Source organism: Phacochoerus africanus, chromosome X, assembly GCF_016906955.1.
Source record: "Phacochoerus africanus isolate WHEZ1 chromosome X, ROS_Pafr_v1, whole genome shotgun sequence".
Classification (NCBI taxonomy): domain Eukaryota; kingdom Metazoa; phylum Chordata; class Mammalia; order Artiodactyla; family Suidae; genus Phacochoerus; species Phacochoerus africanus.
In genome coordinates this window covers 43398168-43686525 of record NC_062560.1, presented here as the reverse complement: position 1 = coordinate 43686525, position 288358 = coordinate 43398168, and the positions used below count along the sequence as shown (strand labels likewise).

At 44.8% G+C, this 288358-nt stretch overlaps 2 protein-coding genes across 5 annotated transcripts; one reads left to right on the top strand and one right to left on the bottom strand.

Moving 5' to 3' along the window:
- Positions 1–46574: 46574 nt before the first annotated feature.
- Positions 46575–211036, top strand: SLC9A7 (solute carrier family 9 member A7). 3 transcript variants are annotated; one of them, XR_007132902.1, is made up of 18 exons: positions 46575–47065; positions 134772–134971; positions 136056–136133; positions 143553–143629; positions 147565–147677; positions 157697–157802; positions 158484–158625; positions 161047–161152; positions 163212–163300; positions 163392–163505; positions 166378–166489; positions 170326–170479; positions 179272–179331; positions 188543–188606; positions 193730–193812; positions 200275–200380; positions 205194–208542; positions 209436–211036. XR_007132902.1 is itself a non-coding variant. In XM_047765700.1 (17 exons), exons 1-17 carry the CDS (start codon positions 46729–46731, stop codon positions 205443–205445), a joined length of 2193 nt encoding a protein of 730 aa, XP_047621656.1. In that variant the 5' UTR covers positions 46575–46728; the 3' UTR covers positions 205446–211036. The 3 variants fall into 3 exon arrangements, 2 of the variants coding, with proteins under 2 accessions (XP_047621656.1, XP_047621657.1); XM_047765700.1 differs by having other exon boundaries at positions 205194–211036; XM_047765701.1 differs by lacking the exon at positions 179272–179331 and having other exon boundaries at positions 205194–211036.
- Positions 211037–211743: 707 nt separating this feature from the next.
- CHST7 (carbohydrate sulfotransferase 7) lies at positions 211744–251982 on the bottom strand. Of its 2 annotated transcripts, none has more exons than XM_047765723.1 (2): positions 250259–251982; positions 211744–212383 (listed from the first exon to the last, which is right to left on the bottom strand). In XM_047765723.1, exon 1 carries the CDS (start codon positions 251753–251755, stop codon positions 250295–250297), a length of 1461 nt encoding a protein of 486 aa, XP_047621679.1. In that variant the 5' UTR covers positions 251756–251982; the 3' UTR covers positions 211744–212383; positions 250259–250294. The 2 variants fall into 2 exon arrangements, with proteins under 2 accessions (XP_047621679.1, XP_047621678.1); XM_047765722.1 differs by having other exon boundaries at positions 250264–251982.
- Between the last annotated feature and the right edge of the window lie 36376 nt (positions 251983–288358).

Here is a 288358-nt window from a genome sequence, read left to right as displayed (position 1 = left end):
TAATCCATTTGGAGTTAATTTTTGCGAGTGGTATAAGATAGGGGTCCAATTTCATTCTTCTACATGTGGTTATCCAGTTTTCCCAGCACCATTTCTTGAGGAGATTCCCCTTTCCTCATTGAGTATTTTTGGCTACATTGTCAAATTTTAGTTGACTATATATTTGTAGGTGTATTACTGAGCTCTTGATTCTGTTCTATTGGTCTGTATGTCTATTTGTATGCTAGAACCATACTGTATTGTTTACTATAGCTTTGAAATTTAGTTTGAAACCAAGGCGTGTGATGCCTGCAGCTTTGTTCTTCTTTCTCGGGGTTGCTTTGGCTATTTGGGGTTATATGAGGCTCCACACAAGTTTTAAGATTTTTTTTTTCTATTTTTGTGAAAATTGCCATTGGAATTTTGATAGGGATTGCATTGAATCTATAAGTGACTTTGGCTTAACAATGTTAATTTAATATTATAATAAATTATATTTAATATTATAAATTAATATTAACAATATTAATTTTAATAATATTAATTCTTCTGATCCATGAACAAGGGATATCTTTTCATTTGTTCGTGTCTTCTTCAATTTCTTTCATCAGACTCTTATAGTTTTCAATGTAAAAGATCTCTTTTACCTCCTTGGTTAGATTTATTAGGCATTTTATTGTTTTTGATGCTCCTGTGAATGGGATAGATTTCTTAATTTCTTTTTCAAATGTTTTGCTGTTAGCATTAGAAGCACAGCTTTTCTGTGTGAATTTTTTTTTCCTGCAACTTTGCTGAATTTGTTGATTGGTTCTAGCAGTTTTTTGGTGGAGTCTTTAGGATTTTCTCTATATAAGATCAGATCATCTGCAAATACATATAATTTTATTTCTTTCTTTCCAATTGAAATGCCTTTTCTTTTTCTTGCCTGATTGCTCTGGCTAGGATTTCCAGTATTATGTTGAATAAGAGTGGTGAGAGTGGGCATCCTTGTCTTATTCCTGATCTTAGAGGAAAATCTTTCAAGCTTTTATCATTGAATATGACACTGTCTGCGGGTTTGTTAGGTGGCCTTCATTGTGCTGAGGTGTGTCCCTTCTATAGGCAATTTCTTGAGTGTTTTTTCTTTTTTAATCATGAAAGGATGTTGTATTTTGTGAAGTGCTTTTTCTGCATCTATTGAGATGATCATATAATTTTTATCTTTCATTTTATTAATGTGGTCTGTCATCTTATTCACTTGTGTAAGTTGAACCATCCTTGTATCTCAGGGGTAAATCCCACTTGATCATGGTGAATAATGAATGGTCTGTTTTTGACTTCTATTGCAAGTGTCTATTACTAGTTTAAAAATAGAATTGATCGGAGTTACCATCTTGGCTCGGTGGTTAACAAATCCGATTAGGAACCATGAGGTTGCAGGTTCAATCCCTGGCCTCACTTAGTGGGTTAAGGTTCCGGCATTGCCATGAGTTGTGGTGTAGGTCGCAGACACAGCTCGGATCCTGCATTGCCATGGCTGTGGTGTAGGCCAGTGGCTACAGCTCCCATTAGACCCCTAGCCTGGGAACCTCCATATGCCATGGGTGCGGCCCTAAAAAGACAAAAAAAAAAAAAATAGAATTGATCTTTGTGTATTGACCTTGTATTCAGTCAACCTACTAAATTCATTTATTAGTTATAAGTCATTTTGTGGATTCTTTGGGATACAGACAACTATCATGTTATCTATAAACAGGAAGCGTTTTTTTTTCCCCCCCTCTTTCTTTCCAATCTATATCCTCCTCTATATTTGCCTTGCCTAATGCATTGTCTAGGACTTCCTGTCCTGTCCCTATTTGTAGATAACATGATGAAAAATTCACCATAAGCATGTGCGATTTATCCTGAGAAAGCAAGGCTGATTCAATATGGAAATCAATCAATGAATTATACCATATTAAAGGAAGAAAAATCACATGGTCATATCAATTTATGCAGAAAAGAATTTGACAAAATTCAACATGTGTTTATGAAAAAACAAACTCTCAGCAAACTGGGAGTACAAAGACCCTCCACAATCTGATAAAGGGTGCGCGCGCGCGCGCGCGCACACACACACACACACACACACACACACAAACTCCTATAGCTAACATCATACCTGATTGTGAAAGTTTCAATGCCTTTTCCTAAGATCATGAGCAGGGTAAGAAAGCCCACTCTCTCTCTCCCTCCACTTAGAATCAATATATTTTAAAATTTTAAGTGGAATGCAGAAACATTACTCCTGCCACCATGGGATTACTTTCAGGCTTGATTCAGGAGAACCGGAAAAAAAAAAAAAAAGTATGCTGCAGGTGTGGTGCTAAAAAGAAAAAAAAAGAAAAAAACATAACTGAGGCAGTTCTGCTGTAGCACAGCAGGTTAAAAATCCAGTGTTGTCACTGCAACAGCTTGAGTTGCTGCTGTGGCACAGGTTCAACTCCTGGCCTGGGAACTTCCACATGTCTTGGGCACGACTCAAAAAAAATACAAAACAAAAAACCCCAAACATAGCTGAGGATTTCTTTTGAGTTTTAGAAGACCCTTTTCTCACTCCTCAAGCCTGAACTAGAGCCATTCTTTTGAGGCGCTCTGTCAGCCAAAAAGCCCACTTTGTGGGTTTGGACTGCATGGAGAATTCAGGCCAGGGGATGCCAGAGGGAGGGAAAAAAAGGAGGTAAACTCACCACCAGTTTAGTGATATTTTGAGTTCTGTTCTTTTCCCTGATGTGCCTAATCTCTTTTACTTTTCAGAGTCTTGAAGTAACTAATCCAGGTTTTATACCTGCATTCAGTGGGTGAGACAGGTAGAGTGTACTTATTCCATCTTACCTAGAATGGGAACTTGGCATTACCGATGGAGCCACACAGGTATGTTCACATAGCAGTTCTATTCCTAGGTATACGTCCAAGAGAAAAGCATGTGACTGTACTATAACATACACACACACACACACACACACAAATGTTCCTTGCAGTGGTAATGCTCATCAACATAAAATGTGCAAAAATAGTGGCATAGTCACACAATGGAATACTATACAGCGATAAAAACGGACAAACTATTTCTACACATACATGGATGAATCTCAAATATTGTTGAGCATTAAAAAGCCATAGAATACATCTATTAACCCCAAGCTCCCAATCCATCCCACTCCCTCCCCCTCCCCTTTGGCAACCACAAGTCTATTCTCCAAGTCCATGATGTTCTTTTCTGTGGAAAGGTTCCTTTGTGCCATATATTAGATTCCAGATATAAGTGATATCATATGGTATTTCTCTTTCTCTTTCTGACTTACTTCACTCAGAATGAGAGTCTCTAGTTCCATCCATGGTGCTGCAAATGGCATTATTTTGTTCTTTCTTATGGCTGAGATCCTGCTGTGTGGCACTGAGAACGATGTCTAGTCACTTACGATGGAGCATGATAATGGGAGAAAAAAGATGCATACATGTATGTGTAACTGGGTCCCCATGCTGTACAGTAGAAAAAAAAATGTATTGGGGAAATAACAATTTAAAAATTTTTACAAAAGCCATAGAATAATACATACAGTATGATTCCATTTATACAAATATCTTAAAAAAAACAGAAAAAAAGCACACTGTATTTTTAGGGCTGTATTCTTAGGGGGCAAAACCATGGAGAAAAGCAAAAACTAATTAGCATAAAAGTCAAGGTCGTGATTATCTCTAGGGGGATGGATGAGAAGAGAGTAGGGATCCATGGAAGGGATGGCTTTTGAAGGGTAACCTCTTTCCAGACCTGGGTAGTGGTTACACAGATACTTACTTTTTATTTTTTTATTTTATTTTATTTTTGTCTTTTTGCCTTTTCTAGGGCTGCACCCGTGGCATATGGAGGTTCCCAGGCTAGGGGTCAAATCGGAGCTGTAGCTGCCAAGCCTACACCAGAGCCACAGCAACACGGGATCTGAGCCGCGTCTGCGACAGACACCACAGCTCATGGCAATGCCAGATCCTTCACCCACTGAGCAAGGGCAGGGATCGAACCTGCAACCTCATGGTTTCTAGTCGGATTCGTTAACCACTGTGCCACAATGGGAATTCCCCACAGATATTTACCTTTAAAAAACATTGAATAGCCCTTATTTTAAGAGCGGTTTTAGGCTCACTGCAAAACTGAGTAGAAGTGCAGAGAGTTCCCATATACCCATAACCTGACACACACAGCCCCCTCTGTTATCAACATCCTCCATTAGATGGAACATTTGTTACAATCTGTGAATTTACATTGATAACTTCGTAATCGCCCAAAGCCCATAGATTATATTAAGATTCACTCGTGGTCTTGTACATTCTATGGGTTTGGACAAGTGCCTAATGACATGCATCCACCATTACAGTATATGAAATAGGTTTGCTGCCCTAAAAATCTGTCGACATATTTCTCTGTCCCTCCCCTGTAATCCTTGGCAACCACGGATCTTTCTACTGTCTCCATAGTTTTGCCTTTTCTAGAAAGTCACATAATTAGAATCACACAGTATGCAGCCTTTTCAGACTGGCTTCTTTCACTTAGCAAAAGGCACTTAAGGCTCCTCCATGTCTTTTCAGGCTGGACAGCTCATTTCTTTTTATCCCTGAATAATATCCTATTGTCTGGATGTATCACAGTTTATTTACCACTCAGCTCCTGAAGGACATTGTGGTTGCTTCTACGTGTTAGCAATTATGTTTTGAAGGCCTTAGCGTTCAAAAACATCTGTGTGCAAGTTTTTGTATCGATACGGTTTACTTCTTAACCATTTGATGAAATGTGACTGTAACATATATTTTTGTATGTTTCACGGTGAAACCTATTTGAATATGAGAGAATACATTGAAACAGTGTTTAGCACGTAGTTAATACTGGTAATGCTATGTGATATGATGAAATGATTTACATTCCTCTCCCTCAAAAAAAGAATTTGAGTACTATTTTTTTTTCTTTTTTTGCTTTGTATTAGGGTCACATCCGTGGCATATGAAGTTCCCAGGCTATGGGTTGAATCAGAGCTACAGCTGCCGGCCTACATCACAGCCACAGCAACTCAGATCCAAACTGTGCCTGCGACCTCTGCTGCAGCTCACTGCAGCATTGGATCCTTAACCCCCTGAGCAAAGCCATGGATCAAACCCACATCCTCATGGATACTAATTGGGTTCATTACCACTGAGCCACAGTGGGAACTCCTGAGTACTATTTAAATCAAGAGATCGGATCAAAGCCAAATGTGTATGAAGGTTTCACATGTTTCTGTTAACAATATATTTCTGCTTGTTTTGAAAGTAGGACTCCATTATGGCACAAAGGCCTTATTGTGCTTCATCAAGTAATTCCTTCAATATACTTCCCTGTGTATGTGTGCCTAGTATGTCTTTTCTCCTAAGGTGCTAACCACACCCACATTTAAATGTAATCAGCCAGCTTAGTCAGCCAGCTTATCTCAGCCACTATTGTTAGGTTATTGATAAGAATACTCACTCAGACACTCAAGTCATCTCTTTTGGGCCAGGCCTGGACTCACCCTTCTCCCTGAGACCTGTGCCCTTCTGGGGTTGAGAATGTGAGACTATATATGCATTGGGGGTACAAGGTGACAGCTCAGAGATGAAGGCTACTTGAGGTGGGTTTGGCTGTCGCACTGCATGCAGACATCTCCAGCCCTGCCCTGGCACCATTCCACCACACTCCAATCCTTCCCAGAGTCCTTTGCATGCTTTAGCCTCTGTTAGCCCCACCTCCATGCTCATGGCCACTCTCAAGGCCAAGGCTGGAAGACATCTAATGAAGACTGTGTTTTCATCATGGCCCTCCTGTGTGCTCCAAAGATGCCTTTTTTTTTTTTTTTTGGTCTTTTTAGGGCCGCACCTGCAGCATATGGAGGTTCCCAGGCTAGAGGTCAAATCTGAGCTGCAGCTGCCGGCCTACACCACAGCCACAGCCATGTGGGATCCAAGCCGTGTCTGCGACCTGCACCACAGCTCACGGCAACACCGGATCCTTAACCCATGGAGCGAGGCCAGGGCTCGAACTCACAACCTCATGGTTCCTAGTCGGATTCATTTCCACTGCGCCATGACGGGAACTACAAGGATGTCTTGTTTACTCAAGTAAATGAGCTTCTGGGCGCAAGCGCTGTTCTGCATCAGGGAATTTTCCACACAACTCAATTTACCCCTTTTAGTGCCAATTTTTTTCCTCTAAAATTTAACACTCTCAATAGAACACTTCTCGAAATAGACTGTAGAATTATCCGCCTTCTTTCAAAGTGTATATTAAATATAATTTAACCTTTCCTTCATGTCCCATGATTCCATGGCTACCAAGATATGTAGGACTGTTTGCCCCGTGGCTCACCTCAGTGTGTTTTTGTCGTTTCTACCAGCTGGGGTTTTAAAGTAACATTTGCTTTTCTCCTCATATAAAAGCATTACCACTTAATTATAGAAAATTTAAAAAATAGAAAAAAACAGGAAGAAAATTACTCTTTTAGACTTAGAAATATTTAGGTATATTTCCTTCTGGTCTTTTGGTGTTTTTTTTTTTTTGTCGTCTTTTTACCTTTCCTAGGGCTGCTCCCTCAGCATATGGAGGTTCCCAGGTTAGGGGTCTAATTGGAGCTGTAACCACCAGTCTACACCACAGCCACAGCAAGATGGGATCCGGCCAAGTCTGCGACCTACACCACAGTTCAGGGCAATGGGATCCTTAACCCACTGAGTAAGGCCAGGGATCGAACCTGCCACCTCATGGTTCCTAGTCGGATTCGTTAACCACTGCGCCACGATGGGAACTCCCGTACGGGCTTTAAAAAAACATTTCTTTGAGACATTTTTCTATGTCTAGCTTCTTTATTCAACTTAGTCGCAATCTCTTCAAGCTTCCACAAATGGTTCTGTGTTGGGAGACAGAGATATTGAAGGACATCCTCTGAAATGGGAAGGGCCTTTGAGATGGCGAAACAAAGTAGGCTACCCCATAAAGTGCAATTGTGAGGTTTATCATGGGCAACTTACCTATAGGCAGGAATGGGCGGCTGATGATCCAAGAGAGGCGTTTGCAGCTGCGCCTTTTATTTTATTTTTTGCTTTTTAGGGCCACACCTGAGGCATATGGAAGTTCCCAGGCTGGGGGGTGGGGGGGTCAAATGGGAGCTGCAGCCACCGGCCTACACCACAGCCACAGCAACATGGGATCCGAGCCGCATCTGGGACCTACACCACAGCTCATGGCAATGCTGGATCCTTAACTCACCGAGCAAGGTCAAGGATCGAACCCAAGTCCTCGTGGATCCTACTAGGGTTCGTTAACCACTAAGCCACGAAGAGAACTCCCTGCAGCTGCGCTCCTCAGGGAGGAAAGGGGTACAGGGGATTTAAAAGGGCCAAAGGTAAAAATAGAATTTGACCACTAGGGGGAAGCACCAGCTGCATGAATGGGAACCAGGGCTTCTTGGCCCCGCCTGCTCCCCCACCTTTCATGACCATTAACCACCTGCATTAGTACAAAGCACTCTTCCAACTTTTCAGATCATATGAAGGGTAAGAGTTGATAGGGAACAAATCTGGCTTGGGCTAAAGCTCTGTCACACAGAAAGCTGAGGTGGGGAGTTCCTGCTGTGGCGCAATGGGATTGGTGGCATCTCTGGAGCGCTAGGATGCAGGGTCAATCCCTGCCAGGCAGAGTGGGTTAAGGATCCTGTGTTGCCACAGCTGTGGTGTAGATATGATCCCTGGCCTGGGAACCCATGTGCATTTGGCAGCCAAAAAAAAAAAAAAAAAAGAAAGAAAGGGGAGAAGGTAGGAGTTCAGATCTAAGATGGAGCTGACAAAATGGAGTCAGTGTGGTGTGGTTTAGCCACTCATATCCTCTCCGTCTCCCTCTCTCCTTCCCTTCGCCCGCACCTCAGCCCCATTAATCATCCCTTCTTGCTGTCTCCAGGGTCTCACTGTCTACCCTTCCTGTGTTTCATAATCTGTGACTTCTAAATTGTTAGCTGGGGGTTCTAGTTATGGCTCAGCAGGTTAAGGACCCGACATAGTATCCATGAGATGCAGGTTTGCTCCCTGACCTCGCTCAGTGGGTTAAGGGTCTGGCATTGCTGTGAGCTGTGGCGTAGGTTGCAGACACAGCTCGGATCCCGCGTTGCTGTGGCTGTGGTGTAGGCTGGCGGCTACAGCTCCGATTCGACCCCTAGCCTGGGAACCTCCATTTACTGTGGGTGCCGCCCTAAAAAGAAAAAAAAATGTTAGCCGGAAAACACATTTACCATGATTATTAAAATAGTAGGTAGTTTAACAATGGATAAAGCCAATGGCTAGGCTCTTCAGGAAAGCCTGCAGCTCTCATCACCACATATGTCACATATATGGGCTTTGAAATGGCTGCTGCTGGAGTTCCCGTGGTGGCACAGTGGTTAACGAATCCGACTAGGAACCATGAGGTTGAGGGTTCGATCCCTGCCATTGCTCAGTGGGTTAACGATCCGGCGTTGCCGTGAGGTGTGGTGTAGATTGCAGACTCGGCTCGGATCCTGCGTTGCTGTGGCTCTGGCATAGGCTGGCAGCTACAGCTCCGATTAGACCCCTAGCCTGGGAACCTCCATATGCCGCAGAAGCGGCCCAAGAAATGGCAAAAAAAAAAAAAAAAAAAAAACTAGGAACAACAATTTAAAAAAATAAATTAATTAAAAAAAGAGAAATGGTTGCTGCAGCCAATCAGCAGATTCCATGATTTTCCTGCTCAATTTCCTGTATGTGAGATTTCCAGAAAGTCTGCTCTTCCCTCAAAGATGTTGCTACTATTCTGCAAGTACCTCTTGTCATTGCCTGAGTATATATTCAATTAAAATTTAAGTACTTTGCAAGGAGGGACTCTCTCCTAACAATATATTTTATTATGCTCCATATGTGTGAGGCACTTCAGAAATGCTTTTGGTGAATCACATTCGAGTGAGATATTCCCAGTTGCAATTCAGACTCAATTTTACAGATATTCTTTATCTTGATCAGAGTTGAGATTTTTACCAAGTTTTCATGTGAATAAGATGAAGAGTGTCTCAGAGTTCCTGTTGTGGCTTAGTAGGTTAAAAACCCGACACAGTGTCCATGAGGATGTGGGTTTGATCCCTGGCCTCGCTCAGTGGGTTAAGGATCCTGCGTTGCCATGAGCTGCGGCATAGGTTGCAGATGCAGCTCAGATCTGGCGTTGCTGTGGCTGTGGTGTAGGCCTCAGTTACAGCTCTGACTCGACCTCTAGCCTGGGAACTTCCATATGTCGTGGGTGTGGCCCCGAAAAGAAAAGAAAAAAAAAGATTGAGTGTCTCAAAGAGTGCTTGTGGCAGACATGTCTGGGTACCATTTTCCCCAGTCTCTGGCCACATCCTATGGCTTTCTTATGGCCATTTATTCCTCTTCCACTCTTAACTCCCTCAGTGCAAACATGTGATGTGGGCCTAGACTAACCAGCATCACCTTCTCCCAGTCAATGTGATAGGTTCAGGTTTAGGTAGATGACCCGGCTAGACCCAGTTGGAGTGAACTTCTAGCCTCCTGGGAAACCTGGGATAAATGAAGATGCTTGCTTCTTTTTGCTGTACGTGAAATTGAAAGGAAACACCAGAAGGGCCTTGCTGCCACCTTCTAGCCAAGATGTTGCCTTTTGAGCAGAGTTTGTACTGATAGATAGAAAACAGGGCTTGAGTATTTCTTTGAGCCTCTGTATTCCTGGGTATGGCCATGCCTGAAGCCAAATTTATCATTGGTCTGTTAAATGACTCTTGCAAGTCAGGTTTTCACAAAGCGGATATTGAGATGCAGTTTGGGGAGCAAGATGTTTATCAGGGATCAACACCTGTGAAAGGAAGAGGAAGCGGGGTTGGGCAGAGAAACAGTGAAGGCAGGTCTGACATAAGCCTCAGCCAGGACAGCATGGATCGCCGGGGCAAGTTCAAATCTCAAGGTGGGCTTTTACAAGAAATTTATTTTTTTGAAGTATAGTTGATACGCAGTGTTGTATTAATTTCTTTTGTACAGCAAAGTGAGTCAGATATATGTATACACACATATGTATACATATATATATTCTTTTCATATGTATATATTGCTTTTCATATTTTTCCATTATGGTTTATCACAGGATATTGAATATAGTTCCCTGCGTTATACAGTAGGACCTTGTTTTTTATCCATCCTGCATGTAATACGTTGCATCTGCTCATCCCACATTCTCAGTCCTTTCCTCCCTCGTCCCTCTCCCCCTTGGCAACCATAAGCCTGTTCTCTGTATCGGTGAGTCTATTTCATTTCCTTGAAAGTTTCATTTGTGCCACATTTTAGATTCTACGTATGGGATATCATATGGTATTTGTCTTTCTTGGTCTTCCTTCATTCTGATAATCTCTGGATCCACCCATGATACTGCAAATGGCATTATTTCATTTTTTATGGCTGAGTAATATTCCACTATGTGTTTATATGTATTCCCCATCTTCTTTGTCCATTCCTCTGTCAGTGGACATTTAGGTTATTTCCACGTCTTGGCTATTGAAAATAGTGCTACTATGAACATAGGGGTGCATGTATATTTTTGAATTATAGTTTTGTCTGGATATATACCCAGAAGTGAGATTGCGGGATCATATGGTGACTCTGTTTTTAGATTTTTGCAGAACCTCTGTACTGTTTTACATCATGGCTGCATCGCTTTGCAGTCCTGCCAACCATTCAAGGCTGGCTTTCGATCCTCTGCCTTACTCTGTCATTGGATGTGGGTTCTGAGGGGTGTGACCTTGAGGGAGGTGGCTCTTTGCACCTGAGGCAGCCCTGGAAGGGGCTGACAACTAAAGGCTGTCCCAGCTTCCCACTGAGTCCTTTAGGGAGACCTGAGCCGGGGGTGGGGGCGGGGGGGATACAGCTCTGTGGCTGGCATAGTTATGTAAGCATTTTCATCATTGTTATCATTTTTATGCTGAACTAGTTTGAGCTGAATTTTCTGCCACTTGCAGCCCGACGAGTTCAAATTCCAGTGAATATTTTGCAGGGAAAGCCCCGCTGTGATTTGAGAGGCTGTTCTCCCAGATGCGAGGAGTACTTGGGTTTAATTTTCTCAGTTTGAGATATTAGGCAGACATCAGCGCTGCAGCTTGACCTGGCATTAGGATTCAGAGACTGATTAAGTTGTTCTTGCTTAAATGGTCCCCATGCATTTCTCTTATGCTGCTACACCCACACCTGGCTTCAGAATGTAGGACGTAGAGCTCTCTGTCAATAGTCTTGATTATTTGGAACAGAGGCTATGACTGCCACAAAAATAAGGGATAATCTACAATGAAGTAATCAGTCGTTCAGTGACCCACAGCATCTGATGGTTGGGCCCTATGGTATATTAAAGGTGGCCACAGATTCTTTGCCAATCCTCCCATCAAGCACTGGAATCTATTTCCCCGCACCTAGACTCTAGACTGGCCTTGGGACTTGCTTTGACCCATGGAATATGGTGAAAGTGATATTATGGGGTTGCTGAGCTCCGGCCTTAAGAGAAAGTGAGGGGAGTTTCCATCGTGGCTCAGCGCTAAGGAACCCAACTAGTGTCCATGGGGACGCAGGTTCGATCCCCAGCCTTGCTCAGTGGGTTAAGGATTCAGTGTTGCTGTGAGCTGTGGTGTAGGTCACAGACATGGCCCAGATCCTGCATTGCTGTGGCTGTGGTGTAGGCTGGCAGCTACAGCTCTGATTCAACCGCTACCCTGGGAACTTCCATATGCTGTGAGTGCAGCCCCCCGCCCCCCCGCAAAAAAAAGGACCGAAAAAGAGAGTGAGGGCTTCTGCTTTCTTACTTTTGGAGCCCTGCTGCCATGCTACAAGGTAGTCCAGGCTAGATTGCTGAATGATTAGAGGCCATGTGGAGAGAGGTCCTGGAGGCTGAGAGGTTATCTTAGAGGTTCCAGCCCCAGCCACCCTTAGAGACCCCAGCTGAACACAACTGCATAAGAGATCCCAAGACCAGCAAAAGAACCACCCATTGGAGTTCCTGTTGTGGCTCAGTGGTTAACGAACCCGACTAGCATCCACGAGGATGCGGGTTCGATCCCTGGCCTTGCTCAGTGGGTCAACGATCCGGCATTGCTGTGAGCTGTGGCGTAGGTTGCAGACACAGCTCGGATCTCGCGTTGCTGTGGCTGTGGTGTAGGCTGGCAGCTGTAGCTTCGATTTGACCCCTAGTCTGGAAACCTCCGTGCCATGGGTGTGGCCCTAAAAAGACAAACAAACAAACAAACACAAAAACCCACCCATGAATTCCTGCCATGCTACGGAATTGTGAGAAATAATAAATAATAATTCTATTAATTATCCTTTTTTTTTTTTTTTTTGGCTGCCGTGAGGCATATGGAGTTCCCAGGCCAGGGGTCAGATTCAAGCTGCAGCTGTGGCCTTTGCCTCACCTGTAGCAACACCAGATCCTTAACCTACTCTGCCGGGCTCAGGATCAAACCTGCGTCCCAGAGCTGCAGAGATGCTGCTGACTCTGTTGTACCACAGTGGGAACTCCTTTAATTTTTATTTGTGGTTAAAAACATGAACATACAGTTTACCATCTTTTTTTTCTTTCTTTCTTTCTAGGACCACACTTGCAGCATATGGAGGTTCCCAGGCTAGGGGTCAAATCAGAGCTGCAACTGCTGGCCTAGGCCACAGCCACAGCAACGCCAAATCCCAGCCAAGTCTGCAACCTACACCACAGCTCACCGCAAGGCCAGATCCCTGACCCACTGAGGGAAGCCACATTCTCATGGATATTAGTCGGATTCGTTTCTGCTACGCCACGGTGGGAACTCCTAGTTTACCATCTTAAAATGTGCAGTTTGGTAAAGTGTGTTCACATTGCTATGCAACCTAACTCCAGAACTTCACTTTGAAAACTGAAACTCGGAGTTCCTGTCATGGCTCAGTGGTTAACAAACCCCACTAATATCTATGAGGATGGAAGTTCGATCCCTTGCCTCGCTCAGTAGGTTAAGGATCCGGCATTGCCGTGAGCTGTGGTGTAGGTTGTAGACCCCTAGCCTGGGAACCTCCATATGCTGTAGATGCTGCCCTAAAAAGACAGAGGCAAAAAAAGAAAAGAAAAGAAAACCGAACCTCTGTACCCATTAAACAACTCCCCTCTCCTGCTTCCTCCCAGCCCCTGTCAACCCCCATTCTATTTTTTTATTTCTGTGAACTTGGCTATTTTATTTTAGTCTTTTTGCCATTTCTTGGGCTGCTCCTGTGGCACATGGAGGTTCCCAGGCTCGGGGTCGAATTGGAGCTGTAGCTGCCGGCCTACGCCACAGCCACAGCAATGCGGGATCTGAGCCACATCTGCAACCTACACCACAGCTCACAGCAATGCCAGATCCTTAACCCACTGAGCAAGGCCAGGGATCGAACCCGCAACCTCATGGTTCCTAGTCGGATTCGTTAACCACTGCGCCATGAAGGGAACTCCTGAACTTGGCTATTTTAAATACATCAGAGGAGTGGAATCACATAGTATGTGTTCTTTTGTGCCCAGCGTATTTTACTTACCATCATGGCCACAAGGTTTATCCATGTTGAATAAATAATTATTGTAAGCCACTAAATTTGGGGATGGATTGTAACACCATAGATAGCAAACACAGGGTCATCTGACAAGGTTTGTTTCTCAAAAGGAATAAACATTTTTCTTTTATTCATCGAAGGGGTTGGACCTATAGGAGAATTAAGAAAAGCAGCTTATTTGCTGAGAGGTTAGAGCCTATTTCTTTTTTTTTTAAATAATTGGATTGCATGATGTGTTGATTAGAAATTTTTTCTTTCGGTTTTATTGAGATATCGATATTACATGTGAAGGTTAAAGGGTGTGATGAGTTGATACATATATGGGTAGTGTATACGCATATATAGTGAACACGGTACAGTTAGTTCACATGTCTATCATCTCACATAGTTACCGTATTTTGTGTGTGTGGTGAGAACATTGAAGATTACTCTCTCGAATGCAAATCAGAACTATCATTAGATACCACCTCACACCAGTCAGAATGGCCATCATGAATAAGTCCACAAATAACAAGTGCTGGAGGGGGTGTGGAGAAAAGGGAACCCTCCTGCACTGTTGGTGGGAAGGTAAGCTGGTACAGCCACTATGGAGAACAGTATGGAGGTACCATAGAAATCTATACATAGAACTACCATAGGACCCAACAGTCTCACTCTTGGGCATATATCCAGACAAAACTTTCCTTGAAAAAGACACATGCACCCGCATGTTCATTGCAGCACTATTCACAACAGCCAAGACGTGGAAACAACCTCAATGTCCATCCACAGATGATTGGATTAAGAAGATGTGGTATATATACACAATGGAATACGACTCAGCCATGAAAAAGAACAAAACAATGCCATTTGCAGCAACATGGATGGAACTGGAGACCCTCCTACTAAGTGAAGGAAGTCAAAAGAGAAAGACAAATACCATATGATTTCACTTACATCTGGAATCTAATATATGGCACAAATGAAGCTTTCCACAAAAAAGAACATCATGGACTTGGAGAATAGACTTGTGGCCGCCCAGGGGGAGAGGGAGGGAGTAGGAGGGATTGGGAGCTTGGGGTTATCAGATGCAACTTGGAATGGATTCACAAGGAGATCCTGCTGAGTAGCATTGAGAACTATGTCTAGATATTTATATTGCAACAGAACAAAGAGTGGGGAAAAAAATGTATACATGTAAGTGTAACTTGGCCCCCATGCTATACAGCAGAAAAAAAATTAATTAATAAAAAAAGGTTACTCTCTCAACAACATTCAAGTACGTAATGCAATGTCGTTAGCTATAGTCATCATACTGTACGTTAGACCCCAGGCCGCACCTGCAGCATATGGAGGTTCCCAGGGTAGGAGTCCAATTGGAGTTACAGTCGCTGGCCTACACCACAGCCACAGCAACACAGGATCCAACATGCAGGTGCGACCTACACCACAGCTCACGGCAATGCCGGATCTTTCACCCACTGAGCAAGGCCAGGCATTGAACCCGCATCCTCATGGATGCTGGTCGGGTTCGTTAACTGCTGAGCCATGACGGGAACGCCTATTCTTTTTTATGGCAGAGTAATATTCCACATATATCTTTTATCCATTCATCTATCAATGAACACAGGTTGCTTTCATATCTTGATATTGTGAATAATGCTGAAGAGAGCATGGGAGTGCAGATATGTCAACAGTACTATGATTTCAATTCCTTTGGATAGATACCCAGAAGAGGAATGGCCGGATCATATGGTAGCTCTATATTTAATTTTTGAGGAACCTGCCTACTCTTTTCTACTGTGCTGCAGCAATTTACATTCCCATCAACAGGGCACAAGGGTTCCCTTTTCTCCACATTCTTGCCAATACTTATCTCTTGTCTTTTTCATAATAGCCATTCCAACAAGTGTGAGGTGCTATCTCATTGGGGTTTTGCTGTGCATTTCCCTGACGATTAGCAATGTCAGATATCTTTTGATATACCTGTTGGCCATTTGTATATTTTCTTTGGAAAAATGTCTCTTTAGGTCCTCTGCCCATTTACTGCTCAGATTGTTTGTTCTTTTGCTACTCATTGTATGTGTTCTTTATATATTTGGGGTATTAACACCTTATCAGATATGCGATTTCAAAATATTTTCTTCTCTTCCATAAGGTGCCTTTTAACTTCGTTGATCATTTCTTTGGTTGAGCAGCAACTTTTGAGTGTGATGGAATCCCACTTACTTATTTTTGTTTTTATTGCTTGTGCGTTTGGTGTCTTATCAAATGTGGCATATTTCAAAAGCACTGCTTTAACTTGTGCAAACATTTGGTTTGATAGTGTAATCAAATTCCGGGAGCTTTGATTTTTACTGCTCGGCTCAGATAGGCTATCCATATAAAGAAACAGGAGCTAAAGTTAACATTCATTTCAGATAGCCCTACATTTATTTACGGATTCATAGGCCTGGGTGGGACCTTGATAGAATATTTATTTAGCCCCTTTCTCCAAGCAGACTTACACTAGACAAATGGATAGCAGGCCTTTTAAAGGATCTAGAAGAATTATTTTAAAGAAGATATGATGCAGTGGTTAAGGCTTGGCTTAAGCATGGACTCGACTATAAATAAATTGGACTTTTGCAAAGTGGGCATACTAATAGCACCTATCTCACTACCTTAGACTTGTAATGAAAACAAAATGAGTTAATGCATACAAAGGACATAGTAAACACTCAGTAAATATTTACTCTATTAGGAGTTCCCGTCGTGGTGCAGTGGTTAACGAATCCGACTAGGAACCATGAGGTGGTGGGTTCGATCCCTGGCCTTGCTCAGTGGGTTAAGGATCTGGCATTGCCATGAGCTGTGGTGTAGGTTGTAGATGTGGCTCAGATCCCGAGTTGCTATGGCTGTGGTATAGGCCGGCGGCTACAGCTCTGATTGGACCCCTAGCCTGGGAACCTCCATATGCCACGGTGTGGCCCTAGAAAAGGCAAAAAAAGCCAAAAAAAATTTACTCTATTAGTAAATCACTCTAATGTTTAATCCTATCTTCAAGATTGAAAGCGCCCCTATACTTTTCAGTATGTTTCTAAATTTATATTAAAGCAAATTAAAAAAGAAGAGCACTAGAGGAAGAGTGTCATTTGTATTTTACCTCTGGCCATATAGATAATGGTTTTCATTCAACAGATGTGCATTGAGCACTCAGAATGTGCCAGGCTCTGTGTGGGGTGAAATAAGACAATATTCTTGATTTCATATCTTTTTGTCTTTTGTCTTTTTTTTTTTTTTTTTTTTTTTGCAATTTCTTGGGCCGCTCTCACGGCATATGGAGGTTCCCAGACTAGGGGTCGAATCGGAGCTGTAGCCACTGGCCCATGCCAGAGCCACAGCAACGCGATATCCAAGCCACATCCACATCTGCAGCCTATACCACAGCTCACGGCAATGCTGGATCCTTAACCCACTGAGCAAGGCCAGGGATCGAACCTGCAACCTCATGGTTCCTAGTCGGATTCGTTAACCACTGAGCCACGGCGGGAACTCCTTGATCTCATATCTTGCATTTTAGAGTAATGGGAGAGACAAAACCCATAAATAAGCCAAACCAAGTTAGCAATAGATTTTGAAAATCGCTGAGAAAGAATTAAACAAGGTGCTGTAAGAGAAAGTAACTGGCAGGAGTAGGGTGCATTGAGATAGGGTCATCACAAAAGGTGTCTTTGTGGAATTCCCATTTGTGGCTCAGTGGTTAAAGAACCCGACTAGGAACCATGAGGTTTCGGGTTCGATCCCTGGCCCCGCTCAGCTGGTTAAGGATCTGGCGTTGCCGTGAGCTGTGGTGTAGGTGGCAGATACGGCTGGGCTCGGGTCCCACGTTGCTGTGGCTGTGGCGTAGGCCGGTGGCTACAGCTCTGATTAGACCCCTAGCCTGGGAACCTCCATATGTCATGAGGTCATGGGTGCGACTCTGGAAAAGACAAAAAAAAGAAAAAAGAAAAGGTGTCTTTGTGAGGATGACATGGAAACTGAATCTTGGAGGATGAGAAGAAACCAGACACAAGGGGCAGGCAAAGAAATGAGTGGTAAGGAGTTCTCTTGTGGCACAGTGGGTAAAGGATCTGTCACTGCTGTGGCTCAGGTCACTGCTGTGGTGCGGGTTTGATCCCTGACCTGGCAACTTCCACATGCCATAGGCGTGACCCAAACACAAAACAGAACCCAAAACCAAAGTAGCAAATGCCCAGGGATTATATCTAAACATATCAAATAAACACGATTAAAAAAATAAGTGGGTGGAAAAGCATTTCAAGGAAAGGGAACCGCATGTGCAAAGTCCTAGATGCAAGCCCTAAAATAGGGAAAACATTACCTCTGCTGTATTTCTCTGCTATTTGAAACAGTAAAAGTTATCTCTTGTTGGAGTAAGAGAAAACTGCTACCAGAGGTGTCCTTTCCACTAACTCTTATTTCATTCATGAGCAGGTAACATTGTTTCATGATTACAGCAAGCTGTAAAGACCATGCATATAAGAATTGAGAACTCTAGGAGTTCCCGTCGTGGCACAGTGGTTAACAAATCTGACTAGGAACCATGAGGTTGCAGGTTTGATCCCTGGCCTTGCTCAGTAGGTTAAGGATCCGACATTGCCATGAGCTGTGGCATGGGTCGCAGACATGGCCTGGGTCCCGCATTGCTGTGGCTGTGGCTGTGACTGTGGCGTAGTCCGCGGCTACAGCTCTGACTGGACCCCTAGCCTGGGAATCTCCATATGCCACAGGAATGGCCCCCAAAAGGCAAAAAGACATAAAATAAAAAATAAATGTTTTTTAAAAAAAGAATTGAGAACTGTAACACTTTAATGATATGATCTGGTCCAACTGACCATCAGCCCCTTTCTTCACAATCGTCTTCCACATGATGCTTCCAATGTCTTCATTGCCCAGGTCGGAGCCAGAGGATCCATTCAATCACCAAGGCTGGTCATTTCTCCCATTAGTCTCTCAACCATCCTCATTGTCATTCATCTGGTTTGGTTCCTGTCATTTTTTCCTTCTGAATTACAAAAAGTTACCCCCTTGCTGTTGTGGTGCCTTGCAGCAATGGACACAAATAATGGCAGTTCCTTCCATCAGGAGATGGAAATGCCTCCTCTAGTTCTTGACGATTCTGGGCTGCCCTTGACACTTCGCAGTTGAAGCAACATTGTGTGAATTTCAGGTGTAAGAATTTCAAACTAAAGACATCTCGGGTGCTTCCATTCTTGCTCTGAGAATCCCTACCACCCCTACCATTTGGGAAACCCAGACTAGCCTGCTGGAGGATGAGAGACCACATGGAACCGAGATGAGCCATCCCATCTCAGCTCTCCTAGAGCAGCCAGCCCCCAGTTGACAGCAAATGCATAAGCCCAGCCAAGTTCAGCCAGGCTTGGCCCAGATCAGCAGAACTGCCAATCTGAGTCCTGCCCTTTTTTTCCCAAAGCACAAAAATAGTGAGATAAATAAATAGGGTATATGTAAGTCACTACGTTTAGGGCTTACGTTCCTGCCACAGTAGAAAGCTAACCGGTACAACTCACTTCCTGGCTTCTGGTTTTGGTCCCACCACAATCAGTGGTCTTTCAAAAACTTGACCCAATCATGATGTTCCCCCAACTTTTTCCCAGCACCTTCCTGTAAAACCCAAACATCTCAGTACACCTCATCTTTCACCACTCAGCCACAGGCTATACCAATCTCCTGCAATTGCCCAAGCATACAATGTACCCTTTCACCTCCAAACCTTTGTAGATGCTTGTTGGGGCCAAATTAGTTTCCATCTCCAAATTCACATGCTGAAGTCCTAACCCCCCAGGACCTCACGATGTGACTTATTTGGTGATAAAGCCTTTAAAGAGGTAACTGACATAAGCTGAGGTCTATCAGTGGGTCCCAATCCAATTTTACTGGTGTAATAAGGAGAGGAGGTTAGGACACAGATAACATAGACAGAGGGTTGACCATGTGAAGATGCCGTGAGAACGTGGCCCCCTTCAAGCCAAGGAGAGAGGCCTCGGGAGAAGGCAACTCTGCTGACACCTTGATCTTGAACTTCCAGCCTCCAGAACTGTGGGAGAATAAATTCTCTTGTTGAAGCCACCCAGTCCATGGTAATCTGTTAAAGGAGCCCTAGCAAACTTGTGTTATTCCTTCTTCCAGAAAGTTTCTCCAAAACTCAGTACACCCACACCTGCTATTTCTTGACCTGGCAAAACCTGACTTGACCTTCACACTGAGCCCATCACCTTGGGGAAGAATTCCCTAATTCCCTTGAGGCTGGTTAAGTGACCTTGGTCTGTGAGTCCTGCTCAGGGTAGAGCACTTATGCTGGTGTATTAAAATTTGTGTGTGTGATAAGAACATTTAACCTGAGATCTGAGATCTACTCTCTCTCTCTTTTTTTTTTTCTTTTTGTCCTTTTATGGCTGCACCTGCGGCATGTGGAGGTTCCCAGGCTAGGGGTTGAATCGAAGCTGTAGCCTCCAGCCCACACCACAGCCACAGCCACGCGGGATCCAAGTCGAGTCTGCAACCTACACCACAGCTCACGGCAACGCTGGATCCTTACCCACTGAGTGAGGCCAGGGATTGAACCGGCAACCTCATGGTTCCTAGTCAGATTCATTAACCACTGAGCCACGACAGGAACTCCTTTCTTTCTTTCTTTCTTTCTTTCTTTCTTTCTTTTTTTTTTAATACTTATCTTTGTTGTTAAGGGCCATCCTAACAGATGTGAAGTGATAGCTCATTGTGATTTTTACTTGCATTTCTCTGATAATTAGTAATTTAGAGCATCTTTTCATATACCTGTTGGCTATTTGTATGTCTTTTTAATATGTTTTTTAGCTGCACCCATGGCTTATGGAAGTTCCTCGGGCCAGGGATCCAACCCCAGGCTGCAGTTGTGACCTACACCGCAACTGCAGCAACACCAGATCCTTAACCCACTGTACCGCAGGGGAACTTCCTCTTTGCCCATTTAAAAAATTTTATTTTATTTTATTATTTTTTGGTTGCCCCATGGCATGTGGAGTTCCTGGGCCTGGGCCAGACCTGAGCCACAGTTGTGACCTATGCTGCCATTGTGACCTACACTGTACCTGGGACAAGGCTGGATCTAAGGATCTTAGACCCACTGTTCTGGCTTGGGATCGAACCTGTGTCCTAGTGCTCCAGAGATACTGCCAATCCCGTTGCATCACAGTGGGAACTCCACTTTGCCCATTTTTAAATTCGGTTATTTGTTATTTTGCTATTGAGTGGAAGGAGTTCTTTATATATTTTGGATATTAATTCCTGATCAGGTAGATAGTTGGAAAATATTTTCTCCCACTCCATAAGTTGTCTTTTCAGGTTGTTGATGGTCTCTTTCGCTGTGCAGAGGCTTTTTAGTCTTGCCCACTAGACTGTGAACACCTAAGGGGCAAAAAGTGTGCCTTTCACGTCTTAGTCTCCCATGCAGAACGGAGTAGTGCCTGGCACACAGCATATGTTTAATAAATGCTTGTTGGAATAAAACTCTGTCATCTCCTGCCTCCACATGTCCCCAGCCCTGTGTATGTACTTTCTCAGATTGCCCCCTCACTTGTAATCCTCTTTGCCATGTCTGCTCAAGTCCAAATCACCCCATTCTATGAGAGTCACCTTAAAAATCATCTTTAGGAGAGGTTCCCGCTGTGGTGCAATGGGATCAGCAGTGTCTCTGCAGCTCCAGGATGCAGGTTCCATCCCCAGCCCCGCACAGTGGGTTTAAGGATCTGGCATTGCTGCAGCTGCTTGCATAGGTTGCAGCTGTAGCTCAGATCTGATCCCTGCCCTGGGAACTCCAAAAAAAAAAAAAAAATCACCTTTAGGAGAAAATTTTCTCTGATTGCACCAGCTAAGAGCGATCTTTCCTTCCTTTGAATGCCCATCCTACTTTAGACACAGCTCCCTTAATGGATTTTTGGTTATGTTGCCCCAGATCTGAACCCCTTAGCCCTGTCGCTCATCCTATAAATTTTTGACAGATTCCACCTCCCACTGCAGAATCTAAAAATCTGGTGCTTGCTTTGCTTGCCTTCCTTGCAGCTGGGGGCCTGGCACGTGACCTAGGCTGAGCCAATGAAACATAGCCACCCGGTACTGTGTATTGAAAGTGGGAGGGGTAGAGAATGAACAGCAGTGAGGAACCTGTCTGGTGGTGTTTGCGATGGCAGCAGCAACACCGTCTCCAGGGCAACAGTGCCAATGAGATGTCAAGGCCGCCGGGTCACAGTCTAAACTCCAGCCTCCAGGAGTTACAGGCAGCAGAAGGGTTGCTCCTGTTGGAATGGTTTGGAGGCACAGTTTGGCCTGTTCTTTTGGCTGCCGTGCTTCCTTTTCTCTGTTTCTTTCCTGAGTGTGATATTCCAGCCTTGCCAATAGCTCGATAAAAAGCCTACATCTGGAGTTCCCATCGTGGCGCAGGGGAAACGAATTCAACTAGGAACCATGAGGTTGCAGGTTTGATCCCTGGCCTCTCTCAGTGGGTTAAGGATCTGGCATTGCCGTGAGCTATAGTGTAGGTCGCAGATGCAGCTTGGATCCTGCGTTGCTGTGGCTGTGGTGTAGGCTGGTGGCTACAGCTCTGATTTGACCCCTAGCCTGGGAACCTCCATAGGCCACGAGTGTGGCCCTAAAAAGAAAAGAAAAAAAGCCTGCATCTGTGGCTAGCGCAGAAGAGTCTCAACTTGAAAAGAGTGATAAGGTCTTTGATCATGGGGCTCTGACCGTGAATTCCCTAACTTGATTGCAGAGCTTTGTATACAGGTGAAATTCAGTAAATATTTCATGCGTCAATGAAAAAATAGGGAAATAGATGGTTTTGTTAGCTTCTGGCATTTTTCATCAATGTCACTTTTCCTTGGTAAATGGACACTTACCTTCAACACGCTCCATATTTAGAAAAAGACTCTAATTACTGCAGTTGATGCCATTAAGCTCGATTGCCCATTATAAATTATAGTGCATCTACCTGATTAATCCCAGATATTTCCCTATTAGATGAAGGGTTGAGAGAAGTACCTTCATAACAGTTCTAGAAGAAGTTCCCATTGTGGCTCAAGCAGAGATGAATCCCACTAGGAACCATGAGGTTGTGGGTTCGATCCCTGGCCTTGCTCAGTGGGTGAAGGATCTGGCATTGCCGTGAACTGTGGTGTAGGTGGCTAGACGCGGCTTGGATCCCGCGTGGCCGTGGCTGTGGTGTGTTTTTCCCCTAAACAGAAAAACAAATAAATAAATAACCGTTCTATGATCTGTGTGGCTGAATACGGGGAAGGAGGACACTTGGGCAGAAGCCATACCCGTACGCTGGCTCCTGCATATTGTCATTTTTTTTTTTATTTTTGGTTTTTCATAGCCATCCTATAAGGTGAGATGAATGTTCACTTATGCATAAGAAAGTAGAAGGCCTCACATGAAGGAGAGATGTCGTAGGTAAACTTGTGTGCCTGCATTTGCTTGGAAACATGGCTTTGTCCCTCCCGCCCAAGAATATACATTGATTTAATTTTTTTTTCTTTTCTTTTTCTTTTTGTCATCTGAGGGCTGCACCCACAGCATATGGAAGTTCCCAGGCTAAGGGTCCAGTCGGAGCTGCAGCTGCCAACCTCCACCAGAGCCATAGCAACTCGGGATCCTTAACCCACTGAGTGAGGCCAGGGATTGAACCCGCAACCTCATGGATCCTAGTCAGGTTCATTGCCACTGAGCCACGATGGGAACTCCTTTTTTTTTTTTTTTAAATAAATTTTATCGGAATCTAGGTGGCTTATGATGTACATTTGACTTTAATGCACAGATGGTAGAAGAGGAAGTTTATCTAGGTCAACTTAAAACTGAAAGAAGAAAAGATTCAAACAAATGACAACTTGGAGATGAGATTTTTGTTTTGTTCTTTTTTTTTTTTGTCTTTTTGTCTTTTTTTTAAGGGCCGCACCCATAGCATATGGAAGCTCCCAGGCTAGGGGTCGAATTGGAGCTACAGCTGCTAGCCTACACCACAGCTACAGCAACTCGGGATCTGAGCCGCATCTGCAACCTACACCACAGCTCAGGGCAACGCCGGATCCTTCACCCACTGAGCGAGGCCAGGGATTGAACCTGCAACCTCATGGTTCCTAGTTGGAGTCATTTCTGCTGTGCCACAACGGGAACTCCTCTGTTGTGTTCTTGATTTCAACTATTTATTTTTACAGTATTGGAATTAGAAAAAAAAATTTAGTTGACACCCATAACAATGCAGAGTTACAGCAGTTACTTATGTTAGCCTACGCCTATGATGCAAAAAGCCCTCTGAGACCTCTGAGCTTTAAAAATCCTCCACCAGTTACCAGGTTTCACCTGAAATCCAGTGTGTCTGAAAACCCATTGTATGCTATTCAAGGATGGCTATTAGCAAACACAAGAGAGATCATCTCTGTTTTGTTCTGGCTCTTTCTTTTCTGTTTTTTTACTTGCATCTCTGCAGCATTTTCCTCTGTTTCCAGTTCTGGCTATTGCTTCAAATCATTGCAAAAACATGTTTTCCCTCCTGGCTTTGAGAGATCATGGAACATGATTGGTTTGGGAGAATTCAGCATGCTTTTATTCTCATGGTTTGTTTTTGGCAAAAAGAGGGGTCCCCGCCCCCCCCCCCAAAAAAACCCCTGTAGCTTCAATTTTAGTCAGAAGCAAGCCTAGCCCTTGTAGAGAAGTGCACAGGATTTTGCCTTTGGAAGATGATTTAAAAACCACTCCTTCCTTTCCTGAGCTCCTTTCAACACACGCTCTTTGTTAGAGATGCTTTATTTTTTTTTAATTTTTATTTTTTTGGTCTTTTTTCCATTTCTAGGGCCACTCCTGTGGCATATGGAGGTTCCCAGGCTAGGGGTCTAATCGGAGCTGTAGCCACCGGCCTACACCAGAGCCACAGCCACGCGGGATCCGAGCCGCGTCTGCAACCTACACCCCAGCTCACGGCAATGCTGGACCCTTAACCCGCTGAGCAAGGCCAGGGATCGAACCCGCAACCTCGTGGTTCGGATTCGTTAAACACTGCAGCACAATGGGAACTCCCGTTAGGGATGCTTTAGATCAGCACTGTCAAAGGAGGGCTGTCTTGATGATGAAAATGTTCTGATAACAGTCTGGCTGTTCAAGACATTAGCCACTAGCTACATGTAGGTCTTGACTCGAAATGTTGTGTGTGATTGAAGGACTGAACATTTAATTTCATTGACTTTTAACTAATTAAAAAGTTTTTTGTTTGTTTTGTTTTTTCTAGGGCTGCACCCGCGGCTTATGGAGGTTCCCAGGCTAGGGGTCCAATCGGAGCTGTAGCCGCCGGCCTACACCACAGCCACAACACCAGATCTGAGCCGCGTCTGCGACCTACACCACAGCTCACGGCAATGCCGGATCCTCAACCCACTGAGTGAGGCCAGGGATCAAACCCGCAACCTCATGGTTCCTAGTTGGATTTGTTAACCACTGAGCCACGATAGGAACTTCCAATTAATTAAAATTTAAATAGTCACATGTGGTTACTAAATCATATAACTAGTAACCAGCCCGGAACTGATAAGACCATCTGGTATTATTATCAAGATGCAATCCTTCTCTTGGCAGATGCAAACTATTGTATATAGGATGGATAAACAACAAGGTCCTACTGTATAAAACAGGGAACTATATTCAATATCCTCTAATAAACCATAATGGAAAGGAATATGAAAAATTATATATATATACATATATAGGTATGTATAACTGAATCACTTTACAGGAGACATTAACACAACTATACGGCAATAAAATATTTTTTTTTAAAAAAAGATGCAATCTATCTCATAGTCGTGCCTTGGTATCCTGGGATACAGGCGTCCATCCTCATCTTCCTTGCTTTGCGGCTGCAGACAGCTATGGTACCTCTAACCATCATACCTGCCTTCCAGTAGGAAAAGGCAGAAAGAGGAAGAGGAGAAACGAGAAATCATTTGTACTTGTCATAGGGCTTACCTGTAATGGAGCTTGGGAAATGGAGTTTTTAGTTTTTTATAGCCTGGAGAGCAGAGGCAGGCAAAGAGAAAAATAGGATTTGAATCAGCCAAACCATCATGTCTGTCTCAGCTCTGACGCTTACTAGACCTTCGTGGACGACTGAGAAACCAGACACGTGCTTAAAGAAAAATAGCTGATTAGGTAGCTGTCTTGCAAGGGGGCAGGCAGGCAGGCAGGCAGGCAGCTGGAAGCTACCCAGGGGATTCTGGTGTAAAAGTGTTTAGGCTCATGTATCAGCTGAGGAAATCCAGGAGACTTAAGTGCAGAAAGGTTAAGGGATCTAAGATAATACAGATAATACCTTAAAAACGAGTAGAGATCCTTGGAGTTCCCTGGTGGCTCAGCGGATTAAGGATCCAGTGTTGTCACTGCTATGACTCAGGTTGCTCCTGTGGCGCAGGTTTGATCCCTGGCCCTGGAATTTGTGCATGCCACAGGCCTGGCCAAAAAGAAAGAAAGAAAGAAAGAAAGAAAGAAAGAAAGAAAGAAAGAAAGAAAGAAAGAAAGAAAGAAAGAAAGAAAAGAGTAGGGATTCTAAACCTTGGTTGAGGAGTGGAATTACCTTCGGCGATTTTAAACATCCCAGTGCCCAGGCTGGACCCCTGACCAGTTCATTCATTCTCAAGGGAGGGGTGTGTTTGGAGTGCAGCTAAGTTTGTGGTTACCTACTGCTGTATAACCGAGTACCCTAAGACTCTGTGCCTTAAAACAATTTTGTTTTGTCTTTTTAGGGCCTCACCTGCATCGTATGGAAGTTCCCAGGCTAGGGGTCCAATTGGAGCTGCAGCTGCAGGCCTATGCCACAGGCACAGCTACGCCAGATCTGGGCTGCATCTGTGACCTACATGGAAGCTTACAGCAATGCTGGATCCTTAACCCACTGAGTAAGGCCAGAGATCTAACCTGCATCCTCATGGACACTATATGGGGTTCTGAACCAGCTAAGCCACAATAGGAACTCCAAAACAACATTTTTTGATGGTTTATTGTGGTGATTCTTTTTTTTTTTTTTTTTTTTTTTGTCTTTTGTCCTTTTAGGGCCACACCTGCGGCATATGGAGTTTCCCAGGCTAGGGGTCGAATTGCAGCTGTAGCCGCCAGCCTACACCACAGCAATGCTGCATCTGAGCCACGTCTGTGACCCACAGAACAGCTCACGGCAACGCCAGATCCTTAACCCACTGAGCAAGTCCAGGGATCGAACCCGAAACCTGGGATCGAACCCACAACCTCATGGTTCCTAGTCAGATTCGTTCACTTTTCTTTCACATGGTGTTGACAGCAATCACTCCTTGATGTTCAGTGAGCAGAGGGGCTGGTCTAGAGGGTCTAAGATGAATCCATTCATGTGCCTGGCACCTTAATGGAAATGGTTCTTCAGAGGCTGGGCTCACTTTGGACTGTTGGCTAAAGCATGTGGCCTCTCTAGCTCCGGAGCCTCAAGATATGGATTCCTTACCTGGCTGCTCTAAGAATATTACAGTGAACAAGGTAGAATGTGACCTAACTTTGGAAATCACATGATGCCACTTGCGCCATACTCTATTGGTCAAAGCAGGCATCCGCTCACCCAGCATCAATGGAGGGACACAGACCCCTCCTCTCTCAGTCTGTTCAGGCTGTTAAAACAACATATCATGGATTGGGTAGTTATAAATAGAAGAAAATTGTATTTCTCGCAGTTCTGGAGACTGGGAAGTCCAAGATCAAGGCACCAGCATGGCCACAGTCTGGTAAAGGCTGGCTTTCTGGCTCATAGCTGGAACCCTCTGTGGTATCCTCACATGGTGGAAGCCATGAGGGAGCTCTCTAGGGTCTCATAAGGCACTAATCTTATTTTGTGAGGGCCCCACCCTTGTGACTTAAGCACTGCCCAAAGCCCCCACCTTCTAATGCCATCATTTGGGGGATTAGGATTTCAATATATGAGCTTTGGGGGGAACCCAAACATTCAGGTGATAGCACCCTTCCACTCTCAATGGCAGGAAAGTCAAATCATTTGTGGCCATGTTTTCAAACTACCGCAGGTGGTTACAGAGCAGTAGTTCTCAAACTTTAATATACATTTGAATCCTCTGTGATTCCTATTGAAATGCACATTTTTAAACATTTTTGATTAAAGTATAGTCGATCTACCATGTCGTGCCAATTTCTGCTGTACAGCAAAATGTGTTAGTGAATCATTTCAAGCTGAGACATTCTCGACTAATTCTCACCACTTCCTTTATTTCTTAAGTACCAAGTTGAAAGAATCATTTCCAGGGATAGTTCTCATTAATGCCTTCAGGAGCTCAAAAGGTTCTATGCATATGTGAAGCACTCAGCCCGAGAAAATATGGAGGTGGAGGGTTATGGGAAATTGGAGAGCGCATGTCTCCTTGCCATATTCAAATAGAATAAACAAATAATAAAAAATAATAACAGCATGAAATAAAATAAATAAAAGTGATAGCCAACCAAAATGTGCTTACAGGAGTTCCCTGGTGGCTCTGAGGGATAAAGATCCAGCCTTTTCACTACGGTGGCTCAAGTCACTGCCATGGCGCAGGTTCGACCCCTGGCCTGGGAACTTCTGCATGTCACGGGCATGGCCAAAACAAAACCTAAAATGTGCTTGCAGAATGGTTTTGGCCAACCTGTGACCACTGAGGTGTATTGACAGAAATGTACACTTAGTGTTTTTATCAGACAGACCAGGTAAGTGGCAGCAGTTGTTATGGAACTAATGGGCCCTGTAGGCAAGTCCACTCTTAACTTGGTGTCGAATATGTTACTCATGCTCTGCCTGTAGTACCTTAAACAAGTTAAAGAATGAAGGATTGGGAGTTGCCTTCGTGGCTCAGTGGTTAACGAATCCGACTAGGAACCAGGAGGTTTGTGGGTTTGATCCCTGGCCTCGCTCTGTGGGTTGAGGATCCAGTGTTGCCGCGAGCTGTGGTGTAGGTCACAGACGCGGCTCAGATCTGGTGTTGTGGCTGTGGTGTAGGCCGGCGGCTACAGCTCCGATTGGACCTCTAGCCTGGGAACCTCCATATGCCATGGGAGCACCCCTAGAAAAGGCAAAAAGACAAAAAAAAATAGAATGAAAGATTGCCTGAAGGACGCTATACTGCTGTGTCATTTACAATTAAATTTGGCTATAAAGACAGCCCCCTTGGCCCTAACAAATAATAAGAATTTTCTCTGCCCTCTGTCTCAAGTAAAGGGAGTCTGGAAATGGGCTGTTTGCGAATATGGTAGAGCATCTTCTGGTCATGATTGGGGTTGGGCTCTTTTTACCGTCTCATACTCAGAGCACAGTTTCCAGCTTCAAGGTCACCTCTTGGTCCAAGTTGACAGGTGGTGCTTTGGCCATCAAACCTGTTTTGCAGGTTGGAAGACAGGAAAAAAGAGATACGACAAATGGTCATCCATTGTTAAGGATCCTACCCGGAAAAACCCATGCAACGTTCCCACTCACATTTCACTGAACAGAACTTGGCCACACGGCCATGCTGTGCTGCAAGGGAAGCTGGGAAATTGTACTTTTCTGATTTTTGCTTTTTCGCTGGGCATGTTGACTAGGTTTCCATTACTAAGGAAGCAAAGGGTGGAAGAAGGGGACGTTGAAAGCTGACCGGTTATTTCTGCCTCGGTTACAAATCGGTGGCTCTTTTTTTTTTTTTTTTTTGGTTCTTATTCGGTGGCTCTTGTTGAAACGGCTACTGTCAAAGTGAGTTTGTAGAAGCTGAAGAATAAATGTTGTACAAAGATTATTTACATAAAGCTGGCCTTCATTTTTTCAGCAGTAGCAAGAGAAGACCCGTTTTTACTGAGTGAAATTCACATAATATCACCCACTTTATTTATTTTTATTTGTTTAATTTTTTTTTTTTTTTGGCTGCACCCATGGCATGTGGAAGCTCTTGGGCCAGGGATCAAACATATACCACAGCTGTAACCAGAGCCACAGCAGTGACAACACTGGGTCCTTAATCTTCTAGGCTACCAGGGAACTTCCAATATCAACCCTTTTTTTTTTTTTTTTTTTTTTTTTTTGCTTTTTAGGGCCACACCTGTGGCATATGGAAGTTCCCAGGCTGGGGGTCCAATCGGAGTTGCCAGCCTACGCCACAGTCACAGCAACTTGAGACCCGAACTGTGTCGGCAACCTACACCACAGCTCACAGCAATGCTGAATCCTAAACCCACTGAGCAAGGCCAGGGATCAAACCCACATCCTCATGAATCCCAGTCGGACTCATTCACCGCTAAGCCATGAAGGGAACTCCCCCAAATCAACTTTTTTTTTTTTGTCTTTTCTAGGGCCGCACCTGAGGCATATGGAAGTTCCCAGGCTGGGGGTCCAATCGGAGCTGCAGCTGCCGGCCTACCCCACAGCCACAGCCACGCCAGGTCCGACCTACGCTGCAGTTTGCACCAACACCGGATCCTTAACCCACTGATAGAAGCCAGGAATCCAACCCACATCCTCATGGATACCAGTCAGCTTCTTAACCAGCTGAGCCAAAACCAGGAACCCCAGGGAAGGGGTTTTAAAGGCAACGTTGGGGGTGAGGTTTAAGCTTGTGGACTTTCTCCTGATTGGTGGTGCAATTTTTTTTTTTTTGGTCTTTTCTAGGGCTGCTCCCACAGAACATGGAGGTTCCCAGGCTAGGGGTCGAATCAGAGCTGTAGCTGGATCCTTACTCCACTGAGCAAGGCCAGGGATCGAACCTGCAACCTCATAGTTCCTAGTCGGATTCGTTAACCACTGAGCCACCACGGGAACTCTGGTTGGTGGTGCTATTTGAAGAATCTCAATCATTCACCTCTGTTCCATCCAGTCTGGGGTCTACCTGCTCCTGCTCAGCGTGGAGTCGTTGTTATCTACTACCTGGTTGGGGGTTTTAGTTCCTTTAGAACAAGATAAGTGTCAGATTGTTATTTATATTCCTTGAGGAGGACCTAGAACTCTGTTTTATTCCTGACTGTTGTTTAAGCTGTCGTTGGTTTTCTTGCTTAGCTGCTTTTCCTTTGTTTCTGCAGTCCCTCACTTTCCTAGTTAGTAACTGCTTGAGTCTGTTCTTTGGATCTTGAGGAAGACCTAGAAGACTAAAGCATTTTTCCTATAAACAAGAAACGGGGGGCCTGGGGCGCTTTTGTGCCTGGGAAGGTACTGCTGGGTCCTACTTGGTTTCAACCCCCCTTTTCTTTGATAGGCCTCAATCTTGAGAGGAACAGGGATGAGACAAGAAAGGGAATGAAGTTTTGGAAGAGAGGTTACTCATAAACTTGGCAAGGGAACTCAGCATCAGGAGCAATCTATTTTAGCTGCAGCATTGATCTCTCAATCATATAGTCTTGGTTATGTGGAAATGCGGTTCTTACATCCCTGAGGCTCTTGAACCTGAACTAGCAGCTTCCTATGGAGAGAATACGAATAAGATAAACTTCTATTTGCTCCAGTCATGGGAGACAGGTTTTCTGCTACTTATAGCAAAAGACTTTCTTCCTTTCGTTATGAGTTTGTATATAATGTCGATAGGAAGGTACGTACAGTAACGTAAGGGATGTAGTTTATTTCGTAGTGTGATGTGAGGGAGTGGAGTGGTCTCATGAGGAGGGCTCTAGGCAGAAGGAGCTGTTTAGGGACGAGGGGAGAGAAGGGAGAGAAGGAAGAGGGAGGGAGGGAGGGAGGGATGGAGGGAGTGAGGGAGAGGGAGAGAGGAGCGATAGAGAAGGGAGGGTGTGGGGGGACGGGAAGGAGGGAGTTTAGGGGATTGATAGATGGGCTGCAAATGTGGTATGTGATGAAGGAAGAATGGTTGGATTGGGAGTGACTTTATTCATTTATTTATTATTTTTTAATTATTAATTATTAAATTAATTTATTAAATTAATTAATAATTATAATTATTAAAATTATCTATTTCGTTATTTATTTGTATTCTTTCTTTATTTCTTTCTTCTTCTTTCTTTCTTTCTCTCTCTCTTTCTCTCTTTCTCCCTTTCTCTCTTTCTCTCTTTCTCTCTTTCTCTCTTTCTTTCTCACCCACAGCGTGTGGAACTTCCCAGGCCAGGGATTTAACCCACACCACAACAGCAACCCCAGCTGCTGAAAGTGACAATGCCCAATGCCGGATCCTTAACCCACTACACCACAAGGGAACTCCCAGCAAAAGTATTTCTTTCTTGCTTGCTTTTTTTTTTTTTTTTTTTTTACTCTTTAGGGCCACACTCTTGGCATATGGAAGTTCCCAGGCTAGGGGTTGAATTGGAGCTACAGCTTCCGGCCTACACCACAGCCACAGCCATGAGAGATCTGAGCCATATCTGCGACCTACATCCCAGCTCATGGTAACTCCAGATCCCCAACCACCGAACAAGGCCAGGGATCGAACCCACATCCTCATGGATACTAGTCGGATTCTTTTCCACTGTGCCATGACAGGAACTCCCCAGCAAAATTATTTCTAATAAACCTGCTGAGTTTATTTTAATTGATGAATTTTCCCTGTACACGTCAGAGACAAAAGTTTACAGCCATCCTGGGAAGCAGGAACTTTTGGCTAGAGTCTGAGGCAGCACTTTCCTAACACAGCTGCTGGGTCACAAACACATAGTCTGCCTGGTTTTGTACAGGCATGAGGGCAGTGGTACCAGGGTCTTCCCCGTGTCTTTCTGCCCATCTTGCATTAAGAAAGGGATCATCTGGAGTTCCTGCCGTGGCGCAGTGGTTAACGAATCTGACTAGGAAGCATGAGGTTGCGGGTTCGGTCCCTGCCCTTGCTCAGTGGGTTAAGGATCCGGCGTTGCCGTGAGCTGTGGTGTAGGTTGCAGACGCGGCTCGGATCCCGCGTTGCTGTGGCTGTGGTGTAGGCCGGCGGCTATAGCTCTGATTTGACCCCTAGCCTGGGAACCTCCATATGCTGCGGGAGCAGCCCAAGAAATAGCAAAAAAGAAAGAAAGGGATCATCTGTTCATACCTATGGTAGTCAACATATCTACAGAAGTTCCCCAGGGGCTGTTGGACCTTAGCTGTCATCAAATCAGAGAATGGTGCAGTGCAGCCATCCTTGGATGGAGGCCCAAATTTGGAGGATGCTAAAAGGTGCTTTTAAAAAATATAATACTACATGGATGGACCTAGAAATGATCAGGCTAAGTGAAGTCAGCCATGCAATGAGACACCAACATCAAATGCTTTCACTGACAGGTGGAATCTGAAAAAAGGACAGACGGAACTTCTTTGCAGAACAGATGCTGACTCACAGACATTGAAAAACTTATGGTCTCCGGAGGAGACAGTTTGGGGGGTGGGAGGATGTGCTTGGGTTGTGGGTTGGAAATCCTGTGAAATTGGACTGTGATGATCATTATACAACTACAGAGGTGATGAATTCATTTGAGTAATAAAAATATATATAATACATTTTGCTTAAGGTAGTGAGACAGGAACAAACAGGAGGAATAAACCTGAACTATTAATTAAAGCATTGAGGGAGTCCCCATTGTGGAGCAGTGGAAATGAACCTGACTAGAATCCATGAGGATGCAGGTTCGATTCCTGGCCTTGCTCAGTGGGTTAAGGATCCAGTGTTGCCGTGAGCTGTGGTGTAGGTTGCAGACTGGCTCGGATCCCATGTTGCTGTGGCTATGGTGTAGGCTGGCAGCTACAGATCTGATTGGACCCCTAGCCTGGGAACTTCCATATGCTGCAAGTGCAGCTCTAAAAAGAAAAAAAGCATTGAGGAGTATCTTCAGCTCGTAATAGGCTCTTTTTAAAAGTTTTAAAATGTCTTGATAATAAGGGCATTCTCTATAGCATTTGCTTAACTATTTTCAGAGTCCTTTAAGAGAATTTAAAAGGAATCTGGAGCTTTCTCAAAGCTTTGTTTAAATGACACATTTAGAGAAGTCGCAATGCGTTTAATGGGAAACATAAAATATGAGTGTCTAGAAATGACTTTGCTTTTTTTCTAGAGATCTCAACTGAGACTGAATTTGAATCAGGAGGGATTTTTGGTCTTTGGAAATAGAATATTCTAAGAATGAAGCACTGTGATTTGTGGATGATAAAATAACTGGGGGGAAAAAAAAGCCCAAACCTTTTCTTTTATATTTAAAAATACTTTTTTATTTCATTAGGAACATTTACAAGGGTATTATAGCATTAGCGATATAAAAGATGTTTAAATCCTTTCAGTTTCCCAAGACTGCACTGAATTTTAACTGTACATATTTACCAACACAAATCAAATAAGTGGATCTTGCCAGCTGCTACTCCATAGAAACAGATCAACAGAAGTAAGAAGGGGACAGAAAATATATTAGATAAAAGCAAATGATAACTAAAAAGCTATGAATTCTAAATAAAGTAGATGATCAAAAATCCATGAGTACCTTGCAAAATATAGAATTTGCAAAATGACTTCCAGTTAGCTTGCATTATATGTATATTGCTAAACATTGAAAAAAAAACCCACATATCCTCTGCTTTACTTATATATGTTTAATCATTTATTCAGCAAATGTTTTTGAACATCTAAGGTACCAGGCATTGTGCTCAATGCATTATTTAGCTAGAGATAAACATAGAAAGCAGCAATGAAAAATACAACAACAATTTAAAAGGCTCAATCAGAGTTCCCGTTGAGGCTCAGGGGTAATGAACTTGATTAGTACCCATGAGGATGCGGGTTTGATCCCTGGCCTTGCTCCGTGGGTTAAAGATCTGGGGTTGCTGTGAGCTGTGGTGTATGTTGCAGACGCGGCTCGGATCCCGCGTTGCTGTGGCTGTGCTGTAGGCCGGCGGCTACAGCTCCGATTGGACCCCTAGCCTGGGAACCTCCATATGCCATGGGTGTGGCCTGAAAAAGACTAAAAAAAAAAAAAAAAAAAGCTCAATTCCTGGCTCTCAAGTGCTTAATATAGTAGGATATCAACAATAATTACATAATGTGATACAATGTGGAAAGGGTCGTATTACAAGTAACCACAGGTATTAGGGGAAAATAGAGAAAACAGCCCTTTACAGATGTGATAAATTCATTGAGTAATAAAAGAAAAGAAAATAAGAAAACAGACCTTATCCAGGCTAGGAAGGCTTCCTGGAGTAGGTAGCCTCCGAACTGGGCTTTCAACTCCTGACAGCAGGTGTCAGGTCAAAATGATTAATAAGGCAAAAAATGGAGCGTATACATCAGCTTAGAGGCGTAAGATATTTTGATGCTCTCAGGGAAGAGTGAGACAGGAGGGGCCATGGCTAGAGATGAATCTAGAGAGGTAGGCACAGCACCAGCAATGCGGGATCCAAGCCGCGTCTGCGACCCACACCACCGGACACCGCTGCTCACAGCAATGCAAATCCCTGACCCACTGAATCCAGGCCAGCGATCAGACCTGCATCCTCATGCATACTAGTTGGGTTCATTAGCGCTGAGTCACAATGGGAATTCCTTGTTTTGTCTTTTGAAGAAGGTCCTAAAAACTATATGACCAGATGGGGGTAGTAGCTAATACTATGGTGATAATCATTTTGTCATTTATAAATGTATCAAATGAACACATTGTACGCTTCCTACTCACACGATGTCATGTATCAATTATATCTCAATAAAGCCAAGGGAAAAAGAGAACGTCATAAAAATAGATGTACACAATATGCAATCTTTGAGACTGACTTCCACTCAGCATAATGCCTTCGAAAATCATTTATTAGCTATATCAGTTGTTCAGTCCTTTTTAGTGGTGAGTAGTATTCCATTGCATGGTGTATAATGTTTGTTAATCCATTCACTCATTGAAGGACATTTGAGTTGTTTCCAATTTGAGGGGTATTATAAATAAAGCTATGATTAATATTATATATAGGTTTTTGTGTGAACATAAGTTTCATTCCTCTTGGATATATACCTAGGAGTAGGCTTACTTGCTCTTATGTTCATTGTTTTATTTTATGATTTCTATTTTTTCCATTACAGTTGATTTACCGTGTTCTGCCAATTTCCACTGTACAGCAAAGTGACCCAGTCATACACATATATATTTATATATTCTTTTTTCTCACACTATCCTCCATCAGGCTCCATCCCAAGTGACTAGAGATAGTTCCGTGTGCTATACAGCCGGATCTCATTGCTTATCCGCTCCAAATGCAATAGTTTGCATCTAATAACCCCAGACTCCCCGTCCATCCCCCTCCCTTTGGCAACCACAAGTCTGTTCTCCAAGTCCTCTTATGCTCATTTTATCAGGAACTGCCAAACTATTTTCCAGAGTGGCTGTACCAATTTGCATTTCCAATTTGCATTTCCATCAGCAGTGTATAGAAGTTCCAGGTACTCTGCATTCTCACCTTCACTTGGTATTGTCAGCACTTTTTATTTAAGCCATTCTAATAGGTGTTTGTTTGTTTGTTTTATGGCCACACCCACAGCATATGGAAGTTCCTGGGCCAGGGATGGAATCTGAGCCACAGCTGTGACCTATGCTGCAGTGGTGGCAACGCCACATCCTTTAACCCACTGCTCCCCGCTGGGGATCAACCCCATGCCTCTGCAGCAACCCAAACCACTGCAGGTGGATTCTTAACTCACTGTGCCACAGCAGGAACTCCTAATAGGTGGTAATCATTGCATTAATTTTTATTTCTCTCATGGCTGCTTATGTTAAACATCTTTTCATGTCATTATTTGCCATCCATGTATCCTCTTCTGTGAAGGGTTCATTGTCCATTTGAGGGGAGGGGGCATAGGGTGCAGCAGCTAGACGTGGAATCTCAGTTTCCAGGCTAGCGATTGAACCTGGCCACACTGGGGAAAGTGCCTAACTGCTAGACCACCAGGGAACCCCCTGCCCTGATTTCTGAACTACAGACACTGCGAGATAATAGATGTGTACTGTTTTTTTTGTTTGTTTGTTTGTTTTGTCTTTTTTAGGGCCACACCCACGGTATATGGAGGTTCCCGGGCTAGGGGTCAAGTCAAAGCTGTAGCTGCCGGCCTACACCACAGCCACAGCAATGCCAGATCTGAGCCATGTCTGCAACCTACACCACAGCTTAAGGCAAAGCTGGATCCTTAACCCACTGAGGAGGCCAGGGATCGAACCTGCATCCTCATGGATGCTAGTCAGATTCATTTCTGCTGAGCCACTTTGGGAACTCCTAGATGTGTATTGTTTTAAGTCACTCAGTTTGTGGGTAATTTGTTACACAGCAGTAGAAAATGAATACGGATAGTTACGTCTTCTTGGTGGATAGATCAGTTATTGTTATGTAATATCCATCTTCATTCCTAGTAATAGTCTTTGCGGGGATGTCTTACCTGTCTGATATTAATAAAATCACTCCAGCTCTCTATTATTAATGTTTGCTTGGTATATATGTTTTCATCCTTTCACTTCAAATTACCTTGTCAGGATATTTGCAGTGAATTTCCTCCTCTCTCTTTCCTTCCTTCCTTCCTTCCTTCCTTCCTTCCTTCCTCCCTTCCTCCCTCCCTCCCTCCCTCCCTGCTCTCTCTCGCTCTCTCTCTCTCTCCCCCCTCCACTTTCTTTCACGAAAAAGTCAGGTTTATTGCAACAGATTAAACCAGCAGAGGCATGACAAGGGGGCGGGGGGCAGGGACGGGCACAGGAAGCTGCTGAGAGCATCATCCTGGCCTTGGCCTGAGTGGAGTTCTCAGCACCCTGGGGAACCAATCAGTGACCTTTGGACCTGCTGATCAGCTGCTCTTGGGCTGGGCCCCCACTAAAACTCAAGGCTCAGAACTCAAGCCTCTGGGGAGCATGGCCCCTCCTCCCTGTGGGGTCTCCTTCACAGGTCTGAGCACAGAGGAGGGGGCTGTGGCCATGACCTCGGCTGGAGCAGCAGCCTTAGGAAGGTGTCTTAGGGAGTTAGCTCCTGGCATGTCTCAGCAGGTTACCAACCTGACTAGTCTCCGTGAGGATGGGTGTTGGATCCCTGGCCTCGCTCAGTGGGTGAAGCATCTGGCGTTGCTGTGAGCTGCGGTGTAGGTTGCAGATGTAGCTTAGACCCCGAGTTGCTGTGGCTGTGGTATAGGCCAGTAGCTGCAGCTTCGATTTGACCCCTGGCCTGGGAGCTTCCACAGGCTGCAGGTGCAGCTCTAAAAGAAAAAAAAAAAGGAAGGTGTCTTGGGGGAGGAGGAGGCTGCTGCTTTCTTGGGGAGGACCTTCAACAAGTGCCAGCTGCTTGACACGCTTCGTGGCAGCTTTCATCACCAGGTCATGTTTGATGCTCTCGTGGATCCTGACCTCCAGGTTTTTCTTGAGCTTTTGCTGTTGCACAATGGGTGCCTTCTTGGGTGTGACCTCGGGCCAGTTCAGCTTCAAGGCCACTGCTGTCGTGCTCCTTGCCAGCTTCTGCCCCTGAAGTGAATTTCTAGGCACTTATTTTGGGGTCCTGTTTTTTTAATCCATTGTGATGCGCGCTCTCTCTCTCTCTCTCTCTCTTTTTTTTTTTTCTTTTTTGCTATTTCTTGGGCCGCTCCCACGGCATATGGAGGTTCCCAGGCTAGGGGTTGAATCGGAGCTGTAGCCACCGGCCTACGCCAGAGCCACAGCGATGCAGGATCCGAGCCGCGTCTGCGACCTACACCACAGCTCACGGCAACGCCGGATCGTTAACCCACTGAGCGAGGGCAGGGACTGAACCCGCAACCTCATGGTTCCTAGTCGGATTCGTTAACCACTTCGCCACGACGGGAACTCCTGACACGCTCTCTTAATTGATTTGTTTAGACCATTTACATTTAATGTAGCTATTGATATGTTTGGATTTAGGTCTGCCATCTTATTACTTGTTTTCTTTTGTTCCCTCTGGGTTTGGTTCCTCCGTTTCCCCTCCCTTTTTAAAAATTTTCTTTGAACACTTTTTAGCATTCCATTTAAGTTTTCTATTGCTTTTTTTTTTTTTTTTTTTTTTGCCATTTCTAGGGCTACTCCTGTGGCATATGGAGGTTCCCAGGTTAGGGGGTCGAATCGGAGCTGTAGCCACCGGCCTACGCCAGAGCCACAGCAACGCTGAATCCGAGCCGCGTCTGTGACCTACACCACAGCTCACGGCAACGCCGGATCCTCAACCCACTGAGCAAGGCCAGGGATCGAACCCGCCACCTCATGGTTCCTAGTCAGATTCGCTAACCACTGAGCCACGACGGGAACTCCTCTATTGCGTTTTTTATTTTTACCTCTTTGTACATTCTAGGGAATACAACATGCATACTTAAAATTTTATGATCTACCTAGAATCAATCTTGGACCAATTTGAGTGGAATATGGAAACTGTACTAACAATAGGTCCCTTTATCCTGTCCCCTTTATGTTATGGTTGTGTATTATATCTACATACATTGAAAATCCCATTAGACCATGTTATAATTTTTATTTTCAATCAGAGCCTATTTTATTTGATTTTTGGCTGCACCTGTGGCAGGCAGAAGCTCCCAGGCCAGGGACGGAACCCATGCCACAGCAGTAACCAGAGCCATAGCACTGACAACCCCACCTCTTCAACCCCTAGTTTGCCAGGGAACTCCTCAAAAAGACTGTTTTAAGGTAGGATTTTAAAGAGAAGAAGAACTCGACTTAGCCATCTTTTTATAGCAAGTCTGCTGGCAATGGAGTCTCTCAGTTTTCCTTTGGAGGATGTCTGTATTTCCCTGAAATAACGTTGAAACCTGTTTTTGCTGGATACATTATTTTGGGTTGACAGTTCTTTCAGCACTTGAAAAATATTGTACACTTCCTTACGACCTCCTTGGTTTCTGATGAGAAATCCAAAGTTATTTGAATGGTCATTATCCTAAATATAATGAGTTGTTTTTCTCTTTCCACTTTAAATATATTTTGTCTTTTTTTTTTTTTTCCAACAGTTATGTCTGGGCATTGATTCTGAGTTTGTCCTGTTTGGAGTTTGCTGATGCTCTTGAATCTGTAGATGTATTTCTTTTACTAACTTTGGAATGTTTCTTTTTTTTTTTTTTGTCTTTTTGCCATTTCTTGGGCTGTTTCTGTGGCATATGGAGGTTCCCAGGCTAGGGGTCGAATCGGAGCTATAGCCACCAGCCTACGCCAGAGCCACAGCAACGCGGGATCCGAGCCACATCTGCGACCTACACCACAGCTCACGGCAACGCCGGATCCTTAACCCACTGAGCAAGGCCAGGGACCGAACCCGCAACCTCATGGTTCTTAGTCGGATTCACTAACCACTGAGCCACGACAAGAACTCCTGGAATGTTTCTATTTATTTATTTTTAGTTTTTGGCTGTGCCCAAGGCATGTGGAAGTTCCCAGGCCGGGGATCAAAGCCGCACCACGGTAGTGACCCAAGCCAATGCAGTGACAGTGTCAGATTCTTAACCTGCTGAGCTATAAGGGAAGTCCTGGAATGCTTTTAGGTATTATGTATTTACAGTTGTTTCTGTATCACACTCTTTCTCTTGTCTTAGGACCCCAAACACATGACTGTTAGACCTCTTGCTGTTATCCTATAGGTCCTTGTGGCTATATTAGTTCTCAATTTTTCCTGTTGTTGAAGTTGGATCATTTCTATTAGTCTGTCTTTAAATTTACTCTTTCTTTGGAGTTCCTGTCATGGCATAGCGGAAGCAAATCCGACTAGGAACCATGAGGTTGCAGGTTCGATCCCTGGCCTTGCTCAGTGGGTTGAGGATCCCGCGTTGAGGTGAGCTGTGGTGTAGGTCGCAGAGGCGACTCGGATCTGGCATTGCTGTGGCTGTGGCGTAGGCTGGGAGCTGTAGCTCCAATTGGACCTCTAGCCTGGGACCCTCCATACACCATGGGTGTGGCCCTAAAAAGAAAAAAAAAATTTACTCTTTCTGGGAGTTCCCTGATAGCCTAGTGGTTTAAGATCTGGCATTGTCACTGCTGTCTCAGGTCACTGATGTGGTGTGGGTTCAATAGCTGGCCCGGGAACTTAGGCATGCCATGGGCACAGCCCCCCCCCAAAAAAAACACCCAAATTGACAAATTTAGTCTTCCATCTTCATTTTGCTCCTGAGCCGACTCAGTCACTTTTAAAATTTCAGTTATTGTGTTTTTCAGTTATAACAATTCAATTTGGTTCTTCTTTTGTCATTTACTCCTTTGGTGAGAATTTCTGTCTTTATATTCATTTCAAGATTGTCTGCTTTAAATTGCCGGAGCATCTTTACACTTGATCTTAGCCAAAAGACACAGAAGTGATTGTTGAAGCATTTCAACGATAGCCGTTTTAAAGTCTTTTTAAAGATAATTCTAACATCTGTGTCATGTGTCATCACTGTATTGTTGTCTGTTGCTTCCTTTTCAATAGTGAATCAATAATTGAGATTTTCCTGGTTCTTCGCATTGTAAATAATTTTGAGTTGTAGTCTGGACATTTAAAATATTATATTCTGGGGCCTTGTATCTTGTTTTCAGCCTCTGGAGAAATATTCATATTTTTGTTTTGGCTTAGAGTCAACATGGTTGGGCCCAGATCATAAGTTCTCACTTGCCTTTTGTGGATCGTGGGTCAAAGTTAATTCAGTTTTCAAAACTTTTGCAGTGTTATTTAGATCTGTCCCACCTGTGTTTTATCCAGTGGCTAGTCTATGATATGGGTGGTCATGCGTTTCTTTTTTTTTCTTTTTTGCCTTTTCTAGGGCCACTCCCGCATCACATGCAGGTTCCCAGGCTAGGGTTCCAATTGGAGCTGTAGCTGCCAGTCTATGCCACAGCCACAGCAAAGTGGGATCTGAGCTGCACCTGGGACTTACACCACAGCTCATGGCAACGCTGGATCCTTAACCCACTGAGCAAGGGCAGGGATCGAGCCCGCAACCTCATGGTTCCTAGTCGGATTCGTTAACCACTGCGCCATGACGGGAACTCCGTGATGTGTTTTTAGTTCAGTTACCGCAGTCTTTGTTATGCGATGTAGGATCAGATTCACATGGAGGTTGAGGAGAATCTCAGCGCTCATAATACAATGTGATAGGGCTATTTTCCCAGGCATCTCCCTCTCCGCCATCTCCCTTGTACTTTGCAGTTCCCTGGAGTTCTGCTTTTTGCTTCTTTGGCAAGAAATCAGAGTATTTTTTTTTCTTCTTTTTACAGCCACACCTGTGGCATATGGAAGTTTCTGGATCGGGGTCAACCTGGAGGTGCATCTGCCAGCCTACACCACTACCACAGCAACACTGGATCTGAGCTGCATCTGTGATCTACCCATTAGCCCACGGAGTGTGGCCAGGGATTGAACCCGCATCCTCATGGATATTATGGCGGGTTCTTAAACCACGGAGCCACAGCCCCAATGAGAACTCCCATGAGTCTTTATTTACTCCTCTCTGCTGTGCTCTTCCTGCAACTTCACCCATGTCTGAGGCCAAGTAGTAGGAGGGCTGAGTGAAGAAAACTATATATTAATAGGGAGTTGCTCCCACTGTTTGGGGACCATAGCTACTCCAATCAGAGAGGTAAGATCTCCTCTCTCTCATCCTTTTAGGCATCTGAGAGCCCTGCTCCCTCCATTGTCACTGTTGAGTCCGTGTCCTAGGGGGATTGCCTATTGGCTCGGGTGCGAGAGAATGGAGAAATGAAAAGATGATGTACTTCTCTATTTTCTCTGAACATAATAAGGAGATCTATTTCCTGCTCTTCCTGGTCTCTTTCTGTCCATGTCAATGCCCCTTCCTGGCTGCCTTGGGTCAAGTCCTCTGGCTGCTGGAGGTAAAAAATCGGTAAAGTCACTGCCAGTTGTTTTACTTCAAATTCTGGTGCTTTTCCTCAACTTACCTGGTACAATGTATTTTTTTAGAGTCCTCAAAGAGCTGCTCCATGTATTCTGTTCAGGGTTTTTGTTTTTGTTTTTTCCGGCTATGCCCACGGCATGCAGAAGTTCCCAGGCCAGGACTCGAACGTGTAACACAGCAGTGACAATGCTGGATCCTTAGCCACTAGGCTACCAGGGAGCTCCCTCTTCAGGTTTTACCGCCTCATTCCGTGGGAAAGAATGGGTTGAGTGTGATTATTCTGTGTTACTTGGAATCAGAACCCTTGTATACATTCGTTTTCATATATAAATATGAATAGATAATGGAATGTTTTGTTTGGTGTATATCTTTGAATAATTGGGACTAATCTTTTCATATTCTATCTGAGGCAACCACTTCATACTATAAATACTCTTTGGGTCATCTATTGCTATGGAAGGAATCACACTCAAACTTAGTAGCTTAAAATAACATAAATCATGTTATTATCATCACATAGCTTCAGACAATGGTTTGATTCAACTAAGCAGTTCTTACTTGGGGGGATGGCTTTCATATGTTTACAGTAGAATGATGGCTGGGAATGAAATAATCTGAAGGCTCATTCATTCAGGTATGTGGCATGGGTCCGGGAACATTCAAAATGCTGGGGTCAGGGTTGCCCTTGTGGCGCAGCAGAAACAAATCCGACTAGCATCCATGAGGATTCAGGTTCAATCCCTGGCCTTGCTCAGTGGGTTAAGGATCCGGTGTTGCCGTGAACTGTGGTGTAGGTCGAAGATGCGGCTCAGATCCCGCATTGCTGTGGCTGTGGTGTAGACCAGCGGCTACAGCTCCGATTGGACCCCTAGCCTGGGCACTTCCATGTGCCGTGGGTGTGACCCTAAAAAGCAAAATAAAATAAATAAATAGAAGCGCGGGCTTCCGTGGTGTCTGTCTCTATGGCTGTTAGTCTCGCCATGGTTTCTCTAGCATGGAACCTTCAAGGCAGATAGATTTTTTTAAAAAATTTTTCTAGCGTTACCTTTTTAAAAAATTTTTGTAGCTTCATTGAGATATGATTGACATAGAACACCATGTAAGTTTCAGGAATATCAGGTGTTGATTTGATACACATAGCTCTATTCTCCTAGCAATTTACAAGAATCGATACAATGTTATTATCTGCACTCATTATGCTGTACGTTAGATTCCTAGAACTTGCTCATCTTATACCTGGAAGTTTGTACTCTTTTTCTTTTTCTTTTTTTAGGGCCGCACCTGTGGCATATGACAATTCCCAGGCTAGGGCTTGAATGGGAGCTGCAGCTGCCAGCCTATGCCACAGCCACAGCCACGCGGGATCCTCAACTGAGTAAGGCCAGGGATTGAACCGCGTCCTCATGCATACCACTCAGGTTCTTAACCCGCTGAGCCACAATGGGAACTCCAGGAAGTTTGTACTCTTTGACCCACATCTCTCCATCGCCTCCACCTCCCAGCCCGTGGTAACCACCGCTCTACTCTGTTTTACGAATTTGGCTTTTTTAGATTCTACATATAAGTAAAATCATGTTGTATTTGTTTCCCTCTGTCTGACTTATTTCACTTAGCACAATGCCCTCAAGATCCACCCGTGTTTATTACAAATGGCAGGATTTCCTTCTTTCGCATGGCTGAATAATACTCCTATATATCTATATATATTTCACATCTTTTTTATCCATTCATCTGTTGATGGACACTTAGGTTGTTTTCACATCTTGGCTATTATGAAGAGTGCTGCAATGAACATGGGAGTGCAGCTCTCTTGATGAGATCCTGACTTCCATTCCTTTGGACAGATATCCAGGAATAGAATTGAGAGATCATATGATAGTCCTATTTTTAGTTTTTTGAAGGAACCCCCATACTAGTTTCCACAGTGGCTGCCCCAATTTATGTTCCCACCAGAAGCGAACAAGTGTTCCCCTTTCCCCACATCCTTAACAGAATTTGTTATTTCTCGTCTTTTTTTTTTTTCAATAATAGCTATCCTGACCGGTGTGAAGTAATATCTCAGGATAATCTAGATTTCTTACATGGAAGCTCAGGGTTCCAAGCGAGTGGAGAGCAAGGTGGTGAGCGTGAGCCAGGAAGGAACTAGATTACCTTGCACGACCTGGCTTTACAAGTGGCCACATCCTGTATTTTGAGGCAGTCGTAAGGGTCCACTGAGGTTCAAGGGGGGAGTGAACATAGATGCCACCCCTCTTTTTTTTTTCTCTTGGGCGGGGGGCCATGCCCACGGCATATGAACGTTCCTGGGACAGGGATCGCACCTACACCACAGCAGTGACTCAAGCCGCTGCAGTGACAATGCCAGATCCTTAACCTGCTGCATCACAAGAGAACTCCCAGATGTGTCCTCTTGATGGGGCATTGGCAAGGTGCTGGAAGAACATGTAGGTTTGGAAGCATCGTTTCAGGCATTGTGGGAAAACACGATCTGCCATAAGTACTAAGAAATCTGTACTTTTAAGGTAGTTCCTGAGTTGTCCTTAGCGTGAGCTACAGAGAGAAGCTTTCCTTGACTTTCGGGAATCCAAGAGGCTGCAATAGTAAAAATTATGATCAATATGGCCAATGTGTAGCAAACATAGATTTTAGTGAGTCTCCAGAAATTAGATCAATTTTTCTCATTGTTGGTTAACTTTCTCTGTGACTATCCATGTTTTTAGTGTTTGCAATTTAATTGGGAAGCTGCATGGAATTTGGAAGGCATATGGCTTTTTGGAGGGGCTCAGTGACAGTCTGGAGGAATAGCGAAAGATGCTAGCTAACATCCAGATGAAGAGCTTCCCCTGCTGCAAAGTACTAAGCAGGCTTGGCAGAGCAGTCACCTAGAGGGGAATCAGGAAGGCCGCAGTGTTCCAATTATCTTTCTCACCTAATGCCATCTCTACCCTATTGTTACTCCTTCTAGTTAAGCATTGCTTTCTTCAATGAAGCCTCTTAAAAAACGCAAATGCCTCTGGAGAGAAAACGCTGCAGCTGGTAAGGATTTCAGGTGGTTCAAGAAACACTCGCGAGCACAGTGCTAGGCACTGGGAATTCAGTGATGAGTAATTTGATCTCTCTTTTTTCTTCCTTGACCAGAGAAACAAGGTAGGTTGAAAATTCTAGTTCCTGGAGTTCTCTGGTGGCCTAGAAGTTAAGGATCTGGCGTTGTCACTGCTGTGGTCACTGCTGTGGCTCAGGTTCCATCCCTGATCTGGGAACTTCCCCATGCTGTGGGAGTGGCCAAAAAAAAAAAAAATTCTAGTTCCAAGAGGATTTATCCTCCAGAGTCCATTCCCTCCCCCCCCCCCAGAACTGGGCCTGGTCTTAAGAATCACCCAAAACTCCATGGGCCACCAGAAGGTCAACTTAAAAGGGCCACCATGATGATTTCCCCTCTCCAAACACCTGCTGCCCAGCTACCGGGAATGGCAAGTGTTCTGTTCCTTGGGTCCAACTTCCTTCCCCCTCAGGGCTAGTTACACAGTCCAGAATAAGAAGTCAGTCTACTCGCCAAGTGGTGAAGGAGTTATTTCAACGCTCTTCCGTCATTTCAACCCCTTATCGGTCTTTACTTTGGGTCAGACTAAAGCCGAAGTTTGAATGAAGCCTGGAAGATTCTGGGAAGCCCCCAAACGCTGGAAAGGCACTCTGAAAGGTGTGGGAAGAGAGGTGTAGCGGGTAACGTGGCACCGCGGCTCCGAGGCTCCTCCAGACCCCCGATTTTTACTGGGCCCAGAGTGGCTGCACATTGGCTAGAGAGCAAACACTTCGCGTGGCCCCAGACGCAGGACTCGAGATCGCACATCCAAGAGGATGCTCCTTGCCAGGCATGGGCGACCTCTGGCGTCCCGTTTAAGAAGCGCGGCGGCAAGTGCCCAGGAAGCGGCCCCCCGAGCCCAGACGGCCTGGCCAGGTACGCCGGGACCCGGAGAGGAGCGCAGGGAGCCAAGGGGCTGGGGGCCCCGCCCGCGGGCGGGAGGGGGACAGGCGACCCGGCTCGGGGTGGGGGTGGGAGGCGGCGGGGCGGGCCCAGGGCTCGGCAGGGGGCCGGACAGGTGCGCGGGCGGGGGGCGGTGCTTGGGGATCCTGCGCACTGCGCGCGCCCCTCCCCCAGCGCGGCTCCCCGCACGGCCCCGGCCCCGGCGCGGGAGGGAGGAGGAGGAGGGGCTGCGGCGGCCGCGGCCACTCCGGCAGGTCCGCGGCGCCGCGGGAAGCCGCCGACGGCGCGGGCTGCTGGGTCCCTCGCGCAGGAGGCGCGGGCGGCGCTGGGGCCATGGAGCCTGGTGACGCGGCGCGCCTCGGCCCGGGGCGGGCGGCCCGGGCGCTGCCACCGCGGCTGCTGCTGCTGCTGCTGCTGCTGCTGCCGCCGCCGCTGCTGGGTCGGGGGCTGCGCGCGGCGGCCGCGGCCTCCTCCTCTGGGGCGGCGGCCGAGGACAGCAGCGCCATGGAGGAGCTCGCCACGGAGAAGGAGGCGGAGGAGAGCCACCGGCAGGACAGCGTGAGCCTGCTCACCTTCATCCTGCTGCTCACGCTCACCATCCTCACCATCTGGCTCTTCAAGCACCGCCGGGTGCGCTTCCTGCACGAGACCGGGCTGGCCATGATCTACGGTGAGCACCCCGCCCCCGCGCCCACCGTCCGCCCCCGACTCCCCTCGGGCCGCCGGGCGGCCGCGCTCCCCCCCATCCTCCGACCCCACGCCGCCCGGTGCTCCCCCTTCACTTGCCGACGTGTTTCGTTTCTTTTCCGTTTCCCGCTGCGACGGTCTGGGTTCCCAAGGTCAACTGTCTGCAGGTCGGGCTTCCTATTACCATTAAAAAGAATCCCACCCCCTTTCGACGTTTCTTCCAGGGGAACCGGGGAAATGAAAGACACGGGGAGGGGGGGGTGGTCTGGTTCTGTTCGGGCGGTTCCGTTGCAGAATCGCCCCCCCTCCCATCGCGCCCCCGCCCCCTCTCGCCCCAGTTCAGCTCCACAGGGGGTGTGTGTGTGCCGTTGTGTTCAGCTCCACAGGGGGTGTGTGTGTGCGCGTTCCCTGGGTGGGTGACCTCCCAGGGAACGCGCCACCCCAGGAGGCAGGCCACCGTGAGGGTGGGGGCGAGGGCTGAGTATTCATCCCTTGGCCCGGGCTAACGCGGTTTGGCGGATGCCACGTCCATGGCCACCCTGGGTGGGCGCCCACTGCTGCCACTCTGTCGCCGGCTCTCTTGTGAGCAAAGTCGGAGCTTGAAGCACGGTGAGAGGTGAGCGTGGTCCAGGACCCAGAGGTGTGCACCGCCATGGCAGGCCTGGTCGGGGAGACGGGCACGCCTCCCACCCTCTGTCCAGGTGGGAAGTCCCACCCCAGTCACTCGCCTTCTCTAAGCGAAGAGAAAGGAGATTTGTATTCCTCAGATCGGAACAGGGACGCGACTTGGAAGCGTCATTTAAGGACGTAGGAAGAGGAAAAGGAGTGCTTTGAATTCTGGAGTCAACCTTTTGTTGGGAAAGGTGGGTTAATGCCACCATCCTTTTCTGGAGTGCATGGCACACGGTGTATCACAGGCACAGAGCTTCCGTTACTCCATGGATGTCAGTTGGCCGCCCTCTGAATCATCCACCCCACCCAACCCCCCGATGCCCCGCCCTCCCCTACACCCACCCCACCCCACCCCACCCACCGCAACAGGACTTCAAACTGGAACCGAGTGTTCCCTTTTCGAATTTGATTCAGTAGAATGAAGGCCCAGCTTGGCATCCTCATGTGAAATAGATGAGCCCACTTCATGACCGTTCCCGGTAGGGAACATTTTCATCCCTTAATACTGGAGGGATCTCTCCCCTCAATTTCCATTCAGAGTTCCCTGATGGAGAATGGAAAGCAGACACCTTAATCTTTCACGTGACAAATACCCTTGGCCCCTCGGGCCTTGCTTCTCAAGGTTCTTGATTGTTGGCAGCCCCGGCTCCTGGCCACCAAGTTTAAGAAGTGCTGTCGGGGAGTCCTCTCGTTTTAAAGGGGTAGGGGCCTAAACAGATCTTGGATTGAAACAGGACCAGGTCTAAAACTGCGTTTGGTTATTGCACATTACAGGCGTGAACGCAAACCTGGCCCTTCTTGAGCTTTGTGGTTTGTGTCAGTCAGTGACAAATGACTGAAGCCGGTGCTGCAGGTAAGCTGGAAGGTTTCCTGAGCAGAAAGCAGAGTGGGGAGTTGAAGCCTGTTGTCATTTCAGGCGATTGACTCAGAGCTGCAAATGCAAATGAACATTGCCTTTATATGTATATAGATAGCCAGGCAGAAATTTTTATTTTATAGCCCCTAGATCCAATTCATTAAGGTATCATGTGAAATGCTTTTAGATGGTAGATTTGATGGGCTTCATAAATACTCAAGTGCTTGGCAAATGGGATTGAAAAATATATTTTCTGAGGAGCACTCCCTGTTCTTAGGAGCTCAATCACTTTATCGGAAGGCTTGAAAACAACAGTGGAATTTTCCTGTGCTGATATGTACTTTTTAAACCCATCTCAATCTTTTAATCATTGGGATTGTGCTACCAGTGTACGGTTTCATTTTGTGTTATGGAAATCTGGTTTAATTGATGATATTCAGAAAAGGCAGCATCTTCTCACAGCATTCCCTATAGTTTTGTTCTTTGTCTTTGGGGATTAGTGTTACTTTGAAATGCAATAGGACATTTAATTGTCAATGTGTGATGTCCTAGGTTCTGCGAGATGGCAAATGGAGGTTCCCAGGCTAGGGGTCTAATAGCTGTAGCCACCAGCCTACGCCAGAGCCACAGCAACGCGGGATCCGAGCCGAGTCTGCGACCTACACCACAGCTCACGGCAACGCCAGATCGCTAACCCACTGAGCAAGGGCAGGGACGGAACCCGCAACCTCATGGTTCCTAGTCGGATTCGTTAACTACTGCGCCACAACGGGAACTCCTACTATTTTGATGTGGATTGCCTGTAATTGGGGGAAACTATTTTTCTTTCAGGGATATTTAGTCTTCTGTGTCAAGCCCCCTCAAACCTGATTTCCAGTGTCATTTCGATTAGCTGACTGTCCCTTATATACTTAAGACAATAGGATAGGGATTCTGATAAAAAAAAAATTCTGTATGAAAATCCTTGAACGTTTAAGTGACTGCAGTACAGATTTTAGCACTTCTCTTTCTTCATAGTAAGACATCAGATTTCATTTCTCGATCTCAATAGAGGAAGTGAGTAACTGTCCTGTGGCCTCTGAGTAATAAAGGACAAAAAGACCTGAAAAAACATTTGTAAAGTGTCTGTTCTGTGCTGGGTGCCCAACTTAACTTATGGAGGTAACCAATTTAATTTTTAAATGTTGGTAAAACATGAGTGAAAGCGCTCAAGTGTGAATTTCAAAGCTCTTTGAAATTGAAAAAAAAATCGAATTTCTGCCACGTTAAAAATATTTAAGTGGCACTTCGAGAAGGAAGGTTATCATATTTAAAATAAGTATATATGTGTGTGTATATCTAATACTGCATTAATACATAGTAATTTATTAGAATAAATTATGATGACATATGTATTTGGTGGTATAGTCATAACATTTCTCTGAGAGGACATGCCACAGACTACATCCAATAGACATGCAGTAACATTGATTTCCTTGTGGGGGAGGAACTAGGCGTGTGGGACATGGGGGCGTGTCCATATATATTTTATATATATATATATATATATATATATCTCCTTTTGTGCCTTTTGGTTTTTTAACTTCGGTAGTGGTGGAATCACCTGAGAGCATGTCCCTGCCTCCATTCTGTGGCACTGGTGCTGGCATTTTAAGATGCTCCTCAAATCATCCAGCTTGATGCCCACGTCTCCCTGTTTAAATCACACCATCATCTTACCAGTTCTCTGTGACCTTTCTCTGTTAACCATTCCCATGGGACTTCTGGAGAGCCCTGTGCCCAGAATGGAGACAAAATAGGGAAAGGGGAAGAGATTTTTCCCTCCTCTTCCGCTCTCCTTTTATCCCATTATCCCTGAAGAATAGTTGAATGCCACCTCAGGAGTGGTGTGCACAGGCAGATCCCTAAGGACAGCAAGAGACGCCGTGTGAATGCGCAGCATTTACATGGAAAGGAATTCCCCCACTCACCAAGGGACAGTTAGAAGCACTCCTCCCGGCCCTGGTCCAGGCAGCTACCAGGGAAGGTGACCATAGATTAGAGTCTCTAGGGACGTTGAAAGCAGTCCCCCAGCCCCTGCAATGGGAGCAGCAGGGCAGTGGGTAAGGCGCTCGCCTGGCACCAGTCTAACCTGTTTTGTCAGGGCAAGGGAGCTCCCAGCTGTCTGGCTCTGTACATGATTAAGTGCCACCTTAAAGTTACTGAGCCCCGAGTGTCTGTGCAGCAGAAATAGCAAGTGTTTGAGGCAGGGAAAGGTGGTATAAACAGACTGTGTCAGTTAATTGTGGTTCTCTCTCATGTGCAGGGTAGTTCCACTTCCCCCATAATATTTTTGTGAGAACTGATACGGGTCCAAAATATCTAACTCTGCAGTGTGAGCCTACCACCTGCTTCTCGCTTCCCCCTCCTCCACGCCTATCAACTTTCCAAGTACGCCTTGGTCAGCTCCTCCAGGTTCTGTGGACCGTGGACCGTGGGCTCATTGTTGCTTTGCTGGAGCTGGATTGCTAAGCAGAGGCTGAGTGGGTTCCTAAGCAAAATCTGTAAGGGGAAAATATGGCTTTTTGCAATAGCGTGAAATTAACATTTGAGCGGGTGAGCAAACATTTCAGAGCCACCTTCTTCCTGGTTAATTGGGAACCCTGTTTTTTTTGTTTTTTAAAGCCCTTCATTTTGGCTCTAGTTTGGGGACGCTCTGTATAATCTCTGTTTGGTATCAGATCCCTTGCATTTAAATGCTGGCCCTGTACTTATAAAGCGGCATAACACTGGGTAAGCTCCCTGAGCCTGAGTTTGCTCTTTTCAAAAATGGAGACGGTGTCACCCACCTCACAGAATTTTTGTATTATTTCTATATTGTAAAGGCCAAGTGCAGGGCCTGGTACTTAACATACTGGATACATATTAGTTCTCATTCTCACTTTAGACTTGTGTTTCTTTGGCCAGCATTGCTACTTGAGGCTCATTCATTAGAGACCTGCCTTCATTTTTAAATGCATTAGGATACAGTTAGTGGGAGTGATGAGAACTGTAATTTTTTGTGGGCTATTTGTTAATACTTGGAAAAAATTACAATGTAGCTATTCTAGTCTTTTATCCAGCAGTCTCCATTCTCCAACTTTATCCTTCAGAAAGACCTGCACTAATGTGTTATGTTATATAGATAGCAATGTTTGTTGCCACAGAAACAAGGTGCAATTACCATTAAGAAGGAGCTAGCTGACCTCTAGCACATTCCCACTAAGGAATATTGTGCAGCTGGGAAGAAGAGGTGTTTTGAGATGTCCTTTTAAGGCAGATGTCCACATACAGTGTTGTGGGAAAAACAAGGCACAGAGCAGTATATGTAGTATCTCACTTATTATTTTTTGTCTTTTTGTCCTTTTTGTGTGGGGGGTGCTGCTCCTGTGGCATATGGAAGTTCCCAGGCTAGGGGTCGAATGGAAGCTACAGCTGCCTGCCTGTGCCACAGCCACATGGGATCTCAGCTGCAGCTGCTGGCCTACGCCATAGCTACAGCCAGGTGGGATCCCAGCTGTGTCTTTGACCTGCACCACAGCTCGCGGCATTGCAGGATCCTTAACCCACTGATCGAGGCTGGGGATCGAACCTGCAACCTCATGGCTCCTAGTTGGATTCGTTTCCTCTGCACCACAACAGGTAGGCCTCCAGGAACTCCATTATTCTTTGAAAATTATATGATGTAGGAGTTATCTTGTGGAGCAGCAGGTTGAGGATCTGGCTTTGTCACTGCAGTGGCTTGGGTTGCTGCTGTGGCATGGGTCTCCATCCCTGGCCTGGGAACTTCGGCATACTGTGGGTTGGTCCAGGAATTGTGATGTATGTCCATAAACAGGACGTATGTACATTTATATATGACATGCGCTTCTCTGGAAGGATGCACAAACTTAGCAGTGGTTATCTTTTGACAGTGGGTGGGATGGAGAGGAGATATTGCTTTTCCTTTCACTCTCTTCTGAATGCGCTGAAATGTCTATAACACTGACACATTACTTTTGCAATGGAAACATTGTTTTAAAATAAAGCAAACAACTTTTTTTGTATCAAAGATGCATTCGAAATCAATTACAGGTTATATGGTTACTTAGCATTAGTTATTTAAAATTTATAAATGGAAGCCTTAAAATAAGAAAAATGACCTTTCCTGAAAGCGTATCTTAGGACCTTTTTGGAATGATGAAAGAGGAAATCACCATTTCACAACCCCAGTGATAATTGATTTAGACAAGGATTTTCAGTGACTTCCAGAGCCATGGGTGAGAGGTTGTTGGGGACCATGGTACTTTCCTGGTGCTGCGTATCACCCCCACAGGTTCCTTAGCTATCGCACAGGAAAGAAGGTACCTTCACAGCGGAGAGGGCTGGCAGTCACCGTCTTTTGACCAAGTCATCAGATTCACCTCGCGCCTTGTGAAGCGTCTGGTATTATGCGCCTCCTGATGTGTTGCAAGAAGCATACGGCTTTACCCACGTAGTGTTCGTCCTCCAGATGTTTCCTCTGAATCTAACTGCGGTTTTAGGCACATCTTCCAATGTATAGGAAATATAGGGCATAGAGAAATACATTATAAAATATCATGTGGAAACAGACATGTCTAAAATGTGGGAAAAGCTACAAGGCAGTTGTCCTGGTTTCTTCAAAAAGTCAATGTCAAGAGAAACAGGCAGGATAAGTGACTGAATTGTGTCTTCTCAAATTTCCTATTTCTCAAAATTCCTATGGGGTGTCATGTTTTAGATTCTACATACCTATCTAGATGTGGTGTGTACACACACACACATACTTGTGTGCACACAATGGAATATTATTCACCCATGAAAAAGAATGAAATAATGTCATTTACAGCTACATGGATGGACCTAGAGGTTGTTATACTAAGTGAAGTCAGACGGAGAAAGACATATCACGTGATAGCACTTATATGTGGAATCTAAAATACAACACAGAGGAGCCTATTTACGAAGCAGAAACAGACTCACAGACATAGAGAACAGACTTCTGGTTGCTGGGGGTGGGGGGGGAGCATTTGGAGGAAGGATGGAGTGGGATTTTGGGGTTAGTCGATGCAGAAGTATGGAAGGGGTAAATATATAGCACGGGGAACTATATTCAGTATCCTGGGAGAAATCATAATGGAAAGCTATATAAAAATATGCGTGTATAGGAGTTCCCGTCATGGCGCAGTGGTTAACGAATCCGACTAGGAACCATGAGGTTGCGGGTTCGGGCCCTGCCCTTGCTCAGTGGGTTAACGATCCGGCGTTGCCGTGAGCTGTGGTGTACGTTGCAGACGCGGCTCGGATCCCGCGTTGCTGCGGCTCTGGCGTAGGCCGGTGGCTACAGCTCCGATTCAACCCCTAGCCTGGGAACCTCCATATGCTGCGGGAGCGGCCCAAGAAATAGCAACAACAACAACAACAACAAAAAAGACAAAAAAAATGCGTGTATATATAACTGAATCACTGTACTGTACAGCAGAAATTAACACACACACTGTTAAATCAATCATAATATAAAAAAGAACCAATAAATACTAGCTCTAATGAAAAATTCCTGTGTTGAAGGCCCAATGCCCGGTGTGATGGTCTTTGGAGGTAGGAGCTTGGGGAGGAAATTACGTTCAGATGGGGTTATGAGGGTGGAGTTTGCAGGATGGGCTCAGTGCCCTTATAAGAAGAGGAAGAGACCAGACCTCCCGCTCTTGTCTGTCTGAGGCTACAGGAAGAAGGCAGCTATCTACAAACTGGGAGCCGGGAAGAGGGCCCTAACCCGACACCTAATCTGCCAGTGTTTTGATTTTGGACTCGCCAGCCTCCAGAACTGTGAGAAACAAATGCTACTTAAGCAGCTCAGTCTATGGTATTTCGTTCTAGTAGCCTGAGCAGACGAAGACTGTGTTCTAAGTTAACGGAGGCCAAAGACACGTGACCCTTGATTGGCTCCTGGTTTATGGAAATGAGCTGTAGAAATGTCTGGGGGGGAGTTCCCGTCGTGGCGCAGTGGTTAACGAATCCGACTAGGAACCATGAGGTTGCGGGTTCGGTCCCTGCCCTTGGTCAGTGGGTTAACGATCCGGCGTTGCCGTGGGCTGTGGTGTAGGTTGCAGACGCGGCTCGGATCCCGAGTTGCTGTAGCTCTGGCGTAGGCCGGTGGCTACAGCTCCGATTCAACCCCTAGCCTGGGAACCTCCATATGCCGCGGGAGCGGCCCAAGAAATAGCAACAACAACAAAAAGACAAAAAAAAAAAAAAAGAAATGTCTGGGGGAACAATTGGGGATCTTTGAAGGTGGATTCGGTATTAATGAAATTGGGGAATTACGGTTATTTGTCTTAAATGTGATAATTGAGGTTATTTGTATAAGAGAGTGTCTTTGGAGAAGCAGGCGGAAGTCTTTAGGGGTGAAGTGTATGCTTCCTAAAGGTGCAACCTGCAAAAAGTTCAGTCGAAAAAAGGGCACATAGTTCATATGGAGAGAGAAAAATATGGCAAAATACTCACAATTGTTGAATCTAGGTGGTGGCTGAAAGGGTATGCCTTATATTCTTTTGACTTTTGGTGTGTCTTGAAAATTTCATTGAAAGAGAAGTTTGGGGAAGATGTTAACCGCTGTGTTAACTTGTTAGCCGGTAACCTGTTAACCTCCCCCCCCAAAATGTGATACAGGTGAGGCGGTCTACAAACCACCCGTGAGCCTCGTTAAGCTCCTTCCGACATTGTGTCACACGGACATTAGTTTACGTGAGATGATGTTGGGCTTAGAGGACTTGAAAGTAACTTTCATTTCAATTTGGGGGGTTTGATTTTTAGGTTCATGTGTCTTTTGAAAAATCGCCTCTGTTCCACTTAAAGGCGAATATATGTTAGGAGACTTTTCTCTTGGGTTAAAGCATGCTACCTCTCTTTTAATCAGGGTGGATGTTTGTATGAGGATAATGCTAGCTGCTGTAATAGACCAATCCCAGTTTTCCGTGACCTAACCCGAGAAAAGGTCATGTTTTCAGCTCATGGAATGGGTCGGTGCAAGGGTCTGCCAGGTGGCTCTCCTTGTGATGATTTGGGGACCAGGTACCTTCCATCTCGTGGCTTCCCAATCCCTCAGGGCCTTGGGATTCTCTCCCTCCAGCCAATGAATGAGGGAAGAAAAAGAGAATGGCGAAGGCTTACGTGCTGAGCCTGGAAGTGTTGCATATTGCTTTACTGCTTGTGTTGGATGGGACTTGGTCTTGAGGCCACATCTAATGAGCAGAGAGGCAGGGAGATAGAGTCTAGCTGGAGTGAAAGGAACAGGTTTGGAAAGTAGCTAGCCAATCCCTGTGGGAGTATTTGATGAGTACTTTGTCATATGTAATCCGGCAAAGACACATAAGTAGGATTTGCACGCATTTTCATTGGTGGTGGTGGTGGTTGATAGACTACATTTTTTATTTTAAGTAATCCAGTTTTTGAGGAGGGCATCCATGTTGAGTTTATGAAGCTGTTTCAGTAGGCCTATCAGCATCATGTGGGAGCTTGTTACAACTAGCAGGTCTGGCCCCAGACTGACCTGAGCATTCCTCAGTGGGGCCTCAAATTCTGTGATTCAGTACATTATCAGGTTTTTTCTTTTCTTTTAACTGCTGAGACGTTGGAAACTCACTGCTATAGATATTGAAATTTTCACCTTTTGAATACACTCATATGCTGATTGTAATTAAATAATGGCAAGAAAAAATAGCAGCCATTTATTGATCGCCTGCTGTAATAGCTAGGCACCACATCAAGTATTCTGCAGACTTTAAGCCATTTAACTTTCACATCAAATGTATGAAGATGTTTTTTGGCCCCATTTTGCCAGATGAAGAAAGGGAAAGTTAGGAGTTCCTGTTGTGGCTCAGCTGTAACACAACTAGTACCCATGAGGATGCAGGTTCAGTCCCTGGCCTTGCTCAGGGGCTTAAGGATCTGGTGTTGCTGAGAGCTGTGGTGCAGGTTGCAGGTAGGCTGGGATTCCGCATTGCTGTGGCTGTGGTGTAGGCCGGCGGCTGAAGCTCCGATTCAACCCCTAGCCTGGGAACCTCCATATGCCGCAAGTGTGGCCCTAAAAAGCAAAAAAAGAAAAAGAAATGGGAAGTTAGGCGAGGACCTCATTTGTTGAGGTCACACATCTGAGATTGATGAGTGGGGATCTAATCAAAGGATGAGATCAACAGGCTGAGGATGTGTCTGGCCAGGATAGAGCAGAACCTCAATCCTGCCCCGATTACCTGGTTCCCGGAGGTCTCGGAGGAAAACCCATGCCCAGAGTTTAAAACAAAGTGACCCTTTATTATTACCTGGGCCTTTGGCTCCAAACTCCAGCATACAGCTCCAAGGGGTGAACCTGGCCAGTTTGGAAGAATCCGTTTTCCTATGCCAGATTAGCCTGGGGCACTTGAATCCAAACAAAGCCAGAATACCTGCTCGTTTGTACCCCAAAGGCCATGCCCGGTGTTACTCCATTGATACGTGTTATGGACTGAATGTTTGTATCCCCTCAAAAATCCTATGTTGAAATCCTACCCCCTGGGGTGACGACGGTATTGGGGGGTTTGGCCTTTGGGAAGTGAATAGGTCATGAAGATGGAGCCCTCCTGAATGGGATTCGTGCCCTTAAAAAGGGAGAACTTGTGGAGTTCCTGTTGTGGTGCAGCAGAAACGAATCCAACTAGTAGCCATGAGGATGCAGGTTGGATCCCTGGCCTGGCTTAGTGGGTCAGGGATCCGGCATTGCCATGAACTGTGGTGTAGGTTGCAGACGTGGTTTGGATCCTGCATGGCTGTGGCGTAGGCACCCCCTATTCAACCTCTAGCCTGGGAATTTCCTTATGCCTTGGGTGTGGCCCTAAGAAGACACACACACACACACACAAAAAAAAAAAAAAAAAAGAGAGAGAGGGAGAGAGCTTGCTACCACGTGAGGATACAATAAGGTGGCAGTGTGCAACCCAGAAGAGGACTCTCGGCAGAGCCTGACCATGCTGGTACCTTGATCGTGGACTTCGAGCCTCCAGCACTAGGAGAAATACATTTCTCTGGTTTACAGGCTGTGCAGTCTGTGGTACTTTGCTACGGCAGCCCGGATTGGCTAAGACCATAACATGGGAGGCTTCCAGGGTTAATGGGGGAAAACCACCAAGCATCCATCAGAGTGGCTGCCCTAGGCGGCTGCTTACAAGTTTGCTCCTCTCTAGACTTCACAGAGGTGGAGAGGCAGGTGGAGCTGGGTGTCCCAAGCTCGCAGGTCTCTCTGCTCTTACTATGCTCGTTGTCACAGGCACATCATAGTCTTCTGGAGAGATGTTGCAAAATACATTGGAAAGAAGCCCGGTGCAGGCAGGAATGTCTCTTGTTTGCTGCTGTCTCCCTGCCCTTAGAATAGTGCCTAACACATAGTAGGTGCTATGGAAATACTTGTTTAATGGAGTCTACTTTGTCCAACAAAAAATAAGATGCTGTAACACTGCTTAGCACTCAAAGGCGTTCCTTTGAGTTCTTGTGCCTCCGATTCACACTGAGAGAGAAGTTTCTGAGAAGGAAACTTTTGTGTATGAAAACATCTGCTTGAATCACAGCAAACTCTTGAAGGAAGGAAAATGAAGGGTCAGGTGAGTCTGTGCTCGCAGAAAATTGTGTATTTAGCTGATAAGCCACATGGGTTTTTTTTTTTTTTTCATGTTATTATGGTAAAATATGTATGACATGAAATTTGTCAGTTTAATTGTTTTAACTCACTAGCATTAATAACATTCGTAAAATTGTATGACCGTCACCACTATTCCCAAAAATTGTTCATCATCCCAGACAGAAACCTGTACCCATTAAGCAATAATGCCCTATTCCCTCTCCCCCTTACCCCCTCCCCCCCAGCCTCTAGTCTACCTTCTGTCTCTGGGTTTGCCTACTGTAGATTTTCATGAGTGTATTCATACCGGAGTTCCCATCGAGGTGCAGTGGTTAACAAATCCGACTAGGAACCATGAGGTTGCGGGTTCGATCCCTGCCCTTGCTCAGTGGGTTAAGGATCCAGCATTGCCATGAGCTGTGGTGTAGGTGGCAGACATGGCTCGGATCCCGTGTTGCTGTGGCTGTGGTGTAGGCCGGTGGCTACAGCTCCAATTGGACCCCTACCTTGGGAACCTCCATATGCCATGGGAGCGGCCCTAGAAAGGCAAAAAGACAAAAAAAAAAAAGTGTGTTCATACAATATTTGATCTAACTTATGTCACTTGGAATAATGTTTTCAAGGTTCATTCATGTCATAATGTGTGTATGAACTTCATTCCTTTCTGTGGCTGAATAGTATTCCATTGTGTATATATATATATATATATATATATATATATATATTATATATATATATATATATATGCTACATTTTGTTCATCCATCCATCGGTTCACAGACACTTGGGTGGTTCCACATTTTGGCTCTTGATACTCTTGATATAATACTGCAATGAACATTTGCATACAAGTATCTGTGTGAGTCCCTATTTTCAATTCTTTTGAGTATATACCTAGAAGTGGAATTGCTGGGTCATAGTGTAATTATATATTTTAACTTTTTTTTTTTTTTTTGGCTGCACCCATGGCATGCAGGAATTCCCAGGCCAGGGATCAAACCCGTGCCATAGCAACCCATGCCACAGCCGTGACCTGAGCCGCTGCAGTGAGAATGCTGGATCCTTGAGCTGCTGTGCCACAAGGGAACATCTCTGCCTATTTTAAAAATTGGGTTTTTTGTTGTTGTGGTTGTGTTGTAAGAGTGTTCTATATATTCTGGATATTATTCTCTTATCAGATATGATTTGCAAATATTTTTTCCAATGCCATAGGTTGCCTTTACACTCTGTAATAGTGTCCTTTGATGTGCAAAAGGTCTTAATTTTGATGAAGTTCAGTTGATCTATTTTTTCTCTCATTGATTGTGCTTTTCGTATCATATCCAAGAAGAAATCATTGCCAAATCCAATGCCATGAAGTTTTCCTCTTGTGTTTTCTTCGAAGAACTTAGTAATTTTAGCTTTTAAATTTAGATCTTTGATCTGTTTCGAGTTTGTTTTTGAATATGTTGTTGTTTTCTTCTTTTGATTCTTCATTACTAGTATATAGAAGTATGATTTTTGTTGTCGATTTTATTCCCTGCAGCTTTGTCGAATATTTTTTTATTATCTCTAACAGTGTGTGTGTGTGTGTGTGTGTTTGTAGCTCGCACGTGTGCGTGCACACACACACACACACTCTTTAGGGTTTTATATGCGTAAGATCATGTTATCTGCTAATGGAGATAGTTTTACTTCTTCCTTTCCAATTTGGATGCCTTTTATTTCCCTTTCTTGCCTAATTGCTCTAGTTAGAACTTCCAGTACAATGCTGAATAGAAGTGGTGAAAGCCGGCATCTTCGTTTTTGATCTCAGGGGAAAAGGTTTCAGTGTCGCATCACTGAGTACAATGTCAGATCTGGATATTTCACATCCGACCTTTATCATTCTGAGAGAGTTCCTATTTATTTCTAGTTTATTGCGTGTTTTATAATGAAAAGGTGTTAGCTTTGGCAAAGACTTTTTCTACATCAGTTGCGGTGATTTTGTGGGTTTTTCCCTTCATTCTGTCAGTGTTAGGGTTAGGGTTAGGTTATGTTCCATTGCTTGACTTTCATATATTGAGCCACCTTTGCATTCCTGGGATAAATTCCGATTGCTCATGGTGTGTAATTCTTTTACTATGCAGCTGAATTTGGTTTGCTGGTATTTTTGTTGTGGATTTTGGTACTTAGATTTGTAGGGACTGTTAGGCTGTAGTTTTCTGTTTTTGTCCTGTGTTTGTCCAGCTTTGGTATCAGGGTAATGCTAGCCTCCTGAGTCAGGAAGTGTTGACTTCTTTTTTGACTTTTGAGAAGTTTGAGAAGGATTGGTGTTAATTCTTGTTTAAATATTTGGTGGGATTCACCAGTGACGCCATGCGGTTTCTGAGCTTTGCTTTTGGGGGAGGTTTTTGAGTTCTGATTCAATCTTTTTACTTGCTATAGATCTATTCAAATTTTCTACTTAGGCTTGAGACAGTTTTGATAGTTTGTGTCTTTCCAGGAATGTGTTCATTTCCTCTAGAGGGGCTCAACAGAATATCTGAGCTTGCAGAAGAAAGAATTAGCAGTTTGGGTTTGTACTCAACAAATCTTTTCTTATCACTGCCATCCATATCTACCTCTGTAACACATTTTAGGTAAAGATATATTTACTTCACATTGTCTTAATTTATTGAAAAAAAAAAGTTGACTCACAGATTACTTTGTGTTGTGTGTAGAGCTAACTAGTTGTAGCAGAGACTTCCTTTACCTCCCAGTATCCATTCTCCCTTTCATCCTTCTAATGGAACCCTCATTTGTAGCTCCACATATTTCTATGCAATGGCAACACTGCATTTTCCGGCCTCTCTTGCAGTGAGGCGTGGTCCTATAACCAAGTTCCGACTAAAAAGATTGGAAGTGTTGTGTGGGATTTGGGCAAAGTATCCTTAAAAGGAAGGGAGCATGCCCTTTTTCTGTCATGCCTTCTGTTGGCTTGAATACAGATGTTATGGCTGGATCTCCGGCAGCCAGATTGGATCAAGAGAGAACTTTGGCCATGGAAGGCCTTTCTGGCAATACAATCAAATAGATGGAGCTGAGCTCTCTGATCGCATAGATGCCTGGCTTGGACTCCGTATCTTTGGACTCCTCGTAAGGGAGAGAGAAATTGGTCTTTGTTATTTGCCGTTGAACCTAATTGTAACTTTTACACCGGGCTCTGCGTTCTCCTTGGAACTTGGATGTGATGGATGGGGCTCTTTTGAGGGCCTGATCCAGATGTTCATGACTCCAATGGGTATGGCACTGCTTGGGATGCTAGGGGAGGCTAAAGAGTAGGGCAGTATAGATTCAGAGAAAGGCTTTGAGGAAATGGTTAAGATTTAAAGTGCCACCTGTATTTGGTAACTGTTTGGGGCATCTGATGATCATCCACATACTTGGTGATTCGCTGCAAAGATTCGCGACATTCAGAGACATTTGTTGTCACAGCTGTGGTATGTTAAAGTGAAGGGACACACAGCAGGAACAGCAAGGGAAAAAGATGTAATGGGTAGAGTCTGGAAGAGAGGTGGGTTCCAAGTTTTCCCTTCGGAGATGAGCGGTAGGGCTTCACAGAACAAGCTTCTTCCTCCAGCAGTTAAATACAGCAGGCCACGCACAGTGTGTCTGCCTAGGGAAGCTTGCTGAAGACTCAGACTTTTTCCTGTTGGAGACTAATTAGGCACTCTCACTGAAATTTCTGATTCCTAGAAGGAAGCAGGTGTTGGCCATGAATTGCATTTGCAGAACATATCTAGCAAGGCTGGTACGGCCACATTCAGTGTTTTGGTACATACAGCAACCTTACCAATTAGTACCACAGGGGATATTTTACAGGCCAAGTTCCCAGGAAGTGTTGCAAGGCTCAATCTCGCGAGCAGGCCCACCTAGAGATAGCAACAGCTGTGGCAATGGCCAGATCATTAACCCACTGCACCACAGTGGGAACTCCTTGGGTAGGGTTTTTAATAAGCAAAATTTGGGGTGAGGACTGCAGGGTGTGTGACCGTCTTCTGATTGGTGGGTGGTAAGGTAAGAGAGTGGTGCTCCAGGAACTTTTTGCTCAGCCTGAAGTTAGCATCCTCTGCCTGGGTGGGGGTCTTAGTCCCTGTAGAAGAACTCAGATATCTTTTTTTGGGGGGGTCTTTTTTGCCATTTCTTGGGCAGCTCCTGCGGCATATGGAGGTTCCCAGGCTAGGGGTCGAATCGGAGCTGTAGCTGCTGGCCTACGCCACAGCCACAGCAACGCCGGATCTGAGCTGCGTTTGCGACCTACACCACAGCTCATGGCAACGCCGGATCCTCAACCTGCTGAGCAAGGCCAGGGATCGAACCCGCAACCTCATGGTTCCTAGTCAGATTCGTTAACCACTGAACCACGACGGGAACTCCACAGAACTCAGATATCTTATGTATATTCTTTGCGAAGGAACCAGGACCCTGCCCCAAGACTGCACTGTTGTTTCTTGACTGCTCTTCCTTTGTTTCTGTATTCCCCCCCCCCTTCCCTGATGAGCAACTGTTTGACACTCAGGGAGGGTCCTGAAGGCTGAGTGAATCCCATGTCCTACAAACAAGAAGTGGGGGGACACAAAAAAGATTTGTACCCAGGAGCCCAACAGGGTCCTGCTCGGTTTCTCCTTCACCCTAAAAAACTCATGTTACCACCCTACTCTGACAACCACCAATCTGTTCGCCATCCCTATTTTGTCTTTGCAAATATCAACATAAATGGCATCGTTCATTATGAAACCTTTTGGGATTAGCTTTGTCACTCCACATAAGGCCTTCGAGATTCATCCATGGCATTGCATCTATCTGTAATCAGTTCATTTTTATTACCGAGTCAGCTTCCATTAGTTGTTTGCAAGTTGAAGGTCGTTTGGGTCATTTCTCTCTCTCTCTTTTTTTTGATTATGAATAGAGCTGCTATAAACATGAGCATACAGGTTTTTGTGTGAATGTGAGTTTCCATTTTTCTCTGACAAATACCCAAGAATGGAATTGAACGGCCATCGGGTAAGCATGTGTTTAACTTGATAAGAAAACTGCCAAACCATTTTCTGGAGTAGCTGTATGTGCAACCAGCAATGTGTAAGAGTTCTCAGTTGCTCCACATTCTCTTTAGCGCTTAATATTGTTAGTATTTTTAATATTAACCATTCTAATAGAGGTGCAGTAGTTACCTCATCGTGGTTTCAATTTGCGTTTCTCTGATGCTGACTATCTTTTGAATTTTGGGTGGCTGTAGCATGTGGCAGCTTAAGTGGCATCTCAGTTCTCTGACCAGGTATTGAACCTAGGTCTTGGCAGTGAAAGCACTGAATCCTAACTAACCACTAGACCCCCAGGGGCTAGTGGCTAGGAGCAGGGTCCTGGCTTTTGTCTGCTTGGAAGAAGGCATTCAGCAAAGAAAAGACAAGGAGTGAGGCAAGGAAAGTGTTTATTAGAAGAGAAGATACATGCAAAGAGAGCATAGGTGGGCTGAGAGAGAGACAGAGAGCGCCAAGTGCTTTTGGTGTGGTTTAAATGACTTATATGGGGCAGTTCTTCTGGCTTTCCTCTGGCCAGTCATCTTGCTTTGAGTCCCTCTTCGGTCTGACTCAGGGGCCTCCTCTGTGTGCTCGCACACGTCTCTGGGAAGTTGACAGATCACATGGTCTAGCACCCCCTCCCCTGAGGATCCTTCTGTGCATGTGTAACTTGAGGGGGCGGGGCGTCTCCTTGACCTCAAGAATGAGAACTATGTGATCTCTTTATCCCAAGCAGGACTCCAATCCTTGCTCCTGCCATAATTCTTAGCTCGAAGTCTCTTTCCCCAGGGGACATATTCCAGTTGCCCAGCCTGGGGTCCATCTCGCTCCTTCTTCGCTTGCCTGTGCTTCTTGGCCATTCACATCTCCTTTTTGGCGACATGACTCTTCCAGTCTTTTGCCCATCTCCCAACTGTCTTGTTTTCTTTGCATTTTGAGAATTCTCTATGTACTCTGGAATCAAGTCCTTTGTTGGATCTATAATATGAAAATATTCTCTTCTAGTTCGTGGCTCGTTTCTTTCATGTTACAGTGTCTTTTCGCAGAGCAAAGGTTTAAACTTTTGATGCAATCCAGTTTATCAGCTTCTCCTCTTGATTGATTGTGCTTTTGTTGTCCTGTCTAAAAGCTGTATGGTTTCGCACTTTTTGCATTTAGACCTGCGATTTATTTTGAGTTCGTTTTTGTATAAAGTTTTAAGTTGAGGCTCATTTTTTAAAAAAACATACGCATGTATAGTCGTTCCCACATTGCCGTTGAAAAGGTGGTCTTTTCCTCATTGCATTACTTTCGGTACTTTGTCCAAAATCAAGTTCCCATATCGGTGTGGACTAAGGTATTTCCGGACTTCATCTCGTGTTCCCCTGATCTCTAGCTTTTTGCCAATACAACACCGTCTTGCTTGCTGCAGCTTTGAAGTGGGTCTTAAAATGGAGTAGTGTGAGTCCTCCAACTTTATGCTTTTTTCAAAATGGTTTTAGCTGTTCTACTTCAACTCCTCTACATTCTTAATGATTTTCTAGGCCGTTCTATCAATTATCCACCACCATTTCAGACCGTTTGTATTGCCCTCCCCCCAGAAACTGTATCCACAGTCCTTTCCGATGCTTCTTTGCCCCTCACGTGCATATGCTGATCGCCTGCGAATGTCTGAGGGAGAGACCTGCTGCCCATCTCCAGGATTCGCCTTCTCTTCCATCTCCTGTCTGGTACTCAGCCCGGTGGACTTTAGCTACCTTTGCATCCAGAATCCCAGCTTTGTCAGTTTAGGGAGTCAGCTGGGCTTTGATCGATTTCCCTTCCCTCGTTGTGTCCCGGAAACTCTGCTAAGGCAGTCAGCTGGAGCATTTGGGGTTCCACCTCGCGTCCCCCACCGCTCAGGGCTCACTCTTCCTCACTGCTTGGTGTCCTGTGTCTTGCAAACCATTACCTCATCTATTTATGTTTGGTTTTGTTTCAGCTGCAAAGATAATTCCCATCCCTCTTTCTCGGTCTTGCCTGGAAGTGGAAGCCTTAATGCCACGAAGGAATTTGGCTCTTTTTTTTTTTTTTTTTCCCCTATCATCGTAACCTCCATACCCACAAACTCTTTTTGTTTGATTTTTCTTGACCTGCGAACTTGTGTGTGTCGGGGTGTTTATGCAGTTATGCATTTCTTCTGTACAGACAGACACACATGTGCAGCAAGCCTGACACGGGCTGTCTTATTCTCGTCTCAGAATCCGTTGGCTACTGTACATTTTTGCTGCTGAGAGAACTGGGGAAGAAACAATCGCATTCATTAGCAGAGTAGGCTCTGAATGAGCCAGAGTGATTCTCTCCAGCAGTATGAATGAGAGAATTGTCTCTTTTCAATGGCACTGTTGTGCAGAGTGTTTCTGATGGCACTGGGGAGAGACACGGACAAGACGGTAACACTGTAGGGCCGCCTGAAGGAAAAAATGCCTGAAACTTGTGAGTTAAGTTTTGTTCGGGGACCTTAGCCCAGGAGACAGCCTCTCACTTAGCTCTGAGGAACGGTGGCGAAGAGGAAGGGGAAGAACTGGTGGGCGGCTGCACGGGTTAATGGCTTGATCCTTAATAGAACTGGAACGGTAGGCAACATTTTTTTTTCCCCCTTCACAGTAGTGATTTTTATTCATTGTGGGGAAATCTGGCAGAGGATGGAGCTCTGATGTGGTTGATGGAGTCCCAGTCCCAGTCCACTCAGGAAAAAAGAGGCAAGTAGTTCTGGAGGAGACGATTGCATGAACCAAGGCGTTGGAAGAGCCGAGAAGCCAACCAACCAGGGTGCATTGATGCAACCTAGAGACGAGCAGCAGCAGGAAGCCACTGTCACCCCTGGGGCAGACACAGGGAGAAGGTGCTGTTACCAGAGCCTCGGAATGAGGTTGTCTTCGTCGTCATTGTCTTTTTTTTTTTTTTTTTGTCTTTTTAGGGCCACACCTGTGGCATATGGAGGTTCCCAGGCGAGGGGTTGAGTGGCAGCTGTTGCTGCCAGTCTATGCCACAGCCATAGCCACGCCAGATCTGAGCCATGCCTGTGACCTACACCACAGCTCAGGGCAACACCAGATTCTTAACCCACTGAGTGAGGCCAGGGATCGAACCCATGTCCTTGTGGATACTAGTCAGGTTCATTACCGCTGAGCTACCATGGGAACTCCAACACAATAATCTTTGTAAGCAAAATGATAGCTATTTCTGTGTCTTTTTTTTTTCTTTCTTTCTTTTTTTTTTTTTAATCACAGGGCCACCTTAACAGTGATACCTCAGCATCTGTAAGCCCTTCTTTGATGAGTTCAGCCTGGGAACCTGTGCCTATGGAGGCAACTCATCTCTCAGAATTCACGTTGTTTAGTTTTATAGTGATGTTTCTTCAATTTCCTACAATTCAGGCGGTGTTTGGAACATTCCTAATCAGAGTTGAATTTCTGTGAAAGAGGACATCTCCAGGGGTGCAGGTCAGTTACATACCTGCCGTGTGCTCAGTATCCCCCACTCTAATAGAGGGCTTGGTTGGGCCATTGACACCAGGTCAAAAGTGCGAGTTTATTCTGCCTCCAAAGGCCAAATGGGCCTCATTCATGTGTTACAAGAACATACAAGTTAATAAAAACAAATTCTTTAATCAAAAGTGTAACAACTCAGGTAAAAGAAATCAGTTCTTTCAAAGTCATCAGAATCCTTGATTAGATATTCGTACTATAGGACCATCCACACTTTCTGTGATTGTTGGATTAACAAAATGTCTTGGCAAAGAGGTCCTTAGTACATTGTGATTCGCTTGACACAATCTTTCAGGATTTCAAATATCTAGACTTTGCGGGGACAGGCTGCATATAAGATAAAAGTATGCTTGAAAAACTAATAAAAAGCCTTCTGGTTTCAGCTCAGCAATGGAGGCTATAGAGTTCCCATTCTTACAACAAGAAAACAGCTGGACAAATTGCAAGTTAATGACGGTTTTTTTTATTAGAGTTGATTTACAGTGTTGTGCCAATTTCTGCTGTACAGCAAAGTGACCCAGTCATACATAAATATAAAATTCTTTTTTTTTTTTTTTTTTTGCCATTTCTTGGGCAGCTTCCACGGCATATGGAGGTTCCCAGGCTAGGGGTCGGATCGGAGCCGTAACCATCAGCCTACGCCAGAGCCACAGCCACGTGGGATCTGAGCCGTGTCTGCAACCTACACCACAGCTCACGGCAACGCCAGGTCCTTAACCCACTGAGCGAGGCCAGGGACCGAACCCACAACCTCATGGTTCCTAGTCGGATTTGTTAACCACTGCGCCACGACGGGAACTCCTAAAATTCTTTTTCTAATACTGTCTTCCATCCTGTTCTATCCCAAGAGAGGAGATATAGTTCCCTTTGCTGTACAGTTTAATGACTTTTCTTGAACCCAGTGGAAAACTGAGGTTTCAGAGTGTAGAACTAAGCCCAGGTTGGGACAGACGAGGTGCCACAGCAGGGAGACACAGCACGTGAGCGTTTGGTTACCTGGGATGGACGCTGCTGAATGTCATATAATCCAGTAAGATTAAACTAGAAATCATTAAGGAATTGCTGAGGGTTGGGGGCCATTAGGTAGAGGTGGTTCTCACCTTGTTGCAGATTCTTTTTTCTTCCGGATCCTCAGCAGGTGCTCACAGGGAAGGGCGGAGAGACTCCCGAGCCTGTGTCTCCTGTGTGTTGGCTGGCATAGGGCAATAACAGCCACTGCCAAAAATCTGCCTAGACATGTCTCACCATCTCCCAAAGGAACAGAAACCTTAATCTGTAGGAGGAAGGGTAGCAAAAACTGGGGGAAACCCACTGCAGCTGGGAAAAGAACACGAAAAACAAAGATGCTCTATTCTTAGGGGAGGAAAGAAATACTGTAACTCTGGGCCCAGAATTTTGTTTGGAGGAGGATCAGGAATGCTTATGAAGGAGTTCCTGTTGTGGCTCAGTGGGTTAAGAACTGGACTAGTATCCATGAGGTTGTGGGTTCGATCCCTGGCCTCATTTGGTGGGTTAAGGATCCGGCATGGCCACATGCCGTGGGGTAGGTTGCGGACGTGGCTCAGATTTGGAGTTGTCGTGGCTGTGGCGTAGGCCTCAGCTGCAGCTCTGATGTGACCCCTAGCCCGGGAACTTGTATATGCTGCAGGTGTGGCTGTAAAAATAACAAACAAACAACCCCCCCCAAAGAAACAGCAAAAAATGAATGCTTACAAAGGCCACGACTCCCGCGGGTCACAGTGCCTGTCTAATATTGAGGATTGATCAGAACAGAAGAGACTGCCTCTGTCTCCCACCTCCCCACCATGAAGCTAAGAGACATTAAGTAAAGTAGCAAGAAAACTGAATCATAAAAAGTAATAAAATCTAGAGAAAGCAGAAAAGGAGGAAAAGAGAAAAATGAGTGAATGGGACAAATAACAAACAGCTAACAAGATACTAGACTTAATCTCACCATATCAGCAGTCCCTCTATTTATTTTTTGGCTTTTTAGGGCTGCACCTGCGGCATATGGAGATTCCCAGGCTAGGGGTCACATCGGAGCTGTAGCCGCGGGCCTACACCACAGCCACAGCAACGCAGGATCTGAGCCACGTCTGTGACCTACACCACAGCTCATGGCAACGCTGGATCCCTGACCCACTGAGCAAGGGCAGCAATCAAACCCACATCCTCATGGATACTGGTTGGATTTGCTTCTGCTGTGCCACAATGGGAACTCTCTCAGTAGTCATTTTAAATGTGAAAATGTGAATTTTCTAAAAGACAGATTGTCAGATTAGATTAGAGGGGAAAAACAGATACAAGTATATGCCGTTTATAAGAAATCCACTTTATTTATTTTTTATTTTTATTTATTTATTTTTAATTTTTTTATTTTCCCACTGTACAGCAAGGGGGTCAGGTTATCCTTACATGTACATTACAATTACATTTTTCCCCCCACCCTTTGTTCTGTTGCAACATGAGTATCTAAACAAAGTTCTCAATGCTATTCAGCAGGATCTCCTTGTAAATCTATTCTAAATTGTGTCTGATAAGCCCAAGCTCCCAATCCCTCCCACTCCCTCCCTCTCCCGTCGGGCAGCCACAAGTCTTTTCTCCACGTCCATGATTTTCTTTTCTGAGGAGATGTTCATTTGTGCTGGATATTAGATTCCAGTTATGAGTGATATCATATGGTATTTGTCTTTGTCTTTCTGGCTCATTTCACTCAGTATGAGAGTCTCTAGTTCCATCCATATTGCTGCATATGGCATTATGTCATTATTTTTATGGCTGAGTAGTATTCCATTGTGTATATATACCACCTCTTCCGAATCCAATCATCTGTCGATGGACATTTGGGTTGTTTCCATGTCTTGGCTATTGTGAATAGTGCTGCAATGAACATGCGGGTGCATGTGTCTCTTTTAAGTAGAGTTTTGTCCGGATAGATGCCCAAGAGTGGGATTGCGGGGTCATATGGAAGTTCTATGTATAGATTTCTAAGGTATCTCCAAACTGTTCTCCATAGTGGCTGTACCAGTTTCCATTCCCACCAACCGTGCAGGAGGGTTCCCTTTTCTCCACAGCCCCTCCAGCACTTGTTATTTGTGGATTTATTAATGATGGCCATTCTGACTGGTGTGAGGTGGTATCTCATGGTAGTTTTGATTTGCATTTCTCTTATAACCAGCGATGTTGAGCATTTTTTCCTGTGTTTGTTGGCCATCTGTATATCTTCTTTGGAGAAATGTCTGTTCAGGTCTTTTGCCCATTTTTCCATTGATTGATTGGCTTTTTTGCTGCTGGGTTGTATAAGTTGTTTATATATTCTAGAGATTAAGCCCTTGTCGGTTGCATCATTTGAAACTGTTTTCTCCCATTCTGAAAGTTGTCTTTTTGTTTTCTTTTGGGTTTTCTTTGCTGTGCAAAAGCTTTTCAGTTTGATGAGGTCCCATGGGTTTATTTTTGCTCTAATTTCGATTGCTTTGGGAGACTGACCTGAGAAAATATTCATGATGCTGATGTCAGAGAGTGTTTTGCCTATGTTTTTTTTCTAGGAGTTTGATGGTGTCCTGTCGTATATTTAAGTCTTTCAGCCATTTTGAGTGTATTTTTGTGCATGGTGTGAGGGTGTGTTCTAGTTTCATTGCTTTGCATGCAGCTGTCCAGGATTCCTAGCAATGCTTGCTGAATAGACTTTCTTTTTCCCATTTGATGTTCTTGCCTCCCTTGTCAAAGATGAATTGACCATAGGTGTCAGGGTTTATTTCCGGGTTCTCTATTCTGTTCCATTGGTCTGTCTGTCTGTTTTGATACCAGTACCACACTGTTTTGATGACTGTGGCTTTGTAGTATTTCTTGAAGTCTGGGAGAGTTATGCCTCCTGCTTGGTTTTTGTTTCTCAGGATTGCTTTGGCGATTCTGGGTCTTTTGTTGTTCCATATAAATGTTTGGATTGTTTGTTCTAGTTCTGTGAAAAATATCATGGGTAATTTGATAGGGATTGCATTGAATCTGTAGATTGCTTTGGGTAGTATGGCCATTTTTACAATATTGATTTTCCCAATCCAGGAACATGGAATATCTTTCCATTTCTTTACATCTTCTTTGATTTCTTTGATGAAAGTTTTATAGTTCTCGGCATATAGGTCCTTTACCTCCTTGGTCAGGTGTATTCCGAGGTATTTGATTTTGTGAGGTGCAATTTTAAAAGGTATCGTATTTTTGTATTCCTTTTCTAATATTTCATTGCTGGTATACAGAAGTGCAACTGACTTCTGAATGTTAATCTTATATCCTGCTACTTTGCTGAATTTATGAATCAGTTCAAGTAGTTTTGGGGTTGAGTCCTTAGGGTTTTCTATGTATAGTATCATGTCATCTGCATACAGTGACAGTTTGATCTCCTCTCTTCCTATATGGATGCCTTTTATTTCTTTTGTTTGTCTAATTGCTGTGGCGAGGACTTCCAAAACTATGTTGAAGAGCAGTGGTGAGAGTGGGCATCCCTGTCTTGTTCCAGATTTGAGTGAGAAGGCTTTCCGTTTTTCCCCATTGAGGATTATATTTGCTGTGGGTTTCTCATAAATGGCTTTGATTATATTCAGGAATGTTCCCTCTATACCCACTTTGGCGAGGGTCTTGATCATGAATGGATGTTGGACTTTGTCAAATGCTTTTTCTGCGTCTATTGAGATGATCATATGATTTTTGACTTTTTTTTTTGTTAATGTGGTGTATGATGCTGATTGATTTGCGTATGTTGAACCATCCTTGTGAACCTGGGATGAACCCAACCTGGTCATGGTGTCTAATTTTTTTGGTATGTTGTTGGATTCGGTTGGCTAAGATTTTGTGGAGAATTTTTGCATCTATATTCATCAATGATATTGGGCGATAGTTTTCTTTTTTGGTGGTATCTCTGTCTGGTTTTGGAATGAGGGTGATGGTGGCATCATAGAATGTCTTTGGGAGTATTCCTTCTTCTTCAACCTTTTGAAAGAGTTTAAGGAGGATGGGCACCAATTCCTCTTTATATGTTTGATAGAATTCACCTGTGAAGCCATCTGGTCCTGGACTTTTATTTGTAGGGAGTGATTTTATGACCTCTTCAATTTCATTTCTAGTGATCAGTCTTTTTAGTTGGTCTGTTTCTTCTTGATTCAGTTTTAGCAGGCTGTAAGATTCTAGAAAATTGTCCATTTCTTCCAGATTGTCAAACTTGTTGCCATATAGTTGTTCATAGTATTCTCTTATGGTTTTTTGTATTTCTGCTGTATCCGTTGTGATTTCTCCTTTTTCATTTCTAATTTTGGTTATTTGGGTTCTTTCTCTCCTCTTTTTAGTGAGTCTGGCCAGGGGTTTGTCAATTTTGTTTACCTTTTCAAAGAACCAGCTCTTTGTTTTATTAATTTTCTCTATTGTTTTTTGAGTCTCTATTTTATTGATCTCTTCTTTGATCTTTATAATTTCCTTCCTTCTGCTGACTTTAGGACTTTTTTGTTCTTCTTTTTCTAATTCATTTAGGTGGAGGGTTAAGTTGTCAACTTGGGATCTTTCTTCTTTTTTGAGAATGGCCTGTACTGCTATAAATTTCCCTCTGAGCACTGCTTTCGCAGCATCCCATAGATTTTGAGAGGTTGTGTCTTCATTATCATTTGTTTCAAGGTAGTTTTTAATTTCCTTCTTGATTTCCTCATTGACCCATTGGTTTTTTAGTAGCATGTTGTTTAGTCTCCATGTAGTAGGTTTTTTCTCTTTCCTTTTCCCATGGTTGATTTCTAATTTCATGGCATTGTGGTCCAAGAAGATACTTGAGATAATTTCTATGCTCCTAAATTTCTTGAGATTAGCTTTGTGTCCCAATATGTGGTCGATTCTTGAGAATGTTCATGCGCATTTGAGAAGAATGTGTATTCTGCTTTTTTTGGATGTAGTGTCCTGAAGATATCAGTTAAGTCTAACTTTTCTATTGTTTCCTTTAGGATCTCTGTTGCTTTATTGGTTTTCTGTCTAGAGGATCTGTCCATTGATGTGAGGGGGGTATTAAGGTCTCCTACTATGATTGTATTCTCATCAATATCTCCCTTTATGTCTGTTAATATTTGATGTATGTATCTGGGTGCTCCTGTATTTGGGGCATATATGTTGACCATAGTAACATCCTCTCCTTGGATGGATCCCTTAATCATTAAGTAGTGTCCTTCTTTGTCTTTCTTTATGTCTTTTGTTTTAAAGTCTATTTTGTCTGATATGAGCGTTGCGACTCCTGCTTAAGAAATCCACTTTAAATATAAAGACACAGATTAAAAGTAGAAGGAAGGGTAAAGATATACAATGCAGGGAGTTCCCTGGTGGCTCAGTGGGTTAAGGATCTGGCATTGTCACTACTGTGGCTCTGGCTACTGCTGTGGTTCAGGTTCAATCCCTGGCCCAGGAACTTCTGTATTCCATGGGTGAAGCCAAAAAAAAAAAAAAGAGAGAGAGTAAAAGTTTGGTATAACATGCAAATACTAAACAACAACAAAACCTGAAGTAGGTATATTAATTTCAAATGAAAGAGACTTTATAACAAGGAAATTTAGGGGCTTTAATTATATCTGCAAAATAATTTGACCTTTGTCATGTAATGTAATTACAGGAATGATATCCCATCACCTTTGCCACATTCTTTTGGTTAGAAGTAAGTTAGGGAGTTCCCGTCGTGGCGCAGTGGTTAACGAATCCGACTAGGAACCAGGAGGTTGCGGGTTCGATCCCTGGCCTTGCTCAGTGGGTTAAGGATCTGGTGTTGCCATGAGCTGTGGTGTAGGTCACAGGCGTGGCTTGGATCCCGCGTTGCTGTGGCTCTGGCGTAGGCTGGTGGCTACAGCTCCAATTAGACCCCTAGCCTGGGAACCTCCATATGCTGCAGGAGCAGCCCTAGAAAAGGCAAAAAGACCAAAAAAAAAAAAAGTTAGAAGTCCCACCTACCCAAAATATAGGTAGTCCACACTTTGCATCAATCTGTTCTGTACTAATTTCAGTTACCATGGTTTCGTTAAATAACACCAGTCCCCTAAAAACACAGTTCCAATTTCTGGTACCATGGTACATTACCTGTGAGTAGGTGCACCAAGCCCAAACTTTCCTGCTGGCTCTTTGTACTACATAAATAACGAATGGACATCAAGATCAGTGATCAATCATGTCATTTCTTTCAAAGTCTGTCCGTGATGGTCACCATCTGTCCATTATTCAGTTCACACACAGACAGCAACACATGCATTTAGGTGGCTTCCTTGTCTCCCAGCGATAACCCATGTGACGTTTTACAAAAATGGATCACTGAAAGAGGGACTTGGCCAACAAAGATAAAAGTGCAGCAAACAAACAAAAGGTAATTAGCACTGGAAGAGAGATTCGTGTCAAATACGAGTTATAGAAGAAAGAGCTGACAGCAGAAATGTTGACACTGCCACCATTTGAGAAGCTCTAGATAGACAGCTGGGTGAACTTAGCGAAGGGAGACTTACTGACATAAACGACCAAAGTGGTTGTGATGAAAAGGATGAAGATCCCAGAGGAAGTGATGCCAGCAAAAAAGCCCTTCAGACTGAAGGAGCCGTTGGCGATATTTCAAGACATGGAAAGTGCTAAGGAGGACTTCCCGTCGTGGCTCAGTGGTTAACCAACCGACTAGGATCCATGAGGATGCGGGTTTGATCCCTGGCCTCGCTCAGTGGGTTAAGGATCCGGCGTTGCCGTGAGCTGTGGTGTAGGTCACAGAGGCAGCTCGGATCCCGTGTGGCTGTGGCCATGGTGTAGGCTGGCAGCTACAGCTCCGATTGGACCCCTAGCCTGGGAACCTCTATATGCCGCGGGTGCGGCCCTAAAAAGGCAAAAAAAAAAAAAGTGCTAAGGATATAATGTAGAAGCCGATCGTAACCTAGAAAGGAGTGTGACAGTTAACCAAGCCATGGAATAGATGCTTGCTCTGTATCCCTCTGTACCATAAGTTACACAATGAGAAAAAGCACTCTTCACGCTACTCTTGATAAGTTTTTACAAAGAAAAAACCCCCTTTAATTCTCCATATTTCTGTTGTTTTAAATCACAGCTACTAGTTTTACTGTCCTTTCATTTCCCTTTAAATTTATAACCAAGAGTAAGAGTCTTTAATGTTTTGACAACATTTTTAAAAAGATCATTGACCAATTATATGTTCCCCATTGATTAAGATTGCTTTTCTGGTTTTCAGCTTGCGGAGTCATTTTTGTGGGCCCCACTGCCATGCAGGGCTGTTGATACTATTTAGTGATTAAAAAGAATGAGGTACTGATTCATGCTAAAACATGAATGAACCTCCCAGCATTATGCTAGCTGAAAGAAGTCCTGCACAAAAGGTCACTTGCTGTGTGATTCCATTTACATAAAATGTTTAGAAAAGGCAGTGTATAGAAACCAGCAAGCAGATTAGTAGTTTCCCGAGCTGAGGGTGGAAACAGGTATTAACTGTAAGCTGATAACAGGGATCTTATTGGGGTGATGGTTTGCAAATGTGGTACATTTCCTAAACATGATTGAATCTGTACATTTAAAAAGGGTGCATTTTATGGAATGTAAATTATGACCCCCATAAGGTTATTTTTTCTTTAAAATGAAGGCGAAGTAATGATATTCCCAGATAAACAAAGACAGAGCTTTTTTTTTCCCCTTAGCAGATCTTCCTTATAAGAAATACTAAAAGAGGTCTTTTAGGATAACTGGAAAGGACACTGGACAATAACTCAAATCCACACAAGGTAGTAAAAACTGTTGGAAAATGTAAATATATGAGTAACTGTAACAGAACTGCATAAATATAGTTTTCCTCTAAACATCTAAAAAGACAGAATCGAATTAAACATAATTATAATCTTGTCTTGTTAGGTTTGTAGCATATACAGTTGACATATTTTCAGATGCTAGCACGAAGAAGTATGTGGAAATGGAGCAAGAATCAAAGAAGGTTTTTGTATTTTACTGGAATTAAATTAGCATCCCACCAAAGTAGCTTGTGATCAAGATGACTGAAGAACAGCCACTGTGAAAATACGAAGTAACTCAAAAAAATCTAGTGAAAAGATGAAGGAATTGAAATTATACACACATATGTATTTGCATGTATTTGCATTCACACAAGGAAGCAGTGTGAAAGTAACAAAGAACCAAGTGACATGAAACATAGAAAGTGAATAGCAAATATGGCAGTCACAAATCCAAACATTAAATGTGACTAAACACTGCAATCAAAAGTCAGAAACCGTCACACTAGGGAAAAAAGACCAAAACTCTGAGATTCAACTCTGCTGTCTAAAGGAGACACTTTTTTTTTTTTTTGGCTGTTCCTGAGGCATACAGAAGTTCTCAGGCCAGGGTTTGAAGTGCCACAGCAGTGACAATGCCAGATCCTTAACTGCTAGGCTACCAGGGAACTCCAAGGAGGCATACTTGAGATAAGGTTTCCCAACCTTGCACACTGAAATTTGGGACTAGATAATTCTTGGAGTTCCTGTCGTAGCTCAGTGGTTAACGAATCTGACTAGAAACCATGAGGTTGCGGGTTCGATCGCTGGCCTTGCTCAGTGGGTGAAGGATCTGGCATTGCCTTTAGCTGTGGTGTATGTCGCAGACGCGGCTTGGATCCCACGGTGCTGTGGCTCTAGCGGAGGCCGGCAGCTGCAGCTCCGATTGGACCCCTAGCCTGGGAACCTCCATATGCCATGGGAGCGGCCCTAGAAAAGACCAAAAAAACCAAACCAAAACAAAAAAATTCTTGATTATGGGGTATTCAGTAGCATCTCTGGCCTTTATCCATTACATGTCAGTAGTAGCCATGCAATTGGGATAAACAAGATTTTCTCCAGCTATTGCCAGATGTCACATGGGGGACAAAATTGCGCTTTAAAGTGCATTGAGAACTGCACTTTCGATTGACACACACCAGAGTTTGAAGGTAAAATGATGGAAAAATAGATGCCGACTAATACTGATCATAAGAGCACTGGAGTTCACAATGTTAGTATCAGACAAGATAGACTTTAAGACAAGACACATCATTATAAGGAGGGACACTTGATAATGCTATTGGGAAGATGGAAAAATTATGAATGTGTACCCATCTAAAAATAGCTCCAAAACACATGAACCAAAAAAACCTGACAGACTGGAAAAGAGAGAGATGCAGCTCAAGAATCAGCCTACTTGACCTAACTGGCATTTATAGAACAGTCTCCCCAACAGCAGCACAACACAGAACCTTTTTAAGCGCACATGGATCATATGCTTGGCCATAAAACAAGTCTTAATCCTTTTTTTTCTTTTTTAAAAAAAGATTGAAAACATATAAAGAATGTTCTCTGACCAAAAACAAAGTTAGACTCAACAATAACAAGAGACATTTGGTGAAAATCAAAATAATCTGTGTCGTTGGCTCACAAGCATATGTAGCTCTTAATAATGGGCTGTTCGGTCTTGTTTATCTTTTGCCCTCCTGGGTCTCTTTGGCAAACAGGTTAAAAAAAAATTTGAATAGGTAATACATTTACATGGTGCACATATAAATGAAATTGAAGAGACACATCACAAATGGACATCTCATCCCCTCTGTTTCTCCTGGACATTATAGTCGCCTCTTTTGTTGATCGTTTGTCCTTCCCTTTCTTTCTTCACGGGAATATAAGCAAATACAAATATATGTGCTAACGTTCACCCTTTCTCTATAAAAGATCGTATACCGAGTGTCCTGCATCGCTTGCACCTTGTGTTTTTCCTTTAAGTCATCCTGGAGATGTTGCCATCTTAGAACAAAGATGTCTTCTTCATTGTTTTCTTTTACAGCTACAAGGTAGTAAACTGTTGTGTGGATGTATCATAATTCAGTCCTTTTGCATTCTTACTGTAGTCAAGCAATACTGCTCTAGATAATCTCGAACATCCTGTGCATGGGTGGTTGTGTCTGTGGGGTAGATTCCTAGAAGTAGGATTGCTGGCTTGGAAGGAATTTAAGCCATTTTGGATCAGAGTGCCAGAGTCTTCTCAGTGGAAGTTGTACCGTTTTTCACTCTTAACAGCCATCAAAGTGCCTGTTTTTCCAGTCTTGCCAAGGGCGCATTGTCAAACTTTGGGATTTTTGTCCATTTGAAAGATAAGGATGGTGTCTCAGTGGCATTTAATTTGCATCTCTCTTATAAATAATGATGGCTGTCTTTTCAAAAGCTTAAGACTCATTTATATATTTTTGTGAATTTCCTATTTATATTCTTCTCCTATTTTTCCTATGGATTTGTCTTTTTTTTTTAATTTTAGGACCTTTTTATATATTAAGGACATGAGCCTCTTTATCTGCGATGAGTTGGGAATATTTTTTTCAGTTTATTTTTTTTAACCTTGCTTGTGTGTTTTCTTTCTCTGGGAAGTTTGTTGTTGTTGCTATCAAGTAGTGAAAGTTTTTACTCTTAAGATATCTGGACTCATTCATTAAAAAGACACTCCCCAAATATCTAATTAGTTATCTCTGCACTAGTTACTAAAAAGTCTATACTGATCCTTTTGATTTGAGATATCTTCTCTATTGTATCCTAAATACTTGTGTATATTTCTGGACTCTGTTCTGCTCTCTTGGTATGATCCTATTTTTGAATGAATACCCCCAGTATTAATATTGTACCAAATGAACTAGTGTCAATGGTTGAGGCCCTTAGGTATTTTAAAATCCATTAGAGCTAATGCCCCTCATTGCTCATTTTTCCCCTTGAGTTTTCCTGGTTGTCTGTTTAGTATTACATATGACTCTAGAATCAGCTTGTCTAGTTCCTATCCAAATACCTATTGGTATTAATACCAGTAAATATTTATGAATCAGTGTGGGAAGAATAATTATTTTAATGTTGATTCTTCCTTATTCAAGCACCTCCTGTGCTTTTCCATTTTTCAAGGCTCTTGTGTTCTTTAGGAGTATTTTTGAGTTTTCCTCTTAAGTTTTGAACATTTCTTGTTAACCTTAAACTTAGATATTTTATAGTTTCATTAATATTATTAATGAGGTCTTCTTGTCCATTATACCTTTAAACTATATTGTTTTAGAAATCTTTTCTTTTAAATTTGCTTAGCCATGTTATTTTTCATTTTTGTTACTCTCATTTTAATAATCTAGGATATTTCCTGAAAACGATCAAGTGCTTTTTGCTGTGTTTCTACCTTGAAAGGAAGTACTTTGAAAATTAATGTAAAGAATCAAAGTACTGAAAATGGCCTAGGGTTTCCAGTGTAAGTGTTGGTAATGGTGGATTTATCATAAGTGCTTGAAAGCAGAGGAGGCTGAACCCAGAGTGTATTTTGACATTGGTTTGGTGGAGGCTGGCTTGTCATGAACCAGAAACTTGAAATTCTGAATGTTAACAGATTGATCACTTGTATTAGGGAGACACTGAATAACTATTTTGGCTAATTGTTGAATGCTAAGTGTTGACAATTCATATTTGGCCAAGATTAAACCAAAATGTCACTGATTTAGAATGAACCTCTAGGTTAAGTAGTATTCAGGATGCATTATTATTGTAATGTTATAAAAATATCAGTTGTCACTTTTTTTTTTTGTCTTTTTGCCTTTTCTAGGGCTGCTCCCGCGGCATATGGAGGTTCCCAGGCTAGGGGGTCTAATTGGAGCTGTAGCCACCAGCCTACACCACAGCCACAGCAACGCGGCATCTGAGCTGTGTCTGCAGCCTACACCACAGCTCATGGCAACGCCGGATCCTTAACCCACTGAGTGAGGCCAGGGATCGAACCCGCAACCTCCTGGTTCCTAGTTGGATTCGTTAACCACTGCGCCACGACAGGAATTCCTCAGTCGTCATATTTTTCAAAGTTTGACATTACGGAGTGTAATTTCTCAGCACTGTCAGCTGCTAGATTGCAGCTTCATTAGATTGTATGCATGTGTGATTCCAAGGAGATAATCAGAAATTAAATGCAACTCCAGAAGTTTGTTTCATAATGTTTTTTCTTTTATCTTTTATTTATGTGTATATTTTTTTCTACTGTACAGCATGGTGACTCAGTTATACTTACATGTATACATTCTTTTTTCTCAAATGTAACTCAAAATGGCTGAAAGACTTAAATGTTTTATAATGTTAATGTACCAAACAATTCTCCAAAGATTAGAATTTTTATACTCTTATATCTATTGTTAAAGTTTTAGATAGTTGTCGACCTAACCAGATATCTTTGTTTTCCCTTATTTATTGATTGCACTGTTCATTCATTAATTCATTCAAAAAATACCCACATTGGTGGTATAGTGGTGAGCATAGCTGCCTTCCAAAAAATATTCACTAGGAGTTCCCACTGTGGCTGAGAAGAAACAAATCTGACTAGTATCCATGAGGACACAGGTTCAATCCTTGGCCTTGCTCAGTGGGTTAAGGATCTGGCATTGCCGTGCGCTGTGGTGTAGCTCACAGACACAGCTCGGATCTGGCATTGCTGTGGTGAAGGATGGCAGCTGTAGCTCTGATTCGATCCCAGCTGCGAGTGTGGCCCTAAAAAGGCAGAACAAAACAAAACAAACTCCAAAAGCCAAAACAGAAAAAAAAAAAAACCCAAAATTCACTGTTTACCTATTCATATTTTAACTTATTCCTTTTTTAAAGAATCACATTTATTTAGGTATGATTTAGATATAATAAAATTCATTCCTCATACATATATGGTTCAATGACTTTTCCCATATGTAAACACTTGTGTGACCAGCACTAAAATCAAGCTATAGAATGTCCATCCCTTCAGGAGTCCTGATGCATCTTTGCAGACCAGGCCTTCCTCCTACCCTAGCAGCCCTCAGCAACCACTGATCTGTTTACTATGCCTATATTTGTGCCTTTTCCAGAATTTCAAGTGAATGCAGTCATGTATTAGGTAACCTTTTGTGTCTAGCTGCTTTTGCTTAGCGTCATACTTCTGCAGTTCATCTGTGTTGTTGCGTGCATCCAGTCTGTTCCTTTATTATTACCGAGCAGGAATTCCATTGCATCGATGCATCATCGTTTACTTGCACATCCACCATTCGTTGAACATTTGGGTTGTTTTCAGTTTGGGGTATTATAAATAAAGCTGCTATGAACATTTGCCTACACGTCTTTGTGTGGGCATGTGTTTTCATTTCTGTTGGATAAATACCCAAGAGTGAGATTTCTGGGTTGTATGGTAAGTGTATGTTTAACTTGAGAAAAACCTGGCAACCTTTTTTAAAGGGACTGAACATTTTGCATTCCCAGCAACAGTGTGGAAGATGGCTCCACATCCTTAGCAATTTTTGGTTATTTATGAATTTTTAAATTTAGCCATTCTAGTGTGAAGCGGTATTTTTTTTCCCCCCTGTACAGCATGGGGATCAAGTTATCCTTACATGTATACATTTTTCCCCCCACCCTTTGTTCTGTTGCAGTATGAGTATCTAGACATAGTTCTCAATGCTACTCAGTAGGATCTCATTGTAAACCTATTCTAAGTTGTGTCTGATAAGCCCAAGCTCCCGATCCCTCCCACTCCCTCCCTCTCCCGTCGGGCAGCCACAAGTCTATTCTCCAAGTCCATGATTTTCTTTTCTGAGGAGATGTTCATTTGTGCCTTATATTAGATTCCAGTTATAAGTGATATCATATGGTATTTGCCTTTGTCTTTCTGACTCATTTCACTCAGTATGAGAGTCTCTAGTTCCATCCATGTTGCTGCAAATGGCATTATGTCATTCCTTTTTATGACTGAGTAGTATTCCATTGTGTATATATACCACATCTTCCTAATCCAATCATTGAAGCGGTATTTTATTGTCGTTTTAACTTGCATCTTCCTAATGACTAGTGATGTGGAACATATTTTCTCATGCTTATTTGCCATTCATGTACCTTGTTTGTTCTCTGTTCATATTTTTGGCCCATTTAAAAAATTTATAGTTAATTTACAATGTTGGGGTAGTTTCAAGTGTACAGCAAAGTGAGTCAGTTATGCACATACACACTCACACCCACACACATATATATTCAGATTCTTTTCCATTATAGGTTATTACAAGATATTGAGTATAGTGCTTTGCTGTAGGTCCTTGTTGGTTATCTATTTATATACAGTTTTGTGCATGTGTTAATCACACTCTTCTAATTTATCTGCCTCCACCCCCTTTGGTAACCATAAGTTTGTCTCCTCTGTCTGCGAGTCTATTTCTGTTCTTTGAAATGAGTTTGTTTGTATTATTTTTTTAGATTCCCCATGTAAGTGGTATCATAGGATATTTGTCTTTCTCTGACTTCACTTAATGTGATAATCCATAGGTCCAGCCATGTTGCTGCAAATGACACTATTTCATTTTTTTCTTAGGGCTGAGATTTAATATTCCATTGTGAAAATATATTACATGTTCTCTATCCATTCACCTGTTGATGGACACTTAGGTTGATCCCATGTCTTGCCTGTTGCAAATGGTGCTGCTGTGAACACTGGGGTGCGTGTATCTTCAAATTAGAGTTTTTTTCCCCAGGTATTTGCCCAGGAATGGGATGGGAGAATCATATAGTATCTCTATATCTAGTTTTTTAAGGAGCCTGCATACTTCTCCATAGTGACTGTACCCATATACATTCCAGTGTGGGAGGGTCCTTTTTTCTCCATATCCTCTCCAGTATTTTTTATTTGTAGATTTTTTAGTGATGGCCATTCTGACCAATACGAGGTGAATACCTCATTGTAGTTTTGATGTGCATTTATCTAATAATTAAGGATATTGAGTATCTTTTATGTATATGTTGGCCATCTGAATGTCTTGTTTGGAGAAATGTCTATTTAGGTCCTCTGCCCATTTTTCGATTGCATTGTTTGGTTTTGTTTTTGATATTAAGCTGTGAGAGCTATTCGTATATTGTGGAAATGAATCCCTTGTTGGTATCATTGTTTGCAAATATTTTCTCCCATTCTGTTGGTTGTCTTTTCACTTTATGGTTGCCTTTGCTGTGCAAGAGCTTTTCAGTTTAATTAGGTCCCATTTGTTTGTTTTTATTTTTTTATTATCTAGGAGGTGGATCTGAAAAATGCTGCTGTGCTTTATGTCAAAGAGTGTTCTGCCTATGTTTTCCTCTGAGAGTTTTGTAGTATCTGGTCTTAGATTTAGATCTTTAATCTATTTCGAGTTTATTTTTTGTGCATGGTGTTAGAGTGTGTTCTAATTTCATTCTTTTACATGTAGCTATCTTGTTTTCCTGGCACCACTTAATTGAAGAGACTTTCTTTTCTCCATTGTATATTCTTGCCTCCTTTGTCATGGATTAGTTGGCCATAGGTGCATTGGTTTATTTCTGGGCTTTCTCTCTTATTCCATTCATCTGTATTTCTGGTTTTGTGCCAGGAGCATACTGTTTTGATGATTGTAGCTTTGTAGCATAGTCTGAAGTCAGGGAGCCTGCTTCCTCCAGCTGTGTTATTCTTTCTCAAGAGCATGTTGGCTATTCCATACAAATTTTTAAATTATTTGTGTTTTCATACAAATTTTAAAATTATTGTAGTTCTGTGAAAAATGCCATTGGTATTTTGATAGGCATCACATTCAATCTGTAGATTGCCTTGTGTAATAGGATCATTTTAACAATATTGATCCTTGTAATCCAAAAGCACTACGTGCGCGCACACACACACACACACACACACACACACACACAGAGTCTTCCCATCTGCTTGTGTCATCTTCAGTTTCTTTCATCAGCAGCTTATAGTTTTCAGAGTACAGGTCCCTTGCCTCCTTAGGTAGGTTTATTCCCAGGTGTTTTATTCTTTTTTGATGCAATGGGAAACAGAATTGTTTCCTTAATTTCTCTTATCTTTTGTTATCAGTGTATTGGAATGTAAGAGATTTCTGTGTATTAATTTTGTATCCTTGGAGTTCCCATTGTGGCACAGTGGAAACGAATCCGACTAGGAACCATGAAGTTGCGGGTTCGATCCCTGGCCTCGATCAGTGGGTTGAGGATCCGGTGTTGCCGTGAGCTGTGTGTAGGTTGCAGATGCAGCTTGGATCTGGCATTGCTGTGGCTGTGGTGTAGGCCGGCAGCTGTAGCTCTGATTCAACCCCTAGCCTGTGACCCTCCATATGCTGCAGGTGTGGCCCTAAAAAAAATAATAATAATTTTGTATCATGCAACTTTACTGAATTCATTGATGAGCTCAAATAGCTTTCTGTTAGCATCTTAAGGATTATCTATATATTGTATCATGTTATCTGCAAACAGTGATAGATTTACTTCTTCTTTTCCAACTTGGATTCCTTTTCTTTTTCTTCTCTGATTGCCATGGCTAGGACTTTGAAAACTATGTTGAATAAAAGTGGTGGGAGTGGGCAGACCTGTCTTGTTCCTGATAATAAAGGAAATGCTTTCAGCTTTTCACTGTTGAATATGATGTTAATTGTGGGTTTGTCATATAATGGCCATAACATTGAGGTATGTTCCCTCGATGCCCATTTTCTGGAGAGTTTTTATCATAAATGGATGTAGAATTTTATCAAAAGCTTTTTCTGCATCTCTTGAGATGATCATGTGATTTTTATTCTTCACCTTGATAATGTGGTGTATCACACTGATTTAAGGATATTGAAAAATCTTTGCATCCTTGGGATAAAACTTACTTGATCATGGTATATGATCCCTTTAATGTATTGATGGAGTCAGATTTTGTTGAGGAATTGTGCATCCGTGTTCATTGGTGGTACTGGCCTGTGAGTTTCTTTTGTGTGTGTGTGTGGTATCTTTGTCTGGTTTTGGCATCAGCCCAATGGTAGCCTCATAGAATGAATTTGGAAGTGTTCTTTTGTCTGCAATATTTTTGGAAGAATTTCAGAAGGATAGGTTTTAACTCCTCTGTAAATGTTTGATAGGATTCACCTGTGAAGCCATCTGGTCCTGGACTTTTGCTTGTTGGGAGTTTTTAAATTACTGATTCAGTTTCAGTGCTGGTAATCGGTCTGTTCATATTTTCTATTTCTTCCTGGTTCAGTCTTGGGAGATTGTACCTTTTCTTAATATTTGTTCTTTCAGGTTGTCCATTTTATTGGCATGTAGTTGCTCGTAGCAGTCTCTTAGGATCCTTGTATATTTCTATGGTGTCCATTGTATCTTTTCCCTTTTCTTTCTATTTTTTTATGGCCACACCTGTGGCATATGGAAATTCCCAGGCTAGGGGTCGAATTGGAGCTGCAGCTGCTGGCCTTTGCCACAGCCACAGCAAGGCCAGATCTGAGCCACATGTGTGACCTATGCCACAATTTGTGCCAATGCTGGATCATTAACTGACAGAATGAGTCCAGGAATTGAACATGCATCCTCATGGACACTATGTTGGGTTCTTAACGAACTGAGCCACAACAGGAACTGCTTTTTTTCCCCCTTTTCTGATTTTATTGATTTAGGCTCTCTTCCTTTTTTTCTTAATGAGTCTGGCTAGAGGTTTATCAATTTTGTTTATCTTTTCATAGAACCAGCTTTTAGTTTCATTGATCTTTTCTAGTGTTTGTTTAGTCTCTATTTCATTTATTTCTGCTCTGATATTTATTTTTCTGATTATTATTATTTATTTCCTTCTACTAACTTTGGGTTTTGTTTGTTCTTCTTTCTCCAGTTGCTTTAGGTGTAAGGTTAGATTGTTTGAGATTTTCCTTTGTTTGCAGAGGTTAGCTTGTATCCCTATATACTTCCCTCTTAGAACTGCTTTTGTTCCATCCCATAGCTTTTGGATCATTACGTTTTCATTTGTCTGTAGATTTTTCTTATTTCCTTTTTGATTTCATCAGTGGTCCATTGGTTGTTTAATAGCATATTGTTTAGCATCCATGTGTTTGAGGGTTTTTTTTTTTTTTTTGGCAGTTTTTTTCCTTGCCTCATAGCATTGTGTTAGGAAAAATGCATGATGTGATTTCAGTTTTCCGAAATTTACTGAGGCTTGCTTTGTGGCCCAGCATGTGATCTATCCTGCAGAATGTTCCACGTGCATTTGAAAAGAATGTGTATTCTGCTGCTTTCATATGGAATGCTCTATAAATATCAGTTAAGTCCATCTGGTCCAATGTGTCATTTAAGGCCTGTGTTTCCTTACTGATTTTCTGTCTGGATGATCTGTCCATTCATGTATGTGGATTGTTAAGGTCTCCCACTATTATTATATTTCTGTCAAATTTTCTTTATGTCTGTTAATATTTGCCATGTATGTTGACGTGCTTCTCTTTTGGATGCATATATATTTATAATTATTATGTCTTCTTGGATTAATCCCTTGATCATTTTGTAGTGTTCTTCTATTTCTCTTGTAGCAGTCTTTATTTTAAAGTCTATTTTGGAGTTCCTGTCGTGGTGCAGTGGTTAATGAATTTGACTGGGAACCATGAGGTTGTGGGTTCGACCCCTGGCCTTGCTCGGTGGGTTAAGGATCCAGCATTGCCGTGAGCTGTGGTGTAGGTCACAAATGCAGCTTGGATCCCATGTTGCTGTGGCTCTGGTGTAGGCTGGCGGCAACAGCTCTGATTGGACCCCTAGACTGGGAACCTCCATATGCCATGGGAAGTGGCCCTAGAAAAAGCAAAAAAAGACAAAAAAAAACCCCAAATCTATTTTGTCTAATATGAGTATTGCTACTCCAGCTTTCTTTTGATTTCCATTTGTATGGAATAACTTTTTCCTTCCCCTTGTTTTCACTCTGTATGTGTCTCTAAATCTGAAGTGAGCCTCCTGTAGGCAACATATATGTGGGTCTTATTTTTGTATCCATTCAGCCAGTCTATGTCTTTTGGTCAGAGCATTTAATCCATTTACATTTACTGTAATTATCGATATGTATGTTTGTATTGCTATTTTGTTGTTTTGGATTTGCTTTTGTAGGTCTTTTTTTTCTTCTTCTGTCCCCTATGACTTGATGACTATCTTTAGTGTTATGTTTGGATTCCTTCTTCTGTTTTTTGTGTATATCATAGATTTTGTTTTGCAGTTACCATGAGGTTTTTGTATAAGAGTCTATATTTATATATGCTTGTTTTAAGTTGCTGATCTCTTTTTTTTTTTTTTGTCTGTTGTTGTTGTTGTTGTTGTTGCTATTTCTTGGGCCGCTCCCGAGGCATATGGAGGTTCCCAGGCTAGGGGTTGAATTGGAGCTGTAGCCACCGGCCTACGCCAGAGCCACAGCAACGCAGGATCCGAGCCGTGTCTGCAACCTACACCACAGCTCATGGCAACGCCAGATCGTTAACCCACTGAGCAAGGGCAGGGACCGAACCCGCAACCTCATGGTTCCTAGTCGGATTCGTTAACCACTGCGCCACGACGGGAACTCCGAAGTTGCTGATCTCTTAATTTAAAACATATTTTAGATACCCTGCATATTTACTCTCTTCCCCTCATGAATACTGTTTTGGTATCATATTTTACCTCTAATTGTTTTGTGTATCCAATAACTGCTTATTGTGGATACAGATGATTTTAGTGTTGTCTTTTAACCTTACTTCTAGCTTTGTGTGTGGATGATTTGCAACCTTTATTGTATGTTTGCCTTTACAAATGAGCTTTTCCATTTTGTAATTTTTCTTCTTTCTAGTTGTGGCCTTTTCTTTCCCACCTAGAGAATTTCCTTTAGCATTTGTTATAAAGCTAGTTTGATGAAGCTGAAGTCTTTTAGCTTTTGCTTGTCTGTAAAGCTTTTAATTTCTTCACCAAATCTGAATGAGAGCCTTGTTGGGAAGAGTATTCTTGGTTGTAGGGTTTTTTTTTTCTTTTCTTTTTTTGGTCTTTCATCACTTTAAGTATTATCATGCCATTCCCTTCTGGCCTGCAGAGTTTCTGCTGAAAAACCAACTGATAGCCTTGTAGAAGTTCCCTTGTATGTTGTTTTTTGCCTTTCCCTTGTTGCTTTTTTAAAACTTTTAAAAACTTAAAAAATTTTTGGGCCATGCCTGCAACATGTGAAAGTTCCTGTGTCAGGGATCAAATCCAAGCCACAGCAGTGACAATGCTAAATCCTTAACTGCTAGGCCACCAGGGAACTCGCTTTATTGCTTTTAATATTCTCTCTTCAGTTTTTGTCATTTTGATTACAATGTGTCATGGTATATTCCTCTCTGTGGTGATCTTGTATGGGACTCTCTATGCTTCCTGAAGTTGGGTGACTGTTTCCTTCCCCAGGTTAGGGAAATTTTTAGCTATTATTGCTTTGAATATTTTCTCAGGCCCTTTCTGTCTCTGTTCTCCCTCTGGGACTCCTATAATGTGAATATTAGTGTGCTTGATGTTATTCCAGAGGTCTTTTGAGCTGTCCTCATTTCATTCTTTTTTCTTTTTTCTTTTTTTCTATTTGGCGTCATTGATTTCCACTACTGTCTTCCAGTTTACTGATCCTTTCTTCTGCCTCATTTAGTCTAGTATTGCTTCCTTTTAGTGTATTTTTCATTTTGGTTATTATATTCTTTACTTCCATTTGGTTGTTCTTTATATTTTCTGATTCTTACTATTTCTTGCTCTGTGCATCCATTCTCCTCCTGAGTTCTTTGGTCATCTTTATGATCATCATTCTGAACTCTTTCTTGGGTAGATTGCCTATATTCATGTCATTTAGTTCTTCTTCTGTTTTTTTTCCCCCTTCCTCTGAAACATATTCCTCTGTCACTTCATTTGTCTAAATTGCTGTTTGTATTTTTATGCATGTGGTAGGTTGGTTACATTTCTTGACCTTAGAGAAGTGGCCCTCTGTAGGAGATGTGCTATGCATCTGAGCAGTATACTCCTCTTTCATCCCCCAAGGGCCAGGGGCCAGCTTGTCCCAGGGTGGTGTCTGTCCTGTTTGTTGACTCAGTCTGCAGGCTGCAGGGCTGTAGTTTTCTTGCTTATGAGGTCTTCCCCCCCACCTCCTGGTGGGTGAGACTGATCTAGAGGCTTGTGCAGACTTCTTGGCACGAGGGGTCTGTCCCTGCTCTCTGCTGGGTGGAGCTGGATCTTGGTCCTCTAGTGGCAGGGCCCTGTCTAGGGGCATGTATAGAGTCAGTTGTGGGCTCAGAAAGTCTTTAGGTAGCCTGTCTACTGAAGGATGAGTCTGTGTCCCAACACATTTGTTATTTAGCCTGGAGGCCTCATACCACTGAAGCCTATAGGCTGTTGGGGGGGGCAGTCCTTATTGCCAAGATGTCAGCCTCCAGGAGAGCTCACATAGATGAATGCTCCTCAGTATACCTGCCACCAATGTCTATGCCCCAGGGTGCACCCCAGCCATCCATCGCCTATCCAGGAGAGCCTCTTAAGACCAGCAGGTGGGTCTGGCCCAGGCTCCTGTCAGATTATTGCTTTTGCCCTGGGTCCTGGTGCATGTGAGGTTTTGTGTGTGCCCTTTAAGAGTAAAGTCCCCATTTTCCCCAATCCTATGGAGCTCCAGCAATCAAGCCCTTCTGGCCTTCAAAGTCAAATGCTCTGGGGGCTCCTCTTCCCAGTTCTGGACCCCTGGGATGGAAGGCCTGATGTGAGAGAACTCTCACTCCTGTGGGAGAACCTCTGTTAATATAATTACTCTCCAGTTTGTGGGTCACCCACCCAGGAATATGGGATTTGATGATACCACGCATCCTCCCCTCCTACCAGTCTCATGGTTCTGTCTTTATGTCATTAGCTGTAAAGTATCTTTTCTGATAGTTTTCAGTCTTTTTCGACAATGGTTGTTGCACACATTGTTGTGATTTTGGCGTGCTCGTGAGAGGAGGTGAGCTTAGAGTCCTTCTACTCTTGACTGCTCTCCACCTATCTTTAGTCTTTTTTTTTTTTTCTTTTTTGATCTCCTTATCAAGTTGTGCTTTTATATTTTCCGGGCACAAGTTCTTTATCAGATAAGTGATTTGAAGTATTTTCTCCCTGTCTGCGGTTTGTCTTTTCATTTCCTTAGCAGTATATTTTGAGGAGTAGAAGTTTTAGGTTTTGATAAAGTCCAGTTTATCACTTTTTCCCTTTATGGTTTGTACTTTCGGTGTCCATTTTAATACATTCTTAATAAGTTAACTGTTTTGTATATAAAATCAGCTGCTCTCACAGTCACTAATCAGCATTTATTCTGAGAATAATGATAAATATATCACTCAAGAGACTGATAGGATTTCTACGTGTAAAACATACAAGGCAATCTGTAATCCAAGGTACCAATAGACTTAATAAGAAATACAAATGGCATGCCTTTATATTGCTCATGTTGATATGTTGGTCACATGTGATGACAATCTATGTATATGTTATCACATGGTTATGAGTTCATCGTTAAGGAATACCAAAAATGGCATTGCAGAAGATGTTCAGTTACTTCTGAAGACTGGAGCTGATTTTGGTCTGAGTCAAACTTTGGGACATCCCTCATTTATGTTGATTAGTCTCCGGTGTTGATTTTGGTATCATCTGTTAATTACGGATTTCAATGTTTCCATAAAGAGAACCAAGTAAACCAACCATGACTTTCACAACATTAAGTCATATGTTGAATAGTCAAGCATTTGTGGCTCTTCACTGTACAGGGGACACAGACCCTACTCACGAGGACTGCTATGGGAGTGGTGCTGTGTGGAGGGGATTATCAAGAAATCAGCGTTATAATCCCTTTGGAGCTGCTGCTCCCTCCTCAGGGCATTCAGAGGGTGGTTTGGATTAAGTTTGTGGTCTTTAATATTTCATGTGTGTCCTCACTGTCATCCAGACCCGGAGGCTTTTAAAATTACGTAGCATTCCTTCACTGTATTGGAATCATTGTGCCCCGCTTTATTAGTTGCTTAAATGCAGTTACTGTTTTGCTGAGGTTTTTGTGTTTCAAAGACTATGCCGGGGTGCCAGGTAATGGGAAGAGGAAATAAAAGGATTCCGCCTCTATGGAGTTGACATTGAGTGGAACACAACTGTCTATGGTGCAGTAAAAGCTGGCTCAGGCTGTGTGGCCGAAGTGAGGGCATGTAGGGATCACTGCAGCATATAATACAGGAAACAGAGTATCCAGGGAACAGCTTGGGGGCCTTAGTTGCCCTTTTGGAGTTCTGAGGCTCCAGTCCATGAAAAGATATGTTGGCATTTGTGGGTGAGGGCTTGGGGTGATTTAGACCGTCTTGAAGAATTATCTTGGTCTTCCATGTTCTGTGTCTTTGGAAACAGTAGAGTTAAGATAATTGGGAGATACTATGTCTGCCTCAGTTGTATGGAGCTGCACCTGGCTTTGGGGAGCTGCCAGTTGGGCTGTAGACCTTTGGCCCACAGAGGATGATTTAAAAGACCGATGCGATGGCGGAGTTCCCGTCATGGCGCAGTGGTTAACGAATCCGACTAGGAACCATGAGGTCGCGGGTTCGGTCCCTGCCCTTGCTCAGTGGGTTAACGATCCGGCGTTGCCGTGAGCTGTGGTGTAGGTTGCAGGTGCAGCTCAGATATGTTGCTGTGGCTGTGGTGTAGTCCAGCAGCTGTGGCTCCGGTTTGATCCCTAGCCTGGTAACCTCCATATGCTGCGGGAGCAGCCCAAGAAATAGCAAAAAGACAAAAAATAAAATAAAAGACCGATGGGAGTTCCCGTCATGGTGCAGTGGAAACGAATCTAACTGGGAACCATGAGGTTTGTGGGTTCGATCCTGGCCTCGCTCAGTGGGTTAAAGATCAGGCGTTGTGGGGAGCTGTGGTGCAGGTCACAGATGCAGCTCGGATCTGGCATTGCTGTGGCTGTGGTGTAGGCTGGCTGCTGTAGCTCCGATTCAACCCCTAGCCTGGGATCCTCCATATGCCATGGGTGTGGCCCTAAAAAGCAAAACAATAAAAAAATAAAAGACCGATGGAAAAGGGGGCTGTGGCTTTTCACCAAGACCCACAAGGATCTTGGTTCTCACTGCGGCAGTCATACACCACTGGTGTGGGTGAGGGGACAGAAAAACTGTGTACTTGGGTGGATTCCCAGCCTCCCAAGGAGATGAAGCTGCTGTCCCTGATGTCCTGTTCCATATCCTGCTCTAAAGCAAAGGAAATGTACTAAGCGAAAACCTATTTGGGTCTTAGAAGTCTGATTGCCAGCTTGATCCTGTCACTGCAGCTGCACTGCTGCCTGGGAATGAGAGGTTACCCATTGGAGCTGGGGAGATACCTTTAGAGCAGTCGTGTTGAGGATGAGAAGGACCCGAATCAGGGTTAGAGCAGTGAGAGAGTGAGAGTAGTGAATATTTATACCCATGATGGACACTGAGACCCCTGTGAGCAGTTCTGGCAAGTGGCCTGGGGCAGAAGGGAGAACAGAACTCCAGCTACAGTTCTGGTGAGAGGTCTGAATGGGGTCAGGGGCTCTTCTTGGTTGTGTAACATTTTTATGTGATTTCATCTTATTGATTTAGTTTTGTTTACGGCTGCACCTGCAGCATCTGGAAGTTCCTAAGCTCGGGGTTGAATTGGAGCTTTAGCTACAGACCTATGCCATAGTCTCAGCAACACCAGATCCAAGCTGCATCTGTGACCTATGCTGCAGCTTGTGGCAACGCCAGACCCTTAATCCCCCGAGCGAGGCCAAGGCTTAATTCTGCACCCTCACAGAGACCACTTTGAGTTCTTAACCTGCCGAGCCACAACAGGAACTCCGTATTTTATTTTTTAAAAATTTAATGAACAGCGCTTGATATGTGCCAAGTACTTTATATAAATACTAACCTAATTCCTTAGACTACAATACCGTTTACCGATAAAATTGAGGCACAAAGCAGTAAAGTAGCTTGCCTGAGGCCATCCAGCTTAATAAACCGTGAAGCTGAGGTTTGAACCTGTGCAGTCTGGCTTCAGAATCCCTGCTCGGAACCCCTCCAATTCCTCTAGCTTCTCTTCTGCATTCTTCCTTATAGCAAATGAAGGGAATCAGTAGCGTTATTTATTTATTTATTTGTTTGTTTTTCAAATGTCATCATTGATGCCCAAGTCAGCATGTCCATGCAGGTTACAGCTGCGCAGGGTTCTGTCGCCAGGCAGTTTCTGGGGAACCTGGATGCCTTCCATGGCGCATGCGCAGGACAGTACCTACCCTTTGGTTTGTACCCAAGGGTTTTGTGCAGGGAGGGTTTGGTTTGCCCAGGGAAGGCCTGTTCTACAGTTGCAGGGCTTCACTTAGCATCGGTTGACTGCCCCTCTCCGATGTGGAGACAGCCCCTTCCTTAAAGTGCCTCCAGGCATCCTTTGCAGGGCTCATGGCTGCGATGCTCCCGCAGTCTCCGGCTTTGCCTCTCCAGAGGGGAACGAGCGAGTTGGCTTTGTTTGCTTTGGGAGGAGACTTGGGCAAGGCCTGAGCAATGAATGTGAGCTTGGGGCTCGTTTGGGGGTTCAGACATTTCTCTGTGGATGGTTTTGGCCTTTTTTTTTTGGTTAAGAATTCTCAATACATGGACTGCCCCACCCAGATCCTTTAGTTACAGCAAAGAAAGCAAATGTGTTCCTTTTCTAAGATAAGCCTTATAATATAATATAATATATAATATAATATATAATATAATATACCTCTCACATCAAGTCCTCCAGTTATGTGTGGTAGCGATTTGTGTGTTTTTTTTTAGACTTTCTCTTGCTAGGTGGGTACACAAAATGTGGCTTTTTCATCGTGATTTTTATTCTTTGTTACAAAGCAGCAATTTGGTTTCTAGGTCAACAGTGTAAGCAGCCTGAAGTTTTATCATAGCACTCAAGCTTCCTCTCACTGCTGGCTGAGCAGGGGCTGCTGAAATACATTGCTGACAGGAAAAAAAGAAAAAAACCACACAACCTAAAAAGTTAAGAGTTAGGTTTTATTTCCAGCCCTTACGGATGATGAGAGCCTGGGAAGCAGCCTCTCAGAGGGAGCCTCTCTCTCTCTGAAGAGCTGATCCAAAGAGGTAAAGGAGGAGCCAGGATAGAGAGGAGGTTTTGCTGAAAAAAATAAAATAAAAACCGTGGACTCAAGCATCAAAAGATGACTGCTGGGAGTTCTCTGCTGGCCTAGTGGTTGAAGGATCTGGTGTTGCCACTGCTGTGGCCCGGGTTTGATTCCTGGCCCAGGAACTTCCGCATGCTGCGGGCACGGTCAAAAAAAAAAAAAAAAAAATGATTGCTAATCACAAAAAAACACATCTCATGTTAATGATTTTAGTGCTTTTCTATGTATGGGAAGACGCAAGTGTCTAGGCTTATTGATAATATCAACTTATTCCTTTGATATGTATCTCAACTATCCATGGCCAGTATGCTGTTTTTTCCCCCCATTCTGAATTCCCCCCAGGGTGGCTGCAGTGGCTGATGGCTTGATGGCCAGCAGCATTTGGGTACGTGAATGGCAGGGAACATTCTCTGTTTATTTACTGAAAGCGCAGGCAACATTTTTTGGTCCACAGTATTGAGCAAGTTGTTGATATTTTCATTGTCATATTCTGTACCAAATGAAGGCTGACAAGCCCCACTGTGTGACTGAAGCTCTAAGTGACAGTTGTTTCTGTGTGGTGACCTAAAATAACCAAAGATTACTGCTTACGATGGAAGAATCTTCTGGAGGTTCCCCCCATACCTCTGCTTTGAGCCCAGAGCAAAACTTGTATGTGGCGTCTAGTAAATTGCACTCTCATTGTTACAATGAGCTGCAGGCACAAAGAAGGAATAACTTTGTCATATAAAGTAGTTTTGGAGTGCTGGTATCACCTATTTAACAATATTTTTGTGTGTGTCTTTTTAGGGCCACACCCGTGGCATATGGAGGTTCCCAGGCTAGGGGTCCAATCGGAGCTGTAGCCGCCGGGCTACAGCACAGCCACAGCCACGCCAGATCCAAGCCGCATCTGCGACCTACACCACAGCTCACATCAATGCCGGATCCTTAACCCACTGAACGAGGCCAGGGATCAATCCTGTGTCCTCATGGATATTAGATTTGTTTCTGCTGAGCCACGACAGGAACTCCTATTTAATGCTATTTTTAATGGTCTTATTGGTACACATGCTTGTGAAAAGACTTTGTGATCAGCATCCATCTCTTATTTGGTTATTTTCTTTAAAACTCCAGTTCTTTGTGTGTAATGCTTCACTTACATGTCATAAATGGGGCCGATAAAATTCTTTTCTTGACTCACTGAATTTCGGTTTTCATAAATAGACTCATGCAGGTAACTAATATTTGAGAAGGAAACAGTTCTTACGTGTACATGAAAAACCTCTATCGCTCTCTATTCCATCTTTCTGCAGATAACTATTCGCTAGATTAACAAACATTGTCACCAAAACAGAGTGTTTTGTTTTGTTTTTTTAAGCCATAGATCACTACATTTCTATTTCCAGAAGCCATGAACAAACAGGAACTTGCTGAGGCAGAATTAAATAGATGTTTAAACATCAAGGCAGTGATAATTCTAAAACATAATTAAAAATGCTAAGTTAAGGCTTTATGCTTATTTTGAAACCCATGTTCACAGGCTGCTCACATGTGACACCCCTTTGCATTTTGTGGTCAAGTACTATGAAAACGGTTGTTGAGGGGAAGGATATATTAGGAGCTTGAGACCTATAATGGAAGAGAAGGTAAAAAAGAATATATATATTTTTATATATGTATAACTGAAACACTTTACCGTATACCTGAAACTAGCACAACACTATATGTCAACTAACTTTCAATAACTATCTTTTTAAATTAAAAAAAAATCAAAAAGCAAAACAAAGAAAAAAAAAAAAGACTGCTATCGACCTTGGTATCCAGTCACCTCCACAAAAAACCAGGAGCACATTTTTCGTAGCACACAGGATCATCAAAACAGACTTTCGGCTTAGCATCCCTTTGACTAGAATAGAAACTCCCTGTTTATTCTAGTGTTCGTGCAATTAATAGTCCAAAACCATGAAGTTATGTGTTGATGGAGAATGCCAGAAGCAAAAGGGAAAACAAAAAATGCCCTGCGCTGGCCAGTGTCACCGATTGCTGTCACTAACTGCACGTACCACACACAGTGCGTTGTCATCGCCACTCTTCGCTGACTTTTATTGGCTACTCCTCGCTGCCCCCTCTAAACCGCAAGGTCCGTAAAGGCAAGGCTCTTGATTGCCTTGTTCATGGTGGCTCAAATACTGGCTGCCTGAGAGTCTCCACGGTCAGTAGTGGGTTGGATGGAATAGTGCGTGGAGGGGAAGGTCTTTTCTCGGCCTTTCACTTTTTTTTTTTTTTTTTTGCTTTTTAGGGCCGCACCCACGGCATATGGAGGTCCCCAGACTAGGGGTCGAATCAGAGCTGTAGCTGCCAGCCTACACCACAGCCACAGCCACGCCAGATCTGAGCCGCCTCTGCGACCTACAGCACAGCTCACAGCAATGCTGGATCCTTAACCCAGTGAGCGAGGCCAGGGATCGAACCCTCAACCTCATGGTTCCTAGTCGGACTCATTTCTGCTGCGCCGCGATGGAAACTGCATTTTTTTTTCCCCTTTCCCTTTGGAAGCCCAGCTATGGTGTGATACTTAATTTAAAACTGTGAAGCATCTGAAGATGAATCTATGGGAAATTGAATATCGAAGCAAATTTAATTGCTTGGAAGCTTAATGGATGAATTTAAAGAAAGAGAACCTTTCCCTTCTAGCTCTGGAAGCCAGAGAAACCAGAGGCTGAGGGATGTGCTCTTTTCCCTTCACCTCCTGTTCTGTTGCAGCTCTGATTTCTATCCAGGATAACATGACCAAGGTGGACTATTTGCATCTTTGAAATTTCCACTCTTCTGCTAGCTAAGTAGCATGGTAACACAGAAACACATCTTGTGTGTTCTCTATCATTCTGGAGAATTATTAATAAAGTCTCTTTTTGGCAGTTATCCTGGAGTGATTTAATTTTAGAAGGGAGAAGAGTTGGAGCACTTGACTCTAAGTAGGCTATTATATTAAACTCTCTTGAAGAAAAATTATTTCCCAGAATTTAGTAAGATCAACTCAAATGAAATCAGATTATATCTTCAAATAAGATCAGCAAGGCAATCAACACAGAAGATACATTTTAAAAGCCTTGTTAATATCATCATGTGTATTTGGATCAGAGCTAATCATTCTGCGAGAATGCACTTTGAAGTCCTGTCTTCAATCTGTTCTTACAGTTGGGTTCCTTGTACCAGGACCCCTCACCTTTAGCATTTACTCAGTTGATGCTTTATTACTTTTTTGAGAGATTTTGCTCTGGGTCGAATGGGAGCACCCACTGCCGGCCTACACCACAGCCACAGCCATGTGGAATCCGAGCCGTGTCTGCAACCTACACCACAGCTCACGGCAATGCCAGATCCTTAACCCACTGAGCGAGACCAGGGATCAAACCTGCATCCTCGTGGCTACTAGACGGATTGGTTAACTGCTGTGCCACGACTGGGAACTCCCTCAGAGGCCTGCAGGACTTATTTGGCTGATAGGCCCCATGAGCTGAGATTGCTTTCTTGCTTTCTCTTTCTTGCTCTCTCTTTCTTCCTTCCTTCTTTCTTTTCTTGTCTTTCTCTCTCTCTCTTTTTTTTTTTTTCCTCTTCTCCTCTCTGCCAGGGCTGCGAGGGAAGTCTTGGAGGACATTGCCAGGATGATAGCAAGGTGTGTGCGGGGCACTCTGAGGCATTGAATATGGTGAGTGTCTGTGTAAGGGGTAGGTGGTGGTAGGAAGTAAAATTGGAGTGGTGGCAGATGCCAGGTCTTGGTGGGCCTTGAATGCCATGTTAAGGAGCGGAGATTTCTTTTGCCAGGGGCGACAAAGTCACTGAAGAATTTTGAGCAGAGCCGTGGCACGACTGGCCTTATTTGTGATTCAGAGAAATTAGTCTAGTGGTGGTTAGAGAATGGATGATTAGGGAACCAGGTAAGACGTGGAGAGGAGCGTTAAATTATTGCAGAAAGTCCAGGCAGGAGACTTGAACCAAAAGTAAGGTTCGTAAGCTGACCTACTAACTCGCTTTGATGAGCAGGAAGAGTGAGTGCTTGAGAAGTGGGGTTGGCAGGACTGGAAAAGGAACAGGATGTGGAAGTGATGAGGTGCCCCTCAGTTGTACCAGGCTTTGGGGGTTGAATCAAGTAATTGCTCAAATGCTTGAACCAGAGTTGCTTTCTGAGGGCAATCTTGCTTGTGATCTTATTTATTTATTTTTTAATTTTTTGCCTTTTCTAGGGCCTCTCCCGCAGCATGTGGAGGTTCCCAGGCTAGGGGTCCAATCGGAGCTGGAGCCGCCAGCCTACACCATGGCCACAGCCACGCTGGATCTGAGCTGTGCCTGCGACCTACACCACAGCTCACAGCAACACCTGATCCTCAACCCACTGAACAAGGCCAGGGATCGAACCCGCAACCTCATGGTTCCTAGTCGGATTCGTTCACCACTGCGCCATGACGGGAACTCCTCGTTTGTGATTTTAGTACTTCTCTTTAGCAGGCAAGAAGATATAAGTCGAGATCTTTTTGAACCATTAATTAATTTATTAATTAATTTATTGGCCAGGGCATGCAGTGGCTTGATGTGGGATCTTAGTTCCTAGACCAGGGGGGTCAGACCTGGGCCACAGTGGTGAAAGTGCCAAGTCCTAACCACTGAGCCATCGGGGAGCTCCCCAAGGTCTTTTTTTTTTTTTTTTTGTCTTTTTGCTATTTCTTGGGCTGCTCCCCCCGCATATGGAGATTCCCAGGCTAGGGGTCTAATCAGAGCCGTAGCCACCAGCCTACACCAGAGCCACAGCAACGTGTGATCCGAGCCGCGTCTGCAGCCTGCACCACAGCTCACGGCAACGCCGGATTGTTAACCCACTGAGCAAGGGCAGGGACCGAACCCGCACCCTCATGGTTCCTAGTCGGATTCGTTAACCACTGCGCCACGACGAGAACTCCTTTTTTTTTTTTTTTTTAAATAACAAATATCATAACAACAGGCACACCTGTAAATGGTAGCTTATAGCACTATTGATGGTTATTTAAACTCTTGGTCCTCAGTAATGACTATGGTCGCGTCATTCATCCTGCTTATGTCGGAAGCCTAGCTGAAAACTCTGGAATTTGAGAAAGGAATATACTCGTTCATTAAAAAAATAATGTCAGTCCCAAACACCAGGAAATAAAAGACTGGACCATATTATTTTGCTTCCCAGTAGTCCACTCCCAGAGGTGTCCTTATAGAATCACACGGCCAGTATGTCTTCAGTTTTCTCTGAGGGCCACTTGTATGCGGGACGCCTTTGCATTTTGGAGAAAAAAATTATTAAAAGCTATTGTTGACCTTAGTGCCCTCTTCCCCTCAAGTTCCACAAAGACCCTGACACAGATTTCTCCTGAAGCACGGGGCTAACAAAATAATTTTTAAATGAATCAACCCGTAGACTAGAATAGGAAATGCGTGCTTATTTTTTCCACTTTGTTCTTACCAGCAAAACGCACAAAATTTTAAGCTAATTTTCTGTGGTTTTCCTCGGATAAATTTTTTTCTTGTTTCGATTGTGAATTTCTTTTCTTCTTTTTCTGACTGTATTTATTAATCTTTTGACTTGATTTGTGTTTTTCCTTTGTCATTGTAATCAGTTGGATATATTCTTAAAGTACTTTTCTGAGAGGAATCAAGATTTTAGATGATCCTACATCCATGTTTATTAGACTATTTAAGAAAAGGACTTCTTCGACTTCCTTGAACAGTGTTTTTTTTCCTTCGTGCCTTTCACGTAACACTTTATTACCCAAACATAATCGAAATTAACAAGAGAAATAGTAGGGCAATTTTTGTGGTACTAAGTGAGATTCCTAGAATCTTTATTCCTTATGTAATTAATATCTATAATATATATGTCCATTTGAGTATTTTCCAAGAATATAGACTGCAGTTGCCACTTGGCTTTTGGCAACATACAAAGCTCCTGTCTGCAGTGCTCAAGAATGTGACACCCCTTCCCAATTATTTCATCATTTCTTTGGGAAAATGCAAACTAGATTATTCTAGTGACTGTACTTTGGCATAACTAATATGACCAGGTGTCCAGGATGGAGAACCAGGCCTAGGGTTTATCTTCCTTTTTCCCCGTTCCCTAGCCAGGGATTGAATCCTAGCTGCAGCAGCGACCTATGCTGCAGCTGTAGCAGCGCCAGATCCTTTAACCCTCCGTGCCAGGCTGGGGATTGAACCCATGCCTCCACAGCAACCTGAGTCTCTGCTGTCATATTCTTAACCCACTGCATCACAGCGGGAGCTCCAATCTGATCTGTTTTTCCGAGTTTACGAAGTGTAATTGTCCTGCAATGGTATGTTCTTGTTACACAAACATAGTGATTCGATGTTTTTATACATTTCAAAATGATCACCATGGTAAGTCTTGTTACCATCTGTCACCTTACAGAGATATAATTATTGATGGATAAAGAAGGGGTGTGTGTGTGTATATACATGCACAGTGGAAGAATGATTATTGTGCCATTTGTGACAGTGGGGATGGGCCTAGAGGGTATGATGCTAAGTGAAGTAAGTTAGACAAATACTAAACAATTTCACTTAAATGTGGAATCTAAAAATCAAAACAAATGAACAAACAGGAGACGACAGAGTCGTAGATGCTGGGAACAGGTGGTTGCCAAAGGGGAGGTGAGCAGTAGGTGAGTACGAACGTCCAGTTGCAAAATCAATGAGCCACAGGGATGAAATGTACAGTGTGGGGAATATAGGCCTATGGTTTTTGTTTTGTTTTCGTCCAGGGCAGCCCTTAATGTTTTGGTCAGACTTCCAGCTTTACCTGGAGGCCAACTGACCACAGGACGAGATGGTTCTCCCTTCCTCAAACAGCAAGGAACTGGAATAAGAAACCAAAATTAAAAAAAAAAAATTAAGAAAAACTAAACTATAATCAGGAGTTCCCGTCGTGGCGCAGTGGTTAACGAATCCGACTAGGAACCATGAGGTTGCGGGTTCGGTCCCTGCCCTTGCTCAGTGGGTTGACGATCCGGCGTTGCCGTGAGCTGTGGTGTAGGTTGCAGACGCGGCTCGGATCCCGCGTTGCTGTGGCTCTGGCGTAGGCCGGTGGCTACAGCTCCAATTCAACCCCTAGCCTGGGAACCTCCATATGCCGCGGGAGCGGCCCAAGAAATGGCAACAACAACAACAACAACAACAACAAAAAGACAAAAGACAAAAAAAAAAAGAAAAACTAAACTATAATCAAAACAGCTTGAAATGGGGTTTGAAAGTCACTTGGGAATTATTCGCCTGTTGATATCAGAGTCATCCTTTCCTTTTTTGAGTATATATCCATTAAGCCTCCAATTTCCTGCTGCTGGGTATTTTAAATGAGTGCCTTCACGGTAGGCTTCGGTCTCTCAGAGTTCTGTATTTCAAGGGTTTTTCAGGATGAGTCAGTGGGGAGTTTAAGAGCAGATTTGGGCAAGGTAATTACTTCCCCTCCTGTGCGCTAGAGCTTCTCATCTTACTGAGTAGGCTCCGGCCTTAGTCATCTCAGGGCTTTCAGCATCTAGTGGCTGAGTAATGCAGGCAGTCCTTTCTTGGCTGATTTCCATTTGTTCTGAGCTTAGGCACTCTAAAAATAAGCATTTGTGTTACCAGATGTTACTGGAAGGCGATGCCCTCCAAGGCCCTGCAAAGGTTGACCTGATCAGTTAGCCGTCCGGAGATGGATGGTGCATCCAGTTCTGTGCGTATGAGCCCTGGCTCTGGAGTGAGTCCTTGCTTCCCTCTTCAACGCCTGTCTGCACTTGAGCAGATCCTTTACTGTCTCTAGATTCCAGCAGCTTGATTTACAAAATAAAGAGCGTTCCTGTTGTGGCTCAGCAGAAACGACCCCGACTCGACTCGCATCCATGAGGACGCAGGTTCAACCCCTGGCCTGGCTCAGTGGGTTAAGGATCCAGCCTTGCTGTGAGCTGTGGTGTAGGTTGCAGATGCGGCTGAGATCTGGCATTGCTGTGGCTGTGGTTTAGGCCTGCCCCTGCAGCTTCTGGCCTGGGAACTCCCACGTGCTTCAGGTGCAGCCCTAAACAAGCAAAACCAACAAACAAACCAAAATAAGGTCGAGAGAAGCACTGCCTACCTTGGAGGGTTTTTGCCAGGAATAACGTTTAGTCACGTATGTGGAAAGACTTCTCGAGACTGAAAACGATACTGTAGAAGTGACACTTGTCATTCTTAACTAGCCAGAGATGACGTTAACATCATAGAAACTTGCTTAGATCCAGAACTTAATCTTATGTTACTGGAGTCATATTTTAATTTTAGGATCAATGAATGACAGTACAGCTATTAAAAACATCTTGATGGGCAAAAGACCTGAATAGACTGTTCTCCAAGGAAGATATACAGATGGCCAGCAAACACATGAAAACATGCTCAACCTCGCTGATTATAAGAAAAATGCAAATCAAAACTACCATGAGATACCACCTCACACCAGTCAGAATGGCCATCATTAATAAATCCACAAATAACAAGTGCTGGAGGGGCTGTGGAGAAAAGGGAACCCTCCTGCACGGTTGGTGGGAATGGAAACTGGTACAGCCACTATGGAGAACAGTTTGGAGATACCTTAGGAATCTATACACAGAACTTCCATATGACCCCACAATCCCACTCTTGGGCATCTATCTGGACAAAACTCTACTTAAAAGAGACATATGCACCTGCATGTTCATTGCAGCCCTATTCGCAATAGCCAGGACATGGAAACAACCCAAATGTCCATCAAGAGATGATTGGATTAGGAAGAGGTGGTATATATACACAATGGAATACTACTCAGCCATAAAAAAGAATGACATAATGCCATTTACAGCAACATGGATGGAACGAGAGACTCTCATACTGAGTGAAATGAGTCAGAAAGACAAAGACAAATACCATATGATATCACTTATAACTGGAATCTAATATCCACCACAAATGAACATCTCCTCAGAAAAGAAAATCATGGACTTGGAGAAGAGACTTGTGGCTGCCTGATGGGAGAGGGAGGGAGTGGGAGGAATCTGGAGTTTGGGGTTATCAGATACAACTTAGAATAGATTTACAAGGAGATCCTGGTGAGTAGCATTGAGAACTATGTCTAGATACTCATATTGTAACAGAACAAAAGATGGGGGGGAAAATGTATACATGTAAGGATAACTTGATCCCCTTGCTGTACAGCGGGGAGAAAATATATAATAAATATCTTGACCATTTCTAGGAGCTGAGTGCACTTGAGCCATTGTTAGAGAAGAAGCCGTTCAGTCAAGGTGGTTCTTTGTTGTTGTGTCCCCACACATCTCTCTGGAACCTCTTTTTTTTAAATTTTTTCATCTATTTATTTATTTATTTTGCTTTTTAGGGCCATACTGGCAGCATATGGAAGTTCCCAGGCGAGGAGTCAGAGCTGCAGCTGCCAGCCTACACCACAGCCACAGCAACCTGGAATCCGAGCCGAGTCTGCGACATACACCACAGTTCATGGCAATGTCGGATCCCCAACCCACTGAGCAAGGCCAGGGATCGAACCCGCATCTTCATGGATACTAGTTGGATTCGTCTCTGCTGCGCCACGAGGGGAACTCCCTGATCCCTCTTTTAGAAAGCATTGATTCAATTCATGAGAGCTCCACTCTTATCACTGAAGTACCTTCCAGAGTCCTCATTGCCTGTACTGTCACCTTTGGGAGTTAGGATTTCAACATATGAATTATGGGGAGGGGGGTGGGGACAGAGGAGAGAGACAGAAACTTTCAGGCCATAGAAATCAGTATTTTAAAATCTAATTTAGCAATCTTTTCTTTCTGCATTCCTCCTTCCATTGACTGTATATACTCATCTTTCCTTCACTTCTTGAAACCGGTTTTTTACCATTCTGCTCGTTAAAGATTTTTGACATTGAAAGCAGTTAAAGACTTTTGACATTGGTTCACTGTTTTCAGGAGAATCTTATTTTTACTTCTTTGAAGTTCATACTTGGACAAAAATGAGCACCAAGAAATAATAGCTACTTGGGTTAATTCCCAACCCCCCCCCCCCATAGATTTATTAGCCCATGATGTGGCTGATATAATATATAATTAAACTTTGGGAAATTAGGCTATCGTAACAATAATATAAAGATAAAATTAAGGAATTTTTTCCTAATTGACTTTTTGATGCCAAGTAGGTTTGATTGGCAGATGGGAAGAAAGTTGGTAGCAGGAGGCATGTCGTTAACTACTATTCTGATAGGACAGTTTACATGCATGCACTCAGTGCTTTTAAACATTTGATTGCATTGTTTTGTGTCCATACTTATCGGTATTTGTTTCTTTGATATGAGTGTATTCTGAACATGATTCTTCTATTTTCCAGTCACAGGCTGTGTTCTTGGTTATAAGCATTAACTCAACATCAGGAGGCAGGTACTGTTTTAACACATCTGCACATTACACATGCGGAAACCAAGTTATGATGAGCTCAGTAATATACTCACAACCATCAGACTAGTACTAGAGAAGCAGAGATTTGAACTTAGGTTGAGGCCAGAATTCACCTACTTAACCTTGCTAAAGCAGAGCTGCCTGTCATGTCTGGCTTTGCCAATAGAGCTCACTAAACCTTGGCTGCCAGGAGGGAAATTGGAGGCCCAGGAGGCTGCATGCAATTTGCCCAAGGTTAACTAGTGAATCAGTAGTGATTGGACAGTTGAGAGTTTATTGAGTGCCTACTGTATGCCTGGTAGGTGGGCTATTCCATATGGGAGATAGGAAAGAAATCTTATGTATAGACCTAGTCCTTAAGGAGTTTACAGTCTAGTTAGGGATATGGACTAATCTAAGAACTGGTCCCATCTGTGATACAAATAAATATCGATTTTAAAATAAGGGTAGTCGTTTAGAGAAATGAAACATCAACAGGAACAGGGGACTTGGGTAGGCTTTAGAAAGTTGTGGTTAAACCTGAGAATGTAGGAGTTCCTGCTGTGGTGCAGCAGATTAAGAATATGGCAGCAGTGGCTTGGGTCGTTGTGGAGGCATGGGTTCAATCCCCAGCCTGGTGGAATGGGTTAAAGGATCTGGTGTTGCTGCAGCCGCGACAAACGATTCAGTCCCTGGCCTGGGAACATCCATGTGCTGCAGGTATAACCATAAAAAAAAATCCTGGGAATGTAATCCAAGTGAAAAGAAGTTTTGTGAAGGTACAGAGATGGCGTACTTGCATCTATCACAATGTCTGATATATAGTAGATAATAAATGTTAATTTTCTTTCTTTTTTTTTTTTTTGGTCTTTTTAGGGCCACACCCATGGCATATGGAGGTTCCCAGGCTAGGGGTCGAATCGGAGCTGTAGCTACGGCCTATGCCAGAGCCACAGCAACGTGGGATCCGAGCCGCGTCTGTGACCTACACCACAGCTCACGGCAACGCCGGATCCTTCACCTACTGAGCGAGGCCAGGGATCGAACCTGCAACCTCGTGGTTCCTAGTCGGATTCATTAACCACTGCGCCACGACGGGAACTCCCAAGAGCTACTTTTCTTAACTATAAAGTTGTGTTAGCAATCCCCACCTCTTAAAGTCATGGTGAAAATTAAAAGATACTATTGTAAATAAAATATTTAGTGCAAAGTAGGTATTCAAGAAGCATTTCTTATCCTGCACGGATTGGTTTGAAACTGTTACCTCTTAACCTGCCGAAATGTACCTTTTCTGTTTGGGGCAAATAAGTTAAAGTAATAACTAGGAAGAAGCCAATAACATTGGGGTACTGTATTGTAACTGTGGTTTAGAAAAAGCAACTACTAAATACAAGTAAAAGTGAAAAGGAAGATACTCTATTTGGGTGTTTTGCAGTCATGAAAAAAAAAACCACACACACACAGAAATAACCAATATCTTTTCACTTCTCGAAAATGGTTTGAAACCTTGAGTAAATTACAGGAGAGAGAAAAATCCCCTGATTATATCAGCGTCATTAATAGTATAATCTCCAAAAGTACCAAACCACAGGGAGGGCAACCAGGCTCCAGGGGAGAATCGGCCTTTCCTGGAGGGGTCAGGTCCTCATGGATGCCCCCTCCCGGGCAGGAATCTCCTGTTGAACCTGGGGCACTACCCTGACCCGCTGCAGAAAAAAATTTTAACGTTAAGCCTTCTGCTTGTGAAGGGTCAACCAAGGAAGCGTTCTCCTGGAAAAGCCTTGCGCATTTTCTGTATAACTGGTTGTCAAAGGCATTATCCTTTCTTGCAATTGGAGCCTTGGATGAGGGCTCTGGTGACAGATTTGTTTTATAGAAATAAGAGGAAGCAAACATGTATCTTGCTTAACTGGTCGATTTCCTTTTATCCGATGATGTGAATCAAACGAAACACAGGCTTCCTCTTTGTTTCAGGTGTCAAGAAACCCAGAAGCCATGTAATGCTTAATGGCAACAGCAGAAAGTCAAGGAAGACCATACGTTTAACTACTTTTCTATACAGCGTAGTCAATATGATAGCTTCTATTTTAATTGGCTTGCTCTAGGTACCTTAAAGACTTGACAGGCAGTCGGACTGTACTTGAGACTGATCCATATAGGGTAGCATTTACCTAATTTAACATTTCCCCTGTGAGCCAAACACTTTGTGATTTAAGTGTGTCTAAAGACCCAGGTGTCTAGCAATAGGAGAATGGTTTAATAAATGTGGTGTCTTCATAAGTCCTAATTTAGGATTCAGAGATCCTAAATTCTAAAGCAGATCTGTCATTTGAGCCCTTACAAGATGCACAACATAACGACTAAAAGGAATGACTATGTATGAACTTCATGTCTCGAATATGAGTAATTCTCAAAAAAATAAATGGTGAGGGGAAAAAAATGGAGATGCAGTGGAATCTGCCCAGTAAATGTGGCAGAGAATGCTACTTGTCCCCCAGTATCTGCTGTCTATTTTTTACATGATAATGGAATTTTAGGAGAAATGGCTGCCCAGAAAGAAGACTTCTTTTTCTTTTTAGGGCCGCAGCCGGGGCACATGGAGGTTCCCAGGCTAGGGGTCCCATCGGCGCTAGAGCCGCCAGCCTATGCCAGAGCCACAGCAATGCCAGATCCAAGCCACATCTGCGACCTACACCACAGCTCACGGCAACGCTGGATCCTTAACCCACTGAGTGAGGCCAGGGATCAAACCCGCATCCTCACGGAACCTAGTTGGGTTCGTTAATGCTGAGCTATGAAGGGAACTCCAAAGACTTCAACAAAAAAACAGTCCTGAGCTAAAACGATGGCTCCCAGGTCTTCCTGCTCCACCACCCACAGGGTGTTGCCTTCACCATCAGGCCCAAGTTTCAGACAGAGAGAAACTGAAAACAGAACAAGGAAAGGCTCTCCATTTCCCTTTATGGGTGCTACCTCTAAACTGCACACACTACCTCCACTCACACCCTGTTGGCCAGGACCTGGTCACGCTGTTGCATCTGGAAGCAAGAGAGGCTAGAAAAGATTTTGTTTTTGTTTTATTGTGTTTTGTTTTTGTCTCTTTAGGACCCCACCCATAGCATACAGAAGTTCCCAGGCTAGGGGGTGAATCGGAGCTGTAGCCACCGGCCTACACCACAGCCACACAGGATCCGAGCTGCGACTGCGACCTATGCCGCAGCTCACGGCCATGCCAGATCCCTGATCCACTGAGTGAGGCCAGGGATCGAACCTGCATCCTTATGGGTACCAGTCAGGTTTGTTACTGCTGAGCCACAATGGGAAATTCTCTCAGGAGTATTTATGCTCTGCTTCTTATGTGAGAGAAGAAGAAATGCCTATCTCAGTGAAGCCGCTTTTATTTTGGTCCTTGTTCCAGCAGCTGAACCTGTTTCCTAAGTCTATATATGATGCTATTTATATAAGGTAAAAGAAGCCAAAGAATATTATGTGTCTGTGGATATTTAGTAAACCTTGGACTGGATATAAACGAAAACGATCCCTGATGGTCTTGGAGGGAGGAGGGGGAAAATGGAACCGGAAGCGAACACCGCCTGCTTTTTCTGCGGGCACTGAGCCGCCAGGAGTGCCCTTCTCGCTTCCGCGTGTGCTGCTCAGCCAGCCGTGTCCAAGTAGGCCCGGGAATTCCGTCACAGAGGATGAAGAGGGTGCACGTTTTGAGATTTTTGCAGTTGCTCTAGGCCAGGCTTTTTTCTGATGGTTTTTCACAGTGACTTTTACCCCTGCGTGAAGTGAGTGGGGCGGCAGAAAATATCGGTGTTATCCAAACCACCCCTAAAGCAGACGTGGAGGACACAGCCTTCGCTGTTCATTCGAGGAGCAAGCTGCGAATCAGCGCTGGAAACACAGAGGCACTGGGGCCGTTGGATGCGAAGGCACGTGGCACAGAGGTTGCCAGGAGAAGGCTGGCAGGCTGCAAGCGGTCACTCGGGTAGCAGGTACCTTGGCCCGGACCCTGGGCAAGGATGTTGCCTGCTCAGAAGCCCAAAGGGTCGGCAGCCTGAGTGGCTCTGCCTCTCGGGGGGGGGGGGGGGGGGGCTCATGTTAATTAAGCTCAGAGAGCCTCTTCCTAAACCAGGGCACCCGTTTATTACTGTATGACGGGGGAGTTGACGGTTCAGCCCCGCAGAGTGTTGGTGCAGGCAGAGCAGAGTGTCGGCTGCATGTAGTCAAGCAGCGGGGGACGCTGGGTTGTCGGCCGGAGGTGGTTTCGGACAGAATAAGGACAGAGGCGCTCAGCTATGATATGCTTATACACAGACCGGAAAGGGCAGAGGGACAGCCGTGTCCCCTCCCTGCAGCTGGTCCGGGCCAGGCGCGGTATCTTTATCAGCTAGTGGTTTCACAGATGGTCTCACCCCGTAACATTTGGAGGTTTGCTTTCCTTCCTCTTTTGTTCACTGTATTTTTTCCAAACTGGATACCACACCCTGGACTGGACTTCCCCCCAGTGAATCTCAGGGGCATCCCAGGTGGGGCACCTGGTGGCTTGGGGATTCCCAGGCTCTTCAGGGCCCACAAATAGCTCATTTCCTGGTTTATCCCACAATTTGCCAGTCACATCTAGCATATGGCCATTTCGCTGGCTGACTCTGAGGCGAGCCTTCATGCTCTTACCTGCAAACCCATGGGGGCCCTCACTTCTGCACCCCTATGCTGGGTACATTCATGATGAGTTCAGTAGGTTGGTTTTGTTTTTGTTTTTGTTTTGCTTTTTAGGATTGTGCTTGCGGCATATGGAGGTTCCCAGGCTAGGGGTCAAATTGGAGCCGCAGCCACCAGCCCATGCCACAACCATAGCAACACGGGATCCATGCTGCATCTGCAGCCTACACCACAGCTCACGGCAATGCCAGATCCTTTAACCCACTGAGAGAGGCCAAGGGTAGAACCCACATCCTCATGGATTCTAGTCGGGTTTGCTAACTGCTGAGCCACGACGGGAACTCCTTCAGTAGTATTTTTAAATGCAGTTTTTCTCATCGCACAGGAGAGTCTTCTGTCTGCCCAGTTGCCCCTGTCTTCATTCTATTTGCCTGCATGTGGAGGTGCCCAGGGGCCAGTCCTTGTTCTGATAACTTTCTCTCACTCTCTGATCTGTGGCTTCACATGTCCTTTTTTTTGCATAGCTGACTTACGGGTCTTTATGTTCAGTCCTGGATGTAATTCCTGCAATATAGTCCCGCAACTCAACCACTTTTTAAAGTGAACTTTTTGGATGAGATAACGCATACCACCATACAAAATTCAAAAGTTCCAGAGGAGTTCCTGTTGTGGTGCAGCAGAAACAAATCCAGCTAGTATCCATGAGGATGCGGGTTTGATCCCTGGCCTCGCTCAGTGCGTTAAGGATCCAGTGTTGCTGTGAGCTGTGGTGTAGGTACTCATGTGGCTCGGATCCCAAGTGGCTGTGTCTGTGGTCAGCAGCTGTAGCTCCGATTCAGCCCCTGGCCTGGGAACCTCCATATGCCTCAGGTGTGGCCCTAAAAAAGCAAAAAAAGCAAAAAAAAAAAAAAAAAGGTTCCAAGAGAAGACAACTGAAAAATCAGCCTCCCTCTGTCTCTGGACAGAAATTTATCCCGTTCTCTTCCTTGGGGCAAATGCTCTCATCATTTGAGCCATTTACCCCTGAATGTGCCACGCTCTGAGCTCAGTGTATGTGATGACAGAGTTGGCACATTCTGTGATTAGTACCAGCCTTCCCACTGGACGTTCTCACATCTGTAAATGGCATTCACATCTCACCAGCCACCTAAGCTCAAAGCCCTGATATTTCCTTCTACTTGCCTTTTGTCCCTTGCCTCATTCATGTCTTCCTATCACCGCGTTCGCTTGCCTTCCGCTTCATGGTGCTCCCAGCAGCAGACCTTTCATCTCTTTGACACTCGACTGCCTTCAGTGCCCCGACAGATGGTGCGGTGGCCTCCCCGCCCAGACAGCACTCGCCTGCTTCACGATTCTTCTGAGAACCATGAGCCTCCACTGCTGGAATATAACTGGAAGGATAACAGATGGATTCTCTCTCCAGTGCTTTCTCTCTCTTTTTTTTTTTTTTTGGTCTTTTTGTCTTTTTAGGGCCACACCCGTGGCATATGGAGGTTCCCAGGCTAGGGGTCCAATCGGAGCTGTAGCCACTGGCCTACACCACAGTCACAGCAGTTCGGGAACCGAGCCGTGTCTGCAGCCTACACCATAGCTCACAGCAACGCTGGATCCTTAACCCACTGAGCGAGGCCGGGGATTGAACCCGAAACCTCATGGTTCCTCATCGGATTTGGTTTTTGTTTTCTTTTTTCTTTATTACTCAAATGAATTTATCACATCTATAGTTGTATAATGATCATTAACAATCCAGTTTCACAGGATTTCCAACCCACAACCCAAGCACATCCTCCCACCCCCCAAACTGTCTCCTCCGGAGACCATAAGTTTTTCAATGTCTGTGAGTCAGCATCTGTTCTGCAAAGAAGTTCCGTCTGTCCTTTTTTCAGATTCCACCTGTCAGTGAAAGCATTTGATGTTGGTGTCTCATTGTATGGCTGACTTCACTTAGCATGATAATCCTGGTTGGATTTGTTAACCACTGAGCCGCAACGGGAACTTCCTCCAGTGCTTTCTTTTTCTCGTCTTCAATTTGCCTTCAGTTGGGTTATGGACTCTCAGAGGGCAGAGGTTGGGTGCTATTTCTGGTTACCCTTTAGTGCTAGTCTCTTTACTGCTTTATATGGTCATATACGCAGAGTGGGTTTTCAATATATATTTCTCAAATGATGAGATGAGCACTGGGGTTTTTTTTTAAGATTTTTCTTTTTTTTTTAACCTTTTATTGTTATTTTTTTTCTACTGCACAGCATGGTGACCCAGTTACACATACATGTATACATTCTTTTTCCTTACATCACATGTTCCATCATAAGTGTCTAGACAGAGTTCCCAGTGCCACACAGCAGGATCTCATTGCTAATCCATCCCGAAGGCAACAGTCTGCATCTGTGAACCCCAAGCTCCCCATCCATCCCACTTCCTCCCCCACCCCTTGGCAAGCACAAGTCTATTCTCTAAGTCCACGGTTTTCTTTTCTGTGGAAAGGTTTCTTTGTGCCATATATTTGTCTTTCTCTTTCTGACTTACTTCACTCAGGATGAGAGTCTCTAGTTCCATCCATGTTGCTGCAAATGGCATTATTTTGTTCTTTTTTTATGGCCGAGTAGTATTCCATGGTGTATATATGCCACATTTTCCTAATCCAATCATCTGTCAGTGGACAATTGGGTTAATTCTGCTAGAGTTGATTTACAATGTTGTGTCAATTTCTGCTGTACATGGAGTTCCCATCCTGGCTTAGTGGTTAACAAACCCGACTAGGACATGGGTTCAATCTCTGGCCTCGCTCAGTGAGTTAAGGATCCGGTATTGCTGTGAGCTGTGGTGTAGGTCGCAGACACGGCTCAGATCCTGCATGGCTGTGGCTGTGGTGTAGGCCGGCAGCTGTCGCTCTGATTGGACCCCTAGCCTGGGAACCTTCATATGCCATGGGTGCGGCCCTAAAAAGACAAAAGACCAAAGAAAGAACTTTCTACAGCAAAGTGACCCAGTCTCATACACACACACACACACACATATACACATATACATATATATAAATTCTTTTTCTCACATTATTCTCCATCTTGTTGCATCACAAGTGATTAGATAGTGTTCCCTGTGCTCTGCAGCAGGAGCACTGTTTTTTTGTGTGTGGTTGAGATGAACACCGTTTTGTTGTTGTTGTTGTTAGTTTAATTAAGATGTGGGCATTTTGTTTTTCACAACATGGAAGAACAGAACTGGTGGAGACTATGGTGGCAGGAAGATGAGCAGATAACCTGCTGTGTTCGTGCTGATTTATCATCCCTTCTTTGCATCGAAACCTTCTCCTTCCTTGCTCTGTAATGTTGCAACACTGTCTTACCCCAGGGCCTCCCACAGCACTGCCTGTGCTCCTTCCCTCCGTAGTACTTAAAATGTACTCTCTAACTGATCTCTTTTTTCTTTCTTTTTTTTTCTTTTTTTTTTTTTTTTTGTCTTTTTGCCATTTCTTGAGCCGCTCCCGCAGCATATGGAGGTTCCCAGGCTGGGGGTCAAATCGGAGCTGTAGCCACCGGCCTACGCCAGAGCCACAGCAACGCAGGATCCGAGCCGCGTCTGCAACCTACACCATAGCTCAGGGCAACGCCAGATCCTTAACCCACTGAGCAAGGGCAGGGATCGAACCCGCAACCTCATGGCTCCTAGTCGGATTCGTTAACCACTGCGCCACGACGGGAACTCCCTGATCTCGTTTTTCAAACATTCTTTCCCCTTGTTGAATGTAAGCCCCGCAAGGGCAGGATTTTGGTCACTCTTGTCGACTGCCGTCCTCCCAGTGCCTGCGTGTGGTAAGCTGCTCCGTAAGTCTTTGTTGAATGTATCACCTGGAGAGGGACCAATGGTGCGTGTTGTCACCCTAGATCTTGGCTTTGTCCTGTTCAGTGTTACTTACCATCAGTGCTCTGAGGCTTCACCGCTCTGCAAATAGGGGCTGAGCGACTGGGAGGCAAAGGGAAGGAGGAAATCGACAGCATAGTTGATGGTATTGGAAAAAAGACTTCTGTGGCTCTGCTCTCCAGGGGCTGGAGCGTCTCCAAACCCTCCCCACTTGCGTTTTCCTAACCTATGTTGAGTACCTGTATTAAAAAGGTGATTCATGTGCCTGTTTGTTACTCTTCCCACAGAGTATGTCCTTTTTCCTGGCTTCATTTCCCCTCCTTTTATGGTTAATATCTGGATTCCTTTGCTTAGGGGCTGTCACTCTGATATGAGGAGGAGGACAGTTGATGGGGTTTGAGAGGGAGCCTTAAATAGATCATTTAGTCACATGGAGGAAAGTTCTGTTTTGTGGCCACCCTGTGCCTCTCCAGTCAGCCAGCCACTGTGGCTATATGAGCCCGGGGTCCCATGTCCTGGTGGGGGACAGTCAGGGGCCAGGCCATGAATACAGAACTGGGGGGATGCTGGCTGCCTGGTAACACTAGCTTTCTGGCAAGGGCTGCCTGGTTACCCCACCTGAGACCCTACCCCCACCCCACCCTGTCCCCCCGCCACTGTGACTGTGGCTGTCAGGGGTGAACTGGCTGTGCCACGCACTGGTCAGATCATTAGCTCTAAAATGGATTTCATGCTCTTGGCAAGAAGCAGATTCACTAAGATGTTATCAGGAAAACCTCAGGATCTTATAAACACAAAGACATCAACAGACTGTGCTTTGCTCAGGAGGGCAGATTTTTGTCCTAGAGACAGTGAGGAGCCATGGGGAAGACGTGCAGCCAGGCAAAGACGTTTACTTAAGAATTGCTCTCCTTGGAGTTCCGTCATGGCGCAGTGGTTAACGAATCCGACTAGGAACCATGAGGTTGCGGGTTCGATCCCTGCCCTTGCTCAGTGGGTTAAGGATCTGGTGTTGCCGTGAGCTGTGGTGTAGGTCGCAGATGTGGCTTGGATCTGGTGTTGCTGTAGCTCTGGGGTAGGCTGGGGTAGGGGTCTAATTGGGGTACAACTCCAATTAGACCCCTAGCCTGGGAACCTCCATATGCCACTGGTGTGGTCCTAGAAAAGACCAAAAAAAAAAAAATTGCTCTCCTTGTGGCACTTTTTTTTTTTTTTGCTTGTTTTCTGTTTGTTTGTTTTTGTCTTTTTAGGGCTGCACCCATGGCATAGGAAAGTTCCCAGACTAGGGGCCTATTCCCCAGCCCCAGCCCCAGCCACGCCAGATCCGAGCCACATCTGCGACCTACACCACAGCTCACGGCAACGCCGGGTCCTTAACCCCCAGAGCGAGGCCAGGGATGGAACCCACATCCTCATGAATAGTAGTTGGGTTCATTACTGCTGAGCTGCAACGGGAACTCCTCCTGGCAGCGCGCTTTAGAGGCAGACAGCTGAGGAGCATGAAATTGGTGCAGGGCGGCTAGGAGGTAGTTAGAAAAACCAGTTGATGTGAGAAGAACTGTTGTTACTTGTGCAGAACCAGATGTCTGCCGTGCGAGTGAACAAGACGAGGGTGACTCGAAGGTCTCTGGTCTCCCAGGGACAGCGAATGAAGGCGGGAAGCAGTGTTTACATGGAGGAATGAGAGTGACCTCTCGGACCTCTTGTGTTAGAGGTGATAAGGGAGATATCAAGCAGAAGTTTGCATGTAAGATTCTGGAGCACGGAGGAGAAGAATGTCCTAGAACTAGAGTTGCTAGAATCATTGTTTTCGAGCTTCATGTTGGGGAGGTGTGGTTCAGCAGGTTAAGGGCCTGACATAGTCTCTGTGAGGATGTGGGTTCTATCCCTGGCCTCACTCAGTGGGTTAAGGATCTGGTGTTGCCACAAGCTGCGGTGTAGATTGCAGATGCAGCTCGGATCCAGTGTGGCTGTGGTGTAGGTCAGCAGCTGCAGCTCTGATTCAACCCCTGGCCCAGGACCTTCCGTGTGCCACGGGTGCGGCCCAAAAAAGACAAAAAGTTTCATGTTAGGTGGATGACTTTTTCATTTTTTCATTATGGGAAATTTCAAATGTATAAATGTTGAGACAATCCCAACATCAAAAAAAATTATGACATTGTGATCTGTAATAAAAAATATATATTTCGTCTCACTGTTTCTGGCACTGAGCTTCGCAAAGCTTTGGGATTTCCTGATAAGCCCTAGAATTACGTCTTGATAATCGTAACAACCCCCTTTCTACCACACCTGACTTGAGGGAGGTGACTTTGGGAAAGCACTTTAGGATGGGGGTTGGTTGCCAAGGAGACCTGATTGAAGGTTGGGACTCTTAGTCCCATCCACCGCCTCCTACCTCTGGGGAAGGGGAGGCTGGAGACTGACTGAGTACAGTCACTAATGACCAGTGATTTAGTCAATCCTGCCTATGTAGTGACACCTCCATAAAAGCCCAAAAGAACAAGATTGTAGCGCTTCCATGTTGGGGGACGTGCTGGAAGGATGTCATGTTCAGAGAAGGCATGGAAGCTCTGCACCCCTTAACACATCCCTAGCCCCGAAGCATCCCTCCCATGTGACTGTTTCTGAGTTGAGTCCTTTTATGATAAACCAGTGATTTAGTAAGTAAAATATTTCTCTGAGTTCTGTGAGTCTCTCTAGCGAATTAACCAAACCCAAAGAGGGTGCCGTGGGGACCACTGATCTATAGCCAGTTGGAAGCACAGGTGACACCCTGGACTTGTGATCGGTAGGCCTGTGGGACTGAAGCCTTTAACTCGTGGGACCGAGTGTCAGAATTGAGTTGAATTGTAGGACACCCAGCTGACGCTGACTTGCTTGGTGGTATGTAAAACACACACATGCACAGAAGTAGAATAAACCAAACCCCATGTACCCATTATCCAGCGTTGTTTCATCCATACCGCCCACAGCTACCCCTCCCCACGTCATTGACAGAAAATGCCAAATTTTATATGTGCATATTTCTTTTTTTCTTTTTCTTTTTCTTTTTGCTTTTTAGGGCCTAACCCTTGGCATATGGAGGTTCCCAGGCTAGGGGTCAAATCAGAACTGTAGCCACCAGCCTACACCACAGCCACAGCAATGTCAGATCCAAGCCACATCTGTGACCTACACCACACCTCACGGCAACGCCAGATCCTTTACCCACTGAGCGAGGTCAGGGATCGAACCTGCATCCTCGTGGATACTAGTCAGATTCTTTTCTGCTGAGCCACTATGGAAACTTGCTATTTGTAAATATTTCATTATCGTCTCCCAAAGATAAGGAATCTTTAAAAAAGAGAGCCATAACACATTATGACCCCTGATAAATAAGAGTAATTTTATAATATTTGCCTGATACCCAGTAAGTTCACATTTCCCCCAGTTGACCCTTTTTTTTTTTCTTCAGTTTAAGATGTAAATAAGGTCCCTACAACTGCATTTGGTTGATATGTCTTTAAAACTCATAAATCTGTCTTAATGTGTAGGTTTGGGTGGGTAACTTTTTCAAAGCCATCTGGGGCCTATTTGTGTGAATGCGAATGTTAACCAGCACTTGAACAAAAGAAAGAGGTGGAGGCATATAGGATAATGTAGGGAATCTTCCTTTTTTTTGTCTTTTTTAGGGCCACATCCACAGCACATGGAGGTTCCCAGGCTAGGGGTCCAATCGGAGCTGTTGCTGCCGGCCTGCACCACAGCCCCAGCAACGCGGGATCCGAGCCACATCTGTGACCTACACCACAGCTCACGGCAATGCCGGATCCTTCATGCACTGAGCGAGGCCAGGGATCGAACCCACACCTTCATGGTTCCCAGTCGGATTCGTTTCTGCTGCACCATGATGGGAACTCCGGGAATCTTCTTAATTAGGTGATTTTGATCCCCCCCCCCCCCCCCGAGAGGCGTGATGTTTTTAGGGAAGCTCGATGACGTTCTTGTCTTCATAGCCTCTCTCCAGCAGTTCATTCTCTGAACTGCTGCTATGGTCGCTTCCAAAAGTCAGACCTGGCCATGCCCCTTCTCAGCCCAGAAGTCTCTGCGGCTCTTGTTGGCTGTGGGCTGACGTCTGCTCTTGCGATCTGGGCTGGAGGAGATGGCTCGCCACCGTCCTGGCTCCTCGACACGCCATCTCCGCCTTCCCTTCTCCCTCAAGCTTGCCGCGCTCTAGTCGGGGGTCACTTGCCCACCGCGCGCTGAGGGCTTTGCTCTGAAACACAGCTCACACCCTCTCCCTTCTTTCATCAATAGAAGCCTGACTCCTCTTGAAAGGCCCCACTGAGAGGTCCCCTTTCCTGGGAAGGTTTCCTCAAGAATTTTTTCACCTGCAAGAATTACTCCTCCTGTTGCTTCCGCTGCCACCATCCTGTGCCTCTGGTTTGTGGTGCTTGTCACAGCCTGACTGACTCTGTTGTTCATTCTGTGTTCCCCGCGGTGGGCCAGTGGGTGTGGGTTTGGGTGTGGGTGTGGGTGCTAGTGGCGGGGCGAAGGGGGGAGGTGCCCTGGACTTGCCAGCTCAAGGTCTCCTCGGCATCCAGCCCAGAGCCCTCCTCTCTCGGAGTGCAGAGTATATCCATTTGGTACCAACTCTCCGAAGGGTGGACCACAGATTTTCTATTAAAACTTCTTCACTCTGTGTTTGGTTTGGAAATAGTTGTATCAAATAGGCCACTCAGGGAGTTCCCGTTGCGGCTCAGTGGGTTGCGAACCCAGCTGGTACCCATGAGGATGTGGGATCCATCCCTGGCCTCGCTCCGTGGGTTAAGGATCTGGTGTTGCCGTGAGTTGTGGTGTAGGTCACAGATGCAGCTTGGATCCTGCATTGCTGTGTCTGTGGTGTAGGCCGGTGGCTGTAGCTCCAGTTTGACCCCTAGCCTGGGAACTTCCATAGGCCATAGGCATGGCTCTAAAAAGAAAAAAAAAAAGTAGGCCATTAAATATGATATAGTTATAACCTGGACTGAAATAAAACCAGTGAGTAATTACGTTTTATTTTGCCCTTGTAAACACATGAAGGATTTTGCTGGGTATACGGTATAAAGTGTTTCTTGTTGTGTCATTCATGTTGACTCTGGTTGTTGTCTTTGAATGCTTCCCAGACACCATTTTCATGGCTCAAGAAATTACAACAAAAATCCAAAACGCTAATCTTTCCAGGCACTGTTTCTGTGCCTGCCAAAATCCAGACATAAATTATGGGCAGGAAAGGCATTATCTTCATAATTTAGGGACCTGATGCTTCCCTATGTATATAATCTGTTATATTATTTGTAGTCAAATTATAGTTTTTGATTTTTATTAATTCTCTCTGGCAACATTTACTGAGCGGTGACGGTATTCCAGACTTTGTGAGGGCACCACAATTTATTTAGCCCTTTGGGGGAGACATTTAGACCTTGTATGATAACGTGGTGTTAGCTGTTCCATAAAGTCAATTGGGATAAGGGAGCAGCAGCCACAGGGTGCAGGGCTGAGGGTCGTAAACCCTACTTTCAACTCCGGGTCCACATTCTGTTAACAAGCAAAAAGTCAAGTGTATTTGGTAAAGAACCAAATGGAATTTCAAGAAATTAAAAATAATCGTCAAAACTACAAACCCCATGGATGGGGCAAAGAACTGAAGAGGGATCTGGGGAGCCAGATGCTGTATCTGAAACACGATCCATGAAGGGGCCCAGAGGCAGAAGGGAAATGTATCCATGTGCTGAAATACTACACAGCGGCGAGACCACGTGAACCGGAGCCACGTGTCAGTGTGGATGACACTTGCAAGTATATTGTGGGGTGAAAAAAGCAAGTTACAGAATAATTCATACAATACATAATTGAAAGACATACAAAATGAATATCTGCAGTTGAAATTCTCCAGGCACACGAAACACCAAATCGAGGCTAGTGGTTCTCAGGCAATGGGGTGGGAGGAATTAGGGGGGTAAGATTCAAAGGGTTCTTAGCTTTCTTGGTGATGTACCGTTGATTAAGATGAGTAATAGCGGAGTTCCTGTCGTGGCTCAACAGTTAACGAACCCGATTAGCAACGGTGAGGTGGCAGGTTCAATCCCTGGCCTCGCTCAGTGGGTTAAGGATCCGGCATTGTGGTGAGCTGTGGTGTAGGTCACAGATGTGGCTCGGATCTGGCATTGCTGGGCCTGTGGTGTAGGCCAGCAGCTGTAGCTTCAATTCGACCCCTAGCCTGGGAACCTCCCTATGCCGCAGGTGTGGCCCTAAAAAGACCAAAAAAAAAAAAAAAAAAAAAAAGCAAAGATGAGTGATAGCCATGTAGATGACTAGCAGACCATTCTTGTGAAATATATATTAAATATGTGAAATATATTTATGTACATATAAAGAAATGGAATGAACACCTCTGCTGTCTAGCTTAAGAAGCAGAAAATTACTAGTACCTTTGAACCCCCCTGTATATTCCTTCCCAATTATATTACTATATTATTCTTTATCCCTTATATATAACTAAAGCTATACTTGTAGGTATCTTGATATAATTCATAATAATTTTAAAAAGGATGCCCTATAGTCTTCTTATTGTTATCTTACTAGTATATATAATTATCAGTTTGAACTTAAATCTTTCTCTCCTTTTTTTGAATTGTTGTATTTATTGGTCATCCAAGCTCACAATTATGTATTATGTGCCTATAACTAAATTTCTAAATACATTTTCAACATCTCCCAAATATGTGATGTTTTAAAAGCATTAATGAAAATGAAACTCGAGTCTGGTCCTATAAGGTTTGATCAAGGAGAACAGAGGATAATACTTTTTATAAAAGTGGCACTTTGGAGTTTCTGCTGTGGCACAACGGGATTGGTGGGGTCTTGGGAGTGCCGGGACACAAGTTTAATGCCCTGCCTGGCACAGCGGGTCAAGGATCCGGCATTGCCACAGTTGCAGCATAGGCCACAACTGCAGCTTGGATCTGATCCCTGGCCTGGGAACTCCTTGTGCCACAGGGCAGCCAAAAAAAAAGTGGGACTTCATGGCTGGGGGTCAGTATGGTGAGAATCTCCTTCGGAAGATTATGAAAACTTCTTGTGGGCTTCCCATTGTGGCTCAGTGGTTAACGAACCTGACTAGTATCCATGAGGATGCGGGGTTCGATCCCTGGCCTCGCTCAGTGGGTTAAGGATCCGGCGTTGCCATGATGTGTGGTGTATGTCGCAGACATGGCTTGGATCCCGCGTTGCTGTGGCTCTGGTGTAGGGCGGCGGCAACAGCTCCGATTAGACCCCTGGCCTGGGAACCTCCATATGCCACGGGTGTGGCCCTAGAAAAAGGCAAAAAGACAAAAAAAAAAGAAAGAAAGAAAAAAGAAAAAAAGAAAACTTCTTGTGATGGTTTTACACGGAAAGCAAAAACAAACAAGAAACATCTCTGGAGTAGGGTTTAGGGACCGTATGTTATAGCAGTGGGGTCTTTTCATGTGTAAAGAAATGTTTCTTAGTTGGGAGGTGGGATGTGAGTTGGCTATCGAGATATCCCTGATGGTCCAGAGAAGCCACCCACAGTGTGTTAATCTGCTAGGACAGCCAGAACAGAAAACCCCAGACCGGGTGGCTTACACAGAAGAAATTTATTTTCTCACAGTTCTGGTGAGATTTCTTCCTGGCTTGTGGATAAGCCACCTTTTCACTGTATGCTCATGTGGCCTTTCCTCTGTGTGTGCACACACACAGAGAGAGATGTCTCTTCTTCTTCCTATAAGGCCACTAATTCTCTTGGATTAAGACCCCCACCCTTATGACCCCATCTAATCTTAATTATCTCCTAAAAGCCTGGTCTCCAAATATAGTCGCTTTGGAGGGGGGGGGGTTAGGGCTTCAACATGGAGTTTGAGAGGACAGCATCAGTCCATTGCACATAGTTTATTTTGGTTGATAGTCTTTGATTTCAGGTGAATTCTTAAAAAGTTTTTTTTTAATATACCTATCATAAATGATAACCAAGCTCTGTTTTGTTCATTTATTTTACCATGTGTTCTGAAGACCCTCCCTTTTCACTCGTATCTATATACTTGAATTTATTTCAGTTTAAGACTCAACCATCCCTTAGTAATTGGAGTAACTAGAGCAGCCAATGCAGTTGCTGTTGTGTGTTCCAGTCATGGCTCCCCAAGATAACTGTGATTAGTACATTTGTTTATTTGCAGTGTTGCTTAAATTCAGGGTTTCCAGGAAGCGGATTCTGTAATATGCCTCATAAAAACCATTGGAAGTCTTTTGACTATGAGAGTCCTTGAATGTTATTCATGAATTTGAGCCAGATTATAAAGGCTGAGATAGGCAAGTATCCTTGGATTTAATGGCAGGTGTAAGGTTGAAAATATGTCATTGCTTCTTTAGGGGTGAGAACTCAGGCTCTTTCCCTGTAACTCCAATGGGGATAATTCCTTGTTAACAGATGACTACTGGCTAATGTCCTTAGAGTCTACTGTCATTTATTGAGTGGCACTGGTGGTCAGTTGCAGGGATGAGTGGCGAGTACTCACTGAGCATTGCTTTCGGGAAAAGTAGCCCTGGGGTTGAGGGACAGGCACTTGAATGGCAGTTGTGATGCAGCACAGTCATTGTTCTGATAACATAGTCACCATCAGAGGCTGTTCCGGAAATGCCTGATGAGCTGGCCTGCCACATATGGTTGTGTACCTTTCGCCCTGAACAATTCTGAGGAGCCTCCTTTTTTTTTTTTTTTTGCCTTTTTTTGCCTTTTTAGGGCCACACCTGCAGCATATGGAGGTTTCCCAGGCTAGGGGTCCAATTGGAGCTGTAGCTGCCGGCCTACACCAGAGCCCCAGCAATGCGGGATCTGAGCCGTGTCTGCGATCTACACCACAGCTCACGGCAACACTGGATCCTTAACCCACTGAGCGAGGCCAGGGATCGAACCCACATCCTCATGGGTACTAGTCAGGTTCATCAACCACTGCACCACAACGGGAACTCCAAGGGGAGCCGCTTTCATGTTGAAGTCTGTGAGAGCAGCCTTGACTGTGCAGAATCCAACCCAGTCCTAAGGTATCAGGAAGGCCTTCCCTGCTGGGAAGAAGCAATATCTACCTTGCGACTTGAAGGATGAGTAGGCATTAGCCTGGTGAAGATGGTTAGGGATCAAAGAGTGGGAAGAAAGTTCCAGGCTGAGGCTCAGAGGAAAGATGGATTAATTTACTGCAAAGGGTAGCTGATGTTTAACTGAAAGTCTTGTCCTGGACCTTTAAAGAGTGGCAAACAGGTCAGGAAAATGTGTGATAATCTGTGGTGGTAACATTTGTAGTCTGGTCCTTTGGCAGTTGACTTGAATTTGATTAATGTGTTTTAATTAAAGGGGAGATATACAAAACAGCAATTAAAACGTGTTAAGTGATGGATGATTCAGCCCCAGGTACACTGTCCTTGATTTTGGAAAATGTCGGGTATGAGGCAGAAGCAAGTAAATATTCATATACCTGATCTGAAATAGCAAACCGATGCTATCGTTTGAAAGGTCCTAAGACCTAACTCAGGAATCTGCTAGCCTCCCATTATTTTCTCAAACATATCTGTGAATTTTATTTTATTTTATTTTATATTATGTTATAATGTATTTTATATTTTTATTATATATTTTTTTATTTTTATTTTATTTCATTTTAATTATTTTTTGTCTTTTGTCTTTATAGGGCTGCACCTGTGGCATATGGAGGTTCCCAGGCTAGGGGTCTAATCAGAGTTGTTGCTGCCGGCCTACGCCACAGCCACAGCAATGCCAGATCTGAGCTGCATCTGCGACTTACATACACCACAGCCCACAGCAACGCCAGATCCTCAGCCCACTGAGCAAGGCCAGGGATCAAATCTGAAACCTCATGGTTCTTAGTTGGATTCGTTTCTGCTGTGCCACGATGGGGACTCCTGTGAATTTTATTTTAAAAGCATTTAAAAAATATGTTTAAGAATTCGAGTGGTCATCCATATTGTGTGAGATTTGAGGGGTTGAGTTGGTGATACTCTTTTTGCTATCAAAATTTGGAACCAATTGGGAGATTAAAGGAGCCAGGCATATAGAGCTTGGAGAGTGTGGTTTAGATGTGTGGCAACAGTGGCTTCCTGAGACTGTAGCCCTGGATTAGATAGAAACAATCCCTATAGGCCCTAGAGATGTCGAGCCAGCAGAGGCCTCACCTAGAATGAGGCAAGTGTAATCCGTTTACATTTGGGTACCATATTGGACTCCTAGTTAAAAAGTTCAGTCATCAAGTCCACATCTGCCTCCTTGGTTCTTGGTTTTCAGTGAAAGACTCTCCTACCCTTCCATTATATACTAAATGGGCATCTCTATTCTGTAAAGACTGTCAGAAAGTATGTGGTATCCGGTTACCCATAGAGAAATGCTTTGCAGCACAGCAGTGATGGGAAGATTTTCCTGATGTCTCACCCAAGAACTTCATGGGACAGTATAATGATTTTTCCATGTCTTCTTTTTCCCAAGTAGATATCTAAGACCTAAAGTCGTTTTCTTCCTCATGTTCTTAACCATGGCTTTCCATATTTGTGGATACTACTTAGAATTGACAGTGCTTTTGAATCACATAAACTTATTCCATGTTGGTTTTAATCAAATCTTTGGAGTTTCAGCTGTTGAAGAAGAGGGGCATTGTATTAGAGGTTGAACTCTTGGCTGATGGGCCTGATTTTCACTATTTTAGTGTCTCAGGCACTGATGGCAGCAAGATAGAACTTTTGTCTTGAAGGGCTACAGACTCAGTTTATTAATTCAAGTCAACTTTTATCGGAGCGGTAGTATTCCCAGGCTGGCTGATTGGTGATTCAGAAATTTTCTGTTGTACTGTCAAGAGTTATCAGATTGGGAGCAACTAGAACTCTTCTACATTACTTAGGGGCAGGGGTATTGTTGCAAAAATGGTATAGTAGCTCTGGGAAATGATTTGATCAATTCTTATGAAGTTAAACATACATTTGCCCAGTGACTGAGCAGTCCTACTCTGGGCATTTGCCCTGGAAAAGTGAAAACATGTTCATATAAAACCTGTTCATGAATGTTCATAGCATCCTTATTTGTGATAGCCAAGAGCTGAAAACAAACCAGATGTCCCTCAACAGGTAAGTGGATAAACACACTATGGTATGTTCACACAGTGGAATACTACTCAGCAGTAAAAAGGAATGTTAATTCATACTTGGGTGAATCTCAAAGGTGTTAGGCTGAGTAAGAGAAGCCAGTCCCAAAAGGTCACATACTATATGGTTCTGTTTATTTAACCTTGAAAATACAAAACTCTAGTAATGGGAAACAAATCAGTGATTTCTGGTGTTACAGATAGGGTGGAGGTATAACTGTCAAGGGATGTAGTACAAGAAAGTCTTCTTGGGAGTGATAGAACTATTTGGTATCCTGATCATGCTGGTGCTTACATGAATCTATGCTGTAGTGTATACAGAAGTAGAAATATAATGTTGTACAAATGAAGCTTATATAATATTATAAACCAATGTGGCGGTATTTTGGGAGCACTGGGTGCAGGTTTGATCCCCGGTCCAGCCCAGTGGGTTAATGATCCAGTGTTGCCACAGTTTTGGCCTGCGTCGCAATTGCAGCTCAGATGTAATCCCTAGCCTGGGAACTCTATATGCCACAGGGTTGCCAAAAATGAAAAAAAAAAAATTAAAGAGTCATAGAACTGTACCTTCAAAGGAAAAAGTCCATTTTGTTGTTAAGACAATTTTAAAAGTAAAAAAAAAAAAATTTTAAAGACAGAATCAAGAAAGTTTAAAAAAGGAAAGAGAAGTTCCTGTTGCGGCTCAGCAGGTTAAAAACCCAACAAAGTGTTCATGAGGATGCAGGTGCGATCCCTGGCCTTGATCATTGGCTTAAGGAGCCATCATTGCTGCAAGCTGCTGCATGGGCCACAGATATGGCTTGGGTCCTGTGTTGCTCTGGATGTGGTATAGGCCTGCCACTGCAGCTCTGATTAAACCCATAGTCTGGGAACTTCCATAGACCACAGATACCACAGGCCGTAAAAAAGAAATAAAAAAAGAGGAGTTCCTGTCGTGGCACAGTGGTTAACGAATCCAGCTAGGAACCATGAGGTTTCAGGTTCAATCCCTGGCCTCGCTCAGTGGGTTAAGGATCTGGCATTGCTGTGACCTGTGGTATAGGTCGCAGACGCGGCTCAGATCCTGCGTTGCTATGGCTCTGGCCTAGGCCAGCAGCTGCAGCTCTGATTAGACCCCTAGCCTGGGACTCTCCATATGCCGCAGGTGCAGCCTTAGAAAAGACAAAAAAAAAAAAAAAAAAAAGAAAGAAAGAAAAAAACAGGCCACAGACTGGGAGAAAATATTTTCAAGTCACATATTCAGTAAGGAACTTGTATCAGAATACATCAAGATCTCTTACAATTCAATGAGACAGTCCAATTTCAATATGACAAAAGATTTGAATTAGTGGGCTTTTCACCAAAGAAGATATGCACATGACCCATAAGCACATAAAAATATGCTTGACATCATTAGGCATTAGGGAAATCACAGTGAAATACCACTTAACACTCTAAAATAGATAGAACCAAAAGACAATAACAAGTGTTGTAGCCCACGTAAACTGTAACTCTCATATTTTGCTGGTAGGGATATAAACTGTATAAAATGGTATACAGCTTCCCAAGTAAACGTTTGGCAGTTTCTTTTTTATATGGTACTACTCATTGCGCTTCCTGGATTTGAGTGAGTGGTTCCTTTTCCATGTTAGGGAATTTTTCGGCTATTATCTCTTGGAATATTTTTTCTGTCCCCTTCTCTCTCTCTTCTCCTTCTGGCACCCCTATAATATGGATGTTGGTGCGTTTAATGTTGTCCCAGAGTTCTCTGAGACTCTCTTCATTTGTTTTCAGTCTTTTTTCTCTTTTCTGTTCCACACCTATAATTTCTACTAATCTGTCCTCCACCTCGCTTATTCGTTCTTCTGCCTCCTGTATTCTGCTGTTAGCTGCTTCTAGTGAATTTTTTATTTCAGTTTTTGCATTTTGCATCTCTTCTTGTTTAAGCTTGATATCTTGTTTCTCTTTGCTCAGTGTTTCCTGTAAGTTATCCATCTTTGCCTCCAGTTTATTTCCAATGTCTTGCATCATCTTTAGCATCAACAGTCTAAAGTCTTTTTCCTGGAGGCTGAGAATCTCCTGATCACTTAGCTGTTTTTCTGTGACAGTTTCTTAATATAGTAAACATAAATTTACTGTATGACACAGCAGTTCTTCTCCTAGCTTTCTACCCTAGAGAAATGAAAACATATGTCCATACAGACTTGTATGCATGTGTTCATAGCAGCATTATTCACAATAGCAGAAAAGCAGAACCAACACAAATGCATATTGACTGGTGAATGGATAAACAGAATATAGTATGTCCATACTATGGAATACTATTCAGCAGTAAAAAGTAATGAAGTACTAAGACCTTTCTTCCACATGGGTAATCCCTGAAAACATTATGCTGAGTGAAAGAAGCCAGACACAAAAGACTATGTATTATATAGTTCTGTTTGTAATGAAATGTCCAGAAAAGGCAAATCTATAGAGACAGAAAATAGATCAGTAGTTGCCTGGAGCTGGGGGTGGGAAACAGTGATTACAAAAGGAAATGTTCCAAATTAGATTGTGATAAGTGCACAACTCTGTGAATATATTTAAAAATCATTGAACTGGGAGTTACCATTATGCCTTGAACCTGATTAGTATCCATGAGGATGCGGGTTTGATCCCTGGTCTTGCTCAGTGGGTTAAGGATCTGGCATTGCTGCAAGCTGCTGTGTAGATCATAGCAGCGTAAGTCACAGACGTGGCTCAGATCTAGTGTTGCTGTGGCATAGGCCTGCAGCTGCAGCTCTGATTGGACCCCTAGCCTGGGAACTTCTACATGCTGCAGGTTTGGCCCTAAAAAGAAAAAATAAAATAAAAATAAAAATCATTGAATTGTATACTTAATACATACCATAAAATTCTCTGTAAATTGTACCTCAATTTTTTTTTAAAAAATGGGATTTCACTACATATTCAAAACAGGTAGCAAAAATATTTTAAATGTATTTTCCTTGAAACTAATATATCAAGGAATAGCACAGCTGCATAAATAAGTAGTAGAACCAGTAGAAAAAGATATTGAAAAGGCTGTTAGATACCTTCTCAAAACCAGATTCACTTAAATGTGACCCCCAAACCTAAAACGTCATTGTCGCTACTGGGATCCGTTGCATTCTCTTTATTCAATCAGTGAGAAATAGCTATCACTCTCCTCAAACACTGTGTGACTGGATGTGGCATGAGATGCTTTCTTTTCTCAGAATTCTGGATGAAGCTTTTAGAACTCAAAACAACTTCTGCAGTGCTATAAATATCCCTACAGCAGCGGTGAAACCAAACTGGGGATCCTCTACTCCCAGTAGCTATCATATAAGGGAAGGTGGAGTCTCGTTAGAGAACAGTGCATCCATGCACCTGTTCCCAACCCCTTAACAAAGACTTATTAATAGAGACATTTAAATATTGCAGCAGGTGGATGGCTGTCTAGAATTTCAGCTAACCGTGTGGCGATTTGTTCAACTGTTCTCCCAACAGCCTCAGTTTCAGAAGTGGGAACTGGCACCAGACTAATGGGGGCTAGTTTCTTTAATGGCCCCATAGGACTTTGGAACCATGCTTTGTCCATAATTAAGTTTCTTCCTCATACCACCAATTTTTGGATGGGCACAGTATAGAAACTATATATAGAGGTTTTTTGGTTATGTCTTTCTGTTTTTAAAAAGTTGGCAGTTGTATACTGTCAGCACAATATGCAAATATAGGAGTTTCCTCATATTCAAAAGTTGAAACAGGAGTTCCCGTCGTGGCGCAGTGGTTAACAAATCCGACTAGGAACCATGAGGTTGCGGGTTCGGTCCCTGCCCTTGCTCAGTGGGTTAACGATCCGGCGTTGCCGTGAGCTGTGGTGTAGGTTGCAGACGTGGCTCAGATCCTGCGTTGCTGTGGCTCTGGCGTAGGCCGGTGGCTACAGCTCCGATTCAACCCCTAGCCTGGGAACCTCCATATGCCGCGGGAGCAGCCCAAGAAATAGCTTAAAAAAAAAAGGCAAAATAAAAAAATTTTAAAAATAAATAAACAAAAGTTGAAACAGTCTTAAACATTTTTGTCCTGAAAGAGTATTGAATTTTTGCACCTTTGGAGTTTACCATGTCGCTTTAAACCACACCAGATGTCAAAGGAATTTCATCTATATTTGCTTTCTGTAAAAGTTCAAAACTAAATTCTTTCCTAACATTAGTCATGTACCTGTGAAATCAGTGAGTCTCTTTTCATCCGGCTGACATATACTATTTTTCCAGCCCACATGCATAGTGGGTTATTGCTCTTTGTAATCTGGAACACTATGGTGTTGATCCAGTAGAATCATTAATGCCTCTATTGCTCTCCATTGTTTTTTGTGGATACTGAACTTTCTGAGCTTTGAAAAATACGTAAAATTCTAAGATACCCCTCTACAATCCTGATATCTTATTCTTTCTTCAGCGTCTTCTTTTTTTTTTTTTTTTTTTTTTTTTTTTTCCTGTGGCTGTGCCCATGGCATGCGGAACTTCCCAGGCCAGGGCTCAAGCCCATTTCACAGCAGTGATGATCCTGGATCCTTAACCTACTAAGCCACCAGGGAACTCCTGTCTTATTCTTTCTTGAAGTGGAAGATGCCACACGTGAACTTAATATAGCAATGACTGTCCTTTTGTGCCATGGACTGCAATGGTAATAAACATGAATCTAAATGTTTGAGGAGTTATTGCTCAAACTCTACCTTGAATTAGCAGCATATCCTGTGGCTTGGTATATTTTTGGTCCAAAGTATCAGGACAGTTTTCACCTTTGTCTGCTGTGGTGGGGTTTGTTGTTACATCTAACACAAGGGGACGGTATCTTCACCTTTGCTGTCTCCTTTATGTCTTTAATGCCGGCACATTGGGCCTGGGTAGGGAGGGAAAGATTTTTATAAGTAGGTAAAAACAATATTCATCATCTAATAACGCTTCTCGGTATGATGGTAATGTTTACTGAGGCTGCGAGGGCATTTCCAGCAGTTGAGGAATTTGTCTGCAAATAATAAACCTTCTGTAAGGAAGAATCTCCTGTATTTCCCTTCTGCTCTCAATATTCTTACTAGATAACTTCTGTGACCACGTGTGGGAGTTTTCTCCCACCAAGCAATTCTCCAACTCTCTAGTGGATACCAAGAATTCCCACAATTTCACTCACTTCTGACACTATCTACCTGGAAATAGCATCAGATCTACAGGCCTCACAAGATCCCTGCTCCTCCACTTTAGAGGTCAGTCACAAGTCCAAGGTGTCACCAGGGCTTCTGACCAACTGGCTGTAAATCAGAGGCTCCCCTTTTCTCTCCTTGGGTTTGATCATTTGCTCAAAGAACTCAGGAAGCCCGTTTACTTACTGTATTACTTTTCATGGTCTATGCACGCGGGTCTGAAAGAAGAATTTTCCTGCATGGCGAGGTGAAGAGAAAGAAGAGTTTATTGAGATGAGAGATGCTGCTGGCACAGCAACTTCTTGATGATTAGGAAGAGCTGACCCTGGGCACATGGTCATGTCTGTTTTTATAGCCCAGGGAGAACAGTGGTCTTAAGATACACCTGCTGACCTGCTGATCGGTTGGGAAAAGAGGGGTCCTAGGATACACTTACTGTTTAACTGGGGTATGTATTGCCCCTATAGGGGCGGGGTGAGGAGTGGGCCACATACGTTTCCTCATAGGGGGTCGGAAGGGGTAGGCCAGGTTGCTCAAGGTGGGGAAAGGGACATTACAATGAGATGGGTGGGGTGGTGATAAGGGTGTGGTAATTCTTGTCTTGGCCAGAGGCTTTGAGTTCTATTTCCTTGAAGAGGCCTTGACCATTACTGGTTTAGTATAAAAGAATATAACTTCAGGAACAGCCAGATGGAAGAGCTGCATCAGGGAAAAGATGTGGGAAAGGACACAAAGCTTCCTTGCCCTCTTCGGGGGAGCTGCCCTCCATGTGTTCACCAACCCAGAAGCTCTCTGAATCCGTGTACTTTGGGGATTTTTATAGAGGCTTTACTACATAGGTATAATTGATTAAATCATTGGCCATTAGTGATTAACTCAACCTCTAGTCCCCTCTTCCCTGCTTGAAGGTTGGAGAGTGGAATGGAATTAAAAATCCCAACTCTCGGAGTTCCCGTTGTGGCGCAGTGGTTAACGAATCCGCCTAGGAACCATGAGGTTGCAGGTTCGATCCCTGGCCTCACTCAGTGGGTTAAGGATCTGGCATCGCCGTGAGCTGTAGTGTAGGTCACAGATGCGGCTTGGCTGCGGCTGTGGTTTAGGCTGGTGGCTACAGCTCTGATTGGTCCCCTAGCCTGGGAACTGCCATATGCTGCGGGTTCGGCCCAATAAATGGCAAAAAGACAAAAAAAAAAATCCCAACTCTCTAATCACCTGGTTGGTTCCCCTGGCAACCAGTCCCCCCATTCTGAGGCTAGTTTGGGAGCCCCCAGCCACCAGTTATCTCATTAGCATACAAAAAGACACTTATCACTTGGGAGACTCCAAAGGTTTTAGGAGCTGTGTGCCAGGAAACTGGAAGACCAACTATATATATTTCTTAGAAATATTAAAATCAAATATCACATCTCCTCTTCTGTTAGCCACTGTGAGGACCCTGTGCTGTTATGATGGTTGAGTTTTTAAGTTAGCTCTGCTATTACTGAGGCTAGTAAAGAAATGGTGAGCTTCTGGGTTCACCAACCCAGAAGAGGGCAAGGAAGCTATTGATTTGGGAGAAGGATAGCCTTTTGTAGATGACTTACTTTGATTTCCTGATGAAGACTAAAGAAAAACATGTTTTATTTGGGGACCTTTCCAAGGACTGTATAGCTCAGGATGCAGCCTCTCAGCTCTGAAGAACTGTTCCAAAGAGGTCAGGGAGGAGCCAGGACACACCAGAGTTTTTGCTGGGGAAAAAACCTAAACATCAAAAGAGAGCTGCCAATTGCAAAAATCAGACATCTCAAGTTAATGAAGTCAGTGTTTTTTCTATAAATGGGAAGATATAAGAGTCTGGGCTCACTGAAATTATTCTTTTGATAAGCGTCTTAACTCTCTAGGTGCATACCCTGTTTTTCTCCATCTGAATTGTCCCCAGGGTGCACCTTGAGGCGTGGTGTCTTCACTGGCAGCTGATGGCTGGCAGTGTTCCTTGTTTACTGGAATTGTTGCAGAAATATTGGCTGCCTCTGTGCACTGATGCTAAGTAGAAATGCAGAGACAGAGTTGGAAGAAATAGAAAAAGTAGCTTTAATTGGCAGGCAGAGAGGAGAACACAGCAGGCTAGTTCCTCAAGGACTGTGCTCCCCCGCCCCAGGGGGTAGTGAGGAGTCTTACAGTGTTGGGGGAGCAGGGTGTGATCCGCTCATGGACAGTGACCCTGATTGGTGGGGGATGAGGTCACAGGGAGTCAGCGTCATCGACCTTCTGGTTCCAACCAGTCTGGGGGCCGTGTGTTTGTGGGCAGCATCCAGTTGACTTCTGTACCCCGCCTCCCCCCGCCGCAATGGGGGCTTCAGCTCCTGCAAAGCAGCTCCAAGGACATGGCTGGGAATATGATCTCTAGTCTTTGCAGAAGAACTGAAGGGCCTTGACTTTGTTGAATGGCTGAGTGATTATCACTATTATTTTTTTCTCTGTATTTTTTTTAACTTCCCTGATGAAATGGGTCCTTTGACTAAAGTTATTCTATAGCTATATACACACACACGCATATATATTATATACATATATATATATACACAGACATATATGTATATATTTATTAAATCTACCTTCTAATTTTTTTCCATAGGTACCAATAAAATGGCTGTATATAATGAGAGCTCTCCAAAACTTTACTAATTTAGAAATTTCTCGAATGTAAAGGATCTGTCATCTGGCCTTTGATGAGATATACCTTAACAGTGACTCAAACCATTTAGATGCAAGAGGCTTCCCCACAAAGAGTGCAAAGGATGCAGCCTTCACAAGATCCGGAAAGTTTACTCCCCCAAAATATGCTAAGAAAATAAAGGGCCTTCATTGTACAGGTTGACGCAACAAAGGTGAAGATGACAAAGGCCCCTTATGGGCACCTCTTAGGACAAATTTCTGAGAGTTGGCACAGCCAGACAGAAAGACTGCTCAGGACCCCCGTCTACCTGACTGGCTGCCAAATGTACTCTGTATGTGTACCTTCTGAATGGCAGAGACCAAGCTCTCAAGTTGAGGTTATTAAGAACCTCTTTTTTTTTGGGGGGGGGGTCTTTTTGTATTTTCTAGGGCCGCTACTGCGGCATATAGAGGTTCCCAGGCTAGGGGTCCAATCAGAGCTGTAGCCACCAGTCTACACCACAGCCACAGCAATGTGGAATTTGAGCCCCATCTGCAACCTACACCACAGCTCACAGCAACGCCGGCTCCTTCACCCACTGAGCAAGGTCAGGGACCGAACCCGCAACCTCATGGTTCCTAGTCAGATTCATTAACCACTAAGCCACAACGGGAACTCCAGGAACCTCATTTTTGTAGTCAAATTTTAAAACTTTAGTTTTTCACAAAAGTCAATAATGTTCAAGTATGTTAATGCCCAGACCAGCTCAGCAGGATGGGGCTGAAGAACGGGTGCTGTGGAACTTAAGGAGAAAAGGTAACATAAAACAAGACACAGAGACATTTATCTTAAGGTGGGAACCGGGGGACTCAAGGTCTCAGGGACCAAGAGCGCTGCCTCAAGAAACCACACTGCTTTTATTGTGTTTTTTAGAATGGCGTCAAGTGAGAAGGGGGTTGTAGGTGCAGGATATAGGTTTTTTTAAGTTATTTTAAAAGTCACAGAGCCAGTTTCTGATTAAGCTTTTACTCTGACCTTTAGGCACATAGCAATCATTAGCTTTTGAGTTAGCTATCTATGCATAGCGTTCCAGAGAATCCTCACTGTGCTTCTGCAAATGGCATGCCTAGGTTTGCACCTCGGTTCTCCTTGCTAATGCATATCCTGCTAACGGCCCCTCATAAACCCCTTGGGGCCATGAGGCTCATCTTCCTCTTATTCTGAAGAGGACATACCATGCTGTGCAAACGGCGTGCCAATCTGCACAGGTCCGGCGTGCCTAGACCAGCGCATTATGTCCTCATTCAGCTGACCGCATGGATAACTTATGCCTTTAGGTCTTTGTGCTTAAGCTTAAGTCATTCACCGTCAGTGCAACTGTTTTTCAAGCAGGAAGATGGGATAAAGTAAAGCAGGACAAGATGGAGTTTTCAGCAAAGAGGCTAAGAAAATATTGTAGAAACATGTCTCGTGACATGTTAATACAAGTGTATAATAATAAGAATAATAATTCAACATAGACACAGATTTGGCTTAAAGAACTATATCTTTCGAGATTGTATATAGTATTTGCTCTTCATTACTGTCTAGCGAGTTCTCATGTCTTGGTGACATTGTAGAACATTTTATATGGAATACAGTAAACATTGTTCTTTGTTTTTCTCATATAACTTTCTCCATTAATGGCAAAATGAGATGGGGAGGCATTTCACCAGTTGCTCTCAGAATACTGCTAGCAAAGAACTGAATATAGAGAGAAGTCTGAACTTTCCTCCTAAGAGAGAATTGTAGAAAGTGCCTGGTGGTCATTTATATTTTGTTCACATTTCACTCCCTTTTACGTGGGCATGTGTGACTCCCGTCCAGGACCAGGGGACTGACAATTTCTTCCTCACTCATGGAATTGAGTGCTTATACCCAATTTTGCTGTTTTGTTTGGTTTTGTTTTGTTTCCACTAAAAGGGAAAACCCTAGGAGCAGAATGAGACATGCAGACTGGCCGCTAATTATGCCAGCTGTATCAATGCCACAGCCCCAAGAAGCCGGCTCTGCAATCCCTGAGTCATGCCTGTGAAAATTTGCTCTGTAGTGTTGAGCTCTCTAAGGATGTCATTATTTTCTCCATGATACCCAGTACTTAAAATGAACTAAGCAAAAGCATTCCTCTCTCTCTCTTTTCCCTTTCCTCTGTTTTGTGGCCAAATAAGTTGCATTTGTAGCAACTAGAAATTCCCCAGGCCTTGTCCTCACTAGCGAATGGCCTGAGGGAGGCTGATGGTGTAAATTAAAGAGCTCGGTGGTTTTGCTTTGAGCTGTGCTGGGCAGAAAAAAAAAAACATTGCCTTCTAACACCTCACCTTCCTCCCCCGAAAGCTTTAGACATGAGACACGATCGGTGGTTGAACGTACTCAAAGTACCATGATAACCACGAAAGGTACCTTCCTCCCCTGTCCTCCTGGTGCCTGAGGGACTCAAACCAGAAGAGATGGAAGCCTCACTCTTTTGAAGGACTGTGTCATTGTTGCTAAAATACACAGCCTATTCCCGGGCTGTACGATTACTTCCGAGTGTCTTAGTTGCTGCCGTTTTGGGTTTTTGTGTGTGTGTGTGTGTGTTTTTTTTTTTAATTACCCTTTTGTATTTATTTACTTATTTTTTGCTTTTTAGGGCCGCACCCATTGTATATGGAGGCTCCCAGGCTAGGGGTCGCATCGGAGCTGTAGCCGCCGGCCTACACCACAGCCACAGCCACACGGGATCTGAGCCGCATCTTCAGCCTACACCCCAGCTCACGGCAACGCCGGATCCTTACCCCACTGAGCAAGGCCAGGGATCGAACCTGCAACCTCAGGGATGCTAGTCAGATTCATTCACTGCTGAGCCATGACAGGAGCTCCTTATTATTTTTTTTAAAGTATAGCTGATTTATGATGTTTCCTCAATTTCCACTGTACGGCCACGTGACCCAAAGTTGTTGCCCCTTTTCCCCCCACGCTCTCTCTGCCTCTCCACCAGCCTGACCGTGTCTCCTCCTCTGTTCCAGGGCTCATCGTTGGGGTGATCCTGCGGTACGGCACCCCTGCCACCAGCGGTCGTGACAAGTCCCTCAGCTGCACTCAGGAAGACAGGGCCTTCAGCACCTTATTAGTGAACGTCAGCGGGAAGTTCTTCGAATACACGCTGAAAGGAGAGATCAGCCCCGGCAAGGTCCACAGCGTAGAGCAGAGCGACATGCTGAGGAAGGTGGGCTCTGGCCCCCCGGGCCCGGCCATCCCGCCAGGGGTTTCGATTTTCCCCGTCTGTCTTAACCTTGGGAAGAGAAGTCGTTTCCAATTCCTGAGATAGCCGAGTCATTCCCGGGGCTCAGTTTGGCTTAGGGAGCATTTGGCCCATGAGGAGAAGAAGGAGCCGGATTTGAACTTGTGCCTTTTATTTAGCTTTGTGGGACTGATGCAGGGGGGGCCCCAGTGGTGTGCTGGTCTGTACGTCCCCGCTCAGCTCCTCTCTCCAGCGCCCATCTCTCTTTGTCTGGGTGGCTTATCCTTCTTAGGGTTTAGGGATGAGGTTGTCTCTTCTTTGAAACGAGGTTGGTTTCTTGTTTTTCTTGTAACTTGTTTATTCAGGGTTCAGAGGTGTTATTCTTCGTGCCTCCTGGTTCTTTTCCCATAGTCTACAAACGTGCACTCTCATCGGTGTTTGCTGCCAAAGGCTTAATGCATCTTCAGAGGAAAAATGTCTTGTTGTCTTAGAATTTGGGTCTAAAAGCTGTTTTTCGTTTGATGTCAGGGAGCGCTAAAATACTCCACAGGAAAGGGGGTTATATATCCCCTCACTTGGGTGATTTTCAGGATAAGCCCAAGATCTGTATTTATCTACGTAGATTCTGCTACCGTATAGATGCGGAGTTATCAGCAGGAAAGCTTCCACATAAGGTCGGAGGGATCCAAGTCGTGAAAGCCCCTTTTTTTATTTTTTAATTTTTGCTTTTTAGGGCTGCACCCGCAGCATATGAAAGTTTCCTGGCTAGGGGTCCAATCAGAGCTGCAGCTGCTGCAGCCACAGCAACACCAGATCTAAGCTGCATCTTCGACCTGCACTGCAGCTCACAGCAACGCCGGATCCTTAACACACTGAGTGAGGCCAGGATGGAACCCGCATCCTCGTGGATACTAATCAGATTGGTTTCTGCTGCGCCACCATGGGAACTCCTGTGTCACTTGTTTTAAATATTCAAACTTGAATCAGCGGCTGAAAATATTAAGCAAATATTCTGGCACCAATTGATATTACACTAAAATCGGCTTCTCTTTCCTTTTTAAACTTTTAGGTAACATTTGATCCAGAGGTCTTTTTCAACATTCTCCTGCCTCCAATTATTTTCCATGCTGGATACAGTTTAAAGAAGGTAAGAGATTTTTGTCAGCATTTCTTAAAGCATTGGGCATTTCTGTGTTCATTTACCTGCACAATTTTCTGGTTTTTTTCCTTCTCCCAGATTGCTTATTACTATGTTCCGTGCCCACTCAGAGACCACAGTGGACTCATCATCTCAGTGACTCATTTCTGTTTTAAAATCTGGGCCTCTCCCCCATTGCTGGTGGGAATGTGAAGTGGTATGGGCACTCTGGCACACATTTTCGCAGTTGCTTATAAAATTCAAGTTGACATTACCATCCGACCCAGCGATTTTGTTTCTGAGGATTTATCCCAGAGAACGGAAAGCTTCTGTTTACACAAAAAACCTGGACATGCTGGTTCATAGCGACTTTGTTTGTCGTAGCCCCCAACTGGAAACGAACAAAATGTCCTCCAGTAGGTGAATGGTTCAACACCCACCCATACCATGCAGTAAAACACGACAAACTATGGATACACAAGGCAGCCTGGATGGTTCTCAGAGGCATGATGCTGAGTGGGAAAAAATCTTCAAAGGTCGCAGACTGCATGATTTCATCTATACAGCATTCTGAAAGTGACAAAACTATAGGGGTGGAGAACAAATTAGTGATTGCTAGGGGTTAGAGATGGGGGGGATGAGAGTGGGGTGGGTGCTATAAAGGGGGTAGCATGAAGGAAATCTACGGGGCAATGGGACAGTTCTGTATCTTTTATTTTTTTTAGGGCCGAACCTCGGGATATGGAGGTTCCCAGGCTAGGGGTCGAATGAGAGCTACAGCTGCCGGCCTACACCACAGCCACAGCCACGTGGGATCTGAGCCACATCTGCAACCCACACCACAGCTCATGGTAACGCCGGATCGTTAACCCACTGAGCAAGGCCAGGGATCGAACTGGCAACCTCACGGTTCCTAGTCGGTTTTGTTAACCACTGAGCCACAATGGCAACTCTGAACAATTCTGTGTCTTGATTGTAGTGGTGGTCACAAGAATCTACACATGTGATAACATAGAACCGGGCACACACATTGTACCAATGTCAGTTTCCTGGTTTTGACATTGTACTACCGTTATGTAAGGTATCAGTGGAGGAAAATGTGCGAAGGTGCACGGGACCTCTCTGTACTATTTTTTGCAACTTCATGAATCTGTAATTACCCCGGAACAAAAAGTTTTTAAAAAATCGATCCTTATTATTGAGGGAGGGTTTTGTGCTCAGCAGCAAGGTTGGGCCTTAGCTCCTAGTTATTGAAAATACCAAATACCTTTATAAATAGTGTGAGTGGCTCCCTTCCTCCCCCATTGTGGGACTATTCTGTGAACATTTAGCTTCCAAAAAGGCCGCCTTCAGATAACAGCCGAAGAACTTGTTTCAGCTGTCTCTCTGAGTGGGTACCAAAGGAAACCTTTTCAGTGAGCTGGAGAAGAGAGATCTTGGCCACCCAGAAAACTCAGTAACATCCTTAGAAAGTCGAGAATGCCTTCTAAGCCGATACACCTCTAGATAGATCAATCGAGAAGAGGAAAAAAAAAAAAAAGAAAAGAGAAAAGAAACAAATTACCTATATTAGGAATGAAAGAGGGGACATCCCTATAGACCCTTCATACATTAAAAGGACAGTAAGAGAAGAACATGAACAACGTTGTGCCAATAAATTTGACTACCCAGGTGCAATGGGCAGATTTCTCGAAAGGTACACATTACTGAAACGGACCCCAGAAGAGATGGAAAACTTAAAACAGCCCTCTATTAATGAAGTAAATGGAGTACGTAGTTCAAAACCTTTATACACGCCCAGATGGCCTCACTGGTGAATTCTGTCTAGCACAGAAGGAAGAAATAATAGGAGTCCTGCACAGAACACAGAGGATGGAGCAGCCCCAGCTCATTTTAGGAGAGGGTGCTTGCCCATCAGGCTTGTTCTTCTATCACAGCAATTCTGCAGTTTTCAGAAGGTATTTATTTATTTATTTATTGTCTTTTTAGGGCCACACCCACAGCACATGGAGGTTCCCAGGCTAGGGGTTGAATCAGAGCTACAGCCGCCGGCCTACGCCACAGCCACAGCAACGCCAGATCTGAGCCGTGTCTGCAACCTACACCCCAGCTCACGGCAACGCCGGATCCTTCACCCACTGAGCGAGGCCAGGGATCGAACCCGCAACCTCATGGTTCCTAGTTGGATTCGTTTCCGCTGCACCACGACGGGAACTCTGATTCAGAAGGTTTTTCAACTTTTTTGCTTTTTAGGGCCATACCCATGGTATATGGAAGTTCCCAGGCTAGGGGTCCAATCAGAGCTGTAGCCGCCAGCACACACCACAGCCACTGCCATGCGGGCTCCAAGTCACATTGGCAACTTACACCACAGCTCCTGGCAATGCTGGATCCCCAACCCACTGAGCGAGGCTAGGGATCAAACCCACATCCTCATGGATACTGGTCGGGTTCATTTCCCGTGCGCCACAATGGGAACTCCCAGTTTTGAAACTATTTCTAACCAATACAACTACAGTTATTTATGGAGTATCTGATATATATTAGATATAAATATATCCCTTATTTCTCTTTTTACCTACATTATTTCTAATCATCACAGACACTCTGTCAGGTGAGGGTATAGATTACCTTACACCCCTTCTCCTCCAGGCTTCCAACTCATTTATAAACAGACACAAGGAACTAACTGGCACTTGAATGATCAATTTATGATCCGAAGTCCCTGGTAACACATGTTGGATGTTGTAGTTTAGTTCTGGGTAATGGGGCTCCTTACCACCCACCTCATGAATGGAGGGCAGACACCAGGTTTGCCAGTCACAGGTAGAGAGGCTGAAATGTAGAGATCCTGGAAATTGCTGGGCCTCCCAAAGGCGGCCTCTTCTGCTTGTAGCATGGAGGCTACAGGAGCAAGAGCACTCCCCCACTTTTCACCAGAGGATCAAGGCTGCAGGTCAGGGTCAAGTCAATCCCCCGCTTCTGAGATCAAAGGGGCCCTCCTTATTGCATCACCCTGGAGGGAGGAAGGGTGAGACTTAAGCTCCCCCTCCCCAGTGGATGCTTGAAGAGCAAGAGGCTGTATTTCTGCACACCAGCCCAACACACATTTGTGCACTCACAGACATGTAGAGGATGTCCTGCGTTTTACTGATGATGAAGCCAAACTCAGAGTATGTGACATGGGAGCTTGCAAAGGTGGTGCAGGACTGAGTCAAGGTTATGATCCATCTGTCTGACCGGAGGGTCTAGGGTTATTCCTCTGTGTTACATTCCCTCTAGACTTAGGGCTTTTCTGTCCAAAAAAAAAAAAAAAAAAGGTACCCTTTTTCTGACTCATTTATGGGCTTGGCAAAGTAATCCGAATCTATCTGTCAGCTCTTGCCATGTAGCAAATGGGAGATGATCTTACAAGTGTAAATATCTTTATCTAAAGGAAGAATTTGGGAACTGCCCTTCAGATCAAATGACTAATGAATAATTTGGTGTTTTAAATAACTAATCTCCATGCATACTCCACATCATAGCTGCTTTAAAATGAAACCAAATCATTGGTTGTGAAAGGCACTCTTAAGGGCTGAAAAACAGCCTAGTGTTTGCAGAGCCTTCCCTTTGTCAGCTTCATTTCCTAAGAAGATAAACATATCTGTTTCTCTGATAAACACACATCTGTCTCAACACACAGATAAACTGGCTTTGCCAGTTACCAATGTAAGTTGTTTTTGAAATGCTAGTCTTCAAGGTTATTATTAGGTTTTAGTTTAGTCTCTTTCCATTTTAATCAGGCACCTAACTAGTCGGTTCTTCTGTGGTTGCCATCTCTGATGAAATCTGTTTCCAATTAAATGTAGAATAAATGTTTCCTCATTTAACTGCTGGTACCTAAACAGATAGACCCTCGGACCTGGGTACATGCACTTGTCATGCAGGCATGGACCTTTTTTTTTTTTTCTCACCTGAGAAAAAGCACCATAGCAGTTAGATTTGATTTTTTTTTTTCTTTTTGCCATTTCTTGGGCCACTCCCGAGGCATATGGAGGTTCCCAGGCTAGGGGGCTAATCGGAGCTGTAGCTGCCAGCCTACACCACAGCCACAGCAACGTGGGATCCGAGCCAAGTCTGCAGCCTACACCACAGCTTACGGCAACACCAGATCCTTTAACCCACTGAGCAAGGGCAGGGATCAAACCCGCAACCTCATGGTTCCTAGTTGGATTCGTTAACCACTGTGCCACGACGGGAACTCCCTAGATTTGATTTTGTGATGCCACTCACAGTTTGTTGACAGGGCATTGGCAGGGAAAGAATTCCTCTGTAGAAACCTTTGTATTTTGTGAATTTCCCTCCGTGCACACGTGTGTGTGTACACACACACACACACACACACACCCCATGTTAAAATTTGTCAGGGGAATGGCAGAGGATAGGGTTTCCCAAGAAGTAGGCATCTTAAGGCTTAGGATGGTACAACTAGGAACTAGGGCGCCAGGTGGATTTTCTTTTTTTTTTCTTTTTCACAGATGTTCTTTGGGAGTTCTTTTTCTTTCTAGTTCTGTTTATTAAATTTATTTTTTTAATTCGGGTATAGTTGATTTACAGTGTGGTGCTAATTTCTGCTGCACGGCATAGTGACCCAGTCATACATATATATACATTCTTTTTCTCATATGACCTTCCATTATGGTCGATCCCAAGAGACTGGATATGGTTCCATGTGCTGTACTGTAGGACCTCATTGCTTATCCAAAGGTAGATTTTCATGGGAAGCAAACCTCCTCCTCCTGAGCTGGTTTTGGCTTATGTCCTTGAAGGCTTTGGCAGCAGGTGTCACCTCCTTTTGTCTCTTTTTGCCATTTTATGATGGAGAGGGAAGAGTAAGGGAGAGACTGAACCAGTCATGACCATGTGAATCACGCATGAGGATGAACTGTTAGGGCCAGATAAGAAGAGGATGAAAGATACAGGATTCCACTAGATACCTTCTTCCCAAGAAGGACATGGGGGAATCAAGAAGGGTATCTCGTGCAGCAATGCCCTGGAGTCAGAAGACCTGCTTTCCAGGTCTGGTGCTGTGGTTTAGTGGGCTTGTGACTTCCGACAGCTCACGTCACCCTTTTGAGCCTTCAGGTCGTCGTGAGAATTGGATGGGCTAATATATGAGAAAGGACTTTGTAAAATATGAAGTATACTGTTAAGTGGCAGGTGTACTAACGCACGGCTAAGTGGCATGTGACGCCTTTTGAAGGTGCAGTAAAATTCCAGTTCCCATCAGCGAATGTGAACAGGGATGGGTCATTTGTGGGTACGTGTGGGGGTGATTTTAGAATATATTGTGAATGCATTTTTGGTGGTGGATTGACATGTCTCATTTTTTGCTTTGGCTGATATCATGAATATGCAATTGACTCAGTATATTCAAACCAACCGTAGGAATGGTTATGCCAGAGAAAGCTGAGTGGCAAGGGAAAGCATATCGAGGGGTAAAATTTTGCTCTCGGGTACTTCACGTGACTTTCGTTGGTCACATGTCTTGTCCTTGATGTACTTTTAGCTCTCCCTGGTTGAAGCACTTCATGGAGCTTTGAAAAGCAAGTGGGCTCACCGTTGTTGATTTGTGTGTGTGTGTTTGTGTGTGTAGACATGTACAAATGCATTAGCATTAAAAATGGCTGAGGACAATGACTGGTTTGGGAGGCAAGCATAATCTTTTACAGTTTTTATGTGAAGTATTCCTGGTTCTTAATTAATTAGGGTGTTTGGAGATTTTGTCTGTTTTTCTTAAATCGTTCTGTTTGTCCAACGAGAACAGCTTTATGCCTTGAGAAATAAGCAGCATGGCTCAGGGGCCCAAGAATAGGGCTGTTCCCCATCAGAATATCCACAGGCTGAATTATTTATGAGAAGTAAATCCGTGTGTGTATGTGTGTATTTAAAAAAAATTTTTATTATAGTTGATTTACAATGTTCTGTCAATTTCTGTTGTACAGTCAAGTGACCCAAGTGTCATACCTACATGTACATACATTCTTTTTCTCATATTATCTTCCATCATGTTCTATCACAAGTGATTGGCTATAGTTCCCTGTGCTGTACAGTAGGAATGTGTGTGTATTTTTTGAGGTAACCACTGAACAGATGTACAGAAGCATCGAAATGATTGCACCTGGATAATTGCTAGTTCTTTTCTTGGTATAAGCACACAAGTATGTCTATGTATTTGTGTGTGTGTTATGTGTACACACTTAATAAATTTGCCCATCTTAAGTGGAACCACGTTTCATTTCTCTCTCTATTATCCCTCTTTCCCAGGTTCCAAAGATTAATCCAGATAAACAGCAGGAGACACCTCAGATGCCATGAGCCAGATACTTAGGACACTGTGTTTTCTGATGCTGAATTAAGCAGAAAGCTCCTTGGATAGCACTTTCATGCTTTATTAGTTTCAAACTTATGTCTGTAATATTCTTCTAAGGTACCACCAGAACTGGCAGTGACTAACTGAATCACCTGGGCAAAATAGTTTGGGCTAAATCTTTGGAAATGGTTAATCCTCTTAACACACATAGTTGTATATGCGTGTGCACTCGCCTGCACTCGTGCACGCGCACCCCCCCCCATATAATTGAATATAATCAACCAGAATAGTTTTTTTTTTTTGCTCAGGATTGGGAGGACAATATTTTGTGATGTTTTTACGGGAAGGAATGGGAGTTTGGGATGAGCAGGTGCAAACCATCATACGTAGGATGGATATACAACAAGGTCCTACTGTGTGGCACAGGGAACCGTATTGAGTATCCTGTGATGAACCATAATGGAGAAGAATAAGAAAAGGATGTGTATATGGGAGTTCCCTTCGTGGCTCAGCGGTTAACGAACCCATCTAGGATCCATGAGGAGGCAGGTTCAATCCCAGGCTTGCTCAGTGGGTTCAGGATCTGGCGTTGCTGTGACCTGTGGTGTAGGTCGCAGATGAGGCTTGGATCCCGCGTGGCTGTGGCTGTGGTGTAGGCTGGCGGCTGCGGCTTCAATTCAACCCCTAGCCTGGGAACCTCCATATGCCTCAGGTGTGGCCCTAAAAAGATGAAAAAAAAAAAAAGAAAAAAGAAAAAAGAAAGAAAGAAAGGCAAAGAATGTGTGTGTGTGTATATATATATATATATATATATATGTATATGTATATATATGTATAACTGTGTCACTTTACTGTATAGCAGAAGTGAACACAACATTGTAAATGAACTACAATAAACTTTGAAAAAAATCATGATGTTTTAAGGCTGAACAGCATTAATCAGGAGTGACTTCAGTTGTTACTCGATATAAAAGAACCAGTGAGTAAAGCTTCACTTTTTGGAGACTTGTAGTGTGTCTAATGTTCATTGTCAAGATTCACCATGGGATTTCTTGCTTTTTTGTCTTATTCAGAGACACTTTTTCAGAAATCTCGGCTCTATTCTGGCCTATGCCTTCTTGGGGACTGCCGTTTCCTGCTTCATCATCGGGTAAGGGACTCTGTCATAAAACTGAATTATCCGAACATGAGATGCACATAAGTCCACAGAGTTGAGTATTTTCCCCCAGATATATTGGGATATGATTGACACATAACATTGTGTAAGTTTAAGGTGTACAGTGTGTTGATTTCACACATTTATAAGTTGCAGCATGATTACCGCCATAGTATTAGCTGCCACCTCCATCCTGTCACCTGGGTACCATTTCTTTTTTGTAATGAGAACATCTTAGCCACATTCACATATGTGATGCGGGTATCATTAGCTCTGATCACTGTGTTGGACGGTAGATCCCCAAATTTATTAATCTTATCACTGGGAGTTTGTCTCCTTTGAGCAACGTTTCCCCACTTCTCCCACCCTCCAGTCCCTGGCAACCACCAGAGTCTAGTATTTTTGATGTTTCTGATGATCGCAAGTAAGATCTAGAGCTACACTGGCCACATGTGGCTATTTAAAATAAGGGTTCATTTACATGAAATAATATTATACCTAATCCCCAGATCTTGGGTTTTTTGGTTTTGTTTTGTTTTGGGGGGGAGGGGGCCTCCCAAAGGCATATGGTGTTCCCTGGCCAGGAATTAGATCTAAGCTTCAATTGCAACCTACGCCAAAGCTGCAGCAACATCAGCTCCATAACCCACTGTGCTGGGCCAGGGATTGAACCTGCGTTCCTGTGCTCCAGAGATGCTGCCAATCCCATTACGCCACAGCAGGAACTCCCAGATCTTGGTTCCTAATATCATTCTCCGATGAAAAGAACCAGGCTCCTTTGCAGAAATGGCTGCTTCTAGGGCTGAGGCAGCAAATATACAAGATGACAATGGATCATCTTGCAGGGCCAGAAAGGAAGAAAGTGCTCAGAAAACAAATAAGCGAAAGGATGTGGGGCCTGTCAGAGGCACAGAGCGTGAACCTGAAAGCCCCCCGCCCCCCATGGCCAAAGAACAACAAAATAAATGACATTGTTTTGGATTACCACCCCAAGTATAAAACACATAGCTCTGAGTCTATATAAATAAATGATCAGGTGAATAAATAAATGGGGGAGAAGTGAAGTGACAGATCTGTGCAGAAGAATTCCAAGTCATTTAGGCAAATCCGTCCCCCCTCAACGGGGTGAAGCTTAACCCTTCCTCTCTTTGACTGTGGGCCATGCATAGTGACTTCCTTCCAAAGAGTACAGCATGAAAAGGAAGAAGGAAAGGGTAGCTTCCCAGTGGAGAAACCTGACAAACACTACCTCAGCCAGGTGATCCAGATCGACACCAAAACCTATCATCAGTCATGTTGATATTCTCTGCCCTTGGTTATTTGTGATGAGAAGGGTACCTTACCGCTGCGTCTTCCTCCCCAAAACATATTAACCTCACTGTAACCACGAGGGAAAACCATCAGACAAGTCCCACGTTCTGCACAATAGCTGACCAGTATCCTCCAAACCGCAAGATCATCAGAAACAAGCAAAGTCTGAGAAACTGTCACAGCCAAGTGGAGTCTAAAGAGAGAGGACTACATGTGATGGCGGGATCCCAGATGGGATCCTGGATCAGAAAGGGGGTGTTAAAAAAAAAGAAAAAAAAAAAACCTGGAGTTCCCGTCGCGGCGCAGTGGTTAACGAATCCGACTAGGAACCATGAGGTTGCGGGTTCGGTCCCTGCCCTTGCTCAGTGGGTTGAGGATCCGGTGTTGCTGTGAGCTGTGGTGTAGGTCGCAGACGTGGCTCGGATCCCGCGTTGCTGTGGCTCTGGCGTATACTGGTGGCTACGGCTCCGATTAGACCCCTAGCCTGGGAATCTCCATATGCCGCAGAAGTGGCCCAAGAAATGGCAAAAAAAAAAAAAGGAGGGGGGGATGTTAGGTAAAAACTAAGGAAATCTGCATCAGGTAGGGAGTTGAGTTAACTTTTAAACCTGGGCAGGAAAGCTGGAGATAAAAGGAGGAGGCTGTGCAACCAAAAAAGGAGAGGTTTGGACTTGTCCTGAAGAGAGACCAGCCACTGAAGAGTGACAGGTTAAGGAACTGGCACTGGTGATGACGGGAGGCAAGATGGGGAAAACTGCCAGGTCTCAGCTTATGGTAGAAGGAAATGGGGAGGAAGGAAACTAGTTTCAAGAAATAGTTGAAAGGTAGATGAGAGAAGCCTTTGAGAAGCAACAAAGAGCAAATCACTTCGGCATCATAGAGTTCCTGTGAATGGAAATAGAACTGCTTCGGTATCTGGAGCAGCACCCAGCACACAGTAGGCAAACATTTAAGTCATAGCTATTTATTCTCAAAAGGATCAATTCTCAGTGGAGTTCTTGAGCTCCTAGCTTCGGCTCTAGATGCCCAGGGTGCAAAGATGAGCAATGATATGGTCCTGACCATCAAGAATCTTATTAATAAGACAGTTGGTTTGGAGTTCCCGTCATGGCTCAGTGGTTAATGAATCTGACCAGGAACCATGAGGTTGCGGGTTCGGTCCCTGCCCTTGCTCCGTGGGTTGACGATGTGGCGTTGCCGTGAGCTGTGGTGTAGGTTGCAGACACGGCTCGGATCCTGCGGTGCTTTGTCTCTGGTGTAGGCCGGTGGCTACAGCTCCGATTTGACCCCTAGCCTGGGAAACTCCATATGCCTCGGGAGCAGCCCAAGAAATGGCAAAAAAAAAAAAAAAAAAAAAGACAGTTGGTTTGTTGGATACAATGAGTTTATTCTGTGGCTTTTTTTTTCTGGTTACATTTATTCCTAGGTATTTTATTCTTTTTGATGCCATTTTAAATGGGATTGTTTTAATTTCACTTTATTCTTTGGCTGTTTTTATTCCCCTAATCCCTACAGCTGCTGGCAACACACACACAGACACACACACACACACTCACACACGCGCGCTCCCTTAACAAGTACGAAGCCTTTTAGCTCTCCTCACTTCTCATTTGTCAGCTGTCTTAGAGGAAATGTGCTCTGGCCATGTTGAAATGTTAACTTGGTGCTCCTTCTTGGGCCATATCACATTCTGCACAGCATAAGGAGGGCTGCTGCTGGCCTGCCCAACCCATGCAAAGAGTGATAAGCCAGATGTATTAGTGGGTGTGCTGATATTTCGATGGGATGCTTAGAGAGTTTTGCCTCTCTTCCCTTCTTTGAAATAATTCTTGGTGAGAAGATTGCCCAGTTGGATCTCAGTGGCCAACCCATGTTTATTTCTCTCCATCTTCATCTAGTCCACTTATCCCCATGACTTTACATGCATGGTCTCAGAATCCTAGGAGTATTGTGGGTTTTTGTTTTTGGTTTTTTGTTTTTTTTTTTTTGGTAGCGATTTATTTACCCATTCTGCAGCATACTTTCTCGTCCTTTCTAACACTCAGTTGCTCCAAATGCCTTAACTTTGTTGCTAATTGAGAACCATACTTTATAGTTGTAAGCACAGTTTTAAAAAAATGCAATGTTCAGATGTTTCAGAAAGATGATACAAACTGCAGACCAGAGTTGTGGTGCCAGAGTCTTATTTGCACATGTTCCTGGTAAGTGTCCAACCACAGCAGCTGCCCAGTGTTTTCACCGATCTCTCTAGATGTACAGTAGCGAGTGCTCCTCTGCTGGCATATCCTCCATGTTACTTTCTTAGGAGAATTTTCTTTTTTTGTGTATTTTATTTTAGCCTTTTTAGGGCCGCACTGGCAGCACGTAGAGGTTCCCAGGCTAGGGGTTGAATCAGAGCTACAGCTGCCGGCCTACACCACAGCCACAGCAACGCAGGATCCAGCTGCGTCTGCCACCCACACCAGAGCTCACGCAGTGCTGGATCCTCAACCCACTGAAGGAGGCCAGGGATCAAACCCACAACCTCATGGATGCTAGTCGGGTTCGTTCACCGCTGAGCCATGACGAGAACTCCTCTCGTTTTTAATTCTGACACAGTTTACCTTCCCTTCTTGCAGAAACCTCATGTATGGTGTAGTGAAGCTGATGAAGATCGTGGGGCAGCTCTCGGATAAGTTTTACTACACAGACTGTCTCTTTTTTGGAGCCATCATCTCTGCCACTGACCCAGGTATTTGCCTCTTTGGTCTTGTCATTACGATAGTCCGTGATTTAAATCTTTTTTTTTTTTTTTGTCTTTTTGCCTTTTCTGGTGCCACTTCTGCGGCATATGGAGGTTCCCAGGCTAGAGGTCTAATGGGAGCTGTAGCCACTGGCCTACACCACAGCCACAGCCACGCCAGATCCGAGCCACATCTGCAACCTACACCACAACTCACGGCAACACCGAATCCTTAACCCACTGAGCAACGTTATTTAAATCTTAAAAAATTCAGAGAAAAAGGTTGTGACAGCAGAAGAGTGTAGTATTAACATGGAACCGTGGAGGAAGAGACCTGCATTTCCCTGTCATTACTATTATTGTTATTGTTGTTTAAAAGACCCACATAAAGTAAAATATACCATCTTAACCATTTTTAGGGGTCCAGTTCGGTACATTAGGTATATTCATATTGTTGTGCAGCCAGTCTCCAGAACTTTTTCATCTTGCAAAGCCGAAACTCTCTTTAATATGGGGGCATTAAACCATGCCCCACATCCCCCTTCCCGCAGTCCCAGGCAACCACCCTTCTACCTTCTGTCTGGGGCTTGGCTGCTGTAGGTACGTCATGTAAGTGGAACCATGCGGTATTTGGCTTTTTGTATCTGGCTTCTTGCATTAGCGTATTGTCCTCAAGCTTCATCCAAGTGGTAGCACATGTCAGAAGGTCCTTCCTTTTGAATCGGAGCAATATCCCCTGGTAGGAATAGCCTGCATTTTGTGATCCGTCCTCCAGCCGGCGACCACTTGAGTTGCTTCCACCTGTATAGCCCTTTTGCCTTTGATTTTAGAACGTCTGATTTGGTCCTGAGTTTTACACTGAGACCGTCTTTTCTTCTCAGCGGTGTGCTTTTGCCTTCTTGTAGGAAACATGTCATTTGGTTTAAATCCTACCTTTGCTTCGTCGACATGCACACCAGTGACTGGAGCGAATGCAGTTTAATTCATAAAGTCCTTTTGTGTAGCGTCTCTGCACCCCGTGATGTGGCTGCTATTCATAAATCCCTTACTGTGTATTTTCCAAGTGTTAGTTGAGCCGGTTCTTAAAAGCGGAATCATTAGACACCTTTCCTCCCCTGCAGCTCCAACACAAACAAACCAAACAGCTCTCCTGTCCAGGTTGGAACCCTGTAATTAAACCACTTCGCGTAAAGCAGTTAACAGCAATTCTTTCCTCGAAATGTAAACTCTTGGGAGTACATGGTAGGGAAAGAAATGTATGGAGAAAGAGCTGATCTTGTTCTCCTAGTACAGATGGAAAGGTCTCTTCAATGTCTTTGATGCCTTCTAACATTCTGGGCAGTCATGATCTCTAAGATACTCTGATTCCCATCCCAGCTCCCCTTCACGGTACCTCTCGGGGGTCCGCTTGATCAGGGCTACCCAGTAGACCTTTCTGTGGTGATGCAAATATTCCATCATCTACCCAGTCCCGTATGGTAGCCAGTAGCTGGGGTGTGGCTGTGGAGCCCTTGAAATGTGGGGTAGTGGAACCAAAGAACGGAATGTTGAAGTATTTTGTGTTAAATGATGTCAGTTTAATTAGCTCCTTCTGGCTAGTCATGACCACATTCAGTAGCACAGCTCTAGACACCTGTGTGGCAACTGTGTAGACAACATTGAAAACTCTTGATGCTCCAAAACCCACTGATGTCTCGTACCCCCATGTTTTCTGATACACATGAAGTCAATAGATACCAAAGACTTGGCTGGTGGAAGCCCCCTGGTTTGTGAAAAGAATGTGGGATGTGGGAGTTCCCGTCGTGGCGCAGTGGTTAACGAATCCGACTAGGAACCATGAGGTTGCGGGTTCGGTCCCTGCCCTTGCTCAGTGGGCTAACGTTCCGGCGTTGCCGTGAGCTGTGGTGTAGGTTGCAGACGGAGCTCGGATCCAGCATTGCTGTGGCTCTGGTGTAGGCTGGCGGCTACAGCTCCAATTCGACCCCTAGCCTGGGAACCTCCATATGCCGTGGGAGCGGCCCAAGAAATAGCAAAAAAAAGACAAAAAAAAAAAAAGAATGTGGGATGTGGAGTTGCAGCTGGTGGTTTGAGTTCTTGCCCTGCCAGTAGGATCTCCCGTGCATCAGTTTCCTGACAGTGTTTCGGAATTTGGGAGCCGTGTGGTCAGAGAGTAATGCTCTAGGTGCCCCACCCAGGCAGTCTTTTGCTTAGTCTTTTTTTTGTTTGTCTTTGTCGTTTGTCTGTTTAGGGCTGCCCCTGCAGCATATGGACGTTCCCAGGCCAGGGGTCGAATCGGAGCTGTAGCCACCAGCCTCCACCACAGCCACAGCAACACGGGATCCGAGCCGCATCTGCGACCTACACCCCAGCTCACGGCAGCAGAGCCGGATCCTTAACCCACTGAGCGAGGCCAGGGATCGAACCCACGTCCTCATGGATACTAGCCGGGTTTGTTAACCACTGAGCCATGACGGGAACTCCTGCTGAGTCTTTGAGACCGAGTTCATATCCACCACCCGCCTGGATACTCTTTCTTTATGCCTGCACTTTTGACACAGCCCTTGAGTCCAGGCCGTTTTGTACACAGTAATACCGGGCGCTTTGTACCAAGTGTTTGCAAGTGCTAGGTACTCTTTAGTACACAGATGAAGCGTTTAGGAAAGGTTAGTTGAATGAACCAATTCAGGTTCTTGGTTTTTCCTTTTTCCTCTTTCTGCTCTTCATTGATTTTTTTTTCCCCCACTACTTTGTTTTTGTTTTTGGCTGTGCCTGCAGCATGCAAAAGTTCCCAGGCCAGGGATCAAACCAGTGCCTCGGCCACTGCAGTGACAATACCTGCCCCATAACCTGCTGAGCCACCAGGGAACTCTTCCCACTGCTTTTTGATCCCTGTGCCAGCAGTCTTCAGTCAGTGAATTGTAATTTCTCAGGCTATGTCTATTTGGAAACAGCTCTTGTGACCCTGTTCTCTCTGATTCCAAGGGCCCAGCTGTTGAGGGCGGGGGGAGCGGTCTGTTTCTTCTTTGCCTTTAGAAGCCACTTACCCAGTCTGTCATCCCCTGCCTGCTGCCCCCACCCCCACTCAAAATCGTCTTCTGCTTGTCAGCACCCATATTCCTCATTGTGGCTGGGCACAGGCTTGCTCAGGTAGTGGGCAGAGAAAATAAGAAACGGAAATTCAGAATAGCCAGATGCAGACCAGTGCAAAGTGCAAAGTGCAAGCTAGCATTTATTATCATATAAATAGGTTAACCGTGCAGTATTTTTCACTACTGCTACAGGAGTATTTTAGGAAAACTGTTTAAAAGTCACAGTGGAAGGTCCCGTAATGGCTCAGCGGAAATGAATCTGACTAGCATCCATGTGGATGCAGGTTCGATCCCTGGCCTCGCTCCGTGGGTTAAAGACCCAGTGTTGCTGCAGCTGTAGCGTAGGTCAGTGGCTCCAGCTCCAATGTGACCTCTAGCCCTGGAACCTCCATATGCCGCGCATGCGGCCCTAAAAAAAATAAAAATTAAAAAAAAAATAAAAGTCACAGTGCCTGGGAGTTCCCGTTGTGGCTCAGGAATAAGGATGTGGTTCGATCCCTGGCCTCACTCAGTGGGTTGGGGATCTGGTGTGGCGGTGAGCCGTGGTGTAGTTCACAGACGCGGCTGAGATCCCACGTTGCTCCAATTTGTCCCCCAGCCTGGGAATTTCCATATGCCGCAGGTGTGGCCCTAAAAAGCAAGCAAACAAACAGACAAACGAACGATTGAATGAATGGATGTCACAATGGCTTTTGGGAATCACGTAGCCCAAGCCGTCACTTTACCAAGTCTCTGGGCTCTGCCATGCACTACGTTCTCATGGCCAGTTGGTGGCTACACTGGATGCTGCTGTTTGCCCCTCCGGGTTTACTCACCACCCTTCTGCACCCTCCTAGTACCGGGAGGGTGACGTGTATGGGAGTTTTCAGAGCTTCCTTTGCCTTCCTCTTTCCCACTGGATTTGCTCCCAGCAGAGCACCAGTGGGAGACTGGCAGGAGGGGAGACATGCAAGGGCCCTGTGGGGCTGGCTGTGTCCCTGGATCAAAGGTCATGGCTCCGTGGGCGACCCTCGCCCGTTCTGGCAGTCACTCCTTCCCTGGGCCCTGCCCAGGGATGGTGTAAGAACTCGCTTTGATCGGCCGTAAGTACTGCCCTCTCCCTTGGGGCTTCCCTCCCCATGCTTCTATAAATAACCACGTTATAAACACTCCTCACATTGCTCATCTGTTTCCTGCCAAGACCCTCACTGCTACGGCCTGGGACCTGCATCTCCGGGGCTGCCAGGCCTGTGCTCTGTTTGTTGCGATTAGCTTCCACCAGCCTTGAGTCCCTGAGTGACTGACAACAGCAGAGGCCACTGGTGCCAACCCCCAGTGACCGTATTGCATGAGCAACAGACAAAACCCCTCTTGAGTTTGACCACTGAGATTGGGGGAAAATGTGATACGGCAGCAGAAAGCAGCCTGTCGTCTCCTCTCTAAATTGGGGGGCATGATACTACTACCCACCCCGGGCTTTTAATGAGGACTAGACGAGATCGTGAAATGTTTAGCCTAGTGCCAGGTTCAATGGTAAGACCTTGTCGTTATTATCGTTGTCAAATTTTCCGCAACATCGGGTGAAAAACAAAACAATTCTTATGTCACATGATGACAACATAGAGTGAACGTCTAGTATTAGTTGAGGTTCTTCAAAGGAGCAGAAACATATAGGAGACTCCGTGTGTGTGTGTGTGTGCACGTATGCATGGTACAGAGCAGGAGTTGGGGGGAGAGAGAGGTTGATTGATGATAAGGAGTTGGCTCGTGCAATTACGGAGGCTAAGAAGTCCCGAGATGTGCAGTCCACAGGCTGAAGACCCACGAGAACCAGTGCCGTGGTTGGGGGCTGGCTTCAAAGACAGGCAGAGAAAGGCAATTTGAAAGCAAATGCTCCCTTCCTCTGCCTTTTTGTTCTAGGGAAACCTTCCTCAGCGCACGGATTCAAGTGTTACTCTCACCCAGAACCACACACACACACACACACACACACACACCCAGAACCACGTGGAGTCAAATATCTGTGTACCCGCTCAGTCAAGGTGACACAGACATTTAACTGTCATGGGCTTTATGTGAGGAGCCACACACATGGTCATGTGATAAATAATCCAGGAAATTGGGACTAGTTTTAGCCTCCTCCTTAAAGATTTCTCCTGGTGTGTAATTTTTTTTTTTTATCTTTACCCCTGTGTATTCAATCATTCCCTCACTGAGTGATGGTCATTCTCATGGCTGCCTTTTTTTTTTTTTTTGTCCGTACCAAAAAATATAATATACCTTAATAAACCAATCATGTGGGGAATGGCACTTCTGTTGTATAACTTCATAAACTTTTTAAGAGTGGAGATAAGAGATTGACCTTATGCCTTTTTTTTTTTTTTTGGTCTTTTTAGGGCCACACCCGAGGCATATGAAAGTTCCCAAGCTAGGGATCAAATCGGAGCTTCAGCCGCTGGCCTACAACCACAGCCACAGCAACGCCAGACCTGAGCCGCGTCTGTGACCTACACCACAGCTCCGGGCAGTGCCGGATCCTTAACCCACTGAGTGACACCAGGGATTGAACCTGCATCCTCATGGATGCTAGTTGGGTTCGTTACCGCTGAGCCATGACGGGAGCTCCTGACCTTGTGTCTTGTGTTAGGAAGATGACATGTCTGTCCCTTAGGAAATATGCTTCCTGCCAATGCCCCCTCAGGATGGCTGGCTGGCATCTGAATGCTTAGAGTAGTGGTTTCATTGTCTAGGTTTGTAATTAGCTGGAGCAGCCTCCTGATACAGCTGACATTTTTCACATTCAGATCATTCTTTGTTTTCTCTCAACAAGTGAATTAAACTTTTTGAAAAGGAAGCTGTGATGTGGATAGTTTTAGAATCTCCCTTCATCCCTGACAAACATAGAGACATCAGGACAGCCAAAGAGAAAAACACAGAAACTCAACTATGTGACAGAGTGTCGCCACGAATCCCCGAATAACAACTAGTGGGGTCACACTACCAGTAGCAGTGAGAGTTGGGGAATAAGAACAGCAGCTGTGCTGGGGGAGGCCGGGCGGGGGGGCGGGGGTGGGGGCTGCGGATCATTTTGATCATCAGGGAACCCAGAAATTCCCCACAAGTATTCACACACTGAAAAGGAGAGGGTCCCCCCCCCCCCGGGATTAAGAATTTAATGGGCATATCAGATAATAATAGTTCATACTATGAGGAGGCCTAACAGGCTTCAATTTGCCAGCGAGGGCAAGGAGACGGGAGGAGGTGTGAGGCTGCTGGAGTGATCTGGTCCCTCCGAAAATCCCCTGCGACGATCTCTCTGTAAGGACAGAGCCGCTGCCAAAAATGAGCTGTTAGGACCACAGACCTTGATGGGCAGGGCATTAAAGGAGAAAGAAAGCTCAGATACTCACGGTGGAGGAGCCCAGAGGAAGCCCATCTCAGCCTGGGAGAGGTGGCTACACTCAGAGGCTGTACTTTTAATACTTCAACATAGAACCAGAAGAGGGAGCTCTAGAGCCATGAGACCAGGAAAGCTCTTCTGGGCTTTCTTCCCCAACCCGCTTCACTTACGATGAGCAGCCGAAATGGACTGAGGTTGAACTTCGTATAAATGTAAGAAAAGATAGGGATAACGCATCTGAATAATAGAGTTACAGATAATGAAGTCATACCCGAAGAAGAGGGTCCCAAAGCAGATGAAACTTGATTAATATTCCAAAAGAAGCTAAAGGAAATGGGGTTGGGGAACCCAAGTAAAAGAGATGATAGTATTACCTGCTGTAGAGCACAAGCAATTATATCTCTAATCACTTGTGGTAGAACGTGATGAAGGATAATGTGAGAAAAAGAACGTGTGTGTGTGTGTGTGTGTGTGACTGGATCACTTTGCTGTACAATAGAAATTGACAGAACATTGTAAATCAACCATAATAAAAAATTTAAAAAGAACCAAAAAAATTTAAAAAATAAAATTGAGTTCCTGCTGTGGCACATCGGGATGGGTGACATCTCTGGAGAGCTGTGATGCATGTTCGATCCCTGGCCCAGCACAGCGAGTTAAGGATCCGGCATTGCTGCAGCTGCAGCGTAGATGGAAACTGCAATTTGGGTCTGCTCTCTGGCCTGGGAACTCTATTTGCAACAGGGTGGCCAAAAAAGAAAAAAACCCAATTTTTTTTAATGGGTAAAGCCGAAATGATAGCGTCAAGGGATATACACTGAGTGGTCAAACTATAGGGAAATGCAAGGAAATGATTATAAAATCAGGTTACTGGTTACTTTTAGGGGCTTGAGATTGGGACAGAACGTATTCGGAGTGGGAGGGCTTCTCAGAGGGGTTGGCACAGTTCCATTTCTTGGACTGAATGATGGCTAAAAGAGTGGTTGACGTACGGTACTGCTAAATATTTGTTTGGCTTTATTTTCTAGTCAGATGAGTTAGTAATGCTTTTGGCTGTAAATAACAGAAAAATCTGGCTAATACCAGCTTAAACAGATAGCTGTTTATTTTGGCTAAGGGCCGGACGCTGGCGCCTCGGCTCCCACTGTAATCAGGCATCCAGGCACTTGGTCTTTCTGGTGCACCCCCCCCCCCTGGGTTTCAGACACACCTTAGCTGCCCCAGGGAGGCCCGATGACTGCACCGCATCCAGTCTCCACCTGCTTCCAGGCAGGAAGCGGTGGCACTCATAGCAAGCGAAGCTGGGGAACTGAGTTGAGTGTTTCAAGTGCTTGTGGCAGAAACTAACAAAGCAGAAGGTAGTCGGGTGTGAGTGGAGAGAGAACCCTGCTTGTGTGTATATATCTAGAGCAGGGGTTCTTAACTGGGTTTGAGTTCGAGCCCCCGCCCCCCCGTAGACATTTGGCAACATCTAGAGACATTTTTGGATGTCACAACTTGGCGGGGGAGAGTGTGCAGGGCTCTTGGTATCTTGTGGGTAGAGGCCAGGGATGCTGCTGAACTATCTTAAAATGCACAGGACAGGAGTTCCCGTTGTGGCTTAACGGGTTCCCAACGTGGTGTCCCTGAGGATGCAGGTTCGATCCCTGGCCTCACTCAGTAGGTTAAGGATCTGGCGTTGCTGCAGCCTGCAGTGTAGGTTGCAGATGTGGCTCTGATCCAATGTTGCGGTGGCTATGGCATAGCCCCAGTGGCCGCTCCGATTCGACCCTTAGTCTGGGAACTTCTGTATGTTGCGGGTGCAGTCATTTTAAAAAAGCAAAAAAAAAAAAATATGTACATATACACACAGTACATAGGACAGCCCCCACAATAGAGTTGTTACCTGGCCCTGAATGTCAGTGGGACCAAAGTTGAGAAACTCCAAAACCATTTCAGGGGTTCCATAAAGTCATAACTCATTTAATAATAGTAGCGGAGCTCCTGCTGTGGCTCAGTGAGAACGAACCCGACTAGCATCCATGAGGATGTGGGTTTGATCCCTTGTCTCATTCAGTGGGTTAAGGATCTGGCATGGCTGTGAGCTGTGGTGTAGGTTCGCAGACGTGGCTCGGATCCCGAGTGGCTGTGGCTGTGGCATAGGCTGGCAGCTGGAGCTCTGATTCGACCCCTAGCCTGGGAATTTCCCTACGCCGTGAGTGTGGCCCTAAAAAGGCAAACAATAATAGTAGTAGTATATTATTTGCTTTTTACTTTCGTTCTTTCACAAGTGTACAGTCAATGGCGTTTTCCAGGGTCTGCATAATGTGTGATATGGACTCTGTTGATCAGATGCACAAACAGATATGAGAACCATCTATCTTCCATTACTGCAGATGTTACAGAGATTTGAAAAAATGTAAAACAATGCCTCTCTTCTTGCTCTTTTTTTTGGGGAGATGTAATTATTTTTTCATTAAAAACATGTTAACATACAATGGGTTTGCTGGTCATTTAAATGAATAAATATGTACTTTTTTGGTATTAATAATGACCAGGATTGATAGCTATAGTCTACAGAATTAAAGCTCTTTGGGGGCCTCAAAATTTTTAAGGGTGTAAAGGAGTCCTGAGATCAGTATGAGATCTGCTGGTCTGGAGAAGAGCTGATTTTGAAATGACTACGAAATGTGAAAACTGGGAGAAATGTAATTATGTGTAGTCTGTCACAAACGAAGACTTTCATTATTTCCCAAACCTCTAGTAAAGCCTTTTCTGTGCCCCAACTCTATGCTGGCATCCAAAAGCACAGCGACCAGTATGATAGGGTTTCTGCCTTCAAAGAGATTTCAGCCCACCAGTAGAGCCAAGTCACAATGATTGTGATTTTTTTTTTTTTTTTTGGTGGCACCCGCAGCATGTGGAAGTTCCTGGGCCAGGGATCAAACCTGCACCACAGCAGCCACCTGAGCCACTGCAGTGACGAGCCCAGATCCCTAATCTGCTGCACGAGAAAGGCAATCTGATTGTGGGTGTTTGTTTATTTGTTTGTTTGTTTGCTTTTTAGGGCCACACTCATGGCATATGGACGTTTCCAGGCTAGGGGTTGAATCGGAGCTACAGCTGCCAGCCACAGCCACAGCCACAGCCACAGTCACGCGGGATCCGAGCCGCCTCTGAAACCTATACCACAGCTCACGGCAACGCCAGATCCTTAACCTACTGAGCAAGGCCAGGGATTGAACCCGCCTCCTCCTCAGGGATCCTAGTCGGGCTTCTTAACCACTGAGCCACGACGGGAACTCCTGTGATTATTTTTTAAGTTTTGCAGTTGAGGCATCTTCAAAGTGTGATGAGATTACACTGGAAAGCGCAGCATTATTAAAACCAAGCATCATGTCACTTCTCGTTCCGACTAAGATTGTCATTTTTTCATCTCTGCCATAGACCACTGGTCTTTGACTCCCTGCCTGCAACATCCTGTCCCGCTAGAGATAAGAATTGCTTCCCTAAATTTGTCATCAGTGGCTTAAAGGCAGAAACTGCAACTAATTTATATGCTTTGGGCCCATGTTTTTTAGTGACTGTACTGGCGATATTTAATGAACTGCATGCGGACGTGGACCTCTACGCACTTCTGTTTGGAGAAAGCGTCCTCAATGATGCTGTCGCCATTGTTTTGTCCTCGTAAGTAACGGTGTTTCCTCCTGGGACGAGAAACTCTGGCTTCCTGAACGCTCTGGGCTAAATTCAGAGGCCCAGCTTAAACGTGTTAAACATTGAATTAGGTGTTTTTCCAAATGAGGTTTATCCACTCGGTGGATGCGGCTGCGTGGCTGTGGCCAGTCAGCAGCAATGGGAATGCCGCTACCAGCATAGTATGGTGGCTGCAGAGGAAATTCAAGGAATGCACTGTGGGGAGGGCTCTGTAGAGTGTATAGATCACTGTGTTTGTCCAGACTTTTATGTAACCCCGGTGTAAAACCTGCCCAGTGTTTTTGTTGTTGTTTTTTTATTATTTCCCCCAACACAATTCTTTTTTCCCACTATACAGCATGGGAACCCAGTTACACATACACGTATACATGATGTTTTTCTCCCATTGTCGTGCTACGTTGTAAGTATCTGGACATAGTTCTCAGTGCTATAACCCAAATGTCCATCGACAGATGATTGGATCGGGAAGATGGAGTATATATACACAATGGAATACTACACAGCCATAAAAAAGAATGAAATAATGCCATGTGCAGCAACACGGATGGAACTAGAGACTCTCATCCTGAGTGCAGTCAGTCAGAAAGAGAAAGACAAATACCATAGGATATCACCCAGTGTTTTTTTTTAACTCTTTCTTTTTCCCTTCAGGTCTATCGTTGCCTACCAGCCAGCGGGGCTCAACACTCACGCCTTTGATGCTGCTGCCTTTTTTAAGTCAGTTGGCATTTTTCTAGGTATATTTAGCGGCTCTTTTACCATGGGAGCTGTGACTGGGGTTGTGACTGCTCTAATATCCTTTTCTTAGTGTCTGTCCTGGGCCTCAGTATGATGAGGTGGCACGAGACCTGCGAAAAGCAAGTTCTCAGTGCGCCCTTTCAGAAGTGAATCTTCCATTGATTGTTCCACTGGGGGCTGGGGGGCTCTGGAAGTGTCACCCTTTGGGGAAACCTGACAGTCGACGGGAGCTAGGAGCTAAGAGGTTGAGAAAATGTTGACAAGTGTATGTCTCAGCTTAGCTCTGTCTTCATCTTTGGGTTTTCTCTCCTTCCAATGAACCAGTTGGAGATCGGAGCTTGTGGGGAGCATGAATGGGGTGGGGGGCGTGGGGTGAGAAGAGAGGAGAAGGCTGGGAACGAGGAAGCACCTTTCAGGAGGTTGGGAGGAAAGCTGGGAAGTACTTTAGCCCCAGCCTTGCTGCTGGTTTCCACTGCTGTGGGCCATACAGGACCATCATGGCCATAACTAGCCAGGAACCGTCTGTGAGAATGACAGCAAGGTGGCCTTCCTTGAGGCAAGGACTTTACAATAGTGACTTAAAAACCAGCCAACCAACATAGAAGCAAAATGTAGAATGAGCAGGGAACCCTTCCCCAGATGTGCTGAGTCCATCATATCTTCTTGCAACGGCATTTAGCTTACCTGTGTCCCACACAGGCGCAATGGGAGCCACATTTCAGCCTGCAGTCAATATGTAAATTACTACCAAAAGTTATAAAATTATTAATGAGATTTTATTCATTCAGTTCTTGTGCTAAATCATTGAACTATGGCGTAAGTTTTGCTCTTACAGTACATCTCCATTCAGACGAGCCACGTTCTAAGTGCTGAGTAGCCACATGAGGCTAGTGGCTACCATACTGGACTGTGTAGATTTAGATTGCTTTCTTGCTTTTCTTTCTTTCTTTTTTTTGAGAGAATTAGTTTTTTAATTTTTTTTTTGTCTTTTCTAGGGCGCACCCGTGACATATGGAGGTTCCCAGGCTAAGGGTCTTATCAGAGCTGTAGCCGCCGGCCTACGCCACAGCCACAGCAATGCAGGATCCGAGCTGCGTCTGCAACATACACCACAGCTCACGGCAATGCTGGATCCTTAAGCCACTGAGCAAGTCCAGGGATCAAACCTGCAACTTCATGGTTCCTAGTCGGCTTTGTTTCTGCCGCGCCAAGACGGGAACTCCTTAATTCTTTTTAATTATAGTTGATTTGCAATGTTCTGTCAATTTCTGCTGTATAGATTGCTTTCTTCATAAAGGCCCTTTTGATGCCCTGGGAACTTAGATTGCTCAGTGAAACCACTCATGAGATGATTCTAAGCTGGCCCACCATGGAATGGCAGTATTAGGAGGGGACTCTCTGATCCCAGAAAGTGACACCAGCACTGCGGAATTGCCCCTGGAGTCTCGCACACTTTGTTCTCATGCACTCACTAGGCACCTGCTACGGACTCAGGCCTTAATGGCCCACAGAGGTCAGAGTCTCCCCACCTCATCTTCCCAGGCCTGCCTGAGGTGCTCTCAGCACTACCAGAACTAACCTGCCCGCCACACCTCGGGCCTTGACTGTGTCTCGCAGAAATGTGGGCATTGCAAGGAGCACAGAGAGCCCTTTCTAGTTTCTTTGGAAAGCTTAATTTTTAAAACCAGCCTTACCGAGATAAAATTCACATCCCATACAGTTCACCCACTTGAAGTGTACAGTTCAATGGTTTGTGGTTTTATTTACATGATTGTTTTTTTTTCTAAATTGCAGTAAAACGCATATAACATAAAACTTGCCGTTTTAACCATTTTAAGTGATCAGTTCAGTGGCATTGGGTATATCCACAGTGTTGGTACACTGGGCTGGATGCCTCCAATGTGCAAGGGTCCATCCCCCTAATCCCATAACCCTTTTCACCATCCCCAACAGAAACCGTGTGCCCACTAAACAGTATCCCCCCTCCTCCCTCCTCTACCCACATTTGGGAACGTCTCTTCTACTGGGAAGCTTCATTTTCTTTTCTTTTTTTTTTTTTTTTTGTCTTTTTGCCATTTCTTGGGCCACTCCCACGGCATATGGAGGTTCCCAGGCCAAGGGTCCAATCGGAGCTGTCGCTGCCGGCCTACACCAGAGCCACAGCAATGCAGGATCCGAGCCGCATCTGCAACCTACACCCCAGCTCCTGGCAACACCAGATCCTTAACCCACGGAGCAAGGCCAGGGATCGAACCCGCCACCTCCTGGTTTCTAGTCGGATTCGTTAACCACTGCACCATGACGGGAACTCCAAAGCTTCATTTTGTTTATTGTAAAAACCAAGCAGCAACGTTGGGGCCCCAAAAGAAGCATTAGGGGCAAAGGACCGCCCTTAGGGAGCAGTCCTGGGCTGATAGAGCGTGGTTCTCGGTGACCTGGATGCTTGTGGCTGGAGACAGCTCCTTGACAGGCTAACGTGACCAAGTTCACCAAGCTGCACTGCTTCCCCCTGCTGGAGACGGCGCTCTTCTTCCTGATGTCCTGGAGCACGTTCCTCTTGGCCGAAGCCTGTGGGTTTACAGGTGGGTTTGGGGTTTCGGCTGGATTTTCCCTGTCCTTGGACCACCCTTTCCTTCACCGCGGTGGGGGCTGAGGAAGGTCGAGGGGAGGGAAGAATTCTTAAGTAGCTGCTCCCCGGAGTTGATAAACTGCTCACGGAGTGTCCATATGGAGGATTGCTGAGCAAGGCTGGTTTCTGTCTTGTGAATAATTTAGTTTGCAATTTATAAAAATCATTTCGTTTCCAAATCCGCGTCTTTTTTTTTTTTTTTTTAAGGAAGTTCCCTGGGCCAGAGATCGAATCTGAGCTGCAGCTGCAACCTATGCCACAGCTGCAGCAGTGCTGGGCTGGGGATCGAACGCACACCTCAGCAGCAACCCCAGCCCCTGCAGAGATAACATTGAATCCTTAACCCATGGTGCCCCAGTGGGACCTCCTTCCAAAGCTGCATTTTTTTTGTGTGTTTTTGCCTTTTCTGGGGCCTCTCCCGAGGCATGTGGAGGTTCCCAGACTAGGGGTCGAATTGGAGCTGTAACCGCCGACCTATGCCAGAGCCACAGCAATGCCAGATCTGAGCCGCCTCTGCAACCTACACCCCAGCTCGCGGCAACGCTGGATCCCCAACCCACTGAGCCAGGCCAGGGATCGAACCCGCAACCTCATGGTTCCTAGTCGGAGTCGTTAACCACTGAGCCACAACAGGAACTCCAAAGCTGCATCTTTTTTACAGGATAAACTTTATTGTTTCAAATTCAGTTACATGTTCGAGTCCTCATCCTGACTCTAAGTAGATGCTTTGCTGCAAAGTTAATGACTACGTTAACCCCTTATTTGTATCCTCCGTGATTTACAAACAGCAATAATAAACACAATATGTATCCTTTTAAACGTAATACCTTAAATCTACTCAGATGAGTGCGATTATGAGTTTTCCTTATTTTGTTTCTGGTGTGTTTAATCATTGCCTGTCAATACTATGTTTTTATGGTGCCAGTTTCCTAGATTATTAGTGTGAGTGATGGTATGGTTTTAATTCCTCACATTCTCTCATTAAAAAAAAAAAAAACTAATCACTAGATTTTTCCACTAGAAAACTCAAGTACAGTTACCATACATACTCCGGGTAATTAGCAAGTCCTTTTATCATCTTTTTAAACTATTGCAGCACATCTTTATAATGCCCCACTTCCTTTAAAACTTGACTATAATCTATAAATATATAGGTCAAATCCCAGGTGTGTTCATTGCCTTGCAAAGCAAAATTGTCACCGTTAACCTGAAATCTAGATTCGGGGCTTGGATAAATGGACTAGTTCTCTGGATCCATTTCCTATGAAGCCCTTGGACCATGCACAATATTTAAAGCATTGGTTTGAAATTAAATTCATTCATTCAATGAACAGAGAGGATTACGACAAAGGTGTGGGATGGGCGAACACTTAAGAGTCTCTTTGAGGGACTGGATGCTACATGCCACGTAGAGATGGTCAATTCCTTAGGAGTTGAGAAGAGAGGAGCAGATACCCTTAAAACTGGAGCAAGGTGCGCGGGGGTGGGGGGGGGAAGAGTTCCCATCGTGGCGCAGTGGTTAACAAATCAGACTAGGAACCATGAGGTTGTGGGTTCGATCCCTGGCCTCGCTCAGTGGGTTAAGGATCCAGCATTGCCGTGAGCTGTGGTGTAGGTCGAAGATGTGGCTTGGATCTGGCGTGGCTGTGGCTGTGGTGTAGGCTGGAGGCTACAGCTCCGATTGGACCCCTAGCCTAGGAACCTCCATGTGCCGCGGGTCGCAGCCCTAGAAAAGGCGAAAAGACAAAAAAAAAAAAAGTGAGAAAACTGGAGCAAGGTGGGGAAATCAGGGGCCTTGGCTTTGAAGGAGAACCGGGTTGGGAGCAGGAAAGGTTGATAGGAGACATGGAGGCAGGGGGAGTTTTCAGTCGTAGGAAACGTTGAAAACCTTTGAGGAAGTTGGGTATGCTGGCCTTGTCTACCTTTTTGTTTTGGGGGGGTATTTTTTTTTTGCTTCATTTTTCCCCTACCCCATTGATTTTTTTTTTTTCCTTTTCTTTACCTCTCGCCAGGGGTTGTGGCTGTCCTCTTCTGTGGCATCACACAAGCTCATTACACCTACAACAATCTGTCGGTGGAATCAAGAAGTCGAACAAAGCAGGTGAGCGAGAGCCCTGTGTTCTCACAGGTGACCTGCGAATACAAGGGAGGGACTCGGGGGGTTTACGGCTTCCTCTTCCCTCTCTGCGCAGCTGTTTGAGGTGTTACACTTCCTGGCCGAGAACTTCATCTTCTCCTACATGGGCCTGGCGCTGTTTACCTTCCAGAAGCACGTCTTCAGCCCCGTTTTCATCATCGGAGCTTTTGTATCCTTTTTTGGGGGTGGGGGGGTTCCACTATTTTCTACATGGAAACACGACCACTGCTGGGGAAGCAATAACAACAGTAATTTCTGGTTTGGGCAGAGAGGTGGCAGAGCCAGTGCTTGTTCGTGGTGGTTTTATGATGAGAAAAAGAAGTGGTCAGTGTATAAAGCTAAATATATCTGGAGTTCCCATCGTGGCTCAGCGGAAATGCATCTGACTAGCATCCATGAGGATGCAGGTTCGATCCCTGGCCCAGCACAGTGGGTTAAGGATCCAGAGTTGCTGTGAGCTGTGGTGTAGGTCACAGACACGGCTCGGATCTGGCGTGGCTGTGGCTGTGGCGTAGGCTGGCAGCTGTAGCTCCAATTCGACCCTTAGCCTGGGAACTTCCACATGCCGCGGGTGAGGTCCTAAAAAAAGACCAAAAAAAGGTAAATATATTTGATTTCAAGCACTAGTTTTGATGCTAGGGTTGCCCTTTCTGCATTTTCTGTGTAAGATGGCCTTCCTGTTACACTGGTGATGGACAAGGCGTCATTTGTTTTCTTCAGCACCCTTCCTACCAGGTCTACAAATCGGCAACCCGTATCAGTCCCCCAAATTGTTTTTTTCCCATTGCCGCATGAATCCCAATCCAGGAGGTTCCCCTTTTGTATGACCTGCAGGTTCTGTTACTCTTGCCGCAGGGCAGCCCGCAGTGGTGAACACGCTTTCACTTAACCTTCCCCACAATAGAAAAGACCCTCCCTTTTTTTTTTTTTTTTTTTTTGCCGCAAAGAAAGAAAAAGGAGAGGAAGCGAAGATAAGATGGAAAAAATACTTGGCTCCGTGATTTAGTCCCATTGTGAGAGCAGTTTTTGGAAGAGATGCATGGTTTGGAGGGTTGGCGCCTCTCAAGGGGCGAAATGCATGCCCAGCAGTGCCCTGACACCTGAGCGCTCTGCTCGCATGGCCTCAGATCCTATTGTTTTCATTCAGCTGAACTCTTTGGGTCTTGGAACTATTGCAGTTCAGCTCAGCCTGGATTTCGAGTTCTGAGCAGGAGACCATGGTGGCTGGTTGTTGCCTTTTACCTTTTCTGAGGCCTCCTGGGTATTTTGGGATGAGCCCCCCCCAAAAGGAGCATTTGGGAGCCCCCACCGTGGTGCTCAGGTCACTGTGGAGGTGCAGGTTTGGTCTTCAGCCCAGCACAGTGGGTTATAAGGATCTGATATTGTCGCAGCGGTGGTGTGGGTTGCAGTGTGGCTCAGATTTAATCCCTGGACCAGGAACTTTCATATGCTGTGGGTGCAGCCATTTAAAAAAAAAAAAAAGATTTTTCTCCGGTCTTTTCATGTATTGTACAGAAATCACGGATACTCACCAAGCAGCTAGATAGAGAGCGATGGTGGCCAAAGGCCATGCCCGAACCCCGCCAGTGTTATCTGCTTCCACTGGGCCTTTTATCTTAGATTGGCATGCTCAACAGACGAAGCGCTCCGGATCTGGGAGACCAGTGTTTGTATTCTTAAGAGAGACCTTGCACGTCACTTTTATTGATATTCTTAGCACAGCATCCTGTGAGAGAGCGCGCGCTGCCTGTGTTTACAGCCGAGGCCCTCGTCCAAGGCTGAGCTGTGCCGGGGCTTCTGTGCAGCCCGAGGCCACTTCTCCTTGAGGGCTTCTGCATGGCTTCTAGGATATCATGTTAGAAGTGTGAACCATTTCCTCCTGTTCAAAATAAAACAACAGCCGGAAAAACAGCGAGCACCACAAGAAGGAGACAAACAGTATTTGATCCCGAAGGAGGCAAAAGAGAGCCCCGCCCTCGCTTCTGTCTGCAGCAGCTGCAGCTCCGGCAGCTGGTGCCTCGCTGCAACGGAAGCTCCCTGGTCCTCTGGTTTCCACAGCAGTTTGCCTCTGTGACCACCAGGGCCGTGTGCATCCCTCTCTCGGGCTCTGGTCTGAACTCAGCCAGTGACAGAGGAGCGATTTCCCTGCATTCTTTGGTTTGCACACTAAGAGTTCCTCTTGCACGCTCCTCCTCTCCCACCTCTTACACCCCCCACCCCACCCCCGAGACCCGCCAGCCACGGAGGCAGAGAACTGGCCCCAGCTTGATCTTTGCGAGGAATCTGAATGTGGCTTCGTGGTGCGAACCCTCAAAGTTGCCTCACCTCTTATTTGTAGGATCTTCCTGGTCATTCCGACCCCTGATGTTTACCTCTAACCGGCGGCGCTTACGAGCTTACCCAGCCAACGTTCAATTACAGTTTGATTCTAGGGTTAGTTCTTCTCTTCTTGTGATTATCTTTTTCCTTCCAATAGAACCCAACACACCTTTTTTCTTCTTTCTTTGTTTCTTTTCTTTTCTTTTCTTTTCTTTTTTTTTTTTTTTTGGCTGCCCTGTGGCATAGGGAGCTCCGGGGCTAGGGATCAGATCTGAGCCGCAACCCCAAACTAAGCTGCAGCCGAGGCAATGCCAGATCCTTAACCCACAGTGCTGGGCCGGTGTTGCCAAGACGCTGCTGATCCAGTAGCGGGTGCTCCCTTTGGCTTCTCTGAACGCCCCACCCCAGCCATGGGACCTTAGCTTCTTTCTGGACTCATTTTTAGACGGCCTGGAGACTGGGTCCACATCCGTGTAATCAAACCAAGAAGTTAACACCAGTGCGTTTAACAGGCTAGAAATTACATCTGTGAGCCTGGAGGTTGGGAAGGTTGGCCCGTCGAAGCCCGCTTCCTGCTGAGACTTTGTTTGGAGGGAAATTAGCCAGCCTGCCTTCTCTGTGCAAGGTGTCACGGCAAGCCTAGAATCCTCTGCTCAGTCCGAGGTTGTTGAAAGTGCCATCCTGGAAACATGTTGGGCCCTTAACCTCCCCTCGACGGTCAGGTGGCCATCTTCCTGGGCAGAGCTGCCCACATATACCCGCTCTCTTTCTTCCTCAACCTGGGCAGACGGCATAAGATCGGCTGGAATTTTCAACACATGATGATGTTTGCAGGTAAAAAAATAAAACAAATAAATACATGTACATATCATGAGTTGTATGTAGCAGGCCGTGCCAGTGTAATTAAAGTACAATTGATAAGGTTCATAAAAAGATAGAAATTCAGGCGTCTGGTTCTCTTTATCTCCTCCAGTGCTGAGTAGACAGACTTTGCTAAAAGGAGCTAATATTGATTGTGCAAACCACACTACCAACTGTGAACATTTTCCCCCTCCTGAAATAGCTGCAGCTTTATCTTATCTCGACTGCCCAAGGGCCCTGGAGGTATGCAACTATTTATAGTGCTTGATGGAGTTCCCATTGTGGCGCAGCCCAAAACAAGTCCAACTAGGAACCATGAGGTTGTGGGTTCGATCCCTGGCCTCGCTCAGTGGGTCGAGGACCTGGCGTTGCCCTGAGCTGTGGTGTAGGTCCCAGATGCGGCTCGGATCCTGTGTTGCTGTGGCTGTGGCATAGGGCAGCAGCTGCAGCTCTGATTTGACCCCTAGCCTGGGACTCTCCATATGCCATGGGTGCAGCCCTAAAAAGCAAGCAAAAAAAAAAAGTGCCTGATTGCTTTTCTAGTAGGGATGTTCATAACCCTTATTCTTTCAGAAGGGCTTCAGACCTAAACTTAGGTCTTGAGTGGGAAAGAACACAGGCCAAGTTATGCCTCCCATCGTCAGCATCCTCTCATCAAATAATAAAATTAAAATAATTAGGTGAGGGCCTCCTTTCTATGGAGTAAAAGAAAGAACATATACTCCCACTAGCAAGCCGGACCCCAAACGCGGAGTCCGTGGTCCCATGAAGCTAACAGCTGTGTGATAGTTCTGCTTGGTTTACGCGGTCTCCCCAGGCTTCCTCTTCACTATGAAGCTGAGAAGTGCAGGGAAGCCCCTGAGGGGACAAAGGACAATAAAGAAATGCGGGGAAGTAAAGAGAGAGCGAAGGGCATGAGTAGATGGCGCAGTGAGAGTGGTAAGCATCAGACTTCATAGACGAGACCCGAGTTAGAGCATCTCTGCAGAGGAGAGGGTGGACCTCATGGGGCAAAGGAAGGGAGAGGGGCTGTGCAAGGGGCAACATGAGCAGAGGCCCTTTACTGCCACCCAGGAGTTCTTAGAGGCCACAGAGAATCACACTGAGATCACATGGGCAGGCGCCTCTCAGCAAAGCAGCGGCTTTGTCTACTCCTGGCATCCGCACTCAAGGTCACAGGCTGCCCTCACGCTCTCCTTTCACTCTGACACCCACTGCTTGGGCATCCTCTTCCTATAAGCCACACTTCTAGATTGTGGAGGATACAGAAGCCAGCCGCCTTCAAGGAGCAGCTGGGAAAGAGTGGAGGTTTCTGAGGGAGGGCAGCGACAGACTAGATCCTCCGTCGCTAGTAGAAAAGTGCCCGTGGAAAAGAGAAAGATGAATTGGAGATAACTCAGTCACCTAGATCCATTTAAAGTGTGTTCCCTAGCTTCTGTACTGCAAAACTGAGAAGCACCCAGCCCTGTTTAAAGATAGCTCCTATCAAAACTCTTTTTTTTTTTTTTGGCTTTTTAGGGCCGCACCCATAGCATATGGAGGTTCCCAGGCTAGGGGTTGAATCGGAGCTGTAGCCACCGGCCTACGCCAGAGCCACAGCAACGCGGGATCTGAGCCGCGTCTGCAACCTACACCACAGCTCACGGCAACGCTGGATCCTTAACCCACTGAGTGAGGCCAGGGATTGAACCCGCAACCTCTTGGTTTCTAGTCGGATTCGTTAACTGTTGCGCTGCAACAGGAACTCTTCAAAACTCTTTTCTGCGGGGAGAAATCTGGCTCTCAAAAGGAACTCCTTCTTCAAGGCTGTGAAAGAGTTACTCGAGGTTTCACTTTTCATATTGCTTACAGTGTTTACCTAATAAAGAAAAATGAAAAAAAAAATGGAGCACATGTTGTCTCTCTCTGACTCTCAGGGCAGGTTTTCTTCTTTGAGACAATGTCCATTTAAAGTTTTAAATATTGGAGTTCCCATCGTGGCGCAACGGAAGCGAACCCGACTAGGATCCATGAGGACGGGTTCAAAACAGAAAAAAAAATTTTTTTTAAATATTAAATAGTGAAATAGCTGGCTGTAGGGCGATCTAGATGTGTGTCCATCTTTCCCTACGACAGGTCAATAGAGAACGTTAAGTTTGCTCTGTTTTTTTAATGTAACTTTTATTGTCACTTTTTTTTTTTTTTTTTGTCTTTTTAGGGCTGCACCCGTGGCCTATGGACATTCCCAGGCTAGGGGTCGAATTGGAGCTGTAGCTGCCGGCTACAGCCACAGCCATAGCCATGTGGCATCCAAGCCCCATCTTCGACCGATGTCACAGCTCATGGCATCTCCAGATCCTGAACCCACTGAGTGAGGCCAGGGCTCGAACCCGTGTCCTCATGGATCCTAGTCGGGTTCATTACCACTGAGCCACTACAGGAACTCCTGAGCCACTGTTCTTTAGTGAATTATAGTGAAGTTCTTAGATCAATGAAATTGTGAAATTATTGGAAAAGGTGGGAAAATATACAAATAGATATAATTTTTCATTCTCATAATACCCAAGGTAAATAGGAATTTATTCTAGTTAGCCATTAAAGGCCTCGGATTCACTCTTTACTGTAGAACAAATTATGAACATGGTATGGGGAAGGAAGGCAAGAGCTTAGAAAGGTCAACTCTAAAACATACAAATGTGGGGCCTTAATCCTAACACCTGTTAGTGTGATCAAGCGGCAGCAAACTACAGCCCCTGGGCCAGACTTGCTGGCTGCCTGTTTTCATCTACCTCACAGCTAAGAATGGCATTTACAGATGACTCTTTTACCATCTATTTAGTGACTAATGTTGAAACCCAATTAACTGAAATATCCCACCCTCCAAAGAATTCCATTGTTTTCATTAGTAGACCTGGATTCCAACAAATTGAACTCACTATTATACTTAATATAATTACTTTTTACAGTTGTATGACAAGATTATACTGTGATGCTTATACATGATGCTTGTAGTACTTATTATACTCTGGGTTTCCGCCCGTAAAAGTGTGTGGAAATTTGTTTTCTCTCTTTTATGTTAGTACCTCAGTAATATCCTTGATTTTTCCTCTTGGTCCTCAAAGCCTCAAATGTTTAGTGTCTGACCCTTTACAGAAAAAGGGCTACGTAGATCAGCACATATTGTTACTTCTCTGCCCGGCTTTCCTGAGGAAATGCTGAACCACAAACACACGTTTGATATATTGATACCCAGTCCGTTTCTTCTTTTTTTTTTTTTCTTAGCTTTTTAGAGCCACACCCACAGCGTATAGAGTTTCCCAGGCTAAGGGTCAAATTGGAGCTGTAGCTGCCGGCCTACACCACAGCCACAGCCACGTGGGATCTGAGCCGCATCTGCAACCTACACCACAGGTCATGGCCATGCCAGATCCTTAACCCCCTGAGCGAGGCCAGGGACCGAGCCCACCACCTCTTGATTCTTAGTCGGATTCGTTTCCAGTGTGCCACGACGGGAGCTCCGCTTTTGATGCGTTTCTTTTTATTTCATGTTCCCAGAGGAATGATCTCAGGCCTGAGCCAGGGTTAGCACTCTCACATGTGCCATGGCAAGCCGAGTGGTGTTCCCCCCCTTGGCATCTGGGCATTTTGCAAGTGAAAATGGCATACGGGAGGAAATCACATTCGTGCAACGTGCTTCTTTCAGAATAAAACAACTCAGGTCCCGAAGCCGGAGCGCTAACCGCTTCTTAGCTTCGAGCGGCGGCTGTGGATCTGAGGACACGGCGTCCTTTGTCCTTCTGACGGGAAGTCTTCCTCTTGGGTCCCCACAGGCCTCAGGGGAGCTATGGCCTTCGCACTGGCCATCCGAGACACGGCGTCCTACGCGCGCCAGATGATGTTCACAACCACGCTTCTCATCGTCGTCTTCACCGTCTGGATCATTGGTGGAGGCACGACGCCCATGTTATCGTGGCTCAACATCAGGTCAGTTGGCAACCAAGGCCCCCTGTGCATCTAAATACGTCCCTGCGCCCAGGCAGGGTTGTGCTACCTACAGCTTCGAGCCTCGGAAGCCTTTGACAGTTTCTTTGCATTTTGTTTGGGGAAGGATTAGCCATTAAAAAAAAAAAAAAAAAAAAAAACACTGAAAGCAGGAGTTCCCATCGCAGCTCAGTGCAAACAAATCCAACTGGGATCCACGAGGATGCAGGTTGGATCCCTGGCCTCGCTCCGTGGCTTAAGGATGCAGCGTTGGCTGTGAGCTGCGGTGGGGGTCGCAGACGCAGCTCAGATTCCGCCTTGGTAGGCTGGCAGCTACAGCTCTGATGCGACCCCTAGGCTGGGAACCTCCGTATGCTGTGTGTGTAGCCCTCAAAGAAAAAAAGAGACCAAAAAAAAAAATAAAAAGAACACAAATTCAGAGTATTGAATTTTCCACGGGGAAAACTGTCATTAAAATGTTTGTCAGAGAGTTCCCTGGTGGTGCAGGAAATGAAGGATCCGGTGTTGTCACTGCAGTGGCTTGGGTCACTGCTGTGGCATGGGTTCGATCCCTGCCTGGCCCGGGAACTTCTGCAGGCCACGGGTGGCAAAAAAAAAAAAAAAAAAAGTGAGGATGAAAATACAAGGAATTAGAATTACCTGGACCTTGCTAGAGCTGTGACATTAGGGCAAGAATTCAAAAAGTCTTAAAACTGCAGGAGAGAGAGCCGACAATAGCTGCTGGCAGTGTCTGGCATTTCACATTTTTTTTTTAAATCAAACCTAAGGCCTTAAAAAATAAGCTCTCCTGCCAGAAATAAAGGGGAGGGAATTAGAGTTTTGTTTTAGGAGGAAACTGTATGTTGTGTTTCTTGTTGCTTGAGTGCACAGAAGAGGTGACATTTCCTGCATAAGCCTCATTTCTTGCAGCCTTGTGGACATCCCCCGCCTGTGGTTTTTGCAGCTGTGTCAGGACGGAGGAGGCGTTGACCTGAGTTTGATTTTTTTTTTTCCCAAGAGCATTTGAATTCCCAAGTGTGCTTGTGGGAGTTCCCTGGTAGCTCAGTGGGTTTAGGATCCAGCCTTGCTGCAGCTGTGGCACGGGTCACTTCTATGACTTGAGGTCCATACCTGGCCCAGGAACTTCCACATGCCACAGGATGGCCAAAAAAAAAAAAAAAAAGCCTAGCACCAACAACATCAACAAAAACCAAACTGTGCTTGTGAGTTTTAGCACCTTACAGTAAAGCGGGCATTGGAACCGGGGTCAAGAGACCCACAGCCTAACTCTGGCCCCATAACCTCGCCATGTGTTAGGGCTTCAGTGTTCCTTCAGGGTAAATGAAAGCGTTGTCAGGTTTTCCTCCAGGTTCCTGTAGCTCTCTTGCCACCTGCCTCAGGTTTCAGATCTGCAGAGACAAACACGTATTGGGAATGAGAAGCCTTGGGTGGCGCATAGGTGTGAAGAATTCCCCGAAGAGCCACGAGATGGCAATGTTTTTGTTTTTTTGTTTTTTTTCCCACCTTCTCTGCTGGCCATTCGTCTGTATTCCCTTCTCTGAAATACAGAAGGCACGGGGCTGACAGCTGCAAAGCACGCCTAGCTCGCACACCTTGCTTGGAAGAGAGAACCTGTGAGGACCTCGAGGTCATCCTTGGGTTGGGGAGAAAGCCGGGATTTGAGGGAATCGTTTCCCTGCTCGGACACTTTCCTGTTGTTGGGAGGCAGGGGTTCCTGGTCATGTCCACTGCCAGCTGCACTATGTCTTGGCTGGCGTGTCTCGGTCTCAGATGTGGGTGGGTCTGCAGAACCTGGCTGCGCTCATCAGGAAGAGTCATAGAACAGCTCACGTTTGTGCGGCAGGAGTTGTTTGAGATGCCAAGGTGTATATTAAGATACTCCTCATGGCATTCCTGTGAGGGAGCTACTGCGATTATCTTCATTTTAGAGTTGAGGAAACGGAGGCACAGAGCAAGAACTTGCCCAAGGTCACAAAGCTTTAAGTGGACAAGCCGAGATTTGAACCCAGGCAGTCTTACCACAGAGTCCAGACTCTTGGGCACTGTGCTAATACTGCCCAGAGGCTTCCTGTGTTAGGGACGGTTTTTATACTGTAAAATTTGGGATGATTAAAATTTTAATTTCCTGGCGAATCTCAAAGAGTCAGGTTAAGGAAAAGAATTCATCTGTGGCAACAGAAGCCTAAAGAAGAAAATTTACAAACTTTTGGTTTTAAACATGAGACAGGAGATGGTACCCTCTTTGTTCTGTGTAGCAGGATAAGAGCAAGAAAGGAGGTTTACCCGGCGCACAGTTGAGAATCTTTGCATTTGGGGACCTCTCTGAGATGACTTCCTGCTCCAATTTGTCTGGTCACCCAGTAGGTGCCCTGGATGCTCCAAGCCTGGTTAAATCCTGGTTTGGGGTGTTTTTTCCAGACTATTTCATAAATCCTTTTCTGAGAGCTCTTCCCGCAACCCAACAGATACAGAACCAAATAATTTTCCACGGAGTGTAGAGTTGACTTGTGGCATTTTGCACTTCTCATAACCCTTTTCAAAAAGTGGGCCATTAAATTAGTCCTACCCAAGAGCTGGGAATCTGGGCTATGTTCCCTGATGCCTGCAAGCTGTAGGTACACATATAATAGTTGGATTGTTGTGAAAGTATTAATGGGTGTATAGATAGCACTTAAAACATGACAGCTAGCACATGGCGAGAGGTCAGGAAATGACATGTGTGAGAGATCCCGTTTCTCCACATCTTTGCCAGCATCTGATATTGATGCTCTTTTGTATTTTAGCTGTTCTGTTGGGTATGTGAGGATACCTCTTTGTGGTCTTAATTTGCGTTTCTGTCATGGCTAATGAGGTTGACTGTCTCTTCATGTGCTGTATTTGCTATTCGTATATCTTTGGTGAAATATCTGTTCAACTCTTTTGTCCATTTTCTGCTTGAGTTTTTTGTTTTTTGTTTTTTAAGGACCGAACCTGCGGCATATGGAGGTTCCCAGGCTAGGGGTCTAATCAGAGCTGTAGCTGCTGACCTACGCCAGAGCCACAGCAACGCTGGATCTGAGCTGTGTCTGCGACCTCCACCACAGCGCATGGCAACGCCAGATCCTTAACCCACTGAGCAAGGCCAGGAATCGAACCTGTGTCCTCATGGATGCTAGTCAGATTCGTTAACCGCTGAGCCACGATGGGAACTCCAGAACTAGCTTTTTGTTTCTTTTAATTTCTGTATTATTTTTCTGTTTTCAAGTTCATCGCTTTCTACTTCTATGTCTACGAGTTCCTTCTTTCTGTCCAACTCTACCCAGATAGTATAACGCAGCAAAGTATGCCATTGGTGACACATACACATGGTGTCAGTTCTTTATGTTTTTCTGGATGTGTGTTATGTAAGAGGTAGAAACTGACATTTACAGAGATGACATCAAAAGAAATTCCCTGAGAAATAAGGTAATGAGACTGATTGTTTTTTCTGGTTGGTGGTGTTACTCAGTAGCGACAAGTCATTTATGTGAACCAGGTACTTCAGAAACCCCCGAGAGCTCAGTGTGGTATTTTGTCCTCCGTGACCTCAGTGAGATCAATACTTCTCATTTCTCCAGGCTGCTGACAGAGGCCCTGCTAAGCTGCTAAGTGGCTGCTCAGCAGTCAGAAGCCCAGGATAGGACTTGGAGTTCCACCATCAATAATTAGGAGTTTGCTATGATTCTTAACCATAGCTACTTTCTAGGCTGTGTATAAAATAAAATAAATATAACCACAACCCAAAAAGCCAATTCACTGCTTTGCAGAAATCAAAACTTCAGCTTATATTTTTATTTTATTTTTTTTGTCTTTTTGTCTTTTTAGGTCCGCACCTGCGGCATATGGAGGTTCCCAGGCTAGGGGTCTAATTGGAGCTGTAGCTGCCGGCCTACGCCACAGCCACAGCAATGCGGGATCTGAGCCGCGTCTGCGACCTACACCGCAGCTCACGGCAACGACGGATCCTTAACCCACTGAGCAAGGCCAGGGATGGAACCCGAAACCTCATGGTTCCTAGTCGGATTCGTTAACCACTGCGCCACGACGGGAACTCCCCTCAGCTTATATTTTTAAATCAGACTTTTGTAATTTATATTTTATTATTATTTTTAAAAAATTTTATTCGTGTATGATTGATTTATAGTGTTGTGTCAGTTTCTGCTGTACAGCATAGTGACCCAGTCATTCTGTTTCTCATACTCTCTTCCATCATGTTCTGTTCCAAGAGGCTGGATATACTTCCCTGTGCTGTACAATAGAACCTCATTGCTTATCCATAGTAAATGTAATAGTTTACACCTACCAACCCCGAACTCTCCGTCCATCCTACTTCCTCTCCCCTCCCCCTTGGCAGCCACATGTCTGTTCTCTGTGTCCGTGAATCTGTTTCTGTTTGGTAGGCAGGTTCATCTGTGCCATCATTTGGATTCCACATATAATTGATATCACATGGTATTTGTCTTTCTCTTTCTGACTGACTTCACTCAGTATGAAAATCTCTCGCTACATCCATGTTGCTGCAAATGGCATTCTTTTGTTCTTTTTTTATGGCTGAGGCCACCATGAACAAGTACACAAATAACAAATGCTAGAGAGAGAGAGAGTGGAGAAAAGGGACCCCTCCTTCCCTGTTAGCGGGAATGGAAATTGGTACAACTACTATGGAAAACAGAACGGAGGTTCCTCAGAAATTTAAATATATAACCTACCATGTGATCTTACAATCCCACTCTTGGGTATATACCCAGACAAAACTACCATTCAAAGAGATACATGCACCCGAATGTTCATTGCAGCACTATTCACAATAGCCAAGACGTGGAGACAACCTAAATGTCTATCAACAAATGAATGGATTAAGAAGATGTGGTACAACTTAGTACGATGGAATACTACTCAGCCATAAAAAATAACAAAATGTTTTATTTTTTAATCATTTAAAAAATTAGAGTTAATTTACAATGTTTCAGGTATGCAGCAAAGTGATTCAGTGATACATATACATACACACATATATGTAGATTTACATATATATATATACACATATACTGTTTCAAATTCTTTTCCATTAGAGGTTAGTATAAGATATTGAACATGGTTCCCTGTGCTATACAGTAGGTCCTTGCTTTTTATCTATTAGTGTGTATCACTTAATTGCAAACTTCTAATTTGTCTCCACACACACAGACCCCACTGTCCCCTTTGGTAACCCTAAGTTTGTTTTTTATGTCTGTGAATCTTTTCCTGTTTTGTCGATAAGTCCATCTATGTCATAATTTCGATTCCACATGTAAGGGATATCATATGATATATATGTATTTCTCTGTATGACTTATTTCACTTAATATGATCATCTCTAGGTCCATCCATGTTGCTGCAAATGGCATTATTTCATTCTTTTTGGCTGAGTAGTATTCCATTGTGTGTGTGTGTGTGTGTATATATATATATATATATACACACACACACACACCATACTTCCTAATCCAATCATCTGTCGATGGACATTTGGGTTGTTTCCATGTCTTGGCTATTGTGAATAGTGCTGCAATGAACATAGGGGTGCATGTATCTTTTTGAATGAAAGTTTTGTCCAGATATGTGCCCCAGAGTGGAATTGCTGGCTCATATGGTAGTTCTATATTTAGTTTTCTGAGGAACCTCCAGACTGTTCTCCGTAGTAACTGTACCAGCTTACATTTCCATCAACAGTGAAGAGGGGTTCCTTTCTCTCTACACCCTTGCTAGCATTTGTTACTTGTAGACTTACTGGTATTAATGGTGGCCATTCTGACTGATATGAAGTGGTACCTCATTGTAGTTTTGATTTGTATTTCTCTAGGAATTAGCGATATTGAGCATGTGATTGTGCCATTTTAAGACATAATGGCAAAGTGCTCAAATTGTTTTCTCGTAACATAAAAAGTACATAATACTTTTCTTAGTCTCTTGAGCAAGTGTTGTTATTCACAAAGGTTGTAATTTTGGCAACTTAAAAAACCATCACGGAGGGAGTTCCCATCGTGGCTCAGCGGTAAACGAGCCTGACTAGCATCCATAAGGATGTGGGTTCGATCCCTGGCCTCACTCAGTGGGTTAAGGATCCGGCGTTGCCGTGAGCTGCGGTGTAGGTCGCAGACACGGCTCGGATCCCGCGTTGCTGTGGCTGTGGTGTAGGCCTGCGACTACAGCTCCGGTTGGACCCCTAGACTGGGAACCTCCATATGCTGCGGGTGTGGCCCTAAAAAGACCCCCCAAAAAAATCGCAATAGTATTTCAGCAGATGAGCCTTGTACATACATGTCCCGAGCACATTTTGGTGGCGTGGTGACTGTCCTCTTGGAGGGCCCAGCTTCAAGTGACACACTCATGAAGTAGTGATGATGGTGGGGGGTTAATGGCATACCCCTAGACAGCCCAAGGAACAGGGTACCCTTCCTACCCCCGAGTGCAGCTATGTGATCACTCAAGGACAGATAAGGACATTGCGCTCAATATGATCCTGTCAAACTGAGAGTTTAGGATAAAACTCTTTGTGACATTATTTAAGGAATAAGGGCAGGGAGAAGCCCTGAGCTCTTTATGTAATAGCATTTGTAACTGGATACTTTGTTAAGAATTTAAAGACGCCACCTCGTAGTCAAAGACCCGTATCCTCTAAGTGTAGACCTGGGCCTCGGATCTAATAGCCTCAGTTGCAATCTTGGTTCCACCGCTTTGTACTTTTGTGACCTTGGGCAACTTATTTAACCCCTCTAACTCTCAGTTTCCTCACCAGGTAAATGGGATGACAATAGTGTAAAGATAAAATGTGATACTTAAATAAACGTGATAAAGAATTGTTCCCCTGGAGTTCCTGTTGTGGCTCAGCAGGTTAAGAACCCAACTAGGATCCCTGAGGATGCGGGTTCCATCCCTGGCCTCACTCAGTGGGTTCAGGATCTGGCATTGCCGTGAGCTGTAGCGGCCTTGGCAGATGCGGCTCGGATGCGGTGTTGCGCTGACTGTGGTGAAGGCTGGCAGCTGCAGCTCCAGTTCGACCCCTAGCCTGGGAACCTCCATATGCCTCAGGTGCAGCCCTAAAAAGACAAACAAAAGAATTCTTCTGTTGAATGTACCGTCTGGCACATGTGAAGCATTTAGTAGATTTTAGCTATAGCATTATCATTGCTATTCACAGCATTGGTCCTGCTGCTATTACTGTTGTTATTGCTAGTGAATCTTACATTAGTGGAATCCAGCATGCCTTTCTGGAATTTGTGATACTTCAATACAATAGTAATTTATCAACTCTGGTTTAAGTCACATTCTGAACATGTGCCTAATTAAAAAGTGCCTCCTTAAGAAGCCTCATGTTCTTACTTGCATATTTCAGGGGGATTAGGAGCATGAAGATCCGGGCATTGTCTAACACCATGTTTCTCAGCTTTTTTTTGTCTTCATTCACCCCTCCGTAGGAGCCTTTAAATCTACCTTTTTATCTCCCTCTTCCACTGAAATTTTAATACCGCAGATCTATATATCTGTTTATGTACTATGGCGCTTCAGAGGGCTACAAATCACTGTCATAGCTAAAAATGTTTTTGTCCCATAAGAAGCCATTTTCACACCCCTGGGGGCCATAGAACCCCCATCCCCCATTGAGAATGCAAGCCTTAGTGCAGAGGTTCTCAAGTGCGGGCAGTTTTACCCTCCCAGGGGACATTTGGCATGGTCTGGGGACAGTTTTGGGTTGCTCCAGCTGCCGCAGGGGAGCGGGGGTTGCTGCTGGTGGTATCTTGCAGGTCAAGGCCAGGGCCCAAAATGTCAGGAGTGGAGTTCCCATCGTGGCTCAGTGGTGAACGAATCCAACTAGGAACCATGAGGTTGCGGGTTCAGTCCCTGGCCTTGCTCAGTGGGTTAGGGATCCGGCTGTGGTATAGGTTGCAGACGCGGCTTGGATCCCACGTTGCTGTGGCTGTGGTGTAGGCCGGCGGCTACAGCTCCAATTGGATCCCTAGCCTGGGAACGTGCATATGCCGCAGGAGCGGCCCTAGAAAAGGCAAAAAGACAAGAAAAAAAAAGTGTCAGGAGTGCTGAGGTTGTGAAACCCTGCTCTTAGTGTGGTGGTGGCGGCATTCGAGTGTCCTCTGAATACCCCAGCAATTATTAAGAGAGGTAAAAATGGACCATGTCAACTCTTGAGGCCAGAAGGTAAAGGGCAGAGCAGAAGTTGGGGTCCTGATTTCAGGTTGAACCTCGGGACAGTGTGATTCCTTATCTAGGGAAAAAAGGCCGTTCCGTCTTCTCTTGTTGCCGTTTTCAATGATCCAGCGTTCTTTGCTCTTTCTATCAAATATGTGTAAAAATGTGTGTGCCCACATGTCAAATACATGTTTAATAACGACGTCTCTATTTTTTTTTTTGCGTGGACGTGTCTTGCTTTAGGAAGCAGATGAATTCCTGAAAAAAGGGTACGAAGTACTTTTCTAAGCCTTGCATTGATTCCTCAGATCTCATCCCATGATATTTTGCGAGGCTTCCCTTCATTCCTCATCCATCTTCATTTGACCTGGCTCCTCGCGCTGTTGTCTGCAAGGCAAACGTAGCAGCCTCTCTGGCTGTTGGAGCACAGGGAGCGTTGAAGAGAGGGCATGGGTTTCCATTGCAAACGAGACAGCCCCGTCCTTGGATGGCTGGGGCCCCGGGCATGTGCCCAGAGCTCCCGGCTCCCCACCGTCCCCGTCACACTCACGTCCCCTTCTTCTGCTGCCCAGAGTTGGCATCGAGGAGCCCTCTGAAGAGGACCGGAACGAGCGCCGCTGGCAGTACTTCAGGTGACACGAGGGCAGCCTCAGAAACGCATTAACCGGGCCTGGCTTTTCTCCTCTTTCTAACCTGAGATGTTTCTCCGCCTGCTGTGGGTCTCTCTCTTCCCTCCTGGGTGTGCCAGCCCCCTGCCCCTTTTAGAAAGGGCGTGGGAGGTCTGGTCAAGTCTCATCATTTTGTTACCCTTCTCTGGGCGGATGGACTTGTTGCTGTCCCCCCCCCACCCCCACCCCCCTGCTCATCTAGGACAATGTGTGGCAGCCCCAGAGCTGGCATTAGTGTGACTCCTTGGACAACTGTGCTTAGTATGACGAGCAGCCCATTTTCAGAGCCACAAGCGCTTTTCCCACAAAATCCAGCGTGCAGTCTAGTAAACAAGGCTTTCAACTCAAGAGAATTCGAATTTTATCGTTCAGCCACGACTGGGGTGTGGTTTATACCAGCTTAATTAAGCCCCAACCCTGTTTTAGTTTTTTAAGTATGTATTTGTGACCTTGTACCTTATGGTGGTGGATCAGAAGATATTAAAAAAAAATTAAAAAAAACATAAGATAGCGAAAGACTCTTCGAATTAAATTTGTGTCTCAGTGACCATGCAAGGTTATGATTTGATGACGCTTAAGGGTGATGGCATCAGGCAATCAGAGTAAAGATTAATGTTTCTTCTTTCCTTTCTGTATCTTTTTTTTTTTTTTCCCTTCCTCTTTAGGACCGCACCCACAGCATACGGAAGTTCTCAGGCTAGGGGTCGAAGCAGAGCTGCAGGTGCCAGCCTACGCCACAGCCACAGCAACACCAGATCCTTAACCCACGGAGCAAGGCCAGGATCGAACCTACATCCTCATGGATACTAATCAGGTTCTTAACCTACTGAGCCACAATGGGAACTCCTCCTTTCTGTATCTTTAATTGGCATGCGTTCTTCCTGATCTGCTTCTGGGTGCTGGTAGGTAAATCAAAGGCAAAATAGGCTTGAACTCTGTTCTTCTCGTTATGAAAGGGTATTACTCCCTGAGCACAGTGATGAAAGCAGCGATACCTGTCCTGGGGCCTGCGTCTTGGAATATTGCCGGGTTCTGTAATGACATGCATACAATTAATTGGAGCATTTAAGTTCCCTGGATTCACATTTTCTTCCTACTGTTTGAAATACACACACACGTTCATTTTCAGTGACCTAACTTTAGGTACCAGTTAGGTTGCAGAGGAAACCCTTTCCTTCCAGAAAGAAGGTTGTTCGGGCAAAGTGCAAATTATTACACTTCAGGCATGAGAGAATTCAGATTCTGATCTGTTGTTCAGGGTTTTAGATGAATGTGCATGTCTTTTGTAGGCCCTCAGCCATTCCAGTGAAAACCTTCAAACCTAGGAGTTCCCTCATGGCTCAGCAGGTTAATGATCTGGTATTATCAATGGCTGTGGCTCTGCTTACAGCTGTAGTGCGGGTTCGATCCCTGGCCCCAGAACTTCCACACGCTGTAGGTGCCACCAAACGAATGAACAACCATTAAAAACTTACTGATGCAAGCAGAATGCTTCTAAACTCTCTGAGATTTCATAGCGTTTTATATGGTTAATCCGAATGTACAAATTATACCAAAGGGGAAATGATTCATTTTCTGTATTCCTTCATTCCAGAATGAGCACATCAGTGTGATGGCTTTATTTTCTCATTTGGTATGGGATTACCACATTTGTCTCATTCTTTTTATTTTTTATTTTTTGTCTTTCTAGGGCCGCACCCACAGCACACGGAGGTTCCCAGGCGAGGGGGGTGAATCGGGGCTATGGCCAGTGGCCTACGCCACAGCCACAGCAACATAGGATCTGAGCCTTGTCTGTGACCTGCACCACAGCTCATGGCAACACCGAATCCATAAACCACGGAGCAAGGCCAGGGATCGAACCCGCAACCTCATGGTTCCTGGTTGGATTCGTTGACCACTGAGACACGATGGGAACTCCACATTTGTCTCATTCTTAATGAAAATAAGGACAGTTTGGTTCATGCCAGAAGAAAAGACTGTTGAATATACTCTGATGAGCTCAACCTTGATGTATCACGAGAATGCTAAAATATGATACAATTAAAAGCACAAAAAAAGTTTTAGATTTATACAGTGGCCTAGATCAAAAGCATTATAACCAGTCAGGAGGGAAATATATATTGTGGACAGTGGCCTGAAACCAAGAACTTCAGAAAGTTAGGGAGCCCCATGTTTTCTGAGGCACTATACTTAAAATACTGCACCTGCTCTTTCTTACTGCCCAGCACCCCACCAAACACCCTGCCTGAAGGGTGATGCCCTTTGTACAGGTCCAGTAGAATCCTTGGGGATTAATCCCAGAGGCCCTCAATCCTGCCAGAAAAGTAACCTGAAGTAAACATCCTTTTTTTAGCGGGGGGGACTTTTTGCCATTTCTTGGGCCGTTCCCACGGCATATGGAGGTTCCCAGGCTAGGGGTCGAATCAGAGCTGTAGCCACCGGCCTACGCCACAGCCACGCGGGATCCAAGCCGCGTCTGCGACCTACACCACAGCTCATGGCAACGCCAGATCCTTAACCCACTGAGCAAGGCCAGGGATCGAACCCGCAACCTCACGGTTCCTAGTCGGATTCATTAACCACTGAGCCACGACAGGAACTCCAAATAGCCTTGAATGAGGAAAGAAATCACAGAACACCATCTGTGTCGCAAAAGCCCCTGGTCTGTTTTCTTTTGGCATTGGGAGGATAATGTGAGAAAAAAAAATGTAGGTATATATATAAATAACTGGGTCACTTTACAGCAGAAATTGACAGAACACTGCATATCAACTGTAGTTTAAAATTGTTTTTAAACAAAGCTTAACCCTTTCCTATAGATGATGGTTTCATTTGAACTCTTAATAATATGTGCTAATGAATAAGATGCCATTTTCAAAATATTAAATGACACCAAACAAATTACATGTGATTCACTTGCATTTAGAAGCCTATTTTCCACAGCAATGTTGGGATTTCTACAAAGGACCTTTTATTTGGTCGTCTACCAATCTGTATACCGTTTGACTTGTACCTTTTCATGAACATTGAAATTCTATGTTAAAAATTATTTTTTAAAAAACTTACTTACTTCATACCTTAAAAAAAAAAGTGGGGAGTTCCCGGTGTGGCTCTGTGGTTAATGAACCCGACTAGTGTCCATGAGGACGTGGGTTTGATCCCCGGCCTCTCTCAGTGGGTTAAGGATCTGGCGTTGCTGTGAACTGTGGTGTAGGTTGCAGACTCTGCCTGAATCCCATGTTGCTGTGGCTGTGGCATAAGTCAGCAGCTCTAGCTCCAGTTCGGCCCTTAGCCTGGGAACTTCCATATGCCACAGGTGCAGCCCTGAAAAGACAAAAAAAAAAAAATTAAGTGGCAGTTCCCAGGGAAGCAGGTTTCTTTTCTCCCATTCAGCACTTTTATGTATCAGTAGCAGGGACCTCCAAGACCCTCCAAGGGGCCCTCCTGCATCCTCAGGAGGTCCTCGGAGGCTCTGTGGGTCAGGAATTGGGCTGCGTCTCAGGCAGGTATTTGGTAGCAAGCGGCTGCAGCGGGGGTCGGAACTTCCAGGGCAGGGGGAGGGAAAGGCAGGGAACGGGGGCGCTGGGTAGGACCATGCTCAGAACTGCAGGTGTCCAGGGGATGCACACGCTCAGATCTGAAGAGGACTCTTCTTGGGTGGAATTTGATTAGCCATACGTTTCAGTTAACTAGCATTTTCCTCCTAGCCCTTCACTTTTAGGAGAAGGAGAAGCTCAACACAACATTATAGGACTTATCTGGGGTGGTGGTGGGGGGACCCATGTAATCACTGGACTCTATAGCTTCCTATTTACATATGACCTGTAGTAATATATTATAGCATCTGTGTCCATGAATCTTTGCCATTTGTGGGTTTTGGACCCTGGAAGAATAGGAGATCCTGAATCATCATTATTAGTAAATTGGATGACATCAGAGACAAGAACATGTACGCATGTATTTGTGAAACATTTTCACCAAGGATATAATTACATGTTCTTTCTATTCTTCTGAAATTGTGAAAAACTTTAAATTCCGCCCCCCCCCCAAAAAAAAAAACTGAAAGGATAGAACAGTGAATATCCAAGTTCTAACCTGGATACACCAATGATGAACATTTTGTCATATATTTGGGGGTCATTTTCCCTCTGCCCCCCAACCATTTCAGAGTACTTAAAAGTACCTTATGGGAGTTCCCATCGTGGTGCAGTGGTTAATGAATCTGACTAGGAACCATGAGGTTGCGGGTTCGGTCCCTGCCCTTGCTCAGTGGGTTGACGATCCGGCGTTGCCGTGAGCTGTGGTGTAGGTTGCAGACGCGGCTTGGATCCCGCCTTGCTGTGGCTCTGGCGTAGGCCGGCGGCTACAGCTCCGATTCAACCCCTAGCCTGGGAACCTCCATATGCCGCGGGAGCGGCCCAAGAAATAGCAACAACAACAACAACAACAACAAAAAAGACAAAAGACAAAAAAAAAGTACCTTATAGACATCGTGACTTTCTAGCCCTAAAAACGTCAATATGAAACCCCTAGGAATCCAGGCTTCTACATGCTCCTGATATCTTTATCTCTCTCTCTCTCTCTCTCTCACACACACACATGTGCAATCCAGGATCCCATCAAAATGTTTGGTTGCTTGTTCTCTCTCTCTCTCTCTCTCTCTCTCTCTCTCTCTCTCTCTCTCTCTCTCTCTCTCTCTCTCTCTCTCTCTCTCATCCATGCCCCTGCTTCTGGACACCGTGTGCTCCAGCTGACGTGGCTGTCATCGCTTTAGTCTCTTAATCTAGAACAACCCTCCCCTCCTCCTCTTTGTCTCTTATGACATTGAGGGTTTTGTTTGTTTTATTTTTTTAAGGATTCAAGATCATTGTCTTGCGTAAAGCCCTACAAGCTGGATTTTTCTGATGTGTTTTCCTCTTGACTAAAGATAGATAATCATTATGGTGTGTGGCCAAAAATACTGTGAACGTGATGTTAGGCAATTCTTATTGCATCATACCGGGTGGTGCCTGGTTGTCAGGCTGTCCCTTTATTAGTGATGTTAAATTCGATCACTTTAGACCCCAGGTCTCTCCATTGTAAAAGCACCATTTTCCCCTCATAAAAGATAACGTAGAGGGATCCTTCAACATTGTACAAATAGCCAGATTCCCAGCCACACTTCACCTCCCAGGAAAATGAGCCTCTGGTGACCCTTGTTTGAAACAGTGATTACAGTGTGAGTGGAAAATGCTGACTTTTCTAATCCTGTCCTTCCTTTGATGTCGGGAACAGTTATCTATATAGAAGAGCTTTCAGAGGGTTTTCAGTCTTCTTTTGATGACATGAGCCATCTCTCCACTGTCTGCCTAATCAGTCCAAGCCAAATTTTCCTGACTATTTACGGCACGACCGAATTGTGTCTCTGCAGGATCCCAGCAGGGATCTTGGGTGTTATCGCTGAGAAGTCAGAAGCCAGCAGACAGCTGTCATTTTTTTTTTTTTTTTTTTGGTAGAGTAAAAAAGTGATACTAGAGAGATATGGCCAGAATGAGTACTTTCGAGAATCTGCACTGTCCGATCCAGTAGCCACTAGCCACATGTGGCTGTTCAAGTTTAAATTTTAATCAATTGAAATAAAACTTCAAATGCAGTTCCTCAGTCGTATTTATTTATTTGCTTATTTATCTATTTGTTCAGGGCCACACCTGCAGCATCTGGAGGTTCCCAGGCTAGGAGTCGAATCAGAGCTACAGCTGCCGGTCTACACCACAGCCACAGCAATGCCAGATCTGAGCTGTGTCTGCAACCTACACCACAGCTCGCGGCAACACCAGATCCTTAACCCACTGAGCGAGGCCAGGGATTGAACCCGCAACCTCATGGGTCCTAGTCAGATTCTTTTCCGCTGCGCCACAGCAGGAACTCCCCTCAGTCACATTTAACACATTTTTTTCAAGAGTACAGTGGCCACATGTGGCCAGTGGCTCCCACACTGGACAGCGCAGATCTAGAGCCCTGCCGTCAGTGCAGAAAGTTCTACTGGACGATGGCAGATCTAGAATCACTCTCAAATTAACCCAAGCAAAATGTCGACCAAGTTCGGGATGAGGTTAGGATGGCCGTAATTTTGTGAGTTCATCCTGTTATTCCAATGTTTTGGGTTCCTGTTGCTTTGGATTCGGGGCTGGCCATGTGGGCCTTGGGTAGGTGGATCGGTTCCTCTTCTGTTGCTGGGACTTGAATGAAAACAGTCAAAACTGGAGTTCCCATCATGGCTCAGTGGTTAACGAACCCGACTAGCATCCATGAGGATGCGGGTTCAATCCCTGGCCTCGCTCGGTGGGTTGAGGATCCAGCGTTGCCGTGAGCTGTGGTGTAGGTTGCAGATGCGGCTTGGATCCCATGTTGCTGTGGCTATGGTGTAGGTCAGTGGCTACAGCTCCAATTCGACCCCTAGCCTGGGAACCTCCATGTGCCATGGGTGCGGCCCTAAAATGACAAAAGACGAAAAAGAAAAAGAAAAAAAAAGACTCCAAACCTAGTCTTGTTAAACAGAATTTCTTTTAATCCTTGTTAAACAGTATTTTTTCTCCCAGCAGAGGTTCGTTGAAAGAATAACCGGGGCTAGATCGCATTTGGCAGCTTTTATGATATTTGACTTTATTTTCTTCCTTGTAGTACAGGCACACTTAAGCCTTTTCTCCTACTCAGAGGCTGCCCATTTCGTGTAGGCTGATAAAAATCAATTTGTTTTATCTTTACTGGCACGGAAGCCACTTACAAAGGCTAATGCACCTGTTTCAAAATTCACACTAAAGAAAGGAGCGCTTATTTGTGGCAGATCTAAACTGCTGTGCTCTTGGCCACACTGCATGCTCACATCATCTGGTTGCTCCTGCCCCCACAATAGCCTCTCTGTGGTAAGGCAGAGGGCTGCCGTGTCACCTGGCGTTCCACTGGGCTGTCTGGGAGACAGACTGGTAACCAGTGCTCTGCCCCTGTCTCTCAGTCTTTACTGGGGAGCTCATCTAAGTAAATTAGTCTTCCATGAAGTGGCTTCATGCTGCTCTAGAATCCGCGGAACAAGGCCCAGTATTGGATTCCTAGCTCTTCCTCTCACAGATGCTGACACCATACAGAGGCATTTACTTAACGTTCACTAAGACTCTCTCAAAACACGTGAGAGTTAAAAAATCAACAGCTAGGAATTCAGTAAGTGACCTCTCCACTTTGGGTGCCCCGAGGCTCTGGAGTGACCTCTGTGGGGCCCTGGGGCCCCTGGCTTGGATGGATTTCATGTCCAAAAGAACTCTGATGGAGTTCCCCTTGTGGCTCAGCGGGTTAAGAACCCAGTGTTGTCTCTGTCAGGATGTGGGCTCAGTCCCTGGCCTCGCTCAGTGGGTTAAGGATCCGATATTGCCGTGAGCTGCTGCATAGGGCACAGGTGCAGCTGGGTCTGGCATTGCTGTGGCTGTGGTGTAGGCTGGCAGCTGCAGCTCGGATTCAACCCCTGGTCTGGGAACTTCCATATGCTGCAGGTGTGGCTGTAGAACAAACAAGCAGACAAAATCTCTGAGATGTGTTGCTCAAAAGCCCCTGGATGGTATCTAGCTATGAGGACAAGCCTCCAGCCCTCAGACAGTGACCTCTAGTCCATCTCATTCCCTACAAAGACTCCATCAAACCTCAGGTCCATGGAGAGTAAATGAGGTGCCAGGTACACTGTCAATTTTAACTAAGTGCTCAGAACAGAACCTGGCATAGTAGGCACTCATTAAGTGTTTGCTGAATACACGAATTCATCTTGTGGTTTTAAACTTTGCCTTCAGCAAAATATGGGGTAACTCTTCCCTTCCCTTCTGTGTCTTCCCCACCCCTATCCAAGGGGCATGCGCCTTGGGTTCGTGCTTGACAAGCCGAGAAAAAGACATTGTAGACGCTGTCTTTAAGAAAAGGGTTCACCTGTGTTGTCTTCATTTCCTTCTTTCTATGAGTCTCCTTTCTCAAGTTATAGCCTGGACATCACAGGTGGGGAAGCGAGAGACAGAGCAGGAAAAATAAGGCACACGTGGGGCTTTGCGCATCCACTGTCTGCTCATCAGAGTCAGCACCCTGGTGCCGGACTGTGAATAACAACACTCCCCCCGCCCCTGCATCAAGGCCATTCAGCACCTCTCTTCAAGTTCAGATCAGACCTGCTGAACGCGGCATGTTCTATTTGCCTCTTATGATACCAGCCATTCTTTGCCAAACTGGAGGGAACAAGGAAAGCTAGAGAAGGTTTCTGGCATCTTCCTTTCCTCCTCCATTGCCCCACATTATCCACGTCATTGATGCCACAGTTCTCTACCTTCGCATGAGGAAGGTTCAAGGAGAAGAATTAACAGATCCATAGAGTGACACTTGGTATGCTGCTGAGCCAAGACAACCCCCCCCCCCCCCCGCCCCGGCCAAGTGCTATCATGGAATTCGTGATGAAGGGGATTTGGCCGCTTTGCTTTTTCTTTGTGTCTTCAGTTGTTGATCTCACATGTGTGACTTCTCAAATCATCTCTGCTCCGGGAGGATGCTTGGCCCCCGGGATAGAAAGTTAATGATACGCATGCGCAAATGCTTAGGGGACACGTACGGGCATCTGCGCCTTTATTTGAATTCGTCCAAAAGATAAGATAGATGACAGAGGGATAGGTATGTTTTAGAGAAAATACAGCAAAAAGTTAACGGTAGAACATAGGTAGAGTGTATAAGGTGTTCGCTATAAATTCTTTCAAAACGTCCCTGGATGTGTGAAAAATTCCATCGCAGAAGGTTAAGGGAAATAAAAGCAGTGCAGCCAGAAGGGAAGAAGCGGCAGAGAGGAAGCGGCTTGGGGCAGCGGAACCCGGCTTTTCTAGCTGGGACCGCCTGGTGCAGGAAGGCAGACGGATGTCAGCGGGTGCCGTTCCCCAGAGGTCCTCGCTTAAGGTGTAAACACACGGGATCGACTGTGAGTCCTACCCCTGGGATCTGATGTGGTTGTACGACCTCTCTCTCACACCTTTTGCATGACAGCCTTGCCCTTCTTCTAACTACTGCTTCCACTTGGGGAAAATGGTCTGCCTCTTAGCTACTTTCAGCCCGAGTGGTCACCACCGGTCCAAGCTAATGCGCTCTCGTTTTTCTCCTTGTCTTTCTCCCCGGTGACTTACAGAGTTGGTGTTGACCCAGATCAAGACCCACCACCCAACAACGACAGCTTCCAAGTCTTACAAGGGGTAAGTCACAGGAGATCCTTCTTCTCAGAAAGATGGTATTTAAAAAAAAAATTAAAAAATAGTTAAAATTTATCAAGCATTTACTACACACCAAGCTCTTTGCGTGGATTCTCTCCTTGTGATCTTGACAAGAACCTTACGATGTAGGAACTCTTGTCCCCATTGTACAGATTAGAAGCTGAAGGTTGCAAATTGAAGTGAGACCTCTAAGGTCAGAGCATTAGAAAGGGATGGAGCCAGGATTTGACTCCAGAGTCACTGTTCTTAAACAACACATGAAGGGGATGAGCCGGCTTTCCCTATGACAGTGGTCACGACCTGATAAGGCATTCTTGGGTTGATGCCCCATAAGGGACACAAAGCCGTGACCTCTGAAAGTTCTAGGTAATTTTTTTTATTTTATTTATTTATTTATTTTTGGCCACCTCACAGGATGTGGTGTTCCCAGGCCAGGGATCCGATCTGAGCCATAGTTGTGACCTAAGCTGTAGCTGCTGCGGCAATGCCAGATCCTTAACCCAGTGTACCCAAAAGACCTTTGCTGTTATATTAGAATTGGCCATTGTGCCTGTTGGGAACAGAAGATTTTTGTTTTGGAGGGTTGGTTGGTTGTTTTGGCCACACCCAAGGCATGCAGAAGTTCCCGGGCCTGGGATCGAGCCCTCGCCACAGCAGTGACCCCATGGAATCCTTAACCCACTGGGCTAGGCCAGGGAAGTCTGAGAAGTTTTTTTAATTCAAAGTTGCTATTTGACCTGAGGTTTTTGTTTGTTTGTTTGTTTTGTTTTTTGGTCTTTTGTCCTTTTAGGGCTGCACCTGCGGCATATGGAGGTTCCCAGGTTAGGGGTCGAATCAGAGCTGTAGCTGCCGGCCCACCCCACAGCAACTCGGGATCTGAGCCGCATCTGCGACCTACACCACAGCTCACAGCAACACCAGATCCTTAACCCACTGAGGGAGGCCAGGGATCGAACCCGCAACCTCATGCTTCCTAGTCAGGTTCATTAACCACTGCGCCACGACGGGAACTCCTGGCTTGAGTTTTGATTAGGGACTTTAGAAAACAGGGGTTCAGGAATGATGCACCTGGCGGTCTGACAGTCTGGGTTTCGCCACACTGGAGATCTGAGGAAACCTGGGTGAAATTCATGATGACCTCTTCATTTCCCTGAAAAGAGAATAACGGCTCTGGTAGGATATGCATCCTCCAGAGACCTGTGGCCAGTCAGGCTTAATCTGGTAAGTAAAGCTGATCACCACCAGCTGGACATCCAGGGTTTAGAGCAATTTCATCTTGACAGTTCCAGGCCAGTCAACACCCCCGCTCCACCCACCCCACCCCACCCCCGGGCCCCAGCCCTTTGCTGGTTTCCACTGTTCCTGCCTCTGGACTCAAGCAGTCTGTGAAAGGAAATAGATGAAATGGTTTGAGTGTTTTTCACGTAGCTGAATGGGGCTCAGAGACCTTGGGCTACTTTATACCAAACATGTGGAGATGTTTGAAAAGCAATGGGTCCTGAGCGCTGGCGGTTCTGGTGGTGCGTTTAGTCCGGGCAGGCACAGCTAAGGCAGCGCCCCCCCCCCCCCCCCAGCCCAGGCAGAGTGAGCCTTGGAAACCCGTCCCTTGGGCTAAATTTGACCAGGCAGGTGGCAGCCACTTGCTCTGCACTCCCCGTGGCACTCCTTTGGCCCGCCCTAGCCGGGAGCTGTGTCACAGCTTCCCCTGAGCCCCTCTCCTTCCAAGCCTCATGCACCATCAGGCAGAGGGCCCTCAAAGGCAGTTCTGTTGGCATTTTGAAAGGCTTTCAAGGTTGCTGTCAGACTGGGGTGGCAGGGTGGCGGGGGTGGGGGGGGCAGGAGTTGAACTTCCAGCTTGGTTCCTCAGGACACCTTCTGAAAAATGACTCATGCCCTCGTGCAGAAAGGGCCTTCTTTCTCCAAGTCCTCCCGGCCTGACCTTGGTCCAGTCAGCCCTGAACAACAGGGCAGGGAGCCCTCGGTGGTCATGAGAAACCAATAAAACAGAGAAAGAAATGGCCTTCTCATTTTTGGGTGAAACCCTGGGTTCTTGCAACTTCCCCTGAGATGGGTCCAAGTCACATGCTCAGTGTTGTCATGAAACTGAAATCAGAGGCGGGGAAAATCCAGATGTTTGCTTCCCATTAGAAAAGAAAGGGCCCTTCTCTTGACGGCGTTTGCTAAACACTCCCTCTAAAAACAAACAAGAAAGGGATATTTGACGGGAAAGCACTTGTCATAACGAGCACGATTTTCCGCACTGGTCCTCGGAGCCCAAGGTTATAAACAGAGTCATGGCTACAGAGCCGCAGAATATTAGGTCATGTGGGCGCAGGAAAAGAGCTGTTGGCTCAAACTTTTGGCTTCGTGTGAGGGCAGCGTAAGAATAGTGCGGAGAGACTTAAGCCTCATGTCCCTGGCAAGTTTGACTCATTAGAACCAAACAAAACAAAACCCTCCAGTTGCTTTGTTTCTCCCGAGGTCTTGGTGACTTTGCAACCAAAACAAAAAACAAGCCCAGCTGGAGGCAAGCTGCCCGGGGCCCCCAGGGACCACCTCCCAACCCATTCAAGGCGGGGGGGCGGGGGGCGCGGAGGATTTTTCATGCGGACACAGCTGAGATTTATGTTGGCCAGACATGCAGACACATCATTCGCCTTTACCCGCGTTTACAGGAGCGGGCTCATTGATGAGGCTGCTTTGGAGAAGCTAGGAGCCCGAATCCGAATGGATCCCGCCTCTCTCATCTCAGCAGGACAAGGTCACAGGCAGGACATTACTGGAACGTGGAGGAAGGGAAGCCACCGTGCTTGTGGGGCTTGCGTGCATGCATGCGTGTGCACCGGAGAAACACAGAAAATCAGTGGTTGATCGTTGCATTGACGTGTATATCTTTCTGGGCAGGTTGGGTTTGCTTGTTTCTGCATCCACCGTCAGGTTCTCTCCAGGCTGAAATCTGAAATCCAGTCCCTGAAATCTTTAACGTCCAACAGTTGTTGAAGTGCTTTTCCTCAGATCATGACCCCTCCTCCCCGCCTTTGATTCCTCTTTCTGCTATTTTTTTTTCCCCCTTAGAATTCAAAATTAACATTAATGCATTCACTCATTTGACACATTTATTGAGCCCTTGTTATGTTTGAGACATTCTCTCAGGCTCTGCAAATACATCTGCAAACAAGACAGATGCATCTGCGTGCGTCCTTAGGGTCTGGTGACAATGAGGTGAAGGATAAGGGTGGAGATTGGCAAAGGTGAGGTCATGGAGGGCCTTTCTGCTTCTCCACGTGGGACCGTGGGCCTCTCCTTGCCGTTCCGAGTGGCCGTTTAGCAGCCTGCGCATCACTGTTAGAAATGCAGGTTCTCGGGAGTTCCCTGGTGGCTCAGCAGGTTAAGGACTCGACATCGTCACTGCTGTGGCTCAGGCCGCTCCCGTGGTGTGGGTTCGATCCCTGGCTCAGGAACTTCTGCATGCTGTGGGCGCCCTCCCCCCCCAAAAAAATCATCTTTGCCATTGGAAATATTAGGAATTTAAATAGTGCTTGCGACTTCCCTCTCTCTACTTCTCTCCCTCTGCTCTTACCTTCTCAGAGATTTCTGACTCATCCTTGGTATCTCTGTTACAGGTGGAATTGGTACCCCCTGAGATTTAGAAGACAGACTCATAATCATGACTCAGATTTATTTCCTTCTTGTCGCTCACCCCTCACTTGTAAAGCTGCCTCTCCCTCTAACACTCAAGAGGATGAGGCTAAAAATGCCTGTGCTTGACCAGCCGTCCCTACTTTCAGAGTCTGTCATCCAGCAACATCGAACCCCAGCAGTGCCCTCAAGCAGCTGCCATTGGCCCCCTTTTTAATATTGATTGTGCTGTTTATAATACTCGCACAGAACAGATGTCCTAAACCCCAAATGAATGTTTGATTTTGCAAAAGGGCTTTTGATTTTTTTTGGGGGGGGGCCTGCATGGAGGTTCCCAGGCTAGGGGTCGAATTGGAGCTGTAGCCGCCGGCCTACACCACAGCCACAGCAATGCGGGATCCAAGCCGCGTCTGCAACCTACACCACAGCTCACGGCAATGCCAGGTCCTTCACCCACTGAGCGAGGCTGGGGATCGAACCCGCAACCTCCTGGTTCCTCGTCAGATTCGTTTCCACTGCGCCATGACGGGAACTCCTGCAAGTGCTTCTGAAAATGAAATGATGGGGACGTGTGAGGTGGAAAAGCACGAGCGGAGGAGTAAAGGAACCTACTACTTGAGGGCAGAGGAAAGAACAGTGATGCTAGTTCTGGCTTCCTTGCCCCTGCCCACCGCCCCCACCTTCCTGAAGCTGGTAGGGCAAGTTATGGCACCGCCTGGAACACAAGGGAGGTGCCCGTGTAAGCACCACCAAGAGCCCTTGGCTGGTTTGTCAGGAAACTCAACCAAGCGTGTTTTCCACAGACCAGCTCTGGAGGGCCTGCAAAGTTGGTTTTACAGAAGCTTTCTTTCATATTCTCTATAAATCAATTTTGGCCTATAAGGATCTAGACTCCTTTTGGGTAATTGATCTGCTAAAAGGACTTGAAGGAAAATTACCGCAAAAATGCTAAAAGAAATTTTGTGGAGTTCCTGTTGTGGCTTATCGGGTTAGGAACCCGACTAATATGCATGAGGATGCGGGTTCAATCTCTGGCCTCCCTCGGTGGGTTAAGGATCCAGCATTGCCGCAAGCTGCAACGTAGGTCACAGATGCGACTCAGATCCCTCAAGGCTGTGGCTGTGGCGTAGGCAGTGGCTACAGCTCTGATTTGACTCCTAGCCCGGGAGCTTCCATATGCCACCAGTGTGGGTCCATACAGGTAAAAGAAAAAAAAATTTTTTGTCCTACATCGAGTTGACCTACCCACAGACATAACCGAGTCTTTTTCTGTGGGGGTTGCTTTGTCTGCCTTTCGGATTTATTCAATTCCTTTTAAAATATTACCTTCCCCTCTATCTTTGAGACTTTGGTGATACAGGATGTTTGAGCTCCACATCTACAAGTTACGGTGAAAAGGGAAGCTTTTCCCCCTTATTTCAATCCCTTTTCTACAACTGAGTATCTGTCCTCTTGTTTGTTCCTAGGATGGGCCAGATTCTGCCGGAGGAAACCGGACAAAGCAGGAGAGTGCGTGGCTGTTCAGGCTGTGGTACAGCTTTGACCACAAGTATCCTTTTAAGGGGCTTCCCCGTATTCGTGAAACCCCGACAATGAAATCCTCTGGTTGAGTTGTCAGTGCGTGACTTCCGATGAGTGAGGAAAGATGCGGGCTTCCTACAGGTGGAGTCGGTGCTCTCTCGGGATCCGGGCAAGGATATTCAAGCAACAGGTAGTCATAATGAACAGCTCTCTGGCCAAGAGGGATGTCTGCACATCATCAGGGGAGCCAGTCCACAGCCTGGTAGGCTCACCTGGCTCTTCGGAGCTTTGTGTCCAAGGGATGTCGGCCTGTGTAGGTGAATTTGTTACAGTTTACACTTGAACCATGCTGCGGTCAGGACTGGGAGGGGAGGTTGGCCAGTTAATGCATGTGAGAAGGAGGATTCCTATTGGCTGAAGCAAGTCCGGCCAAGTCCGATACTGGCATTTACTGGACCCTGTGCAGGGCAGACTCTGATCTAGTAGATTCACTTGGCCCCAGGTGAAAAGGAAAAACCCAAAAGTTAAACTTTCAAGGTATCCTCAGTTGACATAGCAATCAAGTGGCTCAGTAGCTTATATACAGTCTTTGGAGACTTTGAAAATGTTTACATTTTTTTGTCGTTGTTGAAGTAAAGAACACATACAGGAAAGCACACAAATTTGGGAGTTCCCATCGAGGCTCAGTGGTTAACGAACGACTAGGAACCATGAGGGTGCGGGTTCGATCCCTGGCCTCGCTCAGTGGGTGAAGGATCCGGCGTTGCCGTGAGTTGTGGTGTGGGTCGCAGACACAGTTCCCATCTGGCGTTGCTGTGGCTCTGGTGTAGGCCGGTGGCTACAGCTCCGATTCGACCCCTAGCCTGGGACCCTCCATATGACGTGGGAAGAGGCCCTAGAAAAGGCAAAAAGACAAAAAAAAGAAAAAGGAAAGCACACAAATTACAAGTAGTCAGTGAATTATTGCAAAATAGGTACACTCGTATAACACCAAACAACAGTCATGAGACACAAAACTACCAGCTCCCCTCATGCCGTAACCCAGTTACTATCCCCTTTTTCCTCCCCGAATGTAACCACTCTCCTGCCTTTTAGCAATACTTGATAATTTTACCTATTTTAGAACTTCATATCAATGAGATTGTAGAGTATATGTATTTTAGTGTCTGGTTTGTTTGGCTTGACATTGTTTGTGTGATCATCCACATTGTGACAGGTAGCTCTGGGTCATCTGTTTTCATCGTTGTATAGTATTTCATTGTGTAAATATACTGTCATTCATTTATCAGTCTACTATTGATAAACGTGTAGATTTTTTTATAATTTGGAGCAACTATGAAAAATACTGTGGACATTTTTTCTTTTTCTTTTTTTTTGGGGGGGGGGCTTTTTAGGGCTGTACCCATGGCATATGGAGGTAGGTTCCCAGGCTAGGGGTTGAATCAGAGCTGTAGCTGCTGGCCTATACCACAGCCACAACAACACCGGATCCGAGCCGCATCTGCAACCTACACCACAGCTCACGGCAACGCCGGATCCTCAAACCCACTGAGCGAAGCCAGGGATCGAACCTGCGTCCTCCTGGATCCTAGTCAGATTCGTTTCCGCTGTGCCACGACAGGAACTCCTGTGGATGCTTTTATACGTGTCTTTTGAGGCATGTTTACATGCATTTTGTTGGGAATATACCCAGGAGTGAAATTGCTGGGTTATAGAACACGCAAAGGCTTAACTTTAGAAGATGGTGTCGAACAGTTTTACCAAATGGCAGTACCACTTTGCACATTCACTTCTGGGGTATGAGAGTTCCATTTATCCCACATCCTCACCGACCAGCCGTATCGTCAGTCTTGTTAATTTTAGCCATTCTTTGGATTTCTAATGGTATTTCATTGTGTTTTTTACATTGAAGTAGAGTTGATTTACGTGTTAGTTTCAGGTGTACAACGCAGTGATGCAATATTTTCATAGATGATACTTCATTTCATTGTGGGTTGTTTTTTTGTTTGCTTGTTTGTTTGTTTTTTCTTTTTTGGCTGCTCTGCGGCATATGGAGTTCCTGGGCCAGGGATCAAATCGGAGCCAGAGTTGTGACCTATACCACAGCTGTGGCAACACCAGATCCTGAACCCACTGTGCCAGGCTGGGGATCGAACCCACATCCCTGCTACTTCAGAGACACTGTCAATCCCATTGTGCCATAGCAGGAACTCCTCATTGTGGTTTTCATTTGCATTTACCTAGTGACTAACAAGGTTGGGCACCTCACCATATAGTTACTGGCCCTTTGGTATGTTCTTTATGAAATGCCTGTTTTGTCCCTTGCCCATTTTTCTCTTGGGTCATTGGCCTTTTTATTACCACGCTTAAGTGTTCCTTAATGTATTCTGGATGTGAGTATTTTGCTATTTATACGTGAAAAGAAATATCTTCTCAACCTGTGACTCGCCTTTTCACTTGTTTTGTTGTCACTGTTGGCAGAATCCGTGGCATTTAGAAATTCCTGGGCCAGCGATCAAACCCATGCCATAGCAGTGACCTGAGCCACAGCAATGACAATGCCATGTCTTCAACCCACGGTGCCACAAGGGAACTCCTGTTCTCTTTTCTTTCTTTTTTTTTTTTCTTTTAAGGAGATTGAATCAATAATATAAAACCTCCCAACAAAGAAAAGTGCAGGGCCATACGGCTTCACTGGTGAATTTTCTCAAACATTTAAAGAAGAGTTAATCCTTCTCAAACTCTTCCCAAAACATTGAAGAGGAGAGAATACTCCTTTTTTTTGAGGCCAGCGTTGCCCTGATATCAAAGCCTAACAAGGAAGCTACAAGAGAAGAAAATTTTATACCTTTGTTCGCCAGTATCCCTGGTGAACAAAGGTATAAAAATCTTCAATAAAATACGAACAAGCTGAATTCTACAGTAACATGAAAAGGACTTATACCCTGTGATCAAGTGGGATTTATCCCTGGGATGCCACATAATCCAATTAATGTGAACACCACATGAACAAAATAAGTAAAAATCATATGCTTATCTCAATAGTTGCAGAAGAAGCATTTGACAAAGTCCAAAATTCTTTCATGATAAAAACGCTCAACACACTAGGTATATATTAATGTATCTCAACTCAATAAAGTCCACATGGGACAAACCCACAGCTGACATCCTACTCAGATCTGGAACACAGCAAGGGTGTACACGCTTGCCACATCTATTCAACACAGTACTGGAGATCCTAGCCAGAGCAGTTAGGCAAGAAAAGGAAAGAGAAAATGCATACAAATCAGAAAAGAAGTAGTAAAATTGTCTCTGCAAATGATATGATCTTCTATGTAGAAAACCCTAAAGAGTCTACGAAAAACCTGTTTAATATACTAAATGAATAAAGTTGCAGGAGATATCAGCATACAAAAATCAGTTGCATCTTAATAGACTAACAGTGGACTATCCAAAAAAGTAAGCCAACAGTCCCATTACAGTAGTATCACAAACAATCACATACCTAAGAATAAATTTAGCCAAGGAGGTAAAGAGCTATATCCCAAAAATTAAAGCAAGACGTGAACAGGATCAAAAAGAAATTAAAAGAAGGTGCTTTTTTTTTTTTTTTGCAAAACACTCAAATGTTCTCTTCTAGCAAAGTTTAAATGACATGGTATTACAGTTCCTTAAACAGTGTCCAACCACTCTGCTTGGTTACAGTGAATAATATTCATAAATAATATTACAACCACTGCTTATTGGTCTTTAACATTAGGTTCAAGCCATAGACAAAGCAGAGATGTAATTATTCTAAAATAGAATGCAGATGTTATATGTCTGCAGTATTATAATAAAAAATATACAAGAAAAAATTGAAAAGAGGCAGGAATGTAAGTGAATTAAATTTACCATCCTTCACAAGAGGGGGTTAAAAGCTTCTGACTAAAGTTTATAAACCAGGATAGGCGGAAAAATAGTTTCTCTAAAGTTGTAATGATAGGAAGTTCCAATTGTGGCTCATTGGTGACGAGCCCAACTAATATCCATGAGGATGCAGGTTTGATCCCTGGCCTCGCTCAGTGGGTCTGGGTTCTGGCATTGCTGGGAGCTGGATAGGTCGTAGCCACGACTTGGATCCCACGTTGCTGTGGCTGCGGTATAGGCTTGCAGCTGCAGCTCCAATTCGACCCCTAGCCTGGAAACTTGCATATGCTGCAGGTGCGGCCCTAAAGAACAACACATGAATAAATTGTAATGATCGTTGCCAGAAAGCCTTGGGTGGGAGAGAGGCTTGATATTTTACTTTTGCCTTTCCAACAATTGGAATATGGAAAATCTATATGTAGATATTTTTTTCCTTCCTTCCTTCCTCCCTCCCTCCCTTCCTTTCTTTTTTTTAGGGCTGTACTCGCAGCATGTGGAAGGTCCCAGACCTACAGCACAGCCACAGCAACACCAGATCCTTAACCCACTGAGCGCAGCCAGGGATCAAACCTGCATCGTCATGGATACTGGTCGGGTTTGTTACTGCTGAGCCACGATGGGAACTCCCTTCTTTTTCCTCTTTTTAAAGAAGTTGTTAGAGGGCCTTCTGGACTTGGGAAGAGGAAGCTCGACGTTGAACTGCCTGGGAGCGGGAACTGAAAGGCAGCCTCTGGATTCCCTGGGACTCTTGTATTAGTCATTCTGGGAATCCAGCTGCTGTCAGCTCCTGGGCTGAAGACACGGGATAACCGATAGGCCTGTAGGGGCTGTGTCTAGCGATGTGGTTAGAAGACAGCGATCTCCAGGGGCTTGTTCGCTGTAGAGAGTCCCCACACGGCCCACGCACCCTCCTTTGTTGAGTGATTCCCAACTAGAAGCATACCCCAGGCTTGCCCCTCCATCTCCTTCCTTCTGTAGAGAAGCGCTTTCTCCCTCGTGCTGCTCTGATTGAGACAGGAAGTGATGGCACTGGGAGCGGGCCTCCTCTTTCTTGGGCACAGCCAGCCATGACTCCTCACCGGCCTTGAACGTCGTGGAGTTCCTGCAGGCACAGTGGAAACGAATCCAACTAGGAACCATGAGGTTGCAGGTTCAATCCTTGGCCTTACGCAGTGGGTTAAGGATCTGGCGTTGCCGTGAGCTGTGGTGTAGGTCACAGATGCGTCTCGGATCTGGCGTGGTGGTGGCTGTGGCGTCGGCTGGCGGCTGCAGCTCCGATTGGACCCCTAGCCTGGGAACCTCCATATGCCATGGGTACAGCCCTAAAAAGCAAAAGAAAAAAAAAGAAAAAGGAAGTCCCTTGGCCATTCCTGCAGTGGGGGTGGCCTGGAGGTCTGGTCTCCACCTTGTCCACATTGCTTAGGCTGTGGGTGTCGGCCGTGGTCCTGGCTCCATCATTAAGGTAGCACGTGCGTCGTGGCACTTCCAATACAGAGCTGTGCCCTTTGGCAGCACAAATGTCCGTAGATGGGCCGACCCTGCGCTGGTCTCCACAGAAGAGTCGACCTTCATTGTTAGAGCAGGGGTCTCCATCAAGGGCGCATTGGCTTCTCAGAGGACCCTGGGCAATGTCAGGAGACATTTTTGTTGTCACATCTGAGGGAGAGGTCGGGTGGGGGTGCTACTTGGATCTTGTGGGTAGAAGCCAGAGATGCTGCTAGGCATCCTACAATGCAGAGCAGCCCCTAGTACAACGGATGTTGTGTTGGCCCCCAGTGCCAGTGGTGTGAGGGGGAGCAACTGTTGGAGACTCTGAGAGAGAGGCGACAGGTAGAGGGAAGAATGGTCCTGTGTGGGAAGGCGGGAGATTTAGGTCTGAGCGGCCTTCATGAAACCATTTCACTTCCCCACATCAGAGTTTCCTGCCTTGCAATAGCCCCAGGTTAGCTCTAAGGCCCTGTGCTCCACGGTGCGACCTCTGGGCAGAGGGGACTCGGGGCCTGTAACCTCTCCACTCAAGGTACATGACCTGTTTCCGAAACACGAGCTGGTTGTGTGTCACAAGCTGGAATGCTGGAGTTCCCCCTGTGGCGCAACGGGATTGGTGGGAGCTCTGGGATGCAGGTTCCATCCCCAGCCTGGCACAGTGGGTTAAGGAGCTGGCATTGCCACAGCTGCGGCTTAGGTGGTGACTGCAGCTCAGATCTGCTCCCTGGCCTGGGAACTCTGTATGCTGCAGGGGGAAAAAAAAATGGAAAAAAAAAAGCTGGAATGAATGCTGATCAAAACCAAAATACTCATTCAACACAGCAAAGGAAGGAGAAGGGTGTTCGAATTAATCAAATATTCTTTCTAACAGAACCCGGGGAATGAGCAACTTGGAAATTAACAGTAGACACTTATGGCTGCTGGGTCAGAGTTTAATCCTGGATTCAGACCTTTGTGTGTTGTCCTGGGGAAATGAGGGAACGAGGTTGTCGTGGGGAGATTGCCGGGTGATGTGCTCTTTGGGATTTCTCAGCACGCTTTATGGGGTGTGTGTTTTCTTTGCAGGCACTTTTCCTTAATTCTCTTTTTAAAGTTACTTGAAGCCCATCCTCACACACAGTGGCCCTCCACTAACCACCACTCTCCCAGCCTGGTGTGGCCTGCTCGCTCGATGTCTGACCAGTCCCCAGGTGTACGACGTAAGTACCGCGTGGCCTGGCGCCGCGGTAAGACTGCAGTTCTGCCGTGGCCTTTTCTTGTCAATTGCCACCCAGTGTGACAGAGAACAGCATCAGTGTCTCCTTCTCTTAAAGACAGTCGAATCTTCCAGGCTCCCGATCCCCTCCGTGTATAAAAATGAAATCCCTGTGCCCCCCTCTGATAAGCTGTTTTTATTTATTTATTTTGCTTTTTTTTAGGGCTACACCTGCGGCATATGGAGGTTCCCAGGCTAGGGGTTGAATTGGAGCTGCAGCTGCTGGCCTACACCACAGCCACAGCAACGCCAGATCCAAGCCATGTCTGCGACCTACACTATAGCTCATGGCAATGCTGGATCCTTAACCCACTGAGTGGGGCCAGGGATTGAACCCACAACCTCATGATTCCTAGTTGGATCCGTTTCCACTGCTCCAGGACAGGAACTCCCGATAAGCTGTTTTTAAATGACCAAAAAAAAAAAAAAAAAATGGGGACGATGCCAAAAACCCCATTTCCTTACCCCTGTTCCCAGTATAGCGCAGCTATAATGATGATGATATTAATGATCATATAATATAATCATTACATTATATGATTACATATAATGTAATCATATGTTACATTATGATTTTAATGTAACACAAACCGAGATAATAACGCTAATCACCTTTGATGCTGGAAGCAGGCCGACCAATAGATTGAAAAGTTAGTTTCATAATTTCCCACCCCATTTTATTTGACACATGTCTTTTTTATTTATTTATTTATTTATTTTTATTTATTTATTTATTTAGTCTTTTTGCCTTTTCTAGGGCCACTCCTGCAGCATATGGAGGTTCCCAGGCTAGGGTTCGAATCGGAGCTGTAGCCGCCAGCCTATGCCAGAGCCACAGCAATGCAGGATCCAAACCGTGTCTGTGACCTACACCACAGCTCACGGCAACGCCAGATCCCTAACCCACTGAGCAAGGCCAGGGATCAAACCCGCAACCTCATGGTTGCTGGTCGGATTCGTTAACCACTGAGCCACGACCGGTACTCCTATCTGTCTTTTTTAGAATGCTCAGTAGTTGGCTCGGTTCGGGCCCCGGTTGAGAGTGACAGCATGGGCCATTTGGATGTGTTTTATGATCAGAAACAAAAAGTAGGGACTTGCCATTGCTCACTTCTCCCACCAAAGAAGCTACCACCGATTCCATTGCTTGATTTTGTTTCCCTGGGCTTCCATGTTTCTGTGCCTTCTAGTCTCTGGCCTCTTAGAAGCAATTTCTAAAGCCTGCCCTCTTGGGTTTTACGGGGGTCCCTTTTCATGTCTCAGTGATAGTAAAATAACCCACTATTAAAACTTGATGAAAACCTTATCTAATCAGATGCTTACCAGCCAGCCCCTCGCACGTCAGGTAGGGGTATTGGGCCTGCTTTGACCTCGGCATCAGCTCGATCTACATCCAGGAGCTTCAACCAAAAGCACTTCCCTCCCCAGTGCCAGCGATGGCCCCAGGTTTGCTCCCCAGGGTGACGTTCGGGCGGTGGATTCGCCACAGCCAACCTAAGATGAGCCACCCTCCCTGTTGCCTTGGGCTGGGGTCCTGGCCAGGGTCTCAGCCAGCTCTGGTCACAGAGAGGCCTGCTGCAGAGTGAGCGCAGAAGGTCTTTGGGAGATGACATGAGGAAGGCAGAGGTGAGAGGGTGAAGGGGGCTGGCTCCCCATGGAGTCTAGGGCCAGGGAAGGCCCTTGAACTGAGCCGTGCCCCCAGCTGCCTGACTCACTGTTATGTGGCTCTCCCCCCATCACCTGTAGGGCGTTTTGTGCTTCATCCAGTTCCTTTGGGAGATACGGAAGGTGTTCTTTTTCATTATTTCCACTAACTCTCAATGGAATTTAGGTTTGAGTCCCGCCTTGAAAACAGTGTTCTTCAAAAAAAAAAAGTTCCTATTGTAGCTCAGTGGTTTAAGAACTCGACTAGTATCAATGAGGATGTGGGTTCAATCCTTGGCATCACTCAGTGGGTTGGGGATCCGGCGTTGCCATGAGCTGTGGTGTAGGTCACAGATGCAGTTTGGATCCTGCCTTGCTTAGGCTGTGGTGTAGGCTGGCAGCTGTTAGCTTCGATTCGACCCCTAGCCTGGGAACTTCCATATGCCACAGGTGCGGCCCTAAAAAGCAAAGGCAAAAAAAAAAAAAAAAGTGTGCTTCCACTTAATGAGAATGACCTGTGGTTACTGAAAATGCCCACGCTCCCACAGCAGTCTCGCTTGCAGGTGTTTGCAGGGTTCTTTCACTGCATTGCCCCAGCTACCCTCCCTGGACAGCTAGTTATGACACTACAGACCTTCAGCTTGACAAAATTTTGGTTGATCCTGTCATCTGGAAGTCGAGGGGGTGGAATGGTTTCATCATCTGCATAGAGCATTCCTTAAGCTTCGATCTGGAAATCCCTCTCCACTGGGTTTTGCTACGTCCCTCATTTCTGAGTGACATTTTCCTTGGGTGCTAGTGGTCTGGACTTGTGAATTCCGTCGTGGAATGGGTCAACATCCAGTCTCGTTTTCTCCTCTTCGGTGCATTTTGGCCCTGCTTCCCGCTGCAAGGGGTCAGAGCGGGGTTTGCATCTGCGGGTTCCTCTGTGCTGCTGGCGGGGGCGCTGGGCTCCACTCGCAGACTTCCCCGCACAGGCAGTTTCTCTGTCCCCGTGGGGCTCCAAACCTCGAAACGGCAACCTACATGCCAGGAACGCCTCCTCCTGACCACTGGGCGCTAAAGAGCCCTGGGAGAGATTTTGACGGCGTCGAACCAAAGCTCGACTTAGCCCCCATGGGAACGGGAGAGGTGTTTAGCTCAAACCGGGAACATGACATCATCTGTTGTTAAGAAAACGATCGCAGAGCAGATGGAGTTTCAGGACTTTCAGGACTTGGTGAAACACTAAGGGCGAGGAGGAAATTGGGGGTTGGGAGCGGGTTTTAGAATTACACTCTGCTCCCCTAGAGGCTTTTGAGTGAACTGTGCATTTGCACCCTGCCTCAGTCCCGTGAGGATGGGAGACAGTAAGCAAGTGGACTTGGGTGCTTGCCGCTTACAAAAGCCGGAGCACTGGTTGAGCGGAGTCACGTTGCAGAGAGTAGGGGAGCCGACATCACCAAGAAACAATGCAGAAAACAAGCGCATGCTTGTCACTCATTCTTGCCCGGAGATGGGCCAGGATAGAAGCGAGGTAGGCAGAACCCACGGGTGCTCCCCAGATCGGTGCATTTAACAGGCATCCACCTAGCACCTTCTATGAGTTAAGCAGCTCAGGGGAGAGTGCCAGGATGGGAAGACGGTCACGGCTGTCTGGTGGTTTGTCACATCGGCAGGGATTCCAGGCCCAGACAGAGAGTCCGCCATGGCCTCGGGCAGCATGACTGAGTCAGGGGGTCATGTGACTGTCAGGGAAGTGGGTTCGGTGCCCCCGCACCTAGGCGATCCTGTCCTGTAGAGGCCACAGGACTTAGGATGCACCATGAAGGTGGATGGGATATAAGAGAGAACCCTTTACCCAAAGTGGCTTGGAACCACGTCTTTATCATTCAAGGAATTAATTTCCAGTGTTTGAAGGCCGGCTGTACCGTCGGGGAGCAGAGTTTGAAAAGTTGTGTCTGACCCCATGCTGCTTTCCGACACTCCTTCCCCATAATCTCATGGTTTCAAGGGGCTGCCACTTGGCTGACTTGGCCCGCCTTGCTCAGCCCTGTCTGTTTCATGTGGGTAAAACCAGCCTAGAGGCAGCATAAATCCTAACTCTGCTTCCAAGCAGCTGGACAACCTCGGGCAAATTTCATGAGTTCTCTTAGCTCAGGTTTTTGTCTCCATGACCTGAGCGTTTGCATCCTTCCCAGGGGAGGGGTGGGGATCCAGGGAGGGCTGCTGTGACATTCCTGGCAGGTGTACAATAGGTGCTCAAGAAAACATAGCCTCCTTCTCTGTCGTTTGCATTGTCCGCCTGGGGGCTTGCTTCCCATCAGGGCATTTCCGTGGGGACAGGGAGGAAATCCTGATTCTGGTTTATCCTCTCCCCTCGATTGCTGACTAGGACAGAGTAGTTAAAATGTCAACCAGGCGGGTTTTAGGACAGTTTGTGTAGGGCAGGAGGCCGCCCACCTCAGAAGACCTTCCCAAAGAAAAGAGGACCCAAAACCTTTTTGCAGGTTTGACCGGGACCTTACCCCTTCCTTTCTTTGTGGGTTGGGAACCTGAACATCCAGGCTGGTCTCCCTTTCTTCCCTTCGTCCCTAATCGTGAGCTGTCGGGCATTCAAAATCAGAACTGGGAGTTCCCATTGTGGCTCAGCAGGTTAAGAACCCTACTCGTATCCATGAGGACACGAGTTCGATCCCTGGCTTCGCTCCGTGGGTTAAGGATCTGGCATGGCCCTGAGCTGTGGTGTAGGTCGCAGATGAGGCTCGGATCCCGCATGGCTGTGGCTGGGGTGTAGGCTGGTGGCTGTAGCTCCGATTCAACCCCTAGCCTGAAAACTTCTATATGCCATGGGTGCGGCCCTAAAAGAGACCCTCCCCTGCCCCCCCCCCAAAAAAAGTCAGAACTGCTTTCTGGTGTCGGAAGTCCCAATTCAGCAACAGCCTTATATCGACCAGCCTTCCACAGTGTACACCCAGTTATCACACTAGAGGCTCAAGGCAGGCAGCTTTCATGATCCCCACTTTCAGATGAGGGGTGGAAGTCAGGGTTGGCTCCAGCCTGGGAAGATACCGGGCTCACATTTCTTGTCGACACCACTGTTAATTGATGTCGTTGCCTGTTGCACTTGGCAGAACCAAGAGCCTCTGAGAGAGGAAGACTCTGATTTCATCCTGACCGAGGGCGACCTCACCTTGACCTACGGGGACAGCACAGTGACTGCGAACGGCTCCTCGGGCTCCCACACGGCCTCCACGAGCCTCGAGGGTGGTCGGCGAACCAAGAGCAGCTCCGAGGAGGCGCTGGAGCGAGACCTGGGAATGGGAGGCCAGAAGGTTTCCAGCCGGGGCACGCGCCTGGTGTTTCCCCTGGATGATAACGCCTGACCCCCCACCCCCACCCCCATCCCAGGCCCTCAGGGCCGGGGTCGGCCCCCCGGGTGGGTGAGGGGGGCCGCGAGCCCCGGTGTTGTCACGGGGGAGGGGGGGGCCTTGACTGAATGGGACTAACACTGGAGACATCTTCACATTTAAAACGTCACCCAAGATGCAGCTGGAGGAGCTCAAGCATCTCGACCTGCAAGACCAACGCAGAGCTATTTCCACTCTCTTCACATCGCAGTGCGCCGCTCAGAGTTAAACAGACCAACACGCAGCATGCTTTCGTGCTCCCGTCACCCATGCACCTGCAGATCTCAACACGGCGGGGCGGCTGCCGGGGGCCGCCTCCTCCTGGGAGAGGCTTCGTGTCCAGACACAGCGGTGCAGGTCTAGCCGGCTGGAGGGATGACAGGTTAGGAGAGCAGAGGCTAGGAAAAGACCAGGAAGGCAGGCAGTGGCGATTCGACCCCCCAAGGACTGCGGGAAGCTGGCGTTAAATGGGACAGGAAGCATGCAAAAGCAACGTGACCCGAGGCTCCCAAGACGAGGCTGCGTGACCGTCTGATAGGGACCCTCTTCCCCCCCGCCCCCCCCTCCTCTCCCTGTGTTTCGAAGATTGGAAAGTGTGTCCATGCACATTTCAAGATCAAAGCACGAATTCCAGTTCCTACTCCGGAAATCTCCCTGAGGAAGCCGTGACTGAACAGTTTCAGACCAAAGGCAAAACAGTGTCATCCTGTTGTTTGGAAATTCCTCTGAGGACAGGAGCAACTGTTTGGAAACTGATGGTGATGTAACTGCAGAAGTCAGGCTGTTCTCGGGGGCTCCCACATGAGCTGACTGCCTGGGAGATGGCTAACAGGACGGGGTATCTACCGCGGGGTGAGAAATGACACCAGGTTTGGGGAGACGATGCTGCTTTTTCTAGAGAAGAGCAGGCAGCCAGATGCCTAAGAGGCAATAGGCTAATTTTCAGAGGGCCGAAACCTCACTGCACGCAAAAATAACTGCGAGAAAATACAGTAGAATCCCAAGCTTCGAGCTAAGAAATGCATGTGAGTTCACTTGGCCACGTGAGGGGAGGCAGTAGAAAGTTAAGCATTATTCAGCCTGGTGGAAGGTTCTGTCTCCTCTAAGATGAGGAATCCAGAAGTCTTGACATTAAGGGCCATTTTCTTGCTCTCTCAGTTCGGGTTCTTTGTGGATGAGTGCTTCTACCTGCCCACACCTGTAGTAGGTGAAATACTGAGAGAACTCTTTGGAAACCAAGTTTGAGATTCTTCCCCTGTCTCTCTGCTTCAGTGCTAGTCTATTTGAAAACCCAGTTTCTCGAAAATGCTTTCATAAAATGTGGCCATTATTTCTTCTTAGGGCAGGAACACAGTGGCGTGGTCTAGGACACCTGTAATGAAATCAGCCCTTTAATCTTCCTAACTCACCTTTTTAGGGGTTAATTTTTAAATAAGACATTGCTTGATGCTTTGCTTTTGAAAGGACAATTTGTGCAAACCTGGGAAAATGTGTTACCTAGGTTGAGCCATATGAAATTGCTGGTATTCAACCATTAAAACCAGAAATGGCCATTTTATGTGGTCCAATATACCCTGAATCATTTTTATTCCCTCTTTTCCTTCTAAAGTCCATTTTGATTTTATAGTCATCCATGGACTTTGTACTTCTCCCTGCAAACATTCTAACCTCCTTAAAATTGTAAATGGAGATTTGCTAAGACCAAAACTTAGCTAGGTTCATAGTTATTTGGTTGGATTTTTTTTATCCAGTGGATCAGATTAAGTCACTGACCTATAGTTCAAGTTTTGTTTGCAACTGTGGAGCTTAATCCTGACTTTACCAGGGTCCTGGGAAGCGAGTCCACTCATCAGAACGCTTCCACCTCTCAGAAGCCTCATGCCTGTGCTGAGTGGCAAGAAATAGGGTGCCGTGCAGCCCAGAAGCCATCTCATTCAAGGCTCAGTGTCTGTTGCCAGTCCAGCAGAAATCAGGTTGAAATTGCTAATGGTGCATCCAACTCAAGAAATTTCCTCCAAGAGAGTAATTCCAAGTCATCTCATAAACCTCTTTGTTTGGGCTTAGGGAGCTGACAGTTCAGTAGTCGAATGTTCTAGAGCACAGGTTCACAACCCTGGGATTACCAGGCCAGTTTTTAAAAGGACTGCTGCAAGGGCCCTTCCCTCAGAGGTTCGGATTCAAGAGGTTCGGAGGGGGGGCCTGGCTGCCATGCTTTGCTCTGAGTGTCAAGGATTTTAATGCACAGCTAGGGTTGAAAGTCTCTAGAACATGCAGTGGCTCCTCTTGGGAACCTTAAGGACTGGCCTAGCAAGGTCCGTGTTCATTGTTAGTCATGTGGAACAAACTGAAGGTTGATCAGTACTGCACACTGGACAGCTGTGAGAGTTTCTCGTGCTAATAATCTTTGCAGGAGCTCCTGCCGTGGCTCAGCAGTTAAAGAATCCGACTAGGAACCATGAGGGTTGCGGGTTCGATCCCTGGCCTTGCTCCGTGGGTTAAAGATCTGGTGTTGCAATGAGCTGTGGTGTAGGTCACAAATGTGGCTTGGATCCCGAGTAGCTGTGGCTGTGGCTGGCAGCAACAGCTGCGGTTCAGCCCCTAGCCTGGGAGCCTCCATATGCTGCGGGTGTGGCCCTAAAGAGACAAAACGACCAAAAAAAAAAAAAAAAAAAAGCAGATGTCAGGAGCATGCTTCGTAAAGTGCAACTGAAAAGTCACTTCTGAAAACCTTAGAGCATGAGAGGGTGACGACAGCAGCTTGAGCGTATGTATGTGGGAGGGGGGACTAAAAACCTGTCATCTTTGCGCCTGTGTGTGGAAAATGGGGGTGGGGGGTGGGGTTTCGTCTTCATGGAGCTGCTGACTAATCACATGTGAAGGTTTCTGAGCAGCTAGCTTTGCAGATGAACCTGAGATGATATTAGCAGTCCCTTTTGCCATCGAGTGAACTTTTGTCTTCGCACTTTGCTCGTCCCCATGCCTGGCTCCACGCGCTGGACTCCGCAGAAGGGCAGGCCCATTTATTGCCAGACCAGTGGAAAGTCGTGACCACTTGGCTGTCGTGCGGTGGCAGGTAATTAAATAGATGCAAACTTCTGTATAGCAGTGACAAAGACCAAAATACCGGCAATGCCTTGTTATGCTCTCTTTGGGGACCCACAAGGACAAGGGGACATTCTCACCCAGAGAAGGAAATTTGGAATTTAAGGAAGGCTGCATTTCCTCCTAGGAAGCGCTTAGGGGCTTAAATGGACCCTGACCATTCAGGAGACTTACTGGAGTGACCCAATAAGCACTGACAGCCCGCTGCCCAACGTCATACTGTGACAGCTAATGTTTCATCAAGCAAACAGCGTGGGAGCGCTTTAGGCTGTGTTCTCGCGACCTGAAAACATCCACCGTGGTTGGCTTGACTGCCTGTCTTTCGCACACATGATAAATGTTATCTCAGCTTTGCGTGAACACATCAGGGGAGGGCAAAGAAGTAATGATTTTCCAAAACAGAAGTCTGTTTCACACGCACACCCCCTACCCCCCATCAGAGCGCTCCCTCTGCCTGCAGCGGAAGTTAATGTTATCATGTCAGACATTTGATATGAACACAATGATTTCAAAATGTAGACACCGCTGATGCACTTGGGGGCGATTGCCGGCAGGGCAAACAAGTGACTCATCAGAGGGGGAAAATCGTCCGCTCGGAAACCGACTGTGGTACCCACGGTGAGTTCTCAGAGGTCAACCAGAAAACTGATTTTACCGACCGCTGTAAAAGTGTAATCTGGACTGGGGGCCTCTGCAAAGTCAGCGTGCTGATTCAGTAAGCCTGTGATTTCTTCTACTTTAGAAAGGGTTTTGTGCCTGCCGTTGGATGTTGATTCTGTAAGATAGGGTTAGCGTAGGAGCTAGCCTGTCAGATACAGTCGACTGGTCGTGTTGAATTCAGATCCCTTGTGTTGTCTTTTCAAGTGAGGATCTGGCTTGCCAGGCTCCAGTGCCACATTCTGACAAACGGAGGGACTCCAGCGGCCAAGAGGTAAGTGTTTAGAAACCACCCATCTGAACGCTGCTTTCAGGATTTTGATACCTGAGAAGACCTCTCGCCCCTCTTTTCTAAAACCTAATAAGGACAATATACAGAGAACTCTTCTGGAAACCAAGGCCTGTGTCTAACGGGGAGAAGCAAGTAGGCCCTTTGACAATCCTTTCAAAACAAGACCTAGAAAGAAACCTTTTTTTTTTTTCCAAGTTTCACAAAGCAGCGTTTTTGCAAATGAACAAACGCATCTTGTCAGCCCGTGCCAGCAGAAATGTTAAGGAGCAAAACCAAAGTTTGATTTTTGCAAGCAGGGTATACTATCGCCGCGGCCCACGTGGCACACACACAGGCAGCCAGGGTTCTTCTGCTCCCTGAGCCGTGGAGAAGATGAGAAGGGCGGGCTGCCCCACACACGCGAGCCTTTCTCATCCTGAGGGCCCCACCTTTTTCAGAAGGGTTCACAGAATTGCCCAAGGGCCCGGTCAGCGACTTTTGGCCAGTGGACAGTTATCTGGGCCTGGACATGTTGGAAGAACGCAGGTGGAAAAGGACTTGTCAGCAGCATGAAGCCCTCCCTATCTGCTGTCTAAAGCCCTTCAGTGAAGAGCCCAGTGTCACGGGGTGACTGTCGAACTGCATGGACATCTGGGGGGTTGACATAAGTTGTGAGTATCCCAGCCGCGGGCCTTGGCGACGCCGTGGGATGGTTTTCAGTTGTGTGGGTATGAAGTCGCTGGGTTTGGAATTTGTCACTGAAATCAGGCAAGTCACAGTATGACTGCGTGGTAGGGTCACCTCCTAGGCTTTTTCTTTCTTACATCCAACACATCTGGTACGTCTATACTTAGGACGTTGTACTATGTCCATTAAAATGATTCCATAAGGCAAGCCACCCAGATGCATTTACTAGCTGAAAAGCACTTTTTTAAATAGACGAGGATGAATTTAATATGGGCCGATGTGACCGTCTGGGGAATCTTTTTATAGCGAGCTTACATTACTGTATGTGGGGAAATTTTTGTCTTCTATTCCCATTCAACAATAGCAAACGTGGTTTTATAAGATGAACATTATCGTGTTAGCTGCCTGTGAAAAAATAAAGACTTGGCATTATCAGCAACCTTTCTGTGCAAAAGGAAAACAGCAATTAGGCCCCCGAAGGGCTACCTTGCTCTGACATTTTAATGTTTGCCTTTGTGTATATGTTTAGATCGCTCTTGTAAAGCTAGCTACCTGTTTTCCTGTCCTTTACTGATATTTAACACTTTTTTCTCAAAGCTTTTTTTTTTTTTACAAACTCAAAATAAAAAGATTACCTGGCTGAGCTCCTCGTGTTCCGTATTTTTAACGTCCTGTCCATTAGCAAAAAAATAACCTATGAGCCTGTTCTTTCCCTGAGAGATTCTGTTCAAGGTGGAGGCTCTTCCTCTTCAGCTTCATTTAAGACCAGAGACTGACAAATTATCACGGCCCCTGGACCAAATCCAGCCTACTGGTTGTTTTTGTAAATAAAGTTTTATTGACACACACACGCCAGTCATTCCTGTGCATGTTGTCTATGGCTGCCTTCCCCTCAGAGCTGAGTCGGAACCGCAGGGAACAACTGGCTGCTTGTAAAGCCAGAACTATTCACTGTCTGGGTCTTTACAGGAAAGGGTTTTTTACAAACGCCTAATTTAGAGGCTTGAAAAAATTTAATTTTAAAATTAGACCTGGGAGTTGCCGTTGTGGCGCAGTGGTCAACAAATCCGACTAGGAACCATGAGGTTGCGGGTTCGATCCCTGGTCTCGCTCCGTGGGTTAAGGATCCGGCGTTGCCATGAGCTGTGGTGTAGGTCGCAGATGCAACTCGGATCCCGTGTTGCTGTGGCTCCGGCGAAGGCCGGCGGCTACAGCTCCGATTCGACCCCTAGTCTGGGAACCTCCATATGCTGCAGGAGCGCCCCTAGAAAAGGAAAAAAAAAAAAAATTAGACCTAAACTTAAAAAAATCACACAACAGATTTTTTTTTTTTTTAGATTTAAAAAATGTAAAGTGTGCCTTAGGGTGAACAGAAACACGCTAAACCTGTGCCTTTCTCCTGGCCTGCATCCATCCAGGGCTTTGAGTGTGGGCTAGCTGCTAAATTCCTGAGCTTGATGGCGTTTCCTTTGTAGGTAGACTAGCTGTTCCCTAAGCCGTGCCATTGAACTTCATCATAAAATCTGCTTCCTGGTTAAAAACAAAGCAAAACAAATCTTGTCTTTAACAGGCTCCAGAGTCATTTACTAGCGTAATTACAAAAACACCAGCTAGAACAATTGAAAAAAGCAAACCTTTGTTTTAGTTCATGTAGGGGGCTCCCAGCCCCAGGAGAGAAATTACTTCTTAAAAATCCATTCAGGGGTGAGGGTGAGGGTGAGCTGTTTGAAAAAGAGCTGGATGAGTCAGAGTTTAAAACACACCCCCCAGACCTTTTCATTTACTATGGAGCAGTTCAATCTTGATACACAGGACTGCCCTGGACCCTTATTCACACTGACGTTGTGTCCAGACACCCGCTGATGGGAAATGGCACCAAACCACATCTCTTCTTTGTTCTGAGGACGCCTTGTTGACATGGCTCCAGCAAAGGCAGGGTCAGGCTGGGAACTAAAGCTCTTCCCCTTTTAGTGCCATAATGGTCCACATTGCGCTGTCACTTCCTTACTGGCAACTTTGTTTCAACCAACGTGTCAGTCATTTTTCAACAGCTCATGATATTCCTGCTCTGCAGAACTGCCCAGCGGTTGGTACCGAGTCAAGCCGCAGTCTCTGACAGCGTGATAGACTGCCTCCACGCTGTGGCGTCTCCAGTGCTGGGACAACATGCTGAGTGCCCTGGTTCATGGTGACTGACCTGGAAGGGAAGGCACAGAGGCTGTGTGAACTCCAGATCACGGAAAGCTTGTGGAACCTTGATGCTGTCAGGCCTCTTAAATATGAAACCTGTAATCTTCCTGACCTAAGCTGCATGATCCAGTCTGTAAAACTGTACTGAATCAGTATCATTTATTTTTTTATTTTTATTTTTTTGCCATTTCTAGGGCCGCTTCTGCAGCATATGGAGGTTCCCGGGCCAAGGGTCTAATCGGAGCTGTAGCCTCCGGTCTACACCACAGCCACAGCAACGCGGGATCCGAGCCGCATCTGCAACCTACACCACAGCTCACAGCAACGCCAGATCCTTAACCCAATAAAGATTCACCCTGGGAGTTGTTGCTGTGGTACAGTAGGTTAACAATCCGACTGCAGAGGCTCAGGTTGCTGCAGAGGTGCAGGTTCAATCCCTGGCCTGGTGCAGTGGGTTAAAGGGTCCAGTGTTGCTGCAGCTGTGGCTTGGATTCAACCCCTGGCCCAGGAACTTCCACACGCTGTGAGTGTGGCCATTAAAAAAAAAAAAGATTCACACTAAGCGTTAGGAAAAAACTAACTGCAGAGGCCTATCTAATCACCTGTAGCATTCTGTTACTACAGGTTATTTACATAAAGAGCCAGCCACTATATCAAATTTCAGTATAGTTTAGTAAAAACCAATTTCCAGATGGGCTGACAGAAGTTCCAGGTAAGATGGAATAGATGCATTTCTCCTTACTCCTCCCACAAAGTGTAACTAAAATTCCCAAACATGATCTACAAAACAAAGATAAGACTCTGAAGGGCAGAGAAAAGAAGGTGGACTGACTAGGGACCTTGGGAACTGGGGAAGAATACAGCCATGAATTACCTGGGGTTTTCTATTATTATTATTATTTTGTCTTTTTGCCATTTCTTGGGCTGCTCTCACAGCATATGGAGGTTCCTAGGCTAGGGATCAAATCGGAGCCATAGCCACCAGGTTACACCAGAGCCACAGCAATGCAGGATCCAAGCCAAGTCTGCAACCTACACCACAGCGCACGGCAACGCCAGATCCTTAACCCACTGAACAAGGCCAGGGATCGAACCCACAACCTCATGGTTCCTAGTCGGATTCGTTAACCACTGAGCCACAACGGGAACTCCTATTATTATTATTATTATTTTTGTCTTTTTGCCTTCTCTTGAGCTGCTCCTGCAGCATATGGAGGTTCCCAGGCCACCAGCCTACACCACAGCCACAGCAACATGGGATCCGAGCCGCGTCTGCAACCTACACCACAGCTCACGGCAATGCCAGATCCTTAACCCACTGAGCAAGGCCAGGGATCAAACCCTCAACCTCATGGTTCCTAGTTGGATTCATTAACTACCGCACCACGACGGGAACTCCGAGTTACCTGGGGTTTTTTTTTGTCGCCTCTATATCCAAGGATGGGTGCTGAAGAATCCAGCAGGCCAGAAATGCTGGTGGCCACAAAACATAAAAGCCCTAAGAAAAGCCTGTTATGTATCTGTAGCCAAAGGACAGGGCAAGGGTCAGCCTAGAAAGAACCCAAGCACCTCATATAAAAAATGCCCCCTCCATGGAGTTCTTGTTGTGGCGCATCAGAAACAATCCGACTAGGAACCATGAGGTTGCAGGTTCAATCCCTGGCCTTGCTCAGTGGGTTAAGGATCCGGCATTGCCTCAGCTGTGGTGTAGGTCGCAGACATGGCTTGGATCTGGCGTGGCTGTGGCTGTGGCGTAGACTGGCGGCTACAGCTCCAATTGGACCCCTAGCCTGGGAACCTCCATGTGCAGTGGCTGTGGCCCTGAAAAGACAAAAAAAAAAAAAAAAAAAAAAAATCCCCCCTGCTGTCGGCAGAGGCCTAGTGGGAAGCCAGGGCTTCTGGACCCCCACCCCCACCTGGCAGTAACCAGGTCATGCACCTCTTCCTCCACCAGTGCAGTGTCCGCGGAGACCTGCTCAAACAGAAGATTTACAGGACATTCAGATGAAGGAGGACTGGAGCGCACCTTCTCTCATGAAAGCAACAAAATTACAACCAACTGCTGAACCACCTTCAACCAAATAGAGTGCCAACTATCCAAAGAGATAGCCTACTCCAGAGGACAAAGAGGAGGCCACATCCTGACAGTGGGGAAGGGGGCGATTACACAAGATAAGCAACCCTGTGTGTGCTGGGTGGGCGTCCCACACCCTGGAAAGTAACACTGTCACAGAGGCGCACCCTCAGGAGTGAGAATGCTGAGCCCCAAGTCAGGTTTCCAGGCCTGAGGATGCGACATGGGGAGGAGGCGCCCCCCCCCCAGAGCATTTGGTGTTGAGGACCAGCAGGGCTCATGTACAGGAGCTCCACGGACCGGGGGAAACAAGAGATTCCCTTTTTTTTTTTTTTTTTTTTTGGTCTTTGTCTTCTCTTGAGCTGCTCCCGCGGCATATGGAGGTTCCCAGGCTAGGGGTCGAATCGGAGCTGTAGCCACCGGCCTATACCACAGCCACAGCAACACAGGATCCGAGCCGCATCTGCAACCTACACCACAGCTCATGGCACCGCCGGATCCTTAACCCATGGAGTAAGGCCAGGGATCGAACCTGCAACCTCATGGTTCCTAGTCAGATTCGTTAACCACTGAGCCATGATGGGAACTCCAAGACTCCATTCTTGAAAGGTGCGCACAAACTTTCATGTGTGCTGGGTCACGGGGCAAAGCGGAGACTCCAGAGGAATCTGGGTCAGACTGACTGTGGTTCTTGGAGGATGTCTTGGGCAAAGGGGGTGACTGTGGCTTATTGGAGGGAAAGGACATGGGAGGCCAAGATCCGGGGAATAATTATCAGCATGTCCCCCTCTCAAGCTGGCCACTTCAGAAAAATCGGGCCCTACCCATCAGGGCTGAGAAGCCCCAGGCCAAACAATAATCCAGGTGAGAACACAGCCCCACCCATTAGCAAACAGGCTGCCTAAAGACCAACCCCTGGCCCCAGGCACACAGCCAGCTCTAATCCCACCCAGAAACAAAGCCCTGCCCACCAGAGGGATGAGAATCAGCTCCACCTACCAGTGGGCAGGCACAAGCCCCTCCCATCCGGAAGCCTGTAGCAAGCCCCATACCAACCTCAGCCACAAGGAGGGCAGACTTCAGAAGGGAGAGAGGCTGCAACCCTATTGTCTGCAAAAAAGGAGACCACGTCAGGAATCTATACACAATGAAAAGATACAGGATTATGATTCGGATAAGGGAACAAGAAAAAGACCCCAGAAAAACAGTTAAGTGATCTGGAGATTACCCACCTCCATGAAAAAGGTGAGACTTGATGATAGTAAAGATGATTCAAGATCTTAGAAATAAAGTGGAGGCAACGGTTGATGAATTACAAGAAACACCGAGCACAGAAATAGAAGATTTACGTATTAGGCAAGCAGAGATGCAAAATACAATACGGAAATTTAAAAATCACTAGAATCAACCACCAGCAGAATGCAGGAGGCAGAAGAAAGAATACGTGAGGTGGAGAACAGTCTAGTGGAAATCACTGATGCAGAAGAGAAAAGAGAGAAAAAACAGATTGAAAAAAAATGAAGACAGTCTAGGAGGACTCTGGGATGTTAAATGCACCAATAGCTGTATCACAGAGGTGCCAGAGGAGAAAAGAGAAAGGACCAGAGAAAATATTTGAAGAATAAATGAATCACAGGTATGAAAATGTATAGTGTGGGAAATATAGTCAATAACTATGTAATATCTTTAAATGGGGGCATACTGTAACCTCACTTAGGTTGTGATCATTTTGAAATATATAAACATATTGAGTCACTATGAGGTGTAACAGGAAGTAACATAGTATTGTAGGTCAATTGCACTGCAAAAACAAGCAAACAAACAAAACAGACTCACAGAAAAGGAGGTCAGATTTGTGGTTCCAGAGGTGGGGAGGTTGAAGGGAGAGTGAATTGGATGAAGGCAGTCAAAAGATACAAACTTCGAGTTATAATATAAATAAGCACTAGAGATATAATTGACAACATATTAAATATACTTGACACTTCTGTATGCTATAGATGAAATTTAAGAGAGTAAACCCTAAGCGTTCTCATTATAAGGGAAATTTTTCTATTTCTCTAACTGCATATCTACATGACATGATGAATATTCACTAAACTTGCTGTGATAATCATTTCCTGATTACTGTAAATCAAATTATTATGCTGTACACAATAAATGCATACAGTGCTGTATGTCAATTATACCTTAATAAAACTGGAAGAGAAAATGTAAAAAAAAAAATATTTGAAGAGATAATAGCTGAAAACTCCTCTAACATGGGAAAAAAACTAACTCAAATCCAAGAACAACGAGTACCATATAAAATAAACCCAAAGGGGAACATCCCGAGACATATATTCATCAAACTGATCAAAATTAAAGACAGAGAAAATATTGAAAGCGTCTAGGGAAAGAAACAACACACAAGGAACCCCAATAAGGCTATCAGCAGATTTCTCAGCAGAAACTCTGCAGGCCAGAAGGGAGTGAGTGGCATGATATACTTAATGTAATGAAAGGAAAAACCCTCCAAACAAGATTACTCTACCCAAAGAGGCTCTCAATGAGATTTGAAGGAGAAATCAAAAGCTTTACAGACAAGCAAAAGCTAAGAGAATTCAGCACCACTAACCAGCTTTATAACAAATACTAAAGGAACTTCTCTAGGTGGAAAAGAAAAGGCTACAACTAGAAACAAAAATATTACAAATGAGAAGGCTCATCAGTAAAGGTGTACATCTAGTAAAGGTAGGAAATCATCCACACACAAATATGCTACCAAAACTGGAAATCATGAGAAGAGGAGGGTACAAATGCCAGACACTGGAGATGCACTTGCAATTAAGATACCAATAAATCAAAACCATCTCAATTTTTTTTTTGTCTTTTTAGGGCCACACCTGCAGCATATGGAGGTTCCCAGGCTGGGGGGTCCAACCAGAGCTGTAGCTGTCAGCCTATGCCACAGCAACACCAGATCTGAGCCGCATCTGCAACCTACACCACAGCTCATGGCAATGCCGGATCCTTAACCCACTGAGTGATGCCAGGGATTGAACCCGTGTCCTCATGGCACTAGTCAGGTTCGTTAACTGCTGAGCCATGACAGGAACTCCTAAAACAATCTTACAGACACAGAGAGAGACTCCTATATCAAAACTTCATGGTAACTGCAAACCAAAAATCTATAATACATACACACAAATAAGAAACAGCAATCCCAACACAACACTAAAGATAGTCGTCAAACCAAAGAGAAGACAACAACAAAAGCCAAGAAAAAAAGACCAAAAAACCCCAAATCCGAACAGTTAGTAAGATGGCAATGAGAACATACATATCAACAATTACCTTAAATGTAAATGGACTAAATGCCCCAACCAAAAGACATAGACTGGCTGAATGGTATAGAAACAAGACCCACATATATATGCTGCCTTCAAGAGACCCACTTCAGTTCTAGGGACACGTACAAATTGAGAGGATGGAAGAAAATATTCCATGCAAACAGAAATCAAAAGAAAGCTGGAGTAGCAATATTCATATCAGAAAAATAGACCTTAAAATAAAGAATATTATAAGAGACAAAGAAGGACATTACATAATGATCAAAGGATCAATCCAAGAAGATATAACAATTGGGAGTTCCCCTCATGTCACAGCGGAAACAAATCTGACTAGGAACCATGAGGTTGTGGGTTTGATCCCTGGCCTCGCTCAATGGGTTAAGGATCCAGTGTTGCCCTGAGCTGTGGTGTAGGTCGCAGATGCAGCTGGGATCTCATGTTGCTGTGGCTGTGGTGTAGGCTGGCAGCTGTAGCTGTGATTTGACCCCTAGCCTAGGAACCTCCATATGCTACGGGTGCAGCCCTAAAAAGACAAAAGACCAAAAAAAAAAAAAAGATATAACTATTTGTAAATATATATGCACCCAACATAAGATCACCTCAATATACAAGGCAACTGCTAACAACCTTAAAAGGAGAAATTGACAATAACACAATAATGGCAGGGGACTTTAACACTCCACTTACTGCAATGGACAGATCATCTAGACAGAAAATCAACAAGGAAACACAGGCCCTGAATGAAGCATTAGACTGGATGGACTTAATAATAGATATTTATAGAACATTCCATCCCAAAGCAGCAGAATACACATTCTTCTCAAGTGCACATGGAACATTCTCTAGGATAGATCACATTCTGGGCCACAAATCAAGCCTCAGTAAATTCAAGAAATTTGAAATCATATCAAGCATCTTTTCCGACCATAACACTGTATCACTGGAAATCAACCACAAGGAAAAAACTGCAAAGAACACAAACATGTGGAGACTAAACAACATACTACTAAACAACCAATGGATCACTGAAGAACTCAAAGAGGAAATTAAAAAATACCTAGAAGCAAATAACAAAGACACAACAACCCAAAACCTATGGGATGCAGCAAAAGCAGTTCTAAAAGGGAAGTTTATACAAATACAAGCCTACCTCAGGAAACAAGAAAGAGCTCAAACAACCTAACTTTACACGTAAAGCAACTCATCAAGAAAAAAAGAGGACACAAATCGATAAAGTTAGGAAAGAAAAAGGAGGAGTTACAAAGGACATCACAGAAATACAAAAGATCCTAAGAGACTACAACAAACAACTGTATGCCATTAAAATGGACAACCTAGAAGAAATGCTCAAATTCTTAGAAAACTGAAATCTTCCAAGACTAAAACAAGACCAAATAGAAAAGATGAACAGACTAATCACAAGTACTGAAATTGAAACTGTGATTTAAAAACTTGCAACAGGGAGTTCCCATTGTGGCCCAGTGGTAACAAACCTGACTAGTATCCATTAGGATGCGGGTTTGGGCCCTGGCTCCACTGAGTGGGTTAAGGATCTGCATTGGTTTAAGCTGTGATGTAGGTCATAGATGCAGCTCAGATCCTACGTTGCTGCAGACCAGCAGCTGCAGCTCTGATTCCACCCCTAGCCTAGGAACTTCCATATACCATGGGTGCAGCCCTGAAAACCAAAAAGAAAAAAAACTTCCAACAAACAAAAGTCCAGGACCAGATGCCTTCACAGGTGAATTCTATCAAATATTTAGAGAAGAACTAACACCTCTCCTTCTGAAACTATTCCAAAAAATTGCAGAGAAAGGAACACTCCCAAACTCACTCTATGAGGCCACCATCACCCTGATACCAAAACCAAAGACACCACAAAAAAAGAAAATCACAGGCCAATTTCACTGATGAACATAGATGCAAAAGTCCTCAACAAAATCCTAGCAAATCAAATCCAGCAATACATTAAAAGGATTGTACACCATAATCAAGTGGGATTTATCCCAGGGATGCAAGGATTTTTAAATATCCACAAATCAATCAGTGTGATATACCATATTAACAAACTGAAGAATAAAAACCATACGATCCTCTCAATAGATTTTGACAAAATCCAATACCCATTTCTGATTTAAAAAAAAAAAAAACCTCCAGAAAGTGTGCATGGAGGGAACTTACCTCAACATAATTAAGGCCGAATCTGACAAACCCACAGCTAACATTCTCCTCAATGGTGAAAAGCTGAAAGAATTCCTGCTAAGATCAGGAAAAAGACAAGGATGTCTGCTCTCACTGCTACTTTTCAACATAGTTTTGGAAGTCCTAGCCACGGCAATCAGAGAAGAAAAAAAAGTAAAAGGAATCCAAATTGGAAAGAAAGAAGTAAAACTATCACTGTTTTCAGAGGACATGATACTATACCTAGAGAATCCTAAAGACTCTACCAGAAACCTGTTAGAGCTCATCAATGAATTTGGTAAAGCTTCAGGATACAAAATTAATACACAGAAATTGACAGCATTTCTATATAACGATGAAAGATCAGAAAGAGAAATTAGGGAAACAATCTCATTTACCATCTCATCAAAAACAATAAATACCTAGGAATAAACCTACCTAAAGAGAGAAAAGACCTGTACTCTGAAAACTATAAGACACTGATGAAAGAAATCAAAGATGACACAAACAGATGCAAAGATATACCATGCTCTTAGACTGGAAGAATCAATATGGCCAAAATGACTATACTAACCAAGACAATCTACAGATTCAATACAATCTCTATCAAATTACCAAGGACATTTCTCACAGAACTATAACAAAATATTTTAAAGTTTGTTTGGAAGCACAAAAAATCCAAAATAGCCAAAGCCATCCTGAGAAAGAAAAATAGAGCTGGAGGCATCAGGCTCCCTGGCTTAAGACTATACTATAAAGCTACAGTCATCAAAACAGTATGGTACTGGCACAAAGACAGAAATATAGAACAATATTTTCAGTGGAACAATATAGAAAGCCCAGAATTAAATCCATACACCTAGAGTCAAATAATCTATTATAAAGGAGGCAAGAATATACAATGGAGAAAAGACAATCCCTTCAATAAGTGGTGCTGGGAAAACTGGACAGCTCCATGTAAAAGAATGAAATCAGAACACTTCCTAACACCATACACAAAAATAAACTCAAAATGGATTAAAGACCTAAATATATGACAGGATACCATAAAACTCTTAGAGGAAAACAGGCCAAACACTCTCTGACATAAACCACAGCAATATCTTCTCAGATCTACCTCCTAGAGCAATGACAATAAAATAAACAATTGGGACCTAACCAAACTTAAACGTTTTTGCACAGCAAAGGAAATTCTAAACAAAATGAAAAGACAACCCACAGAATGGGAGAAAACATCTGCAAATGAAGCAACTGACAAGTGATTGATCTCCAAAATATATAAACAACTCCTGCAGCTCAATACCAAAAAAAAACCAAAAACCAAAAACAAACAACCTGATCAAAAAAATGGGCAGAAGATCTAAACAGATAATTCTTCAAAGAAGACATGCAGATGGCCAAAAAACACATGAAGAGATGTTCAACATCACTTATTAGAGAAATGCAAATCAAAACTACTATGAGGTACCACCTTACACCAGCCAGAATGGCCATCATCAAAAAGTCTACAGACAATAAATGCTGGAAAGGGTGTGGAGAAAAAGGAACCCTTTCACACTGTTGGTGGGAATGTAAATTGGTGCAACAAGTATGGCAAACAGTATGGAGGTTCCTCAGAAAACTAAATATAGAACTATCATATGATCCAGCAATCCCACTCCTGAGCATCTATCCAGTGAAAACCATGACTCGAAAAGATACATATGTGTCTGCAGCACTATATACAACCTAAATGTACATTGACAGAAGAGTGGATAAAGAAGATGTGATACATTACCCAATGGAATACATGGAAACAACCTAAATGTACATTGACAGAGGAGTGGATAAAGAAGATGTGGTACATATACACATTGGAATATTACTCAGCCATTAAAAGGAATGAAAGTGGCATTTGAAGCAACATGGAGGGACCTAGAAATTATCATGCTAAGCGAAGTTAGTCAGACAGTGACACACAAACGTCATATGCTATCACTTTTATGTGGAATCTAAAAAAAAGATACATGGAACTTCTTTGCAGAACAGATACTGACTCACAGACTTTTTCAAATTCTGTGGGTCACACTTTTTGGTTTCCAAAGGAGACAGGTTGGGGTGAGGAGGGATGGGCAGGGTGTTTGGAATGGAAATGCTGTAAAACTGGGTTGTGATGATGGTTGTACTACTATAATATGATAAAATTCATTGAGTTAAAATAAATAAGTAGATAAATAACATTCAGAGATTCATAGCATATGTTTGAATGTATCCCAAATGTTCAGGATACAATCAAACCACTCATCAAACCAAGAACCACAGAGATTTCAACTTGAATGAAAAAGACACCTGGCAGATGCCAACAGTGAAACAGCACTGATACTGAAATGATCCAAAAAGAATTTTAAGCCACCATCATTAAAATACTTCAATTAGTAATTGTGAACACACTTGAAGCAAAAAAAAAAAAGAAAAAAAGAAAAAAGAAAAAAGATTAGTTCCCATCATGGCGCAGCAGAAATGAATCCAACTGGGAACCCTGAGGTTGCAGATTCGATCCCTGGCCTCGCTCAGTGGGTTAAGGATCTGGCGTTGCCATGAACTGTGGTGCAGGTCACAGCTGTGGCTCAGATCTGGGATTGGTTGCTGTGGCTCTGGCATAAGCCAGCAGCTATAGCTCCGATTAGACCCCTAGCCTGGGAACCTCCATATGCCGCAGGTGTGGCCCTAAAAAAAAAAGAAAAAAGAAATCCCCAGCAAAAAAATATAAACACAAAAAAGAACCAAATGGAAAATTTAGAGCTTGTAAAATAACCAAAAAATTTAAAGCCCACTTGAATAGACATGACAGAGTAAAGAATTAGTGAATCTGAAAACGAACCTACAGAAATTACAATCTGAACAGAAGAGAGAAAATAGAGTGAAAAAAGATGAAAAGAGCAGCAGGGACCTGTGGTATTACAATATTTTTTATCATGGTTCCAGAAAGAGAGGGAAAAGAGATTGATTGAGGCTGAAAAAGCACTTGGCTAAAAATTTCCCCGGTTTGTCAAAAGACATAAACCTACAGATTCAAGGAGCTAAGCAACCCACTGAGCCACAATGGGAACTCGTGCACTCACCATTCTTAATCAACATAGTGCTAGAAGTCTTAGTCAATGGAATAAGGCAATAAAAAGGAATAAAAGCCATCCTCATTGGAAAGGAAGAAATAAAACTGTCCCTCTTTGCAATTACATGATTATGTCCATAGAAAATCCCAAGAAATATACAAAACCAACTTGACCCTGAGTCCCAATGCTCCAGGGACACCACCAATCCCATCGCACCACAGCAGGAACTCTGAAACCAATTTTTTTTTTTTGTAGATGAGAAAAAGCATTTTTTAAAAAATAAATGTTATTGGAATATAGTTGTCTTACAAAGTTGTGTTAGTTTCAGGTGTATAGCAAAATAAATCAGTTATACATATACACATATCCATTCCTTTTCAGATTCTTTTCCCATATAGGTTATTACATAGTATTGAGTAGATTACCCTATACTGCACAGTAGGTCCTTGTTAATATTATATATATAAAAGAAAAAGCACTTTAAAGTCTCTGCAAAACCAATTTTTAAAACTCATACTATATATAATCACTCAAATACTTAGGGATAAATCTAACAAAACAAATAAAAGACTTGTATGTTAAAAACTACAAAACACCAGGAGTTCCCACAGTGGCGCGGCAGAAACGAATCCAACTAGGAACCATGAGGTTGTGGGTTTGATCCCTGCCCTCATTCAGTGGGTTAAGGATCTGGCATTGCCTTGAGCAGTGGCGTAGATTGCAAACGCGGCTCGGATCCTACATTGCTGTGGCTGTGGTGTAGGCCAGCAGCTGTAGCTCTGATGCAGCCCCTAGCCTGGGAACCTCCATATGTCTCAGGTGTGGCCCTAAAAAGCAAAAAACAAACAAAAAACTACAAAACACCAATAAAATAAATCGAACAAGATCTAAATCAACAGAGAGCTATAACTGTGTACACGGACAAGTAAAGGTCTTATTTTTTCCCCCAACTGATCTATGTGTTTAACAAAATTCCTATCAAATTCTATAATTGCCTTTTATACATACAGACAAGCCTATTCTAAAATTTACATGGAAAGGCAAATAAACTAGAATAGCTAAAACCTTTTCGGAAAAGAATAAAGTAGGAATAATCACTCTATTCATATTAAGCTACATCTAATTACATTAATCAAAACAGTGTGATGCTGATGAGAGTTCAGTGGGGGGGGGAAGCCCAGAAATAGACATACATATGTATATGGCTAATTTTTTTGACAAAAATACTAAAGCAATTCCTTGGAGGAAGAACAGTCTTTTCAACAAATGATGCTGGGACATTCATGGGCCAAAAAAAAGAAAAGAAAAGAAAAGAAAAAGAGAAGAAAAAAGAACCTTGACCCAACCTCTCATTCTATACAAAAATTAACTCAAAATGAATCATAGAATTAGATACAGATATATGGAGTTCCCATTGTGGCGCAGCAGAAACAAATCCAACTAGGAACCATGAGTTTGCAGGTTCAATCCCTGGCCTTGCTCAGTGGGTTAAGGAGCCGGTGTTGCCGTGAGCTGTGGTGTAGGTCGAAGACGTGGTTTGGATCTGGTGTTGCTGTGGCTGTGGTGTAGGCTGGCGGCTACAGCTCCGATTCGACCCCCTAGGCCTGGGAACCTCCATGTGCCGTGGGTGTGGCCCTAAAAAAGGCAAAAAGACAAAAAAAAGAATTAAATGTAGATATAGATAAGCTTATCCTAAAATTTATAAGAAATGACGCATTAAAAAAAATATAAAACTTGTACAAAAAAACAGGAGAAAATCTTTAGTATCCTAGGGCTAGGCAGAGTTCTTACACATGAGATCAAACACACAATCTACAAAAGAAAAAATGACAAGGTGGATTTCATTAATATTTTAAAACTTCTAAGAGGATTAAAAGATACAGACTGAGAGAAAAATATTTGCAACCACATATCTGGGTTTTTTTCTAGAATATATCAATAACTCTCAAAATTCAAGAGTGAAAAAACAATCCAATCAGAAAGTGGGCCAAACACCTGAAGCACCATTTCATCAAAGAGGAGCTATGGATGGCAAATGAGCACATTGAAAAGATGTTAGAGAAGTTAAGGATTTGGGGTTGTCACTGTTGTGGCTTGTGTTCAATTCCAGGCCCAGGAGTTTGCACATGCCACAGCTGCAGCCAAAAAAAAAAAAAAAGTGCACCATCACTAGCTGCTAAGAAAATGCCAATGAAAACTACAATGACATACTACTAAACACCTATTGGAACAGCTAGAATACGACATAGCAACAACACCAAATGCTGGTAAGGCTGCACAGAGACATCTCTCTCGTACCTTGCTAGTGGGAATGCAAAATGGTACAGCTACCCTGAGAAATATCTTGGTAGTTTCTTATAAAACAAAACATACATATACCACACGATCCAACAATTCTACCCCTGGGCATTCATCTCAGAGAAATGCAATTTTCCCTCCACCCAAAACCCCCCCACACACAAATAGTCATAGCGGCTTTATGTGTAAGCGTCAAAAACTGGAAACATTCCAAATGCCCTTCAGTGGGTTAATGGTTAAGCAAATTGTGGTAGATCCATGACATGGAGCGCTACTTAGCAATGAAAAGGAATGAACTACTAAACAACCTGGATGGGTCTCCAGAGAATGATGCTCGATAAAAACAGACAATCTAAAAGGCTATGTATTACATGATTCCATTTCTATAAGAAGCTTGAAAAACACACAATTATAGAGATGGGGCACAGATTAGTGTTTGCCCAGGAAAGGGGCGGGATAAGGTAGGATATGTGACTATAAAAAAGTAACACGGGAATTCCGTTTGTGGTGCAGCGGAAACGAAGCCGACTAGTGACCATGAGGTTGCAGGTTCAATCCCTGGCCTCGATCAGTGGGTAAAGGTTCCAGCGCTGCCGTGGGATGTGGTGTAGGTCGCAGACACAGCTTGGATCCTGTGTTATTGTGGCTGTGGCACAGGCCGGCATCTGCCGCTGTGATTTGACCCCTAAACCTGGGAACCTCCACATGCTGCGGGTATGGCCCTAAAAAGCAAAAAAAAAAAAAAAAAAAAAGAGGTAACGTAGAGTTCTTTTTCCTGATGGAACAGTTCTGTATTTTGATTGTGGTGTTTTCATGTATGTGATAAAATTAAACAGACCTATGCGCGTGTGCACACACACACAATAAATGCATGTAAAAAAACCTGAAAACTGCAAAAGTTCTGTGGATTGTACCAACGTCAATTTCCTGGTGGTGATATTGACCTACATGTAGTTATCTTTGGGGAAAGCTGGGTAAAGGGTACACTGGACTTTGTGCTGTTTTTGCAACTTCCCATGAGTCTACAATTTATTTCAAAATAAAAAATGTTCAGAGTTCCCACCGTGGCTCAGCAGGTTAAGATCCCAATTAGTATCAATGGGGATGCAGGTCCGACCCCTGGCCTTGCTCAGTGGGATAATGATTCAGTGTTGCCATGAGCTGTGCTGCAGGTCACAGGCACAGCTCAGATCTGGTATTGCTGTGGCTGTGGTGTAGGCCAGCAGCTGCAGCTCCAATTTTACTCCTAGCCTGGGAACTTTCATATGCTGCAGGTGAGGCTCTAAAAAGAAAAATAAAATTTTGCTCTGTCACTGTTTCTTGGTGCAATGCATTCAGTTTTCCATTTAGGTCATTTTAAAGACTCATAAACAACCTGGCAGTAACTCGGGATGGCTTTCTGTCAATAACTAACCAAGTGCTAAAAGTTGCCTGATCAGGAGTTCCCATTGTGGCTCAGTGGTTAACGAATCCGGCTAGGAACCATGAGGTTGCAGGCTCGATCCCTGGTCTTGCTCAGTGGTTAAGGATCCAGTGTCGCTGTGAGCTGTGGTGTAGGTCGCAGACGCGGCTCAGAGGCTCAGATCCTGTGTTGCTGTGGCTGTGGTGTAGGCCATCGGCTGCAGCTCCGATTGGACCCCCTAGCCTGGGAATCTCCATATGCCATGGGTGCAGCCCTAGAAAAGACAAAGAATCAATCAATCAATAAAAATAAAAGTTGCCTGATCAGATCCCATTATCGTGACAGAAGTTTAGCAGACACCACAGCCCAACCTCTGGACCCATAAGCACTCTTTAAAACCTTTTATTAAAAACCTTGATACAGCCAACACTAAAACCATTCTAAAAGGCATAGTGAAAGGTCTCCTCTACATAGGAAAGAAGCAAGAAGATACAGGATGGAGGAAATCACAAGTGGAAAGGAATCACTTAAATAAGCCAGTATACAGATCACGAAGGAAGGGAAAAAAAACCTATTTGTGAAAGTGGCAACAAACATAAGGAACAGAAAAAGGATAAACAAGAATATGTAAAAAAGGCTATGAAAAACATAAAATGTGGGGAAGGAGACTAAGAACATCTAGACTCTTTTTTTAGAATGGGTTTGAGCCTATGTGACTATCAGTCTAAAGCAGGCACATATATATAGGAAGGGATTAACATACTCGAAAAACAGGACAACCACAAATCAAAAACAAACAATATGTTCACAAAAACCAAAAAGAAGAGGACGCGAGCATAAAATAAAAGGAACTCATCCAACCAAAAAAAGAAAAAGGAACAGGGGAGAAACATAGAATCAACTGGAAAACAAGGTTTAAAATGGGAACAAATACATATTTATCAATAATTACCTTAAAGGTCATCGGACTGAATGCTCCAATCAAAAGATATAGAGTGGCAGACTGGATTAAAAAAAAAAAAAACAAGAGCCTACAATATGCTACCTACAGGAGACCTACCTTAGGGCAAAGGACACATATAAATTGAAAGCGAGTGGATGGAAAAAATTACATTGCATGTGAATGGAAATGACAGGAAAGCCACAATACTCATATCAGACAAAACAGACTTTAAAACAAAGGCCATAAAGAAAGGAGTTCCCATCGTGGCGCAGTGGTTAACGAATCCGACTAGGAACCATGAGGTTGCGAGTTCAGTCCCTGCCCTTGCTCAGTGGGTTAAGGATCCGGCGTTGCTGTGACCTGTGGTGTAGGTTGCAGACGCGGCTCGGATCCCTCGTTGCTGTGGCTCTGGTGTAGGCCAGTGGCTACAGCTCCGATTCGACCCCTAGCCTGGGAACCTCCACTTGCCGTGGGAGCGGCCCAAAGAAATAGCAAAAAAGACAAAAAAAAAAAAAGAAAGAAAGATAAAGGACGCTATTTAATGACAAAATGATCAATTCAACAAGAGGATATTACACTTGTCAACATATACACCCCTAATATAGGAGCACCCAAATAAATAAAACCAATACTAACAGACACAAAAGGAGAAACTGATGGGAGTACAATAATAGTAGGAGACTGAACAACCACATTCACATCAATGGACAAATCTTCCAGTCAGAAAATCAATAAGGCAACAGAGATCCTAAGTGACACAATAGAACAGTTACATTTAATTGAGAGTTTCAGGATATTGCATCCTCCCAAATCAGAATACACATTCTTTTCAAGTGCACATGAAACATTCTCTATGATTGACCACATACTAGGGCACAAAATTAACCCCGACAAATTTAAGACTATAGAAATTATTTCAAGCATCTTCTCTGACCACAATGGCATGAAACTAGAAATCAACCACAGGAAAAGAAAGGAGAAAAAACTGACCATAAGGAGACCAAACAACATGCTACTAAAATACCAGTGGTTCAAAAAGGAAATTAAAAAATGCCTTGAGACAGATGACAATGAAAACACAACCATTCAAAATCTATGAGATGCCCCAAATGCAGTTCTTAGAGCGAAGTTCATAGCGATACAGGCCTTCCTCAAAAAACAACAAAAATCTCAAAATCAGCAACCTAACCTACCACCTACAAGAATTAGAAAAAGAAGAACAAACAAAACATAAAGTCAGTAGAAGGAAGGAAATCATAAAGATCAGAGAGGAAATAAATAAAATAGAGATTAAAAAAAAAAAAATAGAGGCGTTCCCTTTGTGGCTCAGCAGAAACAAACCCAGCTAATATCCATGAAGATGTAGGTTCGATCCCTGGCCTCATTCAGTAGGTTAAGGATCCAGCATGGCTGTGAGCTGTGATCCTGCCTGGCTGTGGCTGTGGCCAGCGGCTGTAGCTCCAATTCCGCCCGTAGCCTGGGAATTTCTGTATGCCACAGATGCAGCCCTAAAAAAAAAAAAAAAAAGGTACCCCCAAAATTAGATACCTAGGAATAAACCTAACCAAGGAGGTGAAAGACTTACATACACACTGAAAACTATAAAACACTAATCAAGGAAATTAAAGAAGATTCAAAGAAATGGAAAGATATCCCATGCTCCTAGATTTGGAGAATTAATATTATTAAAATGGCCATACTACCCAAAATAATCTACAGATTTAATGCAATCCCTATCAAGTTACCCATGACATTTTTCACAGAACTAGAATAATCCAAAAATTTCTATGGATCCATAAAAGATCCAGACTTGCCCAAGTCAATTCTGAGAAAAAAAACAAAGCAGGAGGCATAACTCTCTCAGACTTCAGGCACTATTACAAAGCTACAGTAAGCAAGACAGTGAGATACTAGTGCAAAGACAGACATACAGACCAATAAAACAGATTAGAAAGCCCAGAAATAAAGCCATAGTCTGTTGATCTCTGACAAGAAGGCAAGCATATGAAATGGGAAAAAGGCGTGCTGGCAAAACTGGCCAGCTGCATGTAAAGCAATGAAACTGGAACACACCCTCACACCTGCACAAAAATAAACTCAAAATAAAGACTTAAACATAAGACACAACACCATAAAACTCCTAGAAGAGAACATAGGCAAAACATTCTCTGACATAAACCATACAAATGTTTTCCGAGGTCAGTCTCCCAAGGCAATAGACATAAAAGCAAAAATAAATCAATGGGACCTAATCAAACCTAACAAGCTTTTGCACAGCAAAGGGAATTATTAAAAAAAAAAAAATGAAGAGAAGACCTACGGAACGCAAGAAAATCTTTGCAAACAATGCAACAGACAAGGGCTTAATCTCCAAAATATACAAATAACTCATATAACTCAACAACAACATAAAAAGACCCAATCGAAAAGTAGGCAGAAGACCTAAAGAGACATTTCCCCAAAGAAGACATGTGGATGGCCAGCAGGCACATGAAAAGATGCTCAACATCCCTAATTATCAGAGAAATGCAAGTGAAAACTACAATGAGGTACCACCTCACCCTGGTTAGAATGGCCATCATGAATAAGTCTACAAATAACATTCTGGACAGGGGGTGGAGAAAAGGGAACCCTCCTTCACTGTTGGTGGGAATGTAAATTGGAGAACAGTATGGAGGTTCCTCAGAAAATTGAATATACAACTACCATATGATCCAGCAATCCCATTCCTGGGCATATGTCCAGACAGAACTTTCACTGAAAAAGATACATGCACCCCTATGTTCACAGCAGCACTATTCACAATAGCCAGGATATGGAAGCAACCTAAAGGTCCATTGACATATGAATGGATTAAGAAGATGTGGTACCTATCCACCGTGGACTACTATTCAGCCATAAAAAAGAACGAAATCATGCCACTTGCAGCAACATGGCTATAACTAGAGATTCTCACACTCAGTGAAGTCAGTCAGAAAGAGAAAGACAAATACCAGATACTATCACTTGTATGTAGAATCTAAAATATGGCACCAACGAACCTATCTACAAAACAGAAACAGATTCACAGGCAGAGCAGACTTGTGGTTGCCATGGCGGGGGGGGGGGGGGGGGGGGGGGGAGGAAGTGGGAGGGACTGGGAGTTTGGGGTTGGTAGATGCAAACTATTCCTTTTAGAATGGGTAAGCAATGAGGTCCTACTGGACAGCACAGGGAACTCTATCTAGTCGCTTGGGATAGACCAGGATGGAAGATAGTACAAGAAAGGGAATATATATATACAGGAATGACTGGGTTACTTAGCTATGCAGCAAAAATTGACAGAACACTGTAAATCAACTATAATTTAAAAATGAAAAATAAATAAATAGAACAACATAAACCTTCTAGGAGTTCTCTCATGGCTAAGGATCTAGCATTGTCATCACAGCGGCTCAGGTTGCTGCTGTGGTGCGGGTCCAATCCCTGGCCCAGGAATTTCCACGGACTATGGGCGTGGCCAAAAAATTTTTCTTAATCTACCTGAAAAGCTACTTTTCATAAATTATTATTATTTGCTTTTTTAGGGCTGCACCCACAGCACGTGGAAGTTCCCAGGCTAGGGGTTGAATCAGAGCTACAGCTGCCAGCCCATGCCACGGCCACAGCAACACCAGATCCAAGCCACGTCTGCGACCTACACCACAGCTCATGGCAACGCCGGATCCTTAACCCACTGAGCGAGGCCAGGGATCAAATTGGCATCCTCGTGGATACTAGTCGGGTTCTTTAACCGCTGAGCCATGAAGGGAATTCTCCATAAGTTCAAATTTTTTATCAAATCGCCCAGCCAAACGACGTGAGAGGAGAGACAGGTGCTCTGAAAAGAACTGCCACTGCCTCTGGGGTATTTGAAGAACAGTTCTGAAGTCCTGCTAAGCCAGGCTGGGCACAGGCGGCAACCTCACGAGGCCCTTTCTTCCCATTAGAAATGGGTTCTCATCATCTCGGTTTGGTCTCAGTTCCTGAATGTCACTGCACCAGGACAAGGATGCTCATTAATTTTTTTGGTGCTTAAAACAAACATGTCGGAGTTCCCATCATGGCTCGGTGGTTAAGGAATCCAACTAGGAACCACGAGGTTTGCGGGTTCGATCCCTGGCCTTGCTCAGTGGGTTAAGGATCCGGCATTGCTGTGACCTGTGGTGTAGGTCGCAGACACGGCTCAGATCCCATGTTGCTGTGGCGTAGGCCGGCGGCTACAGCTCTGATTCAACCCCTAGCCTGGGAACCTCCATATGCCACGGGAGCGGCCCAAGAAATGGAAAAAGACAAAAAAAAAAAAAACAACAAAAAACACATAAACATGTCCATGAATTCTTAGTGTGATGTTCCCCCAAATTCTTAAGCCCCTTAGATATGGAATTAAGAATTTAATGAATTCTAGACCCCGCTCTTCGTAATACTATGGGGCCCTACTCATTTAGACCTTTGAAATAGTCAATTCTGCGGGCACATTTTAAAACTGAATGCTTGGGTTATCAGCCAGCTACAGGTACCCAGTATCCAGCTTTGCCCTTTTTCCAACTGCTAGGTGCTTAACAATGTAGAATTACTTTTTTTTTTTTTTTTTGGCCACCCCATGGCATATGGAATTCCGGGGTCAGGGATCAGACCTAAGCCACGGCGGCGGCAACACTGGATCCTTAACCCACTGTGCCAGGCTGGGGATCGAACCTGCGTCTCAGGGCTCCCAAGACACCACTGATCCTGTTGCACCAGTGGGAACTCCTAGAATTACATTCGAAGTTACTAAACTTCTGGTCATTCCTAAGTCAAAACTATTTAAAGGAGTTCCCTGATGGCCTAGCAGTTAAGGATCCCATGTTTTCCCTGCTGTGGCTCAGGTTTGATCCCTGGCCTAGGAACTTCCACATGCCTCGAGGAAGGCCATGAAGGAACTATTTAAAGACCTATCCTATATGATAACTGAGATAGATAATTTAAAAAAAAAAAACTGTCTCAGTGGAACTAATTTCTAGAATCAGAGAACTCTGTACATCATTTTGTGAAGTGTGTATAAAAGGCTTTTTTTTATTATGTGGCACTGAAGTGTGAAGTCATTCCTTAATACTCAAATAATTCCCAAAGTCACTTGCACTTTTCAAAAACAGGTTGTGTAAGAGTTCCCTCTTGGTTCAGCAAGTTAAGGATCCACTGCTGTGGATACAGCTGTGGCCTGGGTTCAACCCCTGGTCTGGGAACTTCCTCATGCCTCGGGTGTGGCCAAAAATAAAATAAATAATTTTTAAAAAACAGGTTGTTTATAAGACTCAAAGTGATAGTCCCATGCGTTGGGTATATTTTATGCCCTTTGCTACAATTCCCCTGAGTATTTAAATGACCAGCTGGGCCCTAAATGTAGCTGGCTGACCTCCTAAAAGCCTCAAAGGGAAACTTCATTCCAGGCTGCAACTGCCTACGGTCGGCTTGGCTGAGGCTCCCCGGGGGCGGGCGGGGTAACTCAGGAAGACACACTCTTAGCATTTTAATCATACTTTTGTCAACCTTCGAAGCAGGGGTGGGGTGGGGGGAGGGGGAGGAGAATCAACTTCCTCCTGCCGGCTTTCAAGTTTGAGAACAGAAGATTCAACCAAATCAACTGGCCTCCCAGAGCAGTCTTCCCGGCCAGTTTCTTTCTTTTTTTTTTTTTTTTTTGCTTTTTAGGGCTGCACCCTCGGCATATGGAGGTTCCCAGGCCAGACCCGGCCTACACCCCAGCTCACAGCAACGCCGGATCCTTTCAACCCACTGAGCAAGGCAAGGGATCGAACCCGCAACCTCATGGTTCCTAGTCAGATTTGTTTCCACTGCGCCACGACGGGAACTCCACTCCGGGAATGTTTCGAGTTAGGGGCCAGCCCAGGGCCTCCCCCGGTGGCTCTGTGACCCTGTAAGGGCACCTCCTCTCCCTTCCTTAAGTTGCGCTTGTAGATTTCTCCCCAGCCTTCGTTCCTTCGAGTTTTTCTCCGTTTTGCCAGTCTGTCCCTGCCCACGCACTTGTGCCAGGTGGGGCGGCCCGGGTTCCCCAGCAGGAACTATTTCACAGATGCTAAAAATTGGTGCCTGGCCTTGGCACTTGGGCGGTGGGAGCCGAGGTTTCCGGGAATTCAGTGGGAATTACCTTCCAGCCTATTGTAACCACCTTCCTCCCGGACCCGCTGCAGAACAGATGGGCTGGAGACAGGCACTAGCCTCCTTTTCCATGGGCACGCGTTCCTGGGGGGTCTTCTCCCAACATCCTACCCAGGAACTGCCCTGAGTGGGTGCTGTTACCAGCTAATCTTAATCTAAATTTCATCTGCTATCCCCAGGTTAAGCTTTCATCCCCTTCCTGTTTTCACATCAAATGAATTAAATGAAGTGCCAAGGAAAACGGAAATGACTGACAATGTTTGTGACAATAGAGCCATTAAGTTGTCCCTTTTTTTAAAAAAAAAAAAAAAAGGGAGCTGTGTAGAGATCATGTTAAAATAATACTTGAAATACCGGAAATGTCAAAGTGCAAACACTCCCTCCCTGGGACTCTAAAGCACAATGTAATAGGAAATATTAAGTTTGCTAACACAACCGGGGGCCCCCAAATAGCCTAGGACTTTAAGCAACATACATCTTATAACGGGTTTCCAGACTTTCCATTTGCAAAATTAAGCCGCCGGGGATGCCAGGATATTGGCATTAGTCAAGAATATTTTCAGGTCGGTTTCATGCAGGAAACAATTTTCCCATCAGGTGAAAACGGACTGAGTGAAACGAAACACAACAAAACATGAATAAGCCTAACTCTTGCCCAGGAAGCCAAGGGAGAAGCGAGGAGAGAAGCCACTTGCCTGGCCCCAGGCAGCCCATGTCCAAGGCTAAGCCTCACTCCCACCTCCCTGCCTGCAGTGGGGAAAGAGGACTCACTTCTTGGCTCTGGACTTCAGAGTAAAAGCTCATCTCATGGGACCCATTAGTCAAACCCCAGGGTCAGCCAGTGCAAAAATGAAATGGCCATTTTCCTAATATAAGAGAATAAAATAACAAATGTTGCCAGCCTTACACCCACTCCCAGCTCAAAATTTCCCAAGTTTCTGAGCTCACTTCAGAACAAAAGGAATGAGCTCCACGGGAGTATTGATAAAAATTGTAAGTGGGAGTTCCCGTCGTGGCGCAGTGGTTAACGAATCCGACTAGGAACCATGAGGTTGCGGGTTCGATCCCTGGCCTTGCTCAGTGGGTTGGGGATCCAGCGTTGCCGTGAGCTGTGGTGTAGGTTGCAGACACGGCTCGGATCCCAAGTTGCTGTGGCTGTGGTGTAGGCCGGCGGCTATAGCTCCGATTTGACCCCTAGCCTGGGAGCCTCCATATGCCGCAGGAGCGGCCCTAGAAAAAGGTAAAAAGACCAAAAAAAAAAAATTGTAAGTGGTGACTTTGCCTAGTTGACTTTTGTTTTTTCGTTTTTGCCTTTCATTGAGTGGTTCTGAGATGCCTTTTTTTTTTTTTTTTTTTTTGCTTTTTAGGGCATATGGAGGTTCTCAGGCAAGGGGGAACAATTGGAGCTACAGCTGTCGGTCTACACCACAGCCACAGCCATGTAGGATCCGAGCCATGTCTGCAGCCTACACCACAGCTCCATCCAATGCTGGATCCTTAACCCACTGAGCAAGGCTAGGGATCCAACCCGCATCTTCATGCATACTAGTCGGGTTGGTTTGGGCTGCTCCACAACTCCCTGAGATACAATTTTAATTAACACACATAATTGTTTTCAGTAGTAAAGTTGTTCCCAACTCAAATAAAAGAACAGAATTAGTATTTGCCATCTACCAAGTGGGGGTGGCAGGGATTAGTGAGGGCACTGGGGCAGGGAAGTGACCCGAGCTTGGATCCACCATTCAGGCAGCCCTTTGGCTCCACAGAGTCTATGGGTCAATGGAGTGGCTGAAGGTGGGGTGGGGGGCGCTGGGGCCACCCTTGATCAGTTTCAGGATTCATCACAGGTTAGGATGGCTCGTCAGGGTACAGCGTCCAGGCATCAGCCTAAATCTAGCCCATCACTTCAGGTTCCCTCTCCCTGCAGAGTGGGTATTATGTCTGCTCTACGCTTTTCTAGCCCTGCCCACAGTCCAGTGAGGGTAAAATGGCCCCATGGCCAAGAGCAGGTCAATGATTGCCCAGGACACTGACACACATATGCCACTCCTCTTCTTAGCCTGTAGGGTTGCCAGAGACTGCCACACTTAGAAGCAGGACATGGCTTTTCCTAATCTCAAAACTATGTCTCTTCCCCTTTGGGTTTTTTTTTCCTTTGTCTTTTTGCCATTTCTTGGGCTGCTCCCTCGGCATATGGAGGTTCCCAGGCTAGGGGTCGAATTGGAGCCGTAGCCACCGGCCTACGCCAGAGTCAAAGCAACGCGGGATCCGAGCCGCGTCTGCAACCTACACCACAGCCAGATCCTTAACCCACTGAGCAAGGCCAGGGACCGAACCCACAACCCCATGGTTCCTAGTCGGCTTCACCAACCACTGAGCCATGACGGGAACTCCCCCCTTTGCTATTTTTAATTAATTTTTGTCTTTTTAGGGCCACACCTGCCACATATGGAGGTTTCCATGCTAGGAGTCGAATCAGAGCCACAGCTGCAGGCCTACACCACAGCCACACCAGATCTGAGCTGCATCTGCAACCTACACCACAGTTCATGGCAACACTGGATCCTTAACCCAACTGAGCAAGGCCAGGGATTGAACCTGCATCCTCGTGGACGCTAATCAGATTAGCTTCTGCTGAGCCACGACAGGAACTCCAAATAATTTATTTTTGATGGCAGTACCCATGGAATATGGAAGGACCCCGGCCAGGGATTGAATCCTCCGAGCCGCAGCTGCAGCAGCGCTGGATCCTTTAACCCACTGAGCTGGGCCAGGGGATCAAACCTGTGCTCCACAGCAACCGGACTGGTTGCAGTGGGATTCTTAACCCACTGCACCACAGCGGAAACTCTCTCTCCCCCCTGCTGAGAAATAAACATAAATCTAAAAAGCATTCAGTAATGCTGGGAGTTTTGCTATTCTTGGGGAGGGCTGTGTTTATTTTCAGCCAACCATCTCCTTTTTTGCAAAAAAAAAAAAAAAAAAAAAAAATCCCCTTGGCCATCCCCAGCTGAGGGGATGGGGTGCGGGAGGGGAGTGCCCCGAAAGACAATGGCCTATAACTTTTGAGTTGTTTGCTGAACCTGAAAAGCGGGCTGGTTTCCCTTTTCACATCTGGGTTAGTGATATCCTTTATTAGAGGAAGAGACAGCATCTATTTTAACACTTCTAAAAATGTGTACATTTAACGTACAACAGCTCTAGGCTGTTTGAAAGGAAGTCCTATTTTTAAAACGTCATCTTGATTTGAGTGTTTTTGGCTTACTATCTCTCTGAGGCAGTACTGAGTCCTTTTTGGTAAACTCTGGTCTCAAGTCAGGGGGCGGGGGCGGGCGCCAGGGGGACATTTTTCCTTGCTGTTCACCCTGATCTGTAAGTACATCAGAACCGCTGCAGCCTGCCTCCCAGTTCACGCCAGGGGCTGCTCATAACTTTCTCCAGTTTGTCATCCTTACAGAAAAACTCTGGGTCTCCTATCCACTCTCCACTCTCCCACACTTTACAACGCTTCTGTAATGTGCTATTTTTGCCTTTCAGTTGGGCCGGTGTCTCTGCTTCCAGCCTGCTAGTTACCATGACCAAAATGACCTTAACCACATAATATTCATCTCTCCAAGGCAGCCCTCTAGGTCTTTGGGATTTCAGAGTTGAAGCTTCTTGCTGGCGGGGCCCAAAGACTGCCCCCTGTCCTTACCACTCTCCCTGTGCCTCCTGGGGCTCCTCCTAGCACTCCTGCCTGCAATTAACCCTTAACAGCTTCCATTCCACAGTAAAAAAAAAAAAAAAAAAAAAAAAAGTCTAGGAGTTCCCTGGTGGTCTAGAGGATAGGATTCGGCACTTTCACTGCCATGACCTGGGTTCCATCCCTGGTCTGGGAGCTGAGATCCCACATCAAGCCACTGCATACCACAGGGGAAAAAAGAGTCTATCTCAGCAGCTGTTTTTGGAATGCGACTCTACAGCAAAGTTCCCTGTTGCATCTATTTCAGGGGAGAGGAATCTGCTCACTCTGGCCATCATTGAGGTCACATGTGTTGGTCATCTTCCACAGCTCCTTTACCCCCAAATTTCAAAAAGTCACTGTCAGCTGCCACTTGGCTGTCTTCTCAGCATCCAACATGATGGCCCCTCATGTAGACAAGGCCAGCTGCTGCCAAGGCCCAACCCAGCCCCTGGCTCGGTGCCGAGCTGAAGGCTTCCCGTTCCCAGGAAGATATCACCGAACTTGGTGAGTTTGCTGCAACTGAAACTGCTTCCTGTTCAACTCCCAAATAGTTCTCCACTTCCCTGTGTTCTTGAACTTGGGCCAGAGCTGTTTCTTCTGTTCTTTCTTTCTTCTGTTTCTTCCCTACTGTTCTTTTTTTTTTTTTTTGTCTTTTTGCCTTTTCTAGGGCTGCTCCCATGGCATAGGGAGGTTCCCAGGCTAGGGGTCTAATCAGAGCCACAGCCACCGGCCTATGCCCCAGCAACGTGGGATCCTTAACCCACTGAGCAAGGCCAGGGATCAAACCTGCAACCTCATGGTTCCTAGTCAGATTCGTTAACCACTGTGCCATGACGGGAACTCCATCTTCCCTCCTGTTCTCATTCTAGCCTGCACCTGAGCAGAAATGGTTCTTTCTGATGGAACATGGTGGAGGATAAGGTGAGAAAAAGAATGTATATGTATGTAAAACTGGGTCACTTTGCTGTACAGCAGAGATTGACACAACACTGTAAATCAACTATAATTTTAAAAATTAAAAAAAAAAAAGGAGTTCCCGTTGTGGCGCAGTGGTTAACGAATCCGACTAGAAACCATGAGGTTGCGGGTTCGGTCCCTGCCCTTGCTCAGTGGGTTAACGATCCGGCGTTGCCGTGAGCTGTGGTGTAGGTTGCAGACGCGGCTCGGATCCCAAGCTGCTGTGGCTCTGGCGTAGGCCGGTGGCTACAGCTCCGATTCAACCCCTGGCCTGGGAACCTCCATATGCCGCGGGAGCGGCCCAAGAAATAGCAACAACAACAACAACAAGACAAAAAAAAATTTTTTTTTAAAGAAACGGCTCTTTCAATAGGGCAAGTTCCTCGGGTTCCATCAGGAAGCGAGAGGATGAGGGGGCCCAGGAGACCTCACAGACACCTCACCGAGCGCAAAAAAGCAAGGCCCATCTGGCTTTTTTAGCTTCAGTCTTTTCTGTGGTGCTTATGCTGAGAGCAGGCTGAGAAAAGGCATACTGAGGAATTTTAAGCCAGCTGCGTATAAATGTTTTTTTAAAAACATCGCTCCTGACTATTTATATTACATTTATATTCGTGGGAAGCAAAGCTCTGCCCAGCCTAAAAAAGCCTCTTTGCAGAAAACCCGCTGAATTTTGCCTGTTGCCTCAACTGCAAATGGTCACATCTGCCCTCCCCCGCTACCCCAACAAAGAGGGCTCTCAGGAGTAGACAGAAAATGTATAGAGCTCAGCTTTATTTAAAATCAGCCTAGGAGTTCCCATCGTGGCACAGTGGTTAATGAATCCAACTGGGAACCATAAGATTGCGGGTTCGGTCCCTGCCCTTGCTCAGTGGGTTAAGGATCCGGCATTGCCGTGAGCTGTGGTGTAGGTCGCAGATGTGGCTCGGATCCCGCGTTGCTGTGGCTGTGGTGTAGGCCGGTGGCTATAGCTCCAATTGGACTCCTAGCCTGGGAACCTCCATATGCCACGGGATCGGCCCCAGAAATGGCAAAAAGCCAAAAAAAAAAAAAAAAAGCAGCAGCAGCAGCAGCTTGAGACAACCCGATGTCCTGGGGAAGTGTGCTTTTATCAAGGGATGATCATTTTCATTCCAAAATCATGTCCAGTCCTTCAGAAGAACCACAGAAATGATGCTTTGCAGATCCAGGTGCATTCAAGAAGGGCTAGGAAGTTGATTTCAGCTCAGCATCTGGTTACCACAAAGCTGAGGTGGGAGGCAGCCCTGCGCTGTCTGAGATGAACCATAGGGTCAGAGAGGGCCAGGGCGCTGGGAGAAAGGATTTTCCACCCAACAAATAAATAAAGTGCTTGTTGTCCAAAGTCTAGGAAACAGATGCTCCAAGATACAGCTGGTGGGAGCGAAAGCTGATGCAACGTTGAGCAACTCAATGGCTCAAAATGTAAAAAAGCCTATATACCCTTTGCTATGTATGGTCACCCTGCTACCAAGCAAATTGCTATACTATAGAAATTTTTCCTACAGATGTAATTACACTGTAGGCAAAGGATACGATATCAGTGCAAAAATGCAGTGATACGATGTTGAGACTAGGAACTGGTTAAATAAGTTACAGTATATTCCTACAGTGAAATACTAGATAGTCATTAAAAAGAAGAAAGTATGGGAGGATTTTTTGTTTTTAGGTTTTATTAGTTTTATTTCTGTAACCTTTATTTATTTATTTTGGCCACACCCACAGCATGTGCAAGTTCCCAGGCCAGGAATGGAACCTGTGCCACAGCAGTGATAACACTGGATCCTTAACCCACTGATACACCAGGGAACTCTGATAACCTTGAAATCATACCTCGCAAATTGAATTTTGTCACAACTGGATTCAAGGATTTAAGGAAAGCAGAGGAATCAAGTTCACTACTTTCTGAAACACTGACACACAAAAAAAGGGAAGGGAAGAATTACTTAGAACAGATTATTTACAAAAGACCATCAGAAAAGTCCCTAAACAAGAGCTAAACAACTAATCATTCACTTTAATGCTACTCGGTAAAGGATTTTAAATCAATTTGCTGGCATTAGGCTTCTTAAGTTCACAAATCTTTCCCTAAACATTACTGATCCTTTGCCAAGGGATAAATGGATGAATTCAGCAGTACCTTACGGCTTAGCTAGCTGTTAGAACATTCCATAGAAAAACGGTGAATAATTTTGTAAGAACGTGATGGCAACAATTAGCCACCAATATTCTCGGAGTTTCCAAGTGCCGAAAAAGCATATACAATTTAGTCTAGAAAAAGAAATCCATTTTATAAAATTAAGCTTTAGATCAAAAAGCTCCCCCCTCCCCTTTTTAATGGATGCTCCCAGGCCAGGGATTGAATCCCAGCCGCAGCTGCCACCTATACCACAGATGCAGCAATGCCAGACCCCTAACCCACTGCTCCAAGATCAAACCCGTGCCTCCATGGTGACCCAAGCCACCGCACTCAGGTTCTTAACCCACTGTACCACAGCAGAAACTCTGAAAAGCTTCCCTTTTTAACAGGCACAAAGATCGGAAAACAGCCCCCAAAAATCTCATGAAACAACTTACAGAAAGAAAACCATGCCCTATAGTTCTGAAATGCAGTCAGTACTGAGACTCTTCAAAAACAGGCGATAGACGTGCCCTCAGCTGCTGGCAGGTGGGTAGGTGGCTGAGTGGTGAACGTGCCCCATGGCCGTGCTCTCTCCATCACCCAACTTCAAGTGCTCGTCCAAGATAGTGATGAACTCATCATTTAGAATCTGGAAATTGTGAACTGAAATTCTCTCCACCATCTTCTTCAAAGGCACTTTTTGGTGGTGGTTATTGCTGCCTTTTTAGGTCTGTACCTGTGGTATATGGAGATTCCCAGGCGAGGAATTGAATCAGAGCTACAGCTGCCAGCCTACGCCACAGCCACAGCCCCACCAGATCCGAGCCGCCTCTGCGACCTACACCACAGCTCACGGCAACGCCGGATCCTTAACCCACGGAGTGGGGCCAGGGATCGAACCTGTGTCCTGCGTCCTCATGGACACTAGCTGGGTTCGTTTTCTCTGAGCCACAGCAGGAACTCCAAAGGCACATTTTTGATCACCTCATCTTTGCCATCATGTTTCTGGACTTTAGGCAGATGATAGCAGAAATCTGGTACCGCACAGCCCCCCTCCCTGTCGTCTAAGAATAGGGGGGAATGTGAGGTGGTGCAGCCAGTGTGGACAACAGCATGGAGATGTCTCAAAAAGTTTAACATAGAACTACCATATGATCCAGCAATTGCACTCTTGGGTATTCATCCAAAGCAAATGAAAACACTGCCTCGAAAAGATTTCCACGCTCCATGTTCACTGTAGCATTATTTACAACAGCCGAGATACAGAAATAACCTATGTGTTCAGTGATGGATGAATAGATAAAGCAAAGGCGGTATATATGCATAAAGGGAATATTAGTCATAAAAAATGAGATCTTGGGAGATCCCGTTGTGGCTCCGTGGAAACGAATCTGACTAGCATCCATGAGGACATGGGTTCGATCCCTGTCCTTGCCAAGTGGGTTAAGGATCCCGCGCTGCTATGGCTGTGGCGCAGGCCAGTGGCTACAGCTCAGATTCGACCCCTAGCCTGGGAACTTCCATATGCTGCGGGTGCAGCCCTCAAAACACACACACACACAAAGAATAAAAAAAATGAGATCTTGCCATTTGTGACAACATGGATGGACCTAGAGGGCATGATGCTAAGTGAAATAAGTCTGCCAGAGAAAAGTCAAATACTGTATGATCTCACTTATAAGTGGAATCTAGCCCCTCCCCCCCAAAACCCAGGAAGTCAGAGATACAAAGAGACTGGTGGTTGCCAGAGGCGGCAGGGTGGGATGGGGGGAATGGGTGAAGGGGACCAAAAGGTACAAACTTCCAGATATAAAGTAAGTAAATACCGGGGAGATAAGGTATAGCATGGGGACCACAGTCAATAATACTGTATTGTAGGCAGTTCCCATTTTGGCTCAGTGGTTAACGAACCCGACTAGTATCCATGAGGATGTGGGTTCCATCTCTGGCCTCGCTCAGTGGGTTAAGGATCTGGTGGTGCAGGTCGCAGACGCAGCTCAGGTACCGCATTGCCATGGCTGTGGTGTAGGCTGGCAGCTGTAGCTCTGATTGGACCCCTAGCCTGGGAACCTCCATATGCCGCGGGTGCGGCCCTATAATAATAATACTGTATTGTATATTTTAAGCTTGTTAAGAAAGTGGATCTTAAAAGTTCTCATCACATTATAACTATGTATGGTGATGGATACTAACTAGATTAATCATAGAGGTCATTTTACAATATATACAAATATTGAACCATTATGTTGTACATTTGAAACCAACATTTTTGGTCGATCGTATCTCATTTTAAAATTTTTAAGGAGTTAAAAATAGAAAGATTTAACTAAAAAAGGTACATGTCTCTGTTTGAATTTGCATGAAATATTTCTAGACATGTCACAAGAAACGCAGTGGTTACTTCTAGCAAGTGAGTGGCAGGTATTTTTTATGTCCTTCTAAATTGTTGAACTCTTTGGTTCACCACATGCTTATAGAATTTCCAAAAAAATTTAAATGCTAGTTTTGAAAGAAAGAACGCCTGATTCTAATCCTCTGGCTGTGTTATCCTTGACAATTACTCAACCTCTCTGAGCTCGCTTCACCATCCATAAAATGAGGATGCCATCCTTCTTCTAAAGCTGAGATAAGGACTGAGACAACGTGCATTACGTAACACAGTGCACAAAACAAGCACTCGATAAATGTCACACCTCCCCTCTTAGTGCCAGGAAAACTTGGAAATCCTCTTAATTCAACCTCTTTTTCTTCTTGATAAGAACGCTAAAGCCAAAAAGGTTTAGGGACCTGCCAAGGTCGATCATGTAGTAACCAAGAAAGCCAGGCTCTGATGCCTGGGTTCCTGCACCCTAGTATGAAAACTGATTTCATATGAGCCAAGGAATGACTGTTAGCACCCTATGGCCACACCTCACTTTGCAGGAGCAGCCTCCTCCCCTGCCTCACTTGCCAGACTTGATGAGTCTTGATTTTTCCTAAACACCAAATCCACCATCAACCAAGGAGGTCCTACGATGAAAGCAGCCCGAGGGGGAGCTCCAAGAATGTCTTGATCAAAGATAGCACCAACTTCACAAGGGAGCAATAAGAATTTGGACGTGGGGTTTTTGTTTGGGGTTTTTTGTTGTTGTTGTTTTGTTTGTATGCTCTTTAGGGCCGCACCTGCAGCATATGGAGGTTCCCAGCCTAGGGGTCAAACTGGAACTGCAGCTGCTGGCCTACGCCACAGCCACGCCAGATCCCTGACCCACTGAACGAGGCCAGGGATCAAACTCACATCCTCATGGTTACTAGTCGGGTTCATTATCGCTGAACCACAATGGTAACTCCAGGACGTGGATGTGGTTTTTTTTTTTTTTTTTAATTGTTTGCACCTGACTGCATCCCTGCCACTCAGGTACCCATCTGTGGGGATACACAACCCCCCCACACACACACACCCGCCAATATCCAGCCCTCTGGCCTGAATATAGTACCCACATTGATTTATATTAGGAATTTGAACAAACTTTGTTGAATGAGAAATTCTATGTAGGAACAACATTTAACAACTGTTCTTTAGCAGTACAGACTGTCATATAAGCAAGAGGTTCCCTTTTCAGTGACTTTTATACATAAGCTGTTTGGGGCACAATATCTTGATTAAAATGGAACGACTTTCAAAATGCTTTGTTAGGGATTTGGTAATGGCTGGTCATTTCTTTTTCCATTTCCTTAGAGAGAAAACTTTGCAATTATTGGGGTTTAGGTTATAGCACATTTACTTCCCTTCTTAATTTCATTCAAAAGGTCCATCTAGGAGTTCCCATCGTGGTTCAGTGGAAACGAATCTGACTAGCATCCATGAGGAGGCAGGTTCGATCCGTGGCCTCGCTCTGTGGGTTAAGGATCCGGCGTCGCGGTGAGCTATGGTGTAGGTCGCAGATGCAGCTCGGATCTGGTGTTGCTGTGGCTGTGGCTGTGGCTGTGGCATAGGCTGGCAGCTGTAGCTCTGATTCAACCCCTAGCCTGGGCAACTCCATATGCCGTGGGGTACGGCTCTAAAAAGACCAAAAAAAAAAAAAAAAGTCCATCTATCTTGTCAAATACAAAGACCAAAATGTCTTAAATGCCTATGGGAATGCAGTGATGCTTGTTGCTGTTGTGATAGTGGGAAGATAAGCTGGTGAAGGAGAAAGCCAAGAAGATGGAGATGATGGAGAGGGCCTGGGTTCTTGGTGACTTGGTTTGGTGCTGGGGTCCCCACTCAGCTCCACCCCACCCCCAGCCCTAAAAAAAAGCACACCAATGCCCTCCATGTCAAATCCAGAAGTCACTCAGGTTGATGCACATGTTGTCCCTGTCGATGGCTGAGCTTGATGCCCAGATGCCTCGGGCAAAGGACAGCCATCAGGAGGCTGTAGAGTCCTCGGCTTTCCTGTGTGGCTGCTGTTGGCAGCGCTCAGGGATGGTTTACTGGTTTGTTCAGTGTTTGGAACATGTTAGTAAGAAAGCTAAGTGTGATTCTCACCCCAGACCAGCCTCCAAGCCCAGCTGTGGTGCCAAAGGTGTGCCAAGAGGTGGTAAGGGCAGCCAGGTGAAGGTGTGTTATAATGGAGAGATTCTGAGCTCTGGGGTCTAACACCAGCACTGCTCTGTCCTTGGCAACTGTGACTTTGGCCAAATTGCTTGACTTCTCTGAGTCTTAGACGCTTCATCTGTAAAATTGATAATATGTCATGATGAGAGAAACGTTCACATACTGAGATATGGGGAAGTCATTCTGGCTTATATATAATTTAACCTTAAAATTCTTTTTTTTTTTGTCCTTTTGTCTTTTCTAGGGCGGCACCCATGGCATATGGAGATTCCCAGGCTAGGGGTCAAATCAGAGCTGTAGCCACCGGCCTACACCACAACCACAGCAACGCGGGATCCGAGCCACGTCTGCAACCTACACCACAGCTCACGACAATGCAGGATCCCCAACCCACTGAGTGAGGCCAGGGATCGAACCCGCAACCTCATGGTTCCTAGATGGATTCGTTAACCACTGAGGCACGATGGGAACTCCTTAAATTTTTTTTTTTTTTTTTTGGTGGTGCCTATGGTATATGGAAGTTCCCAGGCCAGGGATCAAACCCATGCCACAGCAGTGACCCAAGCTGCTCCAGTGACAATGCCAGATCCTTAACATGCTGTGCCACAAGAGAACTCTGATATAACTGGAATTTTTTATTTTATTTTTTTGAGGGCCACATTGGGGCACATGGAAGTTCCCAGGATAGGAGTCAAATGGCAGCCACAGCTGCCAGCCAAGCCACAACCACAGCAACTCCAGATCCAAGCCACATCTTCGAACTACACCACAGCTCGTGGCATCGCCAGATCCTTAACCCTCTGAACGGGGCCAGGGACTGAATCTACATCCTCATGGATACTAGTCAGGTTCATTTCCACTGAGCCACAGCAAGAACTCCCTTAACTGGAAATTTATGCTAACTAAAACAGCCTGCTTATGGCCTATCAAAAATACACTGACATCTGCTTTAATTATTAAACCAAAGGGTACATTCCCATATGTTCACAGAAGCACTAATTTTTATTTTCCAGCCTCACTTGAGGCATGTGTAAGTTCCCAGGCCAGGGATCCAACCAACCCATGCCAAAGCAGTGACAATAATGGATCCTGGAGTTCCCGTCGTGGCGCAGTGGTTAACGAATCCGACTAGGAACCATGAGGTTGCGGGTTCGATCCCTGGCCTCGCTCAGTGGGTTGGGGATCCGGCATTGCCGTGAGCTGTGGTGTAGGTTGCAGACGCAGCTCAGATCCCGCATTGCTGTGGCTCTGGCATAGGCCAGTGGCTACAGCTCCGATTCGACCCCTAGCCTGGGAACCTCCATATGCCGCGGGAGCGGCCCAAAGAAATAGCAAAAATACCAAAAAAAAAAAATACTGGATCCTTAGCCTCCAGGCCCAGGAACTCCCCAGCAGCACTATTTACAATAGCCAAGACATGGAAACGACCTAAATGTCCATAGATAGATAAATATATAAAGATCTGGTATACACACACACACACACAATGGAATATTACTCAGCCAAAAAAAGAACGAAATAATGTCATTTGCAGCAACATGGATGGACCTAGAGATTATCATACTAAGTATGTCGGAGAAAGACAAATATCATATGGTATCACTTATACGTGGAATCTAAAATACGACACAAAGGAACCTATCTACACAACGGAAACAGACCGACAGAACAGCCTTATAATGGGAGAGGGGTAGGGGAGGCATGGACTGGGAGTTTGGGATGAGCAAATGCAAAGTATTACATGTAGGATGGATAAACAATGAGGTCCTACTGTATGTAACACAGGGAAGTGTATTCAATATACTGTGATAAACCATAATAGAAAAGAACATGAAAAAGTGTGTATAAACGTGTCTAAACACATCACCTTGCTGTGCAGACGTTAACACAACATTGCTTATCAACTGCACTTCAATAAAATTAAAAGCGCCCATTGACCTGAAGTCAAGAATGTCCATGTTAAAAATAAAGATGAAATACCTCCCTTCCTGGGAGTTCCCGTCATGGCTCAGTGGTTGACGAACCCGACTAGCATCTATGAGGACATGGGTTCGATCCCTGGCCTTGTTCAGTGGGTTAAGGATCTGGCGTTGCCACGAGCTGCGGTGTAGGTTGCAGATGTGGCTCAGATCCCACATTGCCGTGGTTGTGGCTGTGGCTGTGGCCTGGGCCGGCGGCTACAGCTCTGAATGGACCCGTAGCCTGGGAACCTCCATATACCATGGGTGTGGCCCTAAAAAGACAAAAGAAGACCAAAAAAAAAAAAAAAAAACACCTCTCCCTTCCTGGACACCAATGCGCTGGTACCCCTTTGATGGTAAGACTTTTTCCCCAGGTGCTAAGACCATACTGACTCACTGCGTACACACTGATTTTTCTTTTTCTTTTTGAAACCTGACGTCATATACCCCTGACTTGCTTAGTATTCTTTGATCTGACAGGATATAAACCTCGGCTGAAAACCATGCTTCTCCGGAGCAGTTTCCGAGCGTTATCTGAGAGGCTGTCTTCCGGGCTGTAGTCCTCAGTTTGGCTCAGATGAAACTCTTTTCTATTCCTAGGATAGACTTTATTATTTCCATCCACAGTCATGACAGGGATTTACCCACAATGCCTCACTCAATAAATGGCACCTAAGATCCATCCTCTTCCCTTCCCGGGAGTGGAGGGTGACAGACGTTTGGAAACTCATCAGTTGATCAGTAACATTAGCTTTCTAGGAACCAGGAATACAAGCATTTGAACAAATCCACTGGTTGGTGGTGGCATAGCGAGTGTCTGATAATTCCAGCAGAAATGCAGGAGGAAGCGCTCAGTCACCAGAGTATAAAAGAGCCTAAAGCTTGTTCCCAGATGTTCCTGCAGCAGAGGAAGCCCCATCGGCTCTTTCAAACCGCAGCAGGGATATCTTGTCCTGTAGTCACTGTCACGGGGGCAGACTCTAACCTCCTAGAGGATGAAGCCTGAGTCCTCTGACCCTCCTTCTCCACTCACCTTCTGACCTCACCCCAGTCGGTGTTCAATAAATCTTAGTAAAAATGGAAGGAAAAAAAAAAGGTAAAAGTTTCTGGGAGAATGTCAGGTTTTTTTTTTTTTTTTTTGCGCCATTTCTTGGGCTGCTCCCGTGGCATATGGAGGTTCCCAGGCTGGGGGTCGAATCGGAGCTGTGGCCGCCAGCCTATGTCACAGCCACAGCAACTCGGGATCCAAGCTGTGTCTGCAACCTACACCACAGCTCATGGCAATGCCAGATCCTTAACCCACTGAGCAAGGCCAGGGATCGAACCTCATGGTTCCTAGTCGGATTCCTTAACCACCGAGCCAGACGGAACCCTGAGACTGTCAGTTCTTAAAGCCATAAAATGCTGCAGCAATCTATCCTGGAGAGGCGTTCCCTCTGATCTGTGAGGAGGGTGAAGGATCATTATGTTGTTACTTACATCCGTAAACACAAGATTAGCAGATGAAAGGATGTTTTTGTTAAAATATGTCAAGTCACCCAGTGCCTTTTACCCCCCACTCTGGACACCGGGAAAGATGACAGACTTCTTAAGTAATTACAGGAACTACGAAAACCTGCTTGATGACCAGTAGAAAAATCAGTCTGCTTCTGCAATCGCTCTGAAACTCTGGCATCATTAACAACAGAATCCGTTTTAATTAACATCTTCAACTTTGGCCTCAGAGCTTCATCCAAGAGGAATACTGAATGGAACTATAAACTAATGAATGGAAACTTAGGTCACTTCCGCCCACCCGGCACTGCTTTTCCTCCTCCAGACTGCACCGTGCAAAAGGCGGCACTGCTTTTCCTCCTCCAGACTGCACCGTGCAAAAGGCTGCACCCTTCCCGCTCTCGCCAAGTTTGGGGAAATGCATTCCCAGGCCACCAACATGACGCCTGAGGTCAGCATCGAGCAGAACAAACCCCTCCCTCAGCCCAACGAACAGGCTGATCCGGACACTGAACTCATTTTGACATCCGTGAAGCCCCATTTTGGCACCTTAGGCTATCTTGGGGTATATGATTTACAGAGAAAGAAAAAAAATTTGTCGGGCGGGGAGGGAATGTCTTTTCACAAAGCTCCTACTGCGAATCGGGTTCCATCTCTCAAGGGGATGGGGTGGGTGGGTGCGACAAAGGCCCAGGCCTGAGGTCCTGTCTACACTAGAGGAAGCAGACCAGGCAGCTTTTGTGACCTGATGGGAAAGGGATATGGTCAAATATCCTGCGAGCGCCAGCCACTGGGGGCAGGGGGAAGCCACCACTCGAACCAGGGGAAAGCAAAGTCCATCCCACGCCCATATACCAGAGCCTGAGACACACACATGTGCAAAAACTGTTGCAAGCCGGGGCCTGCCTATGCCTGTATGCTCGGTAAATTGGAAGGTCAGCCTCGGAGTCTGCAAGTTAGGCAGAGAAGAAATAGGAAACAGATGAGGGGTAGGTAGGATAAGAGGCAATAACTCCCCCACCCCTAAACTCTGCTTTCGCCTTTCTCTGTGCCTGCAAACACTGCTGCAAAAGATTTCCCCACAGCACAGACCAGCATCTAGATAAAGGCAAACCATCCACCTCAAATGGTCCCCGAAATTCTATACTTTTCATGCCAATTTCCAGTCTCAAGTTTCCTTATGACTTTCAAACCCTCTCAACTCAGCTCAGACCGAGGATACCCCTCTTCCCTCTCCCCACCACCCCCTCTTTCTCAACAAAGGATCCTACATGTTACTTCATAGGGAGGACTAAGAGCGCGGAGACCTGGGTTCCGCCTCAGCCATACTTCACCTCTCGCTTCTCAGGGTCTCCTCTGAGGAGGCAGGTGGTTATGCTAGAGATCCCGGTGACTCTCCTAAATTCTCCCACCTGGGATTCCCCTCCCGCTGGGATCTATTTGATAGGGTGAGACCTAGAGATGGCAGTCCTCCCCTCCCCCTGATCCAAGCTCCCCAAGACCCTTTCCGGCCCCCACTTTGCCCCGAGACCACCTTACCCGGACCCACCCGGGGGGCACGGGTGGGGTTCTACGTGGCGCCGTCAGCCTCCATCTCCAGCGGCGTCTCCTCGTCCTCGGACGGCTCGGCGTCGCCGTCTTCTCCGCTGCGAGGGTAAGCCAGCAGGCGCATGGCTGGGGCGCAGGCAGCCTCCACCTGGCGCACCTGCTCTCGGCTCAGGCGCTCACGCCAAGCGTGCACGGCCTCGCGGGCGTCTCGCGCGGACAGGTGGAAAGGCCGGTCAGCGCCGTAGGCTGCGCCGCGAGTCATGTTGTGCGCGAAGGCGTCCAGCGCGGAGAGCGCCCGCAGCCCCGCGAAGCGCTGCAGGCGGCGCAGCTGGGCGCGCGGCTGCCGCACCAGGTCCTCGTAGCGCAGCCACAGGTAGCGGCGCTGCAGCCAGGCGGGAGCACCGCGCGCGAACAGCAGGTCGCGCAGCCAGGCTTCGCAAATCACCTCGAGCGCGCCGGTCAGGAAGAAGTCGGCGCGCGGCGCGGCGGGCAGCGCGCGGGAGGGGGCCCCGGGGCGAGCGCCCACGCCGTGCGCCAGGAGGACTCGGTGGAAGCGGTCGCCCCTCTGGCGGGTGCGCAGCACCTGGATGCTCTCGCGCAGCAGCCCCTGCCGAGACTTGAGGCGCGAGTTGTGCACCGCCCGCGGGTCTCGGAAAAGCTGCACCACCTTCAGGTTGAGGCCGGGGTCGCGCAGCAGGGGCACCAGCACGCCCAGGTCGAGGAGGCGCACGTCTTTGATGACCACCACCGGATACTTGCGGCACTCGGCCTCCAGGGCTTGGAGAGCCACCGGTGGGCAGCTGCGCTCGCAAGCGGCGTCCTCAACCAGGCCGACCTCGGCGCGGGCCCGGGGCGCGCCAGGGCACAGCGGCGGCGAGCAGATGACCTTGTTGGTACGCCAGCCGAAGAGGGCGGCGGTGGTGAGATTGGCCGCGTCCGGGGCGCGCGCGGCGGGGTCCCCCGGCGGTGCGTACAGCTGCAGCACCGAAAAGTCGCAGCGGAAGAGCGAGCGCAGCATGTCTCGCAGCGCGCCTTGCAGGCTCTCGGCGTCGCCCGGATACAGCGCCTGCCACAGATGCCACATGGGCTCGTACAAGTAGAAGACGTCCGGGTGCTGGTTAAAGAGCTCGCCCAGGAACGACGAGCCGGTGCGCCAAGTGGCGTGCACGTAGATGTGCTGCTTTTCGTGAGACGCCGCTTCCCCGACGGCGCCTTGGAGATTTCGAGGAGACCTGGGGGACACGCCCGCGCCCCCATCAGCGGCTGGCTGCGCCTTCGCGCCCTGCTCGCGTTCGCCCGCCGCCGCCGCCTCCAGGCTCCACACTCCCAGACTGCGCTGCAGGCCCGGGCAATGCCCGGCTCCCTTGTCCCCATCGCGGCCGCCGTCCAGTACAGAGGGGACAAGCAGCAGCACCAGCGTGTACAGCGCCAACAGCAGCGCGAACTTGCAGTACTCCCGGCGTCGCCGCCGCCGCCCCTTCATCGTTCACCGAACCCCTCCAGAGCGGGTGGGGCGCCCTTCCTCTTCCCTTCCTCGGAAATCCCGTCCGGAGTCCGCTCCTCTGGCCTCTGGAGGCCCCTCTGCCCCGGGAGGAGCGGAGTCACCGGGGCTGTGCATCCACAAGGGAAAACTGGGGAGGCGGTGGTGCTAGTGGCGGCGCCCCGGCCCTCTCCCGGCTCAGCGCTGGAGAGCCTCCTATTGGCCGGCTTGGCAATGGCCCGGCCAGGCCCGCCCCTCCCCGCCCCGCCCTCCACCCAGCAGCTCCCCCCACCCACCCACCCCCGCCTCTCACTCGCCCGGGTTTGCCCAGGGCTCCGCCAGATCTGGGCGGGGCGCGCCGAGCCAAACCCCACCTTTCCCAGCCCCCCCCCCCCCCCCCCCCCCCCCCCCGGTAATCAAGTCAAGTCTTCGTGAATTCACTTCAGGCAAGGGAGGGGCTCATGTGTACAGAATGTACCCAGCGACTGGACGTGGACCCCACCCGGAGAACTCCACTGCCTCTCCTGTTTCACGTCCGCTGCTTGACCATCATCTCTCGTAAGCAGACTCGCCTCCACACTATTTAGAACCGGGCCCCAGGTCCCTATCTACATCCAGCGCCCCCATCAGCCTGAAGGAGGGTGTTACTGAGTTCTGGATGGAAGCACTTCTCTAGGATAAGACCGAGACTGCATCAGAGCATCGTGGTCCAGAGGAACTGGAGACACTACTTCATTGGCGCAGAGCATTTCATTGTTAAGGTGTAGCCTTTGTGGAAGGGTAGGTGTTGCGTTCCTCAGAGTTTTGCCTGCTGAGGGCCATGCACTTTTTACAGACATTCTGAAGATCGGTTTACCTCGTTTGCAAAAGACATAATTTTTAGTACCTCCATACCTTCCGGTGTGAGATTTTGGAGTCCTTTGTTAGCACAACATATAACCTCGCTTCTGATGACACACCCGAGCAAGACACATTTACAGAATCAGAGGTAGGATGGTGGAATGTCTCAGCTGCCGTTTAAAAGGACCCATAAGGAGAAACATCTACTCAAGGATGCATGAAAAAGGGACAGCAAGTCCAAGAGGCGAATTTTTTGTTGTTGTCTGAACCTGCAGCATGCAGAAGTTCCCAGGCCAGCGAGCAGAGCCCCAGCAGTGACAACGTGGAATCCTTAACTTGTTGGACCACCAGGGAGCTCCCAAGTGGCAGATTAAGCTTAGAGTGCCTGCAATCCAAAAACTAAAAAGGCTAATTTTTGCTGTTTCAAGAGGATAATGAACACCCCCTTGGGGGAGGTGTTGTAAGGTTAGAATAGAAAGCAAATCTGCTCATCTCCCCCTGGGGAAAGTGTTCACACTCGAAAAGTTACAACATCTCCAAAGATCTTCTCCTCTGGTCTTTTCCAACACAGAAACAACTCCAGCTCTGAAATCACGAGCTCAAGCCTTTCGCTTTTCCCCACAATTCCTTCTCCATTCAGCCACTGGTTAAAATCCTATTTTCCAATCCTATTTTCACCACCCCCCAACTTTCTTCTAAGTTTGCATATTCAGCTGAGAGAGCCCAGATCATTATTTTTGAATAACGCTTCTAACCACTAACCGAAACTCCCTAGCCCCCCCGTCTTTCCTTGACTCACTTAGCAACATCCTCCAAACCCTGCTCTTGGTTTTCTCTGTGCCGGCAAGTTACTATGGCAAAAGGTTTCCCCAAAGGACAGGGTGGCATCAAGATAGTCATAATCATCAACTCGAATGGTCCCCCCCCCCAGTCCTATGCTCTTCGTGTCAATCCCCAGGCTCAAGGTGCATCCTGGCTTTTGCAAATCTGCTCTTCTCTGAAGGCAGCGTGCCTCTGTTACCCCTCTTTGCCCACTCTCAATAGGTGACCTTACCTCTTACTTCATAGAGAAAATGAAATGGTCGGACACTCTGGCTTTTCCACTACTGGACCCATATGTCCACTTCTGTACCCATCTTCTCCTTTGTGGCAAGCATATTACTTTCCAATATTATCCCTAACTTTTCCTTCCTCATGTCTTCACTTTTTTTTAATTTTTTCTTAAGGGCCCCACTCACGGCATGTGGAGGGGTTGAATCGGAGCTGGAGCTGCTGGCCTATGCCAAAGCCAGAGCAGTGCCAGATCCAAGCTGTGTCTGCGACCTACACCACTGCTCAGGGCAATGCCAGGATCTTTAACCCACTGATCGAGGCCAGGGATCAAACCTGTATCCTCATGGATGCTAGTCAGATTCGTTTCCACTGAGCCACGATGGAAACGCCCCCCTTCTCTCCTTTTATAAGCAAGTAGGCAGCTGTGCACTCACTTGCGGGGAGGGATATGGCTGGGCAGAATGCAAACAGTTGCTGGTATTTTCTTTCTGAAAGCCTAAACTCCAATACTGGAGAGTGTGGTAGGTTTTTAAAACCACCACCAAGTTTTCCCCTCCTCCCTCCATGTCCTTTGGCAGTGCCTTCCTACACCAACCCTGGGATGGCCTCATGACTTGCATTGGCCAGTGGACTAGTAGCCAACATGACACAGGCAGAGGCTTGAAAAATATATCCAGGAATTCCCGTTGTGACTCAACGGGTTAAGAACCCGACATAGTGTCCATAAGGATGCCAATTCAATCCCTGGTCTCTCTCAGTGAGTTAAGGATCCAGGCATTGCTGCAAGCTGCAGTGTAGGTCGAGATGTGGCTTGGATCCTGCATTGCTGTGGCTTAGGCCAGCAGCTGCAGCTCCAGTTTGGCCCCTAGCCCTGGGAACTTCCATATGCCATGGGTGTCACCATTTAAAAAAAAAAAAAAAAGGAAAATGTTTCCATTGGGATTGTCCCCTTGCTCTTTTGCAGACCCTGAGACTGCTGCATGAGGAAGCCTGGGTCAGCCACATGGATCAGAGACTAAGCCATCCCAGCTGAGGCCCCCAGACCAACCAGCCTGCCCACTGCCACACAGGCGAGGGAGACTCGCTCAGACTGATCTCCAAGAGACAGCAGTGAGTGATGGCGTTAAGAGAGCTCTTAATTCTCCGCTCAGGAATTGAACCTGGGCAGCCTGGTTAAAAATCAGAAATCCTAGCCACTAGACTAACTAGAGGCTAAAAGTGGAATGCCCTGATTCTTGCCCCCGCCCCTCGAAAGCAAGAATGTTTCAAGGAGGCAAAGACTGTAAAAACAGGCACAAAGTTTGTTAGAACCACAATATACGTGGGAGAGCAGAGAAGTAGTTTATCTAAGAAAGCAAGGCAGTAATACACACCCCAAAGAGAAGCAGCGAGGGTACCAGCATCCTCAATGAGGGGCGCACCCGAGAGGTGATTTATATCACTTTATATAGGACAGTTTTCCGGGTCTTTACCTTTGGCCAAGTAGCTGATTTCTCACACCTGACTGGACATAGGACCCTCCCCAGTATGTGTGTGCATCTTTTGGCAAAGATGGATTCCAGAGCAAAGGGTGCCGGGATAGTATCAGGACTCATTACGGCCTGGCGCCCCCTTCCCTTTCTGATCCCAGGAGCCTTACTGCACATGTGTAACTGGGGAGCTCTCCTTGACCCCAGGAGTGATGGGTCATCTTTTCTACTCCAGCAGAGCTCAGCTTCTGCAATTAACTTTTTCCTTGAACTGTCGGAGAGAGACAAGGCCCATGTATTGGGCTTAACAAGTCCCAGCTATTCTCAGCCCAGGGGCCCATCTACCTCCTATCTCAAGACCAGCCCTTCTCAAATTTGAGATATATATATATATATATATATATATATATATATATGGAAACCATCTGGGGATCTTGCCAAAAGGCAGAAACTAATTCATCAGGCCTGCGGGGGAGCGAGAGAATCTACATTTCTTTTTAAGATTTTTTTTTCTATTATAGTTGATTTATAATGTTCTGTCAATTCCTGCTGCACAGCAAAGTGACCCAGTCATATATATATGCATTCTTTTTCTCACATTATCCTCCATCATGTTCCATCCCAAGTGACTAGATAATAGTTTCCTGCACTATACAGTAGGATCTCATTGCTTATCCACTCCAAAGGCAAGAGTTTGCATCTACGAACCCCAAACTCCCAGGCCATCCCCCTCCCTCCCCCTCGGCAACCACAAGTCTGTTCTCCAAGAGTTTGTTCCTTTTCTGGAGAATCTACATTTCTAACAAGCTCCTGGGTGCTGCTGATCTGAGGAGCATGATTTGAAAAGATGCTACCCCCCTACAGCCCCTGACGAGGAGAACCACCTGGCTGACCCACAGAATTGCGAGAAGTGGGTTGTAAGATGCTAAGTTTTAAGGGGTTGTTATGCAGAGAAAGCTAGCGATCTAGATAAAATATCTTGGAGAAGCAGAGGAAAGAGCAGCCACTTCATCTGTCCCCTCCCCCGGGGCTGGGGGTGGGGGAAGGGAGAGAGAAAAACCTAAGGCCCCACAGCAGAGCGCACCTGAGCTCTTCCTGGCTCAGCATCAGAGTGGCCCTGTGCTTCCTCTTGGCACAGATGATCAGAGGCACGGTCCCAGACCTTCCTGGGCCCCTGGGAGGCAGCAGAAGTGCCACAGAAGACAGTGATGGCCACCTCTCAGGGGCAACTAAGTAGACCAAAGTCCAGTGAGCCTGAAACCCCAGATCAACTGTACAGCCTTGGGAGCCGAGAAACCCTAGGAATCATCAAGGTCATGCAGCAAGGTCACCCCGGCCGACACAATTAATAATAAAGTCTTTTCTTTACAAAGTGATTTCTGTAACACCTGAGTTAGTGAACCTGCCACCCTTTCTCTTCCTTCTGGTAATCATGGGAGCAGACCTTGCCGCCCCGCCCCCCACCAATCACCACTTCTCTGAACCAGATTATTCTCATCAGTGTGAGAATGAAACACAGGTGAATGGCTCTTTCTTTTTCAAATCCCGTTGATGTGCAGCCTTCTCTGCCCCGCTGCTGGTAATGCGTTCAACACCTTTTATGGGAATCAGAAGGTGCCCCCTCCAGACAGAAGAACTACAGAAAGGGGGCTGACCACTTGGCAAAGAGTATCCCTGCCTTTAGGCCACAGCCCCAGGCCCAAGTTGACAGCTGGAATGCAGAGCCTGGCTGGATTCCAGTCTGCACTCCTATCCTGCCTGGCATCCTTGCCACACCCTGGCCCTGCTGCCATCCATTTCTCTGCTCACTCATCATACCCAGCGTCTTGGTGGAGTTGTCTATACTTGTTCCATTCCTGCTGTTATCTCCTACTCATTCTCAGCATGGTCTAGTCTGGATTCTGACCCCATATTGCTACCCAAATGGTGCTTTCTAAGCTCATCAATGGATTCCATGTTATTGAATCCAGAGGCCATCTTCAAGTCTTGTCTCATTCAACCTTTCAGTAGCGTTTGTATTGTCGACAGCTTGGGCCTGCAAACTCTTCTTTCGACTTGGATGACATCACATCTGTCCAGCTCTCCTCCCATGGCAGAGTTGCACCTTCAGAGCACAGCGCTTGGCAGACCGGGCTCTGTAAAACAGTGACCCTGAAAGTACCTACCCTGCAGGGTTATTTTAAGAATTAAATCAAAAAAAAAAAAAAAGAAAAAGGAGTTCCCGCCTTGGCTCAGTGGTGAACGAATCCAACTAGGAACCATGAGGTTGCGGGTTCGATCCCTGGCCTCGCTCAGTGGGTTAAGGATCCAGCATTGCTGTGAGCTGTGGTGTAGGTCGAAGATGTGGCTTAAATGTGGCGTAGGCCAGTGGCTACAGCTCTGATTTGACCCCTAGCCTGGGAACCTCCATAGGCCACGGGTGCAGCCCTAAAAAGACAAAGAAGCGGGGGGGATTGCTGTGGTTCCTCCCTTTTTAAAGAGTGTGGTGGATATACTAAGGAACCACTCAGATCTCCTTTAGGCCACCTTTTCCTTCAGCAGCAAGGAGTGCCCTTGGCCAACAGCTTTCAGCCCCCTTTGGCATTATCTAAGCTGAAGACACCTGCCTTGTCTAAAGTCATGCCTCCACCAGGGATGACCCACATCCCTGATTAATGCAGGATTAAGACCCCAGGCCTCTCACCTCAACTACAGACAGCTTTAACTGGCCATGCCATCTTCAGAACTCCCCTTAGGATCTGCTAGGGCATCTGCTGAGACTGAGTCACAGCTTCACCTGTCTCCTGACCCAATCCTGTTTCCTTCCATAGGTGTTGGTCCTAAGAGCCCTCCTTCATAAAACTCCTGCAGGACAATATCCATTTCAGAGTCTGCCAGAGGACAATTTGCAGTGGAGAGTCCCAAGGATTAATAATGCACAGAATTTGAGTTTCCATTGTGGCTCAGTGAGTTAAGAACCTGACAGTTTCTTTGAGGATGTGGATTCGACCCCTGGCCTCGTTCAGTGGATTAAGGATCTGGCATTGCTGCAAGCTGCTGCCTACGTCACAGAGGCGGCTCAGATCCTGCGTTGCTGTGGCTGTGGCACAGGTCTCAGCTGTAGCTCCAATTCAACCCCTAGCCTGGCAACTTCCATGTGCCACAGGTGGGGGCCATAACAAATAAAATCTAAAAACCCTTAACTTAATTATATTTGAAAACACTTTACCACAAAAACTAACACTCACAGGTTCCAAGGATCAGGACACTGATACCTTTAGGGGGTCCGCCACAAGTACTATTTTTTTGTCTTTTTGGGCCGTACCTGCAGCATGTGGAAATTCCCAGGCTAGGGCTCAAATCAGAGCTGTAGCTGCCAGCCTACGCCACATGAACATCAGAGGACATGTGTCCTTTCGAGTCATGGTTTTCTCTGGGTAGATGCCCAGGAGTGGGATGGCTGGATCAAATGGTAGTTCTATGTTTAGTTTTCTGAGGAATCTCCATACTGTTTTTCCGCAGTGGTTGCACCAATTTACAGTCCCACCAACAGTGTACGAGGGTTCCCTTTTCTCCACACCCTCTCCAGCACTTATTGTTTGTAGACTTTTGGATGATGGCCATTCTGGCTGGTGTAAGGTGGTACCTCATCATGGTTTTGATTTGCATTTCTCTAAGAATGAGTGATGTTGAACATCTTTTCATGTGGTTTTTGGCCATCTGTATGTCTTCTTTGGAGAACTGTTTAGATTTTTTCTGCCCATTTTTTTGATGGGGTTTTTTTTTGGTATGGAGCTGCAGAAGCTGTTTATAAATTTTGGAGATTAATCCCTTGTCAGTTGATTCATTTGCAAAGATGTTCTCCCATTCTGTGGATTGTCTTTTCATGTTGTTTAGGGTTTCCTTTGCTGTGCAGAAACTTTTCAGTTTGATTAGGTCCCATTTGTTTATTTTTCTTTTGACTGTCATTACTCTAAGAGGTGAATCAGAGAAGATGTTGCTGTCGTTTATGTCAGAGAGTGTTTGGCCTATGTTTTCCTCTAAGAGTTTTATAGTAGCTAGTCTTATATATAGGTCTTTAATCCATTTTGAGTTTATTTTTGTGTATGGTGTTAGGGAGTGTTCTAATTTCATTCTTTTTCAGGTGGCTGTCCAGTTTTCCCAGTGCTACTTATTGAAGGAGCTGTCTTTTCTCCATTGTATATTCTTGCCTTTGTCATAGATTAGTTGGCTGTAGGTGCATGGGTTTAGTTCTGCACTTTCTATCCTGTTCCACTGATGTATATTTCTGTCTTTGTGCCAGTACCATGAGGTTTTGATGATTGTTGTTTTGCAGTATAGTCTGAAGTCCGGGAGCCCGATTCCTCCAGCTCCATTTTTCTTTTTCAGGATGTCTTTGGCTATTCTGGTTTTTGTTTTTTTTTTTTTTTTGTCTTTTTGCCTTTTCTAGAGCTGCTCCCACCACATATGGAGGTTCCCAGGCTAGGGGCGAATCAGAGCTGTGGCCGCTGGCCCATGCCAGAGCCACAGAAACGTGGGGTCCGAGCCATGTCTGTGACCTACGCCACAGCTCACAGCAATGCCGGATACTTAACTCACTGAGCAAGGCCAGAGATCGAACCCACAACCTTGTGGTTCCTAGTCAGATTCGTTAACCACTGAACTACGATGGGAACTCTTATTTTGGAGTTCCAAACAAACTTTAAAATATTTCGTTCGAGTTCTGTGAAACATGTCCTTGGTACCTTGGTAATTTGATAGGGATTGCATTGAATCTGTGGATTGCCTTGGTTAGTATAGTCATTTTGATAATATTAACTCTTCCAATCCAAGAGCATGGTATGTCTTTCCATCTATTTGTGTCCTCTTTGATTTCTTTCATCAGTGTCTTATAGTTTTCAGAGTACAGGTCTTTTGTCTCTTTAGGTAGGTTTACTCCTAGGTATTTTATTCTTTTGGATGTGATGGTAAACGGGATTGCTTCCCTAATTTCTCTTTCTGAGCTTTCATTGTTAGTACATAGAAATGCTGTTGATTTCTGTGTATTAATTTTGTATCCTGAGACTTTGCCAAATTCATGGATGAGCACTAACAGTTTTCTGGTAGAGGCTTTAGGATTCTCTAGGTATAGTATCATGTCATCTGCAAATAGGGATAGTTTTACTTCTTCCTTTCCAATTTGGATTCCTTTTATGTCTTTTACTTCTCTGATTGCTTTGGCTAGGACTTCTAAAACTACGATGAAGAGTAGTGGCGAGAGCAGACGTCCTTGTCTTGTTCCTGATCTCAGCAGGAATTCTTTCAGCTTTTCACCATTGAGAATGACGTTAGCTGTGGGTTTGTCATATATGACCTTTATTATGTTGAGTTAGGTTCCCGCTGTGCCCACTTTCTGAAGGGTTTTTATCAGAAATGGGTGTTGGATTTTGTCAAAGGCTTTTTCTGCATCTATTGAGAGGATCATATGGTTTTTATTCTTTGGTTTGTTAATGTGGTGTATCACACTGATTTGTGGATGTTGAAGAACCCTTGCATCCCTGGGATAAATCCCACGTGATCATGAATGTACAATCCTTTTAATGTATTGTTGGATGTGGTTTGCTAGTATTTTGTTGAGGATTTTTGCATCTATGTTCATCAGTGAATTTGGCCTGTAGTTTTCTTTTTTTGTGTGGTATCTTTGTCTGGTTTTGGTATCAGAGTCATAGTGGCCTCATGGAATGAGTTTGGGAGTATCCCTTCCTCTGCAATTTTTTGGAATAGTTTCAGAAGGATAGGTATTAGCTCTTCTCTAAATATTTGATAGAACTCACCTGTGAAGCCATCTGGTCCTGACTTTTGTTTGTTGGAAGTTTTTAAATCACAGTTTCCATTTCAGTTCTTGTGATTGGTCCATTCATCTTTTCTACTTCATCTCAGTTTAGTCTTGGAAGATTGTACCTAAGAATGCGTCCATTTCTTCTAGGTTTTCCGTTTTATTGGCATATAGTTGCATATAGTAGTCTCTTATGATCCTTTGTATTTCTGTGATTTCTGTTGTTACATCTTTTTCATTTCTAATTTTATTGATTTGAGTCTTCTATGTTTTTTTCTTGATAAGTTTGGCTAAGGGTGTATCAATTTTGTTGATCTTTTCAAAGAACCAGCTTTTTGTTTCATTGATCTTTTCTATGGTTTTCTTCACTTTTATTTCATTGATTTCTGTTCTGACCTTTATGATTTCTTTCCCTCTACTAACTTTAGGTCTTGTCTGTTCTTCTCTCTCTAGCTGTTTTAGATTTAAAGTTAGCTTGTTTATTTGAGCTTTTTCTTGTTTCCTGAGGTGGGCTTGTATTGCTATAAACTTTCCTCTCAGAACGGCTTTTGCTGCATCCCATAGGTTTTGGAGTATCGTATCTTTGCTGTCATTTACTTCTAGGTATTTTTAAATTTCCTCTTTGATTTCTTCAGTGATCCATTGGTTGTTTAGTAGCATGTTATTGAGTCTCCACGTGTTTGTGTTTTTTGCAGTTTTTTTCTTGTTGATTTCCAGTCATATAGTATTGTGGTTGGAAAAGATGCTTGATATGATTTCAATTTTCTTAAAGTTACTCAGGTTTGATTTGTAGCCCAGGATGTGATCAATCTCAGAGAATGTTCCATGTGCACTTGTAGTACTATTTATAATTATATCAAAAAATGAAATACTCAGCTGTAAAATAAACAAATATGTACTGGATCTCTATGTTGAAAATTTCAAAACGATGAAAGAGACATCAACTGTACAAACATTTTCTTAGGGCAGCCTCCCGAGGCAAAAGAAATAAAACCAAAAATAAACCAGTGGGACCTAATCAAACTTAAAAGCTTTTGCACAGCAAAGGAAACCATTAAAAAAAAAAAAAAGACAACCTATGGAATGGGAGAAAATAGTTCTAAATGATGCAACTGACAAGGGCTTAGTCTCTATACAAACAACTTGTGTGACTCAACGACAACAAAAAAACCCAACAACCTGATTGGAAAATGGGCAGAAGACCTGAACAGACATTTCTCCAAAAAAGATATATAGATGGCCAACAGGCACATGAAAAAATGCTCAACATCACTAATTATTAGAGAAATGCAAATCAAAACTACTATGAGGCACCACCTCACACTGGTTGGAATGGCCATGATTAACAAGTCCACAAGTAACAAATGCTAGAGAGGGTGTGGAGAAACAGGAACCCTCCTACACTGTTGGTGGGAATGTAAATTGGTACAACCATCATGGAAAACAGTATGGAGATACTTCAGAAAACTAAATATAGAACTACCATATGACTTGGAGAATAGACTTGTGGTTGCCAAGGGGGTTGGGGAAGGGAGTGGGATGGACTGGAAACTTGGGGTTAATAGATGCAGACTATTGCCTTTGGAATGGATAAGCAATGAGATCCTGCTGTGTGGCACTGGGAACTACGTCTAAACACTTATGATGGAGCATGATAATGTGAGAAAAAAGAATCTATGCATTTATGTGTAACTGGGTCACCATGCTGTACAGTAGAAAATTGACAGATCACTATAAATCAGCTATAATAAAAAAAATAAAAATCACTATATATTGGAAAAAAAAAACTACCATATGACCTAGCAATCCCACTCCTGGGCATATATTTGGACAAAATTTTATTGAAAAAGATACATGGGAGGTCCTGTTGTGGCACAGTGGTTAATGAATCCAACTAGGAACCATGAGGTTGTGGGTTCGATCCCTGGCCTTACTCAGTGGGTTAGGGATCCAGCATTGCTGTGAGCTGTGGTGTGGGTCACAGACATGGCTCAGACCCTGAGTTGCTGTGGCTCTGGCGTAGGCCAGTGGCTATAGCTCCGATTTGACCCCTAGCCTGGGAACCTCCATATGCCACAGGAGTGGCCCAAGAAATGGCAAAAAGACCAAAAAAAAAAAAAAGAAAAAGATATATGCACCCCTATGTTCATGGCAGCACTATTAACAATAGCCAAGACATGTAAACAACCTAAATATCCATTGAATGAAAAAGATGTGGTATATATACACAACGGAATACTACTCAGCCATAAAAAAGAACAAAATAATGCCATTTGCAGCAACATGGATGGAACTAGAGATTCTCATACTAAGTGAAGTAAGTCAGAAAGATAAATACCATAGTATAATACATATCTGGAGTCTAATGTATGGCAGAAATGAACCTTTCTACAGAAAAGAAAGAAACTCATAGACTTGGAGAACAGATTTGTTTTTGTCAAGGGGCATGGGGGGAGGCAGGGGAAGGGAGAGGGATGGACTGGGAGCTTGGAGTTAATAGATGAAAACTACTGCATTTGGAGTGGATAAGCAATGAGATCCTGCTATATAGCACAGGGAACTGTATCTAGTCACTTGGATTGGAACACGATGTAGGATAATGTGAGAAAAAGAATGTACATATATATGTGTGTATGACTGGGTCACTTTGCTGTACAGCAAAAATTGACATAACAATGTAAATCAACTATAATAGAAAAAATAAAAACCTAAAAAAATAATAAATAAAACAAACCAAAAAAAAAAAAAACAATGAAAGAAATCAAAGAGAGCTAAATGAATGGAGAGAGAAACTGTATTCATGGATTGGCTGAGTCAATATTGTTGTCAATACTCTGCATTTTTCTCTATAGATTCAACTGAGTTTCAGTCCAAATCCCAGCAGCATTTTTTCTAAGTATCAGCAAGATGATTCTAGAATTCATTTGGAAAGGTAAAGGAATTAGAATATTCAAAACAAATTTCAAAAAGAACAAAATTGGGCAACCCCACTCCTGGACATATATCTGGAGACAACCATAATTCAAAAAGATATACGCACCCCTTGGAAGTTCTCATCTTGACTCAGCAGTTAATGAACCCGACTAACATCCATGAGGACGTGGGTTTGATCCCTGGCCTCACTCAGTGGATTAAAGATCTGGCACCGCTGTGAGCTGTGGTGTAGATCGCAGGCACACCTCGGACCCTGCATTGCTATGGCTGTGGTGTAGGCCAGCAGCTGTAGCTCTGATTCAATCCCTAGCCTGGGAACCTCCATATGCCATAAATGTGGCCCTAAAAAGAAAAGCAAAGTAAAAAAAAAAAAAAAAAGAGAGAGAGAGAGAGAGAGAATGTTAAAAAAAAGATATATGCACCTCTATGTTCATAGCACCACTATTTACAAGAGTCAAGACACAAAAGAAACCTAAATGTCTATCAACAGAATGAAAAGAAGATATGGTATATATACATGATGGAATACTACTCAGTCATAAAAAAAAAGAATGAAATAATATCATTTGTAGCAACATGGATGGACCTAAGATTATCATACTAGGTGAAGTTAGAAAGAAAAAGGCAAATATCATATGATGTCACTTCTATATAGAATCTAAAAAAATGATATAAATGAACTTATTTACAAAACAGAAATAGACTCACAGATTTCAAAAATAAACTTTGGTTTCCAAAGGGGAAGTGTTGGGGTAGAGGGATAAATTAAGAGTTTGGGATTAACACATACACACTGCTAAATATTACATAACCAACAAGGAACTACTGTACAGCACAGGGAACTCTATTCAATATTGTATGAGGAAAGAATCTGAAAATGAATAAATGTATATGTATAACTGAATCACATTGCTGTATACCTGAAACTAACACAACATTGTAAAGCAACTATAGTCCAATAAAATAATAAAATTGGAAGATTTACTCTACTTGATTATGAGACATTGTAATGCTGCAGTAATCAAAACAGTGTGATATTGGGAAAAGGATAAACATACAGATTGATGCAGTTGAATAGAGTCCATAAAGTGACCCACACCAATATGATAAACAGATTTTTGACAAAGCTAAAAAAAAAAGTTAGGAGTTCCCTGGTCGCTCAACAGGATAAGTATTAGCTGTTGTCACTGCTAGGGCATGGGTTCTATCCCTGTCTCAGGGACTTCCACATGCCACAGGGGAGGCCAAGAACATTTTAATGAAGAAAAGATTATCTCCTCAACAAATGATGCTGGAAAAATTGGACATCCATATGTAAAAAACGAACCCAACACATACCTCACACTTTTTACAAAAATTCACTCAAAATCATTCATAAACCTAAATGTAAGATGTGAAACTTTTAGAAGAAAACAGAAAATCTTTGTGCCCTGAGGTCATGCAAAGAATTCTTAGGGAGTTCCCATCATGGCGCAGTGGAAATGAATCTGACTAGGAACCATGAGGTTGCAGGTTCAATCCCTGGCCTCACTCAGTGGGTTAAAGGATCCGGCGTTGCTGTGAGCTGTGGTATAGGTCACAGATGCAGCTCAGATCTGGCACTGGCTGTGGCATAGACCATCAGCTATAGCTCCAATTAGACCCCTAGCCTGGGAACCTCTATATGCCACAGGTGTGGCCCTAAAAACAAAAAACAAAAAACAAAAAAAACAGAATTCTTAGATATGACACCAAAAGTGCTATCTATAAGGAAAAAAAATGCTAAGTTGGATTTCATGAAAATTAAAAATCTTTGCTCAACAAAAGAGACTGTGAAGAGGATAAATCTAAAAGTTAGATATTGGGAGAAAAATTTATAAATGACATATCCGACAAAGGACTTGTACCTAGAATATACACAGAACTCTCAAAATTCAACAATAAGGAAACAAAAAACCAAATACGAAAATGAGCAAAAGGTTTGAATAAACATTGCATTGATATGCCATTACATTGATCGTAAGAAAAGATGCTAGGAGTTTCCTGGTGGCTCAGTGGATTAAGGATCTGGCATTATCCCTCCTGTGGCTTGGGTCACTGCTCTGGCATGGGTTTGATCCCTGGCTTGGGAACTTCTGCACACCATGGGTTCAGGAAAACAATAATAAATGCTCAACATCAACAGTAAAATGCAAGTTAAAACCACTGAAGTAACAAAGAACACCTATTACTATGGCTTAAAAAAAACTGGCAATACCAACTGTTTGCAGGGTTGTCACACAATCAGAACACTAATAACTGTTGGTGTGTAAAAGAGGTTCAAACTTTGGGAAAACAGTTTGGCAATTTCTCATCAACTTAAAAATACACTTACTACATGACCCATCAATTCCATGTCAACATATTTGCCTAAAAGAAATAAAAACTGATGTTCAAACCAAATCCTATATGTGAATGTAGCAGTTTTTAAAATAATTGCTAAAAATTGGAAACAACTTAAATGTCATTCAATTGGTGAATGGAGAAACAAACTGTGGTAAAACACACAATGAAATACTACTCAACAACCATGCTCCCAGACTGGAAGAATTAATATTGTTAAAATGTCCATATTACCCAAAGCAATCTACAGATTTAATGCAATCCCTATCAAATTACCCATGACATTTTTTACAGAACTAGAACAAATAATCCAAACATTTATATGGAACCATAAAAGATACAGAATTGCCAAAGCAATCCTGAGGGAGAAAAAAAAAACAAAGCAGGAGGCATAACTCTCTCAGACCTCAGACAATATTACAAAGCTACAGTAATCAAAACAGTGTGGCATCGGTTAAAAACAACAACCAAAAAAACCGACATATGGATCAATAGAAAAAAAGAGAGAGTCCAGAAATAAACCCAGACACCTACAGTCAATTAATCTTTAACAAAGGATGCAAGAATATAAAATGGGAATAAGTCTTTTCAGTAAGTAGTGCTGGGAAAACTGGACAGCTTCACATAAATCAATGAAACTAGAACACACCCTCACAACATGCACAAAAATAAACTCGAAATGGCTTAAAGACAAACATAAGATATGACACCATAAACCTCCTAGAAGATAACAGAGGCAAAACATTCTCTTATATAAACCATACAAATGTTTTCTTACGTCAGTCTCCCAAGGCAATAGAAATAAAAACAAAAATAAACCAATGGACCTAACCAAACTTAATAAGCTTTTGCACAGCAAGGGAAACCATTTTAAAAAATTAAAATACAACCTACAGAATGGGAGAAAATAGTTGCAAATGATGCAACAGACAAGGGCTTAATCTCCAAAGTATACAGACTCATACAACTCAACAAAAAGACAAACAACCCAATTGAAAAATGGGTGGAAGACCTAAGCAGACATTTCCCCTAACACATACAAATGGCCTGTAGGCACATGAAAAGATGCTCAACATCACTAATTATTAGAGAAATGCAAGTCAAAACTGCAGTGAGGTACCACCTCACACTGGTCAGAATGGCCATCATGAATAAGTCTACAAATAACAGATGCTGGAGAGGGCATGGAGAAAAGGGAACTCTCCTTCACTGTTGGTGGGAATGTAAATTGGTACAACCATCATGGAAAACAGTATGGAGGTTCCTCAGAAAACTAAATATAGAACTGCCATATGCTTCAAGAATCTTACTCCTGGGCATATATCCAGACAAATCTACAATTCATAAAGACACATGCACCCCTATATTCATAGCAGCACTATTCACAGTAGCCAAGATATGGAAACAACCTAAGTGTCCATTGACAGATGAATGGATTAAGAGGATGTGATACATATATGCAATAGAATACTACTCAACCATAAAAAAGAATGAAATAATACCATTTGCAGCAACGTGGATACAACTAGAAATTCTCATACTAAGTCAGAAAGAAAAAGACAAATACCATATGATAACCTTTATATGTGGAATCTAAAATATGGCATGAATGGGATTTCCTGTTGTGGCTCAGTGGCAACAAATCCAACTAGTATCCATGAGGACTTAGGTTTGATCTCTCGCCTTGCTCAGTGGGTTAAGGATCCCACATTGCTGTGAGCTGTGGCGTAGGTAGCAGATGCGGCTCGTATCCAGCATTGCTGTGGCTGTGATGTAGGCTGGCAGCTACAGCTCTGATTCAACCCATAGCCTGGGGACTTCGATATGCTGTGGGTGCAACCCTTAAAAAAAAAATAGAAAAAAAAATTTTTAAATGGCACAAACCTATCTACAAAACAGAAATAGACTAACAGATATGGAGAACAGACTTGTGGTTGCCGAGGGGGAGGGGTGGAATGGACTGGAAGTTTGGGGTTAGTAGATGCAAACTATTATATTTAGAATGGATAAATAATAACTTCCTACTGTATAGCCCAGGGAACTCTATCCAATTTCCTGGAATAGACCATGATGGAAAATAATTTTTTTTTTTGTCTTTTTAGGGCTTCCCCTTTGACATATGGAAGTTCGAAGGGGCTAGCGATCTAATCAGAGCTACAGCTGCTGGCTTACACCACGGCCACAGCCACATCAGATCTGAGCTACATCTGCGACCTATGCCACAGCTCATGGCAATGCTGAATCCTTAACCCAGTGAGCGAGGCCAGGGATTGAACCTGCATCCTTAGGTTTAGCAGTTGGGTTTGTTACTGCTGAGTGATGATGGGAACTCCTGGAAAATAATATTTTTAAAAGTGTGTATATATATGTATGACTGAGTCACTGCTGTACAGCAGAAATTGGTACAAGGTTGTAAATCAACTGCCCTTTAATAAAAATAAAAAGGAAATACTACTCAACAATGAAAGCATTGTTATACGATATGGGTCAATCTCAAATGCATTATTCTGTGTGAAGGGAACCAGGCTCAAAAGTCTATTATTTTACATTCTACAACATGTGCAAGTAACATGGACAAAGAAGGAATTAGTGGTGGCCAGAGATTAAGGACAGAGTAAAGGAACTGACTTTAAAAGGACAAAATAAGGGAGTTGGGTGGGGGGCTGGTAATTATAACTACATCATATCTTTTTTTTTTCTTTTTTCTTTTTAAGGCTGCCCTTGTGGCATAGAGAAGCTCCTGGGCAAGCAGTCGAATTGGAGCTGTAGCTGGGACCTAACCCACAGCTCGTCACAATGCCAGATCCGTTACCCACTGAGCAAGGCCAGGAATCAAACCCACATCCTCGAAGAGACAACGTTGGGTTCTTAACCTACTGAGCCACAGTGGGAACTCCTAACTATTCTATATCTTTTTTTTTTTTTTTTTGGCTTTTTGCCATTTCTTGGGCTGCTCCTGTGGCATATGGAGGTTCCCAGGCCAGGGGTCGAATCGGAGCTGTAGCCACCAGCCTACACCAGAGCCACAGCAACGCCGGATCCGAGCCGAGTCTGCAACCTACACCACAGCTCATGGCAACACTGGATCCTTAACCCACTGAGCAAGGCCAGGGATCGAACCCGCAACCTCATGGTTCCTAGTTGGATTTGTTAACCACTGAGCCACGACGGGAACTCCCTAACTATTCTATATCTTGCTGGAGGGTAGTTGTCTCATGACATGGTGCCTTTGTCAAAACTCATAAAACTGTGTGCCCAAAAGAGGGCATTTTACTGTAGGTTAATTAAAAAATAAAATTTAAGAAATCCAGATATTGCTGGCCCTGCTTTCTTTCGATGACCAAGCTATCCTTAGCTCATGAGTTCAAATGGACAATAAGGTGGGCACAGAGTTTGCCCGCAGGCCATGTCTAAGCTCTGTGAGTTCATCCCTGCTACAGGTTGAGTTCTCTGTTGAAGCCGACTCTGAGATGGAGATTAGCATGCAGGGGATTTATGAGAGGGGGCCTTTGGCATCAACATCTATTGAAGTGAATGGAAGGATGCAGTCTTGGGAAGAGAGAGAGAGGCTAGGTCACCATAGGAACCCAACGATTCTTTTGGTGGACCACATAGGGACCTCCGAAGGTGGAATGGCTATTCATAGTTGTCCCAAGTGGAGGGGACAGGCCCTACTGTCATTCAGTTATGAGATGCAGGCTGGTCCATAGAAGGCTGTGGCTTGGAGTGAGGCAGCTCTCTTTAGCCCAGGCAATCTCTGAAGAGGCTGGCAGCTGAGAGCTTTCAGTGGGCACCACTACCAGCAGCTGTGTGTTTGAGCCGGACTGCTCCAAGTTTAGCAAAAATGCTGAGTGGTTTGATGCTTCTAACTCTGACCTCAAGTTGTTTCCTCTGCCTAAAATGCCCTTTGCCCACGTCTCTATGTTATAGCACTCAGATTTGAAGCTCACATCTAAAGTTCCTTCAACAGGAGTTCCCGTCATAGCACAGAGGACATGAATCCGACTAGGAACCATGAGGTTGCGGGTTCGATCCCTGGCCTCGCTCAGTGGGTCAAGGATCTGGCGTTGCCATGAGCTGTGGTGTAGGCTGCATATGTGGCTCGGATCTGGCGTGGCTGTGGTGTAGGCTGGCGGCTACAGCTCTGATTCGACCCCTAACCTCAGAACCTCCATATGCCGCAGGTGCAGCCCAAAAAGCAAAAAATTTTTTAAAAAAGTAAAAAAAGATAAAGTTCCTTCAACAGAATTAATGATTCACTTTCTGGGTTCCCAGGAAATCTTGTGCACACATGTATTAAAATACCTTTAACCTGAGTTCCCTGATGGGCTAGTGGTTCACTGCTGTGGCTCAGTTCAATCTCTGGCCCTGGAACTTCCACATGCCACACAAGTGGCAAAAAATACTTCTACAACAATAACAACAACAAAAGACAAAAAAAAAAAAAAAAAAAAAAAAGGAGTTCCCGTCGTGGCGCAGTGGTTAACGAATCCGACTGGGAACCATGAGGTTGCGGGTTCGGTCCCTGCCCTCGCTCAGTGGGTTAACGATCCGGCGTTGCCGTGAGCTGTGGTGTAGGCTGCAGACGTGGCTCGGATCCCGCGTTGCTGTGGCTCTGGTGTAGGCCGGTGGCTACAGCTCCGATTCAACCCCTAGCCTGGGAACCTCCATATGCCGCAGGAGCGGCCCAAGAAATAGCAACAACAACAACAACAAAAAACAAACAAAAAAAATACTTCTCACCTACTAATTGTTTCTCTTACTATATGAACTATTTTTTTTTTGTCTTTTGCCTTTTCTAGGGCCGCTCCCGCAGCATATGGAGGTTCCCAGGCTAGCGGTTGAATCGGAGCCATAGCCACCGGCCTACGCCACAGCCACAGCAACGCGGGATCCGAGCCGCGTCTGCGACCTACACCACAGCTCACGGCAACGCCGGATCCTTCACCCGCTGAGCAAGGCCAGGGATCGACCCCCAACCTCATGGTTCCTAGTCGGATTCGTTAACCACTGAGCCACGATGGGAACTCCACTATATGAACTCTTGAGCTCCACAAGAAAATGTAAAATATATGTTCAAATGATGTTTGTTTTGAATTAGTGATTTTAATATCCCTGGTGTAATTAGCACATTAAGCTGAGGCTACTAATTGTTTCCACCTAAGAATGAATTTTAATTAGATTCTATACTGTAGGTTAGAAATTAGGGAAGCAAATATTAATGCATGAAGTTGAAGGGAGAAGTCACTCTAAAGGACTGATTTGGGACTTGCATGGAAAAAAGAAACAAAGATAAATCAGAGGTGGATATTATTTACCTGCTTGAACATTCTGTCCTTTTTTGTTTTGCTTTACTTTTTTAGGGCCATATCTGCGGCATATGGAAGTTTCCAGGCTAGGGGTTAAATCGGAGCTATAGCTGCTGGCCTACCCCACAGCCACAGCAACGCAGGATCCCAGCCGAGTCTGTGACCCACACCACAGCTCACGGCAACAGGGGATCCTTCACCCACTGAGCAAGGCCAGGGGTCGAACCCCTGTCCTCATGGATACTAGTCAGGTTCCTTACTGCTGAGCCACAGTGGGAACTCCCTTGTTGTTCTATTTTGGTATATAGGCAGGCTGATGTGCCCTGATGCCCAATGAGAAAATATCTGATAAAAACATGGAATTCTCTTATAGGGTAGCGGGTTAAGGATGCAGCTGTTGTAGCTTCAGTGGCTTGGGTTTCTGCTGTGGCGGGAACTTTCATATGTCACGGGTGCAGCCAAAAACAAAAAACCAACAGAAAAACTGACGATGCAACTTGGCATTGAAAAAGTCGAACATTTTTACTGTATATATTTAGTCATGAATTTTTATTGTTCTTAGTCTCCTTTTCTAGATGTAACTTCTTGATACATGTTTTGTGAATGAATTCAAGATATAAAGAAGAAATGAACTAAAGACAATTCAACTTTAGTCGCTTAGCTTGCCGGTCCAGCTGGACAATTTATCTATATTCTATAAAATGTCACCATCTGCTGGAGGAAGGAAATATGTACAATTCAACTTTGTTGCATGAAGTGTTATTTCTAGCCAACATGATTAACTGCTTAGAACTAGAGAACTTTCAGTGAGACGATTGTATTCCTTCAGCTGGTGAAGAATTACCAAATCACATACGTAAATATTACTCCCCATTCTCTGCCTTGTTTGAGGATATGCTTTCTCCAATGGGCAATTCAGATCAAGTGTATCTTTTAAAATGTTTCAGCAAGCAGCTATTTCTCAGGGCCACTGGCCTTCTGTTTTCAGCTGCTTGCTGTTAGTACTTGACATGGAAATACGAGGCATTAAAATGAGCTACCATAGAGGGGGAACTTCCAAAATGGCTTAGCGAGAAGTTGAATAAATCTGTTCCTCAAAAAGCAAGGATGGGGAGCTCCCGTCGTGACTCAGGGGTTAACGAATCTGACTAGGAACCGTGAGGTTGTGGGTTCGATCCCTGGCCTCGATCCAGTGGGTTAAGGACCCAGCGTTGCTATGAGCTGTGGTGTAGGCTGCAAATGCGGCTTGGATCCTGCGTTGCTGTGGCTCTGGCGTAGGTTGACAGCTCTGATTAGACCCCTAGCCTGGGAACCTCCATATGCCTTGGGTGTGGCCCTAGAAAAGACACACACACACACAAAAAGCAATGATAAAATTGACAAAATTGCAAAAAACCCAACCAAACAAAAAACCCCCACAAGCCCCAGCTTCTTTAGGACTCTGAAAATTGGCTAGAAGGAAAGAAAGGGTCAGAAAAAAACATTTCAGAAATAATGGCTAAAACACCCCAAATTTGATGAAAACCACTAACCTACACGTACAATAAATTCAGTGAGTTCCCCGGAGGATACATACTAAGAACGCTATACCTAAACACATCTTATACAAACTGTCAAAAGTCAAAGAGAGAATCCTGAAAGCCACAAGAGAAAAACGGCTCATCAGGTACAAGAGAACCTGACCATCACTTATAAGGGACTCACAGTGACGTCTCATCGGCAACAATGTAGGCCAGAAGGTGGTGCTATGATGTATTTAAAGTGGCAGAAGGAGAAAATATATTAACCAGAATTCTATTGCAGCAAAGCTAATCTTTCAAAAATAAAGGCAATGGAGTCCCATCGTGGCGCAGTGGTTAACAAATCCGACTAGGAACCATGAGGTTGCGGGTTAGATCCCTGCCCTTGCTCAGTGGGTTAACGATCCAGCGTTGCCGTGAACTGTGGTGTAGGTTGCAGACTCAGCTCAGATCCCGCGTTGCTGTGACTGTGGTGTAGGCTGGCAGCTACAGCTCCAATTTGGACCCCTAGCCTGGGAACCTCCATATGCCGTGGGAGCAGCCCAAGAAATAGTAAAAAAAAAAAAAAAAAAAAAAAAGACAAAAATAAAGGCAATGGGTAGATGATCTAAATGGACACTTCTCCAAAAAAGGTATAGAAATGTCCCCAAAGGACATGACAAGATGCTCAACATCATTATCCTTCAGGGACGTGGAAATAAAAGTCACAATGAGATACCAGTTCAGAGTGACTAGGGTGGCCATTATCAAAGTCAGAAACAAACGTTGGCAAGGATATGCAGAAATCAGAAGCTACATACACTGCCAGTGGGAATGTAAAATTGGGTAGCCACTTTGGAAAACATTCTGGCACTTCTTCAAAAAATTAAATATAGAGTTCACATTTGAGTCAGCAATTCTACTTTTAAGTACATATCCGAGAAATAAAGACATATGTCGACACAAAAACTTGTACACATTTATAGCAGCATTAGTCATACTAGCTCAAAGTGGAAAAACCCCAAATGCATCAACTGATGAATGGACAAATATGGTGTAGCCATACAGTGAAATATTACTCAGCCATGAGACGAAATGCATGGTTGATACATGCTGTAACATGGATGAATTTTGAAAATGCTAAGTGAAAGAAGCCAGCCACAAAAGACCACATATTATATTGATTGCATTTTTATGAAATCTCCAGAACTGGCAAATCTATAGAGACAGAGAGCAGATTAGTGGTTGCCTAGGGCTGGGGAGGGGAGTGGGGTTTGGGGAGAGTTACAGCTAAAGGGTACAAGATTTCTTTTTGTGTTTATAGCAACATTCTAAAATTGATTGCAGGTAATATTTGCACAACTCTGTGAATGTACTAGAAACAACTGAATTGTACACTTTAATTGAGTGAATTCTATGGTATGTAAATTTGATCTGTTACCAAAAAAAGGAAGCACAGGAGTTCTCTTGTGACACAGTGGGTTAAGGATCTTGCAACTGTCACTGCACCTGCTGGGGCTGCTGATATGGTGCAGGTTCAATCCCTGGCCCAGGAATTTCCACATGCTGCAGACGTGGCCAAAGAAAAGATAAAGTGGGGGGAAGTCCCCATGTGGCTCAGTGGGTTAAGGATCTGGCATTGACACAGCTATGGTACAGATCACAATTGAGGTGTGGGTTTGACCCCTGGCCTGGGAACTTCCACATGCTGTGGGCATGGCCAAAAAAATAAAAAGAGGTGTGATTAAAGGTTATGATGCTAAAGGCTCTAATGGAAAAACTGCACAACAGCAAGACCAGATATGTAATGTCACAATAGAGATGAAAACTAAAATAATTTTTTTTAGTGCCAAAGAAAGCAATATCATTGAAACAGTGGAAAACGGAGATCCAAGGATTCATCCCTCCACAGAAGCAATGATTAAACCAACAAAAATGGTCCAAATCAACAATTTTGGAACTTTGGAACTTAATAAAAACTTACAACCACCATAGGAGTGATTGAGAAAAAAAGGCTGCTAAATTTTGGTAAGAGATCATTTTTGTTTACTCACCTGCCACCCCCAATACCCCAGCTTGGCAGTGGTTTTGGAGACACTGGCCTTACTGGCATGGATTTCTGGTACCAGAGGGGGCAGTACAAGTGTTGTTCTTAAGGAATTGTGGTTGTGTATATGGACCTATCTGGTAGTTCCCTGAGGGATCAACCTAAAGGCTTCCTTATGTTTCATGTTTCATCTCTCTTGGTGACATATCAGGGCTGGAGTGACTCCTATGGCATCTGTCAAAAACTCTTTAAAAGCACATTCTCCCCACAGTCACCTGAGGCAAGAGACAAGGAAGGGGCAAGCAGTATTCAGGCTTAAAATCCTCCAAGAAGATACACAGGAGAATAAGGGCCTTGAAGGTCTCCTACATATACCAATGAATCTGGAGAGCCACAAACATGCCCAGGATTGGATATATGCTCAGAAAAGACCTAAGAGGACAACAGGCTTTTATCTCTAACTGAACTTTGGACTCCATGTAGCAGGAGATGAGAGCTAAGGTAGAGTTGTAGGTAGCCTGACTAAACCTCAAAGGCATGTCCCAGCTCAGAGCCAATCTGCAAAAGACCAAGAGATATATTTTAAAGCTCCATGTATTTAAATAAGCCTCTTTAAGTGTGCTGGCTAACTGCTGAGATAATGGAATGGGGACTCTAGTGACCACGCATGATAAGGAATATAGTTTTTGCAAAAAAAAAAAGAAACAAAAATAGGGGAAAAGTCACTAAATGGATAAATGACTATAGCCCATGAAAAAATAAGAACGAATCTTGGGGAGAGTTTCCCCAAGTAGGATATACTCAAAGAGATCCACACTGAAACACATTATAATCAAGTTGTTGAAGAACACAGACAAAATCAACAAAACAGCAAGAGATAAGTGACACGTCACATAAAAGGGATGCTTGATAAGGTTAAGAGCCAATTTCTCATCAAAAACTAAGAAGGCCAGAATGTAGTGGGAATGACACATTTAAAAGTGCTAAAAGAAAAATACTGTCAACCAATACTACTACTGTTGGAAAAATATCCAAAGAGAAATTAAGAAGTTCCTGATAAAAGCTAAAGAAGTTTGTTGCTAGTAGACCTGCCCTATAAGAAATACTAAAAGGGAGTCCTTTAGGATGAAATGAAAGGACACTTAAACTTATATGAAGAAATAAAGAACAGGTAACTACATAGGTAAATATAAAAGCCAGCATGGGGGGGTTATTTTATTTAGCTGAATAGAATTAAAGAAATCTGTTGTGGGAGATCACATTGTGGCTTAGTGGGTTATGGATCCGGTGCTGCTGCAAGCTGCAATGTAGGTTGCAGGTGCAGCTTGGATCTGGTGTTGCTAATGACTGTGGCATAGGTCGAAGATGCAGCTCCAATTCAACCCCTCATCTGGGAACTTCCATATGCCACAGGTACAGCCATAAAAAAAAAGCCAATATGATTGTATATTTGGTTTTACTATGTGATTTAAAAGACAAATGCATAAGAAGTAATTATAAGTCTCTGTAAATGGGCATACAATGTTTAAAGATGTAATTTGTCAGAGTTCCTGCTGTGGTGCAATGGAATAAGAATCTGACTACAATGGCTCAGGTTGCTGCTGAGGTGTGGGTTTGATCCCTGGCCTGGGGCATTGGCTTAAGGACCTGGCATTGCTGCAGCTGTGGCATAGGTCACAGATGCAGCTTTGATTCAATCACTGGCCTGGTAATTTCTACATGCCTTTAGTGCAGCCATAAAAAAATGTAATTTGTGACAAGAACATAAAAGTGGGAGGGGGAATTCCCGTCATGGCGCAGTGGTTAACGAATCCAACTGGGAACCATGAGGTTGCGGGTTTGGTCCCTGGCCTTGCTCAGTGGGTTAAAGGATCTGGCGTTGCCGTGAGCTGTGGTGTGGGTTGCAGATGCGGCTCGGATGCCATGTTGCTGTGGCTCTGGCATAGACTGTGGCCATGTTGCTGTGGCTACAGCTCCAATTAGCCCCCTAGCCTGGGAACCTCCATATGCCGTGGGAGCGACCCAAGAAACTGCAAAAAGACAAAAAAAAAAAAAAGTGGGAGGGAATGGAGATGTATAGGTGCTGAGTTTTGTATGCTATTGAAACTGTGGTTATCAATTCAAACTGTATTGTTACAAATTAAGTATATTAATTGCACTCCCCAAGATAACCACTAGGAAACAAAGATACACAGAAAAGGAAATGAAGTAATCAAAACAGTATACTAGAAGGAAAGAAATCAATAATGAAGAAATTGAGGAACAAAAATTATAGAAAACAAGTAGTAAAGTGACAGAAAAAGTCCTTCCTCATCAGTAATTACTTTAGATATAAATGGATTAAACTATACAATTAAAAGGCAGATATTGGCAGAATATATTTTTAAAAATCCAAGTACACAACCTAACGGTATACTGTCTATAAGAGATTCAATTTAGATTAAAAAAAGAAAACATACCTATGGGGGAATGTGAAAGGATTGAAAATTATATCCTTTGCTAAGAGTAACCAAAAGGTGTGAGATGGATATAGTAATATCAAACAACATAGACTAAGTCAAAAATTGTTACAAGAAGGATATTACATATGGTAAAATGTCACTCAAGATGATACAAAATTATAAACATATTCACACTAAAAATAGGAACTTAAATATATATAAAAATTTAGAGTATTGAAAAAAGACATCAAAAGGAGAAATAATAGTTTCTCCTTTAAAATAATAAGACTTGATTGAATAATAAGACTTCAATGCCTCACTTTCAATAATGGATAGAACAACTAGACAGAAGATCAGCAAGGAAATGGAAGACTGAATAACACTATAAGCCAATAAAAACTAACAGACGTATATAGAACAGCCCCCCACCAGTACATGTTCTTCTCAGGTTTGTAGGGAACATTTTCCAAGATAGACCTCATGCTAGCCCACAAAACAAGTCTTAATAAATTTTAAAGAGACTAAAATTGTACAAAGTATCTTTTGGAACCACAATGAAATAAAACTAGAAACACTAGAAATAACAGAAGGAAAACCAAAAATTCACAAATATGTGGAAATTAAAAAAACAAAAATAACAAGAGAAATTTTTAAATATTCTGGAAAAAAAAAAGGAGTTCCTGTCATGGCACAGCAGAAACAAATTCAACTAGGAATCATGAGGTTGTGGGTTCAATCCCTTGTCTTGCTCAGTGGGTTGAGCATCTGGCATTGCTGTGAGCTGTGCTGTAGGTTGAAGACATGACTCAGATCTGGCATTGCTGTAGCTGTGGTGTAAGCAGCAGCTGTGGCTTCGATTAGACCCCTAGCCTGGGAACCTCCATATGCCATGAATGCAGCCCTAAAAAGCAAAAATAAAAATAAAAATAAAAATATTCTGAATTGAATGAGAATAACAACATAGCATTTCAAACCTAATAGGATGAAGAAAAAGCAGTGCTCAGAGGGAAGCTAATACCTGTAAATGACTATAGTAAATAATAGAGACCTCAAATTAATAACCTAACTTCACATCTTAAGAAACTAGAAAAGGAAAAAGCAAGCTAAATCCAAAACTAGTAGAAGGAAGGAAATAATAAAAACTAGAGCAGAGATGAATAAAAAAGAAAATAGAAAAAACAGTAAAGAAAGCAACTAAACTAGGAGTTCCTGTTGTGGCTTAGTGGTTAATGAATCCAACTAGGAACCATGAGGATGCAGGTTTGAACCCTGGCCTTGCTCAGTGGGTTAAGGATCCAGCATTGCCATGAGCTGTGGTGTAGGTCGCAGATGTGGCTCAGATCCCGCATTGCTGTGGCTCTGGCATAGGCCAGGGGCTATAGCTCCGATTAGACTCCTAGCCTGGGAACCTCCATATGCCATGGGTGTGGCCCTAAAAGGGCAAAAAAAAAAAAAAGAAAAGAAAAAAAAGAAATCAACTACACTAAAAACGGGTTCATTGAAAATATCAACAACATTGAGAAAACTATAGCTAGATTTTAAGAAAAAAGAAGAGAAGGTAGGGTCAAGAAGATGGAGGAATAAGACACAGTGCTCACCTTCTCCCACAAACACACAAAAAAAACCCTCATCTGCATGTGGAACGACTGGCACAGAACATCTACTGAATGTTGGCAGATGACCTCAGACCTCCACATGACTGGGTAGAACAAATGGGAAAAAAAACAAAAGAAGAGGGGAAAAAAAAAAGGAATCAGGATGGAGCCAGCACTCCCTAGAGGGAACTATGAAAGAGGAAAGGAATCCACACCCTGGGCTGATCTAACAGGGAGATCAGCCAGGATGGAGGGAGAACCTCAAAGCTTTGGAGAAAAGCACAGCAGCTGGACTGAGGGCAAAGCAGAGAACTGCACAGACCATTGGTACCACCACCCCCAGACACCACAGCCTGAGATGCTCTGGTGGGGGCTGGGTGCTGCGACTCAGCTCCAGACATCAGCTCCAGAGAGAGGAGTAGGGTTGGCTGTGTGGCAACAACCTGAGGGTCTAGGGAATGGAGTGCCACAGGATGGGGAGCAGGAGTGCAGGAGGAGGTGGGCCCACGGGAGAAGCAAGGTGCCATTGCTGGAGAGATAAGAGGAGGAGGAGCAGGATTTCCATAGGAACATCTTTCACTGTGCATGCGCTAAACAGGCATAGCCTACGGCCCCAGTCACCTCAGGAGGAGGTGCACTGCAACACAGCACCATCCCTTGCCCTCACTCCCCTGGGAATATCCTGCTATTGCTGCTGCCAAAGGTTCTGGGTGCCACCTATACCTCCCTTAGAGTCACTGCCACTTCTCAGGGCCCTGCAACCAGGATCAGTTTGTGCCATCTCCCCTGGGGTCCTCAGCACTATCAAGGCCCATCAATCAGGCACTGGCCATAGGCCCTGCCCTTTGCCTCCATCTCCCTGGAAGCACATGCAGGCCGTACACTAGCACACCCCCCATCAAGGGGATAATGGACTGCACACACTGAGGAAAGAGACAGAAAGCATCCAAACCAAAAGCAGCCCTCACACTAAAAAAATAGTAAGCCCTTGGAAGCTACCTGGGGGTGCTCCCATATATAATGAATAGCTCTTCAAGACTATGGTAGATAGCTGTTTTCCCTAAACTCAAAGAATAAGAAAAATATAAGCAAAATGAAGATGTTCAGGAACCATTGCCAGTTAAGAAGAACAGGAGAATATCCCTGTAGGACCAAATAACGAAACAGACTTCTCCAGTCTAACAGACATTGAGTTCAAAAAGGAGATGGTGAAATTATTGAAGGAATTAAGAGCAGATATGAACAGTAATGCAGATTACTTTAGAAAGGGACTAAAAAATATAAGGAGGAGCCAAGAAAAATTAGAAAATTCATTTGCAGAGATACAAGCTAACTTAAAGGCATTGAAGAGCAGAAGGAATAATGCAGAGGGATGAATAAGTGACTTGGAAGACAGAATAATGGAAATCACCCAATCAGGACAGCAGACAGAAAATTGAATTAAAAAAAAAAACATGAAAGCAATATACGAGATCTATGGGATAATATATGCATAATAGGTATTCCAGAAGGAGAAGGAAAAAGGGATTGAAAATATACTTGAAAAAATTATGGCTGAAAACTGTCTAAACTTAAGGAAATAGATATCAAGATATAGGAAGCACAAAGGGCCCCAACAAGTTGAACCCAAACAGACCTACATCAATACATATTATATCAAAGGCAAAAGTTAAAGATAAGGAAAGGATTCTAAAGGCAGCAAGAGAAAAAAAAAGAGTTAATTATAAGGGAACCCCCACAAAGCTGATTTCTATACAGAAACACTACGGGCCAGAAGAGAGTGGCAAGACACATTCAAAGTTCTAAAAGGAAGAAATTGCAGCCTAGAATACTCTAACCAGAAAGATTATCATTTAAAATATAGGAGAAATAAAGAATTTCTCCAATGAACAAAAACTAAAAGAATATGGCAATACTAAAACAATTCTAACAGAAATACTGAAAGGTATCCTCTAAATATTTGGGAAAGAAGTAAGAAGATATAGGATGGAGGAAATCACAATTGGGAAGTAATCACTTAAATAAGCCAGTATACAGATCTAAAACTAAAAAAAAACAAAACTAGTTGGAAAAGCGATAATATACTACAAAGCAACAGTCATCAAAACCATATGGTACGGGCACAAAGACAGAAATATAGATCAGTGGAACAGGATAGAAAGCCCAGAATTAATCCCATACACCTACAGGCTCAACAAACTTAAAATAATAAATAAAACAATGTCTACAAACAATAAATGCTGGAGAGGGTGTGGAGAAAAGGGAACCCTATTACAATGTTGGTGGGAATGTAAATTGGTGCAACCACTGTGGAAAAGAGTACAGAGATTCCTCAGAAAATTGAAAATAGAATTACCATTTGATCCAGCCATCCCACTCTTGGGCATCTATCCAGAGAAAACCATGACTCGCAAGGACACATGTACTCCAATTTCATTGCAGCACTATTTACAATAGCCAAGACATGGAAACAACCTAAATGTCCATTGACAGAGGAGTGGATCAAGAAGATGTGGTACATATACACGATGGAATATTACTCAGCCATTAAAAGAACAAAATAATGGAATTTGCAGCAACATGGACAGACTTAGAAATTATCATGCTAAGTGAAGTCAGTCAGAGAGTGAGACACCAACATCAAAGTCTCTCACTGACGTGTGGCATCTGAAAAAAGGACAGACTGAACTTCTTTGCAGAACAGATGCTGACTCACAGACTTTGAAAAACTTATGGTTTCCAAAAGAGACAGTTTGGGGGGTGGGGGATGCACTGGGGTTGTGGGATGGAAATCCTATAAAATTGGATTGTGATGATCATTGTACAACTGTAAATGTAATAAATTCATTGAGTAATAAAAAAGTGATAATAAACATAAGGAACAGCAAAAGGATAAACATGAAGATGTAAAAAAGGACATCAAAATCATAAAATGTGGGGAAGGAAAGTAAGAAAATCCAGACTCTTTTTTTTTTTTTTTAGAACATGTTTGAGCCTCTATGACTATCAGGCTAAAACAAGCAGATATAGGAAGGGATTAACATACTTGAAGAACAGGGCAACCACCAATCAAAACCAACAACACACTCACAAAACTAAGAAGAAGAGGACACAAGCATGAGCCTTACCCCACTGAGCAAGGCCAGGGATTGAACCCGCAACCTCATAGTTCCTAGCTGGATTCGTTTCCACTGCGCCACGATGGGAACTCCAATAATTACTGATAAACATGTATTTATTGCCATTTTAAACCTGTTTTCCAGTTGATTATATATTTCTCCTTTTTTTCCCTTTCTTTTTTTTGGTTGGATGATTTCCTCTTACTTTATGCTTGTGTCCTATTTCATCAGCATTCCCACTGTGGTGCAGTGGAAATAAATCCGACTAGGAACCATGAGGTTGCGGGTTCGGTCCCTGGCCTCACTCAATGGGGTAAGGATCTGGCGTTGCCATGAACTGTGGTGTAGGTTGCAGACACAGCTCAGATCCTGCGTTGCTGTGGCTCTGGTGTAGGCCAGTGGCTACAGCTCTGATTAGACCCCTAGCCTGGAAACCTCCATATGCCGTGGGTATGGCCCTAAAGAGACAAAGAGACAATAATAATAGTAATTATTATTATTATCTTAATTATCAATGGACTGAATGCTTCACTCAAAAGACACAGAGTGGCAGACTGGATAAAAAACAAGTGCCTACAATGTGCTGCCTACAAAGGACACCTATAAATTGAAAGCGAGGGGATGGAAAAAGATATTTCATGAGAATGGGAATGACAGGAAAGCAGGAGTTGTAATATTCATATCAGACAAAATAGACTTTAAAATGAAAGCCATAGGGAAAGATAAAGAAGGGACACTATTTAATGGTAAAAGGATCGATTCAAAAAGAGGATATTATACTTGTCAACATATAGGCCCCTAATATAGGAGCACCCAAATACATACAACAAATACTAACAGACAAAAGGAGAACTTGATGGGAGTAAATAATAATAGGAAATTTTAATACACCTCTCACATCAATGGGCAGATCTTCTAGACAGAAAATCAATAAAGCTACAGAGATCCTAAAATGACACAATAGAACAGTTACACTTAATTGATATTTTCAGGACATTACATCCAAAAAACCTGGAATATATATTCTTCTCAAGTGCACATGGAACATTCTCTAGGACTTACCACATACTGGGGCACAGAACTAACCTCAACAAATTTAAGAGTATAGAAATTATTTCAAGCATCTTCTCTGACCACAACAGCATGAAACTCGAAATCAACAATAGCAGGAAACTCGAAATCAACCACAAGGGAAAAAAATGAGAAAAAACTGAGTACATGGAGACTAAACAACATGCTACAAAAAACCAATGGGTCAACAAGGAAGTCGAAAGGGAAATTTAGGAGTTCCTGTCATGGCTGAGGTTAACGAATCCGACTAGGAATGGTGAGGTTTCGGGTTTGATCCCTGGCCTCACTCAGTGGGTTAAGGATCCGGTGTTGCCGTGAGGTGTGGTGTAGGTCTCAGACGCAGCTCAGATCCCGCATTGCTGTGGCTCTGGCATAGGCCAGTGGCTACAGCTCCGATTGGACCCCTAGCCTGGGAACCTCCATATGCCATGGGTACGGCCCTAGAAAAGGCAAAAAGAGGAAAAAAAAAAAGGGAGGGGATTTTTTTTTTTTTTTTGCCTTTTTGCCATTTCTTGGGCTGCTCCCAGGGCATATGGAGGTTCCCAGGCTAGGGGTCCAGAGCTGTAGCCACTGGCCTATGCCAGAGCCACAGCAATGCGGGATCCGAGCCACATCTGCAACCTACACCGTAGCTCACGGCAACGCCGGATCCTTAACCCACTGAGCAAGGCCAGGGATAGAACCCGCAACCTCATCGTTCCTAGTTAGATTCGTTAACCACTGTGCCACGATGGGAACTCCCCGGGGGCGGGGGGGGGGCGGGCAGGAATTTAAAAATACTTTGAGACAGACGAACTGAAAACACAACCATTCAAAATCTATGGGATGCTCCAAAGGCAGTTCTTAGAGGGAATTTCATAGCGACACAGGCCTTTCTCCAAAAACAACAAAAATCTTGGAGTTCCCTTTGTGGCCCAGCAGTTAACAAACCCAACTAGGGTCCATGAGGATGTGTGTTTGATACCTGGCTTCACTCAGTGGGTCAGGGATCCAGTGTTGCTGTGAGCTGTGGTGTAATTCACAAACTTGGCTCATATCCTGTGTTGCTGTGGCTGTGGTGTAGGCTGGCAGCTGTACCTCTGATTCGACCCCTAGCCTGGGAACTTCCATATGCCAAGGGTGGGGCCTTAAAAAGCAAAAAACAAAACAAAAAAACACAACAAGGAAAACATCAAATCAACAACTTAACCTACCACCTGAAAGAATTAAAAAAGAACAGAATCTAAAGTCAGTAGAAGGAAATCATAAAAATCAGAGGAAATCAATAAAATAGAGATTTTTAAAAAAATAGAAAAAAAATCAATAAAACCAAGAGCTGGTTCTTCAAAAGGGTAAACAAAATTGACAAACCTCTGGCCAGACTCACAAAGAAGAACGAGAGAGCCCAAATAAAATAAGAAATGAAAAAGGAGAAATCTCAACAGATAATTCAGAACTACAAAAAACCATGAGAGAATGCTATGAATAATTATATGCCAACATATTTGACAACCTAGAAGAAATGGGCAACTTTCTAGAGACATACAGCCCACCAAAACTGAATCAAGAAGAAATAGATCATTTGAATAGAACATCACTAGAAATGAAATTGAATTATGTAATAAATACACTCCCTGCAAACAAAAGTCCAGGACCAAATGGCTTCGCAGGTGAATTCTACCAAACATAACAAAGAAAAACATATCTATCCTTCTTAAACTTTTCCAAAAGACTGAAGAAGAAGGAACACTCCCAAAGACATTCTATGAAGCCATCATCACCCTATTACCAAAACCAGACAAAGATACTACCAAAAAAGAAAAATCACAGGCCAATGTCTTTGATGAATATAGACACAAAAATTCTCCACAAAACTTTTTTGAGAGTTCCCATTGTGGTGCCGCAGAAACAGATCCGACTAGTAACTACGAGGAGGTTGTGGATTCGATCCCTGACCTTGCTCAGTGGATTAGGGAACCAGCGTTGCTGTGAGCTGTGGTGTAGGTCACAGACACGGTTCAGATCCTGTGTTGCTATGGCTGTGGCATAGGCCAGCGGCTACAGCTCCGATTGGACCCCTAGCCTGGGAACCTCCATATGCTGCAGGTGCGGTGCTAAAAAGTAAAAAAAGAAAAAAGAAACAATTGAGCCAACCAAATCCAATAACATAAAAAAAAAGATCATACACCACAACCAAGTGGGATTCATCCCAAGTTCACGAGAATGGTTCAACATACCCACATCAATCAATGTCATACAGCACATTCACAAAAGTCAAAACCCACATGATCATTTCAATAGATGCAGAAAAAGCATTTGACAAACTCCAACGTCCATTCATGCTAAAGACTCTTCCCAAAATGGGTATAGAGGGAAGAAATCATAATAAAAGCCATTTATGAAAAAACCTACAGCCAGTATTATGCTCAATGGTGAAAAGTTGAAAGCTTTCCTGCTAAAATGTGGAACAAGACAAGGATGCCCACTCTCACCACTTTTATTCAACATAGTTACTGGAAGCCCTAACCACAGCAACCAGACAAACAAAAGAAATAAAAAGGTACCCAAACTGAAAGACAAGAGGTAAAACTGTCACTATGTGCAGATATGATGTTATATACAGAAAACTCTAAGGAGGTCAAACAATAACAACTTGAACTGATCAACAAATTTAGCAAAGTAGCAGGATACGACATTCAGAAATCGGTTACATTTCTGGATACTTACAATGAAATATTAGAAAGGAATATAATTTTTAAAATAACCTTTAAAATAGCACCCCCCCCAAAAAAAAATTAAATACCTAGGAATAAACCTAAGGAAGTGACTTTACACTGAGAACTATAAAACATTAATCAAGGAAATTAAAGAGGATTCAAAGAAAAGAAAAGCTATTCCATGCTCCTGGGTTGGAAGAATTAATATTAAAATGGCCATACTACCCAAAGCAATCTACATATTTAACGCAATCCCTGTCAAATTACCCATGACATTTTTCACAGAACTAGAACAATCCAAAAATTTATATGGAACCATAAAAGACCCAGAATTGCCAAAGCAATCCTGAAGGGAAAAAAAAGAAGCAGGAGGCATAACTCTCCCAGACTTCAGGAAATATTATAAAGCCACAGTCATCAGGACAGTGTGGTATTGGTACAAAAACAGACGTACAGACCAATGGAATCGAACAGAGAACCCAGAAATAAACCCAGACACCTATTGTCAATTAATCTTAGACAAAGGAGGCAAGAATATGAAATGAAGACAAGACAGTCTCTTCAGCAGGTGGTGCTGTCAAAACTGGACCACTGCATGTAAATCAATGAAACCAGAACACACCCTCACGCCATGCAATAAAATAAACACAAAATGGCTTAAAGACTTAAACATAAAGCAAGACACCATCAAACTCCTACAAGAGAAGACAGGCAAAATTTTCTCTGACATAACCCATACAAATGTTTTCTTAGGTCAGTCTCCCAAAGCAACAGAAATAAAAAGAAAAATAAACCAATGGGACCTAATCAAACTTAAAAGCTTTTGCATAGCAAAGGGGAGAAAAAAAGACAACCTACAGAATGGGAGAAAATAGTTGCAAATGATGCAACTGATAAGGGCTTAATCTCCAAAATATACAAAAAACTCATACAACTCAACAGAAAACGAACATCCCAAATGAAAAATGGGCAGAAAACCTAAATAGACATTTCTCCAAAGAAGACATACAGATGGCCAACAGGCACATGAAAAAATGCTCAACATTACTAATTAGAGAAATGCAAATCAAAACCACCATGAGGTACCACCTCACACTATCAGAATGGTTATTATTAAGTCTACAAATAACAAATGCTAGAGAGGGTGTGGAGAAAAGGCAACCCTCTTACACTGCTGATGGGAATGTAAACTGGTACAACCACTATGAAAACAGTATGGAGGTTCCTCATAAAACTAAATATAGAACTAGCATATGATCCAGCAATTCTACTCCCGGGCATATATCCAGACAAAACTTTCATTGAAAAAGATACATGCACCCCTATGTTCACAGCAGCACTATTCACAATAGCCAAGACATGGAAACAACCTAAATGTCTATTGACAGATGAATGGGTAAAGATGTGATACAGATATACCACGGAATACTACTTAGCCATGAAAAAAGAATAATGCCATTTGCAGCACCATGGATGGAACTAGAGATTTTCATACTAAGTGAAGTCAGTCAGAAAGAGAAAGACAAATACCATATGATATCACTTATTTGTGGAACCTAAAATATGGCACAGATGAACGTATCTACAGAACAGACTTATAGACATGGAGACCAGACTTGTGGTTGCCAAGGGAGAGGGGAAGGGAGTGGGATGGACTGCGAGTTTGGTGGTTAGTAGTTGCAAAGTATTACTTTTAGAATGGATAAGCAATGAGGTCCTGCTGTAGAGCACAGGGAACTATATTCAGCTTGTGGTAGAACATAATTGAATATGAAAAAATGAAAGTATATATATGTATGACCGGGTACTTTGCTGTACAGAAGAAATTGACACAACATTGTAAATCAACTACAATAAAAAATTTTTTTAAGAAAAAAGTAGATGAAAATAACTAAAATCAGAAATCCAAACGAGGAAATCATTACTGACCTTATAGAAATCAGGTTATAAAAGTATACTATGAGGAGTTCCCATCGTGGCGCAGTGGTTAACGAATCCGACCAGGAACCATGAGGTTGCGGGTTTGATCCCTGCCCTTGCTCAGTGGGTTAAGGATCTGGCGCTGCCGTGAGCTGTGGTATAGGTCGCAGATGCGGCTCGGATCCCGTGTTGCTGTGGCTCTGGCATAGGCCAGTGGCTACAGCTCCGATTGGACCCCTAGCCTGGGAACCTCCATGTGCCGTGGGTGCGGCCCTAGAAAAGGCAAAAAGACAAAAAAAAAAGTATACTATGAACAACTGCACACCAAAAAAATAGATAACCAGAGTTCCTGTCATGGCTCAGGGGTTAATGAATCTGACTAGCATCCATTAGGATGCAGGTTTGATCCATGGCCTTGCTCAGTGGGTTAAGGATCTGGCTTTGCCATGAGCTGTGGT

What these genes read in the sequence shown, in the direction of transcription:
- CHST7 (XM_047765723.1), bottom strand. Translation starts at nt 251,755, where the DNA reads ATGAAGGGGCGGCGGCGGCGACGCCGGGAGTACTGCAAGTTCGCGCTG.
- SLC9A7 (XM_047765700.1), top strand. Translation starts at nt 46,729, where the DNA reads ATGGAGCCTGGTGACGCGGCGCGCCTCGGCCCGGGGCGGGCGGCCCGG. An exon ending in CTGGGGTTGTGACTGCTCTA is followed by an intron (nt 158,626 to 161,046) that starts ATATCCTTTTCT and finishes TGACAGGCTAAC; the next exon opens with GTGACCAAGTTCACCAAGCT. An exon ending in CGCCGCTGGCAGTACTTCAG is followed by an intron (nt 179,332 to 188,542) that starts GTGACACGAGGG and finishes GGTGACTTACAG; the next exon opens with AGTTGGTGTTGACCCAGATC.